General features: G+C 37.5%; 2 protein-coding genes across 5 annotated transcripts; one reads left to right on the top strand and one right to left on the bottom strand.

The window, feature by feature from the left end:
- Positions 1-24280: 24280 nt before the first annotated feature.
- Positions 24281-194532, bottom strand: PLCZ1 (phospholipase C zeta 1). 4 transcript variants are annotated; one of them, XM_055276990.2, is made up of 15 exons: positions 77167-77263; positions 76598-76746; positions 75444-75567; positions 62356-62587; positions 58181-58382; positions 51624-51768; positions 44993-45142; positions 41503-41587; positions 41336-41403; positions 39632-39788; positions 35939-36055; positions 34697-34866; positions 29178-29307; positions 25233-25382; positions 24281-24429 (listed from the first exon to the last, which is right to left on the bottom strand). In XM_055276990.2, the coding sequence occupies exons 2-15, from the start codon at positions 76606-76608 to the stop codon at positions 24344-24346; spliced, it is 1827 nt and encodes a 608-aa protein (XP_055132965.1). In that variant the 5' UTR covers positions 76609-76746; positions 77167-77263; the 3' UTR covers positions 24281-24343. The 4 variants fall into 4 exon arrangements, with proteins under 4 accessions (XP_055132965.1, XP_055132964.1, XP_055132966.1 ...); XM_055276989.2 differs by having other exon boundaries at positions 41336-41587; XM_055276991.2 differs by lacking the exon at positions 44993-45142 and having other exon boundaries at positions 41336-41587.
- CAPZA3 (capping actin protein of muscle Z-line subunit alpha 3) lies at positions 77352-78424 on the top strand. Its single transcript, XM_055276992.2, has one exon. It carries the CDS (start codon positions 77505-77507, stop codon positions 78402-78404), a length of 900 nt encoding a protein of 299 aa, XP_055132967.2. The 5' UTR covers positions 77352-77504; the 3' UTR covers positions 78405-78424.
- Positions 194533-263908: the final 69376 nt, after the last annotated feature.

Here is a 263908-nt window from a genome sequence, read left to right as displayed (position 1 = left end):
ATAAGGAAACTGTAGTTTATACATACTGTGGAATACTGTTCAGCACTGAAAGGGAAGGAAATTCTGGCATATACTACAACATGGATGAACTTAGAGTGCATTATGCTAAGTGAAATAAGAAAATCACAAAAAGATAAAGTATGATTCTATTTATATGAGATACTCAAAGTGTTCAAAATCATGGAGACAATGAGTAGAACAGTGGTTGCCAGGGACTGGTGGAAGGGGTAATTGAGGAGTTATTGTTTAAAGGGTATATAGACTTTCGGTTTTGCAAGCTGGAAAGAGTTCTGGAGATGGATATTAGTGATAGTTGTAGAATGTGAATGTATTTAATACTACTGAACTGCACCGCTAAAAATGGCTAAAATAGTATATTTTATATTATCTGTATTTCACCACAAGAAAAAAAAATTGAGAAAAGGTCATTGGTAATGTATTTTAGGTTTGTAATTTCTCTATTTTGTCTGTATTATTTAAAAGATAATTATATAAAATAATAATTATGGCCAGGCGTGGTGGCTCCTGCCTGTAATCCCAGCACTTTGGGAGGCCAATGCAGGCAGATCACCTGAGGTCGGGAGTTTGAGACTAGCCTGACCAACATAGTGAAACCCCATCTCTACTGAAAATACAAAAATTAGCCTGGCGGGCTGGATGCAGTGGCTCATGCCTATAATCCCAGCACTTTGGGAGGCTGAGACAGATGGATCACGAGGTCAGGAGATTGAGACCATCCTGGCCCACATGGTGAAACTCCTTCTCTAGTAAAATACAAACAATTAGCCAGACGTAGTGGTGTGCACCTGTAGTCCCAGGTACTTGGGAGGCTGAGGCAGGGGAATCACTTGAACCCAGTAGGCAGAGGTTGCAGTGAGCCAAGATTGCACCATTGTACTCCAGCCTGGGCGACAGAGCTAGACTCCATCTCTAAAAAAAAAAACCTAGCAGTGGAGCCAAGATGGCCGAATAGGAAGAGCTCCAGTCTACAGCTCCCAGCCTGAGCGACGAAGAAGACGGGTGATTTCTGCATTTCCATCTGAGGTACTGGGTTCATCTCACTAGGGAGTGCCAGACAGTGGGTGCAGGACAGTGGGTGCAGTGCACCATGCAGGAGCCGAAGCAGGGCAAGGCATTGCCTCACTCAGGAAGTGCAAGGGGTCAGGGAGTTCCCTTTCCTAGTCAAAGAAAGGGGTGACAGACGGCACATGGAAATTCGGGTCACTCCCACCCTAATACTGCACTTTTCCAATGGGGTTAAAAAACGGCACACCAGGAGATTATATCCCGCACCCAACTCGGAGGGTCCTACGCACACGGAGTCTCGCTGATTGCTAGCACAGCAGTCTCAGATCAAACTGCAAGGTGGAAGCGAGGCTGGGGGAGGGGCACCTGCCATTGCCCAGGCTTGATTAGGTAAACAAAGCAGCCAGGAAGCTTGAACTGGGTGGAGCCCACCACAGCTCAAGGAGGCCTGCCTGCCTTTGTAGGCTCCACCTCTGGGGGCAGGGCACAGACAAAAAAAAGTCACCAGTAACCTCTGCAGACTTAAATGTCCTTGTCTGACAGCTTTGAAGAGAGTAGTGGTTCTCCCAGCACGCAGCTGGAGATCTGAGAACGGGCAGACTGCCTCCTCAAGTGGGTCCCTGACCCCCGAACAGCCTAACTGGGAGGCACCCCCAAGTAGGGGCAGACTGACACCTCACACGGCTGGGTACTCCTCTGAGACAAAACTTCCAGAGGAACGATCAGGGAGCAGCATTCGTGGTTCACCAATATCTGCTGTTGTACAGCCACCGCTGTTCTGCAGCCATTACTGCTGATACCCAGGCAAACAGGGTCTGGAGTGGACCTCTAGCAAACTCCAACAAACCTGCAGCTGAGGGTCCTGTCTGTTAGAAGGAAAACTAACAAACAGAAAGGACATCCACACCAAAAACCCATCTGTACATCACCATCACCAAAGAACAAAAGTAGATAAAACCACAAAGATGGGGAAAAAACAGAGTAGAAAAACTGGAAACTCTAAAAAGCAGAGCGCCTCTCCTCCTCACACAGCTCCTCACCAGCAACAGAACAAAGCTGAACGGAGAATGACTTTGACAAGTCAAGAGAAGAAGGCTTCAGACGATCAAACTACTCGAGCTACAGGAGGAAATTCAAACCAATGGCAAAGAAGTTAAAAACTTTGAAAAACAATTAGACAAATGGATACCTAGAATAACCAATGCAGAGAAGTCCTTAAAGGAGCTGATGGAGCTGAAAGCCAAGGCTCGAGAACTACATGAAGAATGCAGAAGCCTCAGGAGCCAATGCGATCAACTGGAAGAAAGGGTATCAGTGATGGAAGATGAAATGAATGAAATGAAGCGAGAAGAGAAGTTTACAGAAAAAAGAATAAAAAGAAATGAACAAAGCCTCCAAGAAATATGGGGCTATGTAAAAAGACCAAATCGACGTCTCATTGGTGTACCTGAAAGTGATGGGGAGGATGGAACCAAGTTGGAAAACACTCTGCATGATATTATCCAGAAGAACTTCCCCAATGTAGCAAGGCAGGCCAACATTCAGATTCAGGAAATGCAGAGAACGCCACAAAGATACTCCTTGAGAAGGGCAACTCCAAGACACATAATTGCCAGATTCACCAAAGTTGAAGGAAAAAATGTTAAGGGCAGCCAGACAGAAAGGTCGGGTTACCCACAAAGGGAAGCCCATCAGACTAACAGCGGATCTCTCAGCAGAAACTCTACAAGCCAGAAGAGAGTGGGGGCCAATATTTAACATTCTTAAACAAAAGAATTTTCAACCCAGAATTTCATATCCATCCAAACTAAGCTTCGTAAGTGAAGGAGAAATAAAATACCTCACAGACAAGCAAATGCTGAGAGATTTTGTCACCACCAGTCCTGCCCTAAAAGGGCTCCTGAAGGAAGCACTAAACATGGAAAGGAACAACTGGTACCAGCCACTGAAAAAACATGCCAAAATGTGAAGACCATCAAGGCTAGGAAGAAACTGCATCAACTAACAAGCAAAATAACCAGCTAACATCATAATGACAGGACCAAATTCACACATAACAATATTAACTTTAAATGTAAATGGGCTAAATGCTCCAATTAAAAGATACAGACTGGCAAATTGGATAAAGAGTCAAGACTCATCAGTGTGCTGTATTCAGGAAATCCATCTCACATGCAGAGACACACATAGGCTCAAAATAAAGGGATGGAGGAAGATCTACCAAGCAAATGGAAAACAAAAAAAGGCAGGGGTTGCAATCCTAGTCTCTGATAAAACAGACTTTAAACCAACAAAGATCAAAAGAGACAAAGAAGGCCATTACATAATGGTAAAGGGATCAATTCAACAAGAAGAGCTAACTATCCTAAATATATATGCATCCAATACAGGAGCACCCAGATTCATAAAGCAAGTCCTTGGTGACCTACAAAGAGACTTAGACTCCCACACAATAATAATGGGAGACTTTAACACCCCACTATCAACATTAGACAGATCAATGAGACAGAAAGTTAACAAGGATATCCAGGAATTGAACTCAGCTCTGCACCAAGCATACCTAATAGACATCTACAGAACTCTCCACCCCAAATCAACAGAATATACATTTTTTTCAGCACCACACCACACCTATTCTAAAATTGACCACATAGTTGGAAGTAAAGCACTCCTCAGCAAATGTCAAAGAACAGAAATCATAACAAACTGTCTCTCAGACCACAGTGTGATCAAACTAGAACTCAGGATTAAGAAACTCACTCAAAACCGCTCAACTACATGGAAACTGAACAACCTGCTCCTGAATGACTACTGGGTACATAACGAAATGAAGGCAGAAATAAAGATGTTCTTTGAAACCAATGAGAACAAAGACACAACATACCAGAATCTCTGGGACACATTCTAAGCAATGTGTAGAGGGAAATTTCTAGCACTAAATGCCCACAAGAGAAAGCAGGAAAGATCCAAAATTGACACCCTAACATCACAATTAAAAGAAATAGAAAAGCAAGAGCAAACACATTCAAAAGCTAGCAGAAGGCAAGAAATAACAAAAATCAGAGCAGAACTGAAGGAAATAGAGACACAAAAAACCCTTCAAAAATTAATGAATCCAGGAGCTGATTTTTTGAAAAGATCAACAAAATTGATAGACCGCTAGCAAGACTAATAAAGAAGAAAAGAGAGAAGAATCAAATAGACACAATAAAAAATGATAAAGGAGACATCACCACCGATCCCACAGAAATACAAACTACCATCAGAGAATACTATAAACACCTCTATGCAAATAAACTAGAAAATCTAGAAGAAATGGATAAATTCCTTGACACATACACCCTCCCAAGACTAAACCAGGAAGAAGTTGAATCTCTGAATAGACCAATAACTGGCTCTGAAATTGCGGCGATAATCAATAACTTACCAACCAAAAAAAGTCCAGGACCAGATGGATTCACAGCCAAATTCTACCAGAGGTACAAGGAGGAGGAAGAGCTGGTACCATTCCTTCTGAAACTATTCCAATCAATAGAAAAAGAGGGAATCCTCCCTAACTCATTTTATGAGGCCAGCAGCATCCTGATACCAAAGCCTGGCAGAGGCACAACAAAAAAAAGAGAATTTTAGACCAATATCCTTGATGAACATTGATGCAAAAATCCTCAATAAAATACTGGCAAACCGAATCCAGCAGCACATCAAAAAGTTTATCCACCATGATCAAGTGGGCTTCATCCCTGGGATGCAAGGCTGGTTCAACATACACAAATCAATAAATGTAATCCAGCATATAAACAGAACCAAAGACAAAAACCACATGATTATCTCAGTAGATGCAGAAAAGGCCTTTGACAAAATTCAACAACCTTCATGCTAAAAACTCTCAGTAAATTAGGTATTGATGGGACGTATCTCAAAATAATAAGAGCTATCTATGACAAATCCATAGCCAATATCATACTGAATGGACAAAAACTGGAAGCATTCCCTTTGAAAACTGGCACAAGACAGGGATGCCCTCTCTCACCACTCCTATTCAACATAGAGTTGGAAGTGCTGGCCAGGGCAATTAGGCAGGAGAAGGAAATAAAGGGTATTCAATTAGGAAAAAAGGAAGTCAAATTGTCCCTGTTTGCAGATGACATGATTGTATATCTAGAAAACCCCACTGTCTCAGCTCCAAATCTTCTTAAGCTGATAGGCACCTTAAGCAAAGTCTCAGGATACAAAATCAATGTGTAAAAATCACAAGCATTCTTATACACCAATAACAGACAAACAGAGAGCCAAATCATGAGTGAACTCCCATTCACAATTGCTTCAAAGAAAATAAAATACCTAGGAATCCAACTTACAAGGGATGTGAAGGACCTCTTCAAGGAGAACTACAAACCACTGCTCAGTGAAATAAAAGAGGATACAAACAAATGGAAGAACATTCCATGCTCATGGGTAGGAAGAATCAATAACATGAAAATGGCCATATTGCCCAAAGTAATTTATAGATTCAATGCCATCCCCATCAAGCTACCAATGACTTTCTGCACAGAATTGGAAAAAACTACTTTAAAGTTCATATGGAACCAAAAAAGAGCCCGCATCGCCAAGTCAATCCTAAGCCAAAAGAACAAAGCCAGAGGCATCATGCTACCTGACTTCAAACTATACTACAAGGTTACAGTAACCAAAACAGCATGGTACTGGTACCACAACAAAGATATAGATCAGTGGAACAGAACAGAGCCCTCAGAAATAATGCCACATATCTACAACTATCTGATCTTTGACAAACCTGACAAAAACAAGCAATGAGGAAAAGATTCCCTATTTAATAAATGGTGCTGGGAAAACTGGCTAGCCATATGTAGAAAGCTGAAACTGGATCCCTTCCTTATACCTTATACAAAAATTAATTCAAGACGGATTAAAGACTTAAATGTTAGACCTAAAACCATAAAAACCCTAGAAGAAAACCTAGGCAATACCATTCAGGACATAGGCATGGGCAAGGACTTCATGTCTAAAACACCCAAAAGCAATGGCAACAAAAGCCAAAACTGACAAATGGGATCTAATTAAACTAAAGAGCTTCTGCACAGCAAAAGAAACTACCATCAGAGTGAACAGGCAACCTACAAAATGGGAGAAAATTTTCTCAACCTACTCATCTGACAAAGGGCTAATATCCAGAATCTACAATGAACTCAAACAAATTTACAAGAAAAAAACAAACGACCCCATCAAGAAGTGGGCTAAGGATATGTACAGACACTTCTCAAAAGAAGACATTTATGCAGCCAAAAAACACATGAAAAAATGTTCATCATCACTGGCCATCAGAGAAATGCAAATCAAAACCAGAATGAGATACCATCTCACACCAGTTAGAATGGCCATCATTAAAAAGTCAGGAAACAACAGGTGCTGGAGAGGATGTGGAGAAATAGGAACACTTTTACACTGTTGGTGGGACTGTAAACTAGTTCAACCATTGTGGAAGTCAGTGTGGCCATTCTTCAGGGATCTAGAACTAGAAATACCATTTGACCCAGCCATCCCATTACTGGGTATATACCCAAAGGATTATAAATCATGTTGCTATAAAGACACATGCACACGTATGTTTATTGCGGCACTATTCACAATAGCAAAGACTTGGAACCAACCCAAATGTCCAACAACGATAGACTGGATTAAGAAAATGTGGCACATATACACCATGGAATACTATGCAGCCATAAAAAATGATGAGTTCATGTCCTTTGTAGGGACATGGATGAAACTGGAAACCATCATTCTCAGCAAACTATCGCAAGGACAAAAAACCAAACAGCACATGTTGTCACTCATTGGTGGGAACTGAACAATGAGAACACATGGAAACAGGAAGGGGAACATCACACTCCAGGGACTGTTGTGGGGTGGGGGGAGGGGGGAGGGATAGCATTTGGAGATATACCTAATGCTAAATGACGAGTTAATGTGTGCAGCACACCAACATGGCACATGTATACATATGTAACAAACTTGCACATTGTGCACATGTACCCTAAAACTTAAAGTATAATAATAAGAAAAAAAGGAAAAAAAAAAATAGTTGGGCGTGGTGGTGCATGCCTGAGGATGGAGCTATGTGTGACCAAAGTCTTTGTATATTATTAAATGTTAATTTAAACTAGATTATTATAAATTAAGATGTTAATGGTAATCTCCAGCTAAACCATTAAGAAAATAACTTAAAAGTGTATACTAAAACAAATGAAAAAGAAATCAAAAGTTACACTAGAAAATATCTAACACAAAAGAAAAAAATTATAGAGAAATTGATAATTAAAAGATATTGCCTATCGAAAACAAAGAAAATTGGCAAAAGTAAGTCTTTTTATATCTTTAATTTCATTAAATAAGTGGATTAAACTCTTCAATCATTTAATTCATATTTGGCAAAATGCATTAAGAAGCATGATCCAATTATATACTATCTACAAGACATTCCTTAGATTTACAGACACAAATATGTTGAAAATGGAAAAATACATTTATGCAAACCATCTCAAAAAGAGCTGGGGTGGCTATACTAACTTTTTATTTAAATGGACTTCAAGGTGATTGTTACAAGAGACAAAGAAGGACATTATATAATATAAAAGTATCAACCTATTAAGAAGATAAAACAATTATAAATATGTAAATGGGAAAACCCCAAAATATGTGAAGCAAAAACTGACAGAATTGAAGAAAGAAACAGATAGTTCAACAACATTTGGAGATTTTAATACCCAACTTTCAATAGGAGAAAGTACTAGACAAAAGACAGAGAATAGAATACTTTAACAACACTACAACTAAAACTACAGACATATATAGAACACATCACTCAACAATAGCAGAATACAAGTTCTTCACAAGTAGACATGAAACATTCTCCAGGATAGACCACATATTAGGTTACAGATCATAGTCTAAACTCGTTATGTGGTATATGGAAACTGCATTTATTATTTTTGCAATTTTCCTATAAACCTAAAACTGTTAAGTAAAAGGTTATTTTTAAACAAATTCTCTAGGAGGCAGGTTTCAGGGTCTTAACCACAATTCCTTAGCAAAAAGCAGAGAAAGTAGCAATCATGGCCTAGAACTAAAAATACCCTTTCTCAATAATGATGTAGGCTATATCACCAGACAGAGTGCATCCTCACTTCATCACAGTGGCGGAAAGTTGCCAGAAACACTAGGCTTAAGAGGAGAATGAAAATAAAGGCATTTCAGTATATTGAAACGGGTCCCAAATAAGGTCTCATGATGAAGGTTGCCACCATTATAAACTTGTAAGCTTTGAATGAAGGCAGGAATAGTTCAAATACATAAGTGAATATACTACTTCTTAGAGCTATGACAGTATGTGACTACCACTTAGAGATATGTGTAATATCTTAATTAAACCCTTGGTGGGAGAAACCTCCTACCAAGAAGTTAACAGTCATCAATTTTAACTGTTATAAACTGATGGGCACCTGGTGGGGCTAAAATCGAGATGACCTGTATCTACCTGCTCTCATTCAGGTCTCCTGAGTCAATATTACAGTCTTCGACAACACTAAGTACTATGTTTTGAGAATATAATTTTAGTAAAATAACTGCTCTATAAGCTAGAGTTTGGCTTGTTTTAAAAACATCTTTAAGTCTTTTCTTCTTCTACTTTTACCTGAGTTCCTTTCTAGGTGATCCTTCTTGCCACCAATTTTCTGTAGTAGGAAAGGGGAAAGAAATTAGTGTTTACTGAAGACCTAATTTGTATAAGGCGTTGTGCTAGTGCTTTACCCACAGCATTTAATTATCATAAAAGTCTATGAAATAAGCAATAGTATTTCTATTTTTAAAAGAAAATGAGACTCTATAAAGTTAAGAAATGTCCTTGAGCCCAGCAGTGAAATCCAGCTCTGGCCTGACTTCAAACTCCGTGCCGTTTCCACCACATCGCTCTGCCTTCTTAAGAGAAGAGATTCTGCCCATGGTTCTAGCAGATTCTCTTGCCAGTGAACAGAACAAGGTGGAGAGTGAGATGGGGAGCAGGGGAAAACTTTGAACCCTGAGGAGGAGCAACAACAACAACAACAAAAGGCAAAAGATTTTTACCTAAGGTCTACCTTTAGGACACTACCTAATATGATCAAATTTCTGATATAGTCAAAGTTCATCTCCACTTAGCGTAATTATGCTAAAAGAGTCTCTGTCTCTTCAGCCCCAACTTGTATTATCTTAACCTGTCTCATAAGGACTAGCAGGTAGTGAAATTTAAAAAGAAAAAAAAGTCCGGTCATACTTTCAATAATATCCTCTGCAGAATATAACAGTAAGCCCATTATTTCTTAAGAAGAAACACACATCAAATTTTCATTAAATATTTACATGAAACTTCCCCACTGATAATAATTCTTTGGAAAGTTAGAGAAACTAAGAACATATCTTTGCCACTTTACCAGTTTACTAATTCCCTTTAGAGGTGATTAAGAGAAAGTTTGTAAAAGGAAAACCTTGCTCATCCATCAGAAACCAAATGGAACCCAACCTACACGCATGGAGCACCAAGGAGAGACAAGGACTGCGGGGATCACTAACCTGCCTGCCGTCTACTACAACGGAAGCTCCAGGACTGCAACGCTAGTGCTCTTTGCCTTCTTCAAGGAGATAATGCCTGCTGGACCATCATCTTCTGGCACATTGAAGATAGGACCAATGCCCTGCGGAAGCCCACAGATCATAGCACAACTCATCTCCCTAGAGCAAAGTGCTGCTCACTTCAAGCCAACTCACCTCCAGCCTATAAAGGAAAAGACCATTTATCACTCTCTGGGTAGAAGTGCTCACACCCCAAAGCTATATATATTGCTTGGGAATGCTGCCTGCTGATATTCACCTCAGGCCTGCCCAGCTCTGATACATACCTACTCATTCATCAGAATACGTGAGTGCAGAAGGAGCTCACACCAGACAAAAACTCTGATGGATCTTTTTGGATTTTCAATTGTAAATGTCAGCAAAGATGAAATAAATTAGTAGATGTGTAAGAAGAAATCGTGAATAAGAGATTAAGAGAGAAGCTCCAGATGTGTGATTAATTTCCCCCGCTGAGCAAAAGCTAGTGCAGAAAATAGTAATAATAATAATAGCTAATATTTATGTGACACTCTTGTCTCTGTTCTGCATTTTCTTGGTACTGTTCCAAATTCTTTATAAACAACAGGTAATTTAATCCTTGTAACAATGATTATTTCCTTGATTCCTTTGATGGGAAACTAAAGCACACACACAAAAGAAGTTGAGTAATTTTTTTCCAAGGTCCCACAGCTAGTAGGTAGCAAAGGACATGAAGTCAGGCAACCAAGTGTCAGAATCCAGCCTCTTAACCACTGCACTGTATTCTCTTTCCATTATATGTGTGGTCTCTTGTATTCTTACTATGTAGCAGAAACTGCAGTAAACACTATTTCATTTAATGTTTATAATAAATTGGTGTGTGGTAAGGATAATCATCCTCACTTTAAATAATCTAGTTCATATTATCAGTGAGATTCTCAAAGATACTGTCTTAACGTGAATTGCTATAACAATAATACCATAGACTGGGTGGCTTAAACAACAGAAATTCATTTCTCACAGTTCTGGAGGCTGGAAAGTCCAAACCAGCAGATTCAGTTGCTGGTGAGGGCCCCTATGCCTGGCTTCCAGACAGTTACCTTTGCAGCTGAATCCTCACGTGGCAGAGAGAGGAAACTCTGGTATCTCTTCCTCTCTTTTTTTTTTTTTTTTTGAGACAGATTCTCGCTCTGTCACCCAGGCTGGAGTCCAGAGATGTAATTTCAGCTCACTGCAACCTCTGCCTCCCGGGTTCAAGTGATTGTCCTGCCTCAGCCTCCTGAGTAGTTGGGATTACAGGCTCGTGCCACCACACCTGGCTAATTTTTGAATTTTTTGTTTGTTTAGTAAAGACAGGGTTTCACCACGTTGCTCAGGCTGGTCTCAAACTCCTGACCTTGTGATCCGCCCACCTGGCCTCCCAAAGTGCTAGGATTACAGGTGTGAGCCACCGCGCCTGGCCCGCTTCCTCTTCTTATAAGGGCATTAATCCTATCATAGTGGCTAAGCCCTTATGTCTTAATTTAAACCTAATTACCTCCCAAAGATCCTACCTCCTAATACCACCCCATTGGGAGTTAGGGCTTCAAAATATGAATTTGGGAATGTGTGGAGAGGACATAAACATTCCATTTACAACAGATATGAGATCATTAGATAGAAGAAGTATGCTGCCTTGAAACAAGATCAATATAAAAATGAAGTGCTTTAGGAAATCACTTTTTTCAGAAGTTATTTTATCAGATTGCTACATTTCTCCACAGTTGCAGAAATTACACACATAGGCACACACACACACAGACAATATCAGAAAGGACACTGCCAAAAATCACATTATTGATTTAGACATTTCAATTGTCTGTGCCACAGAGAGCTAGAACATAGATATTGTCTAGTTCAGCAACCTCCTTTTTAAAGGGGAGCAAACAAACCATGAGAGTTGAAGGGCCTACCCAAGACAGTTTCAACTACCCAAGGTGCATTAGCTTCAACACAGTTCTTAACCTCTTTAATCTTACTGTCTTCATCTGCAAAATCTCCACGGATTGATACGAGGGTTAACTTCGTTTCTGCATATAAAGCACTTAGGATAATGCTTGGAATATGGTAAGTGGGTAATACATGTCTGTATTACTATTATCATTATTATTATTGCTATTATCAATCTCATGATAAGTGGCAGGCACAGCTCTTCGGTGTTCCTTTTACATTACCGTCATGAACTATTTTAGGTGCACTTTTCTTACCAATTCTGGATTAACCAATGTTTACATTGTCATGAAACATTCTTCCAAATGAGCTCCTTTACTTGATCAAATCAGTTAGGAAGCTTTCAACTGGAAAAATTATTTAAGAAAACGCAGTTTCAGCCAGGCACAGTGGCTCACGCCTGTAATCCCAACACTTTGGGAGGCTGAGGCAGGCAGATCACGAGGTCAGGAATTAGAGCACCTGCACAGCATGGTGAAACCCTGTCTCTACTAAAATACAAAAATTAGCCCAGCGTAGTGGCGTGCACCTGTAAGCCCAGCTACTCAGGAGGCTGAGGCAGGAGAATTACTTGAGCCTGGAAAGTGGAGGTGGCAGTGATTTCAGCAGTGAGCCGAAATCAGGCCATTGCACTCCAGCCCGGGCGACAGGGTGAGACTCCAGCTGAAAAAAAAAAAGAAAGAAAAAGAAAAAGCACTATCTAGTTCCATTTATTATGAGGATCAAACTAAATAGTGTATGTAAAAACATTTCATAAACTGCTATGCACCATACAAAGAAGATATTGGGATTTTTTTTTTATTGGATTGAATCCACAATCTAGTAAGTACAGTTGGGAAGAAACAGACACAGGTTGGAGAAAGAACATGAGAGCCTGGCCCCTTTGTGTAATAAGGGACGGCATGTGACTGCGTCAGCATAATGCAGAAAACCTGAACCTAAGAAGATCACACATGAGATCAGCACTCCAGAGCTATAGCATTCACTATAGAGGCACCACCCATGTGAGGCTACTCAATTAAAAATGAAACAAAACTACAAATTTGATTTCTCAGGTGTACTAGGCACATCACAAGTGGTGAGGAGGCATACATGGCTGGTGGCTACCCTATTGGATATAAAAAAATTTCATTATTGCAGACAATTTATGGAAAGGAAAGGCTCCAGAAAAATGATGAGGAAAAGGGAAATTTGAATTTTTTTCGAAAATGCAAAAAGACTTAGTTCATCCAAGCTGCTATAACAAAAATATCATCCATGGAGTGGCTACAAACAACAGAAATTGATTTCTCACAGTTCTGGAGCTTGAGAGGTTTAAGATCAAGGTGCCTGCAGATTCAATGTCTGGTGAAGGCTCATCTCCCATATATAGCACCTTTTCATGACATCTTGACTTGGTAGAGTGGGCATATAAGTGCTCTAGGGCTCTTTTATAAGGACACAAATCCCATACATGAGGGCTCCACCCTCATGACCTAGTCACCCACCAAAGACCCCACCTACTAAGACCATTACTTTGAGGATTAGATCTCAGCATATGAATTTTGTGCGGACACAAACATTCAGATCATAGCAAAGACAAACCAAAGAGATTATTTTATTTTGCAGTGGATCATGATTTATATGCTTTATAGTTTTTGACATTTCTCAGTTTTGCAGAATTAGCTTATATTACTTCAGAAAACTGTTCTATTTTTACTGTTTTTAATGAGAAAATACAACTGTCTTATTCTAACTTAATTCTCAGCACCTCTATTACTCAGTCATCATTGCTCATCTAGAACAAACCTTTCCTGAATTAAGAAAAGGGAAAGGCTTTTAATTGATTGTTTACTTTTACTCATTATGTTATGTGCTCATTTAATGTGTGATCTCTGATTATGTAAGTCTGGAATTAAAGTCAAATGACTTGAAAAAACTGGTATAAATCAGGTTAAAACAACTACATAAAAATAAATTTGTGTTATTTAATATACTCAACATTCCGTATGCTGGAGGCTGATTTCTACTCCTACTACTCATCACATTTGAATGAATATGAGAAAATCAGAACATGTCGTTTCATTCTTTGACCTTTTCTTTACTGACACTGAGTTTCTTATTGACCAGAACCCAGAAGGGTAGCAAGTCGCATTGAGGAACATGACCATCCCAAGGTGACCTCGCTGGGAGGAAAATTGAGGAACACATGCCCTGAACTCTTCCCTCCCTTCAACCTCCTGGTGGGCTTCTCCCCATGGCCTAGCCTAACAGGAGCAAGAGGGCATAGAAACGCTTTGATGTAGTCCATTCAGGGCTACTACCTAGGCAGAGGGCAAGGTGAGCAGGATGGAGGGTAGGTCTGGAGGAGCTAAGAGAAAATGTCTGACTCAGGTGAGGACAACCTAGAATAGCTTTCAGGAAGAAGTGAGATGTGAAGGCTAAATTGTGCACAGATTGGTACATGACACAAAAGATGGCATAAATTAAAATACAGAAACATTTGCCAAAGTGGTACATAGAAGAGAATTAAAAAGCAGACTAATTTAGCTGAAGCAGAAAAGTTCTAAAAATTAGTTCCAAAAGGTATGAAGAAGACAGGCTTAAGGAATAGGGGAATTTATTCATGTTTTTAATGGTTAAATTGATGCATATACTGCCCCTCATAAAGGGTACAGGAAAGGATCCTTTTAAAAACAAAATTTTAAAAATCTGTTCTTCAGCTATCCCCACTGTAATCCCTACAATATAATTTCAAATTTCACACTTGAAATAGTATATAAGTTATCGAAATGAAAGCATGATATATATGTCCCCACTGAGAAAATACTAGAATAGAAAAATTTATCGTTACACGAAAATATCATTAACAAAGACATTTCACCAAGATATACTTTTTACATCCATTATGGAATTCTAAAACTATTAGGGTTTGCTGGCAAGGAAAAAGCCAAAAATGAACAAACAGACAAGGCTAGAGAAGCCTTGTGATATCTACGATCCTTTCTCTCCTCATAAAGAAAAGACCTATTTTACTAGTTATCTATTGTTATGTAACAAATTACTCCAAAACTTTGCAGCTTAAAAGAATATGCATTAATTATCTCATAGTTTCTGTATGTCAAAAATCCAGGCACAGCTACTGGGCCCTCTGATTCATTGTCTCTCACAAGGCTGCAAAGGGTCTGCAGTCTCATCTGATGCCTCATCAGGGGAAGGATCCACTGCCACCCTCTTTCAGTAGCTGTTGGAAGCATTCAGCTCCTCACAAACTGTTGGACTCAGGGCCTCAGTTCCTCACCGGCTGTTCAGAAGCTGCCCTGAGCTCTTTGCCACATGGGCCTCTTTAACATGGCAGCTTGCTTCATCATAGTGTGCAAGCCAAGAAAACAATAGCCTACTGGCAAGATGGAAGTCACAATCAGAAGTGACATCACCTCAGTGTTGCTGTATTCTATTGGATAAAAGCAAGTTATTTAAAGGCAGTGGATTACACAAAGCTGTGAGTATCAGGAAGTGAAGATCACTGGTAGATATCTTAGAGGCTGTCTACCACAACTATGAAGAATAAAATCAAAAGACAAAGAATATCAGAGGGAAAAGCATATAGAAACACATGGATTCAAATACTTTTGGAACTACATTTTAAATGCCTTTCCATTCATTGCACCCTTTAAGTATAAGCCACATATATTAAATTCAAACAATAGCTTAATATAATAATGACATTTAGAGAAGCTAAAGGATTTCTCTCATTTCCTAAACTTATTCTCCAAAGTAACACCTTCATACTACCCTCTGGTAACTATCTAAAATGTTGTTTGTTTGTTTTACATGTCTGCAATAGAATGAGAGATTTATGAGAGTAGAAAGTGTGTTAGTTTTGTTTACCACTTTATCATCAGCTACTATGCCTGGCACGTGATATTTTCTCTATGAATTTTTTGGACAAATAAATTGAGCAAATACATGAATTTCCTCCTAAACCCAGAATTTTAATTCTCTCCAATCAATATTTAATCTAACATTTTCAGTCTGCCAACCATTATTCTTGATAGAGTAAACCTTCTACATTTTCTTGCTGTCATGCATTGTAGTAGATGAAACATGGTCACAAATTTTTTGCAACTACTCCCATCAAGAGGCAAAGCATAATGTTCCACTCCTTGAAGCTATGCTGGTCTTTTGTTTGCTCTAACTAACATGATAGAGTGAAAGTGATGTTGTATGACTTCTGTAACGAGTTGAAAGTGGTATGGTATGACTTCCATGCTCAGGCCTCAACACACATTGCACCCTCTGCTCTTGTCCGCTTAGAATGCTTCCACCAGCCTGTGAAGAACCCCGGGATGAAAAATAACCTGGGGAGAGAGAGAAGACTAGCTGACTCAGCTATGTTAGCATTCAATTGAGGCTCCAGTCACGTGAGTGAAGCCATCTTGGAATATCTAGCCCCAGCCAACTCTCTAGATGAGCACTTCTAATGAGGGCAATAGTCCATAACTACCCTATTCAGTATGGTAGCTACTAGCCACAGACAGCTATTGAGCAATGGAAATGTGATTAATAATGTCACCAGAGAACAAAATTTTAAATTATATTTAATTTTAATCTATTTAAATATAAGTAGTCAAATTGGACAGAATTGGTCTAGATGGTGACAGTCACGTGAGTAAACTCTCCTCCTCCCTCTCCCACCTGGTAAAACCAGCAAATCAGCTTAGTCCAGCCAAATTGTAGTCCGATGGCTGTTTCAAGCCACTCTGTTTTGGCAAAATTTTTATGATCATTATAGAAGTCTAGGTACATTGAAACTACACCAACAGATCTCCACATGGATGCAGATAAAAGAGAATATTGATACCTGCTGGTGGGAATGTAAATTAGTACAACCTCTATGGAAAAAAGTACGGATATTTCTCACAGAACTAAAAGCAAAACAACCATTCAACTCTGCAATTCCACCACTAGGTATCCACCCAAAGGAAAAGAAATCATTATATCAAAAACATACCTGCACCTGTATGTTTGTCACTGCACTATTCACAATAGCAAAGTCATGGAACCAAGCTAAGTGCTCATCAATGGTTGATTGGATAAAGAAAATGTGATATATACACACCATGGAATACTACATAGCCATGAAAAAGAATAAAATTATATCTTTTGCAGCAACATGGATGGAGCTGGAGGCCATTATTTTAAGTGAAATAACTCAGAAGAATCAAATACTACATGTTCTCACTTATAAGAGGGAGCTAAACAATAAGTACAAATGAATAGATGAGGAAATAATAGACACTAGGGACTCAAAAAGGGAAGGGTGGCAGGGGGGTGAGGTTTGAGATTTTACTTTTTGGGTACAATGTTAACTATTAAAATGACAGGCACATTAGAAACTCAAACATCACAATTATATATCCATGTAACAAACCTGCACATATACCTTCTGAATCTATAACAAAAGAAACTTTTTGAAAGAAAGGAAAAAAAATTATACCATCAACACGAGTCAATAGACCTGTGTCTTTTTCATTCTCCCTGCTTTGCGTGGATATCCTTAGAAGCTGCCAGCTTGGGACCGTGAAGCAAGAGACAGCTAGAAAATGAACCCAAAACTGAATACATGGAACTGAAAAAACAAGAGAAAGAAACCAGGTCCTAATCATGTTGTTTGACCTTTGGGTGAAGCCTCTTTTGAGGCCAGATTTACCTGTTCTCTTTAGCAATATGAGCTAATAAATGTCTATATTTGCTTAAACCACCAAGCCAGGTTCACTGTACTTTGTAACTGAAAGAATCCAATATAATCCATGTCCCATAGTCAGCTTTTTTGCAGATGTCCCTTTAGCAACCTGAGCATCAGTCTCAGTACATCGACCCCTTGCTTCTTCAGTGAAAACGTCTGCACTTGCCTTGGTGGTATCCCACTGAGTGCTCTCAACCACCTGGGGACTCTGTTCTCTCCTGTTGTCACTTACATATATGGAAGTTATGTTCATTTTGTAGTTAGGTGTCTAAGAAGAGAGTATATTTCTTACTCTCTGACTCTGATGTAGACTACAAAGAATAATCAGTCTAGCAAGATTAAAGTAGAAAAATAAGCAGGACTATAGGATAAGCATTACTATAAATGTAATGAATTATTACTAACTTGCCTGCCCACTAACTATTCCTGATGTCTTACCTTTCTTTCTTCAGCAAAGTCCTAAAAGGTAATAGATGTTAGAAAAACTAGAAGGTCAGAAGGGAAGATTATGCTAGGAAGAGGTCTGAAATGGAAACACACATATAAGATTGATCACAGCCATGTAAAATAATAATAACAAGAAGATCTAGGCATTCGTCGTTTGTATAAAACTTCAGATTCCCAAAGATTGTAAAAGCAAAACTGTTTTTCTTATTCCCCAAAACATCTGGTTCAAAACACTTTGTTGCTTACTGAACAGATATTTGTCATAAATCACCATGAACAATGTAAAGATGAATGAGAGTGATTCTTTCCCAAAAGGAAAATAAAAGGTACCAGGGAAGAAAGCTCTGTCTCTCCAGAAAATTTGATGTAGAAAAGGGGAGTCTGTAGTAGGGCTTTGGCTGAACACAAGTTACTGTCATATTCCAACAGCAGATCCTGGTCAGGCTGCTTGCCACAATATGATGCACAAATATGTGAGCACTTTAAATCCAGAGACCAAAATCTAAACCAGCATATGAATTGAGGAAAGATGGGGAGCAAGACAGTTTCTAGAAAGCTAAGCCAGGCACACAACATAGGCTGAATCAGCACCGTGCAATCAAACCGGTAATGAATAGAGGCAAGGCTAGTTGTTTTCAGTCCTGACCACTGATTAGAACAGTGGTTCTCAAATTTGAGCATGCATCTGAATCACATAGAGGGCTGGTTAGAAGGCAGACTGCTGGGCCACACCTTCTGAGTTTCCAACTCAGGAGGTCTGGGGTGGAGCCTGTGAATTTTCATCTCTTAAAATGTCCCCTGATGCTGTTGTCACGGGCCTGAGGACCTAATGCAGTGCTTTAAGAGTGCTGCTTTAGAACAATCTAAAGAATTTTCAAAACTCACAATGCTCAAGCGGAATGCCACACCAATTTCATCAGAATCTCCTAAAAAGGAGCAAAGACATCAGTATTTTTAAAATGTTCTATATGATTCCAGTGTTCAGAAAAGGTTAACAACAACTGGTCTACATTTAAAAAAAATAATAATTATTTGTGTTTTCTAAACATGTAGATAGATCTAAAAAATATAAGCACAAATCTATCCTTCCATTTTGGTTTTAAAATTATACTTTAATAATTTGTCATAAAACGTGATATTTATGTGTGAGCATGTGTATCCATATGCATGTGTGTTTGTGTATGTGGTGTGTGTGTGTGTGTGTGTAGGCATGCATAAATGTATTTCAATCAAGAGAGCATGTCAATTAGCATAAAGAATATGAGAAATATCTCTCATTGGTTAAATGAATGACATTGTGGATATGTGGATTTGCTATAAATATTACGCAAACAACACTATACAAGTTTCTAGCAAGCCCAGATGTCCACAGAGTCTAGAACAGTACTTTGCATCTCCTATTCATTCAATTCTGTGTCCCCCACTTAGGGAGACTTCTATCACCTGATCTAATTAGAGGTCTGGCTAATACTGCTGTTAGAACACATATTGTCACATCTGAGCCAAATAAACCTTTCATGCATCATTGACACAAGTTACTGGTCAGCATGCTCAAAAGAAAGCCAGAATTATGCTATTTTTCTTTTTACGATTTGAATTTCTTCAACTTTTTTGAGATATAGTTGAAGTTAACAAAGCTTCACATGTTTGACGTATACAATTTGATTCATTTTGACATAGGCATACCTCATTCAACCATAATGATAATTGAGATAAATATTTCCATCAGTGCCAAAAATTTCTTGTGGCTCCTTTTAATCCATTCCTCTTTCCATCCCTAACCCCATTCACTGATTTTCTTTCTGTTACTACAGAAATTTAATTTGCATTTTTTGTTCTTTTGAATAAATGGAACCACACGGTACATACTACTTTTTGCCTACATTCTTTCATTCATTTTAATAATTTTGATTCATTGGTATTAATGCATGTATGAATAGTCTATTCCTTTATTACATTAAATAGTATTGGATATAACATCATTTGTTATCTATTCACCTGTTCATGAACACTTGGGTTGTTTCTACTTTGGGGTTATTATAAAAAATCCTTCTATAGACAGTCATGGAAAGCCTTTGTGTGGACATGTGTTTTCATTTCCCTTTAGTAAATATCTAGGACCAAAAAGCCTGAGTTATATGGTAGGGATGTGCTTGACTTTGTAAGAAATGGTCAAACTGTTTTCACAGTGATTGTCCCACTTTACATTCCCACTAGCAGTGAATGAGTTCAGTTCTCCACATCCACCCCAACATTTGGTATAGTCATATATGTTTTATTTTAGCAATACTAATGATAACTCATTATACTGCTAAGTTGCCTTTCTCTGATGATGAATGGCATTGAGCCTCTCTTCATATGCTTATTGATCATTCACATATTTCCTTTTGGCAAGTGCCTGTTCAAATATTTTGCCCATTTTTCTTATTGGGTTGTCATTATTAAGTTGTAAGTATTTTTCATATAGTCTGGATATAAGTCCTTTGATATATATATATATATATAGCTTACCTTATCATTTTCATTATGGTGTATTCAAAAGGCAGAAGTTCTTTTTAAAAAAATTTTGATGAAACCAACTCTATCATTTATTTTATGCCTCATGCATTTAATGTTTCAAGAAACCTTTGCTTATCCCAAGACTACAAAGATATTCTATCTGCTTTCTTCTAGAAGTTTCATAACTTTAGCTTTTTCATTTAGGTTTATGACCCATTTTGAGTTAATTTTCATGTATTGTGCATTAAGTGACAACATTCATTTTTTTCCAGATGGCCCTAGATTAATAACCCTGGTTCTGTCATTTACTGTAAACCATAGGCAATGTTTATAATGCCTGTAAACATTGCCTTAATGTTTCTGAGCCTGTGTCATTAACAATACAATGTAAGGCTGCTGAAATGATTAAGATTAATTTTTATTAATATTAGGCACACATTAGGCCCTGGCTAACGTTGCAGATATTGTGATTAATACATTAGAAAAAAGACTGCCCTGCGAGAAGAATGGAAAAGATGACTGAAAGTGTGAAAGTTAAATTATGTACACGTGGAAAGTAGAAAAAGGGCACTTATCCCTGAAAACAGGTACATTATTAAGGCATTTAACACCAACTCCCAGGTGTGCTGAGCTGCTGTGTAAGCGTAGAAGATACCTAAAAGAAAATCTATCTCTTCATCAGTTCAAATCCACTTCACTTCAACCCTTCAGTGTTTGGAATGAGAGTTTCCAGTGAGTGGTAGAAGTAGCTTAACTATGAATCCTATAGAATGCTCGAATTTTATGGCCTAAGAATTTAGAATGCATCGTAAGAGCCCTTTGTTGGTACACATATTTCCGGTGTGGTATTACTTTGAAAGTAATGTAATTAAACAGATGTTTTTGCGGTACTGAGAACAAAGGGATATTAAGAACTCTTGAAAAATGAAATCCAGTCTATATAGTCCCCCAGTAAAATATCCATTGTTCAATTCCATAAGCAGTTCTCTCAGAAGGGATTCCATTCTCTCTGCACTAACCAACAGCACAAGCTTCTTCCTAGTGTGGCTCCCAAATATCCTGAGATTTGCACAAAGATTTTGACTAGTACTCCTAGAGGCTCTGTATAAGGGACATGTTTTACATCCCTCAAGACACTCCCTTATATCCAACATTTAAAATGGAGACCTTCTTTTTACAGCTACAGGGAAGCTTCCTCATACCTCTTTCAGGGACAGGGCAACTTTACTCTTTAGCAACCAGCCTGTCATTTACCCCCAGTGACCATCATTTCCCAGACAAAAGTCCAGATAAGTCTGGGTAGAGAGACTATACTCATCTTCTATTTGAGACCCTAAACCAACCACAACCAGAAAAAAAATAAACCCTCAAAATTAACAACATAATTAAACTTTTCTGTAACACATATAAGTACAAGATAATGGAAGAAGTCAGAATTTGTCCAACCAAAGACCACCAGGAACACACAGTTGCATCTATTGCTCACTACAAAAGGAGACACAGCATGGGAAGCCATAGGGCATCTCAGTAAGAGGGTATTAGAAAGGGCTCACTATTGGATTTGGACTTGGATTAAATGATTTGGGGGAGATTTCAAAAAAGTAGAGTTCTCCTCTGTATTTGGATGTTGTCAAGAACAGGGGTCAATTCCATGATTGGAGTAAATCTTATCTATAAGATGAGAGGAGTAAATCAAGGCTAAAGCGATTCTTGGTAATAAATTAACAGTCATTTAGGTCAGCCAGGATAGGGGAGTGTGTAGCATCGTTGTGTCTGGACGATATTCATGTTTTTGCCGTGCGTTCAGTCATGATTCTGGAATGTTCTTGTCTTTGTCTTGTTCCGTCATGGTACAGAGTGGCTGTGTCTGGGTTGATGCTCTGTGAAACTGTTTATGTTCAACAAGGAAACACCACAGTTTAGCTGTGAGCTCCACGGCAGCTCCTAGCAACACTAAAGTCTGGCCGATAGTACAAAGTTGGTTCCTAACTGTCATTATCAGTTGTAAAGAAGCATAATTCAGGGAATATAACCTAATCTAGCAGAACACGGATGGCTTCCCTGAGGAACTGACTTTTAAACTAAGACTTTAAAGTTTAAAAAATCTTCTGTTACCACAGTCTCAGGTGTTCATTTAGCCTTTTCTGATGTTTTCTTCCATTTACCAACACAATTTTTTCTTGTAAATGAACTGTACCTAAAAAGCATGAGTCAAATCTGGCTTCTCACAACATTCCCAACCTATTCTAAATGTGAGAACATTCCCTGACTCTGGAGTTTTACATGAATAAAATCTGTTAATAGTTCTTGTGAGAAAATTCTAATCAAAATTCTAGTTCAATACACACGGACATTAAATGATAAATAACGCAAATTTTAAAATGGAACCAAAAATGTTTCAAGACATCACAAGATTCTTGAACAAGAAATAAGATAATTTAATATTTCTCTCAAAGTCCATATTCCTAATATAGAGTGGAATATTTCAAAATGAACAATTTGGCCTTCAAAATTAGTGAGATAAGTTTGGTACCTAAAGAAAAGGAGAGAAAATAAAATATATCCTTTTTCTCTCTCATTTCAAAGCTTGATGGTATAAATGAGAAATAGAAGTTTATTGCACTGCAGAATTAATGAACTCTCTTGTAAAACTCACTTGATTAAAGCCTTTAAATTTCATGGAATTCCAGATCTTCAAAAGGCCTTAGGAGATTAGGGAAGGTTAAAGCCTTGGGTCAATGGGCTGAAACTCCCTCCTGCTGTCATGCTGAACAGTAGATGATTTAAATAAGATCCATCCATTATCTGGCAAAAACAGAAGCATCTTTCTAAGAATTGGCTGTGCATCCCTACTGGGAAGGGTGTGCACTGATCTTAAATCCAACAGCCCTTGAGGTGGAAACTGGAAGATTGTGCACCTAATAACCACATCCATTTCTTACTACCCATGGCTTGGGAATTTGAATTCTCAGTGATATGTTTATTTTAAACATTTAGTAATGAGAGTAAACCATGATAATAGTAAAACATGCTAGATGGGTTATTTTTTCTGGTCATAAAGATATCATGTGTTAGTATACATCCCAAACATTTTGTTATTTTAGTTATTAGTTAGGATTCAATTGCAAAAGTACCTATTAAAGGTCCCCGACTTTGTCAAACTTTGTGGTGGGTGCTTTCACATCACTACCATGCAATGATGTGGTAGAATTAGTATTAATATCAGTGGTTCCATATTCTTCTACATGACATTTAATAAAGCAAAATTCTGCTGTTGGTAAGAAGTCCAGCAGATGAGATAGCACAGGAATCTCATCTTTGACCAAGAAATCATCTTGAAAGTATATTTAGTATAGATTCAGAAACATCGCAAATTAATTTCAGATCCAAGCATGTAAGTCCACACAGTAGATCTCTTTTATACATAGGGAGTCTGAATACAGTTCGCATGCAAATCAATTTTATACACACTCATAAAAATGGCTGTCTAATTACAGGGTACCAACTCCAGTGCACAGCATCTAAGAACTAGCATAAGAATGCAGGGGCTAATTACTCTCCAGGATATGAAAAGGCTCGGAGGGCCTGGCAATCTAATTCCTTCCCACAAAAATACGCAGTAGTGGGTGTCTAGAAGTTAAAACACTCTTAGATTTCACATTTCTTTTATACTGCTAAATATTTGCCAATGTATCTTTTATAATTAGATGTATTTCAAAAGCTTATAAATTCTAGTAATTAAAAATGATACAAGCCAGTTGAAAACAACTCAGCAGCAGAAGGGCAAGAGAAATCAGCTAACAAGAATGCCATGCTGGGTTAGGACCCTCTGAAGTTTCTATTTTCTTTTCTTCCACTGATTTACTTTTGTATATTTTTAAGTGAATGGGCTCAATATTTCTAGTTTTATGAGTAATTATTTTTCTTTATGTTTAAAAAAGGAAACATATAGACATCCATTTTGGCTGTTTTATTGCGATGCATAGCTAATGATGTGTCATTTATCATTAGCTGTTATCTGACGTACCAAACATAAACAAACAGTGAAGCAGGCTCAAGGCTCTCACCCATTCTGGAAAACAGAGGAACACGACGATAACCTGCAAAAGGAATTATATCTAATTAGACCAATAACCAATTAATCAGTGGTGTCTCCAATAGCCTTGCTGAGAAACAAGAGCTCTTTACTAAGCATACATTAAAAACCATGACTATAGAGTTATATTCCCATCTGGTATATTAATCTTCCACAAAAATTAAATATTTGCATTTTCTATTCTGACTTCCTAACTGCCCAAAACTGAACACACAGCTCATACTTCTCCTTCCTCAAAGTGCTGCATGATCCAAAATTAGCCACCACCCTTCTGCTTCAGGAAGACCCTGTTTCCTAGGCACACCTCAGATGCTGTTAGAAAAGTAAGCATATTGAGACAAGGTAATTGGGTGCACAGTGTAAATCACCCTGGAAAGGTGACTCTGCAACATAAAGGCAGTCAGCCCTGAAAAGGGGTCAGGAAAGGATAGTCTCAGGCTCCCAGTCTCTTCTCCTCAGGCAGGAAGAATGAGTCACTGCTTCTCCCTTCTGGTTGCCACCCATCATCATTTCTTTATGGTAGTCATGACTACTCTTCACTGAAACAGAAGAACTATGATGCACGTAAAGAAAGGCTTATACATGCCAAGTTTGTCTAATTAGCCTTCCTGTCAGTCCCACACCCCCTCACCTTCCACATGAGAACACATTTTTATAATTCCACAGAGAAAAAATATGTGTCAATACATAAAATTTCCTTTACATCCTACTTTATGATAGAGCTATTTGGTGTGTCAAAATGTGTCTTTGATATACACAAGTTATATTTAAATGCTGGTACAATCATCTAACTTTTAGGGACATTACCTTTGTTCATGCAGAGAAGTGGCAAAGTATATTGCCCAAGAAATTCATTTCCTGCTATTGAACCTTGACTTTCAACAACAAAACGTATCAATGCCAATTCTGGGACATGAATAATAAATGTGAATGTTTCATTCCATCTTGGACTAAAAGCTAAAATATAAAAAAGAAGATACAAATAGATACCATACCTAGGAAAAAATAGATCACACTTGTTCTCCAAACTTTTTCTTTTCAACCCTTTAACAATAATAATATCTTGTGCTTAGAGTACATAGGTTTTTAACATACTCAGTGTGAGAGGAATAATAACCAGACAATATTGAGTGTTTACTATTGCTGGGCAATGTTCTAAGAATGGGTCAACTCAATTAATCCTGATAACCACCCCATCAGGGTGGGATGGGAAAACTGAGCTACAAAGATGTTACATAATTTCCTAACGTTTCATATATGTGGTCATTAAGTGGCAGATCAGGAATTACAAAAATGAGGAGTCTGACTTCAGAGCAAAAGCTTTTAATCGTTATGCAATATGACTGATGTACTTAGGCAATTCTTTAGCAAATAAATTGACAAATGAAGAAAATTAAGTAACATCATTTTTCTGTACTAAGTCCTTGATATGGTTAAGCTTTGTGCCCCTACCCAAATCTCATCTTGAGTTGTAATCCCCAGGTGTTTAGGAAGACACCTGGTGGAAAGTGACTGGATTATAGGGGGCTGTTCTCATGATAGTGAGTGAGTACTCAAGAGATCTGATGGTTTTATAAGGCAGTTTTCCCCACTCTTACTAGCAATCTCCTGCTGCCACATGAAAAGGTCCAAATTTGTGTCCCCTTCACCTTCCACCACGATTGTAAGTTTCCTGAGGCCTCCCCAGCCATGGGGAACTGTGAATCAATTAAACCTCTTTCCTTTGTAAGTTATCCAGTCTCAGGTAGTATCTTTAGGGCAATGTGAAAATGGACTAATACAGTCAGTCTTATTATGGGAAGAGTTCCATACATAGTTGTTAGACTGAAAGCTAGATAACAAACTAAAGTCAGCTCTTGATCCTTCTTTAGACTAAGTGCTCCTTTCAAAGTCCAAAGTTGATGAATTTCAATCTCTAGGAAAACAAATCATCCCAAGCAACCAATTTCTGCCAAGCAAGAAATCCACATTGTGTCATAGTATGACCCAAATCATCCAAAAAGTAAAGCGTAATTTAACAGAATCAAGAAATTCACATCCAGATTAAATATAAATTCTACTTAATAAAGACTCAAAGGTTTGGAGAAGAATTATATGTATTATTTTTCATTTATAAAGGCAATGCTACACTTGCTATGTCAATAGTTTTTGTCCTTTGACTTACATTTCCAGAAGCATTGATGAATTGCTAATTATACTATATCTATGTTTTCTATGGTGCACCTGTGGTCACAAGAGCACATTTACCACATAGCAATCCAGGGTGCAGTCTATGCCCACAGAAATAGTAAACTAATTGGCTCATGCTGGAATAATGACCATATTACCTTGACCTAAGAAAAGAAATAATTTCATGGGGTACAGAGGCAGGTTTAGAGTCAATTCTTTATAGATACTGCAAAATATCTATAGAAATGTTTATACTGATTTCTTCTTCCTCCAATCCTACTTCATTACACATGTGCCTCTGCCTCCCTTCCATCCTCCTCCTGTATCTCTGTCACACACACACACACACGCACACACACACACACACACACAATAATATGGATTAATTATAAGAGAAAGCCCTCACTTTTAGTTGTCAACATAAAAAAAAGTAAACCAGGATACCAAATTTGATAGTGATGAAAATAGTTCTCCCAGACATGACCAAAACTGAAGAATTACTTCCACATTTTATCCAAATGTTATCATTCCTCCCAGACTCTCACGTCTAGCTAAATCATCATAAAATTCTTCTTGTCCAGCCATCTGGACATTGACTTCTGTGCAGTGTTTCTCACTTACATCCCCCATTGCTTTCCTACTGCCATAGCCTCCTTTATACCATGACTTTTATATCCTCTAACCACTGAAATTTTATCCTGACTCTACTTTGTATTTCTCATTTCCCTCTCATATACTTCTTCTCAAATCTGCAGAAAAAAACCTAACACTCAACTCTGTTAAAGTTATAGCCCTATTTAAAAGTCTGAATTTTATCCATTTTCTAGAAAAAAGAAAGTTCTTGACACCTTAGCACGGCTTTTGAGATTTTCCATGACCCTCCCTAAATAACTTTCTCATTTTATCTCTCACTAATCTTTCTTAAGCACCCTATATTCCACCCATCTTGAGTTTCCTGGCTTTTCTCTAGCATGTTTAAATTGTGTTTTCTTTACATTTTAGGACTTGTGTTCTGTCTCTGGTACGTTTAAATTTTATTTTCTTCATATTTTAGGACTTATATTATGGCTTCTGCCTTAAATGTTCTTGTCCCCAATCTCTAAAAAATTCTACTCATTCTCCAAGAACCATCTCCAAAATTGCCCCCTTCCAGTACAAATCTTTGTACTCTCCTTGAAGCACTAACTACTCTGAATCATAATTATTTTACTTATAGCTCATCTTTCACACTGAACTATAAACTATCTATAGAAGAGTTAGTTGGTCCATATATAAGAATTCATTTAATAAACAGATTTTAAGTCTTTTACTACTTAGCACAAGGATTTTAGCATAGCAGAGGCTCGGTAATGTTTGATGAACCAAATTGAATTTCTGCAAGGATATTCCCATAAAATCCAAGGATGTAATACAAATTCTGGAATCATAGTATTATAAGAGGTGAATTAAATAAATTAAGTTTCTAAGCATTTTGTGATGAAGATTCAAGTAGACGATGGAGGGAACAAGAGATAGATTATTATAAGCTTCATGACATCAGCAGTTACTATCTCTGGACACAGCCATAGCAATGTGCCTTCAACTCTAAAGGGTGTCAAATGAGGCAGGAAGTCATCATCAATATCCCTTCCCATTGATAACATAGGATAAGGCAATAAAATCTTCCCAAATCTTTTTCCATGACTTTCGCTCTAGAAGCCACACTGGAAGTATTCAGGGGAGTGCAAAGGAGGCAGACTATGGACATTGTTAGAAATTATTATCCAAGAAGAAAAAGAAAACTGTGCCTGCTCCTCTCTCAGTGCCATTTGGCCTGGAGCATATTTCTAGACTCTGGAATGAAGTCCACTTTGCTTTGAGAATATCCCTTGAAGAAGATTCCAGACTCAAGAATCAGTTCCAATGTCTCCTTCAAGGTGACCCTGACCAGGGGTCAATCCCAGGAACCCATCCTTTTCTAATTTCCTTAGTCATTTCAACCTCAGAGAAGAAATGGCAATGCCAATACTATACTGCGTAAGATGTCATAGCATGCCAGAATGATGAAAATCTTACCAAAGTTATTTCCTTTAATTCTTCACTTCCCTTATGGCAAAAATGACTGAATTATCCAAAAATTCTATCAGTAGGCTTCTATGGCATCCTTAGCCTGATTCAGAAGCCATAGACTTTTAATCTAAAATAATGCAAATAATTCATTATAAAAATATATAATATGCTGTGTCAAAAATCACAAATTTTTGATTTAACACAAAGGCTAGAAGCTAAGTAGATTGGAGGCTGTTAAAATGCCTTCTTAATTCAGTGATATGAGGGAAAACATAAAAAGGAGGTAAATTTTTTTTAAGCAATAATTTTGCAGGTCAGATACATTTCTGTATTCATAATCTGAAAATACAGCTAAACAACCTAATCATTATAAAAATGTTTTTGCTGCATATAACATTTTGCTAATTTTGGACATAATGGAAAACCCTTGTCTTATGAGTAATAAATACGTATAAAAACTTTATCAACATATAATTTGTAAGCTTTCCAACAAGAAGTCTAATGGAAGTTCAATAAGGTATATTAGGAGCTCACCATTTTTTTTAATTACACGAGTCTGCTGCTTCATCTGATCATTTGGAACACCAAAAACTTCTATAATTACTAATGAATCACCTTTGTTAGATGATGAGTGAGTAAGAGGCAACTGGATACCACTGATGAGCTGCACAAATATATACGAATATAAGAATTTAGCAAGATATTGTTATATCACCATTTATTTCAAAATTGAATTATGTATTATAAAAAGTTGATGGACTCTAAGTCAGTTCCCACAAAGATTGAAAGTGGAATATAATACAAATTTTAAAATTTAAGTCTTTTGTCTTTAGTTACCAGTAGATAAACACCAAGAATATGTACAAAATTATAGTGAAATCCACAACGTCCCCAATTTTTGATTTATTAAGATATTTTTGTTTTAAAATCATTTGTTATCACATTTTAGGGAATTCAGGTCGAGTTACTCTAATAACATGTACTATTTTTGAATTCATATGCATATACATATGCTGGAAAAAATTAAAAGCAATATAAATATTACTTTTTAAAAAATGTACCATTTAACTTCCCATGATAGCATTTTCTGAGTTTGACAAAATCAGTTATTTCATATGTATATTAGGGACTGGGTATCAAAAAAATCTTAACAAAGTAATTAGTAATAATTGTATTTAAACTTTGATTTGCCAACCTAATTGTTGAAGCAAAAATGTGCTATAATTTAAGGAACAAAATGAGCACACAACAAAACTATATTTGAAATGTACTAACTTAGGCTAAGAGATAGAAGATATAAGCCTAAAAATGCAGTTATAAAAATTGAGGCATAATTCTAATTTCTGAAGGTTACATAAGGAGAAACAAATATATAATTAAGTTTGACTATAAAGAAATAAAGGAAGGAAAAGAGGGAAGGAAGGGGGGAGAGAAGGAAAAAAGAAAGGAAAAGAAAAAACACTAATGTGTAATTTTTCCTAATTCCACAGATTATGGCATTAGCTAGAAGCCAGTATGACTGTGCAACTCTTTAGCAATCAGTATGGAATGGGCATCAGCATAATTAGACATCAAAGTAATCAGAAAGAACAATGGCCATAAACATACAGTACGCTGGTCCCAATACCACTACAGACTCGCTGAATATCACTTTGCAGGTAATAGACCCTTTGCAAAATGGAGTAGGATCAGCTTGGTGTACCTCACTCCAGAAAGAAAAAAAAATTATCTAGTTTTGAAAAACAGAATTGAATATGAAAACTGAATGAGAATTTAGGGCAAGCTTGTCCAACCTGCGGGCCACATATGGCCCATGGTGGCTTTGAATGAGGCCCAACGCAAATTCGTAAACTTTCTCAAAACATTATGAGATTTTTTTTTGCATTTTTTAAAGCTCATCAGCTATCATTAGTGTTAGTGTATTTTATGTGTGGCTCAAGATAATTCCTCTTCTTCCAACGTGGCCCAGGGAAGCCAAAAGATGGGACACCCCTGGTTTGGGGAGTATTGATCAAATAATTTGTAAATAAATTAACAAATTTGTTTGTACAGGAGCCAGTGAAGAGGAAGGGATGTCAAACAATAAGCCCTCAATGGTCAACTCTGTTGTTATCCATTGGCCTTACCCATAAGATTTTGGATTTAGAAAGCAGTCCTGTAGTTTTTATAAATTTGAAAATAACCGGCCTAGACCAAAACACTCAGATTGCAGATGACAAAGAGTAAAGCAGCAATGTCAAATGCCTTCATCAAGAACTTAAGAAAGCTTATAGTAAAACTTGGCCCTCTGATTCCCAAATCATGCCCTCTACTATCTGAGCAAGTCATAAAGTAATCACAAAGCTCCCTAGAGTGACAGAGGCAACAGAGAAAGACCCACATGGCCATGGCAGCAGTTTCCTGGAGAATCATTAACTCTCCATGCCACTTACACTTCAACAAGAGACTCCTCAGAATACAAACGTGGCATTTGTGAGCATTTGTGCACACTAGCTGCCTTCCACCTTCACTTTCTCAATAAAAGGGCACATATGTTCTCTTTACTATTCTTAACAGGAAAAATAATGTATTTGTCCAATGAACCTAGATATATTAGGCATATACTTTGTGTCAGGCACAAATAAGGATGGAACAAAACACATCTGTTTTTTGTTTGTTTTTTTCTTTGAGATGAACTTTGGCTCTTGCTACCCAAGCTGGAGTGCAATGGCGCAACCTCGGCTCACTGCAACCTCAGCCTCCTGTATTCAAGCGATTCCTCTGCCTCAGCCTCCCAAGTAGCTGGGATTACAGTTGCATGCCACCACGCCCAGCTAAGTTTTTGTATGTTTGGTAGAAACAGGGTTTCACCATGTTAGCCAGGCTGGTCTTGAACTCTTGACCTCAGGTGATCTGCCCACCTCAGCCTCCCAAAGTGATGGGATTACAGACGTGAGCCACCGTGCCTGGCCCACATCTCTTATCCTTAAAGAATCCTCAGACAAATGGAGAAGACAAGTTACAAGTAGATAAACAATTATAAAACCTTGTGATAAATGCCATAATATATGCATGCAGAGGGTGTTACGGAAAACAGCAAAGCTACGAAAAGAAGCACAGCTAACCTAGCCTAGGAAAATGCTTTCAAAAAGACACGATTCCTAAGTCTTGAAAACTGAGTCAAAATGAAATAGGCAGGTAAGGCTGAAAGAATGCTCTAGTCACAGGAAGAGCATATGCAATTCGTGGAGGTGAGTCATGGTTAGAGAAGGATCCTAGTTCCATATGGTTGTAGAATAGAGTGAAAAGCTAGAAGTGGTGAGAGATAGGGCTAGGCAAGTAGGGCAAGACCTGACTAAGATAGTAGTCAAGAGACACAAATAAATATTATGTATGCATGCTAACATTAGCACTGTAGCAAAATCTCTCTGGTCAACTTGTGGAGAATAGATATGGAGGACTGAGACAGGCTACCTGAAACCATCAGGAAGCCAAAGAAATAGACCTGATGACAGGTAGTAAATTCCTGACACAGGACAGCAGCAAAATAGGTCAGATGAAGAGAATGGAGAAGGAAAACATTTAGGAATAGAATCAGCAGAATTTAAAGTTGGTCTGGATGTGGGACGTGAAGGAGATGTGGAAGGTTGGAATGGTTCCCAATTTTCTAGTCTGAGCACAGTGGAAGAATGGGGCCATTTGTTGACATTTAAATAAGAGTAGAAGTAGATTTGATTAGGAAGGGATGTTCAAGTTTTACTATTTTAAGTTTGACAGAATGGTGATTAAGAAGGTAAGGATGCTCAGTGAGCTAAAATATGCCTTTAGATTCCCAAAGTGATGTCCAATTAAAGACTTGAGCATTGTTGGTGGTGAAACTATGAATGTTTATGTAACAGAACCCAAGGAGAATAGTTTGAGAAAAGGTTTAAGGAAAGACTTTAGTTAACATAAATATCTTAAGGGAAGGCAGAGAAAGAGGAAGCCACGAATAAAAGTGACAATCACTTGGAAGGTAGGGGGTAAAAGGAGAGTCCAGTCCCAGAGCACAGAAAAACAATGTGTGTAGAAATGAAAGGGATCTTCAAAGTGGCTGATTTGCCATTCTTTTTACCAGATCAACTACAAAAAGGATGCCAACTTTATAATAGCATTGTAAAGTGAAGTCAGTGGTTAATTCTTTGCCAGGCCTTGAAGGAGTATTAACAATCCAGTGGTGTAGGCAATTGCTGCCTATCCACTAAATGCTTCTGCATCAGAGTCACAAACTCCTTAACAGACAATACAAAAGCCAGCTACATACTTCACAGGCACTGTTTCCTGCAATAGTCAGGATCTTTCTAGTCCTGTTCATCTTTGCTATACTTTCCACATTAATTTCAGGAAAACAGCTCTCAATCCTCCCATTCTCAGCTGAGATAAAGTGGCTAGGGCCTGAAGTAGACGTGGAGTGTAGTTTCCCAAATCCTGTGGTATTACAATGGTGGAAAAGGGAGCTGAGCTAGGAAGAGTCGCAGGAGAAGCACATCCTGGAGGCCCCAGCGTTTCCTGCACTCTAACAGCCAGGCAATGGGGAGCAGCGGAATGCTCAGCAGCTGGCAGAGCTTCCCTAAGTAATGACATGCTGGCCAGGGACAGAAACATAAATACTACAAAATTCCAGGTAGGATCTGAGATGGTTTATAGAGTTCTAGGAGTAACTAGTTAAACAGAAAGAGGGACCAGGCTGGGCGCAGTGGCTCAAGTCTGTAATCCCAGCACTTTGAGAGGCCAAGGTGGGCGGATCATGAGGTCAGGAGATCGAGACCATCCTGGCTAACACAGTGAAACCCTGTCTCTACTAAAAATACAAAAAAAAAATTAGCCAGGTGCGGTGGTGGGCGCCTGTAGTCCCAGCTACTTGGGAGGCTGAGGCAGGAGAATGGCGGGAACCAGGGAGGCGGATCTTGCAGTGAGCCAAGATCATGCCACTGCACTCCAGCCCGGGCAACAGAGCGAGACTTCGTCTCAAAAAAAAAAAAAAGAGGGACCAATGAAACCATACCCACTCTATTGATTTGCAAACAACAGGTACAGTTATAGCCTAAAATAGAATTGCTCATAAGTAAGTGGAGAGAAAAAGCAACTAGAGGTTTTTCCAAAAGATTTGGTGACATTTTAAAAAGAAAATAAACATAGCACTTAGGTTACAGAGGAAAAAGAAAGACATTTTGAAAAGTCTTTACTAATGGAAACAAATCTTAGACAACTGCTTTTATGCTCCATAAGGTTTTACAGGATGTGATAAAATAAAAGCTAAAATAATAAGACAAGAGTCTGGAGGAAGGGTGCTAGGTGGGATACAGACAAAAATAAAAAGGAAGCAATATGAGGTCAACCGCAATGGGGCAGGAGGACTAATAATGCAGGATAAAAAAATCATTTCTACATTAAAATCAGTAAAGAACAAAATCAAATGCAGACTTTGAATCATCAACATAAAGAAAAAATGTTAAAAGCTCTCCCAACATGCAGAGGAATAGGGAATATGTTAAAGTTGACACAAATTAACAGAACAGAAGACAGATACTGGAGAAAGACATACGGGCAATTTTTCTTTTTAAGTAATCAGATGATATTCACAGACATATCGGAGGAAAAAAATCCTGACCTACAAAAGCCTAATTGTGGAGACTGAGGAAAAGACAAGGGCTCCTAAAATTTTCAGGTAAAATTCATCAAAGGCAAGAAAAAGTAACATGCCCACAAGGTTATCAGTGGGCTGAACTGAGACCCGTATCTCACAATATTAAATGCCTAAATACAATGAAATCATATAAGTAGAACTTTGAGAGGAGAAGGTTTTAGCCTCAATATGTCTATTCACAGGCAGATAATCATTCATGTAAAATTGCAACAGGAAGACATTTTTGAGATATAGAAGGATGCTGAAATACTACCCACATATAGTACCTGAAAAGATCAACAGAAATTTAAAAGAAATTAAAGCCAATCAGTGGAATTCAAAATACTAATGTACACTATCTAGTTTATATAATAACCAAAAAATGTAAAAGAAAAGTTATTAATCTTACCCTTATTGTAAGTGTAATTGGCATACCCTCTTTTATGTTACTTGGGTTAAAGTAATATTTACTCTCTCTTAAGAAATGTGGTTTCAAAATATACCCAGAACCACCATTATCCAAAAATTTCCCATTTTGCAGATCCATAGGCAGACCAGGGGTCTGGAAATTTAAAGCCACTGTAAGAAAGAAGTATTTTGACATTGTCAGGTAATAAAGAATACAAATAAAGGAACACAAACCATTTACTGAAATCTAATCATGGATTCTATATCCCCAAATGTTCTATGAGAAAGCATCATTAGCCTAATAATTCATGATTTTTAAAACTCTTTCTCCTGCCATGTCTACATTAATGTATATTGATGAGTCACAAAGTTTAATCTGTAAGTACATTACTACGCAGCTTTGAGTAAAGAAATCAAAATGGTATCCAGTACAGATTATAGAATAACAATGTTCATGTCAGGTAACACTTAAGAAATATCAGAATAAAGAGTATCAGTGCATTAAATGCAAGAGGTAAAGACATCAACTATGTCATAAATTTTCAAGTCCATGAGATGCTGTTGTCACTTGAGGAGAAAGTGAGAAACAGGCAAAGCAATAATTGTCATTAAAATATGGAAGTACCTCGATATAGGCTGGTAAATAGCCACTGTAGAGAGTACCACACTCCACCCTCCACCCAGCACCAATATCCCCCCTCCTCACATCTACATGCCTTGCCACAATCCAGTAGAAGAAGGGTAACACTTGGTACTTTCTGACGGGTTAGTGCAGTGCTGTACTAGCTGTGCAATTTGGAATAAGAGTCCGATGAGGGCAAATAACCAAGTTATGCAATCTTATTCACTTTTCAAAACTATGAACGTAGAAGCTCATGTAAAGTATAAATGATAGAGGTCACTTGATTTGAAGAGGCCTTGAGCATATCTCAAGCAAAGGAATTTGATCTTCAATGTCCATTTGGGTTTCCTTGTTCCCTTCCTCCACTACATATGTCTCATATTAACTCCTCATGAATTTAACCACCATTCCCCGAACCATCACCGAGATTTACCCAGCTTCAACTCAGATAGGAATGACTTCAACTCTTAAAACACATGACCCACCATTAGTGCCTGACCCCAAAGCCCCCGGGCTAAAAAATCTTTTACAGAAAGCCTTTTCATGAATTTTTCATACATTCATAAAATGAATTCATTTTATGTTACTTCTGCAAACAACTCAATATCCTATATAACATACCCATTTGACAACCTATATTCCAAAATTCTTGGGGATTAAAATTAGAAGAGTCTGCTCTTGTTGCTTTGGGATATATTCTGGTAATGAACTTCCTGGTGTGAAAAATAAACTCATGGACTGAAAAAGAATTATTAAAACATTGTGAAAGAATTCAAATACATTAAATAAATCACTATTTATATATATATCATATAATTCTATAATAGTTTCAACAATTTTGGTATGTATTGTCTTGGCAAAAATTTGCAATTCATGAATATCAAAATAAATCCATGCCTTTATGTTTACAGTATAATTCACTATTATTTAGATGTTAGTGACAATTTTATCATAAAATTTATGTACACTGATCATTCAAGGAAAAAATTTATTAGATAATTTATATATTTTTTACATCCAAATTATTTCACTTTGTTGTAAGAATACATAAAACTCCAAAATATAATCCATTCATTTTTCAAAACAAAAGCAGCATTTTCCCTTATTATTTTTCCACTTTGATTTTCACAGTAGGGCAGAATCATATAGAAGTCACACAAAGCTATATGATTCCAGCTAAATTAATCCTACTGAACATTTCACAGGTTCTCAGGGTTGAAAGGCACCCCAAAGTTGTCCAGTTTGACTTCCAATCCTTTCCCTCCAGCATCTTCCCCCAAAGTTTATTCAATCTGTGTTTACATCTCTCCATTGAAAAACTCTTGATGCTTTTAATTATTTCAAATGTCGTTCTTACTGGGATAGTCTCTACGTATTTGTAGTATACACACAAACAGGAACAAACATACACATACCGCCTATTTTAGTTTTTGTACATATTCCTTGTGTTTCTTCTTGTCTATATAATATTTAAGTCACTTGAGATTCAAATTAACTTAAACCCTTTACCATTTGGCACCTTCTTCAAATTTTTGAACACACATTTCATGCTTCTCCAAGGATTGCCTTTTTTCATTAAACAGATCCTGTTTCTGCAACCATTCCTGCTGATATAGTGACTCATCATGGGAGAATGGCTATTGCTTATGGCTCACTTCATTTGCTAATCCAACTAGAATAGAATCACCTCTCCCCTCACCCTAAATACCATTATTTAGGAAGCATTGTCAAATTAAAAATTACAGTTAATTTTATCAATTTTTATTTTCAAAAGTTACACATTCCTTGAGAGAAAGTTTATTTTGAAACCATGTGTGTATAAATACAGCATAGGTGTCCAAGTATCATGCTCCCTTATCTAGTCCTAACAGATGTCTGTCCTTAGGCAAAACACATACTCTTCTGAGTCTTAATGTTTCTCATTTACAAAGTAATAAATGTGAATGATGACTAAGGTCTCATAACATAATATGATTTCGTTATTTCTGAGATTAACCTTTAGAAAATAAAAATGTTTGTTATTACAAATGCAGTTCATGTTTACTGTAAGATAGGAGGACATCAAAGAACAAATCAAACCATATGTCATCATTCAATTGATAACCACTGATAACTCCTTCATGTATATCTTCCCATTCTTTTGTATGTGTGTAATTTTTAGTTGAATGATAATGTTTGTTCCCTTTCACAAACTGCTCTTTATTTACTAAAATAATGTGAACATCATTTCATTTCAATAATATTCATCTACATTTTTTAATGATTTTTATTATGTTTATAATGATAATTGGCATCCTTGAAGTTAAACCTTTGCAGACATCATTGATTATTTACTATTAATGTTTGGTTCAAGAAAAATGCTCTACACCCCTTCAAAGAAATGGTAATGCTATACTTTGACTCTGCTCTATCCAATTCCTTTCCAAAATTTTTGCAAGTATTTAATATGATGGGAGTAATATAATTAAAATTAATTTATTCTGTGCCCACAGGTCCTGTCCTCATGAACAACAAAAATCCAATAATTTGAAGGAACAGAGACCAGTAAAGCATGTCATTCAAACTCTCTTAACCATACCTTACAGTAAGAAATACATTTTACAATCCAACACACATGCACCATGCACAATTGCTTCATAAAACCATATTTATTATTACTGCTTGCAATTCTATTCTATTCTATTCTATTCTATTCTATTCTATTCTATTCTATTCTATTCTATTCTATTCTATTCTATTCTAATTCTATTCTATTCTATTCTATTCTATTCTATTCTATTCTATTCTATTCTATTCTATAATTCTATTCTATTCTGTTCTACTCCATTCCATTCCATTCCATCCCATTCCATTCTACTCTACACTAATCTATCCTATTCTATTATTTAACTGTAGTCCAGACCTACTGAATTGATTTTTGGTTACAACACACAGGTTAAAAAAGGAAAAGAGCCTTTAAAAAATCCAGAATCTCTCTAATAGATAGTTAGAGAATATGAACTAAAGTCTACTTCAAAATCTTTGGGTATCTATGGCCAGCCCAATAAGGTTAATCATTAAATCTATCAGAATCTGCACTCCCAAACTGCCAGCAACTTTTCTCAAGTCAATTGCGGGTGCTGATTTTCCTTCTGTGGTATTTCTACACAGGACGGTAGATTGCATTCTTTTAACTTTTAATTTTTGTGGGTACATAGATAAGTATATTTATGGAGTACATGAGATATTTTGATAAAGATATACATCAGGGTAAGTGGTGTGCCCATCACCCCAAGCATTTATCCTTTGTGCAACAAACAATCCAATTATACTCTTTTGGTTATTTTTAAATGTACAATAAACTATTGTTGACTGTAGTCACCTGTTGCACTATCAAATACTATGTCTTATCCATTCTATCCAACTATAGTTTTGTATCCATTATTGTCCCTACTTCCCCCATACCCCTACTACAAAAAATAACTGCCATTTTTTGAGAATTAACAGAGTCACCTGGCTGTTGTTAGTTGCTCATTCCCTTTTAAGTTTGGGACATTCCCCACATAATGAATCTTCTTCCCATTCTCTTTCTCAGGCCCCGTTTTACTTTGGGCACTGCCAAACAGAATAACCACCTCAGTTTTAGAATTAGAGGCAGTGAAAAGAAGATGCAGAGACAGATGGCACCTCTAGAGGTGTGCAGTGGGGCATGCACAATCTGCACAGCCATCTGGTAGTCCAGCCTGGGCGCCATTTCTTCCCCTTCCTTCACCACAGACATAGAGCCTCCAAGTCTGATTAACCCTACCCTCTTCAATGCCTATTAAATCCACAAAGTTCATCCTGTCTCCGCTCTCACTGCCATAAATCTTTATTACCACCTTCCTGCCTGCAATCTCGCCCTTTGGCTGCTATCAGAGGTATCATTTAGAAATACAGTGGATCATGCCACTCCTGAGAGTTCAATCTTCTCCTGCTCACCTTCGCTTCCAGGACAAAGGTCAAGCCTTCTAATTTGGCTCTGCCTCCCTCTGCAGCCCTGTCACTGCTCCGCTATACAAACTGCTCACCACAGCCCCTCAGCCCTCAATAAATGTGGCCACATTGGACATTCTCAATCAAAATGTCATGGCTTAGGAAAGTTAATTAATGGCTAAGTTCCTTGAAATAAAACTTAGTGAGACCTGAGTTATGTAATCCCATTCTAAATTATGTTAAATGTGTTGAAATTGTATGAGAATATACATTTTATAAATATCATTGAGCAATCTTAACACCCTAGCAGTGAATCTAACTCATTTAAACATTTCATCTACTTGACTCATAAAAATTTACCTCTCAATTTTGAAAGTTTTCGGGCTTGTGTCTCCCCAATAGAATTATTTTCATTAAACTGCTGATATAATCTTGAATGTTGAAAGCTTTTGAACTTCTCAGCTTTAGTATAAATGACAAGATCAGATAAGGCCAGAGCAATTTTTAGCTTCCTGGTCTAAAAATAAAATGCAGTAATTTTACATTTTTATGCTAATCATTGGGAAAAAAATCTTTTTCTAGTAAAGAAAATACACTTTCAAATAAATGATTTTCATCTTTTCATAAGATTATCTCCTCAAATGCCATTTGATTAACTCAATGTGATTATTTTTGGGAACAAAAATATTTAATGTTAATATACGCTAGCTTAAATTTAAAAATCATGATTAATGTAATAAGTATTGAGGACCACAATTATTACTATTTATTTTTTCCTAAAGATCTCAGTGTATTCCCATGAATTTTATACATTTAGGAATTTTTGTCATGAATACATTTATATTGAAATGACTTCTATTACATAGTGAACATTTGCCATTTCGCAACCTGGCATCTATTTCTTTTACACTTCTTTTTAGCCATTGCCCAAGTTTTGTTTTGGGAAAACATTTCTTGCTCATGCTCAATCCAAGTATGAGTCAGGCAGATTGGGCCAGCTAAACAGAGCTTTGCACTCCCCTAGCAAGAGTAATTGGTTCAGGGATGTGCACATAACCAGATCAGAGCCAACATACAAAAAAAAAAAAAAAAAAAAAGTTGCTTGCTCTGCCAAGAGATAGGCATTCCACTGGATTTGAAGCTGAAATGATATAAAGCTGAATCCTTGCAATAGCCATGCACCAACACAGAGAAAGTGGGAGCAAAGCTGGAGAAAGAATTGAAGTTCTGCTGACTTTATGTGAGACACTGTATCAAGTCATTTTTTAAATTAAAATCCCTTTCACTGAACTTTTCATCTATGTAGGCCAATTAATTAATTATCATTTTATTTAAACCAGCTGGATTGGTTTTGTGTCACATGCAACCTAATATACTTTCTTTCATCATGCTAATGTATATACATATAACGCTATGTATTATAAACACTGAATCTTGTCTTTGTCTTTACTTGAGACCAGGGAAATTACGTTGTGTATCTCTGCATCTTTTGCACTTTGCACAAAGCCTGCTTCATAAGAAGGCATAATATTTATCAATTATAGAGAATTTTTTTTTTTTTTTTTGAAACAGGATCTCGTTCTGTTGCCCAGGCTGGAGTGCAATGGCACGATCTCGGCTCACTGCAACCTCCGCGTCCCAGGTTCAAGCAATTCTCCTGCTTCAGCGTCCCAAGTAGTTGGAACTACAGGCATGCGTCACCATGCCCGGCTAATTTTTGTATTTTTAGTAGAGACGGGGTTTCACCATGTTGGCCAGGCTGATCTCAAACTCCTGACCTCATGTGATCCGCCCACCTCAGCCTCCCAAAGTGCTGGGATTACAAGCGTGAGCCACCGTGCTCAGCCTAGAGAAAAAAAAATTTTAAGCAGCTAACATAAGAAAAGAGGCAATTTAAAAAATTCATCTTCCACCATTGATGTTTTCAAAGTAAATTGTAAATGATTGCCTAGAGTTTTTATAAGAAGGAAAATGATTTTTCTCCAGAATTTTAAAAAAATCTCCAAGAATAAAATTAGAAAACTTTCCAATCACTTGTAAGATTTTCACAAAGCACCACCTCACCTTCTTTTTCTTGAAAAGTATTACTCCAGGTAACTTTTTCACCCCTGTTTCCTTGTCTTGATTGTCTTCTAAAACAGATTCGAATACTTCTGATTCTTTGAAATTATCCTCCTCCTCCTCCTCCTCCTCCTCTAGATCTGCCACTTCTTCCCATTCCTCCACCTTACCACGCTTATCAGAACCTTTTCTTTCACGGGTTTCCTTTAAGGTTCCTATTTTCTTATTTTTAACTAATATTTTGAATTTTAGTGCCTAAGGAAACAATTTGAGACACACAATTACATATTTACAAGTAAATTTGCGTTGTAACAGTCATTGAAAAGTGTTTCACTATATTTCCAATTAGCCTACAGTAATAAGATATGTAAGAACTCCATTTTTTTCCCATACCCCTATTCACATCTCAGTAGAGGAATGAATACAGTGATATAATGCTATTGACTGTAATTCACCAAAAAATAAGCCTGTTATTATTGAGACTTACCATATGCCATTTTTTTTAATATTTCACAAGTTAGTACTATTCCAAAAATTTGAAATATGTGAAAAGTATATATATAAATACTTACCATGATATTGCAATTAAAATGTTACAACTTCTGGTAGTAAACACTTCAGCTCATCATTTTCTTATCCAACATTAAAAAGTATTAATTGAAATCAGGTATATTAAAATGTCTATCATAAGTGTCTGGCATCTAGCATAGACTACATTAAAGATTCGTAGTAAAGGCTCTTCAAATCTCTTCTGTATTACACATAAACATCATTAACTTAATATTTTCTGTCCTTCAAACTTAGAAGCATAGCAAAATTTACCATCAGTGTCACTTGTTCTAAATTTGAAGGCTTCTGGTTCCATTCTTTCACTTGGTTATTCCTGCCCTTAGGATAATTTCTTTAATTTAACAAGTACATTTAAGTACCAGCTCTCTTATATACAATGCTGAAACCTGGATTATAAAGTAAAGTTCTTTTCTCCAAGGAGCTTTGATTGTCCTTTCCCTTTTGTCATCCTCAGGTATCCATTCAAATTATTCCATCATCTTGGGTCTTCCCTCTTTCACAATGACCCTTATGATACTCTCTACTGCAGAGTTTACCAAATGCACTCTGCAATCCCATGCATCAAGAATATTATCAGAAGTGCTTGGAAAAGGGACAAATTCCTAGGATCTGCTTCAAAATAAGGGAATCAGAATCTTGAATTGTGGGGCTGGAATTGGGCCTCCTTAAGTCTCTAGGCAATTCTGTTACACACAGGACTGAATATTGTAGGATAAGGTAATTTTTTTTGTTTTTGTTTTTTTTTAGATAGAGTCTCACTCTGTCGCCCAGAATGGAGTGCAGTGCATAGTCTCAGCTCACTGCAACCTCCACCTCCCGGGTTCAAGAGATTCTCCTGCCTCAGACTCCCAAGTAGCTGGGATTACAGGGTAACTTTAATTCTTCATTTACTCATTGAAAAGCACCTCCCTGCTTTAGTACGGAGCTAAAATTTGAATGAAAGCTATGTACGGGAATGCTAGAAAAATAGATTCATATATAATAGGAAGCGGGATTCTCTTCCAAGAAAGCTAAAAATTATAAGTTCCAGAACTGGACTATGATTCGAGTTTAATCTTTGATGATATGTTTCGAAATTCTTTACTATTTCTTTTCTGCCACAGTTGAACACATTGAGTCTGTGGGCATTCTTATGCCGCAAAAGAACCGTGGTCTTTCCATTTATCACACAGTTCATTTTTTTCTGTCTCAGTTCTGTCATCAGCCCTATATTTCTTGTCACTAGTGTCACAACACTTTCACTTGAAAGTTTTTCACTGATTTAAATAAAATGTTAAAAGAAGTAAAATTTGAGGATCTTCCAAATTTATTATGTCAAGGAGAAAAGTTCAGCCCTGGAAACTTAGTCATGTAATACAGCTGTTTTTCTTCGATGGTGCATGACCATTGCTTTCTGACCTTTGTGTTGAGATGTTATACATTGGCCAGACTCCTCATTCTTTATTCAAACCCAGACTAAATGACCTTAGAGATAGAGAACCCTGTGATTGCCTCTTTACAATAGAATGTTAAGCAAACCCCTCAGAGTGTAATCAACCGTAGCCAATCAAATCTTAAATCTGTATGTTAACCCTTGTATGGAAAATACTGTAATTCTGTTCTGTACCTCTGTTTTTGCCTGTATAAAACAATTTTCACTTTTTCCCACACCAGGAGCAATGACTACTATTCTTTGCTGTCTTGTGTGTCCCAGAAAGCTACCCTTACACTTTGCACTTGAATAAATTCTTCTAACTGAATCCCAAGCCTTTTGATTATTTTAAGTCGGCAAAAAAAAAAAAAAATAAGGAAAATATAGAGGGAAATACCCAAATATTATAAAAATATTGTTATGTCTGGCAAAAATGAAGACATGTCAAAACCAAACTATTTATTGTTAGACAATACTATTCATCAAAAAGAAAGTTTATTTATAATCTGATAAAATTTGGGATAGGGAGAAAGGCCCAGCAAAGAAAACTAAGCAGGAGTGGTCAAAGAGGAGTGAGGGAAGGCTAAAGAATGTGGTGTTACAACAGAAAGTAATTCAGGGAAAGGAAGTGGAGGCCCACAGCATTGAATGTTAATGAGAGGACAACCAGATGAGGACTAAAAGAGGTTCACTAGAATTTATCAGTAAGAAAATCTTTGATGAATGTGATGGGAACTTTCCTGTGAAGCAATTAGAAGAGAAAGAGGGACTGAATAGGTAGCAAGGAGACAATAAAATGAAAATTTGGGCTGTGAGAGGGAGTAATTTCTTTCCTTCTTTTTTTTCATTAAGAAGGAGTTTCGCTCTTTTTGCCCAGGCTGGAGTACAGTAGCTCAATCTTGGCTCACTGTAACCTCTGCCTCCCGGGTTCAAGTGATTCTCCTGCCTCGGTCTTCCTAGTAGCTGAGATTACAGGTGGATGCCACAACACCCAGCTAATTTTTGTATTTTTAGTAGAGACAGGGTTTCACCGTGTTGCTCAAGGCTGGTTTCGAACTCCTAACCAGGTGATCTGCCTGCCTCGGCCTCCCAAGGTGCTGGGATTATAGGCATGAGTCACCGCACCTGGCCATAGAAACGGAGTAATAAAGAGACAGCCAGAGAGAGAAGTGAAGTCCTGATGGTAGACGTGGATGTGATTTTTCAAAGCAAATAGTTCAGTATGCTCAAATTAAGATGGAAAGGGTCATAGAGACGGAAATTGAAAAGAGTAGATTTTTTAAAGGGGAACTTGCTACCCAGCTGTTGAGATATTAGGTACTGACTCTATTTATAGTCTAGAACTTTTGCCACTTTCTAGGACTTTTGCCTGTAAAACATACTAAATTTCTGGTCCCTAATACTAATTGCTTTGATATTGTGGACCCATGGGGTAGGAGACACAATCAAAATGTGGGTTGTATATATATATATATATATATATTTAATTTTTATCGAAATATATTCACCTAAATGTTCATGAGAACATTCCCTAGGCAACATTGCAAAGATAAACCTCTATACATGATCAAAACTAAGCATTTTCATTGGTCTCTAGCCCAGTTTCACGGGCCAATATAACAGTGACATGTTTTCATGGACTTTTTTCTTAACCTGAGTTTCTCAGAAAAAAATGTTACCTCTGGTGATGGTAGAGTATCAGGAAAATCATCAAGCATATCAGAAAGCAAGGACTCTCCAAAAGTAGCCTGCAAATTGTCTGCCATTACTTCTTGTTGGGCAGTGGAGCAGTGATTTTCTAAAGAGAGCACCACTGGGTAGTCAGATGTCTAAAAAAGTAACCATTACTATCGTTATTCATCAGAACTTCTAAATAATTGTAATGCAATTAATATAAGTGCTTAATGTATTTTAAAACCTACTTCTAACGTTTAGCACCTTTGCAAAATAAATATTCTTTAAACTGAAAGTACTTTTGAGTTTGGCAAAACAGAGACCATTAAATCTGCATAAAAAGAAAAATGTATTACTATTTGCACCAAAAGAATAGGAACAACTAAAGCATCCATCAGTGAGTACTTATTTAAATAAATTATAATGGCTGAGCTCGGTGACTCACATCTGTAATCCCAGCACTTTGGGAGGCTGAGGTGGGCGGATCACCTGAGGTCAGGAGTTCGATGCCAGCTTGTCCAACATAGCGAAACCCCATCTCTACTAAAATTACAAAAATTAGCCAGGTGTGGTAGCATGTGCCTGTAATCCCAGCTACTCAGGTGGCTAAGGCAGGAGAATCACTTGAACCCAGGAGGCAGAGATTACAATGAGCCGAGGTTGCACCATTGCATTCCAGCCTGGGTGACAGAGGAAGACTCCATCTTAAAAATAACAATAATAATAATAAATAAATTATACCATATCCATATAAAGGAATGATATAGACCAATTAAGAAGAAGGCAGGACGAGCATGGTGGCTCACACCTGTAATCCCAGCGCTTTGGGAGGCCGAGGCGGGTGGATCACCTGGGGTCAGGAGTTCGAGACCAGGCTGGCCAACATGGCAAAACCCCGTCTCTACTAAAAATGCAAAAAAAGAAAATTAGCTGGGCGTGGTGGCAGTTGCCTGTAATCCCAGTTACCTGGGAGGCTGAGGCAGAAGAATTGCTTGAACCAGGAGGCGGAGGTTGCAGTGAGCCGAGATTGCACCGCTGCACTCCAGCCTGGGTGACGGAACGAGACTGTCTCAAAAATAAAAATAAAAAAAAAAGAAGAAGACAGAGCTATCTATACTGCTATAGAAAGTTATCTATGGGTTTATGAAGAAAAGCAAGTTACTAAAAAGTAGCATGCTATATTTTTATTGTTAATATACAAATGTTTAGAGATTTTAAAACGTGAAACAAAAACATTATTAACACTGATGAGTTGGGAGAAATGTTAATATTCTGCTTTTTCAGTTTTAAGTTCTGTAATCAAAACTTATTGTTTTAGAATTAGAAACAAAGATAAAGATATTTCCAGTTTCTAATAGCAAAGGAGTTTTATTAAGTGAAGTTGGCTCTACAAAGGTATTTTCTGCCCTTTCTCATTGCTGTAACTTCAAAACTTGCCATAAAATAGGGAACAAAACATCATCGGATCTTATTTATGTTTTTTTCTTTGTTTTGATTTCATATCTACTTATCAGGGCACAAATTTACCAATTTGTAAACAAGCCAGGGGATCACAAGTCTTACTGCATTTTCACAGCACTCAGAACAGAGTAGATTATTACTATGTCTTTTTAATGTATGAGTGTATTGCTCTGTGGCTGCTGTGACAAAAATTACTACAAACTTCGGTGGCTTAAAACAACAACATTTATTCTTTCACTGTCTAGTCACCAGAAGTTTGAAATCATTTTCACTGGTCTCAAATCAAGGTGTTGGTAAGGCTGCACTCCCTTGAAGGCACTGGAGAAGAACCCTCCTTGCCTTTTCCAGGTTTGGGTGGCTGCCCACATTCCTTGGCTTCTGGCCACATCTCTCTAATCTCTGTCCCTGTCTTCCCATTGCCTCCTCCTCTCATGTATCAAATCTCTCTCTACTTCCTTCTTATACAAGCCCTTATGATGGTGTTTAGCGCCCACTCAGATAATCCAGAATAATCTCCCCATCTAGAGGTCTTTAACTTAATTACATCTACAAAGACACTTTTTCCAAATAAAACAACATTTACAAGTTCCAGGAATTAAAACTTAATACTTAATATTTTTGGAAGCCCTTATTTGACCTACACAATGACCTTCTCAACTAGAGTGAGTCTACTGACTCACTCTGATCCCAAAAGAATAGGTAAAGTTTTTTCCAAATATAATAAGTAATTCTGAGACCGGGCAAAGTGATGGCCTAAAAGGTGGATTATTCCATGAGGCCCTGACGTCATTGACATCATTTCTCTTTCTTCTTGGCTCCATCTTCTGGGAAGATCCTCTTTCTTTTATCTTCCTCGGCCACATTGAAAGTGGATGTTGAGGAGTTTGTTCTCTTGAAAGCCAAGCAATGTTTGCAGCCCATTTCCTTACTAAAGGCTGTTTTAAGGCTCACCTAAGAGTCATACTTATGGGGATTTTTGGCAATATAAGTCCCTCAAAACTGCTCAAAGCCTTGTTTAAAATCTCACTTCTGGCTCTTTTGGGTGTTTTTAAATACAGTTTATTGTGTATACTTAAGGTATACAACATGATGTTATGGGACACACGTAGATAGTAAGAAGGTTATTATAGTGAATCAAATTAACATATCCATCTATCCATCATTTCACAGTTACCCTTTTTATAATTTCTATGGCAAGAGCAGCTAAAATCTACTCATTCAGCATGAATACCATACACAGTACAATTTTATTAGCTATAATCCTCATATGATACGTTAGAGGTCTAGACTTTTTCATCCTACATATGTGCTACTTTGTAGCCTCTGACCTACCTTTCTCCATTTTCTTCTCCCTCCCCACACCTCATTCCTGTCAACCACTGTTTTGTTCTATATCTCTGTATATTTGAGTTTTTTTTTAATTCCACATGTAAGTGAGATCAGGCATTATTTCTTTCTGTGTCTGGCTTATTTCACTTAACATAATGTCCTCACTCATGTTGTGGTAAATGGAAAGATCTCATTCTTTTTAAAGACTGAATCATATTTCATTGTATATATACATCTTCTTTATCCATTTGTCTGTCAATGACACTTAGGTTGTTTCCATATCATGGCTATTGTGAACAATTCTACAGTGAACATTGCAGCACAAAAACTTTATGAGATGGTTATTTAATTCCCTTTGGGTGTGTACCCAGAGGAGGGATTACTGGGTCATATGGTGGCTGTATTTTTTATTTCTTTAGAAACCTCTATGCTGTATTCCCATTGGTGGTACCAAACTACATTTCCACCATCAGTGTACAGAGTTCCCTTTTTGCCATGTCCTTGCCAACATTTCTTATCCTTTGACTTTTTGATGAGACCTTCTAACATGGGAAGACTGTGAGGTGGTATCTCATAGTGGTTTTGATTTGCATTTCCCTGGTGACTAATAATGTTGAGTACCTTTTCATATAGTTGTTGGCAATTTTTATGTCTTCTTCGGAGAAATGCCTATTCAGGTTTTTAATCAAGTTTTTTTTCCACTAATAAGTTGTATGAGGTCTTTATAAATTTTGGATATTACTCCCTTATCAGATACATGGTTTGCAAATATTTTTTCCCAATTCATAGGCTGCCCTTTTATTTTATTGGTTGATTGTTTCCTTTGCTGTGCAAAAGCTTATTAGTTTGATGTAGTTCCAGTTATTTATTTTTGCTTTTGTGATCTGAGCTTTTGATATAATATCAAAAAAAATTGCCAAAGTCAGTGTCTAGGAACTTTTCCCCTATGTTCCCTTCTAGGGTTTTCATAGCTTCTAGTATTATATGTAAGTTTTTTATCCATTTTAACTTGATTTGTTGTGTATGGTGTAAGATAAAGATCTAATTTCATTCTTTAGCATGTTGAAATTCAGTTTTTTCAGTAACATTTATTGAAGACACTATCCTTTACCATTTTGTCTTCTTGGTCTCCTTGACAAAAATTAGGTTGACCATATGTGCTTAGGTTGATCTCTAGGCTCTCTACTCTGTTCCACTGGTCTATATGTCTGTTTTTCTGCACAGGACCATGCTGTATTGATTACTATAGCTTTGTAATATAATTTTAAATCAGAAAGTGTAATGCCTCCAACTTTGTTTTCATTTCTCAGAATTATTTTGGCTATTTGAAGTCTTTTATACTTATTTACAAATTTTAGGACTTTTTTTTTCTATTTCTATGAATAATGCCATTGGAATTTTGATAAGAATTGCATTAAATCTGTATATTGTAGCCTAGTATAGTTGCTCACACCTGTAATCCCAGCACTTTGGGAGGCCAAGGTGAGAGGATCTTCTGAGGCCGGGATTTTGACACCAGCCTCGACAACATAACAATACCACACCCCAAGGGAAAAAAACCCTGTGTATTGCTTTAGATATTGTGAACATTTTAACAATATTATTTTATATCTTCTGATTCAGGAGCATAGGATATCTTTTCATTTATTTGTGTCTCCAATTTCTTTCATCCATGTTTTATAGTTTTCAGTGTACAGATCTTTCACCTCCTTGGTTAAATTTATTCCTAGATATGTCATTTTTATACTATTGTAAATGAGATTATTTTCTTAATTTCTTTCAGTTAGGTCACTATTTGCATATAAAAATACTACTGATTTAAATATGTTGATTTTGTGTTCTGCAACTTTACTGAATTCATTTATGAGTTCTAACAGGGTTTTTTGTACGGAATCATTGGGCTTTTTCACAGACAGGATTATGTCATCTGCAAATAAACATAATGTTGCTTCTTTTCTTCCTATTGGAAATAATAGAAAGTACTGCATTTTGTCTCTTTTTCTTATCTAGTTGCCCGTTTCTTGCTTTTTGGAATCTTAGAAGCTGTAGGCTTTTCATCCTTGCAAGGCCTTTGCATTTTAAGACTGTTGCTATTTTTTTTCACCTCATTTTTCCACTCTGAATTAGGTGAGAGAGTTAGCCATACAAATATTTGGGAAGAATATTTCATATAAAGGGGGAATAGCAAGTACAAAGGCCTTGAGACGTGTCTGAAAAAGACTAAGGAGGCCAGAATGGCCAAGTGAACAGGGATGGAGTAGCAGGAGAGTTAAAAGACGTAATGAAAAACTGACCACTTATGGCCTTGTGAGTCATTGTACAAATTTTAGCTTTTATTTTGAGCGAGGCCGAAGGCTTTGAGAAGGGGAATGACATAGTCTGAGTGCCCAAAAATCACTCTGGCTGATATGGTGAGATGAGATGGCAGGGGAATAAGAAAAGAAGCAAGAACATCAGAGAAGAGGGCAGTGGGATCATTTAAATGAGAGGTGATGTTGGTTGACTATGACAGTGACAGTAAGAATGGGCAGAGATAGTTAAATTCAGGACACATTTTAAAAGCCAATATGATTTACTGAAGAATTGATTGAGGGGATTGAGAGAAGGAGAAGAAGGTTACAGTTGGCAAAAAGGTCTTGGCTAGAGCATATGAAAGTTGTCATTGATGAGATGGGGAAGAGCATGGCGAGAGCAGAACTAGAGAAATATCAGGTAGCTCAATTTTAAACATGTTAAGTTAAGTATGCCTATTCATATCCAAGTGGTAATGTCAAACAGGCAGTTGTGTACATTGGTGTGAGTTCAGGAAAGAGACTGGAGTAGAAATAAATAAATTGAGAAATAATAGAAACTACATGTTTAGGAGAATCAGTGCCACACTCTCAATGTTTTTACATTAAGATAGAAATTGTTCATACATGATAGTTGTATCTTTGAAATATTTATTTTGTACTCCATTTTAATATATAGTAGATAAATTTATATAAATTTGTGATCTTAAGTTTATGTTGACAGATTATGTAATGTATTGACATAGGAGAACTTCAAGTTTATTACATTTGTAAATTTAATGTATTAGGTACACATTACACAGTTTTAGTACGTAGTAAGAATTCTTTTTGATTGTAGTCATTTTAATTGTACTAAAATTGTACTATAATTGAAGTACTTAAGAAATCAAGGTGTTAAGTTTACAAAAATGACTTAAAATGTCTGAAGGTGCAAAATTACCCATGTTTATAAATGAAACCAGTGTTATTTAGAACTCTAACATTGAGGGATTGCAAAAACCTGCTCAATTTATAGAGTAGGATTCATAAACTGAGCTCAAATTCTAGGAATAACTATATCTTTGAATCTGTACTAAATTAAACATTTTTGAATCCAAAGTAAACTTCTGAACATTTCTTACTATATCAATAGCTGTCATTATAGTCATTAAAATGTCAACACTTGAAATGATGCATTGTTGACACATTTTATTTTGTCTTGAAAGTAAAAGAGTTGAATATTGGTAAAATATCTACTATTATCTAGACCAGTATTTCTCAAACTCTCCTGGCCATCGTCCACAATAATAAATATATTTTACATTGTGAAACAATACACACACACACAAGTAGACAAAAAGTTCCATGAAACACTATGTACCTTACCACCTGAAGCTAACTTTGATAAATCTACCTTTAACTATATACAACATGGATTTCACTGCCTACTAATGGATCACAACCCACAATTTGAAATATCATCTAAAGTAAGGCTAAGCATTATAGGATTTTGAAGCAAGTAAATTAGAATTGCTTCTGTTTAAATAGCTACAGTTGAACAAAGATATGTACATACCATGAATGCATACTTGTGTATAGCTTGGATAACAGTTTTAAACAGAAGTTTGCTTGTGAGTGTGTAGCCGTGATATACAACAGGTTCATTTTGTGCTCCATCCCAGCAGTCAATCTCCAAACAACGGCATCCTTTCACAAGGGCACTAGCAAAATTTCAGCAAAATAAAATGTTACTCCTGGACCATTAAAAATATATACCAAAGTATTAAAATATGCCAAAGACCATTTGTGATTTTATAATAAATGCATAAACGAGTCCATAAAACTCTATTAAAAACTTGTCTTTGGGACAAGTTTTGAGTCTCTAGAAATTTGCATTAAAAAGGAAGGCACACACCATCTGTGTAGTACAATACTGTGTCTTTCTCTCTAGTCAAATGTTTTACTCTTGTGTGCTCTCCATACAAGCCTGGGTTTTCAGTAAGCAATGAAGATACCTGCTCCATAGTTGTAGCTCTGAAACATCCCTACTCCCAACCCATATAATTTTCCTTATGGTGGCATTTACTGTTCAGTGCCATACCATTGAAAAGTGATAATGTTCAAAGCCCTCTCAGAACAGTAAAACATATTAATAAAATCTTATCTAATTATTTCCTCATGTCAGGCTTTGGGGAAAGGGGTATATGGTAGAAGGGGAAGGATAAAGAAAAGGCAAAGCATGACAATACTTGCTCTCTGGAAACAGTGTTGTCTAGACAGTATGGAAGCTAGAGGGCCTGGTGAATCAGCAAATAATCCTTCTCTCTTTAACCATTTAACGTAAGGCCATCTCTAATTTTAATCCAAGTAAGCACTAGAGAAAATCAAGGTTTATGCAAAGGAAGCCTAGATACCTGCTCATCTATGTCTATTCGACTCATAATTTCACCAGGAGAAAAGTATGACCTGCTTGCCTCAGAATACAAGTTCACAGCTTTATCAAAACTGAGGAAAATATATTTCTACTTCTGCTGATATCTAAAACTGGGTCTGATTTTTCTACCTAAAAAATAAAAATCAGTTTCTTGATTTAAACACAAATTCTATCTTAGATTCATTAAATGAGTTGTACCCACTGGGTTTAAATTAATTTTCAGTGTTCATACTACAAGAGAGCAGTGACAGGATGCTTTATTAGCACATATGCTTTTATTTACTCTGTGTCAGTGGAAACCGATTGCATTCAGATTTTTCACTGACTTTATAATAATGAACATAAGCAAATAGGGATGTCTCAAAATCTTCATACCCAGCCCAGAGTAGGCCATTGTATGCCATCATGAAATAGGTCATTTGCCCCAAACTACCAAGTGTTCACTCAAATTTATTGATTTATGTGTAGATATTGTTTTATTGATTCATGCAAATATAGTGATAGCACTAAGATAATTCTTTAAATCATTTCACAGACACATACAAAGAACTATATAGTTGTTCCTATTATCTATGAACCTGGCCTGACATGGAGCTAATATGTGCCAACCACAGACAGGGTCAGCAACACTAACATGAGGCAATGGTTAGTGCTGGTTCTACAACAGCAGGGATTGAAATTTCAGGCCATAAAACATGTTTGACATAAACTGACTGTTAGTAAATATTTATTATGTTTATATTAGAAAAAATGGGAACTAGAGATGTAAGAAGAAAAGTGGAAGGCAGAAAAATGTGATCTTCTAAAGTGCGATCTTGGAAGAGACAAAACTGAATCTGAGAGCTGACTTGAAACACCAGGATCTTAGAATCGATACATACTAGGAAAGAGGTTAAAAAAGCTCCCTTGTCGTACATAGAGATATTTTTCCATGGAAAACCAATAAGTACATTAAATTACCCCATGTCTACAGGCTACTGGTTTTCCACTGGGACGATTTTGCCTCACAGGAGGGATTTGGCAATGTCTGGAGACATTTTCAGTGCCACAACTGGAGATAGGGAGAGGTTTGTAACTGGCATCTAGCAGGTAACGGTCACAATGCTGCTAAACATTCAGCAATGCACAGGACAGACCCCAACAACAAAGAATTATCTGACTCAAAAAATGCAAAGTTTGCGAAACCCTGCCATAAGTCATGACAACCTGGAGAAGCTCCTGTCGTCCCAGCACCAAGTACTTATATAAAGTCAGTAGTTTTTCCAAACAGAAGCACTGAGCACCAAATGGGCCATATGAGAAAACGAACCTTTTAGATTTAGTTCTTCTTTGGAGATCTTATTTAGTCCCTTTCTAGGGAGATGACCCAAGAAGTACTTAGGTAAGAGCATAGCTGAGAACAGATAAAACAATTATGACACTAAGTCAATGTACTGAATTCAGGACTGCCTAAAGTATGAGAGGGAGGGAGGGAAGGAGGGAGAGAGAGAGACAGAAAAAAAAACCTTGTATACCCTTGGGAATAATAGAGATAAAAGATGGAAGAACTCTGATGAGGAAGTAAGGCATTCGAGAGAAAGAGAATTGGTGAATCTCATCTATCTTGGAGGCTTCACTAACGAAGCCAAATTTTTATTAAGAAAAATTAAATTCTTAATAAATTATTTTGGGGTGTTTGCGGTTTTTTTTTTTTTTTTTTTTTAGAGACAGAGTCTCACTCTGTCACCCAGACTGGGGTGCAGTGGCGCAATCTCGGTTCACGCCATTCTCCTGCCCCAGCCTCCTAAGTAGCTGGAACTACAGGTGCTCGCCACCACGCCCGGCTAATCTGTGTATTTTTAGTAGAAACGGGGTTTCACTGTATTAGCCAGGATGGGGTTTTTAAATTTTGCTTTGTTTTTTGTTTTTGTGTCTGTTTTGTTTTTCTGTTGTTGTTTTTAAGATGGGGTCTCTTTCTGTCACCCATACTAAAGTGCAGCCTGGTCCTAGGCACAAGTCATCATCCCACTTCAGCCTCACAACTAGCTGGGACTACAGACACATGCTACCACATTTGGGTAATTTGCTTTGGCTTTTGTTTGTTTGTTTAAGTGCACAGTGCTTTATTTAGGCATGTGGCAATGCATTATAATGTAAAACTTCAGAGTTTTCTTAACTAATTGTCTTTGTATTGGAGAAATGGGCCGAGAATATTCATAGAGAAATCTTGTCTGGCCCATGGATACTCTCTGGGCAAATAAGGCAGAAGTTCTAAATTCGGCTACATTTGTAGAATTGCAAATGAATATATTTCTTGGCTTATGGATTTATTTATGTATTTAAAGTTGGAGAAGAAACAATGTTTATTTGTAAAGTTTCTTAATTTCTGTGGAAGAATGTTTGCTTTCCTGACTCGTATTTGATTATGACAGTAAATTGTCTTGCCTATTTTATCAACATAGAGTATGAGATCTCTGGAGTGCTGCCAGAGAACAGTCTTGAGCTTTTTACTCGGGTGGTGGAGGGAAGAAACCACCAAGAACCATATTGTGAAAGAAAACTTTTCATAAATAATATTGGCTCTTACTACTTCTCTAGATAGTTTTAATTTTATCGATGGATCAAATCAACCTTTACAAAACTGCATATTCAGACTACATGGTTTGGTCTCCAGCAAAATGTTTTCAGTGATTGTGCAATGTCATGTCAACCACTTACATGTGGAGGCACATAAGAGAAAGTTTTATCTTCTCCAACAGTGATGTTGAGGACACTCCACTATTTCACTTTGAGCCTCCTTTTTGGAAACAAATAGAGAAAATTTCTCTCTCATTCACTACAGTTTTTTATGATCATTGTAAACCTTGTAATTAATCCTGTTTCTCTCTTGACTTTGGCTGCTTAGAAAACTTATAGGTGATATTCTCCACGCATTCTAGAATTTGTACAGAACTTTGTGGTATGAAATTTCCACTCTTAACTTTATTTCATCTATTTATCTTTAAATTTCCTTCAAATACTTCCTATAAACTATCAAGGTATAAAATATTATAATTTTTGTTGTAACTTCTTTAGACTGTGTAATGTTATTTTTTCTATTTGAAGTTGAATTTTAACTGGTAATAAAAATAAATTTAAGAATCTTTTGGTACATTAAGATATTGAATGCTATACAACAGTAACATTCTTTTTCCTTTTGCAAATATGAGGAAATTGAGATACACAATGGTTATATCTGTCACAAAATTAACAGATGACGGAAAGGGAAGAAATATGAATGCTAGAAACTTAAACATTGATATTTAAACACGATATTATGCCACTAGTCATAAGGAAAAATATTTTGAAAGACTTTCATACTAAGCATGTATCTTCCAAAGGTGGATAAAGAAACAGAAAAGTACAATTAAATTTAAATGTAAATTTGCGGTTGGGTGAAACTTTTTCTTGTAACGTGAAAGTAATTATATATATATCTAAATATAACTGCTTTAATATTTATATCTTCTCTCTTAAAAAATTAAAATAACAAAAAATGAACGGAAATTCCTATAATGAAATTATAGCTATAAATTGGGCTATCTTTACAGAATTCTAAATGAATACATTTCAAAATTTGTGAATTTATGTCATTACTTAGATTTGAAATTAGAGAAACAGCAATATTTACTTGTATGTTTGATATTATCTTGGAATTAGAAGATATCTTTTCTATTGATGGTTTTACCTTAAGTAATACTATCTAATCATTTGGTTTTAAATATCCCATGTATACCGATGACTTCCAGTTCTCTTTTTCCAGTCTGATAACTTCTGAATTCCACATAAATATACCCAACTGACTATCTGATCTAGCCATTTGGTAACTAATTGGTATCTCAAACTTAACATGGAAACCACAGAACCCTTGCATGTTGCCTCAAACCCTACAATGGGCTTCTCTCTTGGGCTTCAACGTCTCAGCCAACAGTATCACTGTAATTTGGTTATGGGAATGAAAATCTTGATTCCTCTCTTTCCCTCATATCTCTCTTCAAATCACTTGGTAAGTCATGTTCGCTATGTCTCCTAAAATTGCATGGTCCCCAACATAGGATGGTTCAACTTACAATTTTTCAACATTATGACAGTGCAAAGAAAATATGCATTCAGTGGAAATCACATTTCGAATTTTGAATATTGGTCATTTCCCAAGCTAGCAATATGCTGTATAAGATACTCTGTCGCAAGATGTTGAGCAGCAGCAGTGAGCTACAGATCCCACTCAGCCACATGATCACAAGGGTAAACAACCAAAACTCTACAGTGTCCTGTGTTGCCAGTTTTGGGGGGTGCTTTCGGAGCGGGGATATGATTTAGCCCCACTGTAAGCTAGTGTAAGTGTGTTAAAGTAAGCTAGGTTAAGCTATAATGTTTGGTAGGTTAGATGTACTAAATGCATTTTCAACTTAAGATATTTTCAAGTATTGATACAATTGTGGATGTAACCACATTGTAAGTTGAGAAGCATCTGCATCTCAAATTCAACCACTTATCATCTCAGCTGCTGCCTCATGAGTTCACCACCAGCTATATCACCTGCACTGCTACATCATCTTCCCAAATCATCTTCTACCTCCACTCTGGCCCCACCAGTCATTCCTCCACATTACTGAATAAATCAAATTATGACACTATCTTTAGGAAAATCCTTCTCAGTGCAGCTGGAATAAAATCTATTCTCCTCTCCATGCTCTACAAGATCCTCATTAACTGATTCTGCCTACCTCCTCAAACTCACCTCCCTTCATTCACCATTGACTTGTTTCCAGCCACATTTGCCATTTTTCTCTCATTTAAACATGCCAAGCACTTACTCTGTTTAACATGACCTTCCTACTAGATCTTTCTAAGGCTTCCTGTATCATCACTCATGCCACAACTATTTCATTTCACCTCTTGAGAAGACTTTTCTGACAACTTTACCCTAAGTAACACCCTCCACCCCACAGTCACTTTCTATCACATTACCTTAGTTCATCTTCCCTGTATGATTCATTCACCCTTGAAAACATTTTTTTACCTGGTTATTATCTGTCTATCTGCCTGTACACAGATAAATATAGCAGCTTTGAAAATCTTGTTCAGCGCTGTATCTGAGCTGACTGACTAAACTGAAGTCTGGTATTAACAGTATGATAGGTACACTGTTAGGTATAAAATCAGCAATGCAACGTGGATTATTTTTAATCCATGTAAACTATTTAACATGCAAGTCTATAAAAATCACTATCCATAAATGCGTATTTATACAGTGTACTGTATTTATGTGTTGGCTTTAGTTACAGTATGTGTCCTGATGTCTTAGAATTAATTTTAACCATACTTATTAAAATCTAGGATCTTCTGACTAGCTAAATAAGAGTCTTCTTCATATGCTTTCCTTTGAGAAGTGTCTAGGTTATTCAGCAAACTTCGGAAGGGCCATAATCACGGAGAAGAGGTTAACAGGTGGGATTAGAAGGAAAGCATATGATACTAATGCATACAATAAATTACGTTGCCACTTCATCCAAATGTTGGATCTTCAAGATACGTACAAATAAAAATTCCTATTCCCTATGAGTTTGGATAACACAGAGAGTCTTCTTTTTATTGTGCACTCTTGCCTACTGAGGTAGACACTGCCAGGAACTTTCAAGTATTTTTAAATGTAATAGATTTAAAAATAAAATAAATACCTTACATATCCCCAAAGGTCACTTGGTCCCACTAATTGATCAGATACCAAATACGTGTTATGTGAAGATGAAATAAAATAATCATTTAAGGGATGAGTCATATCTTGATAAACTTTTGTACATTCATTTTTAAACAGCAGACATTCACGTGAATCCATGTATCTTGTAAAACCTTCAAATGACATTTGGTGTGCTTTCCTAACTAAAAAAATAAAATAAAATAAGTTAAAAGGATGCAAAAATACCATTAGCAAGATAAAAAATTACATCTCACTTGTAAACTTACTCAGTAGTAGAGCATATTTCTAAAATATTCCTTTAGAATTAATATTAATACTATATTTATGTTGTTTGGAAACAAATTTTTGTAGTAAAACCTTCAGTTCTTCCATATTAACATTCAAGTAAAGAATATATTATTTGGCTGGGTGTGGTGGCTCACGCCTGTAATCCCAGCACTTTGGGAGGCCGAGGCGGGTGGATCACAAGGTCAGGAGATCAAGATCATCCTGGCTAACACGGTGAAACCCCGTCTCTACTAAAAACACAAAAAATTAGCCGGGCATGGTGGCTGGCGCCTGTAGTCCCAGCTACTCGGGAGGCTGAGGCAGGAGAATGGCGTGAACCTGGGAGGTGGAGTTTGCAGTGAGCCAAGATAGCACCACCGCACTCTGGCCTGGGTAAAAGAGCGAGACTCTGTCTCAAAAAAAAAAAAAAAAAAAAAGAATATATTATTTAATTATCTCTTTTTTATGTTTTGAAAATACCCAAAAGAAAAGTACATGTATTATAGATCAATGAACTTCCACAAGCTACACATCTGGATAACTGGCACACAGGTTGAGGAACAAAGCATTGCAGTGTTCCAGAAGCCTGCCTCCGACTAACTTCCCCATCACTCACCACACCCAAGTATATCCACTGATCTGACTTCGAAAAGCATAGATTTAGTTTTCTTTGGTTGTTGTGCTTTACATGAATTGACTCAGACAGTATGTATTTTTGTACCTGGTTTCTTTTACTCAACATTATATTTCAAAGATTTATTCTTGTAGTTGCATGTAGTTATACATTGCTCATTCCCATTACTTTATAGTATTCCATTGTATGACTATGCCAGAATTTATTTATTCATTCTATCACTGATAGGCATTTACATAATTTCCTGTTTGGGGCTGTTACAAATTGTGCTGCCAAAAATAACCAGTAAATGTCTTTTGGTGCAAATATATACACATTTCTGTGTGGTGCATGCCTAGGAATGGAACTGCTGGGTCATTTGCATGTGATCATTTTTAGTAGTTAATCTCTGAACTTTTTTACTCTCTGTAATATGTACCAAAATATCAGTCAAGCAGAACAGTGGCTCTGGAAACAGACAGCCTGGACTCATATCCATTTAACTTGTTATATGACCTTGAGCATATTAGCTAACCTCTCCCTATCTGTGGAATGGGGGAAATAATAGGATCTACCCTTATATATTTACTCTATAATTTTTAGTTGCTATTATTGCTATTGATAGTTCATTTTAGCCAAAAAGAAAAGGTGACATGAGCATTCACTTGATTAGAGTGTGATCTTTGGCAGAGAATTTTATTTCCAGGAATTTATCCTACAGAAGTAGAGACTCAGACAGTGATGTACAAGAATGCTCACATTAGCCTTATTTATAAAAGCAAGATAAGTGCGGGGGAATAAACAAATTAAAGCTCAAAATATGATATAATACTAAGCAGCCATTAAGAATAACGTATCATAAAAATATAGTGACGTAAGTAAATGTTTATGACATCATAAAAATGAAGAAGACAGCATTCAAACTGCTATTACTATTTTGGTTTAAAAAATAAGGAAAATAAATAAAATTTTTATAGGTATACAAACCCTCTATTTCAAAGCCATATAAATTTAGGAAAATAGAAGTGTATGGAGCAAATTAATCATTCATTGTAACAGTAATGACTTGCATACATTTATTATTTTTCCCTGTTTAATTAGCAGTAATTGGCTTACCCTTTTGAACTATTGAATAATTAAATAAATATCTTCGGTAATGGAATAGAAAATCAACTCATTTTGTTCACTTAAAAACTACCAGTTTGAAATGAGGATTGATCACATGGATTTTTAAAAACCTCATTTGGTACATGTCACATACCAATGAGGGATGAGGCTGAGGAACTTGGCAGCATTTGGAACTATCAGATCATAATTCAAATTGGCCTTAATAAGACACCAAAGTGATCAATAATCATGTAAATGAAATGCAAGGTCTTGGCTGTGTTGGAGAGTATTTGAGGCAGGTGAAGGCTCAAAAGAGGAAATGGATGAACAGTATAATATTGCAGTTAAAATGCAAACACAATTCCAAAGTGTCACTGCCACCATCCCAATATCTCATTTGTATCTTTTAATTTACCACCTGAAGTTTACAGTGCCAAAGTAATTTTTTTGCTAATATTCTCTAGATCAGTGCTACTTAAAGTGCTCATCTGTAAACTGGTTGTTTCCAGTTGGCAATGACGTAAAGAGCTTGAGCCAGAACATAAATCAATTCATTACTTCCTTAGAGAAAGTCTTGCTATTAAAAAAAAAAGTCAACTGAACTCATCAGTTCTGCTTAGTGATATAGTCGCTTAGTATTCTGGCACAAGCTCTTTACCTTGCTGCAAACCTGCAAAAACTTAATGGTGCTGAGACCAAATTGTCACTAACACTGAACTCAATGACACCATGACAATGTTGAGAACCCTCCAAAATCTTTGCATGGCACTGAGTCATGAAGCCAAAACCTTTATTGTGGCCTATAAGAACCTGTATGGTTTGATCTCTGCCAGTCTCTCCAAATTCATCTCCCCCTCATTCTCAAAGTTCTAACCACACAGTCCTCCTGTTCCTTCAGTTTTTCAACTCAGATTTAATGCTTCCCTTTCTTGGACCTTAGACACTTCTCCCATTTTGTCATATAACTTGTCCGTTCTTGCCATTTAAGTCTCAGCTCAAATCTCACACTCTCAGAGAGGGTTCTTCTGAACACCCAACCTGAACTAGGCCTCCCAGGTCATTTACTCTCCATCACCTTCCCTGCTCTATATTTCCATATCACATAGCACTCTCTAAGTTATCCTTTTTACATGCTTCGTTATTTACTGTCAGCTTTCCTCCAACCCATCAGGAATTCAAGACCTAATTGCCTTGTTCTTCACTATATCTTCAGCCCCCAAAACCATACTTGGTTACTACAGATAAATATTTGAATAAATTATCAATGTATGATCCAATGCAGAAATAAGTTTGGTTTTGTTAGAACCTACATCATCATGTGTTAAACATTGGTAGCCTAAACCAACTTAAAGAGGCAAAACTAGAACTTTCATACGCCCCTCCTAGGTGAATATTTTGAGCTATTCTATCAGTTAGTTTCTGTAAGGTCAAACATTGTGCTTTAACAATGGTTTGGTACCATATATGATTATTTTATTGTATTACGTGTTTGTGATTTTATTTCAAAATGAACATAAATGAAAAACTGTGAAGTGTTTTTACCCATTGAAAGATGGAACAAAGATCACAAATTCTATGACAGATCGTCAGCCTAAATGGTCATTTAATTTAAATCAAATCACTGTGTGTTCAAAATTGAAGAACAAGCGAAAAGTATATATATTTATGAAATGTTGTAGACAATTATATTTATAAACAAAGTAAAATTCATCAGTTTATAATATTTTCTTCTTAGAATTTTTTTTCATTTAGCACATTTAATTTTCATACATATTTTCAACAATACAATGCATTAAAATGGAAGACCACCTATAACTGGGGTTTTATCTTATTCATGAGCTCAAGATACTTTCTTCTAATAGGGTACATGTAATAGAATTGTTGTCTTACTTTCACCTCCAAGCTCATTTCTGAACACTTGAGACATACATGGAAGCAGTTGAAAGAAAGGAGCTGAACAATGTATAGCAAAGGATGTCATGGTTGCATACTATAGCATTCTAAAAGGTATCAATTCTATAAAATATATTTTCCCAAAGATATGTGACCCATCTAAAGACTGTAATTTGATAACCATAATTCATAAAAATACTTTGCTTTAAAATAATTTTTGAAAAAATATTCTTCGCATATAAATATTCTGATAAAAGTTTGAAATGCAAACATACCTTCTTCAATAGGCTCATATTTCTGAATGATCTCAAAAGCAATAACTTTACTCATCTCAGCTATATATTGTTCTTGTGTCAGAAATTGAATCAGATTATTTTCTAAAAGAATTTTCCGGTTTTCAGAATATGCGTTGAAAATCTCAATAATTTCTTCTCTGTGAGTGATAATTCGATAAATTGCTCTAAATTCTTCTATGGTGATTCTTCCTTGTTTCAGCCTGTCGTTGTCCTACTAAAAAAATGACTGGTGGGCTCACATTGTGAGTATAAAAAATACATAAAATGAATATTAGAGTATTTATGTAATATGTAGTAATTTATACTTGAAGATGAAACTTACATTGGATTCTTATTGAAGATAAAATATATAAAGCTGCATGGAGTGATGTCAAAATTGGAAAAGGGTTAGTTAACTCTTGAAACCCAGTGGTTATAGGGATAAAGAAAGGAGTGTGGGAGAAAATGAGGATTCCAGGTCGTCTTTCAATTTCACATTTCATTTTTGTATTCCACTTTACTTCAGTACCTTCTTAAAACCATACCAGGCAGTGTGTAATCTCATGCCACTGGTGTGCAGCCTGGACCATATATGTCAGAGTGAGTCAGACATATTCAGACAGCATTCAAGATCAATGTAAACTGCAGAAGCTGTAGTAGTTATGCAATACCTTGAGGAAGTGGAGTCTGAGTAATCATTGAAGGATTTGGGGCAGGTACAAACAAGATGAGTTCCAATAAGAAAGAGTGGATTCAAAAGGTCATATTTGAACTTTATGAGAAAAGGCAAGTTATTAAAAGTACCAGGATGACTGGGAATTTCTGAATAGGAAAACGAATACCAGAAATAGAAGATTGGTTTGATTAGTTGTGCATTTCCAATTGGAAGAGATAGAGAACTGCAGGTAAGAGAGCAGATAGGATGAAATTCAAGTGGGAGGTGGTGAATAGACACTAAAGAACAGACCTCAGTGAAATGATGAAGGGAGAATTCAGAAGGATTTGACACAATGAAATTTTAGACAAATGACAGAAATAATTCAGGAATGACTGGGCTCAGGGAGAATTAGAAAAACTAGTAGAACTATAGTATTACCAACAAATAAAAAAACTGGGAAATAGGAATTTCAGCTAAGAGGGAGATTTAATTTTTTAAAAAATGCTTTTTTATAACATCTTAACTCTCTTGTTACATTGTAAACAGCTTGAATGCAAGAAGCAGGTGTTGAAGGGGCGTTGTGTCATGGTGGGATCTGTGGTTGTCAAATCAGATGCTGGGTCTCCAGAGCTTATTAAACAATGATAGCACCTTAAAATTATATAATCTTAAAGTAATTCATGCATATTGTTCATTACCTTACTTAAATAACATGCTTCAAGTTACTGTTTTTAAATTCTTGATTTTGAGGTCCATGGAAGTGGATGTTCTAGAATTAATTTCGTTTTAGCCTTATCCCACTCCTTATTTGTCATAAAACCTTAAGCAAGTCAATAAAAATTTAAAATGTGCCTGTAATTCCTGAAAATTTTGGTTATAGAAAATTATATAAATAAAAATTATGGTTCTACTGAACAGCAGCATAAAATAAAATATACATTATTCACTGAATAATGAAATTTTATTACTTTCAAACAGAGTATAAGCTTGGTCATCTGAAATGTTCTCTGATAATTTGTTTTGTCTCATGTTCTTCTAAAAGGTCAAAGTTGCCATCTTATACTAAAAAGAATTGGAGATATAAGTCCAAACAAAATTCCACAAATCCCAAGAATCACTATAATTGATCAAAATCAAAGAAGAATTGAAAGTCAAGTGTTAATCAAATTATAGAAAAATGAAAACCACACAAAATAATGAGAGTTGTATCACTGAAGAGGGGAAGATCTAATTTTAGTAGAAAGAGAATGGAAAAGGAAAGCAACAAGGAGCAAGTAACAATGGGGAAGAAAAACAGGACATGGTAGCATCACGATCAAGGGAAGCAGGGAGAAGAAAAGCAATAAGAAAGAAGGCGCAATTTGAGTGCTGAGGCACGTGATAGCAGCTCAGACTGCCAACATACTAGACTCCCCTATAAGAGAAAACTGAAGCGCAAAAATCTTAGGTAAATTGTCCCCAGCCACACAGGTAGACCAGGATTTTCAACTAACTCTAAGACCACCCAGAGGAGCAGTTGGAAGAAAAAAAGTCAGTATACCATTACACAGATTAACAGTATATATGCAGAAATAAATTCTGTAAAATGCAAATCTGACCATCTCAACTCCCTCTTAAAGTTCTCACTGCACCTCCTTTGTCTTCAAGACAAAACCCCAGCTGTATTGTGTAGCATCCAAAGCCATCTAAAGTGTCATGGATGATTTCTGCTCTTATCTTTTTCCTCCTTGCACCTCACACTTCACGTGGTCTGAATTAGTTGCAGCACAGGTACCAAACCATCTCTTGCTATGGTACAGATGTGTTTTTTTGTTGTTTTTTTGTTTGTTTGTTTTTCTTTCTGGAATATCCTTTCTGTTTAAATTACCAATTTCTACCAATCCTTGAAAAAGTGTCACCCACTCCAGAAATCTTCCTAGGTCCTCTGTGTCTCCTCCCCAGGTTGCATTAAATATCCCTTCTCTGGGTTCTTAGAAGACTCCACTTTCTTCTCTTACAGGCCTTATTAGATTGGAATGACAGCCTTTTTCTATATTCATTCTAGAATTGCCTCAGACAGCGAGTTTGTCATTTGTTTCTTGTATCCTCAGACTTAAAAAAGTGCCTGACTGAAGATATTCAGAATGTGGCCTACCACCCAGTTTTATGAATCTGATGAAATAAGTGCATTTAGACAATAATTAGATAAAGAAGTTAAGTATCTCCCTAGACTTAAGGAGGATAGGAAAAGAGATTTAAAAGTGCATATTTCAGAAGATATGCAAAATCTCAGGCCCCACCTCAGGGTTCACTACCACCTCTAAAAAGTTTCATATTAGTCATTAAATGTACAACATAAAATAAGAGTAATAAAATCATTTTTCTCCTGTTTAAAAAATGTTCCTTAAGTGGTTATTCTTTGCAAAGCATTACAAAAAGCACTTTCCCAAACAATTCATTCAATGTCTTGTATATTTAGAAATACACCATATACTTCAAGACCGTGAACATCATGAAGGTAGATATTTTATTCCTTTTATTCCCAATGCCTACTACTGGACCTACCTAGAGTAGGAGCTTAATTACTATATGTTTAAATGAATGATTGAATAAACAAGGAAAAAAAAGAATACAAAATAATTCTATTGGTTGTCATTCTGAGTGTACACTTTCAGAAAACAGAATGAAGGCTTTCCATGTTGTCACCATTTTCCATTTCCAATGCTCAGTTTGCTAGTAAAAATATGAAATGTTATTTAAAATAAATAATGTGATGAGAAAGCTGATTTATCAAAACAGAATTTACTTTTAATGTAAGATACAGCATTTTAAAGTTAGTTGTATCTAAAATTACACTAAAAATAAAGCCTAAATAAATTCAAATTATATTACAGGAAATGATATGACTTGCCACTTTCTTTTTCCCCAAACTCTGACACTAGTTTAAATTGCTTGACAATTTTGTCTTTTTCCTTTTCTTCTTCCCGTTCCTCCTTACCAAATATATGAGTCAGATACTATACTGGGTAAGAAGGATGCAAAAGTAACATATTGTCAGTGCCCTCTGGCAGCAGATAGTCTAGAAAAAGAAAGTAGGCATGGAAGTGTACAGGTGCCAAAATGTAATCTTTATAGCTGAGCACAATGGCTCACACCTGCAATCCTCAAGCTTTGGGAAGTCAAGGTGGGAGGAGCACTTGAGGCCAAGAGTTCAAGACCACCCTGGGCAACATAGTGAGACCCTGTCTCTAAACGTTAAAAAAAAAAAAAAAACAATTAGCCAGGTGCATTGGTGCATGCCTGTAGCCCCAGCTACTCTGGAGGCGGAGGCAGGAGGATCCCTTGAGCCCAGGAGTCCAGGGCTAGAGTGAGCTATAATCACACCACTGTACTCTGGCCTGGGTGACAGAGCAAGACCTTGTCTCTAATTTTTTTTAATTTTAAAAATAAAATAAATTTTATAGATAATAGACACAATAAGGAAAGTTGGACAATTCTTCTTGGAGGGTCAAAGGATAATCTTTATAGAAAAAGTGTTCCTGGAGCTGAATCTTCAGAGATGAGAAGGAAGATATTTGCCTGAAACTAGGGAGGAAAGGGGCTAATTCCATCTGTTAAGATCAGAGCAAATGAAGGTACAAAGTACAAAACAGAAGAGTGTAATTAGAGAGAATGTTGGTGAAGCTGCGGGAGCAGATAAGGCAGGAGGCACAGCTGAATCCCAGGGGTCCTCGGAAGCTACAATGAGAAACTTAGACTTCTTTGGAAAGAATAAAGAGTTATTGATTAGTTTTAAGAGAGAAATCACATAGATTTTTGTTCTAGAAAGATTACTCTGGCAGCAGTGTAGAAGGTAGATGTTGGGATTTAAAACAAACCAATCTGCAGGGTTTTTACAACTTTGATGTACATATGAGTCACCTTGGGACTTGTTGAAAGGCAATCAGCTTCATTTCCGGTCTGAGGACCACAATAAGTAGTAAGTAGTTCAAGAGCAATTGACATGGTGTAGCAAGTATATGGACCTAAAAAGATAGGGTCAGAAGAAGAGTCTGAAAACCTCTTCAATTTCTGCTTAGATAACTGAGAGAACGGTGCTGAGATCACCAAGCAAAGAAATAAAGGAGGAAAGACAGTTTAAGAGGGAAAGATGAGTTTCACTTTAAACATATTAAATTTGAAGTACATCTGAGATGACATCTAAGCAGAGAAAGCCAGTAGGCAAATGGTTGTGGGTTCGGGATAGAGGAAAACAATACGCTATAGAAGAAAGTACAATAACTTTGGAGTCAGACAGACCCAAACATGAGTTTCTACTGTTATGTGAGATATGAAGAAATTATATCAACATTCTTACGCTCAATATCCTTATGTGTAAAAAGAAGCTAACCATAACTTCCTTATATGTTTTTAATATAATGAGTGCAAAACCTAATCAGTGTCTACATTATGGCAGATGATGAACAAATGGTGCTATTTACATGTCTTCGACGTTCAGGATAGAAAATTTGGAACTTGTTCCTATTTAAGAGGTAGCCATTAAGAGTCAATAAGATAGCTCAGGAAAAGTTTGTAATGTAAAAATAAAGGATATAAAGAGCTCAACTTTAAGAGGAGAGTAGAAGGAATGGTCACAGGACAGAAGGAGAAGGATTGGTCACAGATTTTAAGAGAAAATTGGGAGAGAATGATGTCATAGAAGTCAGAACAAAGAAATTTTTTATAAAGAAGGATAAGTGAAATGCACAGAAAGGCTAACCAGTGGATTTAGCATTTATGACCTAAAAAGATTTTTGAGATAGGTATGAAAGCAAAGCGGATTGCAATGGATCATTGAACAAGTGGAGAAAGAAATGTAAAGGATTCTTTTGGTTTATCTGTTAAAACACAATGTAACATTAGAAGAGGATATGGTGCTATTTATTTTTTAGATGAGACTTTTTAAAAGTTTACGTTGTGGAGGACCAACTAAGGTAAGAAGCCATAAACTTGAGGTGGAACCAAGCAGAATATAAGTGACTGAGTTGATTCCAGGTAGCAGATTTGTAGGGCAGAATCAGTAGAGAAACAATTTCTCTCTCTCTGAATACTAGCTTCCAATCCATTCTAACTAGTGCCATGTTATTTATCCTAAAATATGTAATATTTCTTTACTCAAGAAATTTCAGTGAGTACCCCTTGCCTACAAAAGGAAATATAATTTCCATGGTCTACCATTCAAGGTTTCCATTATCTGGCTGTAACTGTCATTTGCAACTCTTTCTTACCACTTCCTTTCATGCATCCTCTACTCCAGTCATATTTGATTACTTTTTATTCTCCATGCACTCTTTGCACATACTCCATACATATTGCTTCTTATTTAAGGTCCAGAAAGAATGCCACTTCCATCATGGCATCTTCTATAAAAGCCCAAATTAAATAGAGTCTCTTCTCAGATTCCCTGTTAGTATTACCCATGAGATATATTATAAGCTACTTATAAAACAGTAATTTCTGCATTCCTTTTTCTGCCCTTTAAGGGCAGAGAGATAACACTTTATTCATTTTTTACAATTCACAGTTTCCTACAGAGTGTCAGCACATACTATAGATTTAATAGTGCCTATTAATTCCTTAGAGAATTTGAAGACTCAGGGCAAATCCAATTTAAAAAATCCTGAAATTACAAAGGATACTATTTCTTACTCAACCAACAATCAAAAGTGTAATCCAACACTCATACTATGTATTGAAATAACACGTATTTCCTACAAAATATTTTAAATGCTATAAAGACTATTGCATGATAAAAGCAATAGACTATTTTTAGTAAAGGGATTAAAAAAATCTTAGAGAATTGCTGGTTACGCCATGAATCAATAATTAATCTTGTAGAAAGAAGTTCAGAATATATTGCCAAGATCATAAAGTTATATTTTCTTTACTCAAATTTGTAATAAAATGTCACCTTGTAAGAAAATAAACTCATGTCAGAATTTATGTCAGCTACTTAGAAAATGAATAAATGTAATTCAATTGTGTATACTTAACTGATGCAGCGTCTACATATATTTATTGAGCACCTATTTTGTGTCATGCCTGGTACTAGGTATATTCATACATAATATCTTATTTAATATCCACAACAATCATGTGAGATAGCTATGTTAGTAGTCCCATTCTACGGATTAAGAAATTTGCTCAGAGAGATTTTTAACTTGCCAAGTAGTAAACAGCTAGGATGTCTTAGAGCCAAGAATCTCTAGTGCTCTGAGAGACTAGAAGATTTTGGTCACGAAAGATTTATTAGGACTCATTTTATTTACTCTGGGAAAAGGTGCATCCATAAAGTGAGAAAAAATTAGCAACAAGAGTTGAAGCAAGTGAGTTGAATGCGTAAGAAGCTTAATCTTCAACTATCCATAAAATACAGTTAACCAATACACCTTCCCTAAGGATTCTGCTTAATCAACATTTTAATGCATACATGGCAATTTAGCCTAAGGCGACAAAGTTTTAAATTAGTGGTTCTGGAATTATGTTAATAGATAAGAATAGTTTATCATGATTATCAGCTTTGTTTATATGTGATTTATGCTTCTAAAGTACTTACAGTTATTTTAGGAAGGTTTTTTGAAGTACTCTTAGCAAACTCTGCCTCTCTAATTTTTATAATTAATATTATATTTATAGCCACTCTAAAAGTGCTTTGCTAAACAATAGATCTTCAGGCCTGTTCATGTCCATAATCATATATTTCAATTAGTGAGCCATTTCTGTACTTTTATAATGGTTAAGCATTCTATGTAATGCTTTTAAATATGGCATGTATTTTATTAAATTTCACTTCAGATATCTCTGCCCTAAAGATAACATAAAGAAACTTGATAATCACTGAATAATATTTACAACATTTCACATCTGATACAGATTTCAATATATTACTATTTTTATTTTGTATTTAATGTAAATTTTATTAAATCGAGAAGCAGTAGCTTTTCTCCCTTTGGAAGATACTGCCGGAGGAAAAATCCTACATGTAAAGATGTTCATAAAAACTTGTGTTCTTTGAATGTTGTATTAGCCATGAATTGATTAAAATTCTGATATGTTATGGCCACATGCACTGCTTGGATTCAGAGAAACAGTTCTGCAACTTTGGTTTTCACTGGGGTCTCCTGAGAAGCACAGCTTTTCTTTTTTAACCTCCTCTTTGTGGTTTGTGAACTTGAGGACTAAATCTCATTGAGAAAAGTGGTTGTTGGAAGACAGTTCTCCATATGTCTCCTGTGTTTCTATGTGTTTTCTGAGGAGAGGTATTGACTGCTTTTCCTCCATACTAGATTTTCAAGGACATTTGTATAGCGAACAGCTTTGGTAAAGGTAGTGTCTCCTTCCAGAGAAAAAAAAAAGCAGTTTTGTTTACTGTTCCCTGTAATAATGATGACAGCCTACAGGGCAAAGATCAGGTAGGCTTACTGCCCACCATAAAAGGCCCGGGTTCCTTAAGCTTAAGGTACCTATTCTGTAACGCAACTCAGTGTGTGTCACTTGTTCCTCTTCGTAACACACTTTAAAAACTGGGGCTTGGGGAAATAACATCAAAATGCTAATACTCTGACAACTGTCATTTCTGTGAGTAATAAGCTGTCTTTTTTTTTTTTTTTTTTTTTTGACCCACAAGCCTGCTTCCACCAGCTTCCATGGAGCTACATCAGGCTAATTTGTTAGTTTGCAAGGAGGGTAAAATGTCAGACCTTTCCCAGTTTGTGTAACCAATAACAACTTCAACACAGATTGTGTTATCTGAGTACTCACTTTCAAAAAACAAAATCATACGCAGGATTTTAAGGTTCCTAATGATCTGGATTGGCCAGTCTAGCTTTCTTGCCTGATTCTCCAAGAAATTTGTCATCTTCCTAGTACAAATCTCAGCTAAAACGGCTTTTCCTAATCTTGTTAATGATCTTTCCTTCTGTCATCTAGTGACAGAATTGAGCCAGGTTTCCCTCCTACTAGTTCTTCTTCAAACAAAGATAATTTTTGGATGATTTTCTTTTGGGGAATAAGTGAAATAACATATGTTTTCAGATTATGTATTCCTTCTTGATTTTTTAAATCAATTTATTGAGGTATAATTGACATACAGAAAGCTATATATATTTAATGTATACAACTTAATGAGTTTGGAGATAAGTATACAGCCATGATTTTATCAACACAATCTACGCCATAAACATATCCATTCCTTCCAAAAGTTTCCTTCTGCCCTCTGTATTATTTTTTCCCCACAGGGTCTCTCTTTGTCACCCAGGCTAGAGTACAGCGGTGCCATCACAGCTCACTGCAGCCTCTATCTCCTGAGCTCGAAGGATCCTTCCACCTCAGCCTCCCAATTAGCTGGGCCCACAGGCACACACCACCAGGCCCAGCTAATTTTTTGTATTTTTTGTAGAGACGAGGTTTCACCGTGTTGTACAGACTGGTCTCGAACTCGTGAGCTCAGGCAATCTGCCCACCTCAGCTTCAGAAGGTGCTGGAATTACAGGCGTGAGCCACCGCACCTGGACCCTCTTTATTACTTTTGTGTGTGATAAGAATACTCAATCTAAGATCTACCCTCTTATACTTTTAAATATGCAACACAGTGTTATTTATCATGGGTACTATGCTGTTCAGTAGCTCGCTGGGACTAATTTGTGCTGTATAACACAACCTATACCCTTTGACTAACACTTCCTTGTTTTCCCCTCCCCCAGCCCTGGTAACTTATCATTCAACTCTCTCCTTCTATAAGTTTGACTGTTTTAGATTCCTCACATAAGTGGTGTCATGCACTATTTGTCCTTCTGTGTCTGGCTTATTTCCCTTAATATAATGTCCTCTAGTTTTACCCATGTTGTCACAAATAACAAGATATTCTTTATTTTTTCAGGATGAGTAATATTTCATTGTACGTACATACTATATTTTCTTTATTCATTCATAATGGACAGTTAGATTGCTTGCATATCTTGGCTATTGTAAAATAATGCTGCAATATATATGGGAGTACAAATCTCTCTTGATTTCAATTCCTTTGGGTATATGCCCAGAAATGGGATTGCTGGATTATATGGCAGTTCTATTTTTAATTTTTGTGGAACCTCCATATTGTTTTCCACATGGTTGTACCAGTTTGCATTCACACCAATAGTACACAAGAGTTCCCTTTTCTCCACATTCCTGCCAACATTTTTCTGTTGTACTTTTTTATAATAATCATTCTAACAGGTATGAAGTGATAGCTCATGTGATTTGATTTGCATTTCCCTGATGATTAGCGACGTTGAGCACTTATTTATATACCTGTTGGCCATTTGTATAGCTTCTTTAGGGAAATGTCTATACAATCCCTTTGCACATTTTCTAATCTGGTTACTTGGGGTTTCCATTCTATTGAGTTGTGGGATTCAATTTTGGATACTATCCCTTATCAGATATGTGGCTTGCAAATATTTTCTTTTATTCTGTAAATTGGCTTTACATTTTTGTTGATTATTTCCTTTGCTGTGCAATAGCCACTTTGTTTCATGTAATCCCACTTTTCTATTTTTAGACAAGTTTTTGTTACCTGTCTTTGTTTCTATCCGTTTGGAATCATATCTAAGAAATTCTTGCCAAGCCCAATGTCAAAATGCTTTTTTCCTGTTTTCTTCTATGAGTTTCATCGTTTCAGGTCTTAAGTTTAAATCTTTAATGGATTTTGAGTTGATTTTTGCATATGGGATAATGTTAGAGTCCAATTTCACTTTTTACTTGCAAATATCCAGTTTTCCCAGTGCCATTTATTGGAGAGACTATCCTTTCCCCATTATGTATTTTAGTACCTTTGTAGAAGATCAGTTGACTATATATGAAGGGGTTTATTTCTGGGCTCTCTATTCTGTTCCATTGGTCTACATATTTGTTTTTATGCCCCTACCATACTGCCTCAATTACTACAGTATTTTAAATATATTTGGAAACCAAAATTTGTGATGCCTCCACCTTTATATTTCTTTTTTAAGATTGGTTTTGGTTATTCAGGGTCTTTTTTGATTCCAATATGAATTTTAGGATTGTTTCTTCTGTTTCTGTAAAAAGAAAACAAAAATGCCATTGGGATTTTAGTAGGGATTACATTGAATCTATAGATCACCTTGGGTAGTATGGATATATTAACATGGGATGTTTTTCTGCTTATTTGTAACTTTTAAAGTTTATTTCATCAATGGTTTACAGTTTTGGTGTGCCAGTTTTTCACTTCTTTGGTTAAATTTATTCCTAAGCATTATATATTTTTTAATGCTAATGTAAATGAAAATGTTTTCTTGATTTCTTTTTGGATAGTACATAGTTAATGAATAGAAATGCAACAAATTTTTAGATAGTAATTTTGTATCTTGCAACTTTACTGAATTTAATAGTTCTAGTAGTTGTTTTTGTTTTTGTTGCTGTTGTTGCTTTTGTTTTGAGGACTCTCGCTCTGTTGCCCAGGCTGAAGTGCAGTGGCACAATCTCAGCTCACTGCAACCTCTGCCTCCCAGGTTCAAGCAATCCTCGTGCCTCAGCCTCCTGAGTAGCTGGAATTACAGGCATGCACTACCACGTCTGGCTAATTTTTGTATTTTTAGTAGAGACAGGGTTTCAACACATTGGCCAGGCTGGCCTCGAACTCTTGACCTCAAGTGATCCACCCGCCTCAGCCTCCCAAAGTGCTGTGATTACAGGCATGAGCCACCACACCTGGCCTTCTGGTAGTTTGCTGACAAAATCTTCAGAAGTTTCTACGTGTAAGATCGTGCCATCAGTGAATAGAGATAATTTTGCTTCTGCCTTTTTAATTTAATTGCCTTTTATTTTCATTTCTTGACTAATTGCTTTGGCTAGGATTTCCAGTACCATCTTGAACAGAAGTGGTGAGAGTGGGCATCCTCGCCTTTTCCCAGATCTTAGAAAAGAATCTTTTTAGTTTATTTTATATGATATTAGCTGTAGGCTTTTCATATATGGACTTTACTGTGTTAAGTTCCTTTTATACTTAATTTAGTGAGAGTTATCATGAAAGGGAGTTAAATTTTGTCAAACGCTTTTTCTATATTTTTGAGGTAATCATGTGATTTTTATCTCCATTCTGTCAATGTGGTGTATCACATTGATTGATTTCTGTATGTTGAGCCATCCTTGCATGCCAGGGACACATATTATTTGGTCATGGAATATGATCCTTTTAAAGTGCTATAAATTTGATTTGCTATTTTTTTATTATACTTTAAGTTTTAGGGTACATGTGCACAATGTGCAGGTTTGTTACATATGTATCCATGTGCCATGTTGGTGTGCTGCACCCATTAACTCGTCATTTAGCATTAGGTATATCTCCTTGCTATTATTTTGTTGGGGAATTTTGCATCTATGTTCATCAGGAATACTGGCCTAAAGTTTTGTTTTCTTGTGGTGTCTTTGTTCAGCTTTGGTATCCAGATGATGTTGACCTTATAAAATAAAACTGGAAGTGTTCCCTCTTCTATTTTTTAGAAGCATTTCAGAAGGATTGGTATTAATTCTTCTTTAAATCTTTGGTAGAATTCACCTGTGAAGTCATTTGGTGCTGGCCTTTTCTTCGTTGGGCAGTTTTTGATTACTGATTAAGTCTCCAAACAGGGTCTCACTATGTCACCCAGGATGGTCTCAAACTCCTAGTCCCAAGTGATCCTCCCACCTTGGCCTCTCAAAGCATTGGGATTACAGGCACGAATCACTGCACCCAGCCTCTCAGTCTCCTTTTTGTTATTGGTCTGTTTAGCCTTTCTAGTTCTTCTTGGTTCATTCTTGATAGGTTGTATGGTTCTTGAAATTTCTCTTTTTTTTCTAGATTGTCCAATTTTATGGTGTATGATTGCTCTATGTGTTTTTCATTTTTGTGAGATCTGTTGTAATGTCTCTACTTTCATTTCTGATTTTATTTGACTCCTCCCTCTTTTTTTCTCTTACTAAGTATTTGTCAATTTTATTTTTTTCAAAAAAACAAGTCTTAATTTCCTCAATTTCTTCTAATTTTTTTCTTTTCTATTTTATTTATTTCTGTGCTAATCTGTATTATTTCCTCCCTTCTGCTAACTTTGGGCTTATTCTCCACTCTTTTTATAAATCACTAACATCTAATACAGTTACCATTATTATTTTGATGTACTTAGACATCCAATCCTAGGTTTAATGTTAGCATTTCTGTATGCTCAGGAAATTATTCTAAACTGATATCCTGGTATTATTTCAGATTTTCTCAACAACTAATTTTATCTTCTACCGAAATGCTCTCCATCTTGATTGTAAATATAGTTAGTATAATTAATTGCTTTTCTTCTTAAGAGACTAAACTTTGACATTTACTGACATTGGATTAAGTTCCTCCTAGGACAGGATAGGCAGGGGGTGGACATCATCTTACCTTAAAAATCTGTTTCACATGAATATAACTGCACCGAATATCTAATTTTTCAAGTAACTTCTGAGTTTTTTCTAGGTTAATTTTTCCACCTCTAAAGTCATCCTGAATCTTTGACAAAAACCATGTATGAAGCACAAAAAAGTTAAGGAAATTCTCATAGAAAGTCATTGAGTATTTAAAATTCCTAAAGAAACATTTGATTTACTGTACTTATTTTTATTTTTAAAGAATATGTTTAAAGTAAATTATAGTATAATTGTATGATAAATATTTTTTAAAAAACAAAATTAAGTAGTTACTATGCTATAGTAAAGGTATGAAAGGACATAGCACAGTAAAAATACAAAAAAAAAAAGAATTAAAGTTAAAATTTGAGAAGTAAAGTCGTTACTTAGAAAATACATTAAAACCTTATTACAATCTATTGCCTGAAGGCATGAAGTTGGGAGGCAGCTAGATTTCAAGATCACCTCTCACCTGACCTCTCTGTTTTAGTTCTCTCATCCAGAAAGGTGAGCAAATTAACCCTGAATCTTAAGGAAGGTGGAAGCATTAGATGGATTCCTGATATGCCACTGAACACAGTTTCTGCTACTTAGTGTTCAATAAATAGTAACCATGACTGATAAAGCTATTATTACTACATTAGTCAAATGCCCAGCTACACACACACTCAAGACAGTACCATCAAAAAGCATCAAAAATACCATGGTGAGTGTATATTTGGTATGAAAGAGAAAACAAAAAAAATGTTAAAAAGCTTACTTATCATAGACAGATAAACTACAAAAACTAGGACACTTCCATTTGAGAAACTAAGATCGAAATCAGATAATGACAATTATCACTAAAATTATAAAAGGTATATGTAAAAATTGTGCAAAACTACTAAGTTTCAGATTGTTAGAATGAATTAATGAGATCTCCTTAAATTTAATAGTTAGGACTTAATACAGCAAAGCTCATGTTCTTGGAAGAAAAAGATACCAGAATGTAGGGAAAGTTAGAAAAGCTCAGAACAAACAGGGAAAAGCAGTTCAACTTAAATGAAGAGGACTTAAATTCAGAACTCCTTGAAAAGAATAACAGCATCAAATAAAGAGGATAATTAGGAGAAAGAAGAAGAGGGGCAGAAAGAAGTTCTCAATGGATATCTCATTTCCATAGTTTCATGACCTGTAGAGCCGTTTCTCCTCACTTAGAAGTCTTTCCCCAGTAGGTGCTGTCACGGGTTCCAGATACAATTAACCCTGCCCTTTTGCAGAAAATAATTTCTTGATACTCATCAGCTGTTACCACTTTTCTAGGGAGAAAGCAGAGAACACACAGTGGTTTGTTGCCTTTGTTCTTTGAAGCTAGCTCACACTTAACCATAGAAACAGTATGCAAGATGTGGTACCTGCACTACCCTGCCCTTGAAACTGTTTGGCTTCTTACGTTCTGACCATCTCCAAACCCACAATATTTGAAAACGCAGCTTTCGCTGATGTCTGGCATTTTTCCATGAACTGCCATTGTATCTCCTTTTATTTCTTACTATTTTGTTTAAACCCCTCAAACCTTTCATCATAATATGCTTCCAGTGGGTTTGGGCAGCTACTCTGAGAGCCTGAGTATAAATCAACACCATTGTGATTCCTGAAGTTGCAAAGTGCTGTCACTCTTGAAACTTTGGGCTGCTTCTCTAGATCCCTGACAACATATAATGCACACAGAGACACACCACTTTCGAAGAAGACTGTTCAGGAGGCTAAGTTCTTAAAGTCTTCAAAACAGGTATAGCTGGTTGGCTGGGCACCACACTGTCAGATGACTGTCATTTTTTCCTTTTGGTCTGAATTCCCATTGTGATATCATCAGAGGTTCCACACTTCACAAGGAAAGCTTCTTATGACCTCATCAGGAAGCTCAGACCTTGCCAGACTGCCTGCTTTCATGGATAGACATAATAACCTTCAGGCTTGAATGTTAACACCTTGATGGGAAAGGTGTCTCATGGAATGTTTTCTTATCCTTTGAACACTCTTCATTTCAGAAGCTTTGCTTCTGTTGCAACCAAACATGACACTTAGCATGCTGAGCAGGAAGGACAAGGAAAGAGTAATTCGCAGACTGTTATTACAGGCACCTCCAGGGGAATTTGTAAATGCCTTTGATGATCTCTGTCTGCTTACTCGTGATGAAAAACTTATGCACCATCAAGGTGAGTGTGCAGGCCACCAACACTGCCAAAAATATTCTGTACCACTCTGCATCAATGGAAATCCGGTACTCCTGTCTCACCACAATGTAATAGGTGACTACCGATTTTTTGACCATCAAAGCAAACTTTCTTTCAAATATGACCTGCTTCAAAATCAGCTGAAAGACATCCAAAGTCATGGTATCATTCAGAATGAAGCAGAATACCTGAGAGTTGTTGTTCTGTGCACGTTAAAACTGTATGTGAATGACCACTATCCAAAAGGAAATTGCAACGTGCTGAGAAAAACTGTCAAAAGTAAGGAGTACTTGATAGCTTGCATTGAAGATCACAGCTATGAAACAGGAGAGTGCTGGAACGGACTTTGGAAATCTAAATGGATTTTCCAAGTTAACCCATTTCTAACCCAAGTAACAGGAAGAATATTTGTGCAAGCTCACTTCTTCAGGTGTGTCAACCTTCATATTGAAATATCCAAGGACCTGAAAGAAAGCTTGGAAATAGTTAACCAAGCTCAACTGGCTCTAAGTTTTGCAAGGCTTGTGGAAGAGCAAGAGAACAAATTTCAAGCTGCAGTCTTGGAAGAATTACAGGAGTTATCCAATGAAGCCCTGAGAAAAATTCTACGAAGGGATCTTCCAGTGACCCGCACTCTTATTGACTGGCAGAGGATACTCTCTGACTTGAATCTGGTGATGTATCCTAAATTAGGATATGTCATTTATTCAAGAAGTGTGTTGTGCAACTGGATAATATAAAGAACTGCTCCTGGTAACTATCTTGATTTGACTTGTTTGTGTTTCTGGGGAATGGTTATTTTCCTAAAATTGAGCAATCTTTAGAGATGCCTCTCGCTTAGCCAATGCAAATTTAAATGGGAAAAGTGTAATAAGTAATTTTACTTGGGGAATATTTATGAACAAGGCAAGAAAGCGTAAAGTAACTGTGTTTCATGGTGGTGACCATCATAAAGACCAAGACATTTGTTAGAAACTAAAATAGTTTTGTAGAATCTGGGATTCCAGAGATAATATAGAGGTGGCCAGGGTTAAGGCTGTGTGTGTGTGTGTGTGTGTGTGTGTGTGTGTGTGTGTGAGAGAGAGAGAGAGAGAGAGAGAGAGAGAGACTTTTGACTTTGTTTTGAACTGAAAAGGTATACAAATGACTATCACTCCACAAATGGTATTTTACATAACTCAATTCAGTCCTGGACCATCCACGAGACAGTGAATTTCAATAAATGACATTAGGTTTGGATTTTCCACAAAACCAACAGATATCAAAAATCTAGCTCAGATGAAGGACTATTAGTAATTTTGGCTCCTCTTCCACTCTACTTTCTTCCCCTCAAGAATTGGGGTTACTCAAAATCCCTGGCTTGTCTGATAACTAACATGATCTTCCAAGCCAACTAGAAAAGCCTGACTTCCCAAACTTTTACAGCTAAGCTCTTGTGAAGTCATCACTGTAAACACTTAGAACTACTTACTACATAACATGGCTTGTGCTAAATATTTTGCATAACATTTTTCATCACTAATCTGGTACTAGTATTATCTCCTTTGTACCTAAGAAAAACCTAAGTTCTCAAGTTCTTTTCATATTCCAGACACATAGTTTCACGGTTCATTTGTGCTGCTATAACAAAATACCATATAATGAGTAACTTATAAATAACAGGAATTTATTGGTTGCAGTTATGGCGGCTGCAAAGTCCAAGACCAAGTTGCTAGCAGATTCAGTGCCTAGTAAAGGTGCGTTTCCTTATAGACAGGACTTTCTGACTGTGACCTTACATGGTAAAAGGGGCAAAGCTGCTCTGTAGAACTTCTTTTAATGGCACTAATATCATTCATGAGGGCTCCACTCTCATGGCCAATCACCTCCCAAAGTCCTCACCTCCTAACACCATCACCTCGGAGACTCAGTTTCAACATATAAATTTTGGAGGACACAAACAGTCAGACATAGTGACAAGTGTATCTGACTTAGTGCTCATGCTTCAGGGTACAACAGTTCCCCAGGGAAGCCTATTTCATTATAAGTTATGGACTCGATGTACATTGATTTTGCCAAGCATTCCACCTTAAAGGATATCCCAGAAGAAATGGAACTTGTGACAGCTGTTTTCTAGCAAGAGCAAATCACCTATACACTCACCCTACTGCTATTCTTAGCAATGTTACTGACCACTGGTATCTGCTCTTTCAATAAATTCCCAAATGTAAACCTCTTTAACAAGATTACAGTATAGTAGTAGGTAGGCCTCATCCTCCAATTCTGATTTATCTAAGAAGCAATGTGTTTTGTATTTTGGTTTATGCAATTGAAAAACAGTTCTAATTCTACTTATTAACATTGGAGCATTCAGATCCCATGCAAGAATTTCTAAACCTCAAACCTCCCCGGCTGCTGGTTCTTAGAGAGTCTCAGGAGAATAAGCTGGGGTTTATCTTTAAAAATATACCTTACTGGGGCCCATCCTAGGATTCTGATTTAGTAGGCTGGGAAATCTGCATTTTAGCAAGTATCAGAGGTTACTCTGATGCAAAAGATTTCAGGGCCACATTTTAAGAAATGTTCCCTAATCTTAAAATAGCATATCCCATGCTTTCTCTTTACTTAATTAAAATCATTTCCCACAAAACGAAAGCCTAATGAAGGCCATTGCTACCACTTTACTCTATTTACTATGCACAGACCAAGGATGGGCCTTGCCACGTAAAAAAGGTAAAAACAAACTTTCTAAAGAAAAGCAGAGAAGAAAGTTGCTTTCATAGCACTAAAATACAGCCATCTGGTGAATCCTTAAGCAAAAATTTGAATTGATATTATGGTTATATGTGTAAGGGTTGATTTTCCAGATCATTGCAGATTAGGACCCAGTGGTTTGTGGGATAATTATAGAGGCATTTAACTCCTGCTTTAACATAGGGTTTTTTTTTAAGTAATATTTGTTGATAATTCTGAATATAAAAGTCACACGTACAAATCGTGGAAAATGCTTAAAGCATAAAGCATTGTGGCCCATTTTCTTCTGTCTAATTTTATAGAACTGCTTTAAATATTAAGAATAGACAAAATATAAAAATTTGTATCTTGTTCTTTTTTATAACACATATATCATAAACATTGCCCCATGTCATTAAAAGCTCCTTGAGCACATAATTTTAATTATTTACATAATATTCATACTGTAGATGTCCATAACAAGACAAATCACTTCTCTATTCATATATAATGTAAATTTTAGCATTTTATCTCTGTTATTAGTGATGCTATGATGAACATTTGTTTGTCCACATCATAGGTTATTTTCCTTGAGATAAATTCCTTAAAACTGCATATTAAAAAGACATGAACATATTAATAGTTAATATATATTGCCAAATTGCTTTCCATAAAGATTTTGACAAATTTATCATCCCATTAGTAGCATTAAGAGAGTATCTAGCTCAGCACAGTAATCCTGACCATATAATATCAAATTTTTTTGATAAGCAACAAGGAAATCTTAGACAATACAAAACAGGAAAAAAAAAGTTATTTCGTGAACTTATACTTCATTATGTCAAGAGTAGTCCCACAAAGATATTTAATTTGGTAGTTATTTTCCTTATATGGAAATTGGCAGGGCCAGGGAAATGCAGTTACTACCTGTTCCCTGTACCTCTCTCTCTCCCTCTCTCTCTCATTCTGTCCTCTCTTCCTCTCTTTTTCTCTGACCTCTCTCTCTTTCTCTTTTCTCTTTCTTTCTCACACATACACACACACACACTTAGACCCGCACTCAAAACACATACATACACACATGCCTACGCACGTGCACACATAAAAAATATTTCAGATTGAGGAGTCACTGTGTTCTCTCCCTCAAATCCCACTCGCAACAGAAATATAAGCTCCATGAAAATGATGGTCTTGTTAATCTCAAGTACCTAATCCATTATTGTCTGTCATATGGTAAGTACTCAAATGAATGAATCAATGAACAAATGAATAAGGATCACAAAGATAGGAAGCACAGTAGGTTTAACTGGCCTTAAGGTTTTGTAACCCACCAACACCCACTGTCCCTTAGGAGGCATGCATCCCACCGCAGATTCCCAGTGCTGATGTTATTACCCCTGACTCCAAGGCTGTTCATTCCATTCAGAAACTGCCATTGGTCTTCTGCTGTGATGAAAACTTTTGCTTTTTTCTGACTCCAAATAGTAGGAGATTTCTCCTCTATCAAGTTTAAGAAAATCAAGTTCTTCAAAAGTCATACATTTCTTTTCATTTTACATTGATTACATTTTACATGATTCTCTGTCAAAGATTTTCTATCCTTGGAGGCTGGTTCAGAGAGCTAAAGGAATGACCATACCATGTTCTACTCAAGCAGAGGTCCATGAGGAGACTTACATCTTTCAACACGCCTGCATGTTAGGGTGCGTCCCTGCTGCACTGGAACATGCCCTGGCTTCATGAGTGCCTTGAGATTAAAGCATGCTTCATCGTTTCTGCTTTGTTTGCACTTTTATCACATTATACAAGACCTAACTACTCCCTTCTACGTATCATGAGTTTCTGGGAATAATCAACTGGAGCTCCTATTCAACTCTTTAGATGTTCAAAAGCTTATAAAGGCCCTCTCCATAGTAGATTAAATTTTAGTGAGTCAATATGAAAAGTGATTTCAGTTCACTGCCACTCAGCCAATTTTTGGCCATGTTATTGATTTATCTCAAATTCTTCTCAATCTTCTCATCATGACGTACCTTAGATTCTGGCCCCTCTACTTGGATAACTGAAGCAGCTCCCTAGGGTTTGCGACTATTCTTAGAAAATGGGTTACCAGTCTACATTTTCCTAAATTCTCATGAAATCTACCCTGACCCTACTTCAGTTGCTTGTCTCTCACTCCTGATGAGCAATCTATTTATTCTTTTCTATTAACATCTGTAGTCTTTTTTGTGATATGCTTTCAAATTTCTCTAGTTTATCTTCATCATTGCTTCACATAGCAAACGACTTTGTTCCTTCACCAAGAAGACACATTCTTTCAAAAGAGCTACTGCTGCCTTTCTCTGCATTTAAAAATACGTTTATGCTCTTCTCCTTCCAAATAGTCACCAAAGAAGTATATGTTCCTTTCTAAGACTAACTTTTCCTCCTGTACATTGAATCCTAAATTCTTCATCTTTTCCCATCTAGGCTCTTTATCCATCAGGGCGTTTGTTTTGTTTGTTTTGTTTTGTTTTGTTTTTGAGACAGTGTCTCACTCTGTTACCCAGGCTGGACTACAGTGGCACAATCACAGCTCACTGCAACCTCCATCTCCCAGGCTCAAGAGATCCTCCTACCTCAGACTCCCAAGCAGCTAGGACTACAGGCATGCACCGTCATACCTAGCTTTTTAAATATTTTGTAGAGATGGGGTTTCACCATGTTGTCCACGCTGGTCTCAAACTCCTGTGGGGTCAGTGGTAATACCCCCTTTATCATTTCTTAAGTAACATGGCCTAATTGACACAGCTGGTAAGTGGCAAAACTGGAATTCCAACTCAGGCCTGTCACACTTCAAAATTCATGCCCTCTACTCCTTGCCATGCTGCCTTAACTCTACCCCCTGGCTTCTATTCCATCAGCATAACTAACACCGATTCTCAAAAGTTTCAATATCAATTATTCATTCCAATTACCTTCTCTCAGTTATCACAGGAACTTGGTTTTGTCTTGAAAACCTTACTTCCTCAGTTGTGCCTGCATCTTAGTTTATCTTTTCTCTAATTTCTTTCATATCTTCTCATCCACTATTTCTTTCATATCTCCTCATCCACCCCTCAGCCAAACGTAGGCTTCTTCCAACTTCAGTTCTTTGTCCTCTTGTTTTTTTAGCTTTATTTAGGTATAATTGAGATACAAAAATTGCACACATTTATGCATATATCTTGATGAATTTGGACATATGCATACACCCATGATACCATCACAACCAAGGTACTAAGCATATCCAACACCTCAAAAAATTTCCTTATGTTCATTTGTGAGGTTTTTTTGTAAAAACATTTGACATGAGATCTATCTTAACATATTTTTAAAGCACACAATAAGGTATTGTTAACCATGTGTACTATGTTGTATAGCAGACATCTAGAACTTATTCATCTTGCATAACAGAAACTTCATGCCCACTGAAGAACAATTTTCCATTTCCCCTATCCCCAGTTCCTGACAATGATTACACATTTCCAATACTGACTGTCAGTCCAAGCCATACTATGTCAAAAATCAACATTCCCACATCCAAATCACTTATTTCTTTCCTGTCCCCCACCCCCACTTCAAACAAATTACTCTCTCTCTTGTTTTCTGCTCTTGGAAGCACTGTCTTACCATTAACTCAAGGTCAAGACTTTAAGCATTCTTAACTTGTTTTCCAAAGGGAACACACAAAGGGAATGTAAATTAGTCCATCCATTCTGGAAAGTAGTTTGGTGATTTCTCAAAGAACTTAAAACAGAAGTACCATTCAACCCCTCAATCCCATTATTGGGTATATACTCAAATGAATATAAATTGTTCTACCTTAAAGACACATGCACGCATATGTTCATTGCAGCACTATTCACAATAGCAAAGTCATAGAATCAACCTAAATGCCCATCAGCAGTAGACTGGATAAAGAAAATGTGGTTCATATACACCATATACAGCCATAAAAAAGAACAAGATTATGTCCTTTGCAGCAACATGGATGGAGCTGGAGGTCATAATCCTAAACACACTAACCCAGGAATAGAAAACCAAATACTACATTTTCTCCCATATAAGTGGGATCTAAACATGGAGACAAAGAAGGAAACAACAGACACTGGGGCCTACTTGAGGGTAGAGGGTCAGAGGAGGGACAGGATTTAAAAATTACCTATCGAGTATTATGCTTATTACCAGAGTGATGAAATAATCTGTACACCAAACGCCTGTGACACACAATGCACCTATGTAACAAACCTGCATGTGTACCCCGAACCTACAGTCAAAGATTTTAAAAAGTAAAATAATAAAACAAAAAAACACAAAACAAAATAAAATCCAATAAGTCATTGGATTCCTTTGTTTCTATCCTTGAAATCATTTTCCATATTTATTCCCTTTGTCATTTATTAATTATCCATTTATTAAAATTCAATTCATCATTGGGTCTATTGCTATTTTGCAATTTTTTTAAATTTATTCTCTTATCCCCTTAATAATCCTTGTTATTTTTCACTTATCAAGTTGTCTAACTGGTCTGTTTTCATTTCTTTTTCTCTTAATCTCCAACCTATTCTATAAAGTTTTTCCAAATTAATTTTTATAAGCCTCAATTGCTTATTAACTGATATTCCTCACAATCCTGATCAAACACTTTTTACAAATATCTACTAAGCAGTGGGTACATTTCAAATTCCATAGCTTAGCAGTCTAATGTCCTCCATGATCTGAGGGTCCCTATCTTTTCCAGCACCTTTTCTTTTTTTTTTTTTTTTTTTTTGAGACGGAGTCTCGCTCTGTGGCCCAGGCTGGAGTGCTGTGGCGGGATCTCGGCTCACTGCAACGTCCGCCTCCCAGGTTCCAGCGATTCTCATGCCTCAATCTCCCAAGTAGCTGAGATTACAAGCATGTGCCACCAGGACTGGTTGTTTTTTCTATTTTTAGTAGAGATGGGGTTTCACCATGTTGGCCAGGCTGGTCTCGAACTCCTGACCTCAGGTGATCCATCTGCCTCGGCCTTGCAAAGTGCTGGGATTACAGGCATGAGCCACCGCGCCTGGCCTCCAGCATCTTTTTTAAAAAGCCTGTTCTACTGGCCTCACCAGAGGTGCTCTAAATTCCCTAAAGGTGAATATACTTTATCTCTAATTCTGCCTTGGTACTTGTTCACCTTATTTTTTTGTTTGTTTCTTTTTCAGAGATGGGAACTTGCTTTGTTGCCCAGGCTGGTCTTGAACTCCTGGCCTCAAGGGATCGTCTTGCTCTGGTCTCCCAAGTTGCTAGGATTACAGGTGTGAGCCACCGCGCTCGGCCTGTTCACCCTAATTTGAATATTAAATGTGTCTGCGTGTGTCCTGCTTCTGTTAATAAACTAAAGGAGGAATTTTTTTTTCATTCTTAGGTAATATAGTGGAAATCTATGAAACACTGTGTCAGACTACGTAAGTTCAAGTCTTTATTCTACCAATTACTATCTTTGTAATTTTAGGCATAATTAAAACATATGATTTGTTTGATACTCAATTGTTCCATCTGTTAAATGGGGAGGATTTTTGCAACATTAAAATTAGATAGTGAGTTAATTTTACGGCACTTTGCAGCTGCAAATCTGCTGCACCTCGTATGGTGTTTACATATATTTCATGAGCAATAAATGATTGGTGAATGAATAAATGTCCAAAAGAAGAGAACTTCCATGAGTCTCACAGGTTGGCCAGAGCTGGACAGGCAATATTTCCCAACGATAAGAGAAAGCTTCTGAGAGCATCTTTCCCCAGTCCAGCCAAGCTCTCTACCTTTCAGAAATTCCAACTTACAGATACCTCTGGGTTGGATGTACAGATTTGCAATTAAAAAGTGTTTCATGGTACCTGGCACATACTAGAATATATAATTTCCTCACTCTGTTATTTCCCTGACAATTCACTCCTGATGTCTTATTACATGCCAAGTGGACATGCCAAGTGGACATAGATGCTTTAAAAAGGTGCCGGGGGCAAGATTTGTCTTCCAAATTCAGTAAATCTGGATCCCAACAGGAAACAGATGGACAAATACAAATCTAATAATTCAAAGAAGGTATAATGAAAGAATTATCAAAAAAAAAAAAAAGATGTGGAAACACATGGAGTGGTAAAGTAACATGAAAGCAGTTCATATGTTTAGGCCCAGGTTAGGGAGTGGTCACTGTAGCCTGGAAGGAGGAGTCTATTTATTGGGTCACCATAAGAAAGGGTGTAAACTTCTGTGGAAGGACACTGACAGTCTAAAGACATTGCTCAGGGAAAAAGGTAACAGCATAAATGTTCTCCTCCTTTCCCCAGTCTCTGTCAGAGCTCTCTAGCTAACTCAATCAACAAACAGAGGACAGACAAGAGAGCCCATGAATATAGTCCATACACATCAGCCTCCGCAGGTTAACAATATGGTGGTGAAGGGAAGAAAGTAAGACTGGAGGAGCAAATAGGAGACATCAAACATCCATTCATCTGAATGCTATTTCTGACACCTTACAGAGCTTCATTTTGATAAGATGAGCATCTAGCATTCGCTGAAGATACTTTATCCTCTTGTTCATTTGGAAATGCCATTTGTTTAAGTAAATAAATATATTTTGTATCACTACATAAAAGATGTGTTTGGAAGGTTTTCAAGTAACTGTTCTGTATATTTTAGTCCATTTTAATTCCCCCGAAAAGGACAACGTCTTCTAGGTTATAAATGCAACAGCTTTCCTGAATTAATTTCGTTACACAAATATAATTCTTACCATACTGTTCTTATCTCCCTAGTCACTTTTCATTCTTATTTTAGAATATGTAAAGTGCCCTTGCTTTGCAAACACAATGTTCAGACTCCAAACTCATGCAAATAAAGAAGAATTTATGGTGCGAATAGGATTTACTAATCGGACAGATTTATTTTTTTCATTCCCTGGGAATGTGATCTGTGACCCTAATAGCATGCAAATGTAGCCTCAATTGAGAGGCAGTTGCAGCATGACAGAGTGAGTTAACTTATTGGTATGTAAGACTGCTTTCTTATCAAACCTGGGAAAACCACTCAGCTAGGCAGCCAACAGGCTGATCTCAACACTGTGATTTGCAAACACAGTGACAGTGAAGTATCATATAAGGCTTATTACTGAAGATACTGGAAAATTCCATATACATGATATGTTTTTTAGCAGGGATACTGCAACAATTTCTCAATGCTTTCTAATAAGTATTTTGCACATTCATCTCAGTATTTCATTTTATACCTCATTTTTGGATAAACAGTCTCCTTCTACAGAGAATTTTCCTTCTCTTTGGGAATTTCCTTATGACTAATTCCATTCTTGCCTTGAAAAATTCATGTTGAAGACTTCTGCTGATGAGCCATGTATAAGCTTGAAAACAGTTTGAAGGCTTTAATAGTTTTGTGTTTTGTTTTTTTCTTTTTTAACTAAAAGATGATAGCCACCATACAGTTTTATTTCTTCATTTATAGTTCGGGAAACTGAAACAAGCCCCAGATAATTTGAGTGCTTTTTTAAAACAATCATGCAACTTTAATCAATACTATAGTCCTGGTCCAGCATTATATTTACATTTTGTTCCATTTCCTGTATTATTACTAAGCCCATCAGGCAGATCTTAGGAGAAATACATGTGAGGGTTTAGACACAAAAGATATGGTTGAACCAACACCTAATTTCAGAGAGGATGCTTGGAAAGAGCTTCTCACATTTCCATCACTATGGGGCAGCCCAGCTGTGCATTATGAAAGAGGTAGAATTGGATGTCAATTTTTTTCCCCTGTACCTTCTGATAATTGGAGGTACTCTCCCTAAGAAAGAAAGTTTCAACAGCTCCATTCTCATTTCTATTTCCAAGTTGCCAACAAATGGGTGGTATTTAAAAAGAAAATAATCTACAACTTCTTAGTAAATCAAGGTAACTGTAATGCTGTCATAAGTTGCAACGAATCTTTGAAAAATATCTTCATATGGCTGATGAAGGGTAAAATTACTGAGGCCTTGAGTGGGAAGCTATAAAGAAGAGAAGTAAATCTTACCCTTCTTTCTTCTAGCAGTATACACACACTTTGACACAAGAAACTGTTCAACCAGAAAATAGCAATCTTAATACAAAAATGGGTGAAGTATATAAAAATTTATAGAACAGAAAACCCAGAAGAACTAAGAAAAAAAAGCACATGAAATCGTCAAAGAAATGCAAATTAAAACTGCCATTAGTTTTATATCACACTTCTAAAAAAGGCAAAAATTAGAAGCCAGTTTAGGTAAGTTCTGGTTAGTGGGTGTGGGTGTGTGTGTTTGTGTTTAGAACTCTCATACATTGCTAGTGGGAAGGTAGACAAGGGCTGCTGTCAGCAATGTGGCACTATTTAGTCAAATTAATCGCCGGCATGCCCTTTGACTTAGCAATTCCATTCCTGGGTCTATTTTTTTCCAGAATTCTCACATTACTCTGGAAGAAAACACGTACAAGGATGTTCACTGCAGTGGCAGGAAGTTAGTTGCAATTTGAATGAATGAAAAGGTAAAGGTGGCAGATACACACCAAGGAGTACCATGGACAGCTGGAAATAATGGAGTAGACGTACCCAGAGCAACATGGGTGGATCTTAAAAGCACACTGCTGGGTAACAAAGAATAAGACACGGTGTGATTTATATCATGATAACAAATGCAAAAACTGAAGGGAGATGCTTACAAATTGCAATATACATTTTTCAAGAACACATGCTCTTTTTTAAAAAAATACACATTAAATGTATTAGAATGGTTGCCTGTGCAGAGAAAAGAAATGAGCTATGGGGAATAAAAGAAAACAGGTGAATAAAAAGCTAAAACAAGGGAAATAAGAAAGCAAACCAAAAATAAACAGAACCACAAAAGGAGGAAACTAAAGGGAAAATAAACAGAAGTAAAAAATGGTTTTATTTATTCAGAAGCAGCATGAAGTTAAAGCTGCCAAAGCTAAACTGAAATACATCCCCACATTTTCCCTCTCCTCCGCTTGTGTCAGGCAGAGAGCACCACACTTCAACCCTACCTTATGTAACTGTGAGTGGTCTGTTGTAATCAGATGAGGCTGAGTGCTGGGCAAGGGTGTGCTTTGAGCAAAGTAAGAAATGCCACTCATCCGGCTGGGGTTGAATTTCTCAAGACAAACACAAACTGGGATTGGAAAAAACAGTCTATCTCTGTTTTCACGTAGGAGGTGATTGGAAAAAGTGAGTTTGGCTTCATAGGCTGTCACTGTTATCAAAGGATTGTTTAGGAGAGATCAAAAGAGGCCAGGACCTGTAAGCAGTGTCAAATTCTAACTGGGAAATTGAAAAAGTTGTGTATTTCTTCTTACCAGATCGGTAGATTATGAAAACCTGACCATAAAGATATAGTATAACTTTACTGTGATTCACTCAAAATTCTAATAATTTTCTCTTCTATAAAACTGCTTCACGAAAGAGTACAGAAATTTCCTGCCTCGCCAGTTGCCCCCTCTAATCCTCAACTTTGTTCATGTCTATCTTATTGCCTGGTCTAGTCTCCTGGTGGTGAAGAAAATTAACAAAAAGAAGTTGCTGAACTATTCATTTTTTAAATTTTTACTTATTATAGTTCAATGAATATGTCAGAAAAGGCAAAACCACAAAGATAAAAATCCATTTCTCTTTAAATAGAGTGTTAAATTAGAAGCAATTTAGCTGTAAAATTATTAGTGATATTTTTCTGCGAAATGACAGTATAACAGAAAATGAGTTGACACTTCTCAAATAGGTACTGGAGATGGTTTGGTGCCCTTGACACACAATCACATGTATTCACAGGATGCCCTGAAGTTTCTGGCACAAAGGACAGACAGCCGAAAACTTAATATTGGACAGCCAGTTTACATCTACCCCAAGATATGTGATTCTGTGAAATACAGTGCATTAGAAATGTATACTGTGGCACTAGAAAATACTATAGGCATCATGATAGCCAAACTCAAAATATATACAATTACATTTTAAGCATATAATTAAAATACAGCTCGTATGCACTGAAGCCAAAAGGTATTTGGAATGGCTACGTTGAGAAAATATGGAGTCAAGGCCTGGCGCGGTGGCTCATGCCTGTAATCCCAGCACTTTGGGAGGCCGAGGCAGGTGGATCACGAGGTCAGGAGATCGAGACCATCCTGGCTAACACGGTGAAACCCCGTCTCTACTAAAAATACAAAAAATTAGCCAGGCGTGTTGGCGGGCGCCTGTAGTCCCAGCTACTCGGGAGGCTGAAACAGGAGAATGGCGTGAACCCGGGAGGCGGAGGTTGCAGTGAGCGGAGATCGCGCCACTGCACTCCAGCCTGAGGGACAGAGCAAGACTCCGTCTCAAAAAAAAAAAAAAAGAAAGAAAATATGGAGTCAGTAGAATAGAACAGTCCCTCCTGATCCTTCTGTCATTGCTGTCTATCTACATCCAGAGTTAGAAATCTAGCTGTGCTGTCCGTCAAATTAAACTGTTTTCTTTTTCTGCAAGCCCACTCTATCAGCTTTCTCCTGGGAAAGCGACCATGTAGAAACTTCAAATGATGCCAACAGTAAACTCTTCCCAAAAGTCTACAGAATGTGAAAATATCTGAATCAAGTACAGTTCGTCTACTGTTGGAGGAGCAAAGCATAAACTTTAACCCATACTGTGTTATAGTACTGGACTTATCACAAAGAATTTTACTTCCTATCAATTCATTCTACAAGTTATTGTCCTGAAAACACCCCTGTAAAAGGAACTATAGACTGAAAAACAATATGAGCAATGATCTCGGCTCTCCAGCAGCTGAAGATCTTTTTGATTTTTTTATTTTTTTTTTTTTTTGAGACAGAGTCTTGCTATGGACCTTTTAAAGAGCAATAGTTATCATAACTTCAGGCGTTATCTTTATGTTTCCTGCAATTCAGAGATAATAATTTTAACAGAGAGCAATAGTAAGAAATTAGTACCTTTGCTTTTTGTTCCTACAGATTCAATCAATACAAAGAATAAAAAAAGCAATATTCTCCTTCATGGTAAGCAGGGTCTAGAATCCCTTGTCCTAGAATTAACAGCTTTTTCTGATTCAGGTCCAGAGGAAGCGAATTAAGTTGGCTCATCTGAAGAGTGGCAGGAGATAGTGAGTTTTGTGTTTGGAAGGTGGAGATAAATGAAGCTAATCAAAGTCCAGCAGAGAAATCCATATTGTTCCTACCACATGCCAGGAAGTGTCAGGAACATTAATAGGGCAGCTTATGAAGCCAGGGGGGAGAATTTCTCCCAAATCCAAGTGTGTGATTGAAATTGGACATTCTACTTTTCTTGTATTCAAATGTCATGCATCCGTTCATATCCATTTCATGAAAATAAACAAAGGTCTGGTTTACAAGTTATCTGGCTCTTAAAAAACCCTTCCACTTATTCTATGAATGCCTAGACAGATTATTTTCCATATTTCAGTCTTATAAAAAGCGAGAATATTTCCTCATTCAGTTAATAGCTACTGAGCCCAATCTTTATGCCAGACTCTAGGAGCACAAAAGGAAATTGCACACTCTTCTTGTTCCTGGTAGGTCCCAGCTGAGTGGAGGATACTGGCACGTAAAGGACTAATTAGGCAAAAACTTCACACTGTGGGAGACCAAAGGAGAGCAAAAAACTCTCCCTCAGGAAGTTAGAGAAGGCTCATATAGTGAATGCTTCCACCATCCCCACCCTCCCTGGAGGACTGAAGCATTCGTCCTCCAGCTGCCTCATCAAGATAAGGCTCCTTCCCAGGGGCAGACCACATGGGAAATCCTACCCCTTTGCCCCAGTTCAAGACAACTTTGCAGCATCATCCCAGCTTCCAAGCTCCCAGGAGGACTGACTAAGGCCTTTGTTATGACTGCATCAGCAGTTCCCCGTCCCCCTTCCAACCTAGGAGTAGGCAAATTTTTTCTGAAAGGGCTACAGAGTAAAATGTTTTAGGCTTTGCAGGCTGCATAAGGTCAATTTCTGTCAGATAGTCTATTTTATTTTTTACAATCCATTGAAAATGTAAAAACCATTCTTACTTATCTCAGGGCCAAATACAATCAGGCCATGAACCAGATTTGGTTTGTGGAATTTTGCTCCACCCTAAACAGCTTTTCTCACCTGCTCTCCACAGCTGTTAATCCCAAAAGCACCTCCCCGTAAACATCCGGCAAGCTAATCCCTGTCTCGATTCTATTTCCCGGGGAGCCTGAGGGTTACAGTTTGACAAAGGAAGTACTTAGGACCCAAAGGTTTCACCAGGGTGATGACATTGAACTTTACCTATGCCCTATGGTTCTGAAAATTAGCTTTCCAGAATTCCTCACCCTTTTTGTGTTCTGGGAAAGGGTTTACTGCAAAGAACCCCCTTCCCAGGTGACACGTGAGACTCAAAATTCACTCTTTTTCCTAACTCACATAAGACTCACAAATGTTTCTGTATAACAAAGCCAGACCCTGAAAAACTGTCTTTGTTTCATAAATAATTAGCTGAACTGTTTATCCTCCCAAAACTAGCTTGACACAGAGATAAACATTTCTTGTTCATCTTGTCACAGGCATTTGAACCAGAGCAACTTGAACAGGGGCTGGATAAAATAAGGCTGAGACCTACTGAAGCAGGACATTTCTCTGACCCCTTTGTGGAACTCGCAACAGGGGTGCCCCGTTTACTCAGCCCACAGCTGTCAACTCCTCGTAGGAGAGAGTGAGCAAGCCAACAGGGCGGGAACTGGAATACAGGAGTGTTAGAATCAGCTGGCTACTTCATCGCCGCCAAGAGCGAACTCCACTCAGACCTGCTGCCTTCCACCCCTCGTGGGAGAGGGCACACAGGTAAGCGGGTGCAGGAGCCAGGGTGAGTGCTACTGGGTGCTGGCAAGAGCAAACTCTGTGCATGCTCAGCGGCAGCACTGCGGGGGTGCCCACGACCCTTGAAGCCCCAGAGGGAGTGTTACAGTGCTCTTTTCGCTCTGCCGTCCGTGGACAGCTTAAGCCTTAACAGCTCAGTGTACCCTCTGCCTTTTCATGTGAGGCAGCTGCCTTCTGCCAACAAAGGCAAAGGGTCAGTGTGACAGCCTTTTTGCGTCCGCACTCACAGCTCCCAAGCTCTTGTCCCGTGTCCAGGAGAAATGAGATCACATGAACAAATTGAAGGATGGTAAACGTGGGGGATATTATTGCGGATAAAGTGGCTCTCAGTGGGAAGGAGAGCTGAAAAGGGGATAAAGTGAGAAGGTAATCTTCCCCCGAAGTCCAGCTATCTCCTGCCGGATTCCTCTCTGAAGTTACTAGAGAAGCTGTCAATCTGTCCCTCTGAAGTCAAGCCACTTCTCTCCAACATCCAGCCACAGTAGCCAACGTCTAGCTGCTTCTCCTCTCTCTGCCAGCTGGGTTTGGGGATTTTATAGGCACAGAATGGGGCAGGGTGGGTCTATGGGTTGTGTTGGAAAAGGCAACATTCGAGCAGGAAAACAGTGATGTAAATTCTCACTTTGGGCTGCAGTCCCCGGCTTTTTGGCTTGAGGGTGGGGCCCTTGCCAGGGACCTGCCCTCTTCTGCCCAGAATTTCTTTGCCGCCTGTCCCTATCACTACTGGGCTGCATTCCCAGGAGATTAGACATTCTAAGTCACAGGATGAGATAGGAGGTTGGCATAAAATACAGGTCATGAAGCCCTTGCTGATAAAACGGGTTGCAGAAAAGAAGCCAGCCAAAACCCACCAAAAGCAATTTGGTAACACGAGTCACCTCTGGTTGTCCTCACTGCTCATTATAATGCATTAGCATGCAGAAAGACACTCCCACCAGTGCCACGACAGTTTACAAATGCCATGGCAATGTCAGGAAATTATCCTATATGGTCTAAAAAGGGGAGGAACCTTCAGTTTCGGGTATTGCCCACCCCTTTCCTGGAAAGCTCATGAATAATCCACCCCTTGTTTAGCATATAATCAAGAAATAACTATAAGTATCCTTATTTGAGCAGCCCGTGCTGCTGCTTTGCCTATGGAATAGTCATTCTTTTATTCCTATACTTTCTTAATAAACCTGCTTTCACTTTACTCTATGGACTGGCTCTGAATTCTTTCTTGCACGAGATCTAAGAACCCTGTCTTGGAGTCTGGATTGGAACCCCTTTCTAGTAACAATCTGACAGACTGAGTCTCCCCCTGATTACAAAAAAAAAAAAAAAAAAAAAAAAAACATCCTAACTGTGAAGTCATCCCACATATAGCTTAGACAAGCTCTTTGTTATAAAATCCAAGGCAAAACCACCCTGGTGACACGCTCTGATCCTCAGATCTGGGGTGCTCTTGCTATTGCAAAATTCCAAATAAAATCACTCTCCCTACATGTTCTGAGTTTTAGTTTTTGCCTTTGCCTTTGACAGTGAGAAGATGGCTGCAGGCAGAAGAAACATAAGGTTCAAAGCACCAAAGTACAAAAGGATCTGATATTGTCACAGACTGAGAGATTTGATGTGGAGAGAGTGTGGAGCTCTGGTGGGGGCCAGAGTGCAAGGCTGGGGTAGTAAGTTAGAACAGGCTGAAGGGGCTTGCATGCAACCCCTAATGTGGTCATGTTCCTGAGGACCTTGGTGCAGTCCCCTCTTGGAGATAAAGAGGCTTGGCCACCATCCAGGCAAAAATACCTCCTTCGATGAAGAAAAAGACAGACTTTAAAAGTTATCACCAAGAAAACATGGTCCCCTAAGATAGAGGACTTCAACTGACAAATCCCTAAAATTTTGGAAGAATTTTAGAAAAATAGGTATCTTCTTGTACATTTTTAAGTTGATGTTTAAGATTTATCTTTTAAAAAGTGAAGAGTAACGTAATTTCAGACATATTGTAAATATCAACATGTTCAAATAAAATCTTTTTATCAGATTTTTTAAGTATGCAGCAGAATCAAATACACTAGATTTATTCATTTTTTTTAAAAAAAAGACAAACACTTCCCTAATTTTATGTAGTTTCTTTCTCTTTTTGAACTTTCTATGTCATTTCACCAATACACTTTATACTAATTTAATACATTTTTATGCTGAAAAGTCTTTCACTGATTATTCTGTCATACATGTTTGCTACAAAAACACGTATATGATTTTTCCTGTGCCCATGAGTCTAAAAGATTTAAAAATTTTCTCTTCTACAAACAACTATTCAAAATAACATAAAGATATTAACAAATTTCATGTAATTTTAAAGATAAAAATTTGAACTTATTGAAAACACAATTCATACTGACATGGATCAAGCTCATTTATTTTGGATTAGTTTATATATCTATCAATGAATATTAGTTATTACTAGAAAGACAGAGTGTTCAGCATCCAGTCTATTTTTATTTTTACTTCATAGATATGAGCAATGAGCAACCCTGATCAGAAAAAAAGTGAATGGGAAAGAGTTTTCTTATGAAATGTCACTCAGTTCTTTAAATTCTTCTGAATTTTATACCAAAAAAATCACAGTAGTCTATCATCAAACATTATTTTTAATAATATGTCAATGGACACTTTGTTAGCCAGCCCTTCTGTTATGTTGAAAGCAAACAATAAGAAACCAAAATATTTGAAAATGGACTTGTTATTCTATTATTAGAGCCACTGACATCCTCAATTTCTGAAAGGAAGAGCGCTAAGAGCACAAAGTCTTTACCATGACTCAATGACCAGCCTATACCAGTGGCCTTTTCACTGAAAGGGGTTGTGTTTAATTCAATATATTTAGGCAGGGAGGGAGAAATTAAAATATTCAACTCAATGCATCTTTGAAACCTGTCAACATCGAGGAACAAAATGCGGTGTTATACTCATTTAATTAGTCGGAAATATCCACCATATAACCTAATTAAGCAAGCCAACCCACATTTAATAATGTCAGCCATCAGCCACTCTTAAAAAAAAATCAGACTTCAAGTTTTAACTTCCAGTAAAGGGATAATACACATATTTTCAGAAATATAAAATTCACTGTGAAATAAATTAGAAGTCATATCTTGTAACATAAGTTACTAAAAGCAAACAAGACTACAATTTTTCATATCTACATAATGTAACTTATCATTTTCTAATAAATTGACATGATCAAATGCCATTTTTATTTCTTAATTTGCAAGACTAAATTATGAGTTATTTATAAAGTAAGGAGTCTGATATATATATATATATATATATATACACATGAACTATGTATAAAGTGTAGTTAACAGATCTCTAACCGAAATTTTCTATGTATTTTATTTTAAAAAGTATATGTACTACTAAAAATTACTTAATCCAAGCAGTTAGTTTCAATTATATTTTCCTAGTAGGAAGTAGAAAATATTAAATATTTTAGAGATGAAACAAGATTAGGCTGACAGAAATCAGAATAATTATTTTATGAAATGATTTGAGAAAATAAGTTTAACTACTTTAGCATATGATAAACTCCAATCTGAAAAAAAATCATGTGACAGTTTTTACCTAGTATCTTAAGGAATTTAACAGTCCCAGAATACTTTTCAGTTACATGTAAAACAATCAACAGCCTAATTTGTAGTCATTTGCCTCCTCACTTCAAGCTAGCAATAGCTTGAAGCTGACTGTGTCAAGCAAGCGTATCGATGCCATTGTTCCAATAGCCTGTGCTCGCTTTACGTCTCTGTGACACATTTTGGTAATTCATGCAATATTTCAAATTTTGCATTATTATCACATCTTTTGTGATGATATGTGATTTTTTTTTTTTTTTTTTTTGACAGACCCTCACTCTGTCTCTCAGGCTGGAGTGCAGTGGTGTGATCTCAGCTCACCGCAACCTCCATCTCCTGGGTTCAAGAAACTCTTCCGCCTCTGCCTCCCGAGTAGCTGGGATTACAGCCATCCACCACCACACACGGCTAATTTTTGTTGTTGTTGTTGTTGTATTTTCAGTAGAGATGGGGTTTCACCATGTTGGCCAGGCTGATCTCAAAATCCTGGCCTCAGGTGATGATGCACTCACCTCGGCCTCCCAAAGTGCTGGGATTACAGGCGTGAGCCACCACACCTGGCAGTGATTTTTGATATTGCTACTGACACTGTAATTGCACATGCAAGACAGCAAATTTAATTGATAAATATTGTGTGTTCTGACTACTTCGCAGACCAGCAATTGTCCGATCTTTCTCCCTCTCCTTGGGCTTTCCTATTCCTTGAGACAAAACAATATTGAAATTGGGCCAATTAATAACCTACAAATAGCCTCTAAGTGTTCAAGTGAAAGGAAGAGTCACATATCTCTTATTTTAAATCAAGAGCTAGAAACAATTAAGCTTATGAGAAGACATGTTAAAAGTCAAGATGGGCTGAAAGTAAGGCCTCTTGTGTCAAACAGCCAGATTCTGAATGCAATGGAGAAGTTCCTGAAGGAAATTAAAAGTGTTACTCTTGTCAATATATGAATAACGAGAAAGCAAAAAGCCTTATTGCTGATAGGGGGAAAGTTGTAGTGGTCTGGAGAGAAGATCAAGCCAGCCACAACATTCCCTTAAGCCAAAGCCTAATCCAAAGCAAGGTTCTAAGTCTCCTCAATTCTATGAAGACTGAGAGAGGTGAGGAAGCTGCTGGCAAAAGGTTGGAAGCTAGCAGAGGTTGGTTCGTGAGGCTTAAGGAAAGAAACCATCTTCATAACATAAAAGTACAAAGTGAAGCAGCAAGTGCTGATGGAAAAGCTACAGCAAGTTACCCAGAGGATCTAGCTAAGATCATTGATGCAGGTAGCTACACTCAACAACAGATTTTCAATGTAGACAAAACAGGCTTCTATTGGAAGAAGATGCACCCTGCAACATTCATACCTAGAAAGAAGTCAGTGTCTGACTTCAGAGTTTCAAATGCAGAGTTTCAATGCAGCTGGTGACTTTAAGTGGAAGCCAGTGCTCGTTGACCATTCCAAATATCGTAGGACCTTTAAGAATTATGTTAAATCAACTCTGCCTGGCTCTATAAGTGCATCAACAAAGCCTGGATGACAGTATATTTATTTACAACATAGTTTACTGAATATTTAAAGCTCTCTGTTGAGACCTAGTGCTCAGAAAAAAGATTCCTTTCAAAGTACTGCTACTCACTGACAATGCACCTAGTCACCCAAGAGCTCTGGGAAAGATGTACAAAGAGTTTTTATACCTGTTAACACAACATCCGTTCTGCAGTCCATGAATCAAGGAGTAATTTTGACTTTCAAGTCTTATTAGTTAAGAATTATGTTTCTTAAGGCTAATGTCTGGCTAATGTTTATATTTTTTGTAGAGATGGGTTTTCACAATGTTGCCAAGGTTGGTCTTGAACTCCTGGGCTCAAGCAATCTGCCTCCCTTGGCCCCCCAAAGTGCTGGGATTACAGGCATGAGCCATGGTGCCTGGCCAATAGTTGTTTATTACTTAATATTTTTGGCAGGAAGATAAAAGGGACTTGAAAAACTCTTTAGGCTTAGGTCTGTATCTTAGACTTCTAAATATTTCACTCACTGCCATGTAAAGGGACCCATAACTCCGTTAGGGCCTATAAAGTAGAATGGAGTCTCTCTTTTGGCTAACACTTTATGTAAATTAGGCGATATATAATTTTATATTAAAAAACTTTTATATATGATACACAAAATATATACAGATGCTCTTCTGCTTATAATGGTGTTATGTCCTAATGAGCCCATCATAAGTTGAAAGTATCATAAGTTGAAAATGCACTTAATACACCTAACCTACTGAACATCATAGTTTAGCCTAGCCTACCTTAAACATGCTCAGAATGCTTATGTTAGCCTAAAGTTGGGCAAAATTATCTAACGCAAAGCCTATTTCATAGTAAAGTGTTAAGTATCTCACGGAAATTATTGAATTTTCTACTGAAAGTGAAAAGCAGAAAGGTTGTATGGGCACTTGAAGTTTCAGTTGAATACATTGCTTTCACACTACTGTGGAGTTGAAAAATAGTAAGTCAAACTATCGTAAGTTGGGGACTGTCCATATATGAAACATAGACAAAAGAAAGGGATTTGGTTTTCAAAATTGGAATTCTTATATATTTTTTACATTTATTATGATAAAAAATTGAAAAAAAGAAAGAAGGAAAAACTTTCTAGACAAAACCTAGCAGAATCTCTACTTGAACAGTTTAATTGCCATTGAAAAAATTAATCTTGCAATATTTTATACAAAATCTTATAATTGGTTCTATAGTTAATTAAAATTTCATTACTGAGCAGATATGAAAAGTACAGCTTATTTGAAGTATTTATTATTCCTTCTTGAATTGCTAATGAATTAAAGCCTCAAGTGCATCTGTATTAAATTCACCTTCCTGCTCATCTATCTACATGCTCAGAAAGTAATATATTAAAACCAAGAGTCTTCATATATTTGGTGCTGTTATTTTTCTTAACTAGTGAATATAAATTTATTCCATGGTACTTTCTGAAAAATTAACTACTGTTTCTGTTAACATCATCTTTTCCAGTCCAGTTGCTTTAGTAATTAAGATTCTATTTGAAGTTCATTTTCATTTAAGCATATTATAACTTTTGACAACATTTTTCTCATCATCAAAAGGTCAGTGCAAAGTCATGTCAATAGCATTAACTGTTCTGATCTGTAGACTTCATGGAAGAAGATGCTACTTCACCCTCTGGATTTGTTTATATTCCTTAATCCATTTAAACAGATTTAAAAGAATCTAGTCATTTATAAAAAAAAATATTGGTAATGGCTGGCAAGATGGCTGAATAGGAATAGCTACAGTTTGCAGCTCCCAGCGAGATCAATGCAGAAGGCAGGTGATTTCTGCATTTCCAACTGAGGTATCCAGTTCATCTCATTGGGACTGGTTAGATGGTGGGTGCAGCCCACAGAGGGCAAGCCAAAGCAGGGTGGGGCATCACCTCACCTGGGAAGTGCAAGGGGTAGGGGAACTCCCTCCCCTAGCCAAGGGAAACCATGAAGAACTGTGCCGTGAGGAACGGCACATTCCAGCCCAGATACTACGCTTTTCCCATGGTCTTCACAACACATAGACCAAGAGATTCCCTTGGGTGCCTACACCACCAGGGCCCTGGGTTTCAAGCACAAAACTGGGCAGCTGTTTGGGCAGACACCAAGCTAGCTGCAGGAGATTTTTTTCATACCCCAGTGGCTCCTGGAATGCCAGCGAGACAGAACCACACACTCCCCTGGAAAGGGAGCTGAAGCCAGGGAGCCAAGTAGTCTAGCTCAGTGGATCCCACCTCCACAGATCTCAGCAAGCTAAGATCCATTTGCTTGAAATCGCTACCAGCACAGCAGTCTAAAGTCGACCAGGGATGCTCAAGCTTGGTGTGGGGAGGGGCATCTGCCTTTACTGAGGCTTGAGTAGGCAGTTTTCCCTGTACAGTATAAATAAAGCTACCAGGAAGTTTGAACTGGGCAGAGCCCACCACAGCTCGACATTCCTCCTCTCTAGGCAGGGCATCCCTGACAGAAAGGCAGCAGCCCCAGTTAGGGGCTTACAGATAAAACTCCTATCTCCCTGGGACAGAGCACCTGAGGGAAAGGGCGGCTGTGAACCCAGCTTCAGCAGACTTAAACTCTTGCATGCCAGCTCTGAAGAGAGCAGCGGATCTCCCAGCACAGCATTCAAGCTCTGCTAAGGGACAGACTGCCTCCTCAAATGAGTCCCTGACCCCTGTGCCTCTTGAGGGAGACACCTCCCAGCAGGAGTAGACAACTCATATAGGAGCACTCTGGCCGGTATCTGGCAGGTGCCGTCTGGGACAAAGCTTCCAGAGGAAGGAACAGGCAGCAATCTTTGCTATTCTGCAGACTCCGCTGGTGATACCCAGGTAAACAGGGTCTGTAGTGGACCGCCAGCAAACTCCAGCAGACCTGCAGCAGAGGGGCCTGAGTGTTAGAAGGAAAACTAACAAACAGAAAGGAATAGCATCAACATCAACAAAAAGGATGTCCACACAGAAACCCCATCCGAGGGTTACCAACATCAAAGACCAAAGGTAGATAAATCCACCAAGATGAGGAAAAACCAGTGCAAACAGGCTAAAAATTCCAAAAACCAGAACGTCTCTTCTCCTCCAAAGAATCACTACTCCTCGCCAGCAAGGGAACAAAACTGAACAGAGAATGAACTTGATGAATTGACAGAAGTAGGCTTCAGAAGGTAGGTAATAACAAATTCCTCCAAGCTAAAGGAACATGTTCTAACCCAATGCAAGGAAGCTAAGAACCTTGAAAAAAGGTTAGAGGAATTGCTAACTAGAATAACCAGTTTAGAGAAGAACATAAATGACCTGATGGAGCTGAAAAACACAGCATGAGAACTTCGTGAAGCATATACAAGTATCAATAGACGAATTGATCAAGCAGAAGAAAGGATATCAGAGATTGAAGATCAACTTAATGAAGTAAAGCATGAAGACAAGATTTGAGAAAAACAGTATGAAAAGGAAAAAACAAAGCCTCCAAGAAATACAGGACTATGTGAAAAGACCAAACCTACATTTGATTAGTGTACCTGAAAGTGACAGGGAGAATGGAACCAAGTTGGAAAACACTCTTCAGGATATTATCCAGGAGATCTTCCCCAGCCTAGCAAGACAGGCCAACATTCAAATTCAGGAAATACAGAGAACACCACAAAGATACTCCTCAAGAAGAGCAACCCCAAGACACATAATTGTCAGATTCACCAAGCTTGAAATGAAGGAAAAAATGCTAAGGGCAGCCAGAGAGAAAGGTCGGGTTACCCACAAATGGGAAGCACATCAGACTAACAGCATATCTCTCTGCAGAAATGCTAGAAGCCAGAAGAGAGTGGGAGTCAATATTCAACATTCTTGAAGAAAAGAAGTTTCAACCCAGAATTTCATATCCGGCCAAACTAAGTTTTGTAAGCGATATGGAAAGGAAAAACTGATAGCAGCCACTGCAAAAATATACCAAATTGTAAAGACCATCAACACTATAAAGAAACTGCAACAACTAACGGGCAAAATAACCAGCTAGCATCATAAAGGCAGGATCAAATTCATGCATAACAATATCAACCTTAAATGTAAATGGACTAAAAGCCTCAATTAAAAGACACAGACTGGCAAATTGGATAAAGATTCAAGACCCATCAGTGTGCTGTATTCAGGAGACCCATCTCGCATGAAAAGACACGCATAGGCACAAAATAAAGGGATAGAGGAATATTTGCCAAGCAAATAGAAACCAAAAATAAGCAGGGGTTGTAATCCCAGTCTCTGATAAAACAGACTTTAAACCAGCAAAGATCAAAAAAGACAAAGAAGGCCATTACATAATGGTAAAGGGATCAATGCAGCAAGAAGAGATAACTATCCTAAATATATATGCACCCAATACAGGAGCACCCAGATTCATAAAGCAAGTTCTTAGAGACATACGAAGAGACTTAGACTCCCGCACAATAATAGTGGGAGACTTTAACACCCCACTATCAATATTAGACAGATCAATGAGACATAAAAATAACAAGGATATTCAGGACTTGAATTCAGCTCTGGACCAAGCAGACCTAATAGACATCTATAGAACTCTCCACCCCAGATCAACAGAATATACATTCTTCTCAGCACCACATCACACTTATTCTAAAATTGACCATATAATTGGAAGTAAAATACTCTTCAGCAAATGCAAAAGAACTGAAATTATAACAGTCTCTCAGACCACAGTGCAATCAAATTAGAACTCAGGATTAAGAAACTCACTCAAAACCACACAAATACATGGAAACTGAACAACTTGCTCCTGAATGACTACTGAGTAAATAATGACATTAAGGCAGAAATAACGAAGTTCTTTGAAACCCATGAGAACAAAGACACAATGTACCAGAATCTCTGGGACACAGCTAAAGCAGTGTGTAGAGGGAAATGTATAGCACTAAATGCCCACAGGAGAAAGCAAGAAAGATCTAAAATCAACACTTTAACATCACAATTAACAGAGCAAGAAAAGCAAGAGCAAATTCAAAAGCTAGCAGAAGACAAGAAATAACTAAGATCAGAGCAGAACTGAAAGAGATAGAGACATGAAAAATCCTTCAATGATTCCAGGAGCTGGTTTTTTGAAAAGATTAACAAAATAGATAGATCACTAACCAGACTAATACAGAAAAGAGAGAAGAATCAAATCGACACAATAAAAAAAAGATAAAAGGGATATCATCACTGATCCCACAGAAATACAAACTACCACCAGAGAATACTATAAACACCTCTACACAAATAAACTAGAAAACCTAGAAGAAATTAATAAATTCCTGGACACACATACCCTCCCAAGACTAAACCAGGAGGAAGTCAAATCCCTGAATAGACCAATAACAATTTCTGAAATTGAGGCAGTAATTCATAGCCCATCAACCAAAACAGCCCAGGACCAGACATTCACAGCTGAATTCTACCAGAGGTACAAAGAGGAGCAGGTACCATTCCCTCTGAAACTATTCCAAACAATAGAATAAGGACTCTTCCCTAACCCATTTGATGAGGCCAGCATCATCCTGATACCAAAACCTGGCAGAGACACAACAAAAAAAGAAAATTTCAGGCCAGTATCCATGATGAACATTGATGTGAAAATCCTCAATAAAATACTGGCAAACCAAATCTAGCAGCACATCAAAAAGCTTATCCAGCACGATCAAGTCAGCTTCATCCCTGGGATGCAAGGCTGGTTCAACACACACAAACCAATAAACTTAATGCATCGCATAAACAGAACCAGTGACAAAAACCACATGATTATTTCAATAGATGCAGAAAAGGCCTCTATAAAATTCAACACCGCTTCATGCTAAAAACTCTCAATAAACTAGGTATTAATGGAACGTATCTCAAAATAATAAGAGCTATTTACAACAAACCCACAGCCTATATCATACTGAATGGACAAAAGCTGGAAGCATTCCCTTTGAAAACCAGCACAAGCCAAGGATGCCCTCTCTCACCACTCCTATTCAACATAGTATTGGAAGTTCTGGCCAGAGCAATCAGGCAAAAGAAAGAAATAAAGGGTATTCAGATAGGAAGAGAGGAAGTCAAATTGTCTCTGTTTGCAGATAACATGATTCTATATTTAGAAAACCCCATCATCTTAGTCCAAAATCTCCTTAAGCTGATAAGCAACTTCAGCAAAGTCTCAGGATACAAAATCAATGGGCAAAAATCACAAGCATTCCTATACACCAATAACAAACAGAGAGCCAAATCATGAGTGAACTCCCATTCACAATTGCTACAAAGAGAATAAAATACCTAGGAATACAACTTACAAAGGATGTGAAGGACCTCTTCAAGGAGAACCACAAACCACTACTCAAGGAAATAAGAGAGGACACAAACAAATAGAAAAACATTCCATGCTCATGAATAGGAAGAATTAATATCATGAAAATGGCCATACTGCCCAAAGTAATGTATAGATTCAATGCTATCCCCATCAAGCTACCATTGACTTCCTTCACAGAATTAGAAAAAAACATTACTTTAAATTTCATGTGGAACAAAAAAAGAGCCCATATAGCCAAGACAATCCTAAGCAAAAAGAACAAAGCTGGAGGCATCATGCTACCTGACTTCAAACTATACTACAAGCCTACAGTAACAAAAACAGCATGGTACTGGTACCAAAACACATATATAGATTAACGGAACAGAACAGAGGCCTCAGAATTAACACCACACATCTACAGCCATCTAATCTTTGACAAATCTGACAAAAACAAGCAATGGGGAAAGGATTCCCCATTTAATAAATGGTGTTGGGAAAACTGGCTAGCCATTTGCAGAAAACTAAAACTGGACGCCTTCCTTACACCTTACACAAAAATTAACTCAAGTTAAATTAAAGACTCCAATGTAAGACCTAAAACCATAAAAACCCTAGAAGAAAACCTAGACAATACCATTCAGGACATAGGTGTGGTCAAAGACTTCATGACTGAAACACCAAAAGCAATGGCAACAAAAGCCAAAATTGACGAATGGGATCTACTTAAACTAAAGAGTTTCTACACAGCAAAAGAAACTATCATCGCAGTGAACAGGCAACATACAGAATGAGAGAAAATTTTTACAATCTATCCATCTGACAAAGGGCTAATATCCAGAATCTACAAAGAACTTAAACAATTTACAAGAAAAAGAACAACCCCATCAAAAAGTGGGCAAAGGATATGAATGAACTCTTCTCAAAAGAAGACATTTATGTGACCAACAAATATATGAATAAAAGCTCATCATCACTGGTTATTAGAGCAATGCAAATCAAAACCACAATGAGATACCATGTGACGCCAGTTAGAATGGTGATCATTAAAAAGTCAGAAAACAACAGATGCTGGAGAGGATGTGGAGAAATAGGAACGCTTTTACACTGTTAGTGGGAATGTAAATTAGTCCAACCATTGTGGAAGACAGTGTGGTGATTCCTCAAGGATCTAGAACCAGAAATACCATTTGACTCAGCAATCCCATTACTGGGTATATACCCAAAGGAATATAAATCATTCTACTATAAACAGACATGCACATGTATGTTTATTGCAGCACTATTCACAATAGCAAAGACTTGGAACCAACCCAGATGCCCATCAAGGATAGACTGGATAAAGAAAATGTGGCACAAATATACCATGGAATACTATGCAGCCATAAAAAAGGATAAGTTCATGTCCTTTGTAGGGACATAGATAAAGCTGGAAACCATCATTCTCAGCAAACTAATACAGGAACAGAAAAACAAACACTGCATGTTCTCAGTCATAAATGGAAGTTGAACAATGAGAACACGTGGACACAGGGAGGGGAACATCACACATCGTGGCCTGTTGGGGGGTGGGGGGCTAGAGGAGGGATAGCATTAGGAGAAATACCTAATGTAGATCATGGGTTGATAGGTGCAGCAAACCACCATGGCACATGTATACCTATGTAACAAACCTGCACATTCTGCACATGTATCCCAGAACTTAAAGTATAATAAAAATAAAATAAAATAAAAATCAGTGTTTTGGAAGTTTCTTGAGATATGCATTAATTGCAAATATCTTACTTTGAAACTGAATACATTATGTACAAAGCAAAATGTATGTAACAGATAATTTATTAGTAGTAAATTTTATGAAGATCATTTTCTATATTCATGAAACCATGAAAAACATTGCTTAAGGGTTTAAGATACTTTTTATAGTGTAAACATTTACTGCTAATTTATTAAAAGCCAACTAAAGAAAACTATTATAGTTATGAATGTTATAGCAGACTAACAATTATAAATATAGCAAGGTGAATTTTTCCCACTTGAAGTGGGGGTAAGACATTATGATGAGGGATATGAAGTTTCTGGAATTCTGTATTCCCACAAAAAAAAAAAATAACACTGTGTAGGTCTCAAATTCTAAATTCATCTAAGGGAAAGATATGAGGGACAGGAAGAGGGAGGCTCTAACCTCACTCAGCCCATTATTCGGATGAAGTGCACTACACTGTTGAGCTTCAGAATCAATCATTTCATAAAGTTCAGCCTATAAAGTCAATGTTCCTTTCCAGTCCACTTTCTCAGTGTTTTCAGACTATGTTTCCCACAGAGTTCTGCAGAAGCGTCTACACTGCTACTCAAGAGGGGAGACAGGAGCTGATGCCATGTGGAAAGTAAACCCAGTGAGTAGGGCTCTAGTTCTTTGTCATTGTTTCAACCAGAGAAACTCTGTTTTTATCTTTTTTATACAATGGAGCTCCCAGTAAAGCATTGTTTAAAAAGAAAGAGAATTACACTTCTAAAAATGATTTTGAAAAATCATGGCTATATTCCGGTATCACAAAAAGATACTGAAATCATGGTATTATTAAAATGCAGAGGTGATCTCATCTAATTTCCCTAATTTACAGAAGTTGCTGAGGCCCTGAAAGGTTAATGCTTTCCCCAGGGCCATGTGACTCCTTGGCAAAGCCCTATGGAAACCAAGTCATTTCAAGTCCAGAGTTGCCTTCAGTATACCATTTGATAATATCACTGCCTTACAGTTCTACGACCCAAGCCCTCCATTTTCTAGGCTGTACTTCTCCAGTTCCTTCATGTACACTTAAGTGCTATGCTCTCTAGACACCTCACCATCCTCGTCTCTTCTACTTACATTCCAATTTTACAAGTTTCCTCCTAATAAAAAGTACCCAGGATTCTACCTAACACAACCTGCTGTACTTGGACCCTTTCTAAGTACAGCGAGACCATGCCTCATTTGTTCTAGGTTCATAGTTATCTTTTCAGTCATTTCATGGTAGAAGGGCAAGTGTCAGATGCTACTCTCAGGGCTGTCTCCAAACTTCTGCTACTTTAGGAATTAAAAGGACAAATGCTATGAAATGCCACCTCAGAGTCAGGAAAATAAAACCATAATGAGAGTGAAGTACAGCATTCTGGTTAGAGAAGTGAACTATATCATCGTGACAAAGCTCTGTAGGGAGTCCCAGTTATCCTACTATAAAGCACAATTGATCCAAACAGCTTGCAGCATAGAAATAGCACGTTATTTTCTTAAAGGAAGAAAACCCCTCGTTTACTACTTGTGAAATAACTTCTTTGTGGGAAAAAAAAATATTATCTTTAACTATCAAAATGGAACGCAACCAGTTATAAAGTCAAATTACAAAATCTGTGTGTGACAGGGAAACGGTGGAGAAATCATGTGAATACAGAAATTCACCTCTTGGTGAGAACATGCTTTGTAAGCCCTGATGTCAATATTCTAATGTAAGTCAAGGCCAGGGTGTTACTAACTACCAGGAAGAATGAAGAAAATTATTCTAAAACATAAAATAATAATGACTTTACATATAACCATGCAGCTGTTGTAGCAAATTTGAAGATAAATATATCCAAATCTTTAAAAAAAAAAAAAAAAAAGAGAGAGAGATGCAATAATAAGAAAGGCCCAGGCAAGCAAATTTGCTCAGAATAGATAGAAAAAGATTATTTAAAGATTTAGAGAACCTGAATAATCTTTTAATAAGATCAAAGAACACTTAACAATATACAGCAAGATATATTTCAGTAAGGAATTTAATCAAATTACACACATTTTCCCCTGCAATTTGATAGTGTGATAATATATCCTTAAACTTTTAACTATCTTAATGTTATTTTGCCAATTTGTGTAAAACTGAAATCAAATTATTTTTTCTCCTCCACTAAGAATGCCAATGTCATTTGAGTGAATATCCTTGCCTGTGTCGTTATTGTATAGATTTTCCTTATGATATATATATGATAAATATACTCGTATCTGTTTCATTACATACACTTGTGTTTCATTCCATTTTTTAATTTTCTTTCCTTAGATCCTTATCACATATTTTCAAAGGTGTTGCGTTAGGACATTGTAATAACTGCTTTTTTTGTCAAAAAGTTCTTTACTGTTTCTGTGTGGTTATTTTCCACTAGATTTACTTGAGAATTTTTGTCAAGTTCCCCCTAAAAGAAAATATTTTTCAATTTGATCGGAATTGTGTTAAACCTATCAATTAATTTGAGGAAAATTATTCATTCCAACATTTTTGAACCCTTATAATTTCAAGACATTGTGCTAAGAACTTTACCAAAACATGTGACAATGTATTCACAAGACCCGTGGGAAATATTGTATCCCTAACATACGGATAGTAAAATTGAGTCTTAAGAACTTTAAGCAGCTACTAAGTAGAGGGGCAAGAATCCTAGCCTGGGTCAGTTTGATTCCAAGCCCATGATTTTAATTATCATGATATACTACCTTCTCATCAATTACTACAATACATCTCTCCATCCATTCAAGAACCCCTTCATATGGATAAGTAAAATTTTATAGGTTTTCTTATATTTCTTTACATTTCATGAGTTGATTCCTAAATATATTACGATTATTTTTTCTGTAGCAATTGTGAATGAGATTCCCCTGTTGTTTTATCTAATTGGGCACTATACTGATAATAATGGTCAATTTTCTATCATTTTCTTGAATTCAGCCAGTTTAATGAGGTTGCTTAATTCTAGGTTATCTACATTTGAAAAATTACATTATCTGCAATAATAATAGTTTGTCTCATTGTTTTCAAAACACTCTAGCTTTTATTGTTCCATGTTTAATTACATTTACCTTTTAGAATACTATAACAGTAGTTAATATAGTATAATATATACACAGAAATATATGAGATTTTATTAAATATATTTCAGTACCTATTAAAAGTATTTTTTATTTAATCTATTGATATAAAGTAAGTGCATTCATTTCAAACCACCCTTGTATATTTTAATGCAAATTACTTGTCGATGGTGGAGTATATCTATTTGTTAATATTTTATTTAGAATTTTATTTTTAATAAAAGATGAAATTTGTTTGTAATTCTTTTATGCACCATCTTTTCAGGTTTTGGTATCATATGTGATACTTCATTCAATGATTTGCTTATTGGATAAATCAGCGTACCAGTAAGAAACAAATATTATAGTCAAATTAAGATAATTTCAGGAAAGATTAATAAATTTACCATGTACAAAGAGGTATGCAGGGAGTGTAGATTAACCACCAGCTACACTACAGTATCTTAGGGTGGTTAACACACCTAGGTCTGAAGGGGTAAAGGGAGAAATAGTTACCAAACTTGGAATGAGAGAATAATATTAAAACGGCCAACTTGCGAAAACCTATAATCTTTAATAGGGGTCTCAAAGAGCCTAAGGTAACTCCTCAGAAAAGAAGCTACAGATATAAATACTGCAAGTTTACTTTCTTTCCTCCCTTAAACCTCCTGGTGGGTTTCCCATGTGGCTGAAACCAGTCCAAAACAGAGTGCAGGGAGTTCTTAAAGTAGTACATCTGGGTATGAGGGCAGTGAGGGGAAAGGTGGAGTGGATCTAGAGGGGAACATGAATGACACAAGCACACACAGGTTTTTAATGTTCTGAGCAAAGTGTATACTGTTGAAATGAACTATTCCTGGAATATTTAAATGCATAATTTTCAAGCACTTTGTGACTCTGGAGCATGTGTTTTTAGATAATTGGCATGTTTTTAAATTTTCCCAACGATTACACTAGAAAGGTTTTCTACCTCTTGAGTCAATTTTAATACTTTTTTCATCAGACAAGTTATTCATGTCATTGAAATGTTCAAGTTGTAGGCTTTAATGTGCATCAAATCTCTTATGAGTTTAATTTATTCTTCGTTTATTGTTAAATCCTCTTTCTCATTTCAAATGGTGTGTATATTCTTTTTTAGATTTTCCATTAGTTTGGCTTTTTTTAAAAAAATCTAATGCTTGTCTATATCAATCTGTGACTTTTTAAATTTTATCTCATTTTAATTCTAATTTATATATGTGTGTGCATGTGTTGGTGTGTATGTGTTATTTCTTTTCACTCAGATTCCTTAAATTTAACATTTTTGTTTTATTTCTATCTTTTTACATTGAATGCTTGATTAATTTTCTCTTTTATTAATATATAAAGAATATAAAAATGTTTACTTATATTTAAATCTTTGATTCATTTTAAGTTAATTTTTATATATGTTGAAAGGTAGGGGTCCAGCTTCAATCACCTGCATATGGCTAGCCAGTTGTCCCAGCACTATTTATTAAATAAGAAGTCTTCTCCCCATTGCTTGTTTTTGTTGGTCCTGTCAAAGATCAGATGGTTGTTATGTGTGGGGCAATATTTCTGAGTTTTCTTTTCTGTTCCATTGGTCTATGTGTCTGATTTTTACCAGTACCATGCTGTTTTGATTACTATATTTTTACAGTATAGTTTGAAGTTGGGTAGTGTTATGCCTCTAGCTTTTTTTTTTTTTTTTTTGGTTTTGGTTTCTTTTGTTTTTTTTTTTGCATAAGATTGCTTTAGCTATTTGCATTCTTTTCAGATTCCATATGAATTTTAGAATAGCTTTTTCTAATTCTGTGAAGAATGATGTTGGTAGTTTGATAGGAATAGTAACAACACTGAAGACAACCTAGAAAATATTCTTCTTGACATTGACCTTGGCAAAGAATTTTTAGCTAAGTCCCCAAAAGCAATCACAACAAAAACAAAACTAGACAAGTAGGACCCAATTAAACTAAAGAGCTTCTGCACAGCAGAAGAAACTATCAACAGAGTAAACAGACGACCTACAGAATGAGAAAAGACAGCACAAGCTATGTATCAGACAAAGTCTTAATATCCAGAATCTATAGGGAACTTAAATCAATGAGTGAAAAACAACCCCATTAAAAGAAGAGCAAAGGACATGAACAGACACTTCTCAAAAGAAAGCATACAAGCAGCCAACAAACATGAAAAAACACTCACCATCACTAATCATCAAAGAAATGCAAATTGAAACCACAGTGAGATACCATTTCACACTAATCAGGATGGCTATTATCAAAAAGTAAAAAAAAAAAAAAAAAAAAAAACAGATGCTGGCCAAGCTGCAGAGAAAAGTGAATGTCTACACTGTTGGTAGGAATGCTAATTAGTCCAGCCACTGTGGAAAGCAGTCTGGAGTCTTCTCACATGTATTTGTATGTTCATCCCTGTGCTATTCACAGTAGCAAAGACATATAGTCAACTCAGGTGCCCATCAATGGCAGATTGGCTAAAGAAAATGTGGTACATATAAACAACATGGAATTTTATGCAGCCATAAAAAAAAGAGCAAAATGATGTCCTTTGTAGCAACATGGATGGAGCTGGAGGCTATAATGCTAAGCAAACTAATGTAGGAAGAGAAAACCAAATTTTCCATTTTCTCCCTTATAAGTACAGCTAAGCATTGAGTACACGTGGACACGAAGAGACCAACAAACACCAGGGCTTGCTTGAGGATAGAGTGTGGAAAGAGGAAGAGGATCAAAAAACTACCTATCAGATACTATGCATCACTGGGTGATGGGATCCATACCCCAAACCTCATCAGACAACATTTCCATGTAAAACACCTGTGTACATGTATTCCCTGTATCTAAAATAAAAGTTAAAACTTAAAAAATACATATTGACTTGTGAATAAGTTTATCTTTGGATAAATCACATAAGTTTTGACATACATATTTATTTTTTTCTTTGGTAAGCTGTTGACTGTTTTTTGTTTTTTGATCCTATGGTAATCTGTGGGGATGTTTTAAGTATACAAATGATTGAAAAAATGTTATTAAAATTTTAAAATTAATTCTTGTTATGTTTTAGGTAACCAAAGAATCTGACCTATAGAGTTTCTAACTTACAAAAGGTAAGTTCTATATTGCATTTAGTAGTTACTATTTTCATTACTTAATGTGGTATTGTTCCCATATATATCCATTAGCAAAACGTATTGTTGTATGTTTTTAGATTTATATAAATAGAATCATACTGTATAATTTTAAAACTTGCTCTTTTTGGCTAAATTTTATATTTTTTAGATCATTCACTGTTGCATGTACTCATAGTTTATTTGTTTGAACTGCTATAGAGTTTTTAATTGCTTGTATGCTCCAAAATGTATGCTTCTATTCTTCTTTAGATAGACAGTTAAGGCCTTTCCAGTTTTTTGCAATTATGAATGGTGGTGCAACAAACATTCTTGCATGATCTTCTTATGCATATGAGGAAAAATTTCTATAGGGTACATAGGACTGCAACCACCAGTGATGGGTTATCCACATCTTTAACTTGGCAAGATATTGCCAAAATGCATTTCACATTGATTGTAACAATCTCTGTATACTTGTGAAGTATATTGAAATTCTACTTGTGAAGTATGTTGAAATTTTTTGACCTAGTCAAAGTTTCATTTGAATAAATGTTCCTTTAACATTTAAAAATAAAAAACATTTGCTCCTCATGGATTACAATGTCAGATACCAAACTATTAGTTCAATTATTAATCATATTATTCAAATATTATATATGTTTTGTCTTCTTGCTGTAATATGAATATATAAAGGAGTGTTAAAATATCCCACTACATTATTTGTGTATTTCAATTTTTAATTCTAACAGGTCTTGGGATATAAATTATTATATTTTATTATTTCAAGATTTTTTCATCTTAGTTTTGTATAGTAGTTATTAACATTATGAAATAACTGTCCTATTCTGAAGGTTTTGGCTTAACTTATACCTGTTTGATGTGAATAACGTCATTCTTGCTTTTTCAAATTTTTGAAATCTTTCCTGATATATCTCTTTTTTCCTGTTTCATTTTACAATGGTGTACTTTTGCGTGAAGAATATTCCTTTGTTTTTAAAAAAACTGGTCAGATGGTGATTTATTTGTTCATATGGAGATCTGGCCTGTTTACATTAAACATCATTAATTGTTGAGTTTGCTTTGGTTTCAGTCAACTTTATTCTATGCATTCTATTCTTGATTTTCTTTATTATTCTGCTATTATTCTCTGCAAAAATTATAAAGAGAAAGAAACACATTTGTTCCTACTAGTGAATCTGATAGTTTGGCAATGACACATATTAAATTAATTCAATAACTGAACAATATTATTTTACCTACCTTTTTGAAAAGTAGGGGTTCCTATTGGATCCATGTTTCTCCTTCTGATCCTTGTAGATTTAATATTATAATAACAAGAATAGTCATAGTAATACCTAACATTTATTGAGTACTTACCATGTGCCAGTCAGTCTTAAGCACTTTATATATTAACTCATTTTACCCTCACTACAACCCTACGAAACAACTGTTATTCTTCTTTCCAATTACAAGTAGGGAAATTGAGTTGCAAGAGTTTAACTCAATCATGGTCATAAAACATAGTATATGGTAGAGCTGAACTTTAAACCCGGAAATTTTGGAGCCAGAGCTCATATATTTAACTTCTACACCAAAGTCTTCCCTGAAATTTAACAATGTATAATTTCTATTTTATTGTATAACTTAAAATATAACTTTAAAAGAAAAACACTGTGCATAATTTAGTGTATTTAAAAAATTATTAAAACATCCCTTAGTTTAGCACCTACTTCATACATTTACTCAAGTATCATCTTTTCAGCCCTGACTATCATACTTTAAATACAATACTCCATAAACTCCCATCATATCCCCCTCTTGGATTTAGTTAGTTCAATCATATGAATCATCATCCAGCATAGTATATATTACATTTATTCATTTTGCTTTTTCATCTTCTCCTCCACTAGAATTTAAACTTTATGGAGAAGATCTGCTTACAACTATATCCCTAGCACCTAGAACAGTGATCAAGGCATAAGTCATTAAATAAATATTTTTTGAGTAAATGAAGAAACGAACTGAGTTTAGTAATCACCACTAGTTTTCTCCAATTACTATTTCATCATTACTGCATTCTTACCTTTGACTCATTTTTTTCCAGTTTTCTTTTATATCTAAGAAGGACTTTCTGTGTCCTCACAGAAAATGTGTCTGGTTACAGTCCTATTCTTTTCAAATAATTTCCCCTGGAACTCTGTCATTTCTGAATTCTTATAATATTCACTGGAAAAGAAACAATTCTGAGGACACTTTAATTTTTATATCCTTGTATGTAATCTGAGCTTTTCTCTTAATTATTTATTTCAATGGGAAATTTGGAAAGAGAGATGCATATTCCAAGAAAAACATCTACCTTTGAAATCCCTCATCATGATGTAAACTGAATGGATTATTTGGAAAGTTTAGCATCTGTGGAGATATGATGTAAATGAAAAGGGAAAAGAATGAATGGCATTATTAAATTTTAACATATGAACAGAACCAATAATGAAAATGCAACTGGAGCAAGGAAAAAAAAACTGTAAGTAAGGAGGCAAAATTTTCCTGTAAAAAGAAATAGTCCCTAATTAAATTTCAAAATAATTTTAACAAGCTGTTGCTTGTAAGAGTTACACTTAATATCCAGAAATATTAGCAACCTAAAAGTTAAGGCATACTCTCTGTTCATTCCTTTGAGATCACAGAGCAGAGTTTATTATCACTTTACCTACAATGGGTGTTACAATGGAACAGTAAAGGACAGAAAGACCTCAAAAGGCACTGTTAACTTTATATCAAGTGCCTACAGTGGCAAATGTATTGAAACATTGACTGCACAGAGAAGGCTGCCAAAGTAGGAATAAGGCAGCACTCTCTCCCAGTTGGCAGTGCAGTTTCCTTAGCGTATTAGTTTCCTATTGATGCTATAACAAAGTACCATAAACTCACTGCTTAAAACAATTTATAGGAGAGGTGGAGGAAGAGGGCTGAATAGAAGTTTCCACTAGTTGTCCCTCTGGAAGGGACACCAATTTAACAACATATCTACATTTTTAAAAAAGCACCTTCATAAGAACCAAAAATCTTGTGAGCACTCACAATACCTGGTTTTATTCATGTCACTGAAAGATGCACTGAAGAGGAGAGAAAAGACAGTCTTGAATCTTCCACACCACCCCTGCCCCATCCCTGGCAGCAGCTGCCTGACACAGAAAGAGAATCTGTGCTTTTGGGAAAGGAAAAGTGTAGCAATTGTGAGACACTGCATTGAACTTAATGCTACTCTGTCATAGCAGTGAGCAAAACCAGGCTGAACTCAGCTGATGCCCATTGATGGAGGAAGTATTTAAGCCAGCCCTATCCAGAGGGGAATTGCCCACCCCAGCAGTCAGAACTTGACTTTCAGCAAGCCTTGCTACCATAGGCTAAAGTGCTCTGGGGTTCTAAATAAACTTGAAAAGCAAAGGCTGCCTAGGCCACAAAGACTGCAATTCCTAGGCAAGACCTAATGCTGTGCTGGGTTTGGTACCAGTGGACTTGGGGAGCACATGACCTAGTGAGACACCAGCCAGGGCAGCTAAGAGAGTGCTTGTGCCACCTCTCCCCAACCCCAGGCTGCACAGCTCATGAATCCAAAAGACACCCTCCTTCACTTGAGGGGAGGAAAGGGAAGAGTAAAGAGGACTCTGTCTTGAATACTAGCCCAGCCGCAGTAGGATAAGGGCACCAGTCAGAGTAGTGAAGCCACCTCTCCAGGCCCTAGCTCCCAGATGACATCACCAAACCTTCCCTGGGACAAAAGAGAACGTACTTCCTTGAAGGGAAGGAGCTAGTCCTGTAGGATTCATCATCTGCTGACTAAAGAGCCCTTGGGTTCTGAAAAACCAGCAGTAATACCAAGGTAGCATGCCATGGAGCTTGGGTGAGACTCTGAAACTTGCTGGTTTCAGGTAAGACTCAGCACATTCTCAGCTATGGTGTCTATGCGGAGAGACTCCTTATTGAGAAAAGTGGACAGAAAGGCCAAGGGGACTTTGTCTTGCACCTTAAGTAGCAGCTCGGCCAAAGAGGGATGAGGAAACGAGTGGGATCCTGGGGTCTCTAATTCCAGGATTTGGCTCATGGAGGGCATTTCAGAACCTGCCCTGGGCCAGAGATGAGCCCATTTCCCTGAAGGGTTAGACCCAGGCCAGGCAACATTCACCACAAGCTGACTGAAGAGCCCTTGGGCCTCGAGGGAACACTGACAACAGTCAGACAGTACCCCCCATGGGCCTGTAGTGGTGGTAGGCATGGGGTGAGGCTCCTTTACCTATGGAAAGGGGAGGGAAGAGTGCAAAGGACCATGTCTCATGGTTTGAGTGCCAGTTCAGCTGCAGTAAAATAGAACATCAAGTGGACTTCTAAGGCTTTTTACTCCAGTCCATGGCTCCCAGCTAGCACCTCTTGACCTGCCCAGGACATAGGGGAACTTACTTTCCTGAAGGGGAGGATACAAGATTGGATGGTTTTGCAACCTGCTGATTGTAGAGCCCCCAAGACCTTAAGGGAATATAGGCAGTAGCCATGCAGTGGTTATAGCAGATCTTGGGTGAGACCCAGTGTGTTACTGTGCTGGCTTCAGTTCTAGCCTAGCACAGGCCCACTGGTAATGGTCACAGAGGTGCTTATGTCATCCCACCTCCAGCTCCAGACAATGCAGAACTGAGAAACTCCATTTCTTTGGGAGAAAGTAAGAGAAGAGAACAAGAGTCTCTGCTTTGTAATCAAGAGAATTCTTCCAGATCTTATTGAAGCCCATCAAGGTGAGACTTCTATGAGTCTACAAGTAACATGGTGTTACTGAGCTTAGAGTAGCCCCTAATGCAGACACAGCTAAGATTACAACAATCAAGTCCTTTTAAAAAAACTGGAAAGACTTCCCAAGAAGGATGGGTAAAAACAAGCCCAAATGGTGAAGGCTACTATAAATACCTAACTCCTCAATGCCCAGACAGAGACAAACATCTACAAGCATCAAGACCACCCAGGAAAACATGACCTCACCAAATGAACTAAATAAGGCAACAGAACAATCCTGGAGAAATAGAGATATGTGACCTTTTAAATAGAGAATTGAAAATAGGTGTTTTCCATGGAATACTATGCAGCCATAAAAAAGGATGAGTTCACGTCCTTTGTAGGGACATGGATGAAGCTGGAAACCAGCATTCTCAGCAAACTATCGCAAGGACAAAAAACCAAACACTGCATGTTCTCACTCATAGGTGGGAATTGAACAGTGAGAACACATGGACACAGGAAGGGGAACATCACACACCGGGGACTGTTGTCGGGTGGGGGGAGGGGGGAGGGATAGAATTAGGAGATACACCTAATGCTAAATGATGAGTTAATGGGTGCAACACACCAAAGTGGCACATGTATACATACGTAACAAACCTGCACATTGTGCACATGTATCCTAAAACTTAAAGTATAATAAAAATAAAAAAGGGAATTTTAAAATGAAAAGAAAATAGATGTTTTGAAGAAACTCAAAGAAATTAAAAATAACACAGAGAAGGAATTCAGAATTCTACCAGATAATTCAATGAAGAGATTGAAATAATTAAAAAGAATCAAGCAGAAGTTCTGGAGTTGGAAAATGCAATTAACATACTGAATAATGCATCAAAGACTTTTAATAGCAGGATTAATTAAGCAGAAGAAAGAATTAGTGAGCTTTAAGACAAGCTATTTAAAAATACACAATCAAGAGTGGAGCCAAGATGGCCAACTAGAAGGAGCGTTGTTTGGAGGCTCCCATCAGAGAAAACCATAATAAGTGTGTGAATCCTTCACTGTCAACTAAGGTATCCAGGTTCTCTCATCAAAATTGACTTGAAAGCTAGGCATAGTGGCTCACACCTGTAATCCCAGCACTTTGGGAGGCCAAGGCAGGTGGATCACCTGAGGTCACGAGTTCGAGACCAGCCTGGCCAATATGGTGAAACCCCCTCTCCACTAAAAATGTAAAAATTAGCTGGGCGCACAGTGCGTGCCTGTAATCCCAGGCAGGAGAATCACTTGAACCTGGAAGGCAGAGGTTGCAGTGAGCTGAGATCATACCACTGCACTCCAGCCTGAGCAACAGAGTAAGACTCTGTCTCAAAAAAAAAAAAAAAGAAAACAAAATTGACTAGAAGGCCGGTGTGACCCACAGAGAGAAGGAAGAGCAGTGTGGTGTGGCAGCCCACCTGAGACCCACACGGGGAAGGGGAACCCCCCTCCCACCAACCAAGGGAGATGGTGATTGAGCACACTACTCAGCCAGGGAAATTGCTTTTTCCACGGAACTGTGAAACCCATGGAGTGGAAGATCTCACTCATGAACCCATGCCACCAGGGCCTAGTGTTTCAGCCCCAGAATACACAGATTCTTACAGCCTCTCCGTTCAAATCTGCTTAAGCCTACCAGACTCAGGGGGATAGGCGACCAGCAACAGCTGCCGCAGCCTGCTGTCTAAGCCATTTGAGCTCTTTGGAGGAGAGGCAACAACCAGCAATGGGACTCACAACTGCCTAACACGCTAAGCTCCATGGGCGGGGGAATGGTGGCATCCATTTCTACAGCTCCAGGCTGCGCTTTCCCCCTGCTGGAACCAGGAAGGCAGGAAGGCTTGGTCCCAAGACTTGTCCCCAGAGCCCAACACACTGCCTGTGTCAGTCTGTGGCCAGAATGCCTCTTTAGGTACAACCCAGACCCATCCTTCATCAGTAGGCAGGGCTTCCCTACAGGATCTCCAATAAGTCCAGCCAGAGGCTCAGGGACAGAATTTGGATCTCCCTGGGCCTGAGCCCCTAGGGGGAGGGGTGACCACAGTCTTTACAGACCAGCAGACTTAGCCTTTCCTACTGGTAGTTCTGAGGAATCCAGGCAGCCCAGATGAGTGGGTTTTCCCCCAGCAAAACACATCCTCTCCATCAAGGGACAAAGTGCTTCATTAAACGGGTCCTGCTCCCCATGCCACCCACCTGGGTGAGATCCTCAAACAGGGGTTGACAGACACCCTATACAGGAGCAATCCTACTGGCATCAGGTTGGTGTCCCTCAAGGTCAGAGGTCTCAGAAGAGGAAATAGATACACATCTTTGCTGTGTTCCAGCATCTTTGAGTGACATGTCCAGGCAAAGGAGTGAATCAGATGAATACGGCTTGAAGTGGACCCCCAGCAAATGGCAACAGCCCTACAGAAGACAGACCTGACTACTGAAATAAAAACAAGCAGAAAGTGACAACAACAGCATCAACAACAACAACCAAAAAAAGGTCCCCACAAAACCCCTTCTGAGAGTCAGCAGCCTCAAAGACCGAAACTAGACAAACTCACAAAGATGAGAAAGAATCAATGAAAAACATCCTGAAAACCCAAAAGGCCAGAGTGCCTCTTCTCCAAATGATCACAACATCTCACCATCAAGGGTGCAGAGTTGGACAGAGGATCAGATAGATGAATTGACAGAAGTAGGCTTCAGAAGATGGGTAACGAAAAACTACAATGAGCTAAGGGAGATTGTTCTAATCCAATGCAAAGCTAAGAACCTTGATAAAAAGGTTAGAGGAAATGCTAACTAGAATAACCAGATTAGAGAGGAACATAAACAACCAGATGGGGCTGAAAAACACAGCACGAGAACCTCATAAAGCATACACAAGCATCAACAGCTGAATTGACCAAGCAGAAGAAAGGATATCAGAGTTGGAAAACCACCTTACTGAAATAAGACATATAAACAAGAATAGAGAAAAAAGAATGAAAAGGAATGAACAAAGCCTCCAAGAAATATGGGACTTCATAAAAAGACCAAACCTTGATTGGAGTACCAGAAGGAGACGGGGAGAATGGAAACCAGCTAGAAAACATACTTCAGGATATTATCCAGGAGAACTTCCGCAACCCAGCAAAACAGGCCAACATTCAAATTCAGGAAATACAGAGAACACCGTTAAGATACTCCACAAGAAGATCAACCCCAAGACACATAATCATCAGATTCTCCAAGGTTGAAATGAAGGAAAAATTGGTAAGGGCAGCCAGAGAGAAAGACCAGGTCACCTACAAAGGGAAGCCCACCAGACTAACAGTGGATCTCTCAAAAGAAACTCTACAAGCCAGAAGAGATTGGGGGCCAATATTCAACGTTCTTAAAGAAAAGAATTTTCAACCCAGAATTTCATGTCCAGGCAAACTAAGCTTCATAAGTGAAGGAGAAATAAAATCCTTTCCAGAAAAGCAAATCCCGAGTCACCACCAGACCTGCCCTGCAAGGGCTCCTGAAACAAGCAGTAAATATGGAAAGGAAAAACCAGTAACAGCCACTGCAAAAACACACCAAAATATAAAGACTAACAATGCTACAAAGAAACTACATCAACTAGTATGCAAAATAACCAAATAGCATCATGAAGACAGGATCAAATTCACACATAACAATACTAACCTGAAAGGTAAATGGGCTAAATGCCCCAGTTAAAAGACACAGACTGGCAAATTGCACAAGGAGTCAAACCTATAAGTGTCCTGTATTCAGGAGACCCATATTATGTGCAAAGACACACACAGTCTCAAAATAAAGGGATGGAGGAAAATTTACCAAGCAAATGGAAAGCAAAAAAAAAAAAGCAGGGGTTGCAATCCTAGTCTCTAACAAAACAGACTTTAAATAACAAAAATCCAAAAAGACAAATAAGGGCATTACATAATGGAAAAGGGAACAGTTCAACAAGAAGAGCTAACTATTCTGAATATATATGCGCCCATTACAGGAGCACCCCGGTTCATAAAATTTCTCTCTCATAAAAGATCTCCTTTCATAGAGATCTATGAAAAGATGTAGACTCCCACATAATAATAGTACGATACTGTAACACCCCATTGTCAGTATTAGACACATCAACAAGACAGAAAATTAACAAGGATATTCAGGACTTGAACTCAGCTCTGGATCAAGTGGACCTAGTAGACATCTACCAAAGTCTCTAACCCAGATCAACAGAATGTACATTCTTCTCGGTGCCACATGGCACTTATTCTAAAATCAACCACGTAATTGCAAGTAAAACACTTCTCAGCAAATGAAAAAGAACTGAAATTATAACAGTTTCTCAGACCACAGTGCAATCAAATTAGAACTCAGGATTAAGAAATTCACTGAAAACCACACAATTACATGGAAACTGAACAACCTGCTGCTGAATGACTCCTGGGTAAATAATGAAATTAAGGCAGAAATAAGGAAGTTCTTTGAAACCAGTGAGAACAAAAAGACAATGTACCGGAATCTCTGGGACACACCTAAAGCAGTGTTAAGAGGGAAATTTATAGCACTAAATGCCCATATCAGAAAGCTAGAAAGATCTCAATTCGACACCCTAACAACACAATTAAAAGCATTAGAGAAGCAAGAGCAATGTATTCCAAAATCCAGCAGAAGATAACAAATAACTAAGAACAGAGAATAGAGACACGAAAAACCTCCAAAAAAAAAAAAAATCAATGAATCCAGGAGCTGGTTTTTTGAAAAAATTAACAAAATAGAGCACTAGCTAGACTAATAAAGAAGAAAAGAGATAAAAATTAAATAGACACAATAAAAAAAGGGGATATCGCCACTGACCGCACAGAAATACAAACTACCATCAGAGAATACTATAAAGACCTCTATGCAAATAAACTAGAAAATCTAGAAGAAATGGATAAATTCCTGGACACATACACCCTCCCAATACTGAAGCAAGAATAAATCAAATCCCTGAATAGAGCAATAACAAGGTCTGAAAATGAAGCAGAAATAAATAAATTTCTGGACACATACACCCTACCAAGACTAAGCCAGGAATAAGTTGAATCCCTGAATAGACCAATAACAAGCTTTGAAAATCAGGCAGTAATTAAGAGCTTCACAAAAAAAAAGTCCAGGACCAGATGGATTCACAGCTGAATTCTACCAGAAATACAAAAAAGAGCTGGTACAATTCCTTCTGAAACTATTCCAAACAATTGGAAAGGAAGGACTCCTGCCTGACTCATTTTATGAAGCCAGCATCAACCCGATACCAAAACCAGGAGGAGACAAAACAAAAACAAAAAAAAAAAGAAAACTTCAGGCCAATATCCCTAATGAACAACAATGCAAAAATCTTCAATAAAATACTGGCAAAACAAATCCAGCAGCACATCAAAAAATTTATCCACCACAATCAAGTCACCTTCATCCCTGGGATGAAAAGCTGGTTCAACATATGTAAATCAATAAACATAGTCCATTACATAAACAGAACCAAAGATAAAAATTACATTATTATCTCAATAGATGCAGAAAAGCCCTTTAATAAAATTCAACATCCTTCAAGTTAAAAACTCTCAATAAACTAGGTATTGATGGAACATATCTCATAATAGTAAGAGCTATTTATGACAAATCCACAACCAATATCATATGGAATGGGCAAAAGCTGGAAGTATTCCCTTTGAAACCTGGTACAAGACAAGGATGCCCTCTCTCACCACTCCTATTCAACATAGTATTGGAAGTTCTGGCCAGGGCAATCAATCTCTTGATGCCTTTCAGATCCTTTATTTATCTTTGACTTTTGGGAGTTTGATCATTAAATGCCTTGAGATAGTCTTCTTTGGGTTAAATCTGCTTGGTGTTCTCTACCCTTCTTATATTTGGATATTGATATCTTTCTCTAGTTTTGAGAAGTTCTCTGTTATTATCCCTTTGAATAAACTTTCTAACTCTTTCTCTCTCTCTGACTCCTCTTTAAAGCCAATAACTCTTAGATTTCCCCTTTTGAGGCTATTTTCTAGGTCCTGTAGGCATGCTTCCTTGTTTTTTTTCTTTTTTCTTTTGTCTCCTCTGACTGTGTATTCAATAAGAAGAAAGAAAGTCAAGATGTCTCTGTTTGCAGATGACATGATTTTATATTTAGAAAAGCCCATCATCTCAGCCCAAAAACTTCTTGAACTAATAAGCAACTTCAGCAAAGTCTCAGGATACAAAATCAATATGTGCAAAAACCACAAGAATTCCTTTACCCCAATAAGTAAGCAGAGAGCCAAATCATGAATGAACTCCCATTCACAATCACTACAAAGAGAATAAAATACCTAGGAATACAGCTAACAAGGGATGTGAAGGACCTTTTCAAGGAGAATTACAAACCACTGCTCAAGGAAATAAGAGAGGACACAAACAAATGGAAAAACATTCTATGCTCAGGGATAGGAAGACTCAATATTGCAAAAATGGCCACATTGCCCAAAGTAATTTACAGGTTCAATGCTATTCCCATCAAACTACCATTGACATTCTTCACAGAATTAGAAAAAACTAATTTAAATTTCATATGGAATCAAAGAAGACCCCGTATAGTCAAGACAATCCTAAGCAAAAACAACAAAGCTGGAGACATCACACTATCTGACTTCAAACTACATTACAAGGCTACAGCAAATAAAGCAGCATGGTACTGGTACCAAAACAGACATATAGACCAGTGGAGCAGAACAGAGACCTTGGAAATAACACCAAACATCTACAACCATCTGTTCTCCAACAAACCTGAGAAAAACAAGCAATGGGGAAAGGCTCTCCTATTCAGTAAATGGTGCTGGGAAAACTGGCTAGCCATATGCAGAAAATTGAAACTGGACCCCTTCCTTACACCTTATACAAAAATTAACTCAATATGGATTAAAGACTTAAATGTAAAACCCAAAGCCATAAAAGCCGTAGAAGAAAACCTAGGCAATACCATAATTCAGGACATAGGCACAGGCAAAGACTTCATGAGGAAAATGGCACAGGCAAAGACTTCATGAGGAAAACGCCAAAAGCAATTGCAACAAAAGTCATAATTGACAAATGAGATCTAATTAAACTAAAGAGCTTCTGCACAGCAAAAGAAACCATCATCAAAGTGAACAGGCAACCTACAGAATGGGAGAAAATTTTTGAAGTCTACCCATCTTACAAATGTCTAATGTCCAGAATTTACAAGGAACTTAAACATATTTACAAGAAAAAGACAAACAACCCCATCAGAAAGTGGCCAAAGGATATGAACAGACACTTCTCAAAAGAAGACATTAACACAGCCTACAAACATATAACAAAAAGCCCAATGTCACTGATCATCAGAGAAATGCAAATCAAAACCACAATGAGATACCAACTCACACCCGTCAGAATGGCAATTGTCAAAACGTCAGGAAACAATAGATACTGGCAAGGCTGTGGAGAAATAGGAACTCTTTTACACTGTTGTTGGGAGTGTAAATTAGTACAACCATTGTGGAAGACAGTATGGTGATTCCTCAAGGATCTAGAACCAGAAATACCATTTGACCAAGCAATCTCTTTACTGGGTATATACCCAGAGGATTATAAATCATTCTACTATAAAGACACACACACGTATATGTTTATTACAGTGCTATTTACAATAGCAAAGACATGGAACCAACCCAAATGCCCATCAATGATAGACTGGATAAAGAAAATGTGGTACATATACACCATGGAATACTACACAGCCATAAAAAGGAATGGTATCATGTACTTTGCAGGGACATAGAAGAAGCTGGAACCCATCATCATCAGCAAACTAACACAGAAACAGAAAAGCAAACACCACATGTTCTCATGTGGGAGTTGAACGTTCAGAACACATGGACGCAGAGGGGAGCAACACACACCAGGGCCTTTTGAGGTGTGGGGGGTGAGGGGAGGGAAATTAGAGGACAGGTCAATAGGTGCAGCAAACCAGCATGGCACATGTACACCCATGTAACAAACCTGCATGTTCTGTACATGTATCCTGGTTTTATTTTCGAAGAAATAAAAAAATATGTATATAAACAAAAATACACAGTCAGAGGAGACAAAAGAAAAAAGAATAAAAAACAAGGAAGCATGCCTACAGGACCTAGAAAATAGCCTCAAAAGGGCAAATCTAAGAATTATTGGCTTTAAAGAGGAGGTAGAGAGAGAGAAAGAGAAAGTTTATTCAAAGGGATAATAACAGAGAACTTCTCAAAACTAGAGAAAGATATCAATATCCAAATATAAGAAGGGTAGAGAACACCAGGCAGATTTAACCCAAAGAAGACTATCTCAAGGCATTTAATGATCAAACTCCCAAAACTCAATGATAAATAAAGGATCTGAAAGGCATCAAGAGAAAAGAAATAAATAACATACAATGGAGCCCAATATATCTGGCAGCAGACTTTTCAGTGGAAACCTTACGAGCCAAGAGAGGGTGGCATTTAAAGTGCTGAAGGAAAAAAATTTTTTACCCTAGAATAGTATATTTGGTGGAAGTATCCTTCACATATGGAGGGAAAATAAAGACTTTCACAGACAAACAAAAGTTGAGGGAGTTTATCAACACTAGACCTGTCCTACAAGAAATGTTCAAGAGAGTACTTCAACCAGAAAGAAAAGGATGTTAATGAGCACTAATAAATTACCTTAAGGTACAGAACCCACTGTTAATAGTATATACACATGTAAACACAGAATATTATAAAACTGTAACTGTGGTGTGTAAACTAGTCTTATATTAAGTAGAAACACAAAATGATGAACCCATCAAAAATAATAACTACAAAAACTTTTCAAGATAAAGACAGTACAATAAGGTATAAATAGAAACAACAACAAGTTAAAAAGCATGGAGACCAAGTTAAGGTGTAGAGTTTTTATTAATTTTCTTTTTGCTTGCTTGTTTATTTATGCAAATAATGTTAAGTGGTTATCAGCTTAAAATAATGGGTTGTAAGATAAGATTTGTAAGTCTCATGGTAACCTCAAATAAAAAAATACATTGGATACGTGAAAAATAAAAAGCAAGAAAGTGAATCACGACACCAGAGAAAATCACCATCACTAAAAGGTAGACAGGAAGAAAAAGAAAAAAAAAAAAAAAAAAAGAAGGAAGGGGAGACCAACAAAACAATGAGAAAACAAATAACAAATGGCAGGAGTAGTCCTGTAAAAGGAAAATAAATCTTGGGACCCCAAAATCATTAAGCCAAAGGGAAAACGTAAGCTGGGAACTATGTCAGGCAAACATGCCTCCCATTTTATTCCCAAATAAGAAAACTACAAATGTAAAAGGTATACATACCTTCTCACGATTTGCCCACAAGAAAATTCCTTGTGGACCTCAAGATCTTCACTCTAAAACGGTTCTGCTGAATTTTATCTTGGCAATATAAATTGATAGCTTATCTTAACAGGTTCAGGACAAAGGACAGTACTGATAGTCATCCTTCTGCTCACCTGAGACAAATGCATATCTGATTTCTTCCTCTGTCCAATTGTTTATGTAAAAATAGAGATTCTCTGAGGCAGATTAAGGCAGAAGTGACTATCTCCTACCCCAACCCCTCACATATAAATTGTGTATTCAGTGAAAAGCTGATCAAAGACTCAAAAGAATGCAACCATCTGTCTTTTATCTACCTATGACCTGGCATTCCCCATTTCAAGTTGTCCCGCCTACCAGATTGAACCAATGTACATATTACACATATTAATTAATTAATATGTGTAATATTACATATTATACATATTGATTACACATATTAATTAATCAATGTACATATTACACATATCATGTCTCCCAAAATGTATAAAATCAAGCTGCACCACAACCACCTTGGGCATATGTCATCAGGACCTCCTGAGGCTGTGTCACGGTCATGTCTTTAACCTTGACAAACCAAACTTTATAAATTGATTGAGACCTGTCTCAGATACTTTTGGGTTCACAGTCCTTACTTATCAATAATAACATTGAATGTAAATGGACTAAACTCTTCAATCAAAAGACATACAGTGGCTGAATGTTTTTTTAAAAAAGACCCAATGATCTATTGCCTACAAGAAACACACTTTACCTGTAAAGACACACATAAACTGAAAATGAAGGGATGGAAAAAAATATTCCATGCCAAGGAAAACCAAAGAACAGGGATAGCTATACTCCTATCAGACCAAATAAATTTCAAGACAAAAACAATAAGAAGAGATAAAGGTCACTATATAATGATAAAAGAGTCAATTCAGCAAAAGGATAAAACAATTGTAAATATATATGCACCCAACACTGGAGCACTCAGTTGTATAAAGCAAATATTATTAGAGCTAAATAGAAAAATAGGCCCCAATACAATAATAGCTGGAGACTTCAGCACATCACTTTCAGTACTAAGCAGATCTTCCAGAGAGAAAATCAACAAAGAAGTATCAGACTTAATCTGCACCATAGACCAAGTGGGCCTGATAGATCCTTACAGAACATTTCATTCAGTGGCTGCTGACTACACATTTTTTCCTCAGCACATGGATTATAATCTAGGATAAACCATATATTAGAACACAAAATAAGTCTTAAAACATTTTTTAAAAATTGAAATAATATCAAGCATCTTTTTTAAGGGATGTGTGTGTGTGTGTGCATGTGTGTGTGTGTGTGTATGTGTGTGTTTTGTAGAGACAGGGTTTCTCCATGTTGCCCAGGCTGGTCTCAAACTCCTGGGCTCAAGTGATCCATCCTCCTCACCTTCCCAAAGTGCTTGGATTACAGGTGTGAGCCACTATGCCCAGCCTAATACTAAGTATCTTCACTGACCACAATGGAATATAACTAGAAATCAATAAGAAGAGAAATTTTGGAAACTGTACAAACTCATGGAAATTAATCAATATGCTCCTAAATGACTAGTGGGTCCATGAAGAAATTAAGAAGAAAATTTAAAAATTTCTTGAAACAAATAATAGTGGAAACACAACAAAACAAAACCTGTGGGATAAAGCAAAAGCAGTACTATGAAGGAAGTTTATAGCTATAAGCACCCACATCAAAAAAGGAGGAAAAACTTCAAATAAACAACAAAATAATGCATCATATAGAGCTAGAAAACAAGAGCAAACCAAACCCAAAATTAGTAGAAGGAAAGAAATAATAAAGATCAGAGCAAAAATAAAGAAAATTGAAATGAAGAAAACAATACAAAAGATCAGTGAAACAAAAAGTTGTTTTTTTGAAAAGATAAACAAAATTGACAAACCTTTTTAGCCAAACTCACCAAGAAAAAAGAGAGAAGACTCAAATAAATCAGAGTTGAAAAGGAGGACATCACAACTGATACTGCAGGAATTCAAAGGTTAATTAGGTGCTACTATGAGCAACTATATGCCAATCACCTGGAAAATCTAAAAGAAATAGATAAATCCTTAGAAACATACAACCTACCAAATTGAGCCATGAAGAAATTCCAAAACCTGAGCAGATGTGTAACAAGTAATGAGATCGAAGCTGTAATAAAATGTCTTCCAGTAAAGAAAAGCAAGTAACCCAATGGCTTCACTGCTGAATTCTACCAAATATTTTAAGAAGAACTTATACCAATCCTACTTACACTGTCCCAAAAAATGAGGAGGAGTGAGTACTTTCAAACTCCTTCTGTGAGGCCAGTATTACCCTGATGTCAAAACCAGACAATGACATATCAAAAAAAGAAAACCACAGGCCAATATCACTGATGAGTATGGATTCAAAAATCATTGACAAAATACTAGCAAACCAAATTCAAGAAAACACTTAAAAGACCATTCATCATGACCAAGTGGAATTTATTCCAGGGATTCAAGGATGGTTCAACATGTGCAAATCAATTAATGCAATACATCATATCAATAGAATAAAAGACAAAATCCATGTGATCATTTTAGTTGATGCTGAAAAAGCATTTGATAAAATTCAACATCCCTTTATGATGAAAACCCTCAAAACACTGGGTATAGAAGGAACATACCTCAACATAATAAAAGGCATATACACAGTCTCATAACTAGTATCATATTAAATGGGAAAAACTGAAATCCTTTCCTCTAATATTGGGGACATGACAAGGATGCCCACTTTCACCACTGTTATTTAACATAGTACTGGAATTCCTAGCTAGAGCAATAAGACAAGAGAAATAAATAAAGGGCATCCAGTTTGAAAAAGAAGAAGTCAAATTATCCTTGTTGTCAGATGATACGATCTTATACTTGGAAAAAGCTAAACATTCCATAAAAAAACTATTGGAACTGATCAAATTCAGTAAAGTTGGAGGATGCAAAATCAACATATGAAGCCACCTGCATCCCTTGGTTTGTGGCCTCTCTTCACTCCAAAGCCTCTGCTTCCTTAATCACAGTTTCTTCTCTGACTCTGAACCTCCTGCCTTCCTCTTAGAAGGACCCTTGTGATTGCGTTGGGCTCACCAGAATAATCCAGGATAATCTCTTCATCTTAAGATCTTCAACTAAGTCACATCTTTAAAGACCCTTTTGCCATGTAAGGTAACAGATCCACAGGTTTGGGGGATTAGGAAACATACTGAGTGTCCCCAAATTTTCCCATCCCATTTAATATGAGAGATACTAGGGTATGCTAGTTAGAATAATGTGGTAGAGAGGATAATATAGTGATGCCAGCACAAGAAAATGTGATCACAAAACCTTTAAGAAATGAGAGGAAAGAGGATTCAGAGATACTTCTTCCATTCCAGTGACACTTCATTTTAGCTGCTTGATAAATGTTTACAGATACCATAAATTCATGACACTTTGAAACTCAAGCATTTGCTTAGAAGATATCAAAAAGCAGAACTTGATATGCTACATTCACAGCATTCATTGCAATATTAGACAAAATGAAAGTTATCTAATAATTTAAAAATTAAAAATAGCACTTCAAAATCTTATTTAAGGAAGAAATAAGATATCAAAATATTTGAACAGTAAAAATGTAAGTAAAACATATGAAAATTCATAAGGTATTGCCAAAGTAATATCTAAAAACAAATGTACTTTTCTGAATATATGTACTAACTGACACCACCCTAAGACTTGGGAAAGAAACAATTAGGCCAAATAAAGTTGGAAAAAAGAAATGATACAACAAAGAGCAAAAACAAGCTTGCTTGGGAAAGGGGAGACAAAAATAAGTAAAAATTGATCACCAGAAACACTAACTAATTGGTAGGAAAAGGTCGAAGCAGATGGCCTTCAATTCATTCATTCTCTTCATGGGGTGGGAGTACTACGTTCTCATAAGCCACTCCCTGGCAGAAGGCAGGTGACCTCCTCCTTGTCAACTGTACCTCTGGGTAAATATACTACAGAAATTTATTAGGAAGAGGATAACTTATTTCTGAATTGCCTTTAACAGGAAGTCTCTGGCTACAGATTACCTATAGTAAATAGAATCCAGGATCTATGGGGCATGATCCCTTGGAGAATGCCTCGTGGGCTATTCAATTCCCTTGGACTATCTCCCACTGTGGGAGATACTCCCATAACCTCACATGCAAACCAGCCTATCCTGAGCCAGAGGAACATAGCCAACATGGAAAGTACTTCTCACTGCATCTGAATCTACTGAGTGCCTGTTCCTTAACTTCATTTGGATAATATAAGGTAAGATCTCTGATTCATGTGGGGCTGACTTTCCAATCCAATCCTGTGCATTGGTATTCTCACTATACCATGGATTCAAACTGAAGAACCAAGTACCATTGATAACTACTTACTATATATATATACACATATAAAAGTATATATATAACTATATATACTATATATAACTATACTATATATACTATATTTTTTATTATATAGTATATTTCATATATCTAACTATATACTTTTATTATATAGTATATTTTATAAATATACTTCATATATAGTTACATATATGGTTACATATAGTTATATATATATAACTATATATATTCCATTGTCATAAATTCATTGCAAAGCTTTGTAAAAATTTTTTTAAATAATACATATATATACATATATAAAACTATCTAAAATTATTTATATATATAAAACTATCTAAAATTATTTAAAATTAAAAAGTACCCCAAATTTCTCTATGAGGCAAAAACTGTTTTGATTGCAAAACCTAAAAGAGAAATACCAACAGTTTTACTAGGCCAACCTCAATTATAAATGATAATTATAATCATTTATAAGTTATATGTATTTTATAATACTTGAATATTCAAGTATTATAAAATGTATTCAAGTATTATAAAAACTGCCAATGATTTACCCTAAGATTTCAAATTGATGTAGCACAAAGAAAGTAATCAACATGACTCATCATATTAACAAGGGGAGAAAAAGCTAAAATGTTCTAAGCTTCTCAGTAAACACCAAGAGCACATTTGACAAAAATCCAATATTTGTTTCAAGTTTTAAGTCTAAAACTACAGTCATTGAGAATTCCTTAACTCACCTTCAAAGAGTATATCTATTTCAAGTTGCATGTTAATATATTTAATACAGATTCATTGAAATTATTCTCTAAAAAAAAAAGACAACAAATGCTCCCTTTTAGTACTTCTACTTAATATGTTAATAATCCTGGCAATTTGTATGTTAACATCATTGGAAATATTATTCAAGCAAAAAGAAAAATAGGCACACAAACATAAAAATGAAAATATAAATGAGTCATATTTGCAGATGGCATGAATATGTATCTGGAAAGCCAGAAGCAAAAAAAAATAATAATAAAATTATCACTAGAGACAACAATCCACTGAGGTCCAAACTGTAAGATGAATCCACCAAACTTAATTGCATCTCTTTATAAAATGATACCTGACTAGATTAATTGAGAAGAAGAATTAATTTCACTGATAATATAGGTCAACATATTTAAATGCTAGAATACTCATTTAATTTAGGTCATTAGGGTCTGAATTTTTTTAATAGCGTAACAGAAAAGACATGAATAGTTGTAGCAATATATTATATTTCTGATTGGGTATATTAAACAGTAGATGTCAGTATCTATGGTTGTTATAAATAACACATTAATGGTAAAAAACAGCATTTATTACTTAGTATGAGGCAGTTATTATGGAAAGGGCTCTAGTTGCCTTTTCTACTTAATCACCAATCTTATGAGATAAATGCTATTCTAATCCTCACTCTACAGACAAGGAAACTGAGGATAAAAGAGGTTAAGTTGTTTGCGTATGATCAATAAGTAGTAAGTGACAGAGGCTGGACTTAAATGACTACCCCCTGGCTGCTTAATAAAAATCGAAAAATTGGTAGGTGGAGCTTAATAAAAAGAAAAGGCAAAAAGTTGTAGCACATCTTTTTCCCTAAAAAGATCACAATGGTGAACACATTGTACCAGATTTATAAATGCCTCAAGGTGATAGATTTGTATTTTTTGAGCCTGGCTACAAATGGTATGTTTGATTAAAAATGAAAATATAGAGTGAATTTGTTAAAACATAATCAAACTGTGGGTTTCTGCCAAGTATCTAAACTATTCTGGGCACTGAGCTCAATTCAGATCCATATTGCCCAAGTCTTGTAACTGGCAGATCCCCTGGCCTCACAGGTGTGCCCACAGTGGAGGGCACACGTGGGGAGAGACGGCACAACCACTGCCAGGTGCTCTCTGTATCAGGACTCTGGACCCTCATCATATGCTGGGATGGCACTGGTAGGAAGCCACAATAATCCATTTCCAAGCTGGAGTGCTCTACCAAATATTCACCACCTGCCTGAATAGGTATGTTTCCTTAAAATTATACTTTTCTTATTTTCTTCTATTTTTTAGACTTAATTTTATTTGATGGGTCTAAAAAGCTGCAGACAAAAAATAATAATACAAAAAATAATAACACAAAAAATAATAAAATTAAATAAATAAAAAGTAGCATATTCTCAGGTGCTGTATTATCCTGACTTGTGCTGATTTGCCCTCATTTTATAATGAAATTTTCTGTGCTTACAGGACTCATTTCTACTTTCTTTAAATCTCTTGACTTTTAAAAATTATATTTGTTCTATAATTCTTAATAAAATACTTTTTATATTTTAATTTTTTCTTATCCAAATTTTTCTTCACAATTGTTCATCCCTCTGTTGTAGCGCTTTTACATCTTAAATTTCTAATATTAGCTTGCTTTTTATTTTTAACTTTTCTAAAAATTCAAGTTATTTATAATTATTTTATTATTGCGAAGATTTCTTTTTTTGTGTTTGTTTTTTACAACTTTTGGTTGTAACGTGTACTTACAACCATTTTCAATATTATGGGTTTCTAACAATGCTTGACTTTTTCTTTTATTATTTTAATATAAATACTTTTCCACTTATACATGAATTATTTCTTCCCCTCATGAGGTGTTTTTGTAATGGCTGATGAAAGTAATAGTTAAGACAGTAAAAACAGAAAGAGTCCACTGCAAGCGGGAAAAGCCACAGGCTCTTTCCCTATCACCTCTCTCCTTCCTTGCCTCAACAAGCTGCTTCCAGTTTTCACCCTCTGCTTCTCTAAGAGGGTCCAACTACGTGGAAGCTGTCACCTTTGATAGAATTTATCTGATACCATATAACATAGGTAAGACATTTAATGTTCTGGTTAGCTACTGCAAAGTAACAAATTATTCTTACATCTTAGACACTTCAAAAAAATAACCAACTTACAATATTTCATGATCCTCTACATGAGGACTTTGACCGGGGCCCAGTGGGTCATTCTTACAATTCTGAGGCCTTCTTAGTGAGGACTGGCAGCCAAAACACCTCCCCATAGCTTCTATAGCATGGAAGTCTCAGGGTCATCCTAAGTCTTCTACCATGACTCAGAGATCTCAGAGAGTGATCTCAGAGACAGGAAGTGAAAGCTCCTATTTTCCTAAGGCCTTGGCCAGGAAACTGTGACCTGGTTACTTCTGCCATATTCTATTGGTCAAAGCAGTCACAGACCCCTCTCAGATTCAAGTGGAGGGGAAAAAAAGGTTTGCAGACCTCCTATTGCTGGGTATGTATTTAACTAAGGGGCCCAGCTACTACGCTTCAAAGTCCACATCTCCCTACCAGTGACTGAGAATTGTGCGGATTATAAGGCAGACCTATTCCTGGAAGACACAGGCTTCCTTTGCCAGTCACCTTTGGCCCAAGAACTCCCCAACAGCTTTGCTGAACCTTCCTCAGATACACAACAATCTGCGGTGCCCCCGCACTTCCTTCCGTCTCTCCTGCACTGAGTTGGACTCGCCCTGCTGTCTGCTGACTCCCCAGACTTCCCTGGCTTCTTTTCTATTTCCATTCACAGTGGCATGGCATCTAATAAAACCCTTGCTTATTTAATGCTATTTTGCTGTCTTATTCTTAAATTAGAATATTATACTCTACTAATAGAAATTAGCATATTATACTCATACTAATACAAAATTTCACCTTTCAGTGGAAGGAGAGTCAAAGAATTTCTGGCTATTTTAAATCACCACATCATTTCTTTTTCCATGCCCCACCCCTGGAACGTTCTCAAGGTGTTTGACTTCAACCAGAGTTGAAGATCCCCCATCTGCAATACTGCTGCACCCCCACCTCCAGCCCCAGCTGATTGAACCCCAGGTGGACTCCTGATTCAGGCAATCCACAGGCTGGGCTGAAGCAATCATGATGTCTCTCTGAGGAATATTAAAGCCACAGAGACCCCAGTCAGTTTTAGGGAGGTGTGCCGCCAGAAACCAGGGTCAGCACCATACCAAACCAAAGTTATGGAGGAGTAAAAACCAAAAGTCTTGCAGAAGAAGCAGATTTGGAGAGAAAAAAAGCAGAACCCACATGCAGAAAGAAGAGAGGCACCACGTGACCCTTGAGACAAAGTGACAGACATTCCAGTGCTGCCAGACAGATTTCCAGTTTCTGTGAGGTCCTGCTGTGCACCAGAGAAGAGAGTTCTGGGAAAACCCCTGCTATGGGTTGAATTGTATTCCCCAAAAATTCATATGTTGAAGCCTTAACCTCCAGGACCTTAGAATGGACCTTACTTGGAAATAGAGTCATTGCAGATGTAGTTAAGCTGAGTTCCTACTGGAGTAGGGTGGGCCCCTAATCCAATATATTGTTGTCCTTATGAAAAGGGGAATTTTGGAGAATAGTTATCCTTCCAAGATAAACTATTTGCCAAATATGTAACAGAGTAACCAGTTGTTTTCACATGGGATTTCTAGTCATTTCTCAGTTAAAAATTGAGGAATAGGTACACGCAGTAAGAACACTCAGTGAAGATGAGGGCAGAGATCAAGATGCCACATCTACAAACCAAGGATCACCAAAGATTGCCAGAAACCATCAGAAGCTAGGGGAAAGGCATGGAACAGTTACTTCTTCACAGCCCTCAGAAGGAACCAACCCTGTTGACACCTGGACCTCAGACGTGAAGCCTCCAGAACCGTGAGATACAAAATTCCTGTTGTTTAAGCCACTCAGTTTGTGGTACTTTGTTATGGCAGCTCTGGAAAATGAATACCACCCCTATAACCGCATTTCCATGTGAGCTCATTTGAGTGGGTGTCTGTTCCCTGAAAAAGAAAAATGATATGAATCAAAACATCCAACCTAAACTGCCTTTGCTCTGAGCAAAGGGAACACCCTCTGGCAGAGCCAGGGTTCTTCTCAGAAAATTATTCCCAATCTCCTCCAGAACTAAGATAAATGAATGAGCAAAGTTTAAAAGTTCTCTTCTAAAGAGCATGGTCAAAATAGTTTTAGCCTGTAAAACTTTGAAGGCAGATAAAACCAGAATTCAGCCTTGGCAGAATAAACTCTCAATAAAGTAACCTCAGATCCTTAGCTTTGAACACCACTTTTTTTTTTCCTGTATTCCTTCCAGGATAAACTATTAGCCAGATATGTAACAGAGTAACCAGTCATTTTTATATGGGATTGTTATTCATTGCCCAGTTGAAAATTAAAGAATCAGTACAAAAAAAAAAAACACTTTTGCTCTAGGAAAGAGAATCAGATGTCCTTTTTTAGCAATAATTAACTAGCAAGGTCATGCTGTCAGCACGGTTTTTAAAATACCCTTTTGTCTTTCGTGGCAAGTGTATGCATCTAGACCATCTGAAAGTGGCACTAGAAGATGAAAATATAAATCTAAAACAAGAAGGGGGCAGGAAAGGAATGAGGAGCAGGCAAAACATAACCACGTGTTGGCAATTTCTAACTTCCTGGTTCAGGAGTACTCATTAATCACTCTAATCCCACAGAAGTATAATGATTCTGAATATCTACATATGCCACAAATTATCTAATACTGTTCCTGATTTACTAGGTGTGGAGTGGCCATATATAAAACCTGACTGTTACATAAAATATTGGCCTGAAACTCTCAGACTTCTAAGCAAGCAGCAGATTTGGATGGAATATGCCAGAAATTAATAAAGCCATAATCTAGAGAAGGTAATAAATTGACTTTTTAAATATGAGATACTCTAAACTCTGGCTTCAGTGGGGAAGAGTTTTTTTTTTTTTTTTTTTTTACATCAAGTTATGCTGATTTAATTTCAAAATTAGCTTTTCCAAGGCACTGGCCTTTGTAATGAAGGTTAATATTACATGTTTGCTAAAAAAAACAGGGTTTTATAAAACTCCTCACCTCATATAAACAATTGTAAGTCTTTTGTTTTTTCCAGGGAAAAAAAAAAACAAAAAAACTTTCACTAAGTACTAGTCACACATATATCTGTAAATCTCAGAGAAATTTCCCCAAGCACTCTGGCTTCCCAAGTAGGAGATTGTTTCTCCTAGTTCAAGTCTCATTTCACTGTTAGGCTGGCTGTTATTTCATGGTGACTGCCATGTTAAGATTATGTCTTCTGATCCATGAATGTGATATAGCTCTCCAACTTATTTAAGTCCTCTTCAATTTCACTCAACAGTGTTTGGTAGTTTTCTGTGTATAGGTTTTGGAAATCTATAATTAAATTTATCCTTGGGTATTCTATGTTCCTTTGTTATTATGAATTGTATTTTTTATCTCATTTTCCAGTTGTTTTGCTGGTATATAGAAATATAATTTATTTACCTATATGGACCTGGAAAATTACAGCTTTGTTAAATTCGACTAGTTATATTAGTTGTTTTGCAGATTCCTTAGGATTTCTACATTTTAAAAATCAAGTCGTCTAAGAATAAATAATTTTGATTCTTTCCAACTTGAATGCTTAATTTCCTTTTCGTATTGTATTACCCTGGTTAAGCCTTTCAGTACAATGTTGAATAGAAGTAGTTAGCAGGGAGATCCTTTCCTTGTTCTTCATCTTAGAGGAACAGCATTCAGTATTTTGCAATTCAATAGGGTGTTAGCCCCTAGGATCTCTACAAATAGCCCACTGATATTTTTAAAATAATTAGATCCGGTCACTCCTTTGCCCAGTTCTCCAGTGGTTTCCCAAATCATTTAAAATAATTTCATAAATCCTTAAAGTGACCTACACAATCTGGTTTTCTATAATCTCTCTGAATTCAGATTCTCCCCTCCTCCCCATCGTCAGTCACCACATTGGGTGTTTTGCATGGGGCACTACAAACAGGCCCCATCTCAGTACTTTGGACCTTCTTGTTCCTGCTCCCTGAAGTGCTTTTACCCCAGACAGCCACAGGGGCCACTCTTTCTTGTCTCTGCTATTTTCTTTTTCTTTTTTTTTTTCTTTTTTTTTTGAGACGGAGTCTCACTGTGTCCCCCAGGCGGGAGTGCAGTGGTGCAATCTTGGCTCACTCCAAGCTCCGCCTCCCGGGTTCACGCCATTCTCCTGCCTCAGCCCTCCGGAGCAGCTGGGACTACAGGCGCCCGCCACCTCGACCGGCTAATTTTTTTTTGTATTTTTAGTAGGGACGGGGGTTTCACCGTGTTAGCCAGGATAGTCTCGATCTCCTGACCTCGTGATCTGCCTGCCTCGGCCTTCCAAAGTGCTGGGATTATAGGCGTGAGCCACCGCGCCCAGCCTCTCTGCTGTTTCTAAGATACAGAAATTTCACCATATTAGCTTTCTTGACCACTTTATATAAAATAGGAACCCCCTTCCCTAGCTTGCCTAAGTATTTCTATCTCCCTTATCCTGTTTATCTTTCTTCATAGAACTTATCACCATCTGACATATTATATACTTCTTTCTATATTTATTTACATGTCCTTTCCCACTGTCATGTAAGATCATTGAGTGTGGGGACATTTTCTGTGAGAAAATGGGGCATATAGTTAGTGTTTTAGAAGTATTGAATGAAAAAAATATATATATATATCTCTAATTTACGTTTGGGTATAAATGACACTCTCCCTGCTAGTTGCTATATTGATAGGGATAATGAGAAGCAAAATCATTGCTGTCATCATCCACATAATCCAGAAATACTACAATCTTAAGTAATGTAAATCATACTATAATCTTCTTAGTGTTATAGTATGAGGATGGGAGTTTGGCAATTAAAGTAGGGAATGAGGTCAGATTTTGGGATATAACTACCAATGGCATAATTGTCATAACTGAGTCCATGGAAGACATCTCATTTAACATTGTTTTTAAATTTCCTTTCAGTAGGGACAGGGTCTCAGTATGTTGCCCAGGCTGGTCTTGAACTCCTGAGCTCAAGCAATCCTCCTGCCTCAGCCTTCCAAAGTGCTGGAATTACAGGTGTGAGCCACCACACCAGGCCCCTATTGCCATCTTGGAGACCCATTTTTCTCAGTTTAATAATTCAAGAAATACTGCTGTGAACTTCATCAACCCCACATCTCTAATTGTCCATTGACAATGATTTTTAAATTTTAATTAGACACAGGGTCTTCCTCTGTTGCCCAGGCTGCAGTGCAGTGGTGAGATCATAGCTCACTGCAGCCTCGAATTTCTGGGCTCAAGAGATCCTTCTGCCTCTGCCTCCTGAGTGGCTGGGACTACAGGTGCACAACACTACACCTGGCTATTTTTTAAAATTTTTTGTAGAGATGGGGTCTCACTATGTTGCCCAGGCTGGTCTCGAACACTAGGCCTCAAGGTATACTCCTGCCTTGGCCTCTCAAAGTGCTGAGATTATAGGCATAAGCCATCTTGCCTGGCCAACAGTGGTTTCTTAAAGCACTGTTGATTATAAAACTTACATTAAATAAAGACTCTCGCTCTGCAGACTGTGTATGGCCCACTCTGGCAAATACCTAACAATTGTTTACCCTTATGAATTCTTGAATTCAGGTCTCAACTAGACCCATCTGGAGTAGCTGTTATCTTATTTTTTATAAGGTGGTCTGTTTTCCAATATTATAATGCTCCTAGTTCATCAGTTCATTGGAGCTGACTTCCAAGTTCTGTTACTGATCTGTAGGGAATGTTATGAAGACTCTCAAAATCTTAAAAATAGATGAACTAATGTTACTCCTGAAGGAATACCTGCAAAAGGGATCTGTCAGCAATGGAAGCAGAGAAAAAGGAAGGTTACAAGAGTTAACACTACACCCCTACAAAAGAAATCCCCAGCTTAGTGACTGGATCGGCTTTGCTCCTTAGTTGTGTATAACCCATTTATTGTGGAAATTAATGCATGAAACAATCTTAGACTGATATAACAAAATATTGAATGCATGTTATTAAAACTTTCTGATTATAATGGTGTGCAAGACAGAATAAACTACCCAGAGAATGAAAGTGGTCTTGTCACCTGTTTCTCTCTTCCTTTCATATTTTTAATATAAATTTACAGGATTTTATTGTCATGCCGTATCAGGGGAGTCAAGTCTAGACAAAGATAACCTATATTCCCAAATGAACATTCTGAACAAGGTTTATATAAGATATACAAAAGCTCTTATTTTATTGCAATATGGCCAGCTTTATAGTAGGTCTTAGGAGCTGATAAAAATGTGACTTTGGGTCAGGAGCAGCAGCTCACTCCTGTAATTTCAGCACTTTGGGAGGCTGAGGCAGGTGGATCACATGAGCCCAGGAGTTCAAGACCAGCCTGGGCAACACAGTAAGACTCCGTCTCTACAAAATATACAAAAATTAGCTGGGCGTGGTGATGCACACCTGTAATCCCAGCTACTTGGGAGGTTGAGGCAGGAGAATCGCTTGAACCCAGGAGGTGGAGACTGCGGTGAGCCAATATTCCACCACTGTCCTCCAGCCTGGGTGCCAGAGTAAGACTCTGTCTCAAAGAAAAAAAAAAGTGACTTCATGTCATGTGTAGTTCATATAAATAAGTTCAATTTATAAGGTCTTTTCCCTGGAAAATGGTGATCTACTTAAGAATCCATGGTCACAATTTTGGTACTGGCTACTGAGTGGCTAAAGTCTCAGAGAAGAAGGCCCCTTTTAAAGCAAGACTTAGCAATCAGTGCACATGCACATGTTGAAAGTACTTGACATAGTCTTTATTTAAAACGTTTTATTTAAAACAATCATTTACTAATTGCTCTTGATTGTCAGCCTCTGCAGCTGGATTACTTTTCCCCATCTGCATGGTATATCATCTCACAAGAAAGAACTGTGATTTTGTTTCATCTGCTGATGACATCAATAAAATACATAGTAAATCACCACTACTGTGTTGTTTCAAGAAAGTATAGCGTGTTCGCTAGAAACCATATCATGCACTGTATTATTTTTTTTTGACTAATTAAATTAGGAAATATCCATGTTTTATTGACTATGTGGAATTTAATATATAACATAATAATCATGATGAGTAGCCCCAACTGAAAACAACACTGAGACATGCCACCCTCATCCCACAATAATTTTTAAAAATATTTTCTACTTAGATGTATGTAAATAATAGGTACCAGCATGATACTGAGACCATCCTGAGAGAATAGACCCACACATTCCTTCAGGAGAAAATGTATCTGAGAAAACTGAAACATCTCCTAATTATAAAACAGTTCTTAACTAGCTCTAGGCTCTAATTTTAATGCAAACTATAAACTTTAGTCACTCATGTGTGATTGAAGATTTATCTTTTGCTGATTTTATTTTAACAGAAATAATCCTCATAAAGAATGAAGAGGCAGCCAAAAAGAGCCTTAAAGGAGAATTTGAAAATAGCTATCTTGGTAGCAGGAAGGAAAATGTAATTTATGGGTAAGCATCTTTAGAATATTTCTATATAATCAAACTTTGGTAGGAAAAGCAATGTCCAATAACAACTGAATTGACTATTGAACATTATTTCTCTAAATGCAAAATAAATATAGAAGTATTCTTTCTCCATCATAGAAACTGACTTAGCTTTTCTATTTTTATTCATATATTTATATTCACCTCCCATTATTTTGTTCTACAAAGAAGTTGAGGCACATGATGAAGCTGCTGTATATGATATGATTACAAAAACTAAGGTATTTTAGGAACTATCATTGATAATGTTTATGCTTATTAAACAAAATAAATCTAGCAATTTTGAGCACATCATAGTTAAATTAAGTTCAAGTTATACTCTTATGCCTGAGAATACAACGGATAAAGACCAGTATCTCAGGTTCTAGTTCTTAAGTTAGAGAACCTAAGATACTGGTTTTTATCCAGCCAAAAGATAGAATTAACTCTTAGCATATATACTTTTCCGTCATTAAGTTCATGAAAAAGACTTAATTTGATTTTAAAACTTCATAATTAGATTAACTCTATCGTCAGATATGTCTTTAATTATTCTCATTTACATGAATTTGCTCTCACCTAGCACCTAGCTTTATCCTATGTGCTACTTTGTCCTTTGTGCTCTGTTGGGGTTTCACAAATCGGTTCATATCACCTAAATTGATCAATCTGAATTTGATTATAGAGCTAAGGGAAGGCAACGCACCTATAGAATACTGTTTTAATCCATACGGCCATACATTTATTGTAGCAGCTATTTAGTTATACTAATGAAAAACCTCTAAGCCTAATAAATCATAAATATCTTAAATTTGGGCACTTGAAACAGAATGAGAATCTTAATTTAACCTCATTTTGTGTTCATACAAAGACTAAAGAGTTAAAAGTTGGTCTAAAAATTTTGCATCCATTATTCATATCCAGTTAGTGTTCTGCTGTTGTGCCCAGAAGAAAGTGATTAATGCATGGGAAGCACCAAGGTCAAATTTATTTTGGGTACAACATAATGTACCTCTATATTCCAGACTGCTGTCATGGCATGAATTCTTAATATCCTCATAACATTAACTTCATGTTCAATCACAATTTAGAAAGTATTAATGTTTCTACCATGTTAAGATATAGAAACAACTGGAGATATAGAACAAAAAAAAAAGCTATCAACTAGTTATATTTCAAATAGTGTATTTTTTTGAAAGTGATTATACCGTACATCAGTTTTTAAAATATTTCAGGTACATAATAGCTCTTTCCTGTCCCAGAAGCCCAGCCTATGGAAAAGAAAAAACACTGTCACTTCCATTTCTAATCTCACTCTATTTTCAAATAACCTTAGCATAACACAGCTTTACCTCATTAACTGTAGATATCCATCACTTTTCAAATTAGATATGCTTCATTGAATTTGGCTGCAATGCGAATTTATACAGATTTAAGTCCGATGTTTTTCAGTGACCTCCCAAATATAATAGAAAATGTGATATCATTGAAAATTTCCTTCTGTAAACTCTGGACACAAAGCATGTTAAAGGTGCAGTGAGAACACGGCCGCCAGAAGCTCCCTTGCCATGCAGCACTGCGTGTTTCCAAAGACCCTCAGCTCTGGCTGCTCAGCGAAAAGCCCCTGGGCCTTATGCCCCTCAGCGAGGAGAGCTGCAGGTCCTGACACTCACCAGTCCAGATAGGGCTGCATGGAGGCCTGGGAGACAGTTTCTCCAGTCAGAAAACTTAGCTTTAGTCCAGAGCTCACTTAAAACTCCTTCAATAGACTCAGGCAGGCTAATGATCAAGGGCATAATTCTTAAATCTAAAATCCTGAAATTCAAAAAGTTCTAAAGCTCCAAACTCTTTTGGCAGCAAAGCTGAAATGACCTGAATCATTTGGCTGCAAAAACTAACCTGCACTCGCGTAAGGCTATTTATAGGCATTATTTATCTCACGTTAGGTGAACGTTACTGTCTTTCTGCCAAAATATGAATCTGTTTGATTACAGGGAACCCCAGGACTTGCTGGGACTGTTTATGTAATACATGGTATTTACACTCTATTGTCTTCTAAATTCTGATACCCAAAATATATGTGGCACCAAGGCATTTGGATGAGAAATAGGAAAATAACGTCTTAGGAAATTATATGGAAATGAATTTAAATATTGCAATCTACTGTTGTGTACTAATTATATGACTATGGACAAATTATCTAATGTCCTTAACCTTGTTCTGATCTTTAAAAAGTGAAGAAATCAAATCATGCTCAAATGCTTTGATGGTATTCGCCTAACTCGGGAATCACTTTTCCTCTCCCTCCCTCTGCCCTCACTAAATATCAGAACTCAGTGGCTTATGGCAAGATCCCCACATGCACAATGTTCCAAATGTTGCTCATGTCCTTTTGTCTAGATATTTACAATGTCTAATAGAGCTAAACCACAACAGTGTATTTATCTATGTATTACCACAATCTAGATGTGTGTTTCTCAAGACAAGAATCACGGTGTTTCGCACCTGCACATGTTGTTGGGGGGAAAAGACTATAGTCTCAGAATCTGAAATACGACTATCCCAAATAAAAAATAGATGGCAGAGAATGAGAAGGGAAGTTCATATCCACCAGAGGCTGGAAACTACCTCAGCCCAATTTCTAAATCCACTAGATTTACAAACTTCTCTCTACAGTGAGCTCAGTCTAAATCCACCCCACTCCTGCTGTCTCCATGTTAACCGGCAAGGGGCTCTGTGAAACTTACATAGGGGAAAGAACCCTATGCTACTGGGCAGAAGAGAAAAGGTAGTTCCCAGTTAACAAATATCAATAAGAGGTTTCCATAATTGCCCAAGAAAATGGTGAACACCCATAGAAGTTCAGCTTTTATCCAGGATAGCCAAACACTATGGACCTTTTCTGGTTTTTGATATTTTAACCAGCTCTATGAGCTATGAAGACTCAGTTCATAGAAAGATGGACTCATAGAAAAATGTTCAATAAATTTTTCTCTGATACTAAATGTAACATGTTCAGTAGTGACAGGCGTAGCATATAAAGATAATCTGAGTGTCCGGAGAGACCTGAGAAATTATCTAATATCATTTAACAAATAAAAAACTGAAGCCCAAAGAAGACTAGTAACTTGATTAAACTGACACAGCTGGTAAAAAGAAGAGCCAGAAGGATTCAAATCCTTCTGCTCATTAAAAGAAAATAATAAATAAATGACAGGCTATGTCTCCACTGAAAAATATTTGTATTAAAAATAAGTATCCTTGGACACAGAGTAGTGGTGTTGTGTGGGCAATGGAGTTGGAGACCTAGTGTTAGAAGTGGTTCTTCCAGGAACTTAGGCAAAGCAAAAATCTAAGGCCCTTCCAATTGTGAGGTGTTCTGACGCCATGGTTCTTTCCCAGTAACATCAAAGTAATATAATCTCCAAAGATAAGAACCAAAGAAGACATCTGATCTTATAAGAATCTGATCCAATGGCTTTAAACATTAAATTGAATATTAAATGGAAGAGATTTTAACCTGATGCTCAAGATTTGAATGTATGGTATATTTAAATCCATGGCCGAATATACTTTTAAATTATAAAAAAATGATATTTTCTCTGCTGGGAAATTATTAGGAATTCTAATTTTATGCATACTGCAAGTCTTCAACTATTTATGACTGTTCAAAAGAAACCATGCTGAGCTTCTCTGTCAATGACTTCTAATCAGAGAAGCCTTCTATAAGCTTAGCATAAATAGGTGATGAGAGCAATGAAAGGGCATCACTGTTTGTCGCAACACTTGACATTTAATATTACTATAACAGATGCAGGCCTCCTGGGAGAGGAAAGGAGAAGTTATTAAGACAAGGGACTTAAGAGTACTTTATAAGATCCTACCCTCTTGATTTTGATTTTTTTTTTTTTTAATATTCAACTCACCCTGTTTGGAGAACCCCTCCTCCTTTTTTCTTGCTTATGTCAATTTCATTCTTTCTACTTTTCCCATTGGCTTGTGCTTCCTCCTGTTAAACTGACATGCCATGAATCTTTTAGATATAAATTCTCAGTAGAAATCCTTCAATGTTATTGAAGACCGTGTGCTTGCTTATTTGAACTTTATTATTTTTTCCCTCTACATACTATTTACTTCAAACCATGTAATAGACTTTAAAACATGTGTTCACATTATCTTTAGCGGAAGTACTCTTACCCCATGGGACACTATAACAGCAAGCTTTGCTCAAAGATTCTTATAAAACATTAGGGGGTGATTATTTGAATTACCAAGGACTTTGTAAAAGCTACTCCCCTGGTTCATTTAAGTGTTTATTTACTGAACTCTCTTACGAGGAAAGTGGCTTAAGTAGCCACTGCCAAATGGTGGCCAATCATAAGAGAAAAGGCATCTAGGACAATACAGGGTAATCAGCAGGAAAAGGTATTGCATTGCAGTTAGTATGCATCTCATCGTTTAGGCAAAGCAAAATATTTCTAGAGATACTGTAGTCCAGTTCACCTTAAATAGGAAAAGTACTAACTATAGGTGTAAAATGATCCTACTACTTCTGGTTAATTCAATATCATCCATGAAGTATAGTTTAATTGTTGCCAAGAATCAGAAAAAGAGCCTTTAAAAAACCAATTGGACCCTATAGTATATCTTATACATTAAACTTATAGTTCCTTTCCATACTGTTAATGATCCAACCCATCTTAAGCCCCATTGAGGCAATTGAAATGGACATCACTCTGTAAAGTGAGCAATGATTATGACTGCTTTTAATAATGTATTATTCATATCTCACAGAATCAAAGACTTCTTATATGCAGTGAATTTTTTAATCTCAAGGATGACAATATTTATCAGAAGAAGTATGTTAAATAACACATGTATGACATGAATATGTTATATTCTGAATTTGAGGAAAAACTATCCCTGTAAACACGAATTTGCCCTTTCACGTTAATAATCATTTAGCTGGGTGAGCAGCTTAGACTAGCATGGGTGATTCAGAGGGGCATTGAGGAGATCACGCAGAGCTTGGAATTGCAGTTTATGAGAGAAAGCATGGTTCAAGAATGGATGATCCAGGCAGAGACCAGAATCACATAACATTTCATGAATTTACTAAATGAGAACATATAAAAAGCTCACTCACAAAATTGAATATTAGTTTTGAAACCAGACACAATGCATACTTACTCTTTTTTTTTTTTTTTTTTTTTTTGAGGCAGAGTCTTGCTCTGTCACCCAGGCTGGAGTGCAGTGGCACCATCTCAGCTCACTGCAAGCTCCGCCTCCCAGGTTCACACCATTCTCCTGCCTCAGCCTCCCAAGTAGCTGGGACTACAGGCGCCCACCACAACGTCCGGCTAATTTTTTGTATTTTTTTTAGTAGAGATGGGGTTTCACTGTGTTGGCCAGGATGGTCTCGATCTCCTGACCTCATGATCCACCCGCCTCAGCCTCCCAAAGTGCTGGGATTACAGGCATGAGCCACTGCGCCTGTCCATACTTATTACTTTTTAGAAATTAGAATTATTGGCTGGGTGCGGTGGCTCACGCCTATAATCCCAGCACTTTGGGAAGCTGAGGCGGGCAGATAACCTGAGGCTGGGATTTCGAGACCAGCCTGATCAAAATGGAGAAACCCCATCTCTATTAAAAATACAAAATTAGCCGGGTGTGGTGGTGCATGCCTGTAATCCCAGCTACTTGGGTGGCTGAGGCAGGAGAGTCGCTTGAACCCTGGAGGCAGAGGTTGCAGTGAGCTGAGATTGTGCCATTGCACTGCAGCCTGGGAAATGAGAGTGAAACTCTGTCTCAAAAATAAAAAAAAAAAAAGAAATTAGAATTATTTTTGGCACAAGAAAGAGAGAAAGATCAGACATACTTGGACTGGTTCAAGTTTGTATTTCTGCTTTACTGACTGGCTCTCTGGAGACTCGGTGGCTGCTGTACGTCTTTCAACAGGTCCAAGTAGCCTTTACATGAATACAGACTACTGATTCCATAAATAGAGAAATTTCCAGATGGTCCCATCTCAGGGGGAGTCATTTGAGTCATGACTGGCACACAACAGTGAAAATGCTGGAAAGATGGCAAATATTAGTAACTGATAATACTAGAGGAGTGAGTGGGAACATACAGGACCCAGCATTTAAATTTATTTCAGGAATCAAAAACACCAGACTCTCTATGTCCCTGGTAGACTGTTTCCCTCCCCTAGAAAGCTCGTATAGCAGGGTATGAAGTAGCAAGAATTTGCATATGGAATTCATGATTAACATTAAAATGAGAAGAAATGTTCCATTTTGTATTTCTGTTGGAGGGACTGCTGCAGTGGGCCAGCTATCAAGCAGCATTAGAATTGATTGGGTCAGTCCCAATGAATGTGATTTTTATCCATCAATTATTCAAAAATTTGGAGTTTCATCATCAAACTGAGAGGCCGCATAAATCTCAGACTTACGAAGCTCATCAGGTAGCAGGTGATGCTAGAGGACTTTTGGGAACAGGACGAAATAATCAAGTTCAGACCTGAGTCACCGAGATGGGCTTGAGAAAAGATGATGAACGGAGAAAATTAGAGCAGTGAGAAGACCATATGGGGACATTTGGATAGATAAGACAGTGTTTTTGCAGCTGCTGTGAGTGCATAACATTTAGGCAACAGAGATGCATTAGTTCTCCATTGTCATAGTAATGCTGCATAACAATTTACCCCAAAACTCATGGCTCAAAACAATAGGCATTTATTGAGCTTACACGTCTGTGGGTTATCAATTTAGACTGAGGTTGGCATGACAGCTCCAGCGTTAGCTAGGCGCACTCACGTATCTGGCCATCAGCTGCAAGTCAGCTGATCTTGGATAGCCTCCATGGGAGCTGGAGCAATTCAGAACTGGGTCTCTTCTCCAGCAAGTTAGCCTTTCTCATAACAAAGAGAAGCAAGAGATATAGCAAAAACACAAATGTACTTTTCAAAGCCTCATTAGCATCATATCTGCTAACATCTCATTGTTCAAAGCAAGTCCCAGGGACAAACCAGAATTAAGAGAGGGAAAAATAGACTCGTTCTCGTTAGCAAGAGAAAATATAAAGTCAAAGGCAGAGGGTACTGTGTTAAATATCTACTGCTCCATTAAAAATTTACCCCAAAACTTAGTAACATAACACAACTGCCATTTAATTTGCTTACTATTCAGAGTTAGTCTTCTGGAAGCTCAACCAACAATGTAGCTGAGATTAGATAATGTAAGATGTCCTGACACATGTGTCTGACAATTGGTGCTGGCTATCAGCTGGATCATGTATCATCGACAGAGTAACCCAGGATTTCTCATGATGGCTGGTTTACAAAAGTGACAAGAGAGGGCATATTCTATTGCACAAGTGCTTTGTGGTCATGATTGCTAAAGTCCCATCCGCCAAAGCAAGTTGTGTGGTCAAAGAAAAATCACAGAACCAAGCCCAGGATTAGTTCAGGAGGGTGTGCATACAGAGAAATATGATTATTGGGGACTATTAACATAACAAGCTACTACAGGTGGGGATGCAGGGAGAGGATCAATGTAATGACATCATTAATGTAATCAATCTACCATAAGACAGATATTGAAGGAGAAATATAAGGGGACTTTTAGAGCGTCGGCACTAAATTTCCCTTGGAATTTTCAAGAATCTTAATAGAAAAGCGTTTTTTTAAAGGAGCTTTGGTGAGTTCTGCTGTGTAACACACTTTACTTTCCCCTCAGTGTATATATTTTCCATTAACAATAGTAAAGATTTGAAATGCTTCAAATTAATCCAATTAGAAATAAATCCCTAGCTACAGAAAATATTTCTTGAACTGCATTGCATGCAGGACTGAGCTATGAGCACCTTGGCTTTATATAGGATACATAATGGTAACTTAGGCTATATATACCAAAATTATCAGGATGTGCAATAAATTTTGGTTTTAAAAAAATATGGTTGCAAAAATGTAAAAACTTCATATCTTCATGAGAAATAAAAGGGAAAATATAACTAAATACCTTTTAGGCAGGCTGCTAGATTCACAGTGAATCCCCCTCATCTGGGTAAACCCTCCCTAGGTAGAATGGGTTATTTGAGGCCATATCTCTGAAACATGATTCTACCTCAATGACTATATTGACTGATTGAGGGAAGATGCCTGGCCTAAACTGGGTCAATCACCTTTTCTATCCTAAGAATTCAAAATTGGAGAGTGAGAAATTCAAAACAAGATTAGTAGTTATTGAAGAGGAATCAAATTAACAGCAACACTTATTCATCTGAAATCTCCAGAGTCAGCCTGCTTCCTGACTTTCTAGATGTTCAACACATGTTTAGATTCCATGCCTTATGCCAAAATTCTTCCAATAAGCTTCCCTTTATGGTTTTTTTTTTTTTAACTTAAGCCAATTAGTTTTGTTCTCTATAGGTAGTGGATGCTGTAGTGTGCCACTCAGAATACCTTCAGGACTGAGATACTCATTCCTCTAGTAGCCAGGAGCAAAACTACATGCCCTCCAAAAGTTACCCTTGGATGAATGCAGCTGCCCTGACCCTTCCCTGGGGGAAGCCCCTGAATGTCAGCATTTCAAGAAAAGACTCAATCAACTACTTGGCAGCAATTTGACTTCATTGGACCCCTTCAACTTTCAAAGAGGTGGCAGCCCTTCTTGACTAAGACAAAAATACATTCCAAATATGGACTGTCTTTCCTGCCCACCAGGTCTTGGCCAGTACCTGTCCATAAGAACTTAAATAGTATTTGATCCACTGACATGGGAGTCCACTTTAACACTGCATTGGACGAAGAGACTCATTTTAGAGCAGAGTGGGTATAGCAGTGAGCATATGACCATGGGAATAATTGTCCCCCATTACAAAGCACACCACCAGAAATGTTCAGGCTGAAGGAGCAATGGAACAGTCTTTGAAGGCATAGGTAAGACATCAGCTTGAAGATGCCTGTGAGGATGAGGCACCATCAATGAGGAGACAGCATATCCCCTAAAGCAATGACTATTTCATGGTCATGAGTCCCCAGTTAGGTAAAACACATGAACTCTAGAAGTAACGTGTGGCAGTAGGAGTGGCCCTACTTACATCACTCCCATGACCCACTTAGAGAATTTGTGTGTCTCATCCCTACAGATTTGGACTGTGCCAGTGTAGAAGTTCTGTTTCCAAGAGGCTGAATGTTTTCACAGGGGAATATAGTAAATTATGTCTCTTACCAGTCACTTCAGGATCCACATGCCAAACAATCAGAGCCAAGGAAAGGGTCACAGTGACAGGTGTAATTGATCCTGAACATCACAAAGAAGTAACTGCTCATGTCAGCAGGAGGAAGACATTTGGTTCTGAACTTTGACTTGGGACTCCCCTTGCCAAATGTTGATGGTAAATGAACAAAAGCATCCTAAGAAAAGCGTGATGACCAGGAACTCAGATCTCTAAGAAAGAAGAGTCTAGGCTGTCCACAAGTAAGCCACCAGACCAGCAGAGGTGCTAGCTGAGAGTTAAAACATCTAGAACTGATAATAGAGGAGAGAGAAGGTGAGTACTGATTGCAGCCCTGAGGTTAGCAGCAGCAGCAGTGGGGGTTGTGGTTTCTTCCAACTAAGCTTTATCATGTAAGTTTTCCCTGGAAATAACTTTAAAACACACACACACACACACACACACACACACACACAGAATCTTGGAGAACCTATTTCTAAACAGGAGAAATATGCTTTAAGAGGCAAGTGGATCCAAGCAGCATAAGGGGTGGAGAGTAGAGGATGTAGTGACATAACTGCTCAGATATCCCCTTTGTGACTGAGGCACTCATTTCCACCGCTGCCAAGAATGTTGACTACTGACACCTCAAAGCTTTATCCCTCTCTGGGAACTATCCTCAGTCAAGGGGAGACACCTAATGCAAGTTCATTCCCCCTTCCCTGGAGTGGGCCACATCCAATGGCTGCTCAGTGCAGGGGTACAAAGGTCCAGACCATTGCCTCATTTTGGAACAACTCTGAATGGCCATCCCAGACCACAGCTCCCTGAGGAATTGATTGCCTGTGGCCTTTGTGGCAACTACATCACAGATCATCTTTTCCTTCTGCCTGTTCCTGCCTCCCTTCGTCCTTTCAGGTGCTGTCCTGAGCGTTTTTCCAGGAACTCAACCCAAGGCACCCTAACCTCTGTCAAAATGAACATAGCAGCTTTTTTTGGAGGAATATGTTATAAAATGTAAGAGGGGAATGAGAGGGAGAGAGAGAGATGGATGCTCACAAAAATCCTGTAAGCTAGACACTGTAATTATCTATAGTTTATAGATGATACAGATGGAGACATGGAAGCTTAGAACTTCAGAGATTTCTCTAACGTCACTGATCATGACCAGGTCTGCCTGACACAAGAACTTGTACTGTTTACTACTACATTATTCATAAATAGTCCATTTTCCTTTGTATAGCTCTTTACTGGCCTGGAGATGAAAAAATAAAAGTAAACATTTTTGCTATTTCCTCCCAGGAGCTGAGCCTATGCTAAAGCCAAGATAAGATACTGACTCATAAGAGCAGCAACTTAGTCCAGTCTCTAATGCCAGTGTTACGAGTTATGTATCAGGCCCTATGTGAAAACTCCATATAGGAAGTAGCAAAAAAAAAAAAAAAATGAAGAAGTATCTAAGTAACTCATTGGCTACATCCCAAATACTGGGCAAATGTCTACGTATGTGTACTTCCAACACACACCGAAGAAACGGATGGACCATAGTGGCCAGGTAGAGATCCTACTTCCAAATGATGAGTCCTCTGATGCATTATATATGACTGTCCTCTTTATTTCAATTTAATTTAATCTGACAGAAAGGAAATGTAGGAAGAGGGGGGAAAGGATGGAGAGGAGAGTAAGAGGAAGGAAGAAAGAGACTGAAATGTTAATACCATTTATATATGGAGGTAGAATTTTAGGATTTTTGTTTATCTTTTCTAAATTTTCTACCATTAACAGAGTTATATAATCACAATTATAAACTAGGTATAAAAGCATATGATATTTTGACGTCCCAGGGTACCCTACAATGGACTATTCAGACACCATTTTGATATTGCCTCTTCCTAAGCAGAGAAAGAACACATTATGGAAGACTGGTCATCATTTCCCATCCAATTCAGTCTGCTTTGCTTTCATGAACTGTAGGTCAAATTGTGTATGGATGAATTGGCAGAACTTTATATATTCATGAACACAGATTGAAAGTCAGAAGAATGGTGAACTCTTCCTCTTATCAGAAATAGTAAATGTGTTCAAAATTTTCAACGAAGATAAAAATTAATAACCACGTTAATCTTGTTATTCTCTAAGAAGACAAGATTGGAAAGTCACTTTGTATGAAAGTCTTTATAAAGACTTTACAAAGAAAAAATCATCATTAGTTGCAATTCCCTTACCATTTTCACTATAATGCCTCTACCAAGTATATTTTACCAAATTCCATGCTCATATGGCACATCTGTTTGTGGTATTTTATTTTTCCAGCCTGATATTAGAGTAACCTTTTTAAATGAACTGACTGCTTAATTGCATTATCATGGGATCTGGTAAGTCACAGCCACAGGAAGATAATTCCTGTAAGGAACCAGAGAAACAAATTTTTTTTATATCATCTACAATTTATGCCTCCACAATGTACTCTGTAATAAAGTTTTTCATGTAATTCCGAAAAAGAATATTGAAAACAAGCTCCAGCCTGTCAAATAAAATTCTAAGTAACAAGCTTGTCTGCCACTATTCTATTAAAATGTTCTACACTTTGAGATGTCCTTATTTCTGAAGGGCAAATGAACCTAGCAGTTGACTGAGTGATTATGACTTCTGATTCAGAGCTCATTTTTTAAAACATGAGCTGTTTAATGCTTGCTGATTGCCATCACTAACATCCCCTTGTTTTCAATACAGTCTTCTCATTCACCGACTGAAGCCTGCCCTGCATCCAGAGAGCCCACTTAAAGAGACTCTGCAGCTAAGTTTCAATTCCCAGGATGGCAAAAAGACTTACTATAAAATTAATTTTCAAAGACATATACAGAATCCTCTATTTTCCTATTCCAGATGTAAATTTTAAGAGATGGTTTGAAGAAAAGGATCCTTAATAACGTAGTGAAATGAAAGGAAGTTACTGCCAACAAGAGACTGTACTTCATGTAAAATATGTCCCATATGGGCGTCCAGGGGAAAAGCTGTAGCAGTACAAGCAGTTATTCTCCTCCTCTGAAAAGTTATAAAAACAAAGCCAAACAAAATAACAACAGCAAAACGGTCCACAAACAAATCAATCTCTCAGCATTGTCTTCTTTATTAAAACTTCTGGGATGTTCCTGAAATTCTGAATATACTGTCTTGTGGTTATAAAATGGCATCCTGGATTTTATGGGTTTATAGCCTAAATGCAAAAGTTAGAAACAATCATGTATTATGGTACAGAGTCTCCTGCAGTTTTCAAATATCATGTACATCCTCCGACCTTTATCTGACTACAGCAACAGCTCTTTGACAAGAGAAGATGTGACTATCCCACATTCTAATGTCTTGGAGGATGTGAGGGCTAGCCCATCTTTGAAAAGCTATTTTTATAGTAACTAGAAGATGCAGAAACCTCCAATAAGGCTACAAGTTTGTCTCTCATCCACTGCATCCTCAAGTGCTTTATCACTTGTCATTTTGAAGATGATCATTAATCACAGCACTTTGCACACAAGCCAACTTGTAACCTATGGGCTTTTTACAAACATAACAAACTACATCCATAAAATGCAGCTGTTGCGAAGAGAAATGAGACCGTTTATCATAATATGAGTTAGCGGTCTAAAACAGGAAGATAAAGATGACTATTACACCAGTTGAAAATGTTGGTGTTGTTTTCTTCTTCCTAAACTTTATTTGATATCTCAAGTATCGGGTATACAGCAAAAAAAAATTCAAGGGCCAATATTAAAAATCATGAAGAGATGGATATCAAAAATAGAACTGGTATATATAAATTAGCATGTATATTATACCAAAAGGCTAAGTTTGTACCTATGCCCGTACAAACCAACCTAATTGGTGCTTTTTTTAATTTTAGTTGTCAGTTACAGAAAACAACTCACTGCAACAAATATTGGTTGGATGCTTCTGGACAAACACTCATCTCACCTCACAGCAACCTGCAAGTTGGACTTAGTATTTCGAAACATCACAGACATCCAAACATAGATCACATAGATCCAGCTCTTCAATGTATGATCCACACACAAAAAAATGTGTTATTGAAGTTTTTATGAGAAGACTACAAAGAGGATTTATATTTCTTACAGTGTAGCTAAACTTCCATTGTCTTTCAAAATATTCTCTCTCGATACAGCCTCTCTTTCTCTCTCCAAGTCCAGCTCTTCCAGTCCCTCCAGTTAAGCTCTGGGACTTAGACCTGAGCTTCCTTTCTTACACGAAGCAATTGAGATGTGTAGCTCCCCAGCCTGTGTGCTTTACCCATGGGACTAGGTAGCCACCTCCTTGGAAGGCAGAGAAAATTGAAGGATCAAGTATTTTATTGCTGGACAAAGTGGCTCACCCCTGTAATCCTAGCACTTTGGGAGCTTGAGGTGGGTGGATTACTTAAGTCCAGGAGTTTGAGACCAGCCTGGGCAACATGGCAAAACTCCCTCTCTACAAAAATTAACTGGGTGTGAGAGCACATGCCAGTAGTCCCAGCTACCCTGGAGGTTGAGGCAGGAGGATCACATGAGCCCGGGAGGCAGAGGTTGCAGTGAGCCAATAGTGTGCCACTGCACTCCAGCCTGGACGATAGAGCAAGACCACTTCTCAAAAAATATTTTTTTTTCATAGTTTTAAGGACATACAAGTATCTCAAGAGCAGGAATGCTAAGTTAGCCTTAAAAATGAACTGGATCCAAAAATGGGAATGTCACCAGAAATACTAGGAAACTTCTTCAGTCTTGTCTCAGCTTCTCTCTTTTCATTTACTCTTTTCTTCTGTCTAGGTTTTCCTCTCTTCTCCTAATCTTTCTTGTTCTATAAAGAGTGAAGGCTTCTAAGAGAGAAGTCTTTGTTATAGGGACCAGGGGTTTTCAAGTCTATTATACATCAGTATGTTTTACTAACATAGATTCCTGAGCCTCACTCACAAAGATTATTGTGATTTCATAAGTCTGTTAGGGCTTGAAAATCTTTAATTTTGAAAGCTCCTCAATTGGCTTAGGGTAAAGATTAATCTCCTGAGACAAAGAGCCCCTCTCAAAAAAAAAAAAAGTACACACACACACACACACACACAATAAGAAATGTATTTATTTTCTCACTTAACTGTCCTAACACCAGGATCCAGATTGGCAGGATAGCTGGGCTCTGCCTAATCATTAAAGATCCCAATTTCCTTCCATCTTATTCATCCAAGGGACCAACTTACAATCAAAAAGCACTTATAAACATAATGTCCTTTGTTTGGTCAAAGTGGAGCCACTGTCACATTCACTTTACAACTCTCGGAAGAGAAAGATTAAAGGTTCAAGCTCAGCAGTTTTATATATCAGCAAGCAGGGCAGAAGTTGCCCACACCACTTCCACCCTGATTCTCATGAAAACAACTTAATCATTTGTCTGGGAAGCATAGTCTGTATCTGGACTGCAATGTGCCCAGGAAGAAGTGAAAAACAGATTTGAGGAGACTCGCACACCCCCACCATAAGAGCGTCTAACACATAGGCAAGCTTGGGAACTACTGTATAGAAATAAATGATGATGACCTTTCCACCTCTACCCTTCATTTCGCACAATATCAGCTGTCATGTAGAGGAGAGAGCCCTCTACCTGGTGTCAGAGCACCCACGTACAAGCCCTAGTTCTGCCACCTAATTGTGTGATCTCAGACAGATCATTTAATAAAAATATTTTGTGCCAGGCTAAATACTGAGTGCATATATCATTTCTTTTAACCTTTATAATGCAAGGCAAAATATTTTTCACTCTACTTTAAAAAACAAAGTGTCTTTTCCCACCTCACACTGTTATATATGATCAAAACTAGATTTCAAACACTGAAGTGCCCAAAGCACATCATTTTTCCCTTCTGCCATATTTAACCTGAGTCTCCTTTTCTCATAAATGGGAGAAAATATCTACCTCAATGAGTTATTGTGAGGTTTAAATGAGCTAACTTAAAAGTACTAAATAGACCTTAAATCCCAACATAAATACATTATTTTCTTTTGTAGACACAAAAGTTCAAACTAATTTGCCATTCTGGGCCTGTGTTTTGAGTTCTATTCTGGCAATGATGATGAATTTGTGCTTTTTCACTCACAATCTCTGGTTCTGTATTCCGTGATCAATGGCATCCACTGCAAGATGACAGTTCAGAGTTAACCTGTGGTCACAGAACTAAACAAAGCCAACTGGCCCATATGGGAATTGAATTAATGATCTGGAACTGATAAGCACTGTACTCAGATGAGCTGAAACAACTAGACGTCGACTGTCATCATGAAGTCACGGACTAAAGATGATAAGATTCGGGGAAGAGCAATCTCTCTTTGTTCCTCTTGTATGTCCATTCATTAAAGGCTTGCAAATAAAACTGGCTGTCTTGCCAGCAAATGGCCTGTTATCATAAACCAAATTAAGGTGAATTTCAGCACACTTCTCTATTTCATATTCCAGTCATATTATGAACGAACTTACCTTTTCTTTTATGAAGGTTGAAAATTCCAGCCTATACATCATAAGTTGCAGAAAAGCAAAGAATAAAATGAGACACCAAACAAGGTAAACACATAATTCCCTTCCATCGCATTCCTACCTGACCCTCTCCCAAACAGGCAGAAACATTTGCAGAAAGAGTAAAATAAATATAAGGTGAAATGCACATTATTACCGCCCATGGCTTCTAGAAGGCTTTTAAGTATGAATATATATGGTGGTGGGTATTACATTTTTTATTAAATAGAATTATTATCTTTTAAAATTAAGACAAAAAGTCTCATCAAAAGGGTCCTAAAATCTCTGGAAATTTCCTTAATAACCAGCACCACTCAAATCTAGATCCTCCAAAACTGCTCTTCCACAAGCACCCAGGGATTGGGCTCAAGATTTTCCTGATTTTCAGCTCTATATTATTTACCTGCTCATAAAAAAAAAAATACTGTACCCTCTTCTGTGAAGGAAAACATCCTATCTTGTTCAGGATGGAGTAATTTCACTTACCAAACTGAAAAATCTCACTCTCCATCTCCTACCCTCGCCCCTGAACAGTGTGTTTTGCTAACAAGCCACTCTTATGTATCTACCATAGGAAGGGAAATGGAGAGAAAACTAATTTCCCCTTAGTATAAAGAATCTCAATTGTCTAAGAAAGCAAACCTTTCTTCCCAAAATGAGTCTAACACACACACACACACACACACACACGTACATGTACATATATATATGTATAAGGTATCATTATTTCTCCTGAAAGACCTATTTCAGATGACCGCAAATTGAGAAAACTAAAAAAAAAAATTTTTTTTTAATGTTTTGGCATTTGGAGAATCTAAAATTTCAAATTTAGCAAAGAAGTAAATTGCCTTCTCACTTCATCTGGATGAGAATCATCTGCAGCAGACTATGAGAAATAAAAAGCTTTCCCTTTTTTACTGGGTTATAAGCAGAGGAGATCCAGGAGTTGGACTATATCTCCATTTTCACAGATTTTGTTATAGTGCTTTAAACAATAGACTTTTTTGCACAACCACATGTAGGGATATATGCCATATAGTATCTATTGCACTAGCTACTTGCCAACTCATTTCTAAATTCTATTCTAAATATAGAGACTAAAGTGTGAAGCTAGGTGGGTCCAAAAAAAATTCAGCTTATGAAACAGAACATGGGGCAACAATTACGTTCCCTGAAGCAGCAGCTACTAAATATCCTTCTAAGTCTCTTCAGTGGCTAAGCTGAGAAACTGATGATTAAGGGCACCAAGGCTTTGGTGTCTTGCTAGAAAGGGATAATCGGTGACTCTGTGTTGCAACGGGTCCAGTAGATCCACGGAACCTAGAAATGCAGAATTTTTATGATAATTACTAAAACATTAGAAAAATATTTATAAATGTACTAATGCCTTCAACTAACGTAAGAACTTTTTTCTAAGCTAAGAAAAAATCTAAATAACCCAAGTAATTTAACAAAGATTGGGTTCTTTTACAAGTAATCATAAAACAGAAAGATTAAAACGAGCTCTTTGGTCACTCCTGGAAGGTTTAGCAACAAGAAATGTGGGTAAAACACATAATTTGAAATGATATAGAGCTGGTTTCCACTACTTACTAGCTGTATGATCTTGACTAGTCCTAAATTCTAAATTTTAGTTTGCTCTCCTGTAAAATGCAGATAACGACACACAGTAAATATCCCTTATCAGAAATGCTTGAGATCAAAAGTGCTTCTGATTTCAGATTTGGAAATATTTGTGCTTTGGATTTCAGAATTTTCCATATTTTGAAATATTTGCATATACATAATGAGATATTTTGGGGATGGGACGTAAGTCCAAACACAAAATTCATTTATATTTTATTCACTCCACATACACATAAACATGAAGGTAATTTTACACACTATTTTTAATAATTTTGAGCACGAAACAAAGTTTGTGTACATTGAACCATCAGAAAGCAAAGGCGTCATCATCTCAGCCACCCATGGGGAGAGTCTGTGGTTGTTTAGCATCACCATCATTCCTTACTCTGCATTTACACACTACCAATAGGCAATCATTTTCTTACACTTATTCACACATAATGGTAAATACACCATTTGTACGATGAAAAAGCAATGTCTTCAGGGTAAGTAAGCATCCCAGCAGCATCACCAGAATACCTATATCAGCTGTCAAACAACAGCAATAGCAAACAACAGGCAGGCCTTCGGTCTCCACCTCCAATGCTATGTTTTGATTAAAAGGTTACTGTACACCACGTTTTATTTTTTTAGATGAGAAGACACATCAAAAGCAGTTGAGCAAACAGGAACTGGGTTCTCTAGGGTTGAGGAGACATTCTGCCGAATGGCTTTTAGAAAACCTTTCCCCCAGAGTCATCTGCCTTATTAACAAAATTTTTTCATCTCAGGAGCCTCCCTTGGATTCTATAAACTGACACCATTTCCTGTTCTGTTACTAATGCACACTGTGCTGGTCCTTCAATAAGCCCATCACATATTTTCATCATGCTGCCTATAGATACTTTTTCTGCAATATTAACAATGTCCTCCTCATATCATGGTCAGCTTGATTCAGAACTATTTCAGCTATTTCACCATCAGTCAATACATAAACAACTGGAGCCTTATTACTAATGTTAAAACTTCTTCAATGTACATTTCTGCCACTTACTGACAAAAACTCTGAAGGTATATTTTTTGCATACGTAAAGAAGTCAGACATCTGTTTTTCCTCACTTGACATACAAAATCCTCCAAAGTCACCACCTTGTTCATCATCATGACTGAATGTAGTTGCAGGACAGAGGTTGTGCCAGGCATGCACAGCTGGGTCTTTTATCATGTGTTCCAAGCATTGGTAGTAGTATATATGACATCCTTCATGCTAAAGTGCTTTTGAAAACCTTCCAAACCCACATCTCTGTTCATTCCTGCTAACATGCTGTTCAAGTGTTTTATATTTACTCTTCATTGATCTAAGGATAGCCTGACCACATGGCTGAATTAATGAAGCCTCATTTGGTGGAAAATACATAGCATAAATATTATTTTATTATTACTATTATTGTTGATGGGGTCTCACTACATTGCCCAAACAGGTCTCGAACTCTTGGCCTCAAGTGATCCTCCTGCCTCAGCCTCCCAAATCGCTGGAATTACAGGAGTAAGCCACCATACTTTGCCTTTTTTTGTCATAAACATTATTTTTGATGAGAATTTCAGCTAGAAATAAGCAGAACACTTGTCAAACAATAACAAAATCTTAACAGTTGTCATCCAGTCCAGCTTCCCTGTAGTGACCATGAGCTGCTGGTACAAAATGTTTGTAAAAACAATCAGAAGAGATACCCCGGTTATCCATGCCTGTTTGTTAGCATAATCATGGACTGGTGAGCAATTCAATCCTGAAAATCAGTGAGGATGCAAGTTTTTGCCTATCATTGCAAGTTTACATTTATGCATGCCTTCTATATTGGCACATCCCAGCACAGTTATTCTGTCCTTGGCATTCTTAATTACTGTAGGTACTGTCTCATCAGTTGAAATCTGTGTCTTTCTGGGGCAATAACACCAAAACAGTGACATTTCATCTGCATTACAAACTCATTCTGATGTAACATTTTCATCAGTGATGACCTTGGTAAATTTGTCAACGAACTTCCGCACTGCTTCATGATCAGCAGATGCAATGTCATCAGAAATCTTCAAAAATTTAATGCCATGTCTTCTCAAATTTTTGCAACCAGCCTATTGAATAGTCACAGTTCCCTTCAATTTTCAGCTTATTGTGAGAGATCTTTGCTTGTTTCATGAGCATACCATTAAGTGGCATGTGCTCACTGTGATGCTGATGGATCCACTCCTTCAATACATAATCAAGATCTTCATTTTAACTTTATGTAGTGTTTTTTTAAAATTTTTCATTTAATTCTGTTTATCACTTTCAGCATAGAATTTCAACAGTTTTCCTTCTTTTTCTTCAGGTCATATAGAGTGGTCATTCCTGCACCATAATCTTCTATAAGACATTTCCTGGCTGGGTGCAGTGGCTCACACCTGTAATCCCAGCACTTTGGGAGGCCGAGGCAGGTAGATCACCTGTGGTCAGGAGTTCGAGACTAGCCTGGCCAACATGGTGAAACCCATCTCTACTAAAAAAAAAGTACAAAATTTAGCCAGGCATGGTGCCATGTGCCTGTAATCCCAGCTACTCAGGAAGCTGAGGCAGGAGAATGTTTGATCCCAGGAGCAGAGGATTCAGTGAGCCAAGATCGCACCATTGCACTCCAGCCTGGGTGACAGAGTGAGACTCCATCTCAAAAAGAAAAAAAAAAAAAAAAGCATTTCCCACTTATACCACTGTTCATTTTCTCCAACAGCTCAACTTTCTGTGCTATAGATAAACATAAATGCTTCTTCTTTTTCTTATCGCCGTTACACATAGGGGTATCTGCAGGCTTTTTTGACATTTTCAACAATGTCTTCACACCACAGAGGAGAAAATAATCAAAAGAATACAGTGGGTAATATGCATAGGTCTTAACTCTGTGTGGGGCATTGTGAAGAAATTGCCATTGGCACATTTGGCCTGCACACGAGCCATTTTATTATTCTTCAAGAGCATGCTTGCGTAGGTGAATCTGGGTGTGCGTGGAAATGATGTATTACAGCTGAAGGGAACTAGGAGGGTCTTTTCCCCTTGGGGACAACAAATAAACTGTGTGTTGTGCACCTGAGTTTTGACTACAACCCATTACATGAGGGCAGGTCTGAAATGTTCTACTTATGGAATCATGTTGATGCTCAAAAACTTCTGGATTTTAGAGCACTTTGGATTTCAAATTTTTGGATTAAGGATGCTCAACCTATACCTAAATTTCTGAAGATTTGCAATGTTAAATAAAAAGTGCAACGTGATCCTGTAGATTCAGCTACTCAGGAGGCTGAGGCGGAAGGATTGCTTGAGCCCCAGGAGGTCAAGCCTGTCATGGGCAACACAACAAGACTCTGCCTTTAAAAAAAAAAGTACCTTGCCCAAAATGGATATTAATTTAGTAATAGCTATCATTTTTACTAGAGCTAAGGTGGCAATGGTGTTCATAAAAATTTTAAGTCCTAAATAAAACCCTCAGAAAAGAATACCTTCACTATTTACTGTAAAATATAAGCACTCCGACAATCCTGGGGCTAGTGGATGGTGTTTATCAGCAGAAAAAGTAAAAAAGACTTTGGCACCTTCCGAATGTAATCTTACCATCTGAGTAACTAATTGTGAAGAAGCCAGGTAACATAAAGCCGTCCTGTAGGCCAGGGTTTCACAGCCTTGGCACCACTGACAGTTGGACCAGATGATTTCTTGGTGTGGGGGTGCTGCCCTATGCAATATAGGGTATTTAGCAGCATCCCTGGCCTCTACTCCCTAAATGACCTTCTCATTTATGGCAACCAAAAACGTCTGCAGGCATTGCCAAACATCCCTTGGAGGGCAAAATCACCCTGGCTGAGAACCGGTCTTGTTAAAGGGGAATGGCATGTGTATGCTCTATTTTATGCTGTTCTGAGCCCTCTGATAGTAACTTACAGCTGGAGTCATTTTATGTGTCCTAACATTCAACCAGGTAAATAAGATGATTAAAGATAAGTCAACTAATCAGTTTAGATGTTTACTTGAGAATTAAATGACTTGTATTTAAAGACATTGGTTTTAGCATTATAAAGAAATGGTTCTGAATCCAAGCTCTCGTACTGTTCTATCTATATAACTAGGGACAAGTTACTTATGTTGGTCTCGGTAAAATAAAAATAATAGTACTTAAATGATACCAACAATAGTAGTAATAGTACTGACCATATTTACGTTGCTGGGACCCAATTCTCTTGTAGATAATATTCACAAAGCTTAACTGCTGACTGAAATGAACCTTACAGCTTGAGATGATAGTGACGATAAATTTTTTAACCAGTTTATGATTAACATATGACATGCCATATATATTTAACGTATACAATGGGATGTACATGGCAATAAGTTCACACCTGTGAAACCATCAAACTCTCATAACTATCAATGTAATAAATTTATCTATCACCTCCAAAAGAATCTTCTCACCCCTATAATGCTTCTTTTCCTTTTGTGGTAACAGCACTTAACATAAGATCTATCCTTTTAGGAAGTATTAAGGATACAATACAATACTGGTAATAATAGGCCCTACATTGCACAGTAGATTTACAGAACTTATTCATTTTGCATAACTGAAGCTTTCTACCCTTTGACCAACATCTCTCCATTTTCCCTTTCCCCTGCCCCTGCTACTCTCTGCTTCTATATGTTTGACTATTTTACAATCCACATGTAAGTGAGATTATACAGTATTTGTCTTTCTGTGTCATGTTTATCTCATTTTGCATCATTTTCTCCAGGTCTTTTGGTTGTTGCAAATGGCAGGATTTCTTTCCTTTTAAAAAAATGAATGATATTCCATTGAGTGTATATACCACATTTTCTTTATCCATTCTTCTGTTTATGGATATTTATGGTGTTTCCGTATCTTGGCTAATGTAAATAGTGCTGCAATAAGCATGGGGTTGTTTCAAAATTCTTTTCAAGATCCAGATGTCAATTCCTTTGGCTATATATCCAGAAGTGAGATTGCTAGCCCCAGTGGTAATTTTTTTTAATTTTTTGAGAAACAGCCTTCTTGTTTTCCATAGAGGCTGTACCAATTTACAATCCTGCCAACAGGGTACAAGGGTTTTTTTGGTTTTTTTTTTCCACCACATCCACTCCAACATTTGTCCTTTCTAACAGGTGTGGCATGATATCAGCCATTCTAACAGGTGTGACATGATATCTCATCTCTGATGATTAGTGATGTTGAGCACATTTTCAAATAAATCTTGGCCATTTCTATGTCTTCTTTAAAAAAATGTCTATTCATATCCTTAGCCCATTTTAGAAACTGGATTATTTATTTGTTTTGTTGTTGAGTTATAGAAGTTCTTTATAATTTGGGGTATTAACACCTTATCGGGTATATGGTCTGCAAATATTTTCTCTTACTTCATTAGTTGCCTTTTCAGTACAGAAGTTTTCAGTTTGATGTAATTCCACTTGTCTGTTTTTTATTTTGTTGTCTATGTTTTTGGTATAATAATCAAGAAATCATTCCCCAGTTCAATGTTTAGAAACATTTTCCCTGTTTCTTCTAAGAGTTTTATTGCTTCCAGTTTTACATTTAAGTCTTGAAACCACTTTGAGTTAGTTTTTGTATGTTATTTACAAAATTTATTTTAACTTCCTGAGTCTTTTCAAATAACACTTAGCTTAAAACACAAATATACTGTATAGTTGTACAAAAATATTGTATTTCTTTATATCCTTATTCTATAAGCTTTCTTCTATTTCTAAAAGTTTTTTTTAATTTTTAAACTTTTTTGCTAAAAACTAAGAGATAAACATAAATTAACCTAGGCCTACACAGGGTCGGGATCATCAATATCAGTCTCCCACCTCCATAACTTGCCCCACTGGCAGGTCTTCAGGGGCAATAACACATGTGGAGCTGTCATCTCCCATGATAACAATGCCTTCTTCTGAAACACCTCCTGAAGGATCTGCCTGAGGCTGTTTTACAGATAACTTTTCTATGTAGAAGGATTACATTCTAAAATAATAATTAAAAGCATAATATAGTAAATATATAAATCAGTAACAGTTATTTATTATCATTATCAAGCATTATGTACTCTACAAAATTGTATGTGCTCTATTTTTAAACAACTGACAGCACAGTAGGTTTCTTTACGTCAGTGTCACCACAAACACATGAGTAATGTATTGCACTATGACATGGTGATGGCTACAACATCACTAGGCAATAGCAATTTTTCAGCTCCATTGCATTATAATCTTATGGGACCACTGTCATATAAGCAATTCGTCACTGACTAAAACATCAATATGCAACATGTGCTTGCATATTACATGGTAATCAAATGTATACATTTCAGTTGAGTAATAGCTACAACTGGAATTATGGTGTCATGAGATGTAATTGTGTTCAACTTAGACACTCCTAGTTTTGCATAGTGGTTGTACCAGTCTACATTCCCACTAGCAACGTTTGAGGAATCTGGTTGCTTCATATTCTCACTGCGACTTGGTATTGTAAATCTTTTTTAGCCATTTCTTGGTGTGATGTGACATCATAATGTGGTTTTAAGTTGCATATTCCTAATAACTAATGAGGTTGAGCATCTTCTCATCTGTTCGTAGGCATTTTTGATACCTACTTTTTGAAGTCTTATTCAAATATTTTGCCCATTTTTCTACTAAGTGTTTTGTCTATTGTTTTCATATATTGTAGATAGCAGTCCTTTAATAGGACTGCAAATACCTTCTCTACTCTGTACCTTGCCTTTTCATTCACTAAATGGCATCTTTTAAGGAACAGAACGTTTTGATGTTAGTATAGTTCAAATGATCAGTTTTTCCCTTTTGGATTAATGCTTTACTCCAGGTGACTGGACTCCTTGCTGCTCCTCATCATACCAGGCACTTCCTACTTCTTTACTGCCTACTTGCATACATATATGACTCATTCCCTTCAAGTCTCTCTGTTCAAATGTGCCCTTTTCAAAGGGCTCTTTCCTGGCATATCTGTATAAAATAAGAACCCTTACCCACCCTGCCCCATCCCTAGTATTTCCTACTCCCTATCTCTGCTTTACTTTCTTCTTATCACCCATAAATACCTGATGTACCATTTATTTATTATCTCTCTTCTCCACCCACATATTACAATGTAAGCTCTATGAGAACTGGACATTTGTCTGCTTTGACCAATCCCAAGTGTCCAGAACAGTACCTGACACATAATAAGTCTCCAAAAATTTTTTTTTGCTTTATGAATGAATAAACAATGCCTAAGTATAGATTTATTATTATTTATCTTTCTCATGGCTCTGTATGCTTTTTTTTTTAATATGAGTGTTAAAATCTTTGTTCAATTCTGCCTCCTAATTCACTCTCTAGTCTACACTGCATATTAGACATGTCAGAATTTTTAGGCCTGTTTCACATCTTCTCACATCTCTTAAATATTTTCTGCCCCTTTCCTTACTATGCTACTTTCAGAATTATTTCCTCAGAACTGTCATTCAATTAAACAATTCTCTCTTCAACCTTGTCTACTCTACTGTTAATTCATCCTTGACATTTTTATTTCAATACCTACCCCTTGTATTTATATAATGTTTATTTGGTTATTTACAACCTGTCTGCTGTTTCCTTCTGATGCTCTGCTCTTGTTTTGTGGATTGTCTTATTTCTCAATAGATAATTTTTGAACATTTTAGGCACACTTATTTTAGAGCTTTTCTTAGATAATTCTGGTTCTTCTTAGGTATGAATACTTTCATTTATTTCATTTGTTTACCTTGTTGCATGATTTGTCATATTTCCCATATTCAGTGGGATTTATCATTTACAAAAGTTACATGTGTCCTGGACTATAGAGGTTTACCACTGTGGATTAAATTTATATTTTCTTCTGCTAAAGTTTTTTAATGTTCACTGGTTTCAGAACAGTTTTTATGACATTCTTAGCTGCAAATTTCTGCACTATTTGGGAGATAAATTTTGGCTACTATTAAAGCACAGCTTGGGCCAAGATGGGAGGATTAGGCCATCTCCACTATTTCAAAAGTACAAGGCATCCTCCACCTCTATCAGGAACCTACACTGGAGTTTCATACAAAAGTCCAACTATTAATAGAAGTATAGCATCTTCCAGGCATTTTCTGTTGTGCATATATAGCTTGGTTATCCAATGTAAGTATTCCATAGGTAGTTGCAAATAAGGCAAGAGTGCTCAGAGGGCAAGTCAGGAAAAGTGAATTGAATTTAACATATGTTATGTGACAGTCTATTTTTATGATATATTTGGAATTATTTATTCTATTGACACCAAATAGCATAATTACTATTTGCTTAGAAAATTGGAAGAAAATGCAAAGTCTTTCTGGTTTGTTATTCTTTCTTGCACTCAAAATTCCAAAGTCATTTAGTAAACCTTTATTGACAGTCTGCTGCATATAAAGCACTATTCTACATTTGTAAGTGTAACAATCATTCCTGGATAAAATCTGAACATTTCTATATAAAAGAAGAAATCAGGGAGTGGGAGAGCTTAATAGCCAAATAATCAATGAGAAGAACCACAACTTCTTAGGAAAATAATTTACCATAGTAATGATATGTTGACCTCCATTTACAAAATTGATATTATTTAATTTTCCTATTTATTTTGTCTGTTTATTTATCAGAAGTGATAGATTTGTCATGATCTATTTCCTTTCTTGCCCAGTTCCTATTGTTAATGACAGCATGCATTTTGTAAGATGATTGGACAGGGATTAGGAATGGTACATGGCTAAAAAATGGTAAAAAGCTGATAGACTGTATTAAAGTTCTGCACCATGAACTTTGCCTCATTAGAAACCTAGCAAACTGAGCTAACTAGCTATAAGCAGAAGCTTTTTTAAGGACAAGACATTACATTGCAGCAGATAAGCAGGCTATCAGCAGCACCATAGCAGAGTCTGATGACGCTCTAGAGGGAGGTAATTCTGTCCACATTATCCATAGTTGTAAAAACACCGGGGAGTTGGTATCTGAGCCTGATTCATGATGAAAAGACTTAAAGGATGTAGACCTGGGAGCCAGTAAGACAAACAGCACAAGCCACCAACAGTATTTTTGTAGGGATACTTCTGTATTTCAGAGCACAGATTTTTATATTAGAATTACTGGTGGCATTGTCATTCATCATTACAAATGTTTTCTTAATATCTTCTAGGGGAAAAAAAAGGAATTTCTTGTACCTAAAACATACATTAAAGCAAGGTTGAATTAGGAACGTGTCTTCCTGTAACATACATCAGCATTTTTATTAATCTTGACCATACCATAGTCCTCTAAAAAAAAACAACAACAAAAAAAAAAAAAAAAATGAAAAAACAAAAACAAAAAAAAAACAGCCCTCATTTTGAACTGTTCAAGGTCAAATGTTTTCAAAATTGGATCCAGGAGAAATCATTTGTTTAGTCATTAAATTCTTTTATTTCAGAGTAATCTTTGCAAGAAGAAAGGAAGAAAAATATTCTAAGTCTATTATAGTTAAAGACCTCACCATTAGAGAATATTATAAATACTTCTATGCAGATAAACTAGAAAACCTAGAAAACAGATAAATTCCTAGACACTTACACCCTCCCCATAGTGCGCCAGGAAGAAATTCTATCCCTGAAAAGACCAATAACAAGTTCTGAAATTGAGGCAGTAATAAATAGACTACAAGCCAAAAAAAAAAGCCCAGGTCTAGATGGATTTATAGCTGAATTCTACCAGAGGTACAAAGAAGAGCTGGTACCATTTCTACTGAAATTATTTCAAAAATTTGAAAAGGAGGTACTCCTCACTAATTTATTTTGAGGCCAACATCATCCTTATACCAAAACCGGGTAGGGATTCAACAAAAAAGAAAACTTCAGGCTAATATCCTTGATGAATACTGACGCAAAATTCCTCAACAAAATACTGGCAAACCAAATCCAGTGACATATTAAAAAGCTTATCCAACATGTTCAAGGTAGATTTTATCCCTGGGATGCAAGGTTGGTTCAACATATGCAAATCAATAACTGTGATTCATCACATAAACAGAGCTAAAGACAAAAACCACATAATTATCTCAATAGATGCAGAAAAGGCCTTCAGTAAAATTCAACATTCCTTCATGTTAAAAACTCAGTAAACTAGGTGTTGAAGGAACATATCTCAAAATAATAAGAGCCAGCCATATATGACAAACCCAGAGCCAATATCATACTGAATAGGCAAAAGCTGGACGCATTTCCCTTGAAAACCAGCAAAAAGACAAAGTTGCCATCTCTCACCACTTTTCTTCAACACAGTATTGGAAGTTCCAGCCAGGATGATTAGGCATGAGAAAGAAATAAAGCGTATTCAGATAAGAAGAGAGGAAGTCAAACTATCTTTGTTTGCAGATGTCATAATCCTGTATCTAGAGAACCCCATTGTCTCAGCCCAAAAGCTTCTTAAGCTGATATGCAAATTCAGCAAAGTCTCAGGATACAAAATCATGTGCAAAAATCGCTAGCATTCCTATACACCAACAATGGGCAAGCCAAGAGCCAAACTATTAATGAACTCCCATTTACAACTGCCACAAAAAGAATAAAATACCTAGGAATACAGCTAACAAGGGAAGTAAAGGACTTCTTCAAGGAGAACTACAAACCACTGCTCAAAGAAATCAGGGAGGACACAAACAAATGGAAAAACATTTTATGCTCATGGATAGGAAGAATCAATATCGTGAAAATGGCCAACTGCCCAAAGCAATTTATAGATTCAGTGCTTTCCCCATCAAACTACCATCGACATTCTTTACAGAATTAGACGAAACTATTTTAAAATTCATATGCAACTAAAAAAGAGCCCGAATTGCCAAGACAATCCTAAGCAAAAAGAACAAAGTTGTAGGCATCAAGCTACTCAACTTCAAACTATTTGACAGGGCTACAGTAACCAAAACAGCATGGTACTGGTACAAGAACAGACACATAGACCAATAGAACAGACTAGAGAACCCAGAAATAAGGCTGCACACCTACAACCATCTGATCTTCAACAAACCTGACAAAAACAAGCAATGGGGAAAGGATTCCCTATTTAATAAATGGTGATGGGAGAACCGGCTAGCCATATGCAGAAAATTGAAACTAGACCTCTTCCTTACACCATATACAAAAATCAACTCGAGGTGGATTAAAGACTTAAATGTAAAGCCCAAATGTAGCCCTGTCAAATAGATTGAAGTTGAGTAGCTTGATGCCTCCAACTTTGTTCTTTCTGCTTAGGATCGTCTTGGCTATTCCGGCTCTTTTTTGGTTCCATATGAATTTTAAAATAGTTTCTTCTAATTCTGTGAAGTTTGTCAATGGTAGTTTGATGGGGAAAACCCTAGAAGAAAACCTAGGCAATACCATTGAGGTTATAGGCATGGGCAAAGATTTCATGATGAAGGCACCAAAAGCAATTGCAACAAAAGCAAAAATTGACAAGAGGGATCAAATTAAACTAAAGAGCTTCTACAGAGCAAAAGAAACTATCAACAGAGTAAACAGACAACCTCAATATGGGAGAAAATTTTTGCAAACTATGCATCTGACAAAGGTCTAATACCCAGCATCTCTAAGGAACTTAAACAAAATTACAAGAAAAAAAAACATTAAAAAGTGGGCAAAGGACGTGAACAGACGCTTCTCAGAAGAGGACATATATGAGGCCAACAAACATATGAAAAAAAGCTCAACATCACTGATCATTAGAGAAATGCACATCAAAACTACAATGAGATACCATCTCATACCAGTCAGAATGGCTATTATTAAAAAGTCAAAAATCAGATGCTGGTGAGGTTGTGGAGAAAAGGAATGTTTTTACACTGTTGGTGGGAGTGTAAATTAGTACAACCATTGTGGAAGACAGTGTGGTGATTCTTCAGTGACCTAGAGGCAGAAATTCCATTCAACCCAGCAATCCCATTACTGGGTATATACCCATAAGAATATAAATTTTTCTGTTATAAAGACACATGCACATGTATGTTAATTGCAGCACTATTCACAATAGCAAAGACATGGAATCAACCCAAATGCCCATCGATGATAGACTGGATAAAGAAAATGTAGTACATATACACCTTAGAATACTATGCAGCCATAAAAGGGAATGAGATCATGTCCTTCCCAAGGACATGGTTGGAGCTTGAAGCCATTATCTTCAGAAAACTAAGGCAGAAACAGAAAATCAAATACCTCATGTTCTCACTTATAAGTGGCAGCCGAATGATGAGAACACATAGACACATGGAGGAGAACAACACACACTGTGGCCTGTTGGAGGGTGAGGGGTGGGTGAAGGGAGAGCATCAGCAAGAACAGGTAATGGATGCCAGGCTTAATAGCTGGGTGATAGGATGATCTGTGCTGCAAACCATCATGACACATGTTTATCTATGTAACAAACCTGCGCACCGTGCACATGTAACCCTGAACTTAAAATAAAAGTTGGAATTTTTTTAATACAAAAAATACAAAAATACAAAAATATACAAAAATTACAAAAATACAAAAAAATACAAAAAATGCAAAAATACAAAAAACAAAAAATACAAAAGTACAAAAAAATACAAAAATACAAAAAAATACAAAAAAAATACAAAAATACAAAAACTACAAAAAAATACAAAAAAAAATACAAAAAATAAAGACCTCGTGATCACCCAAGGAATAGATCCAGGAGTTTTGCACCCTTAGCTACACAGCTTGGTACATATGGGTTTTTCTCATTTTTATTCTCTGCATTATGACTGGTACCTAGTTATAAATAAAATATAATGGGCTATTTTGGTTTGACATGTGATTGTACTGTAGTTGGCATTTTATTTCTATAATTTGTGAACATTTATTTTAGGAAAGCATTTTAAAATGAAATGTAAGAGAAAGTGATTGTTAAAGTTCACTATAAAAGTAAATGGATTTCTTTCAAGAAACAAATGATAGTGCTGTTGTAAAAAATTATCAGTATGAGCCGTTTCAAGCTGCTTTTAAAATTATTGGCTTTTATTTTACATTGATGTGACATCCAAATGATCATTTTACTGTGACATCATCAATCAATCCCTTAAATATGTATAATATCATAACAAAAGACACTATACATATATAGTCTACCTTAAGAAATATTCACAGCTAATTTCTTAAAAAAATACATTGAGACAGTATTCCTTTGAAGAATAAATATTAGGTAATGCAATTTTTTAAAGGTCGTTTTTGTAGATATAAGAATGAATAAAAAAGACCTGAACACTATAAAGCAACAAAAATTTCTATCACTTCTATGTACATATATGTATATGTATGTGTAGATGGATGTGTGTATATATACACACACATACTTCTCTGTATATAGACAGACAGAAAAAGAAAAAGAGAAGCTTACAATGCCACAGAGATGAATTATAATTTAGGGTATATTAAATCACTCAGTGTCTCCCTTCAATTAGTCAACAGTTAACTTCTCATGCATCTATGTTTATTGACCACTTTTTCAAATGGGTTATATCAGAAAATACAACTTAGCAAATGTTAAGGCTCTAAATAGCCAAGTTTTTATCTATCATATAGCCACATTTTCACTCATTCATTAACAAATTTTATTAAGCTCCTACTGCGCTAAGTCCTGGGAGATCCTAGCAAGAATCACAAATCTCTTAAACTATCACAATGGTACTTAACAATTTTCAGAATTGTAAAATACGTGACAAGCTTTTTCTTTTGGTCTTAAATGGAACCAAGAACGTACAAAAGCTGTACTGATATTAATTCTTCCCCCTTTCTAACTACCATCATCACAAGTGCTTGATCTTATATAATGAGATAACAAGGAATTTCATAAATATAGCCTAACCACTACACTATGGAATTTTACAATTCAGTAGAAATAGGTTAACAATCATTATTTATATTTGTCTGCTATTTTACAATTCAAAAAACATGTCACATGCAGTATCTCATTTGGTGTATGTGTGCTGCTATGGTTACCCATATAGAGATACCATTATAAATTGATAAAATTCCTATGAAAATCAACAGAATAAGAACTTCTAAGTAAGACACACATATACAGCAAGGTGTGTATCCAATGCAATTCAAAACTGAAGAAAGATGAGGTAAAGCCTCATGAGTGTGTGGCTGTACAATATGATCAGCACTGAAACATTTTGAAAAAGAGATGAGATTTAAGGATACATTTAACTAACAAAAAGAGTCCACTTAATAGGTTCAAGTAAAGGAAGTTCAGGAAGACATTCCAAGGACAAAGTGCTATTTTGGAAAAGGTACCGAATTTTATAATAAAAATTTATGCTAAGGTTTACAACCATGCCACTTGTCTCATTCTGTAGTGCCTCCAAAAATGTTATTGAGATCAATACCAGATTCTATAAATGAACAATACATAAGTCATCCAATATTTCCATCTCACTTCTTTTATTTCAGGGTTTTAAATCTTTTAAGAGTATTTAAAGAAAGCTGACAAGCAAAGTCATCCAAACATTTCCATAACTAATCTTGTTTTCCAACATATGATGTAAAACCAATGAATCACAGTAACTAACTCAAATAAGTGACCCTGCGTCATTCCTATTATGAGAACAGGCCATCTGCTCATTGTCCTCGAAAGCTAAACACTGCTCCAGCTTAACTTTTTCAGAGCAGTGATTATTCACTTTGGCAAGCATCTCGCGTATTGTTTGTTTCATCACCATAAAGATTCTATTTGGGCATCCAAATGCTGTATATTTTCTTCTCTGGCATTACAGGAGCATTCATTCCTCTTCATAATATGGGAAATTTATTCAATGCCAATTAGAAAAATAAACTCGAAGATGAAAATGGCTCTGTTGCATCAGAAATCATACACAAACTAGACTCTTCCTACTATTAACCAATTACAGAGAAATTTTTTTAATAACGTCTCTTGCTCAATTGCAAATAATAGGTTAAGCCATATGAAATGTTCAATATTCAATTATTTGACTTATTAAAATGTCAATTTTATATCATCCTACCTAATATAATGAACCAGAGATGGTTCATACTTTTACTTACTAATTAAAAGCTATCTATCTTAAAAGACACGTCAATATATTAGACTCTAAGGAAATGACTCATACCTGGCTCCTACTTTCTAGCTATTTCAGATCACGGAAAGCTAAACCGTAAAGTACTCTATTTGCCTTTTGTCCACAGAGTCAAAGTACAATTTTCAAAAAAAATAAAAACATGTTTTCCTTACAATTACAGATGAATACATGTCAAAATGTTTTAGCTCATTAATGAGGGATCCACTAAGATCTTAAAGCTGGTTCTGAGAGTATTTTGAGGAACTGGCATTTATAGGCATTTTGGGAAAACAAAGTAAGGATAAAAATAAGTTTGCTAGGTAAGATACAAATTTGATTAGTGTCTTACAGTGTTATAAAATCATAATCTTTGGGCTTATCTTCTCTTTCTTTCTTATCTTCCCTTTCTGAACAGAAAAATTCAAATTAACATGTGTCTGGACTCCAATCAAATAGAAAATAGCAAAATGAAACACAGATACATTACCCTAGATAATTAAAATATCCTTAGGTAAGCTCATTAAATGAAGCCCCAGGGTGGCAATGAATAAACCTATTGACCCTCGTCCCTTTGCCTTATTTTTGAGTTTTAAATAATATTTCTTAACAATAGTATGAAAAGGAGAACTTTATTGTAGAATACAAGTTGGAATTACTGTCTTAAATTCAACTTTTTTATTATTATACTTTAGGTTTTAGGGTACATGTGCACAATGTGCAGGTTTGTTACATATGTATCCATGTGCCATGTTGATTTCCTGCACCCATTAACTCGTCATTTAGCATTAGGTATATCTCCTAATGCTGTAACTTTTTTTGGCTCGGTGCAGTGGCTCACGCCTGTAATCCCAGAACTTTGGGAGGCCGAGGCGGGTGGATCATCTGAAGTCAGGAGTTCGAGACCTGCCTGGCCAACATGGTGAAACCCCATCTCTACTAAAAATACAAAAAATTAGCCAGACATGATGGCGGGTGCCTGTAATCCCAGCTACTTGGGAGACTGAGGTGGGAGAATGGCTTGAACCTGGGAGGCAGAGGTTGCAGTGAGCCAAGATCGCCCCACTGCACTCCAGCCTGGGTGCGACAGATCGAGACTCCCTCTCAAAAACAAAGACAAAACAAAACAAAATTCAACTTTTATTTGTGGAATTTATTTATCTCCACTATCCTCTTTGCCTAGTTTTTGATCTCAGGACCTTTGAGCTAGCATATTATTCTAAAACAGTAATCCCACAAATTAAAAAAATTCAGTAAACCCATGATCACCTACATCCAGATAATCTTCGCTGGTCATTTCCTATGCTGGATTATTAGAATTTGAACTCATACTTAGGTATAGATTACTGTTTTTTTAGTACCAAGTCAAAGGCTATAAACATTATGTTAACTATTTGATAAACCTCTTTTCATGCATATCCCCCGCCTTCTCAATACCACCACGTCTATACATTGAAAGTTCCTAAAGCAGAAGGGGTTTTACAAATATGTAAGTCTCCTTAAATAGCAATTACAAAGACCTAAATAAAAATTTTGCAATTGCCATCTTTATGCCAAGAAATATGCTTAATATTTATATTCCAAAAAAATACAATCAAATATACTTTCAATTTTAAATATGATTGCCTTAAATAAATTCTGTTTTAAGTCAGTCACTTTTCTAAAAAATTTTTCCATAGGTTATTGGGGTACAGGTGGTATTTGGTTACATGAGTAAGTTCTTTAGTGGTGATTTGTGAGATTTTGGTGCACCCATAACGCAAGCAGTATACACAGCATCCTATTTGTATTTTATCCCTTACCCCCTTCCACCTTCCCTGCAAATTCCCAAAGTCCATTGTATCATTCTTATGCCTTTGTGTCCTCATAGCTTAGCTCCCATATATCAGTGAGAACATATGACGTTTGGTTTTCTACTCCTGAGTTACTTCACTTAGAATAATAGTCTCCAATCTCATCCAGGTTGCTGCAAGTGCTTTTAATTCATTCCTTTTTATGACTGAGTAGTATTCCATTGTGTATATATATATATATATACATATATATGTGTATATATATATACATATATATGTATATGTATACATATATACACATATATATGTGTGTATATATGTATACATATATATATACATATATATGTGTGTGTATATATATACATATATATGTGTATATATGTATACATATATGTATACACACATATATATGTATATATATATATATATATACACACCACAGTTTCTTTATCCAGTCATCAACTGATGGGCATTTGGGTTGGTTCCACAATTTTGTAATTGTGAATTGTGCTGCTATAAATATGCATGTGCAAGTATCTTTTTCATATAATGACTTATTTTTCTCCGGGTATATACCCAGTAATGGAATTGCTGGATCAAATGGTAGTTCTACTTTTAGTCCTTTAAGGAACTTCCACACTGTTTTCCATAATAGTTGTACTAGTTTACATTCCCACCAGCAGTTTAGAAGTGTTCCCTGATCACCATATCCATGCCAACATCCACTGTTTTTTTATTTTTCTATTATGGCCATTCTTGCAGGAGTAAGGTGGCATTGCATCGTGGTTTTGATTTGCATTTCCCTGATCATTAGTGATGTTGAGCATTTTTTCATATGTTTGTTGTCCATTGGCATATCTTCTCTTGAGAATTGTCTATTCACGTCCTCAGCCCACTTTTTGATGGGGTTGTTTGCTTTTTTCTTACTGATTTGTTTGAGTTCATTATAGATTCTGCATATTAGTTCTTTGTCAAATGTATAGATTGTGAAGATGTTTCTCCCACTCTGTGGGCTGTCTGTTCACTCTGCTGACTGTTCCTTTTGCTGTGCAAAAGCTATTTAGTTTAATTAAGTCCCAGCTATTTATCTTTATTTTTATTAAATTTGCTTTTGGGTTCTTGGTCATGGAATCCTTGCCTAAGCCAATGTCTAGAAGGGTTTTTCCAATGTTATCTTCTAGAATTTTTAGTTTCAGGTCTTAGATTTAAGTCCTTAATCCATCTTGAGTTGATTTTTGTACAAGGTGAGAGATGAGGATCCAGTTTCATTCTCCTACAGGTGGCTAGCCAATTATCCCAGCACCATTTGTTGAAAAGGTGTCCTTTCCCCACTTTATATTTTTGTTTGCTTTGTTGAAGATCAGTTGGCTGTATTTGGGTTTATTTCTGCGTTCTCTATTCTGTTCCATTGGTCTGTGTGCCTATATTTATATCAGTACCATGCTGTTTTGGTGACTATGACCTTACAGTATAGTTTGAAATCAGGTAGAGAGATGACTCCAGATTTGTTCTTTTTGCTTAGTCTTTCTTTGGCTATGCAGGCTCTTTTTTGGTTCCATATGAATTTTACAATTGTTATTCCTAATTCTGTGAAGAATGATGGTGGTATTTTGATGGGGATTGCATTGAATTTGTCAACTGCTTTTGGCAGTATGGTCATTTTCACAATATTGATTCTACTCATCCATGAGCATGGGATGTATTTCCATTTGTTTGTGTCATCTATGATTTTTTTTCAGCAGTGTATTGTAGTTTTCCTTGTAGAGGTCTTTCGCCTCCTTGGTTAGATATATTCCTAAGTTATTTATTTATTTATTTATTTATTTATTTATTTATTGCAGCTATTATAAAAGAGACTGAGTTCTTGATTTGATTCTCCACTTGGTTGCTCTTGTTGTATAGAAGAGCTACTGATTTGTGTACATTAATCTCGTATCCAGAAACTTTCCTGAATTCTTTTATCAGTTCTAGGAGCTTTCTGGAAGAATCTTTAGGGTTTTCAAGGTAAATGATTGTATCATCAGCAAAGAGTGACAGTTTTACTTCCTCTTTACTGATTTCTCTCTCTTGTCTGATTGCTCTGGCTAGGACTTCCAGTACTATGTTGAAGAGGAATGGTGAGAGTGGGCATCCTTTTCTTGTGCTAGTTCTCAGAGGGAATGCTTTCAACTTTTCCCCATTCAGTATTATGTTGGCTGTGGGTTTGTCATAGATGGCTTTTATAACATTGAGGTGTGTCCCTTGTGTGCTGATTTTGCTGAGAGTTTTAATAATAAAGGAATGCTGGATTTTGTCAGATGCTTTTTCTGCATCTATTGAGATGATCACGTGATTTTTGTTTTTAATTCTGTTTATGTGGTTTGTCACATTTATTGACGCATATATTAAACCATCCCTGCTTCCCTGGTATGAAACCCACTTGATTACGGTGGATTCTCTTTTTGATGTGTTGTTGGATTCAGTTAGCTAATATTTTGTTAAGGATTTTAGTGTCTGTGTCCATCGGGGATATTGGTCTGTAGTTTTCTTTTTGGGCCATGTCCTTTCCTGGTTTTGGTATTAGGGTGATGCAGGCTTCATAGAATGAATTAAGGAGGGTTCCCTCTTTCTCTATGCTGTGGAATAGTGTCAAAAGGATTAGTACCAATTCTTCTCTGAAGGTCTGGTAGAATTCACCTGTGAATCCGTCTGGTCCTTGACTTCTTTTTGTTCATAATTTTTTAATTACCATTTCAATCTTGCCACTTGTTATTGGTCTGTTCAGGGTATCTAATTATTTCCAATTTAAGCTAGGAGGGTTGTATTTCTCCAGGACTGTGTCCATCTCTTCCAGGTTTTCTAGTTTATGTGCATAAAAGTGTTCATAGTACCTTTGAATGATCTTTTGTATTTCAGCTATAGTATCTCCTGATTCGTTTCTTAATGAGGTTATTTGAATTTTCTCTCTTCTTTTCTTGTTTAATCGTGCTAATGGTCTAACAACTTTGTCTTTTCAAAGAACCAGCTTTTTGCTTCATTTATCTTTTGTATTTTTGTTTGTTTCAATTTCATTTAGTTCTGCTTTGATCTTGGCTATTTCTTTCTTCTGCTGGGTTTGGGTTTGGTTTGTTCTTGCTTCTCTAGTTCCTTGAGGTGCGACCTTAGAATGCCATTTTCTGCTACTTCAGTCTTTTTGATGTCGTTTTTGGGGGCTGTAAACCTTCCTCTTAGCACCACCTCTGCTGTTTTCCAGAGGTTTTCATAGGTTGTGTCATTATTGTCATTCAGTTAGAAGAATTTCTTAATTTCCATCTTGATTTTGTTTTTGACCCAGTGATCATTCAGGAGCAGGTTATTTAATTTCCATGTATTTGCATGGTTTTGAAGGTCCCTTTTGGAGTTGATTTCCAGTTTTATTCCACTGTGGTCTGCGAGAGTGCTTGGTATAATTTCAATTTTGTTAAATTTATTGAGGCTCACTTCGTAGTCTATCATATGGTCTATCTTGCAGAAAGTTCCATACACTGTTGAATAGAATATGTATACTGTGGTTGTTGGATGAACTGTTCTGTATATATCTGTTAAGTCCATTTGTTCCAAGGCATAGTTTAAATCCATTGTTTCTTTGTTGGCTTTCTGTCTTGATGACCTCTCTAGTGCTGTCAGTGGAGTATTGAAGTTCCCCACTATTATTGTATTGCTGTCTATCTCATTTCTTAGGCCTATTAGTAATTGTTTTATAAATTTGGGAGCTCCAGTGTTACTTGCATATATGTTTAGGATGACATTTTCCTGTTGGACAAGGCCTTTTACCACTATACAATGTCCCTATTTGCTTCTTTTAACGCTGTCGCTTTAAAATTTGTTTTTTCTGATACAAGAATAGCTACCCCTGCTCACTTTTGGTGTCCATTTGCATGAAATGCCCTTTTTTGACCCTTTACTTTAAATTTATGTGAGTCCTTATGTGTTAGGTGAGTCTCCTGAATGCAACAGGTAGTTGGTTGGGGAGTTCTATCCATCCTGCAGTTCTGATCTTTTAAGTGGAGCATTTAGGCTGTTTACATTCAATGTTAATATTCAGATGTGAGGCACCATTCCATTCATCGTGCTATTTGTTGCCTGTGTACCTTGGTTTTTGGGGTTTCGTTTTTGCTTTTCAAATTGTATTTTTGTTTATAGGTTCTGTGTGATTTACACTTTAAACGGGTTCTGTTTTGATGTGTTTCCAGGATTTGTGTTACGATTTAGAGCTCCTCTTAGCAGTTCTTGTAGTGGTTTCTTGATAGTGGTGAATTCTCTCAGCATTTGTTTGTCTGAAAAAGACTGTTATCTTTCCTTCATGTATGATGCTTAGTTTCACTGGATACAAAATTCCTGGCTGACAATTGTTCTGTTTGAAGAGGCTGAAGATAGAGCCCCAATCTCTTCTAGCTTGTAGGGTTTCTGCTGAGAAGTCTGCTGTTAATATGATAGGTTTTCCTTTACAGGTCACCTGGGGCTTTCATCTCACAGCTCTTAAGATTCTTTCCTTTGTCTTAACTTTAGATAACTTGATGATAATATGCCTAGATGATGATCTTTTTGCAATAAATTTCCCAGATGTTCTTTGTGCAGAAATTCTTATATTTGGATGTCTAGGTCTCTAGCAAGGCCAGGGAAGTTTTCCTTGATTATTCCCCCAAATATGTTTTCCAAACTTTTAGATTTCTCTTCTTCCTCAGGAACACCAATTATTCTTAGGTTTGGTCATTTAACATAATCCCAGACTTCTTGGAGGCTTTGTTCATATTTTCTTATTCTTTTTTCTTTGTCTTTGTTGGATTGAGTTAATTTGAAGACCTTGTCTTTGAGCTCTGAATTTCTCTATTCTACTTGCTTAATTCTATTGCTGAGACTTTCCAGAGCATTTTTCATTTATATAAGTGTGTCCAGTGTTTCCTGAAGTTTTGATTATTCTTTTTCATGCTATTTCCTTGAATATTTCTCCCTTCACTTCTTGTATCATTTTCTGGATTTCCTTGCACTGGGCCTAACCTTTCTGTGGTGCCTCCCTCATTAGCTTAATAACTAGCCTCCTGGGCTGGGCACAGTGGCTCACACCAGTAATACCAGCACTTTGGGAGGCCAAGGCAGGTGAATCACCTGAGGTCAGGAGTTCAAGACCAGCCTGACCAACATGGTGAAACCCCGTCTCTACTAAAACCACAAAAATTACCCAGGCATGGTGGTGGGTGCCTGTAATCCCAGCTACTCAGGAGGCTGGGACAGGAAAATCACTTGAACCCATGCAGTGGAGGATTCAGTGAGCCGAGATCGCACTACTGCACTCCAGCCTGGGCAACAAGAGCGAGACTCCATGTCAAAAAAAAAAAAAGAGAGAGAGAGAGAGAAAAGAGAAAACAACTAACCTCCTGAATTATTTCTCAGGTAAATCAGGGATTTCTTCTTGGTTTGGGTCCATTGCTGGTGAGCTAGTGTGATTTTTTTTGGTGGTGTTAAAGAGCCTTGTTTTGTCATATCACCAGAGTTAGTTTTCTGGTTCCTTCTCATTTGGGTAGCCTCTGTCAGAAGGAAGGTCTAGGGCTGAAGGCTGTTGTTCAGATTCTTTTGTCCCACAGGGCTTTCCCTTAATGTAGTACTCTCCTCCTCTTTCTATGGATGTGGCTTCCTGAGAGCTGAGCTGCAGTGATTGTTATCTGTCTTCTGGGTCTAGCCACCCAGCAAGTCTACCAGGCTCCAGGCTGGTACTGAGGGCTGTCTGCACAGAGTCCTGTGATGTGGACCGTCTATGGGTCTCTCAGCCATGGATACCAGCATTTCTTCTGGTCGAGGTGGCAGGGGGTGAAACAGACTCTGTGAGGGTTCTTAGCTTTGGTGGTTTAATGTTCTATTTTCCTGCTGGTTGGCCCCTGTCGGAAGGTGGTACTTTCCAGAGAGCATCAGCTGTGGTAGTATGGAGAGGAACCAGTGGTGTCAGGGCCTTAGAACTCCCAAGATTATATGCCCTTTCCCTTCAGCTACCAGGGTGGGTAGGGAAGGCCCATCAAGTGGGGCAGGGCTATGCGTGTCTGAGCTCAGACTCTCCTTGGGCAGGTCTTGCTGCAGCTGCCGTGGAGAATGGGGGTGAGGTCCCGGGTCAACGGAGTTGTGTACCTAGGAGGATTATGGCTGCTTCTGCTGAGTCAGGCAGGTTGTCAGGGAAGTGGAGGAAAGCCGGCAGTCACAGGCCTCTCCCAGCTCCCACACAATCCAAAGGGCCAATCTCATTCCTGCAGTGCCCCCTCTAACAGCACCAAGTCTGTTTCCAGGCCAGTGGGCTAGCAGGGCTTGAGAACTTTCCCCAGGCTCCCCATCTCCCAGCTGTGAAAGGAAAGGGCTTTGGTTCTTCTCCTGCCTGTGGAGTCTGCGTGCTGGATTCACATCCTCCCCCGAGTTCTGGCCAGAAAGCTTCTTGCCCAGTTCAAATTCTTACAAGGTTCAGCTCTACCTTCTCCCTGTGGTGTTTTCCCCTGAGCCTCTGGCCGCCCTCCCAAAGGATCCCTGTGATACCAGGCAGGAATGGCCTGCTTGGGGACCCAGCGAGCTCCCAGGACCTTTCCTGCTGCTTCCTCTACCCCATATATTTCACTCAGCTCTCTAAATTGACTCGGCTCCAGGTAAGGTTGGAAACTTCTCCTGCAGACTAGATCTTCAGTTTCCCCACTGGGGGTGTGCGTTCAGGGGTGGAGGATCTCCCTTTCCCACTTCCACGGTTTGGGCACTCACAGTATTTGGGGTGTTTCCTGGGTCCTACAGGAGCAGTCTGCTTCCTTCAGAGGGTCTGTGGGTCCTCTCGGGATTCCTGCTTTGCTCTTGTACTCATTCTGAAGCTAATATTTATGATGCTAGCCTCTGCACGCTGCTCTGTCCATCCAAGTCAGAGCTGCAATCTAGTCCTGCCTCTATTTGAAAAATAAAGTCAGTCGCTTTTAATATAATTTTTTTTTATTTTGTCAACTTCTTGGAATTAATCTTTAAAAATCTGATATGGGGAAAATTAGAAGCTTTAAGCACACTCTCTTGAGACCACGTAAATTATAAAAATTAACAGAAGATGTATTGTTTCAATTTCATGCATTAGTGAATGAAGGATGAGACTATAGTACAGTTGTCCCACAATATCCACTGGGGAATGTGTTCCAGGACCTCCTGAAACAGCAAAATCGATGAATGCTCAAATTCCTGATATGAAATAGGGGTACTATTTACATGTAAACTATACACATCCTGCCATAAACTTTAGATCATCTCTAGATTACTTATAATATCTAAGACAATGTAAATGTCATGTAATTAGTTGTTATACTACATCATTTAGAGAATAATGACAAGGAAAAATTATGTACATGTTCAATACAGACACAACTTTTTTGGAATATATTCAATCTACTGTTGGTTGAATCCACAAATATGGAACACACAAATATGAAGGGCCAACTCTATTTAGAAAAGGCATAAGTGAGAAGCTCTGTACAACGATAGCTATAGTCAGGAGCTCTATGATCTGGATTTACGTTTCACTTGAAGTAGGCAGCTGTAAATAAAAATATTCAATGGGACTCCTTCAAAAGGAAACATTTTAGCAAACAACATGTAATGCATAAAGTTAGGTTGAAAACTAGAGTCCTTTTTGACAGGGTTACTAAACCTGCACATCAGTTAGATACAGTGGATATCAGAAACCTAGACTTCATCAAGGCTAAAAGGCTTGACAAAGCCTTTTTTAATACCCTTGCAAAAGAAAGTAAGAGTAAATGCTAATAAAACTGGATGGATTTGAAATGAATTGAAAAGCCATTTCTTGAGGATGCTGATTAATGATGAAATAATGTCACTCTCTGTGGGCTTTGCCTTTTGCCTCATCTTGTTCAACGATTTTATCAGTGACTTGAATGAAGACAGGAAACATATGTATATTATATTTGCACCTGATAAAAAGCTTAGAAGGATAGGGAATATGTTGGATGACAATATGCCAGTATCATGAATCAAAAAGATCTAGACAGGCTAGAAAGATAGGCCAAATCTAACAAGACAGAATTTAATCAGGATAAATGTAAGGTGATTACAAAAACAACAAAAAAAGAAACAAAAGAAGCCTGCTATTTAGGTACAGGCTGAGGGAGCTGTGGCTTAAAGGCAACAGGTGAAATGATGACTGAGGAATTTAGCTGAGTTCATAGTAATCTTCACAGTATTGTGAATTGTCATTAAGAACTTGTTCTTTAGCGTCAAAAGGATGGGGAGTTAAAGTCCTGAATCTGACACTTATTCGAGATTAATCTTGGTAAATTACTTAATCCCTCCACACCTCAGTTTCCTTATATATAAAATGATACTGATAATAGTAAAATCTTCAACATGAAGTCTATGTTACTTTTTTATGTAAGTGCTGAGCCTTAATTCTTGAATAGTTCATTACCGAACATTTCCTTGAATATAACTGCCTTTTCGCATCTTTCAGTGGGAGAAGAGATAGAAAGGAAGGCATGAGGAGGTAAAGGGGAAGTAGAAAAGAAAACAAGAGATGAAAGAAATTAACCAATGTTTATTGAGCAACTACTTTGGTCCAGGTACACTGTGAGACACTCTACGTGAAGTCATTTAATTCTCATAGCAAAATGTAACAAAGATATAATCTCCATGTTAGACATGAGAAAACTGAGGGTTAGAAAGAATAGTTTCCCCAAAGTCAAAACACAGAAAATAGCAAAATTGGACTTTGAACCCAGGTATGCACTCTGAGACCAAGATTCTCACCTCCAACTTCCATTCCCCTCAGGAAAGAGTCCTTTGTGGTCTCTTAAATGACAGGTATCCTTCACATTCCCTCACTCTATCTGTATGGTCTAAAATTCAACTTGAAATATTATTCTATTACCACATTTATATTAATGTTATTTGGTTTGGTCAATCTGTGAGAATGTATTTTAACACATTAAATTATGTCTATGACTCAACATGCCTAAATAAATTCAGTAGACACAATAACATTCCTGACAGTCATCCCATTTCTTTAATAGTAACCCTTCCCATTACTGGTTCCTGAAAGTTTTCTTCCATGGACCTCTTTTTGTAATTTTGCTTTTTTTGTATTTTTATTTAAGTCATTCCTTCTTCTTATTTTCCACCAATGGCACATAAGCAAACCACGAAGCAAGCCAGCAGCAGTGGCAGCAGAACTACTTATTATGTAAACTGAAAGAAATAAATTTATTCCACCTAATAAAAAATGCAGTGCTATGCACTTGTAGGTGATCACCTATACCAAAGTAATTTGGAAAGAGGCCAGCAGGGACACATAGCTATAGGGAGAACATTATATGCCTCCCACTGTCAAAGTCCCATGCTACCCACATGCTTCCATCCTTCAAAACTAAAGCCAAACATTACATTTCCTGTGAAGTTCTGCCTGACCACATCTCCACCCCAGGTGAGATTTGATCACACTTTCCTTTGCTCCATATCTTTAATACTTCTTATAGAGCACTTGGTACCCTGAATTGCAAAAATTTGCTGATAAAACAAGATGTTAAATTATAAATTTAAATGAAGGCATCAACACAGTAGATGTCACATTCCAAAGGAGGTGCTAGACCATTTGCAGAATATTAAAAAGATAATTAGAATAGTTAAACAATACCTGAATCCTTCATCCACCTTGAAATTATAGAAAAAATGAAAATTGAGATAAAGGATGAATTTCTACTTAGGTTTCTTTCTTCTAAGACTGTACTTAGAGTCCCATCCTCCTTGGAGATACAGGAGCTCTCAAGCCTAGTAAGGGAGCACCAACGAGTCTGCTCTTGAAGCTTAGCATGTGAACCTCAAAGCTAGGAGGAATGCAGGGGAATAGTATCTGACTCCCACCCAAGAAATCTGGAGGCAGTAGAAATGGGCTAATGAGCTGCAATTATCTCAGAGCATTGGAGTGTTGCTGCCATGTATAAGAAACAGTTTGCAGTAGCAAAGTATGCTGAGGCAAGGCATTTTCCAGCCTATTACATTCTGCCTTCGAAGTCTACTTTATGGAAAATGTTCTTTTTAAGCTTGTCAATGACTACCTGTTTCTGAGAAAGTCAATAAACTCTTCTAAATCCTTGTGATGACTCAACAGCTCTGAATGAGTTAGTGTATGCTTTCGTATTCAAACTTTCACTTTCCTTGGTGTCTGTGATCATTCAATAAGGTATTATGCAAAGATCATAGGATTTGAAGTCAAACAGACATAAGTTTGATTTAATATAATCAATGGGTGCTTATTGAATGCACAGTGTGTACCAGGAACCAAACTAGGTTCTGAGGATCAATGTTAAACAAAGCAGACAATGTTAAACAAAGTTAGACACAGAACAACATGCCCTCACTATGCTTAATATTTCACGCATCTATGCCACTTTCCAGCTATATTACCTTGGGAAAATTTGTTAAATTATCTGTGCATAAGCTTTCTCATCTATCAAAGGAGAATAATATTACCTATTTCATGGGCTATGTTATGAGGATTAAATGAGGCAAATTAAGTAAATTGCCTATCAATCTCTAACAGACACATAATAGTCATTCAATAAATGTCCAAGCATTTCACCTTCCCACACTCTCCTTACCACCCCATCCATTCCCTGCATATTCTTATATCTCCTACTGCTTTTGCTCCACTTAATTCTTTAATTATCTCAGTCCTGCCCTAGTAAGCAGCCATGAGATGCCTGCATTCTCCAAAGGTTTCCCAGCTCTGTCTTTCCTCATTTTTTACTTTCTCCCTAAGGAAACTTATTCGCTCCCTTCGCATCAGCTACCACTTCTATGCAATTCCTGCTTCAAGCTATGTCTTCAAATGTGATCCCTACTTCCTATCTCACATTCCCATGATGTCTCTATCTCAATGTGTGAAAAAATAAATTCACCATACTCACCTGAAATCTACTTCATCGTTTATGCCATTGATATTAATTAAACTTATTTAAACAAACATTTATTAGGTACCCACTATATACAAGCAGCTTTTCTGGGGCTAGGGACTCTTCTGTCACTATCTGAGATCAAATAGACTCAAATAAATTAAGATAGGGTCAGTATTCTATATTAGCTGAACTCACACTATTTGCTCTCAAGAATTCACGAACAGGCCAGGTGCTGTGGCTCACTCCCGTAATCCCAGCACTTTGGGAGGCCGAGGGGGGCGGATCACTTGAGGTTAGGAGTTCCAGGCCAGCCTGGTCAAAATGGTGAAACCCAGTCTCTACTAAAAATACAAAAATTAGCTGTGCATGGTGGCACACAGCTGTAGTCCCAACTACTCAGGAGGCTGAGGCAGGAGACTCGCTTGAACCTGGGAGACGGAGGTTGCAGTGAGCCAAGATTGTGCCACTGCACTCCAGCCTGGGTGACAGGATGAGACTGCCTCAAAAAAAAAAAAAAAAAAAAAAAAAAAAACTCAAGAACAAATAAGACTTGATTAGCAAGGGATACTTGTATCTACAAAGCATTGTAGCTTATACGTAGTAGGTGGTCAGTGAATGCTTATTTAGCTAAATTCAATTTAAATTAATGGTATAAACAGAAGAAGAAAGTCTTAAAGATGTCATGCTAGGAGTGGTTAATAATCCAGGAGCATAGTTTGAGCATAGAGTGAGTAATTGGCGGTAAATTCGAAAAAGTATTTTGAGATCACCTTTGGAAGTCTTTAATAGAAAGACAAGTGGTTTGATGTTTATCTAATAAGATTAAGTAATGAACAATAAGATTAACTAATGAACAAAGTCATCTAAGCAATGATATTTGTCTAATAAATCTCCTGTAATAAAAAACCACTAAAAGCTTTAGAGTAAGTGAAAAACACTATAACAACTATTAAGATTTTTCTGTGGGCAACATGAACTTGAGAAACAAGAGCAGAGAAATGACTTCAAGTGCTATTGCAAGGAAAATATATATGGAAAGAAAGAGTTGTATGCGGCTGTTTGCAGCAGGCTTTTTCATTGTAGACAAAGAATGGAAACAACCAAATATCCATCAATTGGTCAATAGATAGGCAAATTGTGATACAACTCTTATGATAGAATGCTATTCAGCCACAAAAAGGAATGAACTACATGCAACAATACAAATGAACCTCAAAAGCATTCCACTAAGTGAAAGGAGCCTCATACAAAAGTGTGCATACAGAACAATTCCACTTATGTGACATTCTGTAAAAGACAAAACCATAGGGACAGGAAACAGATTGGCAGTTGCCAGCGGCTAAAGGTTTAGGACAGGAAGTAACTGCAAATTGCCACAAGGAAACATTTTGGGGCGATGGAAATATTTTATATCTTGATCATGGTGGTAGTAACATGACTGTATATGCATTTGTCAAAACTCATTAAATTCCACACTTAAAAGCGTGAATTTTATTGGATGTAAATTACACCCAGGTGAACCTAACTTTTAAAAAGTGCTTTTGTATTAATTCTTGCAGATCATTTAAAAAGGTCCAAATTAAATCTGATACCAGTGTCAATGGAAATTGAGAGAATGATTCCAAAGTACATCAAAAAGGAAAAAAATGATAGATGTCAGCAATTACTTACATGCAAAATTAAGGGAGAAACTTTATTCTGAAAGCATGGTAGAATCACTAAAAGAAATAAAGACTCCAAGCTGAAAAGTCTAACAGGCAGTGAGAAACATAAGATAGCAGCTTTAAAAAAAAAGGCAGAGTTGGAAATCAGAGATTTCTAAATAGTTTACATTTCTATCGGACTAGGTGACACTGCTATGTAAATGTTGAATAAAAGATGCATTGTGGCCATCCACAATTAGACTGCAGGATAGAAAACAGGAAACATCCAAAGAATAGAAAACTTTAGAAAAGGGGCATTGACAATCTTTAATGTTTCAGAGTAGTCAAAAATTTTAAACCAAACAGATATTCAGTGTGGATTTTGGAGCCATTGAGTGACTTTTCTCAGGCTCAGAACACAATACCTCAAAGTAGAGTACCTTGACATGCTGAGTATTTTTGAGCTGAAGAAAACAGGAGGGTCTCAGAAGCAAGAAGGTCTTTCTGACTTTCTGCCCTCTTGTCTCCCTCTTTGCTCTCTCTTCCCCAAAACAATAAAACTTAGAAAGGTCACTCTCTGACCTACCTCCCCTAAAAGTAGCTCATAAGACCCTCACATGTCAGGTGTTCTGCCCTAAGCTCGTAGAGAAAAAATGTTACACAGAGAAGCCAAGAAGAACTTGAGTGAACAGGTCTTGCTAAGTTCCCCCAAGTTTATTACCATGAGATTATACCCTTTTTGTCCAGTTATTTTTCTCCACAATGACATATTTCTTTCATCAGACTTAGCATAAAACCACATAGTTTTAAGCCATGTGCAGTGTCACGTGCCTGTAATCTGCTGGTGGTCAGGAGGCTGAAGTGGGAGGATCACTTGAGGCCAGGAGTTTGAATCCAGTGTTGGCAACATAGAAAGACTCTCAAAAGACTGAATAAGAAAACATAAAAATAAATGTCAAAAAAAAAAAAAACACACACAGTTTTCTCTGGATCTTCCGGTATTTATTTCTGAAGGTGCCCATGTCATGTAAAACTTCGTTCAAGTTTTTAAAATAAATTTGTTACGCTTTTCTCTTGTTAATCTGTGTTTTGCTATAAGGTATTCAGCCACGACCCTTGTGATAGCTGACAAAAAAAGATACTGCCTTTTCACCCCTACACCTTAAATAGCACTATTTTAGTAGAATTGGAGGGTTACAATTCAGATAGGTTAAAGAGGTTTAAGAAGAGAGGGCTCTCAAGGACTTAAAAATAGCAAAAGGCTTTTTTGTAAAGATTGAAAACAGTAAAACACTTTTTTTTTTTCAAAGGTTGCCTAGAGGTTATCAGCTAGGAATCTTTTTTCTTGGTGAAAAAAAAAAAAAAGGAGACATTAAAAATAAGAGATATTTACTAAGGGCTAAAATATCAACATTCAGTTTATCTAAGAGTCATCAGGCCCTAGGATATGTTAGGTCATGGTGCCCAAACTCAAGCAAGACTGATTTATACCGAAAGCCAATTAAACAATTTATATTGAAAAGCACAACTGCTAAGCAGGCTGCTCGTTATATTCACTGATCAACACATTATTGCCCCAGGGGAGAAGCTTTCTCTAGGAAGCAAGTTTAAAATTACAAAGTGTTTATCACCCCCACCAGCCCTTAGGCCTCCCTTTGGCGTCTTCCTTTATCTTTTTTTTTTTTTTTTTTTTGCCAACTTTTTTGAAAATATAGTTCAGACTTTATTAAAACTAGGATGCTTTATAAAATGCAAATTTCTGGCTCTTGGTAAGACTAAATTAGGACTTCTGAGAGTGAGACCCAGAAATCTCTATTTTTTAACACTTTCGCCACAACACCCAAATGATTCTGATGCACTTTAGACGACGTTTGGTATGGTTTATACCCACTTCCACCTCCTCATCTCATACTCCTTATTCCATTTCAGTCTGGCTTCTACTACTTCACTCTGCCTTCTGGCAGAAACCACCAGTGATGTCTTAATTTTCAGCTCCAATGACATACTTCTAATGAAATATCCTAAAATAATGAACACTTCTGCCACTTTCCTTTTCTTGGAACTTTCTAATTATTGGCTTCCAAGCTCCATGTTCTCTTCCTACTCATTTGACCTCTTATTTCTGTTTTCCTTGCTGTAGCTTCTTCCATGCCTTTGGGACTTACATATGGAGTTGTTCCCAAGTTCAGCCCTTGTTTTCTCCTTTTTCTCTTTCTGAGCTTTCTTCGGTGATAATTCCATTCATTGCCATTGCTTTTTCCATGGACTGTATTTTCGTAACTCCCAAATCTTTATTTTCACGTCTACCCTCTTATCTTCATTGTGCTCACTAACTTCCAGTGCTCACCAGACAGCTGCCTTGAGGGACTAAGTAAATTTGAGATGAGAGCAGCAGAAAACGCTGTGGGTGGAACTGCTCACAGTAAGTCTGGGAAAGGATGGCAAAGTGCTCTGACAGAACTGCCAAAGGCTAAGAATATAAGAGACACATTGAGAATCAGGTGATATCAGCCCAGACCCTACTAAGTCATTTGAACATAAAAGCCAGAAAAGGATACAGCATTAGTAATCGTTTGCTACAAAACTTCAGTGGCATTCAACAGTCATTGCTTATTGCTCACATTTGGGGGGTCAGCTGGCAGTTGGCTGATCTAGGCTAGTCTTGACCAGAACAGTGGGGGTGACATGGTGACACCGTTCTGCTCCATGTGTCCCTCACCTTTTAGCAAGAGAGCTCAGGCATGTTTCCATGGTGATGGCAGAGGCACAAGAGAGCAAACCACAGCACACAAGCCCATCTCAAGTCTCTTCTTGCATTTATATCAGATAATATCCCTTCTGCCAAAGCAAGTCACATGGTTGAAACCACTGTCAGGGGCGGGATAGGTCACCCCACCCATCATAGAAAGGCACTATTTGTGAATATAGGGAGGGGTGGAAAATTGGTCACTCTCACTGAACTTTTGCCTAGTAAATAAACAAAGTGATGAACGCAGGCTGTTTTGTCACAATCAACCCACATCTTGGGATGAAATATTTCAACACTTGTGTCTTTAAAAATAATGTGTTCTCATATTGAGAGTAAGCTTCCAGCCAAGGTGCTTGGTGTGATTAATGCAAAGCATTTTTAAAAATTAATATATCATCATATTTTTGGAAAATTATGAGAAAGTATTAAACGATTAGCCCTAAATTGCCATAGTTTCTGCTGTGAAGAAAAATAAATGCAAATGAGAAAATAATTAGCTGAATAATGCAGTTTAATTACAAACAATATCATTTTGACGTAGTCTGGGTATTGTGTATTCTTGGTTGCATTGCAAAACAAAAAAGCAAGAAAAGTGGTAAGAAGAAGATATGAGTTGGACAAATTAATGTCAGTTTATATTATAAAGTCCACTCTAACAAGGTTTTAATAACGTTTTAGTGGAATTTTGAAAAAAATTTTGTAAAATATAAGCAATGTTAAAAATCTGCTCCAATATGATCTTATGTATAGAAAACCCTAAAGACTCCACCAAAAAGCTGTTAGAACTAAGAAATAAATTGAGTAAAGTTGTAGGATATAAAGTCAACTTACAAAAACAGGTTATGTTTCTATAATACACTAACAATGAAGTATTTGAAAAAGAAATTAAGACAATATTTTCATTAACAAATAGCATCAAAAAGAATAAAACACTTAGGAATTAATTTAACCAAGGAGGTGAAAGATCTGTTTGCTGAAAACTATAAAGCATTGGTGAAAGAAATTGAAGGATCACGAGTAATGGAAAAACATTGTGTGTTCATGAATTAGACAACTAATATTGTCAAAACGTCTGTACCACCCAAGGTGATTCTATAGATTCAATGCAATCCCTATCAAAATTCAGAGGACATTTTTCACAGAATAGAAAAAGCAATGCTAAAACTCACATGGAATCACAAAAGACCCCTAATAGCTGAAGCAATCTTGAGAAAGAAGGACAAAGATGGAGGCATTATAATTCCTGATTTCAAAATGTATTACAAAGCTATCAAAACAGTATGGCACTGACATTGAAACAGACACATCAACCAATGGAACAGAATAGAGAACCCAGAAATAAACCCACACACATAAGGTCAACTAATAATTAACAAGGGTGCCAAAAATACACAGTGGGGGGAGGATATTCTCTTTAATAAATGGTATTGGAAAAGCTGGATATTCACATGCAAAAGAGTGAAATTGGACCATTATCATATATCATACACAAAAATTAACTAGAAATGGATTAAATAATTAAATATAAGCCTGAAACCATGAAACTTCTAGAAGAAAACAGGGAGAAATCACCTTGGCATTGGCCTTGGCAATGATTTTTTGAATATGACACCAAAAGCACAGGCAACAAAATAAAAAATAAACAAGTTGGTGGGGGGGGGCTATGTAAAACTAAAAGCATTCCGCACAGCAAAGAACATAATCCACAAATGAAAAAGCAACCTACAGAATGCAAGACAATATTTGTAAACTATGTATCTAATAAGGGGCTAATATGCAAAATGTATACAAAATTCATACAACTCAACAGAAAAAAGAAAATCTGGTTAAAACATGGAAAAAAGGCCTGGTGTGGTGGCTCATGTCTGTAATCCCAGCACTTTGGGAGGCCAAGGAAGGAGGATTGCTTAAGCTTAGGAGTTCAAATCCAGCCTGGGCAACATAGCAAGACCCCATCTCTAAAATAAATAAAGAAAAGAAATAAAAAATAAAACATGAAAAAATACCTAAATAGACGTTTTTCCAAAGAAGACATACAAATGGCCAACATGTATGTGAAAAGCTGTTCAACATCACTAATTATCAGGGAAATGCGAATCAAAATCACAATGAGACATCACCATATTCCTGAGAGGATGGCAAAGAGATCACAACTGTTGGAAAGGATGTGAACAAAAGGGAACCCTTGTATATTGCTGATGGGAACATACGTTGGTGCAGCCACTACAGAAAACAATATGGAGAGTCCTCCAAAATTTAAAGAAAAAATAGAACTACATTTGATCCAGCAATCCCACTTCTGGATATATATTCCAAAGGAATTGAAATAAGACCTCAAAGGGATATCTATACCCCCATGTTCATTGCAGTATTATTCGAAATCTAGAGGATGGGGGAGATGGTGAGACAAAGTGTACAAATTCCCCGTTATAAGATGAGTACGTTCTAGGAATCTAATGTACAGTATGGTGACTACAGTTAATAATACCATATAATCTACTTGAAATCTAAGAGACTAGATCTTGTGTTCTTACCACACAGACACACACACACACACACACACACACAAAGTAACTATGTGAGGGATGGATGTGTTAATTACTTGGTTGTGGGAGTCATTTCACAACGTATACATATATCAAATCATCATGTTGCACACCTTAAGTACACATGATGTAAATATACACAATTTTTATTCGCTGATTATATGTCAATGAAGCTGGAAAAAAATAATTTAAAAAGAAATCTGCTCCAATAAGGCTTTGCTCTTACCATTAAGTCTTTTTGTTGTCACCAGTGACCTCACTATTAATTCATCATCAGCATTTGACATATTAAATCGCTCTAATATGTCACTCTAGATGTAGATCTAGATCATATCTAGATCACTCTAATATTAGACGCCTTTTCTTCACTTGTCTTGGGATCGCACACTTCATTGGCTTTCCTGCTTCCTCACTAAGGTTTTCTTCTCAGTCTCCACTGTTGGCTTCTCCTCTTCTCCCAACCTCTAAAGGTGGAAGGGCCCTGGGGCTTAGTCCTTAGACATCTTCTCTTACTCAACATTTATCTTCCAGATAACCTTATCCAATTCCATGGCTGTCGGACATAAGAGAACTTCTGTATCTCCAACTCACACTTTTCTGAACTCCAGGTTCTTTTACTGCCTTCACAACATTTCTCTTTGTGTATCTAATAGTCATTTCAAATTTAGCAGATCCAAAAATCAAACTCTTAATATTTCCTTACAAACCTGTAAAATTCCTGCCTGAGTTGACAATTCCACCCTTGCAGATGTTCTTGTCAAAATGTCAGTCATCACTGATTTCTGCCTCTTTCATTCCATGCCCTTTCTATACATTTTATTAGAGAAACTTGTTGGCCTGACCTATAAAATATATCCAGAGTCCAGTCACTTCTCGCTACTTCCACTGCTGCCACCTGCTCCAACCATCATCTTTCACCTGACTGTTGCAGTAGCATCCTTACCAGTCTCCCCACTTCCACACTCACCATTCCACAGCCTGTCCTTGGCAGAGTGATCCCTTTCAAATCTAAGTCAGATCACTTCGCTTTGCTCAAAATGCCCCCATAGCTCCTGAAGGCAAACCCTGACAATACCCTGTAGATTTTGTGTGCTCTGGCCCCTGTTACCTCCCTGATTTCATCTCGTACACTCTCAATCTTGCTCACTACACTCTTATGTTGGTCTCCAAGCTTCCTTACGTACACAAGGCATGCTCCCACCTGAGGGCTTTGCACGGGCTATTCTCGCTGCCCGAAATGGTCTTTCCCCTCCTTCAAGTCTTTGCTCAAATATCCTCTCCTCAGAAGGCGATCTGTATGACAAAATGCTACCCTCTTAGCCCACCCCTCACGCCCAACATACACATACATACACACAGGTGTCTTCTTGATTTTTACAGCACTTATTACTTTCTAAAGTATTATAGGATTAACTTATTTATTATGTTTATTTCTTCTCTTCCTAGCATGTAAGACACACAAGCAGGGATTTTCGTGTCTTTGATATACAAATATGTCCCAAACACTAGAACAATGCCCGCTGAAGAGTGGCAGAAGGATTTTTTTCTAGCTAAAGGCACTTGGAAAACAACAGATACAAAAGGGACACTCTGCCCTCCCTGTGCCAGGAGAGAATAAATATTCTTGTCACCAGAAACGGGAAGTGGAAACAGAAAAATCTGGACAAGGAAACCTTGTTAAAATCATTCACCTTCCTTTAGCCTTCCCATACATTTTAGTTACTTTAGCACAATTGTCACACTTTGTTCAACCTACTCTATAAGCACTTAGCTCTTGCCAGTTCTTTGGACCTTCATTTTCCTGTGGGGGCTCCCATGTACATGTAGAAATTTGTATGCGTTTCTCCTGTTAATCTGTCCGATATCAATTTAATTCTCAAGCCCAGCTGGAGACCGTAAGTAGGTAAAGTCTTACCTCTCCTAAACAGAAACACAATTTGGCACTCAATAAATATGAGTTTAGGATACAAATTTGTAGAAGATAAACTAATTGAATTACTCAATACATCTCTCATAGAGAAGGATGGGTACTTTGCTAAATAAATGGGATCAGAGATTTCTCCATGAATATTTATTTTTATTATTCCCTTACTCTTCTTAAAATTTACATCTCTTACAGCATTTAAAAATCTATTTGTATTTAAAACTTACTCATATATAAACATTTATGAAAAATATCTCCACTAAGCTCATGTCCTAGTTTTCATATATAAATTCCACCTAGAACCTACTTAAAATGTCTCTATGTCTGATATTTTAAAATCGAATTTATATAGAAAGTTTTCATATCACATATTTTAATTATATTTTTCTCAATGCCTGATTTGATACTTTTTTAAAATTGGAGGAATAGTGTTGCAAAGAATTGCCATTTCTAACAGTGACAAACGCACTGTCATTGCCATCTTTCTGTTTGTGAGCTATTTGTGAGCTGAAAGCGATAGTCTCTTGCCACTTAATGAACTCCACTTGGCAGACAGAAGACCTACATGTCACACACTTCAGTGACTCTCTCCTCCCGCGGCTCCCACATGTCCACGTTTTCCTCTTTCCTCTTCTAATATGCTGTCTGGTTCCACTTTTAATAGTGCCAGTTGCCAGTTTTACATACAGTCATTGCATAGACTGCAACAGATTGGATTACTAACCTCATTCCTGAAAGTCAGGCTCCCTCCTTGAAAACCCTGCATGACCAGAAAGGATGGATTATGGCGAATGCAGGTGAGCCTTAGTGCCCCTGAGTACCCCATGAGGCAGTTGTCAGGAGTAATTTATCATCCCAGAATCATATTCAGCTCTTTTTTCTCTTTTTTCCACTCTAACATCCTGCTTTCTTCTTCCTCCCTGAAGTGAAGTGAATGAGTTCTGCTCTTGACCTTTTTCAGCCAAATATGTAGTCACCTACAAAAAATCCCTCCACCATCCCGTTCCCTGGTTCATTTCACCCCCACCTTTCTCATGACTTCCTTTCTTTTGTAGATAATTGTTGCCTGAAGGACATCTTATTCCCAACAGAATATATAAAGCTTGCTAAAGTATTTCTTTAAAAATTTTTAGACTGCTTTTTTGTAGTAAGGTTTAAAATCATTAGCATTTCCATGCATTAGAGGCAAATTTGCACTCTAGAAAGGAAGGAGATAATTAAGGCCATGGCTAAATAGCTGTCTTCCTAGATCACCTTTTCCCTAATATGAACCCCATTGTGTACCAAAACAAAACAAAACAAAAACAATTGGAGTCAGAAAAGCATGAAGCAAGCCGTTGATTTAGAGACTGAAATCTTACATACAAATTTAATAGCCTTGTTACTTTTTGGCCGATAACTTTGGGCAATCTGGAGTCTTATTTTCTTCCTAGAACATTGTAATGTCTACTTCTAGGATACTGTGTGACAGTCAAGCTGGCATCTCTGAAATAAGCCTGTAGACCTTAAAAAGTTTTCAGAACAAGTTGGTCTCGGTGGTGTACACTTGCAGTCCCAGCTACTGAGGAGGATCACTTGAGCCCAGGAGTTTGAGACTACCCTGGGCAACACGGTAAAATAGTAAGACCTCCTATCTCTCTCTAAAAATAAATAAATAAATAAATACAAATAAATAAAATGTTTTAAAAACATACATGACTATTGCTGAAGATCCTAAAATAAGGCTACCTGCTTAAAAGCATACATTAAAAGAAAATGTCAATCTCATTTATGAAAAATTTAAAAACAAACTTTAAGGCCTCGGTATAAGATCTGAGACTAACCATACTGCAGTGTATACATGAAAAGCTACCATCTAGGGATTTTTTAGACTTAAATTTTAATCATAAAATACTTCAAACATTAAAAGTACAGAAAATACTACAACAGTTACCTATTACATACCACTAACATTAAACAGATGTTAACATTTTCTGTAATGTGTTTTAGATCTTTCTCTCTTTTGAGGATACAAAATGTTACAGTTAAAATTAACGCCCTTCCTCCCTTCTTTCCTTTTGTCTTCCTCTCTAAACAGCCACTTTCCTGAAGTTTTTCTATATCTTCCCATGTAAGTTTTGAGACATTTACCTCCACAAAGAAAATGTACTACTGTTTCATATATTTTTAACTTTTACATACATAATATGCATATTAATATTTGTATCTTTTTAAACTCCTTTCTTCCTGTTAAAAATGTGCTTTTGTGTTTTACCTGTGTTGATATCTAAAGCTCTACTTTCTTTACACAGCTCTGTAACATGATGTTGAAGAACTACTATGTATGCATTTTCTTATAAACGTACGGGTTTCTCCCTAAAAGTGTAATTGCTGGGTTTATGCAGATGACCATCTTCACATTTACAGCCCCACTGAAAATTCACAATCTCTCCAGTAGATGTCATCAGAATTATTAAGTTTTACATATTAGATAGTATCATATGGTATGTCCGAATGTTTTAATTTATATTTCCCAGAATACTAGCAATATTGAGAATCTTTTCAAATTTTTATTGGCATTCAGTTTTCTTCTTCTATGAATTACCTATCATTACCTTTACCTATTTTTCCATTGGGTTGTTTTTCTTTTCATCATCAGTTTGTAGAAGCTCTTTATATATTCTGGATACTAATCCTTTGATGGCTATAGCACTACAAGTTTCTTGTAGTTTTTATCTTCTTTTTTCATATTTTTCATGGTATCTTATAGAAGCTAGTATGTAGTCAAATTTGTTAATATTCTCCTTAATAGTTTGTGCCTTTGTGTCATACATAAAAAACCCTTACCTGATGTAATTCAACTATTATTTTCCCCGTTTTCTTCTAAATTTGTATTATTTTACTTTTTAAGCCCTTAGTTTATCTAGAATTCAATTTGTATAAATGTACAGTTACAGAATTTTTCAATATCAATAACAGATTGTCACAATGTCATTTACCTAATAATCCATCCTGCTCCCATCAAAATTTTATTGCCACCCTCATTATATAAATAGACTGGGCCCTGAATTCCCTTTTCTTTTCCATTGGTTTGTCTATTTCTGTGTCAACCCTCAGTTTTTACTCATATGGATTTACAAAAGTTATAATATCTAGTCAGACAAATCTACCATTATTTTTATTCTTCAAGATTGTGTTGACTTTTCTTGGTCATTTATATTTCCATATATATGTGAGAATTCGTTTGTCAAATTCTGTTCAAAAGAAATTCATGATATCTTTATTGAAAGTACAACAAATTTATAAATTAATTTGGATACATTTCTATCATTATGAATTTGAGTTTTCCCATCCACAAATTATGGTAGCACAGTCATATTACATCTTTTCAATCAGTTAAGTCTTCTTTTAATGAAGTTTTAAAATTTTCTATGTAAAAGTCTCAGTAACCTTTTATAAGTTTTTTTCTACATGTCTTATAGTTTTGTCTCCTATTACAAATGATATGTAAAAATTTTATAGTACATTTCCTAAGGAAGACAGCATACCAAGTGATTAACAGAACAAGTTCAGGTATTGAAACCAAAAGACTCGAGTTCAAATCTTGTCTTTGCCATTTACAAGGTGTGTCACGTAAAGCAAGTTATTTTAATCTCTCAGTATCTCCAGGGGATAATTCACTCATCTGTCAAATCGAGGGTCATAATGATACCTACTTCATAAAATTCTGGTGGTGATTACATTAAATAAGGAGAAAGAGAAAGAGAGAGAGGACTCAGAACAGCTTGGCACATGGTAAATGATTAATAGATGTTCATTGGTCATATCAGTTAGGATAGGTTAGGGCATGCTACATTAACAAATAACCCTAAAATTTCAATGACTGAAAATAAAGTTTACTTCTTGTTTATGCTGTATGTCTATCATGTATTAGGTAGGGCACTATTCTATTTTGTCCTCACCCCAGGACCCAAATTGTCTATAGAGCAACCAATATCTGGAAGATACAGCAGTCTTCCAGATAATGGTACTCTATCAGTTTGCCACATGGAAGATGATTGCCATTCCTTGTTCCAAGAAACAAAGGAAAAGAGCAGCAAATCTTGTACTGGCTCTTAAAGCGTCTACCTGGAAGAGACAGGCATCACTTCTGCTTATACTTCATTGTTCACAGCAAGTCACATGATCAAACCTAACTTCAAGGAGACAAGAAAGTAAAATCCTACCCTGTACTAATACAAAACCAAAAATATTTAGTGAACAGTTTCTTCTATCATAGCTGTTGGTATGGTTTATTAAAATTAAATTTTTAATCTTAATTTTAAATTTAATTGACTTGCTAAATTATTGTGTTAGTTCTAACGTCTTATTTTAATAGTTTTATTTTGTTCGTTTAAAGAAACTAAACTAACATTATTAATCCTATCGTACAGGTTCCTAAGATCATATGGCTAATGAACTGTGAAAATCAAATTTGAGGCCAGATTTCTCTGCCTTCAAAATCCGTTTTCTTCCATTTTCTTCCCACTACAAAATCATTTAGTATTTTGTAACATTTAGTATTTAGTTCTTTAACCCATTTGGAAGACTCTGCCTTATTTTCTCTTGAAATTGTGTGGTAAATATGCCACCACTGTGTACAAATAATGACAGTTTTGTGTCTTGCTGCCCAATCCTTATGTTCTTCACTTCATTCCTTTGTGTGTTTAGGTGTGTTACTGTGCTGATTAAAAATTACAGTATAATGTTGAAGAAATTATAACTAGCAATTAAAATGTGAATTTTTGTGAATTTAATCAGTGTAACATAACTCATTTTTATATTAGTTTGCATTTCCTCAATTACTAGTGAAATTGAGCTTTTTTTTCTAGATGTTCTTGGCCACGCAACTTTCCCTTTTGTGAATTGTCAATTCACACCCTTTGCTTTTTTTCTATTGCATTGTTTGCCTTTTTCTGCTGGTTTGTGAGAATGCTTATATATTCAGATACTAATCCTTTGTTAGTTAAATACATTGAAATACCTTCTTACATTGTGTCTTTGTCTTAGAGAAGTTTTACATTTTAACATAGTCAAAATTCCTTTATGTTTCGAGTTTTTGTCTTTTTTAAAAAGATACTCACTATGAAAAAATTACATACAACATTTTTCCATATTTCTTCTAAATGGTTTCCATTTTTATGTTCACATTTAGTTCCTTAATCCATTTGGAATTGACCTATGAGCTCTGTATGGTTGGAATCCTCTAGGGGAACGGAGAGTGGGTAAAAACAAGAGTTAGAAGCATTTCTAAAGAGAAGCATTTCTTTAGAAGCATTCACTCCACACCAACATACTGACCATGAAAAACGTATTTATGAAGAATGTTAATTACCTCTCTCAGAACACCTAATTTTCTGCAGAGCACAGTTTAGGAAATTCTGAAACCAGTGAATTCCATCTAAATTTTAAAAGACAGGAAGGAAACCAACAATTCAGTGCCCCCTAAGTGAAAAGCTTTATGTTATGTATGTTCCCATAACTCATTTCATCCTTAAAAAAAAAATAAACTAATATTATTAATCCTATTGTACAGATTCTTAAGATCATATGGCTAATGAACTATGAAAATCAAATTTCAGGCCAGATTTCTCTGCCTTCAAAATCCATTTCCTTCCATTTTCTTCCCACTACAAAATCATTTAGTATTTTTAAGGCTGAAGCATAAATTAATACATTAGGATTTTAAGACAAAGTGAGAACCAGAAAAGACAGATGGAGACTCTGGTAGGTAATGGCTACTTGCTTTTAAATACATAAGCAAACTACATCTCTTTAAGCGTCACCTAGACTGTATGATTATTTTGAAGTTAAAAACATGTGCTAGGATTCAAGTCATGCAGACCTGAGTTTAAACCTGCTTATACCAAGCAAGCTATTTTCCTAACCTCAGTAAAAGGGGGATAATAAACAGCTACTGCACAAGACTGTTGGTTGGATTACATGAGTTACATGGAAAAGGCATCCAGCACTCTGTTTGATACGTAATAGACCCTGAAATGTTAGTTCCTTTAAACCTCAATTGTATACACATATATCCAGAAACCTTCACAGGGTCTCTGCAGCCTAAAGAATACTGGAAGCCATCGTCTGCTCTTGCTTTCCTTTTGTTTTCTTCTCTCTTTGTTTCTTCTCTGCCTCTGCCTCAAGCAACACTTTGTTGGTAATACTGGACCCACTGTATAACCAGGTATCCTGTTATTAATTATGACTAGGTTCAGCCCAGTGGAGCTAAATTACTTTCATAAGGCCAGATCAGCACCAGAATGAGTCACCAACACACTAGACACTCTTCCTCCTCCCCCAGGGTTTGCTCCACAGTGGACACAGCTGCCTTTAGGTTCTTAGAGGTTAGAGGGTTACTGAAGAGTGACTGAGAGTGACCTCGAATATCTTGTTGCTTGCCCTCCTCCAGCATCCCATAAATGAACAAGTTGGCATCCATCGGGAATTAGCTGGGTCATACTAGGACAAGGAAAAATGTTATATTGATTCTGTCTCTGGTTCTACTCAAACCTGCTGCTTTCCTGTAAATTTCTCTCTGATTCTTTCTTTCTCTCAGTTTTCTTTTTTTAAATGCTTCTCCCCTCCATCTGGTATTTTCCTTCTCTTTGTTCTCCCCTGTGACATCTGCCATCTCCACCCTATTCCCATTCTCCTCCTCATCTCCTCCTTCTTTCTTGTTCTGTTCAAAAATAATAATAATGGTAACAACAATAATAAGTAGTTGCCTGCTGATTGTACTGCAGGAACATTGAGTACTTCCGTTCGTGATCACAGGTGGCTTCCCAAGTCCCACCAGCCTGGTGGCTGAATTTTTGGGTCATAATGAGGCAGGTAGGTAGGAGGGTGTGGGTGGTAAAATGTCCAGTACAGTCAAATGCATGGTAGCTCCTTACATTTATGTTGCTAATGCACTCCAAGCCAATCACAATAAAATTTCCAATGGAAAATCATCAGATTCAGTCTATGGAGATTAATTAAGACTGTGACATCATCTCATGATTTTATATCTGCCCAGCTTTTGTTCTATGAATAAACAGGCTTCTGCTTTTCGAGCAATGTTGTGAAAAACAGATATGCTAAAAATTATGCAAGGATGCCCGGGGAAGCCTGAATCTACCCAGACAAATTATCTAGTGGAGATACCCAAAGTAGCTAATGCAGGAGTGGAAGTTCTTACTTTTTCATACATAGCAATTTAAGAACTGACTCACAGATAATTATCTCCAACTCTACTTAATTCTTCCTATGATTTTTGCCTTACTCTTCTAAATTGTATTTACTCAATATTTTTATTGAAATTCTATTTTTCTTAACATATTTGTATATGTGTTTCTGTTGTAAGTCATTTCAAATCTTTTATGGAACAGCACGAGTTTTAAAAAAGAAAAACAAATAAATGAAGCAATAAACTCTGCCTTTATCCAATCATCTATACCACATGTCTTGATCTGTAATCTGACTTTTAGCTTAGATTTTTTTCATGTTACTTCATTTGACCTCATGAGAGTATCTCATTTAGGAATATTAATAGAAGATGTACAAGCTTCATTTTACCAGGGTTATACAAGCAGTCTTAATTTAAATTCATATATGTGAAGAATAGATTTAGAAAAACATCAACACAAAGTGGATATTTATAAGACACTATTCTAAGCTAAGTATTCTGGCTTTAAAATTCTTGTTTTGACATAAACTATCCAGGTGTAGTATTTCAAACCAAGTTAAGATTAAAGGCATGAATAAAGCAAGCATTAATTGTCAGCCTAACCTCTATTAGTTACCACCAGTCCTCAAGGACTCTGTTATTAATAATGAAATTCATAACAAGGAAAAAAGTTACCTCACAACCTGGCTTCTCCTGGTTTCTATTGTTCATGGAAGCCCTGATCTAGATAATTCATCAGTATTTGTGAACTAAAGCAGAGAACTGTTCACTTATATCTCTCTCTTCTATGTTCTTAAGGGTTAGAGAATCCTTTTCACCACAGTGTCCCCCAGCATCTAGCAATGTCTCTGTCATGAAGAAGGCCATGGACTCTGCGCTCAGGGTATCTGATTATAATCCTAGCACAGCCATTTATCATCTGTACACTGGAGAGCAACCTGCTGAAACTCTCTGTGCATCAGCTTTTTCATCACACAGAAAACGTAACCATTCTTAGAAATTAAAACAATGCATGGCTTATAGAAAATATTCAAATATTCAAAAATATTCCAAGTGTAAACATATGGGTGGAAAAATTAAACATTTATGTAACTACATAATGACATTTCTGAATTGCATTTGTGAATCTCTGAAATTCTCAGGTATAGATGCTTGGGGAAAGGTCCTCATTAGCGACTACTAGTTACTCCAGCTGACATGATCAACTGGTTGATGACACCCTTCCCAGGCATGAGAGTGCTGTGAGAAACCAGTCAGTGGCAAGAGCTGTGTCTCTTAAATTCAAGCCTACTCCAGCCATGGCAAGTGTCCCCAAAATAACAGCTTTTAATTGCATTTCATAATCAACCGGGTTCTTTATATGGACAACACACACACAGAGAGAGACAGAGACAGAGAGAGAGAGAACAGCAACATAACCAAAAGGATAGGTTTACCATCAGTCCTATATTGGGATTCCTCATTCTTCTATTCATTAATTAAGTGTCCTTGGGAAAGTTAAACTCATTAAGCCTCAACTTTCCCTTGTAAAATGGGAATAATATCTACTTTGAGGACTGGTAATTAGAAAAATAAATGAAACAATGTATGTAAATAACCTATAGTTAGTTTGCTTGTTTTTTGAGACAGTCTTGCTCTGTCGCCCAGGCTGGAGTGCAATGGCGCCCTATTGTTTGACACATATGAAGTATTTACTAAGTAGGAGCTACTGTTACTATTATTATTATCATTGACATCATCATTACCCCAAATTCGGAGAAATTTTTCATTAAGAGGGAGACATAACATTGGTTACAAAATAATCTTATTTTACTTATGAAGAAAAAACGTTTAGCAATTTTAATCCTTAATGGAATTTCTGATGTTACAATTGCCACCTAGCATTCCCTAAAATTTAAAAAGTTGATAAGTTCACATTCGTCTGTATTATAGATAAAAGTTCAAAGTACTAATGAGATAAGAGGGTGCCCTGATTCTTCCAGATGACTGGGTCAGAGTGACTGGTTGTTTGGGTGGTGTTATTATTAATAATGGTAATAATTATTTAGCCCTTTAATGTCCCGTAATTGCAAGTGAAGCTTCCACTAAAATGCCACATCAAAAACATTTTTTTTTTTTGCTTATGAATTCAGTTTCTTTGTTCACCCCAAGCACAGTCTATAGGTATCAGTATACATAATGATCCTTCTCTTCATGCACCTTTTGCTTTGAACAATTCCTTCCAGTACATTTGGTTGGAAGGTAATAGGCCTGTATAATATTTCTAAGGAAGGGGAGGGAAGCGATTTACAGGGAGGAGTTGAAGGATGTCAGTACAGCCAACCCAAAGGAAAGTGGGGTAAAGGAGATTTTATGTGCAGCCTAAGATCTTGTAAAAGATTTCTTTGTCTGACTGTGTTGAAGAAGGGCACCTTGGCCCTTTAAGGGAATCTAACAGGCAATGTGAGGACAAGTCAAAAAAAAAGCACAAGTGAATCTCATCCAGAAGTAAATATCTGAATATAAAAGAGGCCAAGCTAGACTGTAGAGAAGTATATAAAGGATATGTACTGTAATCAAGTCTTCCTGGATATTTTCCAGGCTCAATTCTGTGTTATTGTGGTAGCAATTTCATTACTCATTTCTGTAACTACGACTTTGATACTCACTCAGTGTACAAGTATTTTTTTAAGCCAACCTACACTAGTTCCTTATTTCGGTTTGCAAATTTTTTTAGTAAGTTTTCAACTTCTGGTTTGAAGATTTAGTCTCTGAGTAAAATTCTTAAAGACTGTTCAGATGCTTTGACAGCCAAAAATGCTTTACTTTTATCTGTCACCAAAGTAACAAGATACACTAGCATCCTGTTTTCAACATGTATTAACTTCATTCAATAAATCTTTCACTTAATGTGTTTTTCCTGGATGTCTACGAGTGTCTAATATGACCTTTGCCCTAATATGACCTTTGCCCTACTATCCCAAGGCTGAAGCTTTTCCCGCGAGTCTTGATATTTTCAGAAATGCATAATGTCTTCTTGCCAACTACTTCGAACATTGTTCACCTGGTGCGAGTTGGAGATACTTTCAACCATTCTTCATCACCCTGACCCAGACTGTCAGAGTGAAGAAAGCACAAGGGAAGAAATGACAGAGACAGTTTTAGAAGCCGGGGCTCCAAAATGAGCATAAGAGAACTGAAGCACTGCCGTAGATAATTCAGTCACTGATTCCCTTTCCTGTTAAATACCCATGAGATTTGGAAGTCCTACAGAGTCTTGAAAACTCTTGTTTTTAAAGTGGTCCAATAAAGTCATTCACACTTGATGAACTGCAGGGAACAGTCAGTTGCTGTGGAAGAAGTGGAATTTCTTATGGCTTTATACTTCTTAGAGAAGAAAGGAGTAGAAACAATGTCTTTTGTGATCATCCCTGGGTCATAAACATTTTTTATAAAACTACTTCAGTTACAAGTAAATGCTGTTGGTTTTGATAAAAGATTAGAAGTCCATGAGTGATACTTTGATGGTAAGCCCTATCATTCATTAATAATGTGCATAGTGGCACTCAGTTTCTAAAGACATTTCCCTGGTGGCATAAAAATCTTTCTTAAGTTGTTCCACAGTCCTCATTCTTATTATCTTCAAATATAACCTTGATGAACATCAATGCCTACATAGAGTGTGGACATTATTAGAAAATGCCCTATGTACTAGCAACTAATAGAGAGCAGTGTTTTATTTTTCAGGCGCTAGTTACTACCCTGCTACAATTATCAGATAAAAATCTAAAAAATATTGAACCTGGCTGGGCATGGTGGCTCACGTCTGTAATCCCAGCACTTTGGGAGGCCAAGGCAGGTGGATCACTTGAAGTCAGGAGCTCAAGACTAGCATCGCCAACATGGTGAAACTCCATCTCTACTAAAAATACAAAAATTAGCCAGGCATGGTGGCAGGCACCTGTAATCCCAGCTACTCAGGAGGCTAAGGCACTAGGATCACTTGGGCCTGGGGGGTGGAGGTTGCAATGAGTCAAGATCACACCACTGCACTCCAGCCTGGATGACACAGTGAGACTCTGACAAAAAAAAAAAAAAAAGAGCCTACAAAGCTCAGACTTAGAGAAATAGAAATAGTTTGCAATAGTTTGTTCTAAGTTAGACATGAGCCTAATAAGACTGTTGTTTCGAAATACAAACTCTTCTATTCTAGAAGTAAAATACAAAACTTCTTAGGTAAATTTCAGTTTCGTAAACATATTATGAATTTGGTTATATTTTCTCTATGTTTCAGAGGTATTATACTTAATCATAAAGTATATGTTTTATTTTTTCAAGAACGTAAAATTTATTTTCATATTTTAAATAATACCAAGTTCAATAAAGTTAAGTTTGTGCATTTAGCCCATTTTTACTAAGGATTGTAACGACATATTGTGAGTTAGTTCGAAAGAACTCTCCAAAAGACACACCAAATTAGTTTCAGGATTAAGTAAAGAATCTTACTCTAAGTAGAGAATCTTACTCTAACTAAGAATCTCTAACTATACTTACTCTTTTAACCAGGATGGCAAATGTGTGTTTAGCTTACAGTTTTAAACTCTTATTGATCCAAAATCAATAGTAGCTTGTGTTTAAAAGTACTATCTCAAAGGCATAAATGATAAAAATGTAAGGGAGTGTGATCTGACAATATTTGGTATATATTTTTCCCTTCTCTGGAAGCTGAGTGATATATATATATAGCTTTATATATATTGCATTAAATATACACATATATATATATTTAGAGCAATGCTTATTAAATTAGGATCAGTGGAAGCTCTGAAATTGTATGACAAAATCTGAGCGTACATATGTTGGTTAGGGGAAGAAAGGATGACAGAGCATATATATATTGAGTCATTTTATATGACAGGCCCTGTCCAAGGCACTGGAAATACAGTCTTGACAAGACAGAGTTCCTTACCTCAAGTAGCTTATATTCTTGTCAGGAAATATAGGCAATAAAAATATAAGCAAATAAATAAATTTCAGAAATATATCCTGGAATGAAAGCTCTGGGATTCCAAAAATTTGAGTTTAAAATAATAAGAACTCGAAATCAGAAATGGACAAAAACGAGATACAGACGAACACAAGCATGAGCAGAAAAGGACACCAAAGACTGCTCTTAGAATTATTAAATACAACATATAAAAGAACATGAATAAAATGTTTCCATTTTACTAAAATAAATGATCAAAAACTGATCAAGGAAGAAGTGACACTTAGAAATAGCCATAAAGAATTAAGAGAGACTCAACATTTGAGAATAAGAAATAAATGATTGGCCAGGCACGGTGGCTCATGCCTGTAATCCCAGCACTTTCAGAGGCCGAGGCAGGTAGATCACGAGGTCAGGAGTTCAAGACCAGCCTGGCCAAGATGGTGAAACCCTGTCTGTACTAAAAATACAAAAATTAGCCAGGCATGGTGGCAGGCGCCTGTAATACCAGCTACTCGGGAGGCTGAGGCAGAGAATTGCTTGAACCCAGGAGGTGGAGGTTGCAGTGAGCCAAGATGGTGCCATTGTACTCTAGCCTGAGCGACAGGGAAAGACACCATCTCAAAAAAAAGAAAAGAAAAAGAAATGATTGAAGATAGAGTTTCAACAACTGAGTGGCACATGAGAACAGACAGAATGAACTAGAAGCTAGATCTGAAGATATTACCTAGACTGCAGCACAGAGAGAAAATAACTAAAACTATATGAAAGAACAGAGAAAATGAGAGATTCTGGCATGCCTATCATTGAATCTCAGAAGGAGAGAACATTTTACAATACAGAAGGGATCAATCAGTTCAAGAAAATCCTGAAAATGTTTCAGAATTGATAAAAGACATATATATATTAAAAGACATATGTATATTTTATATATACTATATTGCATATTATATAATATATAGTGTACTGTATATTACATTTTATATTATATAATATACAATACACTATATATTATATAATATATTACATATTATATATTATACTATATATTATATATATAGGAAGTTCCATATATATCAAGTGGGATAAACAAGTGAGGTTCATTTGGGCATATTTTACAAGGCTACAGAATGCCAAGGACAAGAAAAGAAACTTTGCAGGAGATAGAAAAGACAGATCATTTACCAGAAATGATGGCTACAGCGGAAGCTGAAAAACTGAGCATCTTCCACAGCCTCATGGTGGCTTCCATAGCAGCCACAGTAAGGTCCTGAGGTACACAGGATCTAGAGGAAGAAGCAATGTATTGGGATAATCATTTTTAAGTGGGCATATTTTACAAGGCTACAGAATGCCAAGGACAAGAAAGGAAACTTTGATTTCAGGAATCAAGTTAAGCAAGAAGTGAAAGTAAACTTGCAAAAGAGAGAACAAAGATGATAAGCCAGAAGTTTCAAAAGATGTAGTTTAAGGGTTTGAGATGACAGGGAAAAATTGCATATGAGAAGTTATGATTTTTAATGAGATTTGTACTTCTGATGATTATGATGTTGAATGTAGTGTGAGAGACATGATGGAAAGGGATTTCAACTAACCCTTCAAGTGGCAAATAATTTGAAATTAAAAACATCAAGAATCAGTATTTTCCAGCTACTCGGGAGGCTGAGGCAGGAGAATGGCGTGAACCCCAGGGGGCGGAGCCTGCAGTGAGCCGAGATGGCGCCACTGCACTCCAGCCTGGGCGATAGCAAGACTCCATCTCAAAAAAAAAAAAAAAAAAAAGAATCAGTATTTTGAGTATGGTAGTAAGAGTGTCTCATGAAGTTATGAACAAACTTTGGAGATGGGTGAGTAGAGGAATAAAAGTTGTTTACAATTCTTGAGAACTTCGTTCAATATACTCTCTAGGCTAGAGTGATGCTACAGTTTTTCTGTGAAATCCATGCCCTTGATTCCAGTTCATACTCACTTAAAGGACATGCAGGCTTCATGAGTACCACATTTCATGTGCTCTCTCATGACAGATCCAAATATTTGTGGTATGAACTGCTAAAGTGGCAGGGTGGGGCCCAAGGCTAAGAAATGGAGAAAAGGAGAGAATGTTCAGAACCAGCTTGAAAAGAGTGGCAAAGTAGGAAAAATTTGCCTTTAGTGTCATTCAGTCTCCTAAGACTTGCCCCTAACCTTTTATTCAAGCCATCAGCTACCAAACCTCTTGCTCATCTTCTTCCTCCCATCACTGAAACTTATCTCTACCTTTTACCCATTCCTTTCAAGGAGTCATCTAGCTAACCCAGTAGCTCTCAAATTATGCTTGGATGAAACTATAAAATTCAGATGATCCTTTGCTAAATTAGCAGTTATTTTCCTCAATTTGCAATAATAATAAAAGTAATAATATTGACTAGAATATTTTCAATTTAAAGTTATTTGCCACACATTTTCCTCAATTTGCAATAATAAAAGTAATAATATTGTCTAGAATATTTTCAACTCAAAAACCACAATTACTTTTGCACCAATCTAATATTTACCACACATTTTCCTTAAAACCTGTGATCTCCCCCTCAGCCCATCTATATAAAATTATAGTAGCATGACATGGCATCTGATGTGGCTTGAAACCACATAATTATGAAATCACATAATTACTGGAAGGTTAGTATGTTCATGCTTCATTGTATTACACATAAAAGCACTGTGACTTTTGGACGTTTGCGTTCAGCATAATTTTGAGATCCTTGAAAATCGAACCTCTGACAAAAATCTAACCTCTGGCGTACACAAGAATATCCTGAAGCATTCAGAAACCTCCTAAAGACAAAATATTTCCTCCAACTAAATGAGAATTTCTAGCCAATTAGCACATCAAGCGAGAGAAGTTGGGGGGCCACTGGTACTTTTAACTCCGTGTATGAGATTGCCAGCTACTTCCTCCGACAGTTGCAGCAGTGTGGAAGGAGTACAGGCTTCAGAAGCAGGTATTTCCAAGCTCTGATACTTTGAGCAAGTTGCTTAACGTCGGTGAGCTTCAGTTTCCTTGTTAACACAAAGACAGTAATCCTGTTTCAGATTGTTCTAAGGACTGTATCAAATGATGTAATGATTCAGAACACACAGAACCGGCAGTGCGCTGCCACATTGTAAGATAGAGGCTGGAATTCTGACACAGGAACTGTGGAGACAATCAACTTCACTTTGGTGGTGATCAGCAGGCCAAGGGATGGTGGGAGAGCTTCTATTCCCTTGTGAGCAAGGCTAGTGTTGAACACAAAATTAAAAACTCAACTGCTATATTTCTCTGAAAGTATGTGTTATCCCAGAACATCAGGCTATAAAATCATTTTCAGAAACTGATGCAGAGTATCTAGTCCATTCACAGAGCAGCACAGACAAACCTAAAGGCAAACACTTTTCAGCTGATTTAAATCTTTTCAGGATTACTCTTTAAAAAAAAAAAAAAAAAAAAACCCCGCAAGATTAGTCTTATTCTTTCTCTTCTGCCATTAAAATGGGCTTCCTCAAAAAGCAAAGTCTAGGGTTGTTTGGCTTACAGAAAATGTCAGAGTTCTTTACTTAATCTTATTATATAAAGTCTTTGGCTTTCTTAAACAGCTAACTTTCAATGTGTATTGTAGCTGGCAAGGCAGTAATGGACTATTTCTATAAAATCACCTGGAAAATGTATCCGTTTACTGCCGCACAACAGTAAAACCTGCTGCCACGTATTCGAAGGGAGCATTGGCCAATTACCGTCCTAAAAAATGGACTGCCCACTGCTTCCCATCCATTTCTTAAGCAAACTTCCTTTCCAGTTTATTTTCCGTAATGTAGCCGTTCTAGGGCACCACAAGCTGGGCTCGTTCAGACCATATTTGTTGAAAAAGGTGGCACTGAACTTTGCCAGTGGGGAAAAAGAGACAGACCAGCTATTAATCCATATCCACACAGGAAAGAAACAGGCTATTTTTGCTTCTAAAACCTTTTAAAAAGGAGGAAAAAAAAATCACTCCTTGAAGCTGCTTTGTAGCTTTGTAGGCAAGCTGGCTGGCACCAGTAAAGACAACTGAAGATGAGGCTCATATCAGAGGTAGTATGAGGGATGGAAAGGTGGTTTAAGACAGATTCACTGAGGACTGTCTCCAAGACACCCCTCATCCTCTAGGTCTCTCCAGCCAAAGCTGAGGAAGGGTTTTGCGATTGCTGCAGTGATTGAGGCAAAAACAAACATGACCACTTATGCATGGGCTCTGCAAAGCAGACCTAAAGTAATATAGTCAAAAGTATGTCAAAACTTCATAAAAATATAGAAAATATAAAATTGGTTGCTTGGCAGCCTTGTTACCTGGAAACGTCAATTTGTTTTTTCTCCCAGGTAACATGACAAATTTAGGTTTTGTCACTTAGAGTCAGAAAATGACAAATTAAGGATGATTTCCTTGGGCAAGTTCTGCTGTGGCAGAACCCCTCAATTACAGGAATAAACCAGGGGTGGCTATGAGAAGCGGGAGCACAGGAATCAGCATTCCATGAATGAGGACTGTAAACTCCAGGAAGGGCTTCTACTGGTGGAAAGTCAACAAGGACTTGCCTCCCAAGACAACCAATTTACCCCAACATCATCACACTGGTACCCATGTTTCCTGTTTATACGTGCTGCACTATCTCAGCCTGTTTAGTGTTGCTGTAAGGAATACCTGAGACTGAATAATTTACAAAAGAGGTTTATTTGGTTCACAGCTCTGTAGGCTATACAGGAAGCATGACACAAGCATGTGATTCTTGTAAGGGCCTCAGGCTGCTTCCACTCCTGGTAGAAGGTAAGGGAGAGCTGGTTGTGTCACATGGAGAGAGAGAGAGAGAGAGAGAGAGCGAGAGAGCAGGTGCCAGGCTCTTTTTACCAGCCAGCTCTCACAGGAATTCACAGTGAACTCAGTCACCCTCCACCCCACTACAATCTTTTCATGAGGAATCCACCCCCATATCCCAAACACCTCCATTAGGCCCCACCTACAACACTGGGGACAAATTTCAACATGAGATTTGGAGGGGACAAACATCCAAACTATAGCATCCACCATGCTCTACAAAGGAATTAAGGCAGTTTAGAAAAACACATTTATTAAATGTATAAACAAATCAAATTTTTAAATATGATATGATAGTGTTACCTAAACTAGTGCATGAGAAGATTTAAAGTAATATGCAAATTACCTGCTTTCGATGTTTTACCTATGTTTTTATCCACATTTTAAAAAATACAACTTGCACATAGAACTTATGCTTTCACACACTAGTTATCTGTCCTAAGCAAGGTTAGAGTTATTTAGAATTTCCAAATGAGTGTATTCCCAGAAATAGTTAAGTAAAGAGCACTACAGGTGCTAAATGTAAATGGCAAAAATGTAAAGTTGGTTTATCCACATGTGATAGATTTAGGGTCTACTTAATGAGGAAGCTGACACCATGAGGAGACTCACGGGTTCCTGCTGAAGTCCTGGGGTGCTGACCCATGAATGAGGCTCTTTAGTTTTCCTGTTCCAAGAAAAATTTACCATGAACTATTTCTCTAGATAGAGCCCTGCTTCCTGAGCTGCATGCAGGATGTGGGATTGCCTGGTACTCCAGGAGAGGAGGGGGATCCACTCATTGCTGACTAGAGACAATATCCCTTCTCCACCCTTAGTGAATGCCACCATGTTTGTCTGTCCCTGAAGGAAATACAGTCTGACCTTCATGATTTAAAGTTTTTTACTGAAGGGACTCCAGTGAAGTTTCCAAAGCTTGACAAAATGTGTTTGGGGCAGGGCATAGGGATAGAGGAAGGAGCTGAGTAAGAAATTATGCCTTTGGCCCACCCATCTGAATCTCTCATTCCACAGGAGGAACCAGGCCCTCCAAGGTGCAGACTCTACCTCGTCCACTATCAACCCTTCCCCTGCCCAGGGCTCCCTGCTTATACTCTCCCTCCCTCCCCACACACACCTTGCCTTCTTACGGAACTCTGACAATGACGAAAGCCTAACCCAAAGTACTGCTTCCTATTCTCTGTGTGTGTTTAGGGGATGTTGCCAAGGGAGGGATTCTCAGATACCAACACACATTACCCATTTACTAAAATCATGTTATAGTACAAATTTTCTCATAAGAATTCTATCGATCCTATCAAAAATGGGATGCGGAATCATCATGGTTCCTCAGAGAAATGTTCTCCTAGGTCTTCATATGAAGCAGCAGTCCCCAACCTTTTTGGCACCAGGGAATGGTTTTGTGGAAAACAATTTTTCCACAGATGGGGTAAGGGGTGGGGGATGTTTTGGGGATGAAATTGTTCCACCTCAGATCATCAGGCATTAGATTCTCATAAGGAGCACACAACCTAGATCCCTTGCATGCGCAGTTCACAATAGGGTTGGAGCTCCTATAAGAATCTAATGCTGCCACTGATCTGACAGGAGGCAGAGCTCAGGCAGTGATGCATGCTGGCCTGTCACTCACCTCCTGCTGTGCAGTCAGGTTCCTAAAAAGCCACAGACCAGTACAAACCCCTGATGTGGAGGACATCAGCAACATCCCCTACAAAGAATGGCCAGTGGCTGGCCGGACGTGGTGGCTCAAGCCTGTAATCCCAAAGCTTTGGGAGGCAAAGGCTGGCAGATCATGAGATCAGGAGTTCAAGGCCAGCCTGGCCAGCATGGTGAAACCCCGTCTCTACTAAAAATACAAAAAATTAGCTGGGCATGGTGGCAGGCATAATCCCAGCTACTTGGGAGGCTGAAGCAGCAGGATTGCTTGAACCCAAGAGGCAGAGGTTGCAGTGAGCTGAGATCACGCCATTACACTCCAGCCTGGGCAGCAGAGCAAGACTCCACCTCAAAAAAAAAAAAAAAAAAGAAAAAGAAAAGAATGTCCAGTGGCTTCCCTTTGGCTATGTGACATAATTCATCTCTATAAGCTGAGGAGTGCTTAAACCCTTGTAATTATTTGTTTATATGTCTGTCCCCTCCTTCTAAACTAATTAATTTTTTGAGGGCAGGTTGTATGTCGACACATGTTTCCATCTCCAATGCCAAGCACAATACCAGGCTTTAAAAGTGTTTACTAAGTGAGTGAATAATCACAAAAGAAATGTTTGAAGATAAAGAAACTGAAATGCTATGTTGAAATAGGAAATGGAGATTTAAAAAAAAATCAACAACTATGTTTACACCAAGAAATCTGCTAAGGAGCAGTAAACAGCAGACAGGAGTGTTTTACCCAAGATGTCCCCACGGCTTTCCTGTCTATCAAACTTATTATATGTGTGCTCAGCTTTCCCTTGTGTTTCCCCCGTATAGGCTCAGATTCCACAGTTTCCGTGTAGCTTTATTTATCCCTACACTTCATTTTGGACTCAATATGGGCCCACGAGCCTATAGGGGAAAAAAATGAAACCATAAGGCAGAGTGACCTAGATTCTCTTTTGGGGTCCCTTGAGCCCACGCTATATGTAGGCCATTTGGTTTGAGCGACAAGCAGACCAGTGAATGATACTAGATTGTCTTTAATTTGTAGCTGCATATCATAATCAATCAGTCTTTTAAAGAGAAAGGAGGCTCTGGGGAAGTAGAGCTTGGAATATGGTCTGCTTAGTGATGTGTGCTAAAAAAGAAAGACAGAATGTTTAGCATAAATGGACATACTGTTACATAAGGCTTTTTTTTGGACAAAAATATCAAAGATGGTAGAATCTCCTTCTCCCCCACTCCCATCCCAGTATACATACTCAGAGGCAAGTTCCCATGTAAATGGCTTATTTTGGTTTCCTAGGGCTGCCATAACAAAATACCAGACTGGGTGGCTTAAACAACACAAATGTATCTTCTCACAGTTCTGAACACTGGAAGTCCAAGATGAAGGTACGGGCAGGGTGGGTGTCCCCTGAGGCCTTTCTCCTTGGCTTGCAGATGGTCGCCTTTTCGAGGTGTACTCACATGGTCTTTCCCCTGTGTGCAGGCACCTCTGGATCTCTCTATATGTCCAACTGTATTCTCTTTTTACAAGGAATCAGTCAGACTGGATTAGGGCCCAAACATTGTCATTTTAACTTAATTGCCTCTTGAAAGGCCCTATCTCCAATCGGCTTTTAGGCCTTTGGGCTAAGACCTAGTGTAGTATCTGTTCTTATCAGTTTAAAGGTCCTATCTCCAAATACAGTCACAGTCTGGAGTACTGAGGGTAAGGCTTCAATATATAAATGGGACAGGGTGGGGGGATACAATTAGCCCAGAACATGGTTGCATACCATATTCTTTGTAAAAGTCCCAGTGCCAACCTAATCAGTAAATGGCTTGACTTGTCATTGCAGAGGTATTTTGAATGATACTGAGGTGAAGGAAGGAACTAAGCATAATAATGAGAAAATTAGAGATTATTTTCCAAGGAAAACAGATGAGGCTGCAGACTGAGGACCAAGACTTTGGATTATTTTATTTTTAAAATAAAACAAACAGGATGTCAAGTTCAAACTAAACCTGGGGCGAAAACTCAATACTTTCCAGTCCGAGCAGATAACATCATTGTGGGTTTCAGCCTACTGTTGAAAAAAGAAAAAAAGAAAAAAAAAAAAGGCAAATGGAAGAGAATGACAGTAGCTAACTGGAGAGGCTAGCTATGTCCTAAAGGCAATCAAACTCCATTTTTTTCAAACACATCAGCCAGTTTGTGAGCCCTGAAGTAGATGCCGAAGAATATCTTTGCTACACACTCAAAAGATGTCTTTCCCATATGCCCCATGACGGTTCTTCTTTTCTCTCCTTGTTTTTCTCTAACCCTGTTCAGAAAAGTTCTTTGATTTGGTGGCAGCCCAGGGCTTCAAGCTGCTGACCTACAGTTGGAGCGTCACAAGAGCCAACTACCCTGTTCCCAATCAGTGCTGGCCACGAAGGCAGTCACTCTCTTGCAAGCACGTTCTTGACTCATTCCCCTTCTCCTTTAACTTGGTTGTCACATGGATGGCAGCATGCCTGAGGCCTGGATAAAACTCCAGGACCAGAAAACTAGGACATATGCAAACCTACAAGGCCTACCAAGCATTAAGTCAGAGCCAGAGGAGCAACAGAAATCAAGGATTTGTGAATGCTGTGAGGGAACATCAGTTGGCACATCCAGAATCTAAGCCGGTGGTTCCTAATAGAGAGTAATAAGTAGATGAGGGGATATTTCAGATTTATTTAGGAACCCTTTTCAAAATACAGATGCCTACTCCCTGCTAACCTCTACTGAATTCGTATGACAGGAATAGACTTAGCGGCCAATGGTGTCTCAACAACAAAGGGAATCAGAAAAGGTATAAACTGAAGCAATTTGTTTAGTCATAGCTACCTGAATAATCTCTTCATCTGGTAGTGTTAGGAGATAAAACTTACTCCTCTTTCCTCACATCTCCTCTCTAACAGAAGAACTTTTAGTGTCACTTCTGGCCTACCCACTCCTATAATTGCTCTACCTCAAGGGATTTGGAAAAATTTATCTTATGGGTGAATTTGGGAATAATAAACTGGATGTCTTAATTTAGGTGGCTTAAACAACAACAAAAAAACATTTATTTCTCACAGTTCTGAAGGCAGGGAAGTCTAAGATTAATGTATAGGAAGGTTCACACATTACGACGAGGACTCCCTTCATGATTCATAGAGTATTTTCTTACTGTGTCCTCATATTGCAGAAAGAAGGCAAGAGAGCTTTCTCTGAGATCCCTTTCATAAGGCACCAATCCCATTCATGTGGGCTCCACCCACAAGACCTAATCATCTCCCAAAGGCCGCACCTCCTGATACCATCACATTAGGGTTAGGATTTCAACATATAAATTTTAGGGAGATACAAATATTTAGTCCATTCTGCACATGCTTAACTCAGCCCTGCCCTTCTTCCTGTTTAGGAAGCAGCTTGCCCAGGAACAGTGTAGGTTACCCTTAGGACCAGCTCTGCCCGACAGCAGGGGTGGAGATGATACATATGTCTTGGTCCAATATTGTATGTGTCTGTTTGATAAGCCTGCCAAATTCTGGGGTTCAGTATGAGTAAGGTCATTTTGATAACAGACCTAAAGCTCAATTTTCTAAACCACTGTTTGTCCTACATCTGCCATTCTTTTTTGTACAGAGCCTGAGGATACAAAAGTACCAACAGTAAAATCATTATCAAACTCTTTTGTGGTAATAATGATGAAATATGAGATTGTACTGGGCGCGGTGGCTCACGCCTGTAATCCTAGCACTTTGGGAGGCCGAGGCGGGCGGATCACGAGGTCAGGAGATTAAGACCATCCTGGCTAACACGGTGAAACCCCATCTCTATTAAAAATACAAAAAATTAGCCGGGCGAGGTGGCGGGCACCTGTAGTCCCAGCTACGCGGGAGGCTGAGGCAGGAGAATGGCGTGAACCCCGGGGGACAGAGCCTGCAGTGAGCCGAGATCGCACCACTGCACTCCAGCCTGGGTGAAAGAGCGAGACTTCGTCTCAAAAAAAAATAAAGAAATACGAGATTGCTCTGTGATTAACAAGAGTGGTGGTTCTTCAACCAATTTCCAGATGTTAGCTTGTTACCAGTCCCTGAGCCCCTTACATGGAGAAAAGACCAGGTCTTCTTTAAGACAATCCTTCTACTCTTTTAAAACATACAGTGTAAATCTTCCTCTAATACTTTTCTAAAGAGACTGGCAACCATTTACCTATTTACCAGATTAACTGTGCATTAGAGAAAGAAATTAGCCAATTTTTTAAAGCAATTTCTGTTCAATAGCTCTGAACCAACATGAATTCCTAGGAATCTAAAACTCTATTATTGCTATAGCTTGAATGTCTCCTCCAAAACTCCTGTTAAAATTGCCATTGTGATAGTGCTGAGATGGAACCTTGATCAAAAAATGAGTTATTAGCTAATGAAAGGGGTCATGAGTTGTAGTTAATTTCTGTTTATTCAGTTTATTCTACCTACAGTATAATATTTAGTTTAGGAATAAAGGGAATGACATTAGTAAAATAGATGAGCCAAATTTTATAGTACCTTGAATTCTCATAGCCAAGTCTCAACACTGTCATTTGATGAGCCTGTTTTCTGTAAATTGCTCCTAAAAGAGGGGATTTTTATTTAACTATCATGTTGAGTGTAGCCAAATGATTGGTGTGAATTTACTTTGGAGATTTGCAAACTCAAGGCAGTTTTTCAACTGGAGTGGGTGAGATTGGTGGAGGCTCCATGTTAAACTAATGTAAATTCCAGACTACGCTACATGATGAGGGCACTTAGCAAAAATAAAAGCAATGTGGAAAAAAAAAAAAACTTTTTGTAAAATTCAGTTTTTATAGCATTAATCTCCCTGTGAGATAATAATCTCCAGACATAATAAATGAGAGAGAGTAAGCAGATTCCATCTTAGAACAGATTCTCTTCTCTCCACACACTAATTTCTTCTTAAACCTTTTAAAATTCAAAAGGTGAAGTGATATGGAAACTGATCAAACATCAGCCCCAAAGCTTATGAGAAATACTATGCTCATGTTATTAAATTTTGGATTATTGTTCCTCTGCATATTTATTTACCAGTGAACTAAAGGTTAATTCTGTCTATAAATTAAATGGGTTTGTAATTAGAACATTTTGCTTAATTTGCTTTAAAGATCATTCCTGTTTATGTGTGGACCGCAATTTCACTTTTAAATGTAATTGCTTTTAAATCCCAGAAGATGCTAATGTAGATTCAGATCAATGCATTTTAATACTGAAAACTATGATTAAGGATTAACAATGTAAATTTTTATAAAGAAAGTTAAGTGTAGCTATCTCTGTGTCCCTCTTGTTGGTGGCTTCCAATTAGATGTTGCTGAGAGCTTAACCTCCAGAACCTCCAAAACATTGTACACCTGCAGCAGCTTCCCCAGCCACATTCATTGTGGAGCATGGGCGAGAACACAAACTCTTCAGTAAGTCAGTCTTACCAGACAGAGCCCTGGAAATACGAAAAATAACTACAATCCAAGCAGTTCCTATTTTTCATGTCTATGTTGAACCTCTCCGAAAAGTCATCTCCAAAGGTTAGAGGAGACTTTAGATTGACTCCAGGATATTTCACTTGTATTGTAGCCCATGGGTCAGCCCTGTCCCAAAGCTAAATGATTTATCCCAACTTTTTACATCACAAACTGTTCCCTGAGCCAGACTGCGTGGTGGCTGGGCAACTGCACTTATTTTTAAAACGTCACTATATGTCACTGGACAAGAATGAGACAAAGTTATCTTTACTTGAACTCTTCTCAGAGAAAACTGCTTATAGATGGAAGGAATAAACTCCTCTAAAGGTGGGGGCACAGTTTAGGGGAGATTGGACTCTGACGTGGTTAGGCTGTGTCCCCACCCAAATCTCATCTTGAATTGGAGTTCCCATAATCCTCAAGTGTAGTGGGAGGGACCCGGTGGGAGGTAATTGAATCATGGGGATGATTATTTCCATGCTGTTCTCAGTGATAGTGGGTGAGTTCTCACAAGATCTGATGGTTTTATAAGGGGCTTCCCCCTTCGCTCATTCTCATTCGTTTCTCTCCTGCCACCATGTAAAGAAAGATGTGTTGCTTCCCCTTCCATCATGTTTGTAAGTTTCCTGAGGCCTCCCCAGCTGTGCAGAACTGTGAGTCAATTAAACCTCTTTTCTTTATAAATTACCCAGTCTTGGATATTTCTTCATAGCAGTGTGAGAACAGACTGATACAGGCACCCTCAGGGCCTTGCTGACACTGCCTTCCTTCTAAGGAAGCTACATCTGACTGACCACAGGGTGGGTGGGTGGGTGGGGGTGTGTGTATGTGTGTGTGTGCGTGTGTGTGTGTTCTGCTAACAGGAAACTGCAAGTTTCAGGCCAAAAGAGACTTTCTGGTGATTCTTATAGAAAACCTGAGAACTACCACAACTGGTTCTCTTTCTTTATCCTTCTTTCATACTTTATTCAGTAGTTTCTTAAAATAAATATTGAAGGAATATTCAAAGAACGGCAATTTGAAGAATTACTGAATTCTTATAGCCATCCACAGAGCTCCCATGTCTTAGCTGGGCTCTGCCCCTGCTGTCCTCACCACAGCATGAACAGATGAAGATATGCCAGGTAGCCCCTATAAACCATGTTACCTCACCTCTATTATGAGGCTATAGAAAAAGAAAAAAGAAAAAAAAAAAAAACATGCCTCCATCCCTACGTCAGTGTCACACATGCTAGGAACTTGGCAACACTCTGCTTAGAAGATTTAACACCACATTAAATAAACACTACACTGAGACTTTAATTTCAAAAGTACTTTATTGAAAAACAGCTATGTGACTAGCACCATTTTAAGTATTATGGAGGCTGCTATTAGAAATAAATGGCATGGTCCTTCCCATCAAAGAGCATAGAATCTGCTTAGAAAAACAAGCTTAGAGTAAGCCTTTAAAGTAAGCCTCCAGCAAATCTTGGTCCACGCTATACAAGCCTTTGCTCTTGAATTGGCATTTGGGAAATATAGAGAATTATTATAGGAATGGATCTCCAATTTGTGAGTGAGTGTGTGTGTGTGTGTGTGTGTGTGTGTGTGTGTATGTATGTGTCTTAGACATGGAACTTCTCTGATCCATATAGTCAACTCATGGCCAAATTATAAAGACACAGGATTCAAAATATGTAACAGAAGGCAAACTTCCGCTGCAGAGATGGGAGAAAGAGCCTGTGTACACAGATGCAAAATGAAAGGGAGGGAAAGATTCCCTCAGAAGCGTAATCATGCTGGACCCCCAGCCTGGATAATTCAGAGGGAGCTGAGAAAACTATTTCTTCAATTTTGTCATTTTTAGATAAATTAGCAGGATAATTGCCTTGACTCCACTCTTTCCCCAGTGGGTGGAGACACAGCTGGGCTAAGAGTAGAGGCCAAGCCAATCTGAATCCAAATGAAGGGTGAATCACAGTAGGGTTGAATAATAATCCCCAGCTCTCTGCCTCTGCTCTTCTTGTAACCTGCTTCTAGAGAAGACCTTGGTCTTTGGGCTGGGATATAATTAAAGCTTGTCAAAATATCCTTCCCATTTCCCTATACACAATTGCCCTCTGTATTATGTTTTAATTTATCCAGATGCTTTAAAAAATTCCCATGTACAATTTTTGAATAATTTTTGAAAAGATCTGTATTCTTCATAACCAAAGCTTTATTTCTAGCTGTATGCAGCATTTGCCTTCATCTGCATGGCTCTGCTGCAATCTATAGTCTACTGTCTTCATTCATTCATTCATATTTGTTGACTAAACTAATTTATAAATGTGTGTTGAATGAGAGAGTGAGTGAATCTCTGAGAGATCATGAATTTGGTGAGGGGTGGGGGTCAGGCAGAATGAGGTGATTTGAATGTATCTCCCTTTAAATTTCAAGTGTTGCCAATGTGGTGATGTTGGGAGGCGGGATTTTTGACAGGTGATTAGGCTATGTGGGCTCCTCCCTTGTGGGCGAGATTGAACGCCCTTGTAAGAGGACTTGGCAAAAGGAGTTCTTCCTTTCTCACCCTCCCAGCTTTTTCCATGTGAAAATACAGCAGTCTTCCCTGCTGGAGGATGCAACCCTGACCAGACACCAAATGCTTGTGCCTTGTTCTAGAGCTTCCAGCCTCCAGGACTATGAGAAATAATTTTCTGTTCTTTGTAAATTACCCAGTCTCAGGTACTCTGTTACAGCAGCCCAAACAAAGACAGGGGTATTCAACAAATACAGTTGTGGAGACACATTTTATAGTATCAACATGGTCTGGATTTTGAGTCACCTTATCTTATACTCTGAGATTGAACTCCATGCAGTTCACTTAAATGGCAAAATGCTGTAAACATGTAAATACGAACCGAAGTGAATTTGTACTTACATCTTGATGCCTAATTTTCCTGGCAGTATTAATATTTGTTACTTTTTTCTAAACCACTTTTAGTGTGTATGTCTCCAAAAATAGGTGTTATTCAATATTACATATGTAGTCATTCATAATTTCATAAAATTATGAAATCAAGAAGAATCTCTGTTGCCCATTGCCAATGTATTATAGTTAGTCAGTGTACTCTTCATGATCAAAGCTTTATTTCTAGCTGTACACAGCATTTCCCTTAATTTGCATGACGCTGCTGTAATCTACAGTCTACACTATTACCAATGTATATACAACTATGCTACAATATAGCACAATTTTTATATAATGCACTATTTTCAAACTCTCTTTGCTGAGTATATGTTCCTGATATACTTTCCCTCTATGAGTTTAGAGTTTGTTGCCTATTATTTCTGAGTGTGGTCAAAGTAGACAGGTTTTCTGTGTACTTATCAGTGTTTATGATGTCTTCTAAGATAACATCATCAGTCAATCTGGAATGTTTCTCTAACACTTAAACTTCACTAAAAATTTGAGGGAATGATTACTGTGCCCCTAATTCTAATTAGAGCATATGTTCTAGCCTGAGCTAAACAACTGATTCAGAAGGCTTTAAAATATTTCAAATGATATCAATCACCCTCAAAGATCATAACTGGCCACTTTGCTTCTAGATATAATGGCAAATAATAAAAAGTAAAACCTTTACAAATCAAGCTAGAAGCTAGACTTCTTACTGTAACTCAGCAGAGCAAAAATGTATATTTCAAGGTAATAAAATGAACTAATATTTTCACAACTTTAAAAAATTTTATAAGTATCTTATTTTTATAAGTATTTTTTAATTTTATAAATATCAATTTATATTTGTTTCTGGGTAGCTAAGAACAAAAATATCAAACGTGTTTTATGTTTATAATCAAATGCTGAGTTTTTTAAAAGTAGCAAAATGTTAATAGTAGTTGTCTCAGACATTAAGTCATTGGTGATTTTTATTTTCCACTTTTACTTTTTTGTATTTTTTTTTTTAAGTTCTGGGATACATGTGCAGAACGTGTAGGTTTGTTACATAGGTATACGTGTGCCATGGTGGTTTGCTGCACCTATTGACTCGTCCTCTAAGTTCCCTCTCCTCACCTCCCAAACCCCAACAAGCCCTGGTGTGTGTTGTTCCCCTCCCTGTGTCCATGTGTTCCCATTGTTCAACTCCCACCTAGTAAGCATGTGCGGTGTTTGCTTTTCTGTTCCCGTGTTAGTTTGCTGAGAATGATGGCTTCCAGCTTCATCCAAGTCCCTACAAAGGACATGATCTCATTCCTTTTTTTGGCTGCATAGTATTTGCATGGTGTATATGTACCACATTTTCTTTATCCAGTCTATCATTGATGGACATTTGGGTTGGTTCCATGTCTTTGCTATTGTAAATAGTGTAATAAACATACATGTGTATGTGTCTTTGAAGTAGAATGATTTATATTCTTTTGGTTATATACCCAGTAATGGAATTGCTGGGTCAAATGGTATTTCTGGTTCTAGATCCTTGAGGAATTGCCACACTGTCTTTTCCACAATGGTTGAACTAATTTACATTCCCACCAGCTGTGTAAAAGTGTTCCTATTTCTCCACAGCCTCACCAGTATCTATTGTTTCCTGACTTTTTATTAATCACCATTCTGACTGGTATGAGATGGTATCTCATTGTGGTTTTGATTTGCATTTCTCTAATGATCAGTGATGTTTAACTTCTTTTCATGTTTGTTGGCCACATAAATGTCTTTTTTGAGAAGTGTCTGTTCATATTCTTTGCCCACTTTTTGATGGGGTTGTTTGTCTTTTTCTTGTAAGTCTGTTTAAGTTCCTTGTAAATTCTGGACCTTTGTCAGATGAGTAGATTGCAAAAATTTTCTCCCATTCTGTAGGTTGCCTGTTCACCCTGATGATAGTTTCTTTTGCTGTGCAGAAGCTCTTTAGTTCAATTAGATACCATTTGTCAATTGTGGCTTTTGTTGCAATTGCTTTTTGGCATTTTTATCATGAAGTCTTTGCCCATGACTATGTCCTGAATTATGGTATTGCCTAGGTTTTCTTCTAGGGTTTTTATGGTTTTGGGTTTTACATTTAAGTCTTTAATACATCTTCGTTTTTGTATAAGGTGTAAGCAAGGGGTCCAGTTTCAGTTTCCTGCCTATGGCTAGCCAGTTTTCCCAACACAATTTATTAAACAGGAGATCCTTTCTCCACTGCTTGTTTTTATCAGGTTTGTCGAAGATCAGATGGTTGTAGAAGTGTGGTGCTATTTCTGAATTCTCTGTTGTGTCCCATTGGTCTATGTGTCTGTTTGGGTACCAGTACCATGCTGTTTTGAATACTGTGGCCTTGTAGAATAGTTTGAAGTCAGGCAGCGTGATGCCTCCAGCTTTGTTCTTTTTGCCTAGGATTGTCTTGACTATATGGGGTCTTCTTTGATTTCCTGAAATTTAAAGTAGTTTTTTCTAATTCTGTGAAGAATGTCAACGGTAGTTTGATGAGAATAGCATTGAATCTATAAATTACTTTGGGCAGTATGGCCATTTTCATGATTCTTCCTATCCATGAAGATGGAATGGTTTTTCCATTTGTTTTTGTCCTCTCTTATTTCCTTGAGCAGTGGTTTGTGGTTCTCCTTGAAGAGGTCCTTCACTTCTCTTGTTAGCTGTATTCCTAAGTATTTGATTCTCTCTGTGGCATTTGTGAGTGGAAGTTCATTCTTGATTTGGGTTTCAGCCTGTTGTTGGTGTATAGGAATGCTTGTGAATTTCTGCACATTTATTTTGTATCCTGAGACTGCTGAAGTTGCTTATCAGCTTAAGGAGTTTTGGGGCTGAGAGATGGGGTTCTTTAAACATACAATACCGTTGTCTGCAAACAGAGACAATTTGACTTCCTCTTTTCTTGTTTGAATACCCTTTATTTCTTTCTCTTGCCTGATTGCCCTGGCCAGAACTTCCAATACTATGTTGAATAGGAGTGGTGAGGGAGCATCCTTGTCTTGTTCTGGTTTTTAAAGGAAATGCTTCCAGCTTTTGCCCATTCAATATGATATTGGTTGTGGGTTTGTCATAAATAGCTCTTATTATCGTGAGATATGTTCCATCAATACCTAGTTTATTGAGAGTTTTTAACATGAAGGGATGTTGAATTTTATCAAAGGCCTTTCTGCATCTATTGAAATAATCATGTGGTTTTTGTCATTGGTTCTGTTTATGTGATGGATTATGTTTCTTGATTTGCATATGTTCAACCCAGCCTTGCATCCCCAGGATAAAGCCAACTTCATCGCAGTGGATAAGGTTTTTGATGTGCTGCTGGATTCGGTTTGCCAGTATTTTACTGAGGATTTTCACATTGATGTTCATTGGGGATATTGGCCTGAAGTTTTCTTTTTTGTTGTGTCTCTGCCAGGTTTTGGTATCAGGATAATGCTGGCTTCATAAAATGAGTTAGGGAGGGGGTTCCTTCCTTTTCAATTGTTTGGAATAGTGTCAGAAGGGATGCTATCAGTTCCTCTTTGTACCTCTGGCAGAATTCGGTTGTGAATCCATCTGGTCCCGGGCTTTTTTGTTGTTGTTGTTGGTAGGCAATTAATTACTGCCTCAATTTCAAAACTTGTTACTGGTCTATTCAGGGATTCAACTTCTTCCTGGTTTAGTCTTGGGAGGGTGCAAGTGTCCAGGAATTTATTCATCTCTTCTAGATTTTCTAGTTTATTTGCATAGATGTATTTACACTATTCTCTGATGGTAGTTTGTATTTCTGTGAGGTCAGTGGTGATATCGCCTTTATCATATTTTATTGTGTCTATTTGATTCTTCTCTCTCATCAGTCCAGCTAGCAGTCTATCTATTATGTTAATTTCTTCAAAACACCAGCTGCTAGATTCATTGATTTTTTGGAGGGTTTTTTATGTCTCTATCTCCTTCATTTCTGCTCTGATCTTAGTTATTTCTTGTCCTCTGCTAGCTTTTGGATTAGTTTGCTCTTGCTTCTCTAGTGCTTTTAATTGTGAGTTTAGTGTGTCAGTTTCAGATCTTTCTAGCTTTCTATTGTGGGCATTTAGTGCAATAAGTTTCCTTCTTAAGACTGCTTTAGCTGTGTCCCAGAGATTCTGGTACGTTGTCTCTTTGTTCTCCTTGGTTTCAAAGAACTTCTTGATTTCTGCCTTAATTTCATTATTTACCCAGGAGTCATTCAGGAGCAGATTGTTCAATTTCTATGTGACTGTGAGGCTTTGAGGGAGTTTCTTAATCCGGAGGTCTAATTCAATTGCACTGTGGTCTGAGAGAATGGTATGATTTCAGTTGTTTTTCATTTTCTGAGGAGTGTTGTACTTCCAATTTTGTGGTCGAGTTTAGAGTAAGTGCCATGTGGCACCAAGAAGAATGTCTATTCTGTTGATTTGGGATGGAGAATGTTGTAGATGTCTATTAGGTCCACTTGATCCAGAGCAGAGTTCAAGCCCTGAATAACCTTGTTAATTTTCTGTCTCATTGATCTGTCTAATATTGACAGTGGGGTGTTAAAGTCTCCCACTATTATTTTGTGGGAGTCTAAGTCTCTTTGTAGGTCTCTAAGAACTTGTTTTATGAATCCGGTGCTCCTGTGTTGGGTGCATATATATTTAGGAGAGTTAGCTCTTCTTGTTGAATTGATCCCTTTATTATTATGTAATGCCTTTCTTTGTCTTTTTTATCCTTGTTGGTTTAAAGTCTGTTTTGTCAGTGACTGGAATTGCAACCCCTGAGCTTTTTATTTTTTTTCCATTTGCTTGGTGAATTTTCTTCCATCCCTTTATTTTGAGCCTAAGTATATCTTTGCATGTGAGATGGGTCTTTTGAATACAGCACACCGATGGGCCTTGACTCTTCATCCAATTTGCCAGTCTGTGTCTTTTAATTTGGGCATTTAGCCCATTTACATTTAAGGTTAGTATTGTTATGTGTGAATTTGATCCTATCTTCATGATGCTATTTGGTTATTTTGCACACTAGTTGCAGTTTCTTCATAGTGTCATTGGTCTTCATATTTTGGTGTGTTTTTGCAGTGGCTGGTACCAGTTTTCCTTTCCATATTTAGTGCTTTCTTCAGGAGCTCTTGCAAGGTAGGCCTGGAGGTGACAAAATCCCTCAGCATTTGCTTGTCTGGAAAGGATTTTATTTCTCCTTCACTTATGAAGCTTAGTTTGGCTGGATATGAAATTCTGGGTTGAAAATCCTTTCCTTTAAGAATGTTGAATATTGGCCCCCACTCTCTTCTGGCTTGTAGGCTTTCTGCTGAGAGGTCTGCTGTTACTCTGATGGGCTCCCCTTTGTAGATGGCCTGGCCTTTCTCTGGCTGCCCTTAACATTTTTTCCTTCATTTCGACCTTGGAGAATCTGATGATTATGTGTCTTGGGGTTGATCCTCTCGAGGAGTATCTCAGTGGTGTTCTCTATATTTCCTGAATTTGCATATTGGTCTATCTTTCTAGGTGGGGTGAGTTCTGGATAATATCCTGAAGTGTGTTTTCTGGCTTGTTTCTATTCTCCCAGTCTCCTTCAGGTACTCCAATCAATCATAGGTTCGGTCTTTTTACATAGTCCCATATTTCTTGGAGGCTTTGTTCGTTCCTTTTCATACTTTTTTCTCTAATCTTGTCTGAATGCCTTATTTCACCAAAGGTGGTCTTCAAACTCATATTCTTTCTTCCGCATGGTCAATTCGGCTATTGATATTTGTGTATGCTTCACAAAGTTCACGTGTTGTATTTTTCAGCTCCATCAGGTCATTTATGTTCCTCTCTAAACTGGTTATTCTAGTTAGCAGCTTCTCTAACCTTTCATCAAGGTTCTTAGCTTCTTTGCATTGGGTTAGAACATGCTCCTTTAGCTCAGCGGAGTTTTTCATTACCCATCTTCTGAAGCCTAAGTCTGTCAATTTGTCCATCTCATCCTCCCTCTAGTTCTGTGCCGTTGCTGGACAGGCATTTCAATCATTTGGAGGAGAAGAGGCACTCTAGCCTTTTAGGTTTTCAACTTTTTTTGTTGATTCTTTCCTCATCTTCATGAGTTTGTCTAGTTTTGATCTTTGAGGCTGCTGACCCTTGGATGGGGTTTTTGTGGGAACTTTTTGTTGTTGCTGATGCTGTTGTTGTTGCTTTCTGTTTGTTTCTTTTTCTTTCAATGGTCAGGTCCCTCTTCAATAGGGCTGCTGCAGCTTGCTGGGGGTTCACTTCAGGCTGTATTCATCTGGCTTGCTCCCGTGCCTGGAGATGTCAGTCAAAGAGGATGGAGAACAGCAAAGATAGGTGCCTGCTCATTCTCTGGGATCTCTGATCTCAAGAGGCACCAACCTGATGCAAGTAGGGTCACTCCTGTAGAGGGTGTCTGAAAACCCCTGTTGGAGGGTCTCACCCAGTTGGGTGGCATGGGGACCAGGACCCATTTAATGAAGCACTTTGACTGTCTCTTGTTGGAGGGGTGTCCTTCACTGGGGGTCATCCCACTCGTCTTGGCTGCCCGGATTCCTCAGAACTACCCAGAAGAAAGGCTACATCTGCTGATCTACAGAGACTGCAGCCACCCCTCCCATTAGGGGCTCAGGCCCAAGGAAATCAGGGTTCTGTCCCTGAGCCCCTGGCTGGAGTTGTTGGAGTTCCTGAAGGTAGGCTTCATCCCGGTGAAGAAGGATGGGTCAGGGTCAGGCCTGAAGAGATGCTCTGGCCTGAGTCTGCCACAGCCAGTGTGTTGGGCTGTGGGGGATGCCTCTTGGGACCAAGCTGTCCCCCCTCCCTGGCTCCAGCCGGAAAAAAGCATGGCCTAGAGCTATAGAGATGGCTGCCGCCCTTCCCCCGCCCAGGGAACTCAGCTGTTAGGCAGTTATCAGTCCCAGTGCTGGCTGCTGCCCCTCCCCGCAAGGAGCTCAAAGGGCTTAGACAGCAGGCAGTCACAGCTGTGGTGCTCGTCACCCCTCCCCCTGGGAACCCGGCAGCCTTAAGCAGATTCTAGCTGAGAGAGTGTTGAGAATCTGCACGGCTCCAGGGTCAGGATCCTAGGCCCCAGTGGCATGGGTTTGCGAGTGGGATCTTGCAATCCGTGGGTTGCACAGTTCTGTGGAAAAAGCATGGTTTCCCATGGCTGAGTAACACTCTCACTCACCAGCTCCCTTGGCTGGGTGATGGGGGCTCCCCTGCCCCATGTGGCTGTCAGGTGGGCCACCACACCACATTGCTCTTCCTTCCTCTCTGTGAATCACACTAGCCGCCTAGTCAGTTCTGGTGAAAGAACCTATACCTTGGTTGCCAGTGCAGGATTCACAGGCTATTATGGCTCTTCAGTGGGAGGCTCTGATCGCTGCTGCTTCTAGTTGGCCGTCTTGGCCCTGCCTTGATATTTTTTATTTTCTACAATGAACACATATTGTTTGGAAAATGTATTTTAGAGCATTCTAAGTAATCAAACAACTATCATCCTATTTAAAGGGACTAAATTAATTTCATATTTTTTACATCCCCAAATCCAAACCATCAAGAATTTTAAGAAACTCCACTTTGTTCTGATCATGGTCAATAGACTAATATTTTACTGAATATAAGTCAGTAATTTTATGGAATTTGTCAATATAATCTGGAAATAGAGTAAATGTTGAAACAGACAATAATAATTTATTAATTTAGTAGTTATTATGGATGTATCGTAATACATCAAAATCTCAACATCTTATATAACTAAGAATTTACCTTGTTTAGAGTTGCTTTTAAAGTAACTTTTTTTGTAAATGTAGGATAATTCTTCAGTTATAGTACATTATAGAAGTGTTCTCAGCCTGCACTGTTAAAATAAACATGAAATTTACATATACCCTATATATACACACGTGTGTATATATACATATATTTATCTATAATATATACATATATCTATAATATATACATATATTATAGATAAAAATAGTAACTGGTGCGATTTCACATAAGTGCATTGAATACTTAGGAAACTGATGATTTATAAAATTTAGGATTCACCTGCCATATTTCTAAGAACTTATATTTGCACAGTATTATATTTTATGTTCTTGGCAAGAGCCATGCCATTACAGTGAAATTATTCCAAAAGCAGCTAAACTAAAAACCTCAAATAATAGAGCACAATCTTGACAGAAGAGAATGGAAAGCAATATAATGAGTCAACAGAATTTTAGTACCTGCTCTGTGCCCAACTGAAGCCTGTTCAAGTGGTTAAAAAAGTGCCAGACACGGCCCCTGTCATAAAGAAGCATTGAGGAGATGCAACAAACCTCACTAAAAGTTTTGAAAACAGGCATGAAATTGCATCATGTTGATTATAAGAATAATAGATATCCAGAGAAAAGGAAAAAGGTGGGGGGAAAGACTAAATAACACACATTAAAGGCTTCCTGAAGGAGGAAGAATTCAAGAAGGTCCAAGAAGGATGAGTGTGGTCTAGTTAGGAGATATGGAGACATGTTATTTCAGAAGATGAAAATTGACTGAATAAAGACAATAAGGCCATTGATTTAAATTTAAGGGAGAAATGATAAGCACAAGGAGGAGAAGAATGAGATGACTTGATGAGCAGAAACAATGAAGTGCAATAAAGTGAAGGTCAGAAAATGGGAACTATAAACATGTCTTCACTCTGTCAGGCACAACCAAATGCCACTGAGTCATCCAATCTCCAGGGAAGCCCCCTTGGAGTCTTTTAGAGGAATTTATCGGCAATTCAGAATGTCAAATATCAGTCTTAGTGTGGGGTAATGCTGATGGCTTGGAATCTTGTGCTTAACACAAGTCTTTATGTCAAGATACTGCTCCAAATGTTCGTTTCATCTTAAATTTAGGTGTTCTGGGATTCTATTTTGTTCTTCAACTCTCCTAATCTTTTTTCGGACTCCAGTTTATGGACCTCGGGCTCATTAAGCAGCACATCCCTTTGGTTGCATCTTTGCTATGGGGACTGAATCTGACCTTTCTCATAGTCATATTCTACAAAAGCTAGATAATTTATCATTTGAAAATCTATGACTAGATGTGGTCCATAAGTGCTATATTTATTTTAACTATTTGTAGGAAGTTTGGTGTTTGGAGCTTATGCAGATTTACTGAATTAAAACTGTGTAATTTATGAGAGGAGTCTTGAATCTAATCTTTTCTATTTGGGAGTTTGAAAAGAATAAAGGGGAAATCATTGGGATGAATATGGATTTGTTTTGTACGATGGAAACTCATGTGTGGAAACGATCTATAGGGCACTCAGTTCAGCTTCCTGCCGATGCAGAATTGCTCCCTACCATAAAACCTAGAGGCTGACTTCAGACTATCTTAAAATATGACTCGGCTGCTACCAAACATCAAGGAGAGCTTGTAGTAATCCTGGACAATATGCTTCGATATGAACTGGTGGCCTCCTTCGGTAAACTATACTACCTTCCACATCCAAACGTATTTTCTACTTGTGATTGGGCTTTTGAAAGTAAAATCTTGGTAATAAGACAAGGTAAAAACTTGCTTTGTTATGGCTTCTTGAATCTGTCTTTTAGGATGGAGCCTGTCCCTGGAGCAATATATTAAAAGGACTAGGCCCACTCTTATCCATCCTAGCCCTTGTACAAAATTCATCACATGCCCTACACTCTGGCTACCACATCAAAGCAAGCTACAGACAATTAAGTTTGTTTTAGGCAATTTCCCTAACCTTTTCCCTGACTTCAGTAAAGGTGACCCCAGCTAATGCAACACCCCATTATGTAATCCCCATGTGAAAGATGAATGAATGAATGGACTTAAATCTAGTCTTGAATCCAAATCTTGTAGTGTCAATAGCCAGCCTAAAATATCCATCTTTCAATAGATTCCCATAACTTTCAAAACAAGCCAATCAATATGGCCTGTAAGAACTGGTTAAAATCTGGCTCTGGCTCTAGCTACTTGCTTAGCCTCATCACATGCCACTTATGAACACTTGTGCTCCAGCCTATCCAAGTCTTTTTTTTTTTTTTCTGGCCTTCTCCATTGTATCATGATTCTCTGGCCCCAGATTCCTTGCAAAAGCTGTTTACTTTGCTGTTTACTCTTCCCTCCCCACCCCATCCCAATCTCACTCCCTTCTCGTCATTTTGCCGGACAACTGCAACTCATCTTTCAACTCTCAACTCAAATGTTACTTCCTCAAGAACAGCTTCCTGATACCTTCAGATAGATCAGTTCTAGGTAATACATGCCTTTATATCTTCTTGCAATGTGTATTCAGAGCAAGTATTGCTAATAATAATTATGAATGTCCCTAGTACCTAATAGGCCATCAATAATCATTTTATAAGTCTGAATGAGGCCAAGTGCTATGGCTAATGCCTGTAATCCCAGCACTTTGGGAGGCCAAGGTGGGGGCATTGCTTCAGCCCAGGAGTCTGAGACCAGCCTGGGCAACATGGTGAGACCTTGTCTCTACAAAAAATATTAAAATTAGCTGGGTGTGGTGGCACATGCCTGTAGTCCCAGCTACAGTCCTCAGGAAGCTGAGGTCACTTACACCCAGTGGGAAGTCGAGGCTGCAGTGAGCCATGATTGTGACACTGATTATGCACCCCAGCCTGGGCAACAGAGCTGAGATCTTGTCTCAAAAAATAAAAATAAACTTTAGAAAGATTTAAAGACTGAATGAAAGGCACACTGAGCAGTTCTGTGCAAGATCTGCAGTTTCTGTATTTAACACAGGTAGAGCTCTCACAGCAGCATGGAAAAATGCTATCTTGCTTTTTGCTTTTGCATCATTGGAATTCCTGGGGGTTCTATCTTGGAACAATCAAATGACTTAGCAAAAAACAGAAGTATAGGTGTTTATTATGTACAGATCATTTGAGAAATATGAAGCTTTGGAAAAAATGAAAACTGCCAGTACCCAGATTTATTGTGGCACAAGAGAGTAGTCTACACCAATCAATCTCTTCTTTCTAATCCATTGCCCTCACTCAGATATAGAGATCGTTAGAACAGAAAAGAGGCAGAGACATCGTAACTTTTTTAAAAATGTCAATGTGATAGTAAATATTACTAAGACAAAGATACTTATTTTGTGTCTCTTAGCTACTTGACTTGAGAGTATCTAGAATAGCTAGTCTACTCCAAAAAAAGACTGTATAGTCAGTATGGGATTAGTTATCCTACAGTAAAAATCAATCACAAAATCCCAGTGGCTAAAAACAGCACATCCATTTCTCACTTCCTCTACATGCCCAAGGCAAGTTGACATTGGATTCTGTTCATTGTGGTCATTCAAGGACTGAGGCTAAACGGGGGGTTCAGAAGACAGGGATTTCTTCTTAATACAGGCTTCCTTGATGAACCACAACATGGAATGAAGCAGCAAAAAATTACCCATTAGCTCAGAAGGTTACCCTTAGAAGTGAAACACATCACTTCAGCTCACGTTTCATTGATCAAAGCAAGTCTCATGATCACACGTAACTACACAGTTGTTGACAAAGTGTACTCCTACTATGTGCCAGTATCAAGACAAAACAGCACTAATGGCTACTGCAAGAACCATATGGATTGACAGGGCCCAGAACAAAGGTTATCATGACCTTGACCTCTCTGTGCACTAGCAGAGCTGGGACTGGTATAAAATAGAGACACCAGGGAGGAAAAGAACTTGCAGAAACCCAAAAAAGCCTAACCCCAGGAGTACAAAGTGGTAGCTCAACAGGAAAAGGAAAGAACTAAAGAAATGTTTGCTCATCTTCATTCTCTGGACTCCATATGTGTTTATGACCAACTAAATGTAAAACTGTCTTCTTTCTAGTAATACATTGCACATACACACATAACCAAGGAGTTATACTATTATAGTGCAATTGTGATTATTTTAAAAGGTTAAAGATATTTAGCGGGAGAAAGGACAACAGTATTGTTAGCAGAGGTCTGAAGTAGCTTTAAAATGTTAAAAACAGTTGGGGCAAGGTGGCTTATGCTTGTAATCCCATCACTTTGGGAGGCCAAGGCAGGAGGATCACTTAAGCCCAGGAGTTTAAGACCAGCCTGGGCAACATAGTGAGACCTCAGCTCTACAAAAAAAAATTAAAAGAATTAGCTGAGAATGGGGGTACACACCTGTAGTCCCAGCTATTCAAGAGGTTGAGGTGGGAAGATTCATTGAGCCTGCAAGATCAAGGCTGCAGTGAACCAAGATCACAGCACTGCACTCCAGCCTGAGTGACAGAGAGTGACCCTGTCTCAAAAAAAAAAAAAAAAAAGTTTAAAACACCTGGAATGTGTAAAAAATATTGAAGATAAGGGAATCTAGTAGGAAAAAAAGTTTAGAAGAGAAAGTGGGTCTCACTAAGAATCCTACTTCCTGTAATGGGAATGAGGCAGGATCATTTACTGAGATTTAATTCATATAATCCTCTCTTCCATTTTCTTTCCACCTTACCAAACAGGTAGCCAGATCTTTTGAATTTCTCGATTCAAGTATTGTGCTATGCAAACAGCAAAAGACCAACTTCATAGAGGACACCATGCCAGTGTTTAGAGGGTAGGGAGAAAAAGAAAAAGACCCATAACTTGAGAACAAAGTAAAGAGAAGTATACAAATAACAGAGGCACACCTGTGCGAAGAATGGCCCAGCTCTGTAGCACTAACCTGAGAAGTTAGCTAAACTCAGGGCATTGCTATGTGGTCACTCAGGAACACCGGACCCTAATCAAAAGTAATAATTTCTATGTCCCAAGCTTAAAACAAAAGCAGCACAGTTGCCAGACTTGGAAGGAACATTGACAATAGGCATCGCAGAGTTTATCAATAAGATAAGAGGAGTCTCCTTGTTATTTTGGTGCAGCCTAAAATCTCTCAGAATTTTGACAATCTGGTGGAGTAGAGGGAAGATGACATTAAAGATTAAATTTGCTGCTGGGCATGGTGGCTCGTGCCTGTCTTCCCAGCCATTCAAGAGGCTGGGGAGGATGGCTGAAACCCAGGAGTTCAAGACAGCAGTGAGCTATGATCACACCACTACAGCTTAGCCTCAGCGACAAAACAAGACCTCACCTCTGAATAAATTTGCTACCAGCCCTACAGGATGGGAACTCAAAGGCAGATTTAAGTTGATTTACGGGGAAAAAAAATTTTCAATCCGTATATACCAGAGTTTGCAGTTAAAAAGCTATACTCATTAGAAAAAGGAAAGAATATGGACTAGGACCAGACTTATAAAGACATTAGAAGAGGAGGGCCTATTTTACTTGTCATCATCTATTTCTGGCTGCCTTGAGAGAAAAGGAAAATAAGTATGCCCTCGGGGAGATCCTGCAGATATGATGGTGTTAGCCCTGATCTTAGGGTAAGTGCCTGTCTTAGTCCAGTTATTGCTGCTATAACAAAATGCCTGAGGCTGGGTACTTTAAAAACAATAGAAATGTGTTTCTTACAGTTCTAGAGGCAGGGAAGTCCAAGATCAAAGCACCAGTAGGTTCATCATCTGGTGAGAGTCAGGTCTCTGCTTCCAAGATGGTGCCCTCAACACTGCATCTTTCAGAGGAGAGGAATGCTGTGTCTTCACATGGCATAAGATGGAAGGGCAAAAAAAGGTAAATTCCCACCATCAAGCTGTTTACCTAACCCCACTCAGGAGGAAGGACCCCTCATGGACTAATTTCCTCTTAAAGGCCCCTACATCTTAATACTATCACATTGGCAACTCCCCATTTTAGAGATAACACATTCAAACCACAGCAATGCCTAATGCAATACCTGATGCATGAAAGCCACCTACCCTAAAAGCTGCCAGGGGCTATATTCAAAGTGTCAGGCCTCTGAGCCCAAGCCAAGCCATCGCATCCCCTGTGACTTGCATGTATATGCCCAGGTGGCCTGAAGTAACCGAAGAATCACAAAAGAAGTGAAAATGCCCTGCCCCGCCTTAACCGATGACATTCCACCACAGAAGAAGTGAAAATGGCCAGTCCTTGCCTTAACTGATGACATTCCACCACAAAGGAAGTGAAAATGGCTGGTCCTTGTCTTAAGTGATGACATTATCTTGTGAAAGTCCTTTTCCTGGCTCATCCTTGCTCAAAAAGCTCCCCTACTGAGCACCTTGCGACCCCCACTCCTGCCTGCCAGAGAACAAATCCCCCTTTGACTGTAATTTTCCTTTACCTACCCAAATCCTATAAAACGGCCCCACCCTTATCTCCCTTCACTGACTCTCTTTTTGGACTCAGCCCGCCTGCACCCAGGTGATTAAAAGCTTTATTGCTCACACAAAGCCTGTTTGGTGGTCTCTTCACAGGGATGCGCATGAAACAAAGTACCAGACAACCTACAGAACCAGTGATTGCCATCTCTAGCAGAAGGAATTTTGGAAAAGCAAATAAATGTTGAATCATAAAGGGTGCCCTAGGTTGGACCTTGGAATAACATTTATGCTGCCTTTTTAATAAAGAATTTATTTTGCCTAGTGAGTTATCTATCTCTCAAATTCTTAGTAACTACCAAATACTGAATATTATTCCAAAAACATCAGGGTTCAGTGTTGCCTTTGTGTACTTTCTGTGATCACACCACTCCTTCTAGGTCCCCTCCAACTGAAAGAATGTGACATACTGCAACTACTTTGAGTTTGCTGAAGATTTGCAGATGTGAATTAAATAATATGGGGTGGGGTAGGGGACTCTTAAAATTTAGAAATGAAGGAATGCCTGACTCCTGATTTGTCAATCTGTGAAGGTTTTCCTTAGAAGTTTTAGAGTACTTTCATCACTAATTAATAAATAATGATGTGTCAGACAAGCAAATTTAATAGAAAACTAAGAGATATGCTTTTCAAAAGCTATTAACACTGACTTCATCTCATTTAAGTGCCATTATTTCAGTGTTTTGTTCAATGAAAACTGACACTTCTTATATGAGACCAATTATGAGATAGAAAATCGTGTGCAAAATAATTACAGTCAAGCCCTTACTGTCAGGTTCCTATCTTCCTTTTCCAACTTCTTTCTTCCCAAAACAAGTCATTTCCTCTAGCCACTATTCTCTGAGCATCTCCCAAATCCTCACTTCCCCCTCCATGTCTTTACTTACAAAATTCCTCCTGCAATTGTGCCTCTTCTCTTTTAATTGTTTTGTGGACCAAAACCAAGATTTAGTCATCCTTGTATCCCCTACAGGCCCTAGCATGGTGCCTGCACATAAAAAGTTATACAACAAATGCTTGCTGAAGGGAATCGAATTTTTATTGTCGACTTCAGTCATTATTATAGCAATTCTCACATCACAGGTTGCATAAGGACTTACCAACCTGTACTGCTACCCCTTCTTAATCTGACAAGAGAAACCACCTTGTTGAGAGAAGAAAATAAAAGGAGGAAAGGCAAGTGGGCAGGATGAAAAAATAAAAACTGTACTATTGAAGTCAATTCCATGGAAGAACAATTTCTTTACTACCTTAAATAAGTGTGTTGGTCAAATGTACAATGTTAAAGAAACATTCCTATTTAGTTAATAGTGCATGATAGACCTCATCACAGTTAGTCTCCATTCTTTGGAGGATTCTGTAGGGTTTTTGTAGGCTAAAAAGCTTCAGTTTTAGGAAAGTTTGGACTGCTTTCTATTGAAATTGCTTGTCTTTTGGATTTCATCCCTCTCCAGGGCATATTAGAAGAGTGAATCAATTCTACTTAAAGTGAAAGGACTTGGGTAATTAGGTGAACCATTCAATTTATTTAGAGACAATCCTTAGATGTGTGAAATAATTTCAATAAAGCTCATTTTCATGCCAAGATTGATATGGTCATTAAGCTCTTCTGTTAGCAGTTCAAGTATTTCATACATAGTCACCTCAGTCTTTGTGATTTTAAAATATGTAATGCTTTGTGCTTAAATAATAATGAAGATGGTAATGTTTATGAAATACCTACTATGTGGCAGCCCCCATGATAAGCACTTACCACAGAATGATTCAGCTTAATACTCATTAGTAATAACAGAATTGATATGTTCTTTTAACAGATGAGAAAACTAAACCACAAAGAGATTAAATAACTTGGCTAGGGCCACACAGTCTTGTGGCAAAGACAAAATCAGACCAAAGACAAATTCCACGGTCTTCACTCTAAATTACCGTATCATGTTATGGCCCAAGTTCACAGTGTCCCATTAATTAGGTGGCACCTGTGATGGCAGCAGTTTGAAAAAAGTTGATCAATTTACTATTTAAAATTCTCATCAATAGGATTTTAAAAAGAGATAAGAAAGTAAACAGGCAGTTGTAGTTTTCCTTCAAGTGGAAAATTTGAGAATAGATACATGTCACTCTGCCAGGCCCCACTGAAGCAGCTAGGTGGGGAGGAGGCTTCTGCAAGATTGCTGTAACCAGACATGCCTAGCTAAGACCAGATGATCGGTTGTGTGAAGAGGAATCTGTAACTCACAGAAACCTTACTGTCAACTATCCAGTACCCACGTGGTTATATGAACAAATATCTACTTGCCTGGCATCATATTGAAAAGGCTTTGTTCTGCTTACCAGCTTTGTACTGATTTGTTCCAAGGCCACAAAGAAAGAAAATAAAACAGAGGGTTGATGATTACTCAGCTATGCTGTGCTAGGTAAACTTTTCAACCTGCTTAGCAGTGATTTGAAAACATAAATAATTCTCTTACCATATTTTCAAATGCCCCAAAATGGAATGAGAGAGTTAATATTAGTAAGACAATAAGTGGAGATATGAAATTATCTCAATAAACCAGAACATTAGAGGAAACCCAAGTAAAATTTAATAAAGTCATGGATTTTAGTTCAAAATTCGTAGAAATTGAGAGCAGAGTGAGAGGGAGTTGGATGAACTTTCTGCATCAAAAGGCATTGCACAGGACATAGATTGCAATCCATAAGAAGCCAGAATTTTCCAACAGTCTTAATCAACATTACTATCAGGCTAGGGTCTTTATCAAGAAAGGTGATGGTGATGGAAGATTATGTTCAGTTTAGATGCCACTATTTAAGAACAAATCTATCCAGAGAAGGAGAGTGACCAGAATAATGAGAGCTTTGGGAACCTGTGCATGTAACGAATGGACAGAGGAACAGAGGAAATTTAGCCTGAAGAGGAAGGCACTACAGGTGAATTTGATAGAGCTCTTCATGATGTAATGGAAAGTGTGCTAAGCCTGGAGACCAGTCTCAACCGTAGTACTCTGAAAACTAGGGCAACCACTTAACCAGCCAAACTCTCAGAACCTTAAGCCTACATGACTTGTTTATCCCTAAGTTATCTAGACTCAATAAGCTGGGTACTGAGAACACAGAAACAAAGAGCAAAGCTGTGGACCTTGAAGAGCTTATAGTCTTGTGCCTAATACAGACGAGTTTCAGACCATTAACATACAGAGTAATGATGTCCTGGGAATGAGGTTCTGGGAGCTCCGAGGATGGACAATTCACCTTAAAACAGGGCATTTTGACCAGTCTTTTTGATACAATCCTTTCATATGGTATATTAGTTTGCTAGGGCTGCTGTAACAAAGTACCACAAACTAGATGGCTTAAACAACAGACGTTTACTGTCTTACAGTCTGGAGACTAGAAGTCTGAGATCAAGGAATCGGCAGGGCCGGTTCCTCCCAAGGCCTGTAAGGGAGAATCTGTTCCATGCTGCTCTCCTGGCTTCTGGTTGTTTGCTGGCAATCTTTTGCTTTCCTTGGCTTGGTGATGCATCACCATTGATCTCTGTCTTCATCTACACATGGTTTTCTCCCTGCATCTCTTCACACAGTCTTTCCTCTGTGTACGTCTGTCTCTGTGGCCAAATTTCCTTTTTTATTATAAAAACAAAGTCACATTGGATTAGGGCCCACCCTAATGGCCTCACCTTAACTGGATCATCTGCAAAGACTCCATTTCCAAATAAAGTCATATTCACAGGTACTAGGGGTTAGGATTTTAACACCTTTTGGGGGGACAAAATTCAATCCACAATATATGGCTTATTTGAAATAATCATGGAGAGATGTCTTTTTTTTTCTTTTTGTTACTATCTAAGCAGCAAGTGCAACAAAATTTCTACTCCCGTGCCAGCAGGAGCCTCTGACCCTCCACCCTAAGCCTAATACTCACCCTACCGTGGATCCTTCTTTCATCTCTGACTCCACTGCAGAACTCATTCTCCCCTTACCTCATTCCTGAACCACATCCCCTCTCTCTCCCCACCCACAGAAGAGTAGGTCAGCAATGCTGTAAAGGTCAGCAACAGAATAAGAATAAATGTTTTAATAATTCCTTAGGATTTTTCCCTAGGTTGAAAATGTAATGGTTCATTATTTTATCCATCAAAGTGAACTCAAATGATGATGCATAAAAATGTTTCTGGAATCAAAATGCCCTCAGGGTAAAAGTTACCAAAATAGCCAAATCAAAATATCATATAACAAATTATGTGATCCAGAAAAGTCTTGCATAGCACGCTTGTGAAGACCACACCAAAGCTGAGTGTAGACGGACAAATGGAAAATTAATCAGACAAGGAAAGGAACATTCTTGGCTGAAGGAAAAGCAAATGTAAAGCCACAATACCGAGAAAGTAGGAGGCATCAGAGACCCTGAAGCGGTGCGGCATGACCAGGGCACAGAAGAAGGGGTGGCAGGCACAGGTCTAACCCTCAAAGGCCTAGTATACACCATTGGTTGTCTACTCACTTTATTATTATCTCATTTATCACTGCAATAGAGAGTGAGCCGAGAATTGGAAGTAAAAAGTGGCATGCCCAGACATTTATGTGCAGTTTCAAAAGATCACTTTGGCAACCATAAGGAGGATGGATTAAAAGGCCAAAGATTGGACATGGGAAGACCAGCAAGAAGTCTTTGTAACAACGAAGGTAAACAACGATGAGAGCTACGCTAACATGGCAAGCATGGGAAGTGGGGCAACCCTTCCCAGCTGTTTGTGGAAATCTTTAGTGGGTAGAATCCACAGGATTTTAATGAGAGTCTTGAGGAAGCTAAATGAATGGTTTCCAACTCTAGCTGCACATCAGAGGCACCTTGGGAGCTTTTTTAAATGCGGATTTTTCTGGCCCTGTCTGAGACTCAGTGAATCATAATGTTTGTGTTTAAGCCTGGTGATTTTGAAGATCTTCTCCAGCCAGTCTCTGTGACTAAACGTTTAAGGGCTGATATCCAGGAGAAAGAGGAAACACTCTGTTGATTCAGGATCAGGTTTTAGTCCCACATAATAAAAAAACATATTATAATTAAACTGTTTAAAGATAAACCACTCCCTCAGAACGTTGTTGCTGAATGTATACAAGAAGGGGCCAGCAAACTAGGCAAAGGGAGCTTGCAGAAGGGCTCTTTACTTGTCAGAAGAATGAGACAGCCTTGAAGGCACTCCAGAGGCAGAGCTCCCCATGCGCAGTGAGCGGGAAGCAAAGCCAGCCGGAGCAGCAGCCAGGCATTCAAAGGAAATCTGCCTGCCCAGGCCCCGTGTGTGCACCCCTTTTGCTCCAGCTGTGGCTTCAGACACCATCTCACTCTGACCTGGTTTAGATTCCAGGTTCTGGCCTTTGGATCTGTGTCTGTTTCCATGACAACCCCATTCTATTGGAGCCATGCTTGCTGTCTGGCTGCTGCATTTAGATTCACCCGGGTACCCCACCCTATGGTTTCAATTCGTCGTGACTCCTGAGACGAGTTTGAGTCTAGCCCACCTCACACGTGCCTTCCAGCCCCATTCAACCTTTCCCAGCTTCCTCCCCAGGTACCCCACTCTATGGTTTCAACTCGTCGTGACTCCTGAGATGACTTTGAGTCTAGCCCACCTCACACCTGCCTTCCAGCTCCATTCAACCTTTCCCAGCTTGCTCCCTGCTCGTGCCTACATTCAGACTCTGCCTCTGGCTCAGAATGTAAACTACCAATTCTAACACTGGTCTGCTGGACAAAGTTTCTGTGAGATTATGAAGATCTAGTAGCTTCCCAGTACTAGTGGGCAGGAAACTACAATTACTGACAGCACAAGCTTTGAACCCAGACTTGAATTCCAATCTAGACTGTGTTACAGTAAGCAAGTTACCTAACCTCCGCCAGGCTCCGTTTCTAAACCTACATAAAGATGATAAATGCACCTAACCTAAGTTGTAAAGACACAAGCAGCATAGCCAGCTTCACCAACTGAGCATAAACACATGACATAGTCTCTTCTGATTTTTGGTTAACAACTCAAGCATCCAGGTATCTTTATTAACAGGACATTCCATATCTCCCTCTTGAAGCCTAATGCCAATTGGTCCAAGAATTCTGAAGATTCATTCCATCTGAAAAGGTCAAATCTAGGTAAGTCAGAGACAGAGCTGGAGCTGCTGGTCACTTCACAGACCCAGTTTCTGCACACAGCATCACGAAGGCTATTCCTCTGCTCTCTGACGGATGCTTGCTCACTATACCAGTAATGCCTTTGCTGGCTCCAATGTGTGCCCAGGGTGTCTGAGAGACACAGGGTGCCTCACTCTTGGGTTCCCAGGTAACAGCCATTGCTCTGCTGCAGCCGGCCCCTCCTCAGACTCTTACGTTGGAGTCCCGTGCACTAACTCAGCAACCAGGTTCTGCCCTGAGCTCCCTTTCAGGGCCTTGAGGCTTATGTTAGTTTCCTAGAGCTGTCATAACAAATTACCACAAACTGACTGGCTTAAAACACAGAAATATCTTCTCTCACAGTCCAAGAAAGCAGAAGTCTAAAATCAAGGTGTCAGAAGAGCCGGTTTCTTTTGGAGGCTGCAAGGGAAAAACTGTCATGCCTCCCAGCGTCTGGTGGCTCCCAGCAATCTTCGGCATTCCTTGGCTTGTAGCCATATCACTCCAATCTGTATCATCTTTTTCACCTGTTTTCTTCATTCTGTGCAATGCTAGGAGTCCTCCCTTCTTCTTATAAGGATACCAGTCATTGGATTTAAGGCCTATCCATTAAATGACTATAACTTCCTCTTAACTAATTACACCTACCCACCTTATTTTCTAACAAAGTTACGTTCTGAAGTTCCAAATAAACGTGAATTTGGGGGCCTTTTCTTGATAACAAGACTTAACAACCCATTTTCATAATTTCAGATCTCTGAAAGAAGTTTTCACACCCCTTTCCTCAAGAAAATCTACTGAGCTCTGTGTGCAAATTTTCCTTTTACCCTCTCCTTCAGAGCAAGAGAAAACAAACAGATATTCATATATTTTCAAATGTCTTAATAAGAAAAATATACTCATGGAGTCTTGCTAGCCCTACTCCCAGAATCTAGAAGGAACTGGAATAATTTTATCTCATTTTGTATGTGAAATATATACAAAGTCTGGCACATAGAAAGCCCTCAATTATTGGTAATTACAGTCATGAGTCGCTTAACAACAAGGATATGTTCTAAGAAATGCATTGCTAGGTGATTTCATGGCTGTGAGAACATCATAGGGTATACTTACACAAAGCTAGATGGTATAGCCTATTGCTCCTAGGCTACAAGCCTATACAGCATATTACTACACTGGATACTGTAGCCAATTGTAACACAATGGTAAGTGTTTGTGTATCTAAACATAAAAAGGTACAGCAAAAATACAGTGTAAAGGATGAAAATGGCACTCCTGTATAGGTCACTTACCATGACCTATACAGGAGTGCTCAAAGGACTGGACGTAGCTGTGGGTGAGTCAATGAGTGAGTGATGAGTGACTGTGAAAGCCTAGGGTGTTACTGTACATTATTGCAGACTTTTAAAAGACTATACACTTACGCTATACTAAATTTATTTTAAAATTAAGTAATTGAGCCATAATATTATGATGGCTATGATGTCACTAGGTGATAGAAATTTTTCACCTCCATTATTGTCTTATGGGACCACCATCCTATACGCAGTACATCGTTGACTGAAATGCCGTTATGCAGCACATGGCTGTATTTATTATTCCAGAAGGCAATCAAAAGTACCCTGAGGATACAAAGCATCAGGATAAAATTTAATTTGTTGGAGGCAAAATATCTGCCTTATTTCGTTTCTAGCACAATTTGAGTGGAACTCTCAATGCAGTCTGGCAGGCTCTGTATCCCTCATATAAGACCTAGGTAAATTTTATGTATCTTTGGCTCATGGATCGCACTAACAATTATGTGTATCAGAGCTCTCTAACAACCTGAACATTTCAGGGCTCCTGACTAGTGCTAACCTAGAATAGATAAACAGTATTCCATTATGTATATATATCACATTTTCTTTATCCATTCATCCGTTATTGCACAGTTAGGTTGATTCCGTAACTTGGCTATTGTGACTAGTGTTGCAAAGAATACAGGACAATTCATGTTCAAAGTGGAGAAAAGTGAGATATGGACACTCACTAAGGGCTTTTGCCTTGTGACAAGCATATCTTCAGATCTACAGGTTCCATGAAACCATGGGCCAGTTGTGGAGGCAGCATCTTGGGACTCTTCTGCAGTTACAAAGCAGGATCTCACTCAAGACTCCAATCTAAACGTAGACCTTTTAGGCTGAGTGGAGCCACTGTTTGACTCCTGGGCAAAGCTGGTCTAGCTCCACTGCTTCTCTGAAATCTATAGAAGCAGGAGTCTCCCTGTCTGAATGGGGTTGTTGGGAGTGCTTTTGGCTGAGTGGAACCATTGTTTGATTTCCTGGGTCAAGCCTGTCTCAACACAACAAAGACTATGTATGAGAAGCCCACAGCTAACAATATACTCAAAGATAAAAAAAAAAAAAAAAAATTGAAAGCCTTTCCTCTAAAATCTGGAACAAGATACAATGCCCACCCTTACCACTTCTATTCAACATAGAATTGGAAGTTCTTGCCAGAGCAATTAGGCAAGAGAAAGAAATGAAAAGCATTCAAATAGAAAAGGAAGAAGTAAAATTTCCACTGTTTGCTGAGAACATGATCCTACGTATAGAAAAACCTACAAATTCCACCAAAAGACTGTCAGGACTAATAAATGAATAAAGTTGCATGATACAAAATCAACACAGAAAAGTCAGTGGTGGTTCTATATGTTACCGATGAACTATCTGAAAATGAAATCAAGAGAACAATCCCATTCAAAACAGTTACAAAAACAATAAAATACTTAGGAAAAAATTTAACCTAGAGGTAAAAGATCCATACACTAAAAACTATAAAATGTTACTGAAAAAAATTGAAGACACAAATAAATGAATTCATGTTATTCATGTTCATGAGTTGAAAGAGTTGATATTGTTAAAATGTCTATACCATCCAAAGTGATGTACAGATTCAATGCAATACCTATCAGAAGTCCAACATCATTTTTCATAGAAATAGAAAAAACAATCTTAAAATTCATATAGAACCACAAAAAATCCTGAATAGCCATGGCAAGCATGAGCAAAAAGAATAAAGCTGGAAGTAACAAGCTACCTGATTTCAAATTATACTATAAAACAATAGTAATTAAAACAGCATGGTATTGGCAAAAAAAAAAAAACAAAATGAACATGTTGACAAATGAAACAGAATAGAGCACCCAGAAATGAATCAATATATGCACAGTCAACTAATTTTTGACAAAGGTGCCAAGAATATGCAATGGGAAAATGGCAGTTCCTTTAATAAATGGTGTTGGGGAAATTGAATTTCCACATACAGAAGAATGAAACTGGACTGTTATTTCACACCATATGCAAAAACTAACCCAAATGGATTAAATACTTAAAACAAAAAACTCTAAAACTACTAGAAACAAACATAGGGGGAAAAACTACATGACATTAGTCTGGTCAATGATTTTTTTATTTGACTCCAAAAGTTCAAGCAATGAAAGCAAAAATAGACAAATGAGATTACATCAAACCAAAAAGCTTCTGCACAGCAAAGGAAACAATTCACACTGTACAGAGTCAACCTTTGGATTAGAAAAAAACATTTGGAAGCCATAAATCTGTTAAGGGACTAATATTCAAAACATATAAGGAGCTCAAACAATTCAATACAAAAAAAAAAAAATCTCAATTTGAAAAATGCACAAGAGACCTAAATAGGCATTTCTCAAAAGAAAACATACAACTGGCCAACAGATGTGTGAAAAATGCTCAGTGTCACTAATTATTAGGAAACGTGAATTAAAACCACAATGAGATATCATCTCACACCTGTCAGAATGGCTTTTATCAAAAGCACGAAAGATAACAAATGTTGGCAAGGATGTGGAGAAAAGGAAACCCTCATATACTGTTGGTTAAATGTAAATTAGTGCAGACACTATGGAAAACAGTATGGAAGTTCCTCACAAAACTAAAAATAGAATTATCACACGATCCAGCAATCCCATTTCTGGGTACTTACCCAGAAGATTTGAAGTCAGTTTCTCTAAGGAATGTCCTGTATTCATTATGGCCTATTCACAATAGCCAAGTTATGGAATCGACCTAAGTGTTCCTTAACAGATGAATGGATAAAGAAAATGTGGCAAATATACACAATGAAATACTATTCAGCCTTCAAAAAGAAAGAAAATCTGTCATTTGCAACATGGGTAGAATTGGAGAACACTATGCTAATGAAATAAGTCAGATACAGAAAGACAAATACCACATGTTCTCACTCATGTGTGGTAGGGGGAATGGCCAGATGGTTGAAGGGTACAAAATATCAGACAGAAGGAGTATGTTTTCTTTATTTTTTTGAGTTTCATTTGCACACTCTGGTGAATATAATTAATAATATTGTATATTTCAAAATTGCTAAGAGTAAATTTCAGATGTGCTCATCACCAAAAAATGGTAAGTTTTTTGGGTGATGGACATGTTAACTAGCTTGATATAATTTTTCCACACTCTATTTACAAATTATTAATATACTTTGCACCGTATCAGTTTATACAATTATAAATTTTTAATTTAAAATAAAAATAAAGAAATCTAGGCCCCTGATATATGTCTTCTATTCCCGGCCATATCTGCTCTCCATTCTACTCCATTCCTGTTTCAGGACCTAACAGATAGAGGCTACATAATTAGGTCCTTTGGTCTTGAGGCTTCCAGTTGGATGTAGAATAACAGTGGAAAGACCCAGCAGAAATTCAAAAAGAAAAGGTATAAGATGAGGTGATTCATTTCCCTGCCTCCTTTCTTGTAAAGTATCCTATGACTGGCTATGTCCATAACCCATGGTCATGGCTCCTCTCAGAGGCCTCCACAAGCCTCTTTCTTTTTCTTCCCCACCTTCAGGCCTAGTGGTAGTAAGTACTCCACTGTTTTTACAGTATTAACACTGCACCCTGTAAATAGTCCCTTTGCAAAAATTTCTTCAAACCCATTTCCATTCGTTACAAGTTAACAACTTAAATTTATATGAAATACATAAGGTGATTCTCAGTTATTTTCATCTTAAATACTTCATCAAGAATTTTAGGACACGAAGAAATCATCTAAATTAATCTAAATGTTACTTGGTGGGAGAGCTGATCCTAAAACACAAGGCTCCTAAATCCTAATCCAATAGTTTTTCTACTTACATGCCTGGAAAAAGGCTTATTATTTTCCTAGACAATACCAGGTTTCTGTGGTCAATAGATACTCAAAATCAGAGTCACCTTCAGTCATGCTATAGACTTCATCCTCCATTCTTTTCTTTCCTTCCTTTTCCTTTCCTTGTCCTCCCTTTTTCTTTCCAGTGCTCTCTCTCTCTCTCTCTCTCTCTGCCCTGAGAGAGGAATTAACATTTACTGAATACTCATTATGCAGCAAACACCATGAAACACTTAAATAACTTGTGCTAAATGATATCTCACTTAACACTCCCAACACTCTCACTTAACACTCCCAACAACCATGAGTTATTAAACCAATTTTACATATTAGGAAACTGAGGCTTAAAGAACTTAAGTGTCCAAGGCAGCACAACTAATTATGCAAGAGCATGAGCTTCAAGTCCAATAAGTCTGTAGAGTCTATGGTCTCCCCACGGAGCCCCGGCACATTCCGCATCCCGTGGCCCTGTGCTGACCCCTCTTCTCCCTCTCCTGGATGTTTTTGTTTTGTTGGTTGGTTTTTTTGTTTGTTTGCTTGCTTGCTTTTCAAAACAGAGTCTTGCTCTTTCACCTAGGTCGGAGTGCAGTGGCACGATCTCAGCTCACTGCAACCTCAACCACCCGGGTTCAAGCAATTCTCCTGCCTCAGCCTCCCAAGTAGCTGGAACTACAGGCACACACCACCACAACCGGCTAATTTTTGTATTTTTAGTAGAGACAGGGTTTCGCCATGTTGGCAGGTCCGGTCTTAAACTCCTGACCTCAAGTGATCCTCCTGCCTCGGCCTCCCAAAGTGCTGGAATTACAGGCGTGAGCCACTGCTCTGGGCTTCCCCTGGTGTTTATGCCAAAACTTAGGCATCTTATGTTTGATGCCATTAACTGGTGACAACACCAGTTGAATAATCTCTAATAAACTAATTTAGAGAAATTAATTACCCATGACTTCTTCAGCTTTTATGTTTTTTAAACGCCTCCTAGAGTCAAAACCTAATGTGGTTTCTACAGCCGTGGAAACAGTGAAATTGTAGTGGATGCAATATATTAGCATCCATTCTTACTAGAGAAGAAAACAGTACCACTAACTTTTGTTGAAAATAATTGCTCAAGAGGGAAGATAAAGAGAGTTCTTCTAACACATTCATGTAACTAGAAGTCCATTCATTTGTTCTCAAAGCACTGCTGGAAACTGGTAATAAGCTAGTATATGACAGAATCCAGATTCTGCAAATGCAGGGCCCGAGAACAATGAGCATTGCATTCACAGTGTGAGAGGCTACAGTGGGGAGACAAGGTTTGTGGCCAGCTTTCAAGCCTTTAAGAGGAAGGAGCTGAATTCATAAGGAAGGATTACATCTCACTGCAATCATTTGTATGACTGACTTTCAATATATTTTGTAATTGTTTTACAGTTTTCTCTCTTTTGTCTTCTGTAAGCTTTGCAATGATGGGAACTATGCCTTATTCATCTTTGCATTTTCTGCAGCTCAGAGTCAATGCCTTATACATAGAAGATGCTCAATAAATGTTTAAACTAAATAAGCACTCTGCCTTTTCAAGTGACTGACTGAATTTAAAGAGTCTACTCCTAAATTTATATACTATGTTGTGCATATTTCAGAAGTATATTTTTGAAGATAGGGTGAAAATAAGATTTTACAATAGAATCGGAGGCATAATGGTAGGATTTTGTAAAATAATAATGAAAATAAATGTCAAAGTTCAGCAACTCCTAGGCTTTCATCTAAATGATTTTGACCTCTTTTATAAAGAAGAAACTGAACCTGTAGCTATTATTTTCTTTTTTTTCCAAATCCTTTTAAAATAAAATGTATTTTGGGGGCACAATACTGTTCTTTATGCATTCAGATGACTTGCATGTTAGACACAAAAGGGTTCCTTGGGCCGCTGTAGGTCTATTGTATGCACATTTCAAGTAGATTTTTAGCACAATAGGTGTTAACAGCAGTCCTCAAAACCACTCTGTTTGGGGTGCACTTTTTCCTGATTTTTATAGGATTTTGTTTTCTTCTTTTGACATTGTATCTTCAATAATACCTCCAATGGTTGATAAATTAGAAAGGAATTCAGAACTAAAATTGTTTATGGTTTTTCAGGAAAAAATCAATAAAGAGGCAAATTTCAAAGCACAGAGTTAATAATGTCATCTACTTAAACAATGTAAGTACCTTCTAAGTCTAATATTTTTACTACTAGTTTGAATAAAAGCAGATGATAGTTTTTAAGCTTACGTTTCTACAACTCAGGCATTTAAAAAGGCAGACGGCACTAGTTTTTCCTTTGTTGAGCCCGTTGTGTCAAAAATAAGATTTTTTTTTTTGTGGACTCCATAAAATACAGTAAAGTAGGTAGAGCAAGATTAGTGAGTTATGCTGAACAAAGCATGGTTCTGATACACCCTTTTGGCCTCTTTGAAGTTAGGAATCAGAACCACTTTCCTACCAACAGTTGGCTACACTCTATGAGATGATGTTCAAACATTGGCTATATGTAAGAGCTCCAATTCATAAAAAGCAATTGAAAATTTGTTCCTAGCAAATGGAAGGGCCAGCCACCCACTCCTTTGCAGCTTGTAGGTCACTATAACCCACTATGATGACTCAGTTGGGTTCCAGATGTCATTTTCTTCTCTCACTGTCTAGAATCACGGCACCCAAATTTTCTTTTTCTGTAACTCTAAATTGGACAGCAGGGAGGCTTTGTCACCCTTATGTCCTAAAGTTAAACTAAATTAGGAGCTAGTACACTTCAAAAACCATTGAATAAAATTTATATATTCCTGTAGTTATCATGATATGAAAGTAATCTTTTAATATTTAGGCTCAGCATGTGAAACAGATCAGGTTGGCCTCTCCCTGCACTCTCTCAATGTCAAAGAGGAAGAAGCAGGAAAAGCCAGTATGCCAGTGATCAGCTAGAATTATCCCCTGCATGACACACAAACAATGCCACAGACTCCTGTTGTAATCCTGCCTGCTTGGGGTTGGGAGATGGAGGGAGGACAGGAAGAAGTCATGAAAACTGACTCTCCTCCCAACCTCTACTCTCCATTCAAAAAGCCCACCACATCCAGTGTTTGCCTGGAAGATTAGAAATGTGTCTTTTATTGGGATTCTCTGGTGACACTTCTATGGACTCTAGACATGGCTAATGTTCAGCTCTTGAGCCAGACTGTGGGGCAGACAATTCAAAAACATGTGTCACATGTAATATGTTCATATTTTCTGAATCAAAATTTGAACATACAAGTCTGACACATTGGTCTAGCTGTACATAGTCTAGTGAGAGCACAAAATAGAGTATTTTAGTCAATTCTAAGATACACATACTGTGATGATTAATTTTATGTGTCAATCTGATGGGGCAAAGAAATGCCCAGCTAGCTAGAAAAACATCATTTCTAGGTGTATCTGTGAGGTGTTTCCAGAAGACATTAGCATTAGCATTATTCAAGAACACTGCCTTCACCAGTGTGGGTGGGCGTCATCCAGTCCACTGAGAAAGCAAACAGAACCAAAAGGTGGAAGAAAGGTGAATTTGCTCTTGCTGTTTAAGCTGGGACATCCATCTTCTCTTGCCCTCAGACATCAGTGCTCCTGATTCTTGGGCCTTCAGATTCAGACCACAACTTACATCTTTGGCTGTTCTGTTTCTCAGGCCTTCAAGCATGAACTGGAACTATATCACCAGCTTTCCTGAGCCTCCAGCTTGCAAAAGGCAGATTGTGGGATTTATCAGCCTCCATAATCATGTGAGCCAATTCCTTAAAAACAAAAAATCTCTCCCACTGGCTAGCCATATACAGAAATGGAAACTGGACCCCTTCCTTACACCATATACAAAAATCGACTCACAATGGATTAAAGACATAAATGTAAAACCCAAAACTATAAAAACCCTAGAAGAAAAGCTAGACAATACCATTCAGGACATAGGCATGGGCAAAGATTTCATGATGAAGATGGCAGAAACAATTGCAACAAAGGCAAAAATTGACAAATGGGATCTAATTAAACTTGAAGAGCTTCTGCACAGCAAAAGAAACTATCAACAGAGTAAACAGACAACCTGCAGAATAGGAGGAAATTTTTGCAAACTATGCATCTGACAAGGGTCTAATGCCCAGCATCTCTGAGGAACTTAAATTTACAAGAAAAAACAATCCCATTAAAAAGTAGGCAAAGGATATGAACAGACACTTACCAGAAGAAGACACGCATCTGGCCAAGAAACATACGAAAGAAAGCTCAACATCACTGATCGTTAGAGAAATGCACATCAAAATTACAATGAGATACCATCTCATGCTAGTCAGAATGGCTTTTATTAAAAAGCCAAAAACAACAGGTGCTGGAGAGGTTGTGCAGAAAAGGAATGTTTTTATACTGTTGGTGGAAGTATAATTAGTACAACCATTATGGAAGACAGTGTGGTGATTCCTCAGTGACCTAGAGGCAGAAACACCATTCAACCCAGCAATCCCATTACTGGGTATATACCCAAATGTAAATTGTTCTATTATAAAGACACATGCACATGTGTGTTAATTGCAGCACTATTCACAATAGCAAAGACATGGAATCAACCTAAATGCCTATCAATGATAGACTAGATAAAGAAAATGTGGTACATATACACCATAGAATATTATGCAACCTTAAAAAAGAATGAGATCATGTTCTTTGCAGGGACATGGATGGTATTGGAAGCTATTATCTTTAGCAAACTAACATAGGAACAGAAAATCAAATACCACATGTTCTCATTTACAGGTGGGAGCTAAATGATGGAACACATGGACACATGGAGGGGAACAACACACACTGGGGCCTGTCAGAGGGTGGAGGGTTGGGAGGAGGGAGAGGATCAGGAAGAATGGCTAATGGATGCTGGGCTTAATACCTGGGTGATGGGATAATCTGTGCCGCAAGCCACCATGGCACACATTTACCTATGTAACAAACCTGCACATCATGCATATGTACCCCTGAACTTAAAAGTTGGAAATCTAAAAATTAATTAACTTAATTAAATAAAATTGTCATTGCACAATATTTAAAAAAAAAAAAAAAACAACTCTCCCTATGTATCTAATAGGAAGAAGTGGGAAGAGCCAGTATGCCAGTGTTCAGGATATTGGTTGTGTTTCTCTGAAGAGCCTTGGCTAATACACATAATTATTGTAATATAACAGAAATAAGTGTATGTCTTATGATCAATAGCATGTCTGTTTAACTGGCGGCATTTTTTTTGTTAGTAGCACAAAAAATAATGGCGTATCTTACAATCGATGTCATCTTAGATTCAATAAAATATTTTTGACCCCAGAAATATCTCAGAAAATCCAGGAAAAGTGATTTGTTTTTCTGTCACATTCAGCATATGTTGCCTTTATTCCCAAACCTTGCCATTTCTCTAATAACAAACTGGATTTCAGGGGAAAGGTGAGATGGTCAGTTTTGTGTCAAATTGGCTAGGCTTCAGTCCCCACTTATTCAATCGAACACTAATCTAGATATCACTGTGAAGTTATTTTGTAGATATAGTTCGATCTGTAATCAGTTGATTTTAAGTAAAGGAGATTATCCTCCATCATCTGGGCGGGCCTGATCTAATCAGTTGAAAGGCTTTAAGAGCAGAATTGAGGTTTCCCTGAGGAAGAAAAAATTCTGCAGCATAAGCTCTTGCCACAGATTTTCCAGCCAGCCCTTCCTGACAGTCTGCCCTACAGACTTTGGACTTGCCTAGCCAGCTCCCCAAGTCACATAAGCCAATGTCGTGGCAATAAAACTCTTCATATACATCTTACAGTTCTATTTCTCTGTTAGAACTCTGAGTGATACACAGAGTCAATGGTATTCATTTTTCATTCTAATATTTTCTCTTTATTGTATTTATTTGAAAAGGTGATATATTCCCATGTTCTTTATATTTATATAGGAATACAATGAAAAGATTTATTTCTACTCTCTTCCCCATTCTCCCAGCTCCTAATCCACCACCACCCGTCATAGGTAACCACTAGAATTACTTCCTTGTGAGTAATTCCAAAGTTTCTTTGTGCATAGGCAAATCAACACAGATATATATTCTTTCCCTCAATTTACAAAACAGAAAAAAAAGGTAGCCTACTATGTACAACGATCTTCACTCAGCTTTTTACTGACTCTTTCTTAAGAGTTTTTCATTTCATTATATAAAGAGCTTCTTCTTGCTTTTTTCTCAGCTCTATTTCCTATCCATACCATGATTTATTTAACCAGTCACCTATTGGTGGACATTTGGCTTATTTCAACACTTTTGCTATTACCCACAAGTGAAATCCTTAAAAATTATTTAGATAGATAGATAGATGATAGAAAACATGTTATATGTGATGATTCATGTATAAAAATCGTATGTACTTTGAGCAAAAGTATGCGTAGAAGAACACACAGGTGGAATGACTCAAAGGGGCACAAGGCATATGCATTTGTGATTGTGAGAGATCTTCCTAAACTTCCCAGTATCAACTGAATAAAGTATTTGTTTGGAGAATGCTTGCCTCAATGCAAATGTGCTAATGAACTTTGGAATATGCATCAATTCAGTAAATTACAAAACTTTCAGGGGATGTATAATTTGCATCTCACTGAATATGAATGGCATAGACCATCTTCTTAATATGTTTATGTCATTTTTATTTCCTTTATTTTATAATCCCCATTCACATCTTTTGACTATTTTTCTATTGAATTGGTCTTTTTATATCATACAGGAGTTCTTACATATTCGAGAAATTTGTCTTTTATCTGTCAAATGGAATACTAATATTTTCCCCAATTTTTTGTCCTTTAACTCTCCCAATAGACATCCGCCTAGAAAATGTCTTTATTTTTATGTATTTGGATTTATCAATCTTTTCTTTTACACCTCCAGATTTTGCATAGTTAGAATGCCCTTCTCCACACCAAGGTTCTGAAGGCATTCATCATCCTTCATTACTTTTCAGATGGGTGACCAATTGTTCCAACATCATTTATAATAAGGCTACTTTTTCCCTCCTTGAGATTCCTTTATCATATACTAAATTTCTATATGTCTTGCTCTAGTGTGTTCCATTGCTTTATATGTCTGTGAACCAGTACTACATATTTTACTTATTAAAGGTTTATAATATATTTTCACATCTCCAGGGATTAATTTTTCTTTGTCTTTAACACCACCATTGCCCTTCTTTTTCAAGATTTTCTTCACTATTTTATTTAGTTCTGCACAAGTACTTCAAAACCAATGTGCCCCTCTTCATCCCACCCTGTCCCCTGTCCCGCAAAATATTTTTATCCTGGCTTGGCTTATCACAGTCCTAAAATTCTATCATTAGATAAAATGAATCAGAAAGCCATAGGCATCAGATAGTGCTCTACCACTTTGCGCTATGAACTGAGACAGCCACTACACCTCTGGGTCTCGGTTGTGACAGAATGGTAACGAAGATACGAAGTTTTACATAGATGTTCTCTAAGATTCTTTCCAGTTCTAAGGTTTCCTGGTTCAGCGTTAAACCTCATATTTGGGGTTTTCTTTAGCACTGTGCCCGTTTCTCCTAAAAATGCTTCCTTTGTGATTATGTTACAAACAACTGGAATTTTTTTTCATCATACACCATAATTTGCAGTAACAGAGAAGAGTAAAAAGAAATGACTTGCTTCTCCTACAGATCAAATTTGAAACAATAGAACTTTTGCTAAGTCACATTTTCAAACCATTTACCTTTCTAAGTGCAGCATAGTATAAGCAAAGAATCTGGCATACGGAAAATGCCAACAAAAATGAAAATTTGGGTTTGTTGTTTTTTCAGGAGGTCTACTTCTATTTTTTTTGTTTTTTTTTTTCCTTCTTGCCATGTCTGTAAATTGTTGGCTGACCAAATTTTGTGAGATCAAAGCCTCTGGATGCAGTTTTCTCACACATGACTGAGAGCCTGCTGGGCACATTGATTACACATCACCACTGAGTAACTGGGACAATATTCCACTCTAAATTGCATGTCATGGATGAGGATGAAATAAATGAACCAATAAAAACTTTAGTTGGTTGCATTGCTCAGGAAAGCACATTATTAAAAACATCTTGCCAACAGGTTGGCATAATACAATTTGTACCACCAAAATACGCTGTGATTAAAAGTTTGGTGGCTTCTGATCAGCCATCTAAATATCTATGAACTAAAAAGCTGGAAAAAAAGTCTCCTCTGGCAACCTCCATTCTGTTCATCACTGCTTCGTTAACACATTTTCCTTCTCCCTTTTCCTCAATGGCTATGTGTTAGCTGGACTCTGAGAAAATGGAGTATAAAGCACAAAACCGAAAAGAATAGTTTATTTTCAGTGTAGTATTTTTATGCTTTGTGCAGACTAGTGCCTTACATATGCAGTATGCCTCCAGCACAGAAAATGAAGCATTCTTACAGTGATTGACCTACATGGAAATCTCATCTCAGCTTTAAAAATTTCTGTACAAAAATGTGAAGCTAAGATAGAAGGATCTGCATTTATTTCAGGAAGTCAGAAGTCACTTGGGCACTAATCCTAATGGGAGCTGCATACAAATCCCTGGACATCAAAATACCCTTGACTGGGTTGACTTTTAATTTAGGAATTTACTAGAGCCTGCAACTATACTGCTGGAGTGTGTGATAGTGTCAGATCCTATAAATGAAGCATGGAGGACTTGGTTAGCCGCCTGGGTTGAAAGCCAAAGAATGCCCTGGGGATGTGGTAATTCAGTACTCGAGGTAGCCTTGGTTGCTGCAAGCCAATACTAAATCAGTGCCGCATAATGGTGTTAGAAGCGCTGCGGTGCAGTCTCAGATTTTTGCTATCAGCACCCTCACACTTATTTACAAAGCTCTTTTCTCTGACATATGCAGGGTAACTGCAAGGACAGTAAGTTATAGCTGTCACATCCAATTTCCCTGCAAGCAGGGACTGCCTGGCACCTCGCCATCAGCCAACTTTTCCTTGTTGGAAACCTTTCCTTGTTTCCCCCTTCCTGGTTGGTAAAGAAGGCTGGAAAGAAAACGGATGACCTGGGAGAGGAGAGAAGTAGAGCTAACTCTTCCAACACTTCAGTTCCAATGGACATATGGAAGGAATAACTAGAAGAATGAATAATAGACTATGGCCAACTCTTATTGCTCTTCACCTCTCCCCAGGATTCTTCTGAGGGAGGAGAATGCCTAGGAGTGCCACCTTGCCAATATCTGGCATCCCACTGCTCTGCCACTAAAAGTCGGGGGCTGGGGAATTATTTTAGGCAGAAAATTTAATCAATTGTTGTCAAAAGGTGGAGATGATGAGATGCTCAGGAACTAAAAGAACATCACCACCACCACGATCGTTATCATTTTCATCACTTTCATATGCTGCACGTCACACATGGAGCATTTCCACTATTCTATACACTAAGCAGCCTCACAACAAATCCATACCTGAGAGGTGTTTTTTCCACTTTGACAGAAGAACTGAGGCTGCAAGAGTTGAAGTTACTTGCCTGAGGTTGCTCAGTCACAAGCAGGAGAGCCTGCACCTTTCTAACACCAGAGCACAGGAAATGGGGTGGTAAAATTAGACACTTCTCAGCTGTGGCCAAGTTCCCCAAAGATCAAGAACCACGTAAGGGCCAAGTACCACCCAAAACCTAAAGTGGGGTTTCTGAGCACCAAGGCAGAGCGTATCAAGATAGCATCAAACCAGTTCTGTCCAAGTCAGCCATCTCATACCTCAAGAGTTTAGAGCAAATGCTTTCTTTAGAGAGAGCTGTTGGGCTATCATGGCATTGTTCCTCTCCCTTCCTTGGGAATGAGGAGCAAGGTGAATCCCTGCTACCTTAAATATCATGGGGACACCAGAAAAGTGTGGCATGTATCCTCTCCTCTTTTTTAAGAAAGCATGCTTACATTTGCCTTAATCTTTTTTTTATTTGTATAAATTTAAGGGGTACAAGTGCAGTTCTGTTGTGTAGATATATTGCACAGCAGTGAAGTCTGGGCTTTTAGTGGAACTATCACCCAAATAATGGATATTGTGCCCAGTCTGTACTTTCTCTTCCCTTACCCTCCTCCCACGCTCTCCCCTTTTGGAGTCTCTGTTGTCTATTATTCCACAAGGTGTGTCCTTGTGTACACATTATCTAGCCCCCACTTGTAAGTGAGAACATGCAGTATTTGTCTTTCTGTTTTTGAGTTACTTAAGATAATGGCCTCCACTTCCATCTATGTTGCTGCAAAAAAACATGATTCCATTCCTTCTAATGGCTACATTTTATAGATAGATAGATAGATAGACAGACAGACAGACAGACAGATAGATACACACATCACATTTCCTTTACCCAACCCAATCATCTGTTGATGGACACTTATGTTGATTCCATATCTTTGCTATTGTGAATTGTGCTGCTGTAAACACGTGAGTACGGGTATATTTTTGATATAATTTTTTTCTTTTCCTTTGGGTAGATATCCAATAGTTCAACTTTGAAAAATAAAAACTGGCAATTTATTCCTATCAGGAAAAGCTAGAAGAAAAAAATAGCAGTTTGGAGAGAAGGCACTGCATCAGGAGTGAACAGCTCCACTATTGATGTAGAAAGGGGGTCGTTTTTTCAGGATACTCTATGTGGACTCTGCTGTTGCAGGGAGCAGACCTGTGGCCCTTTTTATAGGATTTGCCTCTGGATGCCTGGAAGGACAAAGGTTTCAACAGTAGAAAGGGTCTGTGCATTGCAGCACACCAGAATCCAATGGCAGAGGGAGCCCGCTATTTCCAGGCATACTCACGTCCTGGTTGCTGCAGGAAGAGAGCCACAGCAGGAAGAGAGAAAGAGCCAGCAACAGCACAGAAACAAAATCCAAATGGAAACAACCCCAGGGTGCAGCTGCACGAGCCACACAGAATTGACCCTTTCCTCCTGATCTGTTCTCTGGCTGGGCCAGCTCTGGAGAGGTCAAGGACAACTGCTTTCCACGGGAAGGACGTTCATCACCAGGAGCAAGAAGCTGGCCACCGCCACTCCTCCCACTGCAGGCTTCCAAGCCTAAAGCAGAATTGAGCTCTGAAGGATCAAGTTGAAATACACTGGCAGATTTCACCCAGCACGGGACTAGACAGGAATTACGTGATTAGACCAAACTGAGATTTTTTTTATGGGTACATAGTAGGTGTACATATTTACGGGGTATATAAGATATTTTGATACAGACGTATAATGTGTAACGATCACATCAGGGTAAATGAAGTACCCATCACCTCATGCATTTATCCATTTCCTGTGTTACAAACATTCCAATTATACTCTTTTAGTTATTTTTAAATGTACAATAAGTTATTGTTGACTGTAGTCACCCGGTCACACTATCAAATACTAGATCTTATTCATTCTATCTAACCACATTTTTCTACCTGTGAACCATCCCCACATCTACCTCCCCCACGACCCTCAAACGGGAATTTTAATGCTAAAACAAGGAGATTATTGATTTATTTAAAAGTAGCTAAAAACTCTGAAACCTGCTGGAAACCAGGAACAGGGAATAGTCCCTGAGCCTGTATAACACGTATTTCTAAAATAAATAGTTACTTTATGCTTGCCCTTTCTGAGGCAAGTTCATTTAGTATATAGCATACGTTAAGAGTTCCGCAATGTCACGTAGGCTGTGAACTATTTATCCTACAATCCCCTCCCCTAACCTTGCCCATAGCTATCTAGCAATCCCACCCCACCCTACCTCCACAGGCCAGGAATGAGAAACTCTCAGTTATGCACACCCAATGAAGGTGTCATCTGGTATATTGTGTTCAGGATCACAAAACTCATGCATTTCTTGATCCTGCCCCAGTCATACCTTTTTACTTCCGACATTTTAAACCAGTTTTTTGGTGCCTCACAGTCACAAGGCCTGTGACTACTTCAGAAGATGCCAGAAGAATTCATTAGGGCTGAGTGCTTTGAGATCCCCCAAGCAATTACTTCCTAAGTACTACTCATACAGGCAATCGGGGACTGCAATGGGAAGCAATTTGTCCATCAGAATCACTCACGCAGATGGCATCTCCGTTAGCAGCAGGAGAGCAAGCTGAGAACGTAGCGGGATGGTAAAGTAAACGCACCTCGATATGAAGTTACATATGTATTTCATGGAGCCTTCAGTTTTTATTTTACATTTTTTACACACTATAAGTTATAGGTTCAACATTTTTAATGCTTTTTAATTTCTAAAAATTGTCACTATAGGAGTATAACTTGCCTTCTAATTTGAAGATAAAACTTATGAAGCTTCTTTTTTTGTTTGTTTTTGTAAAGATGGGATGTTCCTATACTGCCCAGGCTGTTCTCAAACTCCTGACCTCAAGTGATTCTTCCACCTCAGCCTCCCAAAGTGCTGAGATTACAGGTGTGTCCCACTGGGCACAGCCTGAAGATAAAACTTCTAATGACCTAAAAAAATTAATAATATTTAACATACAGTTGTACTTACTATATAGTGTTAAGTGAGAAGAAAAGGTACAAAACCATATATGGGACATGTATATGTAATACAATCTAGCCATACCCCAGCTGGGGGTTCTCAAACATGTTGAATTCAGGTATCTCCAGAGTGCATGTGACCCACAAGCCCAAGAGGCACCCAGGGTCCTCTGCTGAGTTTCTGCATCCTGGAGCAGACACTGTCAATGCCCTACCGTGTCTCATCAAGTCTTACAACTGCAGGCTACATTGCTTGACTACCAAGTACCTTAGGACTTTCTCTGGCATCCAGAGTCTGCTCTGCCTGCACCTACAGCAGGCTAGGACTGCATAGCAGGCAAAACCTGCCATGCCTACCAGTCTTCAAACAATGACTTACCAGCATTGTTGTATAAATATTCCAACTTTCTTGCTCCTTCAGTAAGATAACTCTGAGACACATATTCTGTACCTACTCCTTGAATCCCCTCAAGAATTAAATTTCAGTTACCCACAAAGCTTTCTTGATAACTCAACCTTTATTGGAGTTGCCTAAAATCCCATCAACTAGTAGCACCAAATCTTTGTTTTGGGGGGCTTCTGTGGAAACCCCTACTGAGACAGTTGGCAGCAGAAATGGTTCTAGGAAGTAGATCTTCTAATGGATTCTGGAATTAGAAATTGTGGAGAGTGATAGCTTGTGGTTAGCTGTGGCATCATAATTACAAAGATCCTCAACTATTCTATATTAGGGTCAGACTAAGGTGAAAAGGGACACACTAGTTTATCCAGTACCAGTAGAGTTTGGGAGATATTATAAGAACTGTGAAATCTTTGATTAGTCGGTATCATTAAATGCCATTGATACACTAAAGGAAAAACACTGAGGCTCAGGTCATCCAATCAGAAGACAATGTGAAAACTGAAAGGAAAGCCTCTATAATAACATTTAGAGACTCAAATCCTGCAGCTAAAAGGTCAACTGCTGAATATTAAGCCCAGATCCTGAAAGTGAGATTAGCAATTATAATAAAATTCTGAATTCGGAATCCCGGTAAGTCAAGGAAAGTCCTCTGATAGAAAAGGAATGGGATTCAGAAAACTGGGAAGTGGACACATGGTTAGATGCACTTGAAACATGAGTCCCCAGAATCCCTTAAACCCTCTAGGCCAGCAGAAGTCATCCAACTCCCCTGCCTTCTCTTGTCTACAGATCATGCAAAATCCTCACCTGTAAGAGATGTTTTACCCAGAGCAGATAATTCTTGCCTCAAGAATTGCCCCCACTTCTCCTGATTGCTTCCAGGCCAATAACTAGGGCAAAGTCTTAGCACAGCCTGCTATGTAGGATCTGCCTACTAAATAATGGGAAAAACTAGAAGAACATGCCTGGGAACAAATCTTGAGGGTACTGAACAAAAGGAGGTATAATATTATGTTGGATAAATAAATTTTTTTCTTTATCCAACTTGACTCAATTTGACTCCGAATTGAGCATCCTGGAAAAGACACCTGGAATTGGTCCTAACTCTTGCTAGAATAATTCCTTGAAGCTAGGGAAAAAAGATAGTCCTACAGTAAAAGAGATGTGATACCAGAACTACCTTGGCAGAAGATTGAGGAAAGAGTCAAGGCTCAGAAGGTGAACATGCTAGAATGTATGCATTATGTAACATCGGAGAACCAACCAGCTGTGGTTCACCTTTATGTCCCTCAGGAGGTCAGAGGACACTCCCTTCATAAACAAATAATGAGTGAGCCAGTGACAGGTACATGGGCATTATTGAAAAGTTCAGCAGTGCTGGCTGTTCTCTGTATGCTAGAATTGATGGTAATAATGATGCTATGCACCTGGGCTCCCTGGTATTAATGGGCATGATAGGATCTGGAATTGCAACAGCCAGATGGCAATATTTAATCATCAGAGGCAAGGTAGATGTAATAACTGTAACAGCAACAAGGCTAAAATGGCATCAGAGAACCCCAACTCACAAAGATCTGTGGCAATGGCTAAAAGATCATGGTGTTCCTTTGAGTGAGATAGTTTCTAGACCTGAGCTGATTCTCAGACCCAAAGTCCACTGATGGAAGAAGATTCTCAACCCCCTTGAGGAAGGACACTGTGACACTATCACTAGTATAAAGACTAACAATTTTCCCAGTTCTTCTCCAAGGAGACCTATGGATATTTGACAGAATAAAGACAATGCCCAGACTGCGTAAGTACTGTTGGCTGCAGGGTCTTTGCTGATACTATTAGGAGATTCGAAGCACCATCACAGCCCCACTATTAGGAGGAGAGTCTACAGAGGCAAGGTAGCAAACAGAGGTCGGGACCAAGACCTTACTACAGGCCATGAACCCTCTTGTGGTCATTTTCTGAATCTTTGAGTGCATAGTTAGGATAAATGCATCTAGCATTTATCCTCACCTTTGTTCTCTAACCCATGAAATAAGAGCCATAATGGTAAGAAAGGAAACTTATATGCTTCTAATCTACCCCTTCCCCATACAACACTGTAAGTCAAAGTAATACTACTTCCTGGGAGGAATGGGAGTTTGGTATCACCCTCAACGTCTTAAGGAATGGAAGATGGTTGGTTGGTCCCCAGTAAATTCCTCTTTACTCTACCAGTCTAGTCCCTACAAAACCCATATGGGTCATAGGAAATGATAGTGGATTTCAGCAAACTTAACTAAATGGTAGCCTTAGTCATTGCAGCCGTGCAGGATGTGGTATCTTTAATTAAGTTACCCTATTGAGAAATTAACAGTCTCTGGAATATAGTATGCAGCTATTAATTTGCAAAAGTTCTGCTCTATCTCCCACCAGAAGCAGCTTATGTTCACTTGGGTTAGACAGCAGCACACATTCATGGCCTTGCCTCAGGACTTTGTTAATGCCC

This window comes from Symphalangus syndactylus, chromosome 5 (genome assembly GCF_028878055.3).
Source record: "Symphalangus syndactylus isolate Jambi chromosome 5, NHGRI_mSymSyn1-v2.1_pri, whole genome shotgun sequence".
Classification (NCBI taxonomy): Eukaryota; Metazoa; Chordata; class Mammalia; order Primates; family Hylobatidae; genus Symphalangus; species Symphalangus syndactylus.
Note: the sequence above shows the minus strand (reverse complement) of the source record. Positions and strands in the feature narration are given on the sequence as shown.

Bases quoted from the DNA above. Each gene is read 5' to 3' on its own strand.
- CAPZA3 (XM_055276992.2), top strand. From the start codon at position 77,505: ATGACACTTAGCATGCTGAGCAGGAAGGACAAGGAAAGAGTAATTCGC.
- PLCZ1 (XM_055276989.2), bottom strand. The intron at 39,789-41,335 runs GTGAGGTGGTGC...TTTTATTTTTAG, and splicing joins TACTTTTCAAGAAAAAGAAG to ACCAGGAAGCTAAAAATTGC. The intron at 24,430-25,232 runs GTAATGTCCCTA...TTCCTTTTGCAG, and splicing joins ACTTCTCTGCATGAACAAAG to GTTATCGTCGTGTTCCTCTG.